The 237,227-nt window shown below is 54.0% G+C and overlaps 1 protein-coding gene across 4 annotated transcripts; it reads right to left on the bottom strand.

The window, feature by feature from the left end:
* Window positions 1-344: 344 nt before the first annotated feature.
* Window positions 345-232,999, bottom strand: DCLK1 (doublecortin like kinase 1). 4 transcript variants are annotated; one of them, XM_053665597.1, is made up of 17 exons: window positions 232,788-232,999; window positions 227,736-228,130; window positions 218,632-218,978; window positions 123,276-123,375; window positions 81,681-81,797; window positions 72,871-72,965; window positions 58,692-58,779; window positions 56,190-56,298; window positions 51,745-51,802; window positions 51,130-51,249; window positions 47,812-47,958; window positions 35,977-36,110; window positions 34,295-34,372; window positions 33,888-33,984; window positions 31,578-31,658; window positions 23,078-23,191; window positions 345-5,896 (listed from the first exon to the last, which is right to left on the bottom strand). In XM_053665597.1, the coding sequence occupies exons 2-17, from the start codon at window positions 228,109-228,111 to the stop codon at window positions 5,732-5,734; spliced, it is 2,226 nt and encodes a 741-aa protein (XP_053521572.1). In that variant the 5' UTR covers window positions 228,112-228,130; window positions 232,788-232,999; the 3' UTR covers window positions 345-5,731. The 4 variants fall into 4 exon arrangements, with proteins under 4 accessions (XP_053521572.1, XP_053521573.1, XP_053521574.1 ...); XM_053665598.1 differs by lacking the exons at window positions 81,681-81,797; window positions 123,276-123,375; window positions 218,632-218,978; window positions 227,736-228,130; window positions 232,788-232,999 and adding an exon at window positions 73,830-73,939; XM_053665599.1 differs by lacking the exons at window positions 345-5,896; window positions 23,078-23,191; window positions 31,578-31,658; ... (6 more) ...; window positions 56,190-56,298; window positions 58,692-58,779 and adding exons at window positions 64,812-65,849; window positions 69,358-69,432.
* Window positions 233,000-237,227: the final 4,228 nt, after the last annotated feature.

Below are 237,227 nucleotides of genomic sequence, written 5' to 3' on the forward strand. Positions count from 1 at the left end.
TCCCGGGCCTGGGCGTGATGGTAATAGAGGAAAAGGGACATTTTTGGAATAGCTGTTTTTGGACGATTCTCATGAAACGGACCCTCCGCTCTGGGGCACATGTGGGAAAGCTGCATTCTGACCGCATGACTAATTCGCAAAGCCTGGCGCAGAGAAGCCTGCTCCCCGGGAACGCAGCTGGGCGCTTCCTCTGTGGGCTGCCGGTGTCAGTTATGGATTGGACCGGAGGGAAAGCGTACCCCCTCCCGGCCGGGGGGGGGCAGGGGGGCCGCAGCGAGGGCGTTACGTAGCAGTAGTTCATACACAGAGTACTATTCTTTTATTAACTTGAAGGACATGGTTTACATAAAAACAGGCAACATCAAAAAAGCGCAGTTGATAAATGAACATCATATACCACAGATGACTTCATTCCACATTAACCTACATTTATTAGCTTAAACGGAGAGATTAGGGGGAAAATTGGATCTCATTCCAGCTTTAATCATGGATACAAATCGTTTGAAAGTTCTTTCATTAAGAGCCTCAAAATCAAAAATTAACCTCTGCCACCTGATCCATGCAGCCATGGATAAATTCAGTCTTTTCGAAGGAAATATTGGACTTTTTTTCTTGCCCCAAATTGAAACCTTTCAGAAACTTGCTCAAATGCACCGAGACCCTGGCCCACCTTTTCCGTGAGCAAAATGCTATTTAATTTCACACTCAACTAATCTTTGAATAGTTTTTCTTTCAGCCAGAATGAAAAAGGCTCTTATTAATTTCTTCATAAAAATTTTTAAAAGTTATCGAGGATATGACTCTAACCTTGGACGGGTTTCAATTTCTTTTTATTTTTTTTTCTGAGAATACATCCAAGATTAATGTCAATGGCAAGTGAGAAACTGCCCCCGGAGGACCAGTCCAGGCCTCTTTCTCACCGCAGTGAGCTGGGCGGGAAGGGGCGGACGAGATCGCATCGTTAGCATCCCTCTGAAAGCCCCACGTTCCCTTAAAACCAACAGTGAAGGCTTTAGAAGCATTACTGACTCTCGATGAACAAAGTCCATCCCAGACAGAAAATGTACAATTCTACATGGAAGCGACGCGAAGCGTCTCGCTGCAGTCGGCCGGAAAAGCGCGCTGAGGTCGCGGGTTTGGTTTCAGGGCAGACCTCACTTTCCCTCCGGGACAAAGGGGAAGAAACGAGATCTCGCCCTGGTCTCCAAGGGCGAGGGATTGTGAGCCTCCCGATCAAACACCTGCCCAAGAGACGCTCCCTCCCTGAAAACTGATCGGGGCGGTTTCAGTGTGGGAGCCCCCCCCCCAACAACAGTGGGGCCGTGGGGGAGGGCGAGCAAAAACAGAGGGGGGGAGATCCCCACCTCCACCCAAGGCATCTGGAGCCTCCAGGCTGCACTTCCTGCTTCCCACCAGTTTAGGGCCTTCCATGTCACGCAGTGTGTGGCTGTATGTTTAGCCACGAGCACGTCAGAGGCTGTCCCCTCTGCCTCCAGGACGCCGTGACATACGAACTCCAGACCCCTGTGACGGTGACCGTCCTCGGGACCCCATGTGCTCCTGCTTCGTGGGCAAGCACCGCTGAGCTCATTTTAAAAGTACACCATCCTCAGGGGTTATGGATAGATGTGCTCTTAAACAAAAACCGTTTGAAGTGTGTTAACCGGCAGGTGTCTTACTACCTCTGAATGGACCAAAAATGGTTACTTTTGGGAGGAGTTTTAATTGCCATTTCCCCCAACAGACTTGAACTGGCTTCGTGGAACTTGATGTGTAGGTTTAGAAGGGTGTCCCTGTCTCCTAAAGCAGCAGGTGCCTGCCCCTTCCTCACGACGGGCAAAGCAAGCGTCTGTCTGAACGCGCTTCTCCCAACGCCTGACGCACATGGCTGTCAGCACGCACAGGACGCTAACCCCTGAACTGACCACCTTCAAGCTTCTAAAAACCTTTGCTTGGACAGAAAAGATCAGGTAGCATTTTAAAATGTAATGATTTACAAATCATAGAAAACTGGCGTTATCTACAATCTATACCAGGTGGCTCCTAATTTAATTATTTGAAACCCACATACAAATGAATAATCCCATTCAACTGCCATCCTGGGTCCTGGGGCTTCCCAAAATTCCGAAGTTACAATACAGGCAAAGCTGTGCCAGGTTTTGTTTGGTTGGTTGGTTGGTTGGCTGGTTGTTCTTTTCTCAGGAGAACCGGGCAGAGAACAGCAGGTGATAAACCTTCACTCTGGGTCAGACCTTCAGTCTAGAGTCAACCAGCCCGGGGCACCTTTTTTATGGTCACATTAAAAACCTTTGAAAATAGTTTATCACGGAAATTCAACAGTCTTACCCTGAGAAGGGCTGCCAGGCAACGCCGTCACGTTGAGAAAGCACCCCTTCCCGCACAGCCGCCGCTGCACGGGGACAGAGCCGTCGCCGGGCACCCGTGGCCGGCAAACAGCTGTGAGTTAATGTGCGTGAGCTCCGGGCGGACGGTAGCTCCGTGACCCTCTAAGCGAAGCCAATTTTTCTTTCCTCTTTTTTTCCTCCCCAACTGAAATATGCTTCAAAGGGTAAAGGATCGCAATTTCAGCCTTCATTCATGTATATATTGCTTTCTTTCAGCAGTACCTGACGGGGCCGTTAACCGCAAGCCGAGGGGCAGGGCGGCTGGTGCTGGGCAGCCCGCCCGAGTCTCACTGAATACAAAACACCGAGAATTTTCAGCTGTTTATTTGCATTTTTCTCTGCTTATTTTCATACACACTGTGTGTCAGTTAGGCGAGGGCTACTGTGAAAACATTTCCAGTGACTGAAATCTTGCTTTTCCTTCTAATGGTGGGGAGCAAAGCACAGACGCATTGGTTGTGATGATAAAAGGGTTTCGGCTACAACGTCAGGGGGAAAGAAAAGCTCTTATCAATGTGAACAGTCCTCCTCTACAGAGGTGAGGCACGCGAAGCCAGGAATGAAAGGGTTCTTTCTTCACTAGTCCACCACGGAACGGGCCAGTTGAACCTTCAGACTCCCTTGAAAGTACCACATGGTCAGTCCTGTGTCAATAAAAGAAAGACAGCCCCATCCACCAGGCCACCGCAGCAAGAACAAGATTAAATACCGAGAAAAATATGGCGACGCGTGCGGCAATGATTAAATCGATAATTACAGAGATACACTGCCGTCATGATACATATTTATTCAATGACAAAATGGAAAGAAGAAATAAGATTGATTTGGTCACAGGAATTCCTTAAAGAACACCACCCCTTAATTATTTCGACCTCGAACTATCCCAAGAATGTTGTGAAAGGAGAGGACGCACTGGCCCACGGCCACACGTCTGGATACGCCCAGGTCACCCGCACGCCTTGTGCTTGTCAGTCAACCCTCCGAGTGCGTCCCTGGTGTTCGGGGACCCGGGAGCTTGATGCTGAAAGACGGCCTTCCATCCGGGCACTCAGTGTTTCTACTTGACAGCCACACGCCACTGCTGACTCAGCACGGGCCACGCCTTCCACAGCCACGCGCTGGGCTCCCCATGCTGGCGGGCTCTGCACCCTGCAGCACCACCCTCTGCAGCCGGGGGGCCCTCCACAGCCTCACGAGGTCCCCAGTGTCCCAAGACGTGCAGGGGAAAAGCCAGAGCCACACGCCGTAAGTTCTGTGCACCGGATGCCGCAGCGATACATGTAATGCCCACGAGGAAAGCAGCGATTCGGAGAAAGGAAGGAAAGTGACGATGCCCCGCGGGCAGGTCCCTGCCCACAGGATGCGTCCCGCCCACACCTTCCGGGTCCAGGCCACGCACGTGGCCCAGCTCCTCCGGGGTCACGCAGAGCGCTGCTTCGAGTCCTCGTTCTGGAGACAGCGTCCGTCCTCTCGGACCGGGCCAGGGCGCTTGCCCGGTGTGGGTGCTTTCCACACCTGCCCGGCCTGCGTCCCAGCCCCAAGCCCGACGGAGCTGCGTTGCTCGGCGGTGCCGTGTGGTGCTGTTTCGGGCTCTACAAGGGGGGAAACGCTCAATAAATAACCTGCTGTCTCCCTGCCGGGGCGACGCAGACCGGAGAAATAACCTACGTGTGGAAGAGCGGACACTCGAGAAAAACACGATGTGAAAATCGGGACGTGTTAGGATCTTGAAATCCGCATTGAGAGAGCCCATCGTTCAGGAGCGGGGGAGTAAAAAGCAGCCGCTGAGGGCCGCTGTGGATTTGAGCCCAGAACCTGACCAGAGACAGGTCGGAGCCCTGCGGATGCCGGATGTGTTGGAAACAGAGACAGGAAGCGCCGCACGTCCACCGGGCGCGAACTGCACGAACGTCACTCCTCGGTCACTCCCGAGTCACGCGCCGAGCACACGGAACCCCGCCTCCTCCCTACGCATCGCAGTGACCGTGCAGAAGAAACTCGGCGGCAACAGGAGTGACAACTCAGGTCTCAGACAGGACTCGACCGGCGGGGGGGGGGGGCGAGGACGGCAGGAGCCTCCGGACAGCCACAGGCGGTGGTCGGTGGACGGGTGGCCTTGGGAACGGAGGTGGCAGCCCGAGAGGCAGGCACCCTTCCTGGCCGCCCCTCCTGCTCCTCCCCGGGGGAGTCTACACGGGCAACATAAAGGTGCACCCTCGCCGGTGGCTCGTTCCCTTACAGCCTCGTTAGAAACGTTCTGGATCGTTCTCTCACTGGGCTTTCTCCTTGGCCACCTTGCAAGGCCCCCGGGGGGCTCCCGTCCCCCGTGCCCCCGCCTCCCGTGTACGCCTCTGACGCTCGGGGTGGATTTCTCGCTGGAGACTGCAGGGTGTGAAAAGGCAGGCGAGGGGACACCAGGACCTCACTTCCTCTCCGTGTGGAAGTCGAGCCCTAGAGAGCACCTGGCAGTTTATTGCTCTTTTCCACCAGTTGTTGGTTTTTTGTTTTGTTTTGTTCTGTTTTGCTGGAGACGTCCCAAACCGAGACCCTCCCTCACCAAGCGCGAGCCCCGCCGGTGGAGGCTCCGCGAGGGTCTGCGCTGGCGGCAGCTGAGGTGGAAGCAGCGTTTCGGGGGCGTCGTCAGTGCATCTTAATGGGGGGAGTTGGAGGGGGCGCCATTTTCTCTTGGGGGGCAGGCCGTTTGCCACGGACCCAGTCCCCCGTGGGGCTGCGGGACTCACAGCAGCCGACAGCCGCACCTCTAACAGAGAAAGTCCCTTTCTGAACCGGATTCTGAAGAAGAAATGGGGGCGCTTATGCCTAAGTCAGGAACCTGCCACGTTCTAAACCCACGGAAAAGGACAAGCAAGGCATCGCTCTGGGGCCTTTCTCGTCCAGATATCCCAGCATCTAAAACCACTCCCGATCCGCGGCAAAGTCAGGACACACATGTCTACGTCGAAGGTCAGGGCGGCTCCCGGGGGGGGGGCAACCACGCAGCCCACGCACTCAGAGGGTCAATGTGTGCTCGCCGCACACGAGCTTGACTGGGGGGAAAGTCACCGATTTTAGGTTTGAAAATGTTGCCCAGTCGCCTCCACCCTCTGAGGACCCGGGCAGCAGCAAGGGACCGTCTTCGCAAACACCGGACCCCGCGTGGCTGGGCCAGGGGAGGTCGCGATGACACCAGAAAACACACTTCCTCGTCCGCCGTTCGAGCACGGAGGGCTGGACAGATCGGGGGAAACCGTCGTACATAAATAAATTTGGGAAAACATCTCCGAGTCTCAGAGGGCTGAGCGAGGACCTGGAGTGCGGGGGGCTCGTTAAAAGGGCGAGTTGGGGGAGCGCACGGTCTCCGAGGAGCTGGGCGAGTAGTCTTCGGACTCCGAGTTGAGCTCGGGCGGAGCTGGCTGTGCCTTGTACCGGCCCCTCACATCCGGGTGGCGTCTTCGTCGGAAAACCTGCCTCTCCTTATCAAGAGCGGTGGTCTAGCAGGGGCATAAAATGAGAAAGAGGACAATTAGGCCACAGGAAGTGGCACCAGACACTCTTCTGGAAACTGCCTGAGGTCGGGGACACTGGCTGGCCAAGTGAGCCTGGCCACCGACCGGGGCGGCTCGCTTTTGCTGCCCACTGCTGGGGGGCTCTCGGTTCCCCAAGGTGGACTCCGAGGAGCCCCCGTGTCATGTCACCCGCAGGCACAGGCAGGATGGATGATGTTGTGGGTCCCACCCCTCTGAGACCCCCCAGACCCCCACCTCTGCATCTCTTGCCTCCGGGGCCCCCAGGCCAGTGGGGGGCCCTGGAGGACGGGCCCAGGCCTGTGCCCCACTCGGGAGGACACCAGGCCTCCTTCGGGAACACCCAGTTCAAGCAGCTCCAGAATGAGGGTCCAGGGAGAGGGAGTGGCCAGACAAGGCAGCAGAGCCACGGACCCCCCTGCCAGGTTAGTGCCTCCTCCTGTCCACTCATCTCATTATCTCAAGGCCGGGAAGAATTGCCCCAATTTGCACCAAGCCCATGCTGGCAACGGAAAAGGCTCCGAGTGCAATTAAACCCAGTGGGACCCCTTCCAAGGATTTCGCTTTTTACGAAGTTCATTTTTACTCGTGGTGTGAGGTCATTTATGCAACGCAGACCGGGTTCTACATGTAGGTGCCTTACTCCTCCCCCACCCCGTTTATCCCTGGGTGTGCTCTCCAGCCAGGACTCTGCACCCTAGTTATGGGTTTAGTGGGTGTGGGAGGGACAGGCTGTTAGGGAAAAGCCCAACCCGGGGGCGCGGCAGCAGGTACAAAGCCTGAAGAAAAACACAGAGAGTGTATAAAAGTTGACGGCGTCCTGGCTTGAAGGCCCCTCTTTAAAAGGAGGTAGCCTGGGGGTGATTCCGCTCTTAAGAGATTACTCTTCCTCCACAGGGACGTCGGCCACCATTTTTCCTCTGGAAAATTTACTATTAGCTTCTTCAAAGAACAGAGATAAATTTATAGCTGGCCTGGTTTGGAGAACAAAGTGGAAACCCGGCCCCTCACAGCGCCGCCGCGGCATAGCAAGAGACCAGCGCGAACTCAGGGGCAGGCCCGTGAAAGCTCCCAAATGAAGCAATAAAGACCCGAGAGAGGCGGTGGAGGGACCGGCAGGCAAATGGCTCTGATCGGCTCAGCCGGGCGGCCGTGAACACCATTCACAACCGGAACAGCACTGCTACAGACTCGACAGGCAGGGAAACGTGAGTAGCTCACCCCCCTTCGCTCACCTGTCCCCACCGTGGTTCAATACGGGCCTGTTGAAATGTCTGTCTCATTTTCCCACTCGTCAAAGGTTTCAGGACCCTCACGGAGGAGGTAGTTCTTGGTCTGAGACCCACTGGTTTTACATTATCCTCGGCATCATAAACCCAAATTCCTAACTTTATTTAAAACACCGTAAAGCCACAACATGTGGCGTTCTGCTTTCAGAGCGCACTAAAAATGTTCTGTTCGTGCGAGTGTGAGTGTTCGTCAAAGAACAGACGTGCATTTGCTCTGACATAAAAACCATTCTGTAGTTGATTTGAGAGTAACATAAACTCTTCTCTTCCTCATAAAAAAATAATTCTATTTCTACCTTCCTGAGAAAGAAGAAAGCCCCCGGCCTCGGGGTGGGGAAGGGAAGGGGTTTGCAGCCAGGGCTTCGGGTGCTGCTCTGCCCGTCCTGGGCTGAGTGAACGCTTGGTTCTCAGTTGAAGGAGGCGCAGGCCCCCCGCCCTCCCTCCCAATGGGCCGGAGGGAAAGAGGGGTGTGCAAAGGCTTCCTACGGAGTAAGGATCCCCAAGTAGGCAGGAAGAGTTTCTGTTCTTTACAATTCGATTTAAGGTATTGTTTTAAAATGAAGGAACCGCAGGCCAGAGAGAAAAAGGCAAGGCAAAGCCCACACTAGAACTCATCTCAGATGCTTCTCCCCAGTCTCACTGGCCCCATCCGTCTCCATGGTTACCTCCTCTCCCATAATCTACTCAGCAACACGAGCCACCCTCGGGGCTGCGGCCACAGAAACAGGCCAGGTCCCCACGGGGACCGTAACCCCGTCCACACAGAAGCGGGGGACAGGGCTGAGGCCATGCCCATGGCCCCGGTGCCCGTCACCTTCCCACGTCCCTACCAGGGCAACCCTGCGCCCTTCCATCCTTGTCCCCCTGCCCTGTCCCTGATCAGCGGCCACTTCTCACCTCCCCCGCCAGTTTCTGTGGTTAGCAGCTGGGTCGGTGCTCACGCCAGAGGGGACCCCGGGCTCACACACGCCTGGGGCTTTCACATGCGCGGGGGCACCAGGGACTTCTTGACAGTTGTTTTTGGAAATGGATCATGGCAGAACCCCGTGCTGGGGAACCAAGGCAGGAGGGTGGTTCCTGTGGGGCTTACAGATGCTCAGCGTGGAGAGCTTGTCGGGCGTTCTTTGTCCACACTCTGCCTTTCCCAGTTGGGCGGCTCAGGTGCAGGCACCAGGAGGGACTTCCCTGCATCTCGTCCCTGCATTAGGCCCAAGCAACCTTTTCCCATTCACTCTGAGGTCACCTGACCCGGAGTTCATCATCAGAGACCTGCACACCGGCTCCCTCCGGCTCTGTCCCCAGCCGGACTGCGCCGCAGGGAAGACACCATGGGCAGCGTCCAAGCCCACGAGACCGGGCTTTCCCCTGCCAATGGCCCGAGATCCCTGTTGGGGTCTGCAAGCCAGGGCCCACTGTGTGTCCAGTCCTGTTCTGGAGCGGTGGGCTTTGGGGGAGGCCTGGGCGGGAGAGCAGAGAGGCAGTCTCCCGGCCACCCAGGCCCCCGCCGTGTCCCCCAGCGCTACCCAGCGCAGGTGGAGTTGCTCTCCAGGACGTCCCGGCAGACCCCTCGGTCCCCAGGCCTCTTCTTTCTGCTTCTGGCTCCGTGCACTGTGGTCCATTTTAAAACTTCTTCCCTCCCTGTGTCCCCGAAGCCTGCTGCTGTCACCCCTGTGCGTCCTGACTGTTCCATCACCGTCTCCCCTGCCGCACTGAAGCTGCCGTGGAGGGCAAGGTCCGGGCAGGTACACACCCCCTGTGCTCTGCACGGCTCACCACACGCTACAGACACTGTGACGGTGGCGAAGGTGGTGGCTTTGGAAATCGAGGGATGTGCAAGAGAGGTCACAGTGCTTCCCACACAGGCACCAGCCCGCCGGTCCCTCCTCCACGCAGCTGACAGATGGATCCATTAACCTCAGGTCTGGCTTATTCACAATTCCTCCAAGTCCAAGTCCTTGGCCCGAGTCCCAACCTGCTCACGATAAACACGTCCTGTGTCCAGTTCCTGTTCTTACTCAGAACAACCCGTCACACCAGCAGGCTCAGCGTGGCCCATCGGATTGGCTTGCACAGCGGCCAGTTACTCCGTCTAGCGTGGCTGTGCCCCGGCTTCTCTTTGGACACCCTCCCCCGCACCGTTCTCTGCAGCTCCAGTGAAGGTGACCCTCTGCCGGTCTCTGAGACGGGGACGGGTGGCGGGGACCCAGAAGCAAACCGGAGCTCCCTGCGTTGGTTCCTTAGCACCCGGGACCGGCAGGGCAGGCCCCAACCCCGTGAACAGCATGCGGGGGGCTTCTGCTGAAACTTCCTGCTTAGAGTGGATCCTGCCTTGGGGAGGATGACGGGCCGAGGGCTGCTTCCCATGTCCTGGTGCCACTCGAACCCGCAAACAAGAGCCCACACCCCGGGGAGGCGGAGTGCGGGGATGTGAAGGAACAGGCTCCGGCCACCCGCTGAGTCTGCCGGTCATGAACCCCCGGCCCGACCTTGGGACCGCCCCCATTTTCAGCAACAACAGACTTCCTCTTGGCCGATGCCAGTTCGGTTTGGGTCTGCTGTCCCTGCCACCGAAGCAGCCCTCGTGGACGTTCCGGTGCGTGTCCTTCCACCGCGCACAGCTCCGCATCTCGGCTCCAGGCCCGCTTCCGGCCTTCACAGTCCTCTGCTCTCCCTGGGCCATCGGCCATCGCCGCCCATGGGGCCCCTTTGCTCTCCGAGCCCGTCAGGCAAGCGCCGGCTGGACTGCACTCTTGTCGCATGTCCTGCATGGGGCTCCTGCGGCCTTTTCTGGGCTTATCCCCCAAACCAGCCCGGCCTCTCCGTGGTGGAGTCCAAACTCCCCTGCAAATATCCTTCCCACAGGGCCAAGCTGGCCACGGCACGCACGTTAGGGACTCACTGCGTATTTCTTCATTAATACAGAATTAGATTGTTTCAGATGATGAGATACTTCCTGAATAACAACAACAACAACCAAAAGATCCCAGAGCAACTCTGTGACACGAGAGTAAGCCGCATCCGCGTCTCAGATACGGTTTACACTGCAGGTGTGACCCAGCGCGTGCCTTAAATAGAGTCCACATCCTCTCACACGCACGCACGTGTCGACCCGAAACCACTCGCTGCAGGTCGACGCCAGTCAGCGCGGTGATGCACAAACCTTTAGACTTTTAATTGCGGCTATAAAATTATGCTCGGTTTAAGTTTTACGGCCGAGTTCTGCAGCCCACATGTGTAGGACAGATGGATTCAGCAGGAAAATAGAACAATGGGTTATCACATAATCTTTAAAAGGCATTTCTATTAAAAAAACATATTTTTCAACGGGTAATTTTCCCCCATCAAAGCATGTGAAGTGGAAGTCTGTCTGTGAAGCGCTTCACCACAAACGTAAACTCTGAGCTCTTCCTAATGTTTCTGACAGGCTGCTTTGCCCTTTACCGGTCACAAAAACATTCCCAGATGTGAAGCCCACGGGGGCCTCTCCACCCTAACGCCCACCTTGGGCAGGTGGGGCTGTCCTCAGGGACCAGCCTGACAGGCCCTTGGAACCACAGACTCTCTAACAGGCTCCTTATTTGAGTCAGTGCCCCCACGGTCCGCAGCTTTGCTGAAACTGGTGGAATTCCCCAGCGCGTCTTCAGAAAGCCACCGCTTCACCACGAGCTCTGGAGAGGACCTGAAGCTGCATCGTCACCTCTTGGTGCGCGTGGCCCCAGGTTAGAGGTGAGCCAGAAATCTCTTTGAGGTTCTGGAGCTGACCGGCAGTCACCAAGAGCGACGCTCTAATCTAGTTACTGAAAATACGCACCCACTCACAACGGCTCTTTCTGTGCCCTGGGCCTGGCTAGGGAAGAGGGGGTCGGGGACCCCGGGACACAGAATGAACAGCTGACCAACCACAACAAGGCAGATGAACTAACACGAGCCTGTTCCACACGGAAGAAACACGCCATGCCACGCCTCCACCCCCAGCTGTGAGAGCAGGCGCGAGACCCAGGAACAGTAAAGTCACGTCACAACCTGGCACCTTGGGTGAGCGGCACGCGCTGTAGCTGGAAACCCTGCGGGGACGGGGCCCATCGCGCTCTGCTGGTGCCCTCCACCAGGCCAGGGAGACATATAGCCACGGCGCCGTCCTCACACCCAGGACCTGGCTCCACCAATCCTGCAGGGGCGTCCAGACTCGCGGCGTCTCCAGCCCGCACTGGAAGGAGAGGCGCTGTCTCGGGCCACACCTGCAATACCTCGTGACGATCTCATGGTTGTAAGTGAATTCACAACGGCGTGTTGGGCGGCAGTCACTGCCATCCTGGGCCGCGTGCGGCCCGCGGGCTGGACGGCCCTGGTACTGACCCTGGCCGGGCCTCTTCTGTGCGATGAGAGGGCGCGGCAGGCTCCGTCCACCCAGTCCTCGGGTGTCTGGAGCCCTTGCGCCCGACACTCACTTTGGAAATGGGCGCGGACGCACAGGCCAGGCCAGCTGGCGATCCAGGCAACGCGGAGGGAGCACAGAGCGAGGCGGGGGGCCGGTCAGGCGCGTGGACCGTGATGGGAACTGGGGCCTTCGCTTTGCTGTTGGCCGCCCCGCTCTGTCACGCTCGGCTGGCCCGGTGGCCGGAGCTGAAACCCCTCCGGGAGCAGCAGTGGGGGGAAGGCAGGAGAACGAGCTTGGCGTCCCAGCCCACGGGGAAGGCGGTACCCTGTCCAGGGAAACGCTCACCTAGGGAGCAGGCCTCGCACACCCACGAGCCACCGTGACGGGTTCTGGTGGTCTTTTAGGGAGCAATGGGCCTTACGCGCCGTGGCCCAAACCGCCGGATCAGCACCCCCGGATCCACGCGCAAGGAAGGGCCTGGCCGGAGATGCGCCTTGTTGACTCGGGGCGCGATGACTTCTGTCAGGGCGGCCGTTACTGGGCCCAAGTAACTGCGTTCTCAGAGGTGCGCATGGACGGTCTTCCCTAATTTACTGCCAGCCATCACAAGTCGTCTTCATTTCCTTAATAAAAGAACAACTGTGTGCGTGTTGCCTTCAGCCCACGCATTATTCACGCTCCCTGGGCTCGGAGGCGGGGCTGTGGCAGCACCGGCACCTCGCACCCGGGGGCCCTCGCCCCACGGGGACCCACAGACGGGGGACACACGGGCCCCTTCAAAAAGGTTTCGCTCGCTAGTAAAATTCAACTGGGAAATCAATGGGAACAGGCGCCCTCCTCATTTGATTCGGCTTGCGGCCACGGTTGTTACTATTGTTTTGTTTTGCTTTACTCTCCTTTTGGAGGCGCAAGGATATGTGGCGTGGTATTTCCCTGCAGCGAGGTGACCAGTAAAACGGTAAAAGAAGGGAGGCCTCGGGGAACCAAACCCGGTGGCCTGTCTTGGATGCAAACCCTCCATGGAATCCCTGGGCAAAGCGGCCCCCATGTCTCTTCCCTTCCTCCCCACGGCTCCCCAGCTGACCTGGGTCTTTCTAGAATCCCACCCACGGCCACTCTGCCTGCCCCGCCCTGCTGCCCGATTTTCTCCGCGTGGAAGCTGAGCTGCCCGGCATGTCCTTTGTCCTCCGTCTCCCAGTAGCTTGAGAACAACCCAAATGTTGTGTATTTAAGACAAAAACCTGGGCACACTCAGAACTCACTGAGCTGGTAGAAGGTGACTCCTTTCGTTCCAGAGATGAGGATGGAGCTTGGCCGGGGGGCTTGCTCCCGGTGCCTGCCTGTGCGAGGTTGGACTTCAGCAGCTCCTGGGATTTCCCTGTCCGAACTTTAATTTACCCCTCACTCTCCAAAAACACATTTACCCTTCGTATTAACTCCCCCCAATCCCTGGAAAGGTCGATCATTTATTAACAAATTAGTGAGTTAAACAAACATTTGTGGAGGATCTACTGTATGCCAAGCTCTCCCTGCCAGGTGGTGGAAGCTGGTTTTTAACAAGCCCAGCAGGTGGTGCCTTTTAATTTGGAAACATTTTCCCCCCAGAACAGGCGTTGGAGAACTTCTGGAAAGGCCAAGTAATGAATATTTTAGGATTTGCAGGCCATCTGGTTCTTTGACACAACTCCTCAACCCTGCCGCCGCAGGGCAGAGGCGGCCACGGGCGATTTATAAATGAACAGGCAGGTCTGAGCTCCAGTGAAACTCTGTTCACAAAAGTGGGCAGCGAGCTAATTGGGCCGATTGGCCGCGGTGGGCCAATCCCGCCCGAGAGGATGACATTTTAAACCTTATCAGGATTCGGGGCTGCAGCCTCCTTTAAGTAAACGGTGACGTGGCTGGTTCATTCCCCACCACAGATTTCGGAAGGCTGATAACACTCTTCTCTTGGCTACGGATGGGCACGCCGAAAATCAGGAAGGGAACCCGAGCCTCGGCCAAGGTCGCCCTGCAGGAGGCAGACCTGCCGACGGCAAAGCCCCCGAGTCTCCGAGCTCAGCGCTGCCGATCTCAAGTCAAGTTCATTTCAATTTGTACAGCTTTTTTGTTTCTCTAACTGCCGTGTGTCTGATCTCGAGCCGAGAATTGTTTGGCTTTTGGGTAGTGACATTCACACTCGTTCTTGGTAGAACATGTGTGTCAGTTCACAATCAGTTCTTTCCTGCCCACTCGCACCTCATAAAATCTCCATCATATTGGTCTGTGAACGTCGCCCAGGAACGTTTGCAAAGTAGGAAAGAACACACAGAGAAGAGCGCAGCCCTGGCTGGTGCGGTCAGTGGACTGAGCGCGGGCCTGCGAACCGAACAACCGCGGTTCAGCTCCCAGTCAGGGCACATGCCTGGGTTGCAGGCCAGTTCCCAGCAGGGGACGCACAAGAGGCAACCACACATTGATGTTTCTCTCCCTCTCTCCTTCCCTTCCCTGCAAAGGATAAATAAATAAAATATTTTAAAAAGAAAAGAGTGTAGGTTTTTTAAAAATCAGAAACAGGGACAGAGAGTGTGAGCCAGGTCAACATAAACGGCGCCACAAAATACGCCATCAGCCGTGAGACAACAAGAGTCTCGGGAAAATGTCTAGAATCTGACCTCGGCTCATCTCTCAACAGTGAGTCTGGGAACGCCACGGCGACTTCTCGTTTCTGACAATAATTACGTTACGTTTTAGAAAGACAAATACACAGGATCGGGCAGGAGCAACGCTGCTGAGCGTTGCTGGTGGGGGACGGGAGTGTCTCACACGAGATGGACGGCAACGTGGACACGTCACTAACCTGTCACATCGTGTGCTGGGGGAGTGTGTCACTGTTATGTTACAGAACTGCGAGCTTATGACTTTACTTTGTAATAAAAGGGGGCGTTATTTGTGCTGGACCCTGTATATTCTTGCGCTCCTCTCTTAAGGAACCTCTGAAAACAGAACAAAATCAACTCTCAAAGGGCGAGCAACCCTGTGACGTGCTAACATAACTCAGGCGCCTCACCGTCCCTGTTTGTCCTTCGGCCACGGTGTCTACTTAGCGCCCGTCCTTTGATGCCCCCCCGACACTTCCTGTCACACCGCTCGCTTGCCAGCCTCCAGGCCTCCTAGCCGCAAACCCCTCCGAGTTTCCTGACACCTGGCTCAGCGCCCCTGGGTGGTTCGAGGTTTCAACCTCTGCCATTTCTGGGTGTCCAACTGTCCGTTCCAGGGGAGGGGCAGGGCGAGGACAGAGGCCCCCGCCCTGACACCAGCGGCACAGGGGTCCTCATGGGCAGAGAGCCACCTGTGGCAGGCGCCGGCTCACTGCGTGCCCTCGGCCACCGGCTGAGGCTGCCGCGGGGCCTGCTCACACGGGGCTGGGGTTCCTCCCTGGCTTCACGGGGCGTCTTTTCAAAGCTGTGCCTAGCAAGCTGCATCGCTCTGCTTGGTCGCTTCATGGTCGAGGACGGCGGGCTGAGCCAGGGCACACACGGGAGCCCCCGCCGCCGGGAACTGCGCCGCCCTTCCGCCCTAGCTCCTCCCTGGTGCTGCCCTCCGCGCTGTTCTGACCTTGCTTTGGTATTTGCTTTCTGCAACGGGGTCCCCCCATGCCGGAGGAATTCTTCTCCACGTGCTGCTGGCCACCACACCTGCTGCGGGGCAGCCCGCGTGAGAAAGGCAGGCAGCCACGCGTGTGACCACAGGCCCTTGGGGCAAGGATGCGCTTCTTCAGGAGGGGGCATGGACCCAGGTAGGAATGTCTTCTGGTGGCAGGGCCGTGAGGAAGTGGAAGGGCCTGGGCAGCTCACTCCTGACAGGGCGTCCCCCCAGGCTCCAGGTGACAGGAGTGAGTTCTTCTGGGAAAAGGAGCCAAACAGGATGCCGCTCCCCCCCGGCCGCCACTACGAACAGGCAGGAGGGTGACGAGAAAGAGAGGAAAACGCACCTCCCACATTTCGCCGTCAGCGCCAAAGAGCCTGTCAGGAGAGATGGGACCACTCTGGGTTCCAGGAGGAGGGGTTTTCTCCAGCTCAGGCCCCGATGTGAGCAGCTTTACAAAAAGCCAGGGGGGCCCCCAAGGGCTCTGCTCGGAGCCACGAAAACAGCTGTGAGCCCTCGGAAACCCGAGCAGGCGCAGTGAGGACACCCCCTGTAACGATGGTTTATGCCGGGGAGTCGGCTGCCACCGTGGGCCGACAAATGCTCCCACTTCTGGGGAGATAAAAGGCAAGCATTTGCAATCAGGGAGCAGAACGCGTCCGTTCGGGGCTAAATGGCGTTATAAAACTTCCTAATTAAGCATATATGCCAGCGAGTTTTTAGCATCATCTCTCCAATTTAGCTTTACATACTGGGTGCGCTGCCTCACTCGGCATCAACTATAAACATTGTTGTTACTGCCCCCAGCTGGGAAACAGAGCGGTTTATGGGAGAACGAAGAAAGAGATTACCTCCCATCTGCTGCGGCCCATTATTCAGAGATGCGTCACTTTGTCTGCTGATGGGCCCGTCACAGGGACCGCAGTCAAATGGCCTTTTTACTCTCGGCTGTGTTTATTAATCACTGTGCTTACTTGGCACTTTGCTCCCACCTTTAATCCCACACGTTTAGCGATATCATTTTTCTAGAGGATTTTCTTCCCCGAAATGAATTCACTGTGTAATTTCGGCCCTACACAGATGCACAGCTGTAATTAGATATATCTGATGCCTATTTTTAATTGTATCTCAACTTTACTCTTATGTGTTTGGTGACTATGCCTGAGGTTAGGAGACACACAATTAAAAAAGGATGGAGAGTGGTGTGATTCAATTTATATACAGGACAAAACCCAGGCAAAGCTAATTAATGCGGATAGAGTCCAGGTCGGTGCTTAGCCCTGGGGCTCTGTGACCTTCCTGCAGGCCGGGAGGGGGGCGGGGTGTTACAGACAGTCCCTCTCTGACCTGGGTGCTGCTTACATGCGTGTGCAGTTCGTGCACATTTGTGGGGCGGTTCGCTCACCGTATCCGCTCTCTTCCGAAGAGACATCATCCTCCAGGATAACACGGAAGGTGGGCGGTCACCTTCACGCAGAAAGTCGGCAAGGAGAACCCGCACAAAGGCAAACTGTGGCCGATCCGGCCCCGCCCCCAGCAAAGAAGGTTACAAATACGACAGAGTCCTTTCCACACCCGTGAGGCTGATGCGCTCAGGCGGACCGTCTAGATGCTGCGAATAACCTTTTTGCGTAAAACGGACTTTAAAATGTTTTGTTGAAGGATGGGTATTTTCTTGCTTTAAAAAAGACTTAGAAACTCTCCAGTGCATTTGGAGATTTTGTCAATGTGTCCCCTTTTCTGCTTCCCTAAACCCTTTGTTTCGAGTGTCTAACTGTAGGAACGCTGAGGACCAATCATGGGCTGCTCGGCTGATGCGGACACAGGGAGGGGCAAAAGCAGGTTTACAGCTGCGAGTGCGGGAAACAGTTTCTTTCTGTATTACTGTGTATTAATTATTCTACTACTTTCCACACAAACAGCTGTAAGCCTCCTTTCGCCCCACCCCGTGTGTGTGTATGTACCTTATACATACACACACACATGCACACAGTTTTCCTTTCTGCGATTTAGCGGTCTAATCCGTGAAGTGGGACCAGGAGGCCACTACATTACTGCACACAGGCTCCATCATTTGAGAGAAACAAGTGCCAAAGCAAGTGGACTGTTTCTTAGCAAGTGCTGAGGTGCGGAGCTTTACCTAGAGATCATTTCGGAAACGTCAGACTGGAGGAAAGTTCCCTAGGACATCTCAGAGTTCGTTTCTCACATCATCGAAAACCATCCTGCCCGTGGGGAACTTAAAGAGACACACACAATGCCCCTCAAAGGAAATGCCGGGGCAGGTGACTGGAATAGAAAAACGATTGGATAGAATTCTTAACCCAGTTAAAAAAAAACCAACACCTCCCATAGTCCCTTTTGCTTGAGCAGATAAGCCAGCTAAGAAATCTGACAGTCACAGAATATTGAAAAATAAATTCATGCAATAACTAGTACATAAAGGGGTTACCGGGGGAGGGGGGGACGATAAAATGAGAACCAGACCAAACCGAACAAAAAGGTGGAGTGTTTGGAAACACAAGCTTATCGACACACACAATGCATTCTGTAGCTCACTGTTGCTTGGAGCAGCTTCCACTACTAACGAGTAAATGCATTGCTTCATTCCTCTAATAAGGTCAAGGTCGGGCTTGCTGACTTTAAAATGACAGTATATACTTCTATAGAACATACACTCCGGGACTATTGTTGTTCCATTTGTTGAGGGACAGAAGAGCCCTGGAAATCATCCCTTTAATTGGCGCCATCAGGGAAACACTTTGGCGTTAACACTAAATATACTGTCCTTTTAACTGCAGGGGAACTCGGTACTGAGCGTGTGCAATGGAAAGAAAGCTGGCGAATGTCAGTGTGAATAATGGGTGAAAAAAAGGCATGAGGGGGTGGGGCATCTCAATCAAGATTGAAACGAAACTGATAAAGCAGCGTATGGACTGGAGAACAAATCAAAAGCATGTTTATCCACCGAAGGAACCGGCTGATGGAGACTGCCAGCACGTTGCCATGGAAACACTGACTGTTGCGCCGCACCATTTCATACCTTATCCAATACATTCCTGGTTGTTGGTGGTAGTCCAAAGACCCTGATCTCTTGATGGTAAACCCGTGGTCCAGCTGAGCAGAGAGAAACGGGGGCAACTCAGTGGATCGACATTGTGCTAAAGAGTTAAGACTCCACACCAAGCTGTTCTCCGCGGACTGTGTGCGGAAAGGCGGTTACGGTGCCTCTTCTGCGGGGCGCCTAGCTAAGAGGCTACGTCTGCACATTGAAAAGAGAAAGGCGAGAAAAGACACTAATCCCTCCTGAATGCTCAAGGGCCACTTGTTAGGAAGAAAATCTAATATGTCCAGTAAGTTTTTGAATGTACATTTCGCAATACCCTCTCAGTTTCAAACGACACAAATGCCTCTGCATCGTCTATGGAATGGAAAATGGTGACAATGAAATCAAGTACTGACATCAGCTTGAGCCACTGACGGGAAAGCAGACTGGACGGACCCCCGAAAACCTCAGCCCATCGGGCTTCAACTGGAGGGCTTTGTAAACATGCAATAAAAGGCAAAAGGAATCAGGTTTGGCGCCCCCATAACCATAGCTACTTGGTTTTCCTCTTTGAAGAGTTGATCTTTAGAAGCAGAACTACGCTTTCAAAAAAATCTATTATGTGTCTGCACTGAAAAGCTAGGATATGAAACAGTAATTTTGTCTGGGAAAATGTTGAGAAGAAAAGGAGAATAGTTTTCACTGCATATTAAAAATGCATATTGCAGGTAAGGGCTCGTGGTCCCCGGAAGGGGCGGGCACCGGCAGGCAGGGTGTGCTCTCCGAGGGGTTTCTCCTGGAGTGGGGTGCTCGCCTCGCAGGGAGAGGAGACTTGGCCCCCCTGTTTGAAAAGCAGCCATCACGCTGCATGGCCAGACACCCAACACCGCTCGGAGGGGTTGGTATTCTGATTACAAATCAGGCTCTCCCAGCGTCCACCAAACAGCAGTGTGGGACTTCTGTCTTGCTGAACGCGCACGTTTTATTTTATTGAGAAGAAAAATGGAAGTACGCGTGGTGTTTGGGGAGGGGGGCACATCTCAGTCCACCCCGGCGGCCCCTGCGTACCTAGCTCTCTGCTGCCACCTACAGGCGGCATGGCCCGCGCCAAGGTCGCTCCGGAAGGAGCTTCCCAGAACCACAATTACTTGCACACTGATTAGTATGGATTTGTTCCATTAGACTGAAATGCTCTGTTTGCATGAGCAAAATGCAAAAGAAGGACTTTAAAGCATTTTGAAAGTTATTGGTTAAAATAATAAACAGCATTAAATGAGGAAAAATAAATTGGAACTGACATCTCAGTCATCGGTTCTTCATCAAGCTGGGCAAATCTAATAAAGCCCCCTCCCCTCCCTTAGCTCTCAAGAAGTCCACCGTTAAGATGTCATCTCTAATTCCATTTTATGTCTATAAATTGCATTTTAATAACCTTTTGTTTCCCCTTCTCTGTTCTGCTTTTTTTTAATCCCCCAACTACTGGCAAAGGTAGCAGAGACACAAAGGAGCCTTTCTGAGAGCCAGCGTTGCACTTGGAAACACAGCGATGGGCCTCCCACCCCTCCTGCCGTCTGACCTGCGAGTCAGAACACCTCGTCTGCCGTGAGCCTCCAGCTGGTAACTGCTCTCCCCACCGACTCACGGACCTCTTCCACCGTCATATAAAGTCATCACCTGCCCTTGCTTTGGTCTTAATAATGGAGGGGGTGGGGGGCAGCGGAGAAGGAATGCCCAGCAAGAAAAGCACTCAGGCTCAGCACCACGAGTGCGTGTCCAGCTACGCTCCTGTCGTCGGCCACACCCATGTCTCCAGTCTGTTTGCTGTGGCAGGTGGCTCTTTTTCCCTTTGTCACTGGTGACGTGAAAGAGAAAGTGTCATAAATTCCTTTCTAAGCATCATTAATCTCCAGCAGGTAGTTAGTCCCAGTTTAAGCCCAACAACTGAATCGTTGGTTTCCTGACAAGAGGATAGAGACTACGTTCTAAATAGTTTTTTTTTTTTTTAATGTGAAAGGGTGTGTGCCATTTCCAAAGCCCTCCGTCCCAGGATGGAGGCGGTTGAAAATAAAGTACGGTAGTTGATACGGCTTCTGGGAGGGCATTCGTGGCTCTGAAGGGAGAATCTGTCTGCAAGAGATTTATGCTGACACCAGTCTTCTCTGTGTCTATCAAACAGAGGCCACTCCAGTACTGCATTAATTATTACAGGAATTTCTACCATGGGGGTGAATTAATAATCCCACGGCATTGTGAAATTGTCAAACGGTCTTTACGGATGCAGCATTAACGAGGCTTGTTTCTCCCACCTACCACTTAGATTCTGCCTCCCAGCCAAATAGCATTCCTCTGTAGTTGAACTTGAATGGGACTTGAAATTTCACTTAATTCCAAGGCTGCATTTTCTGGTGGCAGTCCCCTGGGGCTTTGTTTTTGCACTCTACGAATGGGAGCATTGCCACAGAATACAAACTGGCTTCACCAGTACTATGCCAAGAGTTAATAACAAAGGCTGGCCGGTTCCTGACCCCCCAACCCCACCCTGGGCCTTGGGGGTGGGACCCCAGGATCTCTGGAGGGTGTGGACATTCCTGGGGGGAAAGTGTCTGGAGAAGGCGTGTAAGGGCAAATCTGACCACAGTGTAGTGTCTCCAGAAACAGCTCTGAAATTTAGAGACTCTCTCCTCCGTGACTGAAACAGTAACGCTGACAGTGAGCATGTGGACTGCTCTCCAGAGGCTCTTCAAGGCTCTTTCAGAAACTTCTCCACAAAGTTCATTATTCTGAGCCTCCCTCAGGTCAGTCATTATTTTTTTTTTAAAAAATTGTAGTGGATAAAGAAGATCAAGCATGCAACTAATGCGTAACTCAGCGTCACAAAGCCCATTTTACAATTTATAAGTCTATTACCACTTTGTACAGTTTCCATGGAAACGTGTTAGCGATGGTCTCAGAAACTGCATTGGAAATGGCCCAATCGTGCTATTTAGGGAAAATCAAATCAGTGGCCCTTTGATCTTCAAATACTAACTGGAGTCTTTGAAATCTGCGTAGACGAGGTTTTTTTTTTATTTATTTATTTTTACTGATAAACTAGTGCGGGTTAGGTTTCGGAGTTTACCCGGGTGGCACTCGAGTCAGCTTTCCCCTCATATCTGAGTCCCCCATCCACTGGGAAGCCTCCCTGATGTCCCCGCCCTTGGTCACCATGAGGCGCCCAGAGCACCACGAACAAACCATCGCCGAGCAGCCGCGGCAAATTTAACCGAAGGCCAATTAAAGTTTTTTTTTTAAACCATGAAAAACAAAAACCCAGCACCAGCGGTGGGGAAAGCAGCCTCCCTGGCGCTGGGAGCCCCGAGTGGGGCAGAAAATCAGCCCGTTTCACGGACAAGCATGCTGGCAGCCGTTCCATAGGAAACCGTGGCGTCCGAGGTTTGGGAACAGACATGTCTCTCGGATGAATGATGAAAACAGAGTGTCTGGTGGGGTTGCGAATCACCACGGGACAGTGACTTTCAAAAATTACTGCTTGAGGATGAGCTGGTAACAAAGAACACTGATGATCTAGGAGGACAATGGGCTTCTGCACGGAGCTTCCTGAGGAAGGACTGGAGAGAGGGGCCGGGAGGACGGCTGGCCACGCGAGACCCTCGGCAGCCCTGACACTCGGGGATGTGCCCTGTTTGCCGAGCGCACGCAGGAGCCGGCACAGGGGCAGCGCCTTGTGACTCACTGTTGGGGGGTTCCCTCAAAACACAAGAAGTGCAAACCGTACGAGGAAGTGCCCGCCTGCCACCTGCACCCTCTGGACGCCCGACAAATATCCCGGCCCCAGACCTGGGCCTGCTTGTCTCGAATCTGTCACTCACGTATGTTCAGCTCTATCTGCAGCTCCAGCACCACCAAAAAAGTGGAAAAATAAAAACACCGTAAAGTAGCTGAATTACTTAGTACCGCTGGTGAGCACGAAGTAGAAGTACTTTAGCAGCACAATACTTTTCAACATTTGACAACAGGGTGTCTAATTTCTTTGTTTAGAAAGAAAAACAGCGTGAGCGATTTCACCTTGACTACGCCTGTTAAAAAACAGGAAGTGATCGGAGACCAGTGATCTGGGACCTGAATGTGTTTACTCTAGAATATGACACCAGGAAGTACGAGGTTTCATTATCTCTCCACCCAATTTAGTCTTTGCCTAGAGCTGCTCTTAAATTGCGCGTAGTGTGTGTCTGCATGTACAGAACAGGAAAAACAAAAAACAAAACGGCTCGCACAGACGCCTCCATAAAACGGTAAATGTTTAAAAGACTTTCGACTTTTTAAAAAATGACCTTTCTAAGAAGCCAGACATCGTGATTTCTGTGGGTGCTCCCAGCAACCCGACTTCCCTGGGAATCCCTTCTGCTCTGTGTCCGCTTTCCCCTGGGTCCTGCACCCCAGCCCACAGGGTCCGGATTCTCTCTGCAAGGTCGTCTGGCTCAGCGTCCCTCCCTCGCACATCCCAGCAAGCAGACACTTTGAACTCCTCTCCACAGGGCCCAGAACTTGGCATTGGCACACAGTCCAGGGTCGGGGAGTATATATATTTTTTTAAATGCATCATGGAATTAATAGAAACTGCACGACACCCCAGAGGTGCCGGATAATGATGCGCCCTGTGGGAACTCAACAGCAAAACCCACGGGACGCGTCTCGGCCCTGAGCTGCCTGGGTGCCTTCCCCAGAAACGACCCACCCACCGTGTCTGGGGGCCGCCTCCCGAGGAAGGCTGAGAGCCAGCAGAATTGGAGGTGGGTATTTCAGATGCTTACTGCGAGGACAGAGACGCCCGCTGCGGTGCTGTTCGGTTTGGGGCCGGTGTTGAAGTGCTTCTTTATCTTCCCAGCTACCGACAGCTGATGTTCGCTCTCCGGGAGGCCGTCATCCTGGGGGTGGGGGGTGGGGAGGAAGGAGTGAAAGGAGACAAAGGGGGGAAAATGAGATACGTGGGAAATGAGGCCAAGATCTTCCAGTAACAAATAGGCAGGGATCTTAAAATTCCTGAGGCCGGGGAGATAAACCGACCGGTGTCTTCTCGTCAAACACCACTGCTGGGCACAGTGGTCCCCCTCTGCCCTAACACCAGTTTGTCGTGCTAGCTGACCCTCAGCGTTTTGTCCCTGAATAAAAAATGTTACCTCTTTTCTGTTTCTAATAAAATCATTTCCAGTCATGGTTCTAGGGATGTATGTCAAAGAGCAAGTTAATCTAGACAACCAAAAAAAAAACCAAGGTAAACACCACTTTTTTTCTGACCCAAGCGTTTTAGCCTCTCAGCCCACCATTCGGCCCGGCGGCCCGGGACTGACAGGCACGGGCTCGGCCTGGTTCTGAGCTCCTCAGCCAGCCACGCGGTCCTCCGGGACGGCCTTCCAGGCGGAAAGTTCCTCTCCAGTTTCGAGCCCTCCCCGCGGCCTTTCTGTCACCTCTGATGTGACACAGTCCCCACTGCAGCTGGCCTGAACGCAGGCCTGGGCTCTCGGGCACAGCCGACTGCAGGGCAGGCTGGAGAGATGGCCCTCCTCGCTCCGTGCCACTAGGAGGACAAGAACCCAGGTCCTAAGCACATGCCATCCCTCACTGGACCTCGGTGACACTGGTCTTCGTCTTAGCGGAGGGCTTCGGCACCTAGCAGAGGCCCAGCCGGCGTCTGTGAAAGAAGGGATGGGTGGCGAGTACGGGTTTGTCGTTCTCTCTTCAAACCCAAGCTCCGGGCAGGACTTCCCCGATATTCTTCATTTTCCTTCCCTGCTTCTCTCCTTCCTCGCTGTGGTCATTCGGCCTGAGAGCGCCTGGCTCCGCCCAGGAAGGTAAGTCGGCCGCTTTTCACACATCACGCCTGCTCTCGTGCACACCCAGGACTCTCCGCCTGGGGCCCACTCCTGCTTTCAACATCTGGCTATTCGTTTCCCCAGCCGATAGCAGTGGCGCATCTATGGTGGGCCAGGCCCTGCCGGACCAGGCAGGGGGTGGGGGTGAGCCCAGGACTCGGGGGGCGCTGCTCCCAGGCACACGGCCTGCGCTCTTTCTTCAAAGCGTGAGTCCAGGTCACCTGCTGCAAAACACTTTCCCCCAGGATGCACGGTCCACTCCAACGGTTCTCTGTAAACTCCGGACGCGCTTTCACTGGGCACGTTGGCCCTGCTTATATACTTCGGTGCCGGGTGACTCTGTACGCGTGTAACACACACACAGAACTATATATGTGAGCTCCGAACTCAGGCTGTTTTGTGCGCCGTCCTCCTCGTTGGCTGCCGTCTCTGACAGGCACCTGGCTCACTGCTCCACACACGGTGGATTGTTCATTTAGGATATTCTGGCGCCGGTGTGTCAGTGGCTAGAGTAAGGACAGGCATCCTGCTTACTGAGTCCCATCCAAACCAAATCGAGAGGAAGGGAGCTTTCCAGTGATGCACAGAGTGGATTCAAGACTTTAAAAAATCTGTATCACGGAGAGAGGTAGAAACAGGGTGACAGCCAATCAGGGCACCGTGGGGTGATGCTTGGGGAGAGTTAGACACAGGCCAGTGAAGCGGCTGCCGTATCAGGCACCGCAGGGTGGGTGAAGGACCACCAGAGACCCCCGAGAGCTAAGCGGGAGACACTGTCTGTGCATCCCCGGTCAGACCCCCAAAGTGGGTCAGCAAGACGAGATAGGCCGCCCTGGGCAGCACGGCCTCCTGGTGGGCCAGAGGCAGGGAAGGAGCTCGGAGGGCAGAGGGCCGATTCTCAGTGGTGGGCAGTCAGCGCCAGCCTCGGGCCGAACGGGGGCCTGGGTGGGGGCCTCAGTGATTGATGGGAGCACAGTGACAGGCAGAGAGCAGGGAAGGAGAGGTTTGGGTACAGGTGCGTGAGTGGAAAGCCAGAGCGTGTATCTGCCAGACTTGGGTCCACCAGTTTACCTCGGGGTCAGAGTTCATGTGGGAGAGGAAGCAGAAAGGCCAGGAAAAGACCGGCCACGAGGGAGCCCCCCAAAGACCCGGAGATTGAAGCCCCCGTCTCCTTCAGGAACATGGCGGCGCTCCCCAGTAGGAGGGGCCCACAGAGGCAAGTGTGGCGACCCCCGCCCTCTCCCCAGATGTTGCCCGGGAAGGTTTCTGGGCTCTGCTGGTGGAAGTGCCCGGGTCGTCACGAAGGGTGAGGACCACGCCGTCCAGAGCGTGAGGCTCAAGGGTGAGCTCAGTGGTGTAGACAAAACATTTCTTTTTTTCAGTGCTGGAATCTAAGGGAGAATTTGGGGAGCATTTAAACATTTGACGAGGGACGAGATGACGTGCCTTTACTGAAAAAGCCTTACAAACATTGATCTCACATACCTGGCGTGGTTTGGGGTTCTGCCCGAATGAAGGGGGGCCCAGGGGGCCCCACCCTCAAGACCACAGGGATGCTTCTGGTCACTTCTCAGTGGAGGCCACCAGAAGCCTCCTGTCCCCGAGATGTCCCCAGCCAGTTCTTGAGCCAAGAGCTGACTTTCTGCCTGCTCTCACAGGGGACTTCGTTATCACTTGCCCGCCCTGTCCTGGTTGGGGTCTCCTGCCAGGGGCCCTAACAACTCCCGTACACGTTGGGGCCCTGATGGTGGGACTGCCGGCTTTAAATTCAGGGAAGGGTTCTGCTTCCCAGGGCTGTGAGTCCTGGGGAAGCAGCCCTCCCGAGTGAGCAGTCCTCCCGAGTGGTCAGAGGTGCTTTGGGGCTCAGAAGTCTGAAGACCTTCCAGGATCAGCTCCCAATGAAATAAGGAGTCTCGGCTAGAGCAGGGGACTCGGGTGCACACTCACACACACACTCACCGCAGCGACTGCAACGTCTGCAAAGTGTGAGTACCAAGTCTGACGCCTGTGCACATAATTGGATTAAAAGCCATCGACAGCTGGCTTTGCCAGGACCTGATCTGTACCTGAAGCATGAGGATTGATGACGGAGATTTAGCTAATTTACTGTCTTGCATCAGTAAAATAAATAGGCCCATTAAAACATACATTTCACATGTACATCTTTATCGCCGTTATTCCGAATAGATTACGTGCCAAAAATGTGCTATGAATTTTCTAAACGTGACGAACCTGGAAGTACGTTACAAATAGCCCTCGTATTATTACCATACGTTCTGGTGGGTAGTTTCTGGGAGTGGCTCCCTGTCTGACACGGGCTGGTTTTGGTTTGAGGTTAGCGGGTTTTGATTTAGAGATTCCCATCCACCACTTGACAGCGCATTGCAACTGACAAGAACAAAATGAGTTTGCAAAATGGAAAGTGAACTCTCCCAGCTGTCTTCGAGAGATCTGAGCTCCTGGCCTTGCTCGGGCGGATGTCGGACAGGAGGCCTGGGGAGCAGGGCGGGGGCTCAGACACGGAGACGCTCAGGGCCGTGAGTGCCCCCCTTTCCTTAGGGAGAACTTTCGGGGGGTCATGCTTCAGAAAACCCTCCCCGCCCTCCTGCCTAGGAGTTTAGTTTTGGGATCATCGGTCTGGTTGTCAGTCTATCCATTGCAGACTCCATTATTAATATCTGTACATATATGTGAACCACGGCAGCCACAAGCATTTTACCACCAGAACATCCTGAGTTAGTTTTAAACACCCTTCCAGGGCCCCGGAGCAGCAGTCCCAGCTGCACGGCACCCCAGGACTTGTGACGCCCTCAGTGGGGCCCCACACGCCCTCCGTGCCTGCAGTTCACACGGCCCTCGGGGAGAACATGTGAAGTCAGTGAGCATCTTCCCTGGAGGGAGGGGAGGGTGCGACGCCCCCCGGAAAGCGGAACTGCAAGCCCCGATGTACGAATCCAGACGAGTGGTCTCGTTTACCACGGCAGCACCTTCGGGGGCTCTCTGACTTTCCAACCAGTTCTGCCGACACCAGATGAATGTTTACCTATTTTGGGGGTAGGGCTGATTTTTACTAGCGTGGAATATCTTGGTAGATTCTCCAGGCTCTTGTTTTTTCTTTTTCCTCAGTATCTTCTTTTTAAAAAAATATTTTAGCTTGCTAGTATTTTTTTTCAAAAGAGTAGGCACGTGAGACAATGGAGGTAATTAAAATGGAAAGGCCAGGAAGCTGAGGAGTCTTGAACCGGTGGAGTATCCACGTCTGACTTGGTCGGCCCCCTCCTTCCCACCGGCACAGGGGCTGCCAGGCTTGGTCTCGCGTCATAATCACCTGGGAACTTTTACAACTGCACCGGATGCCGGTGCAGACCAATTAAACCAGAACCTCCAGGGGCAGAACCTGGCCCTGTGCTAGGGACGCCCCTCAGCGCCATGCTCGAGTTCCCTCATTAGTAAAACTGGGGAGCGGGTCGAGGGTGCACCACAGACGCGCGGAATCCACGCACATCTCAGTGGCCCCAACCCTCAAGTGCCAGAAGAGAGCATCGCGAAGGCGGGTTGACACCTTGAAGGTAAAACCGCAGAAACAGCAATGCGTCGGAAACAGTCCCACGGTGACGCTCTAATCCTAACCATGAATGCGGAGTTCAGGGGTCGACGTTCTCCCCGTGGCCAGAATGTTCTGGACACGCCCATCGCACTCCCCCAGCAAAGGTGCCTAACCCACTGTGGTCCTCCACTCGATGAGTCGTGAGGTGCGTGGACTTGGCCGAGACCACTCCCATGGGTGTTGTTCTGCAGCTCCGTTTAGAGGAACCGGCTGGGACGTCGGAGAAGGAGGGGGCAGAGCTGAGGATGCACTTTACGGATGTGGAGCCAGCACCCCCTCGCACAGGATCCTTTGTTATGGGGGGGTTCTCCTCCCTAATCAAGCCCCTCCTACGCCACCTGCGATCCCAGTTTGCATTCCCTCTGCATGTGCCAGTGGAGGACAGAGGCGGTGCCTCGCTCAGACGTGCAAATCTGATGAAGACAACGGAGCACTCGCCCCAAGACCGTCATCCCCGGGCCTTCAGCCGGCGACCTATCAGCCACCTGGGAAGGTGATTCTCTTACCCCCATTTCACAGACGGAAGAGCAAGCTAACAAAGTGCCCGTCCCGAGCAGACACGGGCGGGCGAGGGGTGCTCCTCCCGGAGCGCCCTTCTTCCCCGAGGCCCCTCGCTGGCTGGGACCACGCCAGGACCTGCCTGGGTCACCACGCTTTCCATCCCGGAGCAGGGGCACGGACCCCGGGGGGCACAGTGGGATTTGCACCCAGAGTGCGTGAAAAACCAGCGGGAGCCTCGAGGAAGCTCCTGAGCAAGGTGAAAGCAAGTGCCTCCTGCAGACTGGGTTTCCCGATGCTACTGGCCCCTGGATTCCTAGAGCCTGGGGTGAAAAGGTCGCGCTGCGAGAGCAACGGAGAAAATTAGGATGAATGGGAGCCGGGGAGCAGCCTTCCGACGACCTCCTTCAGGAGCCTGCCGTTATTTTCTTTTTTATTTTTCAATTACCATTGACATTCAGTATTATTTCATCTAATTGGGCTTACTTTCCTCCTTCGGTAGTGTCCTCTGTGCTCATTGGATATAATTCAATCTCAAAATGTGAAATGTCTTGTTAAATGGACTCGCTTTGGAATTCCTAATTTATTTATTTGGATGGCTTGGTTGTCCACGGGTTGCACTCAGAGACCTCCACGAACAGTGCTGGCTGTGAGGGTCTGTCTATACCCTATATATTTACTATTTAGAGACCAGATAGTTTTCTGATTTAGTTACTGCATAAGAACATCATATAACTTCAAAAATTAAGCAATCACTTTATACATTAAGTATTTAAATTTGTTGCCAAAATCGTCTATTTTTTTCCCTTTGAATTAAACAAAGGGTAGTTAGTCTTCGGTTGGAAGTCTCCTGGTTAGTTCCCTAAATGTTACCCTTGCCGTTGGTAAATGTTTTTAGGGGATCAGAACGGGAAACTGAGAGGACGCTGGAAATCTCCGCTGCAGAGCGCGCTGGGGGCTCGGCGTGCGCACAGCGGCAGAGAAGCCCCGCGTTCGCACAGAGACGCCAAGGCACCACCCCAGGAATACGAGCACCTTAGTCTTGCGAAGGTGACAGCCAGAAATCTTCTGTTTTCTTCTTGACCCCCTGAGCTGGGATACAATGACGCGTGGTCATGGGGCTGGGAATCGGGTCGAAGAATGGCATGTTTTCAGTACCATTCCAGCCCCTCACCTTCGTGGACAAAGTTGCTCGCAGTCACAAAGTTACCTTACGGCGCATACTCGCGTCCTGCTGGCGCCGCCCGCTGGACCGCTGGTCCCCAGCCCTGCCCCCAGGATGGAGCCCTGGCTTCTTCTCCATGACGCCCTCCCACCACGGCCGTGGGGACAGCCCTTCCTCACTGCCTGCCACCACCTGTCGCATTAGACTGAGCTCCCGGAGGGCCGGCCCGGTCAGCAGTGGCCCTCTGATGACCATGCACTGAAAACATCTAAGACACATCTGTGAATCCCGTTCCTCTCTGGCTCTTTGTAAGCCTGCAGATGCCACTTTCCAAACACAGGTTTCTGGTTTATTCTCTGTGGTCACACACTCGGTCTTTCCAGGGCAACGGGGCAATTTATGGACCACGGGCTTTCCGATGGCGTGCCTGTCGGTCAGAACCAACTGCTCCCACCAAGGAAAACCGTGTGCATCTCTTCCAGCCTGTGTAGCCAAGGCAGAGGTGCCGCGTGTGACCCAGGTAAGTACTCTGGGAAGGTCACTCACCTGTATGGACCATCATTATAATGATTACGGTGGAAAGAGCAATGCTTGGGGGGGGCGGGAAATGGCGTGGGGCAGAACACCTGGACGTAAATGGGCTTGGAGATGAGTGCCCCCGAGAATGGTGGTCAGTTACAGACTTAAGCGACTTCAGACAGGTCACCTGCCATAACCTCAGTCTCCTCATGCGTAAAGTGGGCACAGCAATACCCACCCTGGCCACCTTGGAGGCTATTGCTGGGCCTACGTGAGATGCTTCCCCACCTTTCCCACGTCGTCCAAAAGGACAGCTTTTGATGAGCACCCTGGGGTAAAGGCAAAGGTTGTGACCACTCTGGACCCCCGCTGCCCTGCCTGAGTCTCCGACAGGCTGAGGGGGTTCATATCTTTGCACACTGGTACGCAGCGGGGAAGCTCAGCTGGGGAAGCGTTCCCAAAACAAGCCACTGTACGTCTAGACAAGGTCTTGCTCACACACACTCTCCCGTCCCCGTGGGGTGAAGGGGGAGCGGGTTCAGCTGCATGAAGTGCTGGAGCCCAGCCCAGCGGCCGGAGAGGGGCAGACCAGGTGGGAGACCCCACGGTCACAGCTGTGCCCCCCAGGGGGGAGAGTCTGTCTTGACCCTGTGCTTCCATCCTGCCTGACCCTCAAAGGCAAGTAATGCAGGAAAGTACCACCTAGCTAACGGCCACGGTGCTAATTCAAAGACGTGGACCATTTCATTGCCTTGGACTCTAGGCTGAGTCATTCAAAGCTGTAGGGAAGCTGGCAGAACTGATGTCCACCAGCCAACGGTTTTGGACACGTGTCTGTCTGGGTCCCTGACCACATCCACCTCCGAGCCTCTGTGTCTCCCAGTCCGGCAGGAAGGACCCTGGTCACGTGTGCCAGTGGGGGGTTACGGCGAGGTTACATAGCTGCCAGGAAGAACACAACCTCTCCGTGTGCGTAAGGCACTTTGAATAGGTACACTATGAGCATTATTCATTGCTATTGTTACTTTTCAAAACAAACCCTATCCATCACTCACAGGGCCAAAAACCAGTGACTCTGCTCTGAAGGGTTCCTTCACAGCTAAAGAGGCATCACCAGACCTCGGTGCTCATACCACGGGGCGGCAGCACCTGGGAGCTTTTAGAAACACAGCCCTTCACATCTAGGACGTAAATCTGCATTTCAAGCAGAACCCAGACTGGTGAGTGCGGGCCAGTTTGAGAACAGCCACCTCAAAGAACTCCACAGCTCATGCAGAAACCCCTGGGTCCCTTGTATTTTTGGCAGAAAAGCTGCAAAAGCAGTACCAGCTCAGGAAATCTCCACGTGATTGACGTATTCGGCCCTAATTGGGGCCCCAGAATGAGAGTTCTGGGCTGAGGGGGAGTGGTCTCCTGCCCCTCCCTGGTAGGAGGCAGTGGCTTCTGAATCAGATGAAACCTTTGTGCAGAGAGCCCATCAGCAGCGTGGGTCCCTGCTCTTGGGAAACCAGTAACGGTTACGGTTACGGTGGTCCGTTTCCGGGGTGGTAACAAACCGACACAAGGTTCCCACAAGGAGGAGACAGTGGGAGGAGACCCGCAGCCTGATGGAGGAGCACTGGCGCAGTGCAGGGAAGGGCGGAGCCACTTACGTTTACCCAGGGATGTTCCAGGACCTGCATGGCCGAGAACCGCGGCTCCACCTCCACCAGCAGCATCATGGTGATGAGCTCCTGCAAGAGGGGACGGAGGTTTGTCTCGCTTTTCAGGTCAAAATCTGGGCGTCGTCAAACGCAGACGCTCTGTTCCCCCTGGAAAAGCTCTTCCACTATCAACTCGGCTTACCCACCGCTACCTAACACCTTCCGCAGCGAAGGAAAGGTGAGCATTTGGAATTATGAATACACAGCTCGGAGTTGATGGGAAGAAGGTAAAGTTAATATTAAAATCAATTTAATAAAAATGGTTTTAGTAGAAAAGAAATAAATACACAAATTACAGGATTAAAATTCCTGTCTTTGTCTAGGATTTTTCACTTTAAAAAGCAGATTTCTAAATGAATTTAATATAAAAGTTATGTTTTAAAAACACTTCAGATTTTCATTTTGGGAGCTGACAGTAAAAAAATGTGTCTTTTCCCCTCTTGACTGCGAGGTGGCATATTTAAGTTTGGAACAAAGTTAGAATAAACACAGGACTGCCGACAGCTAGTTGTTACAGCAGAAACTATTTTTAGTAGCCAAAGAATTCTTAAGAAATCTGTTAAAATCACTTCAAAAATTCCCAGATCAGTCAACACACATAACATGGACCTGTTAAGCGGTAAATGACTTAATGGTTTTGAAACGAATAAAACGCTCCCTTGGGCTCGAATCGATTTGGACCAGGAGAGCCCAGCATGGGTCTGAACACTGCGTCTGCCATACATCTGTCCACTTCGTCACAAACTGGCTGGACAGGTGTGCTCCCGTCCCTCACAGTCATAGGCCCCGAGTGCCATTGTGATGGGGATGATTGATTTCTGCTGAAGGAAAGGTCTACCTTCACTTTCTCACTGGGCCAGGACGTATTAAAGTAACCACTGTGTGTGATGCTCTCTGCCAGGTGCCGTGGGGACAGTCCTGTCTGTCGGTGACGTCCAGACATTATGGAAAGGCTTGGACAGGCTCCCGCAGAGCCGCTCACGGGTGAATCACCCCCCGCCCCCACCGGCAGCTGAGTCCCGGCTCCTTCACCTGTGTGCCTCCCCCACGCTGCTCCCGACTCCCCGAGTTCTCCTCGGTCCAGGGGTAGGCTCACGCACAGTGAAGACTCTGAGAGACTTGGGCCCAAAATGCATCATTTTCTATGGAAAGTGGCCAGGCCTGAGAGTCCGATGTTAACCTGAACTCATACTCCAGATGCAGCAAAAGAAAAGTTACATATGCTGAATCATCGAGAGATAATCACTTTTCCACTTCAATGTTTCAGATTAAGTCAATGTTTGGAGACACAAGTTTAAGGCATCAACCAATTCCTACGTTATTTTTATCTCAGGATTTACTAATGTCTCAGAGTAAGATTTTAGGTTTTCTTTGAGGCTCTTTTAGTTCCGTGGAGCAAAACCGTATGCCGCCCTTCCTCTAAATCCTGGCTCTTTCGAAGTCCAAGTTAAGTCACAGATTCCCCATGATGTCTTGCTGAATAATTTCAACCCATGTTCAGTTCTCTCCACTTTGTTTAACTAACTGCCTAATCTGTCCATTCACCCACTCATTTATTTATGTATTCACTCCACAGGCCCTGAGGACCAGTTACGCACTGGTCACTATGTACAGTAATGAATGGGTATGCATAATGGTACAGTAATGAACAAAATAAGCAAAAATCTTTGTCTTGATGGAATTGGCATTCTGGTGGGAAGAGTGAGAAAATAAATCACATAAACAAAATGTATCCACCTATCAACATCTATCTAGATGAGCAGACAGATATGGAAAGGTAGTTAGCTGGTTAACTGGTATACCAGATGGACATGAGCGTGTAAGAGCTACGAAGAAACACAAAGTGGATGAGGAAAATAAAAGGAGCCGGTAGGGTTTTGGAGCTGTAATTGGGAACAAGCTGGTCTGAGAAAATTCACTGGGAAGACAAAATTAGGCCAAGACCTAGAAGGGCAGAAACAATGAGCTAAGCGGAAATCCAACGTGGGCTAAGGCCCAGTGGGGGTGGGGCTAGAGGCCGTGGCAAAGGGCGTGAGAACGGGGTGGGATGGAGTCAGGGAGGCGAGGCTCCTTGGGGAAGGTGGGAGGGTTAGGAACAGATCACCTGATGACTATGAATCTTAGAAAGAACTCGCAATTACAGCTACAGTGTGTAGAGCAACCACATTTACCATATCATTTAGTCTGGGCGCAAAGTCCAAATAATAATCCCATTAAGACACACAGGCTCTGAGGGACAGGGAGGGGCTGGAGACCTACCTTTGCAGAGTCAGAAACGTTGTCCCAGTAAGGAGAAGGGAAGTCCACCTGCCCCATCAAAATCTGGTCAAAAAGCACCTCCTGGTCATCACCACTTCTGTTTGGGTGGAGGACAACGGTAAGAAAGACACGGGACCAAACACCACCTCAGGGAATGTCCCATCACCCTTGGACACTGGAGACCTTCCCTTCCCCATCAATGGGTCAAATGATTTTTAGATTAGAATGAGTTTTTAGTTTACACGAACGAGCCACATGGAAGGCATGTAAATCAGCAGGCACAACATGGAGAAAGTAGTCGGCACAGTAACACTCTTATTATTGTCTTTTCCTGCTGCCGCCCCCTTAGTGCAGAAGGGGGGCTGGAGGGGGCTTCGCTGTGCTAAGGCACCGGGGGGACCACATACCCGCGGAACGGAGGGAAGCCGCACAGCAGGATGTAGGTGATCACGCCGGCTGCCCAGATGTCCACCTTGAGGCCGTACCTGGAAAAGCCAGGGACATCGGGGTTGGCAAGGTCAGGCTGGGACCACCTGTGGGGTGCGGCGAAGCAGCCGCTTCTGCTGTTCTAACTGGACGCGATGGAACACCTAACAATGAACACTAAACCGAACCCCGCCGGCCAGAGAGAACGCGAGGGGCGAGGGAGGAAGTGAGACTCTGGAAGGCGTGTGAACAGAAGTCAGAGCCAGGCCAGGCTGGGTCGTACGCAGGTATCAGCAAGTGAAGGGTTTCTGCCAAAAGGTTTATCACAGTCGAGTCAATTTTAAGATAGGGATGAACCCATGAGACTATCTCACTCCCTAATTTTAGAAATAATAATCACACATAGGACATTTTCCAATTTATAGAGCATTGACCTGTATTATCTTATTTTGTTTTCCCAAGTAAGTATTACTGCTTACTCTACAGAAGAGAAAACCGAGGTTTGGAGGGGTAAACAGTTTTGCTTGGCATCACGCAATTAGGCAGTGGCCACCAAGGCCTTCAAGGGCCGCCAGACCCTCTCTCTACCCCACAGCGCTCTGTCCCAGCAGGCCCCAGGCCCTGGAGAGAGGTCATGGCTACCAACCCGCTCTCCCCTCTCCCTCAAATTCGATGGGCAGGACGCTGCTCGTTCCCTCGCACGTCACCTGCGGGACCTCCCTACCAGGACTCCCTGACCATTTCCTCCGTGTTGCTGCCTCTCTGGCTGTGGTCCAAGTAGAAAGACTCTACAGCCGAGCCCGGCGGGCACACTCTGGACCAGCAGCTACAGCTCTGTGCGGCCGATGGAAGGGAAGAGCAGGTGGCAGTCCCGCACGGGCCGCTCTTCTGAACCCTTCTGTCGGCGGAGAGCACTGCAGACCCCGCCTGGGTGCTCGGTAAGAAATGGGGCTCTTTCTGGGAAGAGCATTTTGCTCACACAGCCCTGAGGTCAAAGGCCGACCCGCTGCCTGCAGCCATGAACTTACCTGATGTTCAATCAACAGAGTCTGAATTTATTCATCTGCCAAATGGGAGCGGGACCACCCACTGGGAGAGGGGGTCCCATGAAGGAGTCTAGGGCCTGGCGCCCAGCGGGTCCGCAGTGAGTGTCAGGCCTCCTGCCCCCCTCATTCAGGGGATTCTCGTTCCCGTGCTGCTCACAGAAGCCAGCAGACCGCCCTGCGATGCCTGAGGGCGTGGGCACCTCGCAGGTCAGCACCGGCGCCAAGTGGGCCGAACGGGGCCAGCGGACGGCCAGGCCCACCGAGCGACGGGACCGCGGGAGGCGGTGGTCTCCGCACACAGCGCCATCTGCTGCTCTCATCCCCATGGAGAACAGCTTTTACTCCGAACATTTTTAGTCTGAACAGTTTTTACTCTGGGCCTCATAACTGCTGTTCTATCTTCACCAAGGCTGGACAGAAGCCTTAAACGAGATCACAGTAACTAGCAGCTTTACTGGGAAAACAGAGAGGAAGGCTCCCAGTTTCAGGTAAAGAAAGAAAGAAAGAAAAAGACAGAGTTGAAGAGACCCCGTCACCCAGTCTGTCCGGTCCATGAGGCGGACCAGCGGGTTCTTCCTGGGGCACGGCCCATCCACGAGCACGCGGGAAGCGCTCACCCAGTCTCGGCGATGATTTCCGGAGCCACGTAGGTCGGGGTGCCGCAGACTGTGTACAGAGGACCGTCCACGATGGTGGCCAGGCCGAAGTCCCCCAGCTTCAGGGACTTGCTGCCGTCCTGGTGCTCGTACACCTGGGGTGAGGGACAACGGGGAAACTGCCTTCACCAGGAGCTCGGGGTGCATTCCGGGAGGAGCGAGGGCGCTGCGGCTCACACTCGCTGCGTTTACAGCAAAACCATCGGGCAGCTACGCAAGGATGCCCACACCAAGACACCCCTCTTTAGACCACTGCAGGACAAGAAGTGCGGCGCAGGATGAGCAGCTGGAAACCCACCGAATGAATGAGGGTAGGACAGCCGGGGGGAAGACCTGTGCTTGTTGAAATGCGTCCCGTTGGGAAGTGAGGACAGCAGGTTCCACGGTGGTTGGCAGTACACGTCTGTTAAAGGAAAAATGCGCACGGAGGAAAATGGGAGACCACGGCACGTCTGTCTCTCGGTAGTAGAATTACGGGAGCTCGCTTTTGCTTATTTTATCTGATGTTTCTACAATTAAAACTGATTTACGCAACACAATGAAATATAGAAGGTCTCTATGGCAGTATCCCCAATATCCAAAAATGATCACCGCTTTATTTTAATATAAGAAGCTTTAGCCTAGGCTGCTGTGGCTCAGTAGATTGAGTGCCGGCCTGCAAACCAAAGGCTCACCGGTTTGATTCCCAGTCAGGGCATATGCCTGGGTTGAAGGTCATGTCTCCAGTAGGGGGTGCATGAGAGACAACCACACATTAATGTTTCTCTCTCTTTTTCTCCCGTCCCCTCTCTAAAAATGAATAAATGAAATCTCTTTAAAAAATAAGCTTTAAAAATGAAATTCTTCAGTAATTGAACAGAAAAATCTACATATGTTAAAATATTTTTTAACAACAAGCAATTGAAAAGGATATTAGCATTTCAGTTCACCTGTGGCAATGTGGAAAGATTTATCACGTGCAGAGTCAGCACGCAGTCCAGGCTTCCTTATTAGGGCAGTGAAAGTCTCCGGCCCTTCACCCACCAAATTCAGAGAAGGATGCGTGTGGCCAGAGGCAAGGATTTCCCTGCTTTAGTTCTAGCCCAGCATCCAACCAAATGAACCTGCTCAGAAAGGTTTCCCAAACCACTTCTACTGTGTCAAAGAAAAGGTCAGAGGGCACCCAGAGTCCCGATTCAGGGCCCTCCACTGGAACCAACAAGACCAAGAAGAGAAGAGAACAGTGTGAGGCTGGTGTTCCCAGCGGAGGCAGCGGGGGCTGCCGGGAGACGGCGAGGCTCTCCAAGTACTGGGTTGGCCGAAAAATCCGTTACGTTCTTCCGTACGACAGCTCTGGCAGCGCTTAGTTGTCTTAGACTTCGTTCGACACAATTTTGCTAGACTGTATTGTGACAGCTGTCATATCAGTGTGCATTTTTAAAATTCTTATCAAAATGGGTGAATTCTTATGAGGCCATTTTAATACTGAAGAGGGAAGAAAATATGCAATATTTTCAGAGTATCATGCTTTATTATTTCCAGAAGGGTAAAAACACCAGTGAAACGCCAAAAAAGACTTGTGCAGTGTGTGGAGAAGGTGCTGTGACTGATCGAACGTGTCACAAGTGGTTTGTGGAGTTTCTTGTTGCTATAAACGCTTTGGCTAAATAACCCTTTGCCGTGGGGCTGCCTTCTGCATTGGAAGGTGCTGAGCGGTACCCCTGGCCCCTGTTCACCAGAAGCCAATGGTGGGAGACAGCCGACGGGCTCAAAATACTCAGATCAGTAAAGTGATGGGTGAAAATCAAAAATGTCTCTTTTTTTATGGGAAAAATGCAACGGACCTTTTGGCCAACCCAACATATCCGAGTCGTTCTTCCAACGGGGTGTGGCCCTGTGCTCCCTCCCTGGTGACCGCGCTGTGGTCAGGCCCACTTGCTACAGCCGTGGGAACCTCCTGCACCGCCGGCCCAGCTCTACACAGCAGGAGCCCCCTGCCATTCCCACACCGCGTCCGCCCGCCTCCGGAAGACTAGACAGACTTCTCACTGTGCGGCAGCCTCCGTGCAGATGTGTGGCCAGCTGAGCCACCACGTTCCAGGCCACCCCTTGGACTTAACTGTTCTGGCAGAGTCCGGCAGACCCTCCTCTCTGGAGAGGCTGCGCTTTTTCTGGGCAGAAAAACAGTCTTTTACTTTTCTCTGTGCTCCCCACTCGGAGCACAGAGTCTCTCCCTGGGGGCTGCCCTGCACTTGGGTTGTCAGGGTGGGGACAACACAAGTCCCTCACAGGCGTGGCTCTGCCCACCTGTATCTGGGAGGGACAGCGCCTCCTACTTGGACAAAGCAGCTGCCCGGTCCCGGTCAGCCCCGAGTCTGAGGGACGAACTCGACGGCATCAGAGCTGCAAAGTACGACGTCCCTGACTATCACCTTAGCCCGCCAGCCGCTCTGGTCACCCGACTAACAAGCCAGTGAGTCTCGTGAAAAGAAACCCAAGATAGAAACATCGAGCCGATCTTCATTAGGGTCATTTCCTAGAAGGAGCCTGACCGTTTACTCCCTTGATTCCAATTTGTTGCCGAAAACCTAACACACCAAGCAATTGCTTTCTCTGATGTTGTTGGGTCCCAACGCTCATAGTGGGTGTTTTTGCCAGATTGTGAAGGTGTCAATGCTCACACCTCTGTGTACACAGGACTCTTGGGGGCTTTCTGACCACCATGTCTATAATCCCCTAACTAACTAGATTCCGAAGCTGGACACAGGCAGGTGCTGGCCGCGCAGCCGTAAGTCCCACCTGAGTTCTAAATATAACCATGCAATTCTTGCACACAAAGCAAGGTTTTAATTTTGAACACCTACATTTTGATAGGAAGTCTGTCTTACATAAAGCCATATGCCGACTTTATTAATAGAGCTGAACAATAACTCAAAGTTTCCACAGTGAAGACAAGAAGCATGAAGAAACCTACCGGAAATAATGAAAATGAGGACTGCCTAAAAGTAACGTTTCTTAAGTCCACCAATACCACTGAAGTGAAGGACCTAGAACCTATCATTCTGACGTAGTTTTTCCTCTCTCTGACCATGTCCCCACGTCCCCCTTCGCTGCTTTGGAAACCGAGGGCAGAACTCTCAGGACGTCGAGAGGGCGCAGCGACAGTGACAAGAGACCATGCGAGCCGAGGGGTGAAGGCCCGAGCGTGTGGCTGAAACCGTCTGGACACAGAGCATCAGGAACGCTCCAGCCAAAATGTTTCCGCAGGTGAACAAACGTCCAGGCCTCCAGTTCGGAATTCTGTTCAACTCACTGACTTTTGGCAGGGCTGGAAACCGGGGGTGGGGGGGCTTTGGGCTTTTCTCTGTCAACCCATAGAGAGGAGGGTACAGAACAGCACACTCGGGGTCTCCTCCGCTCCGACGGGAGGGGCCCACTCACACCTGGGTGCACCCTCCTCCCTCCCCACGCCAGCCAAGGAGGGGCGCGAGGGAGGCCATCCGACAACGTAATTAAAACTGTGAAAATCACGGATGGCTCATCCATCTGCTTCAAACACACACGCATGCACACACGCACACTCACGAAATCATCTCCCGAAAGTCTCTTCCTAAATGGAAGCTATAAATCCACTTTGAACCAAGTTTTTAATTAAAGCATAGGAATCGGAAAAGCGTCTAACAAGTTCGCATTTAAAACGCCGAGCCCTTGGCTTATCGACCGCCCTGCCCCAGAACCGATCCTGCCTCGGGTCCTCTCTGTGTCCCCTCAGCCCGACCGTGATTCTGAAAGGACAGCAAAGGCCTGCCGCAGAGGCACGGGCACAGCAAGCGGCGCCCTGGCGTGAGGACTCTGGGCTGCTACTGCGCGTTAAGGCCTTCCTAAAACTCGGCCCCCACGCGAGGTGGGGGTGCACTAACTGTCCATCAAAGAGTCGCCACAGCACGAGCTGTGAGCTGACGTTCATCCGGGCCCTTCCCACACGGTGGATGTTCTCCCACGGCTTAGACTCCGAGGGGCCGTTAAGGAGAGGAGGATTAGTGCAAATTACCCAGTGTGCAGCGCTTGCCCTGGCTTCGCCAAGCAATAAAACGGTGTAATTGCACAGCCCTAATTGAATGCAGCCACACGCAACTGTGGGCCGCCGTACGCATCCTATTACCGTAAAGACCATCGGTGTTTTGTGAGCCGCTCTCGTGATCGCTGCAGATGGCGGCCATCGGAGGAGCCGTTCTCCAGGGTTTATTACATGGCTATAAAGACGTCCTGTGATTTGACAGACTAAACGTGTTAAATGGCCACAATTATGAAAAAGCGTCCAATTAGGCGCCGCAGGCATGGTCCGCCGGCCGCGGGTAGAGTGAGCGGTCGGGTGTCGGAGTTCTGGCACACTACACAAGGTTTTCCTTTCCTCAAGAAGCATTTTGTTTGTGCTTCCTTTTCCTTTACCTGGGGTTTTGCGGTAGCTGTAACTTACTGAACAGTAGATCTCTGGGCACACGTCTGATTTCCCACAGATTAGAAATGGACACCATTTGGAAAAGTTCTTTGAAAAACATGAAAGTGTCCATGCAAATCATAAAATGCAGCCCGCGGCCATAAAACAACAGGAAAGTTCACAGATAACCCGAACCCAGTCACAGGGTGTCTGTAATTCCCATAACAGAGACTCGGAGGTGCTAATGTAGCCGAGGTGTTGGGGACCCACAGTTCTCCATCTGGCTGGGAGTTCAAGGCTAACCCTGCTGAAATGCTGGCTAATGACTCATTAGGAGCCACTGAACTGTTTTTCACAGAGGAGCTCCGTAAGTACTAAAAATTATTTCACCAAACAAAATTGAGCAAAAGTGGGATGAAACCGACAAAGCTATGGGGGAAAAAACATGAATTTACTGTTTCACAAATTTGGTTCTTCTTTAACAAGACACTGGTTTTCTCCACCACAGCAGACAGCCTTGATGGTTCTAAGGGAAATGGGTTAAACATAAATCTTCAGTCTTTCAGAACTGAAATACAGGGCCCGGCAGAAGTAAGGCCATTGAGTGTGGCTGGTAGAGTACGTGAGCGTCTCACACAAGATGGACAGAGATCTGAACACATCAGCTAAAACATCACACGGTGTTCTGGAGCATGACATGGTTATGTTAGAGAATTACATGCTTATGATTTTGTAATAGAAGATTTTGTGATAGAAAAAAGGGTTGTTATTTGTGCCGGATCCTGTACAACATCTATACCGCGAATTATTTAGCAAAATGTTACTCATGGTGCACATACCTTAGAATTAAATCTCCTACAGAAAAAAAAATTACTAAAAAAATTAAATGCCTACATGTAAAATTTTTATGACATCAAATGTTAAGGAAAATAATGAAATACAAAGAAGTCAGAAGAGGTGGACCGATATTGGAGGGAAACATGAAGGACTTTTCCAGAGGGTCACCCCAGAGGCATCTGGGAAGACAGAGAGAGTGTGAACCGCGGGAGACTGTCACCCTCACTGTCACAGGGTCAGGCAACGGCCAGGGAGGAGCTCTGTGCGGCCGCAGTGAGACGCCGGAAACACACGCGAATTCCGGGCTCTGCGAGCTCCGGCGCGAACCCAGGCTGTTGCTATAACTGGGGAGGAGGCATCCTGCCATCTTTCACAGTTTCGTTACCTTTTGTCACACAAGTAACATCCCACACGGCACTGCAGGAGAAATACAGAAGACACAGAAGACAGAGAATATACAGAAAAGGACTTACGTCCACCCATCCTCTGTCCACCTGGAAATGACCCTGTTGACATTCAGAAGTGCGGACCCCAGAGCTGTCTCTCTCTCTCTCTCTCTCTCTCTCTCTCTCACACACACACTTCTGGTTTTGCGGTGGCTACTCCACCGCCCTGAAGCTTTCCCATTTTCCACCGGGCAGCCTCGCATGCACACACCTGATGAACTTCACCACGCTCTACTCCGTCCACCCTGCCCTGGGCTAACCTCCAGGCCCTGACCCGGTGGGCAGTGCCCTTTCCCGATGGTGACACTGTTTGAGCACAGGAGTCCAGTGCGGTTCCACGTCTTCAGTCCTCTCCGTGAGACGCTCATGGAACTGACCGGGTCCGGTCAGGTGTTCCCACAACGGCCTTCCCGCGGTGACCACCCAAACAACCACACCTAAGGGGCTCAGTCCCCACGGTTCGGGCTCACTTCCAGTTGAACTCCACCTTACTGATTTGGGCCCTTCATAGACCTAAAGATAGTTCTGGGTCTTAATGCTGTCACTTGGTGAGACACACCTTCACTTGACTGGCTGATGCTGGTTAGGGCAGAGCTGGTACGGACTCTGGGGACACTCCTGGCCCCTCACCACGAGACAACCCTGGGGGCTCAAGTTCATCGCTGAGACTGGGTAAGCGCTTCCTGTGTGGTCAGGGACCTGCTGTGCCGGCCCAAGAACGAACGAGCTATCCTATCACAGAACGGACTTATTTTGGGGTTCTGGGGTGGGGTTTGTGCAGAAGGCAAGTTGCCATTTTGTGAACTCAGTGTTGGCGTGGACAGGAACTTAGGAAGAGCTGGAGCACAGCCCACTCGGGGAAACAGGATACAAAGCCTTTGGTGCGAACGAGGGCCAGGAGCTACGCAGGCGGCTGCTCGGAGCAGGCATGGCACGTTCAAGGCGCAAGTTCTGCCTGAGAGCGATACGGTTGCTGAACACTGTTACATTTCAAGAACATTACTGTGTTTACTTCTGGAATCTAATAAACATTACTGATGTAAGCTGTATTTTGCCAGTAAAGACCTTCACTTTCCTAAGGAAGTGGCGTTAAAGGCCCCTCCCCCAGCTCCCTGGGAGGAGCACTGGCCAGAGGGGTGGTTTTTGCTGCCAAGGCTACAAGCCTGCCACCTAGTGGTGACCCATGGGAACTGAAGGCAGTTGATCTTAGACAATTTTTGTGTGGTTTTTGTTTGTAAAAAAGCAAAAGGTTCCTTATAGTCATAAACTACCATGCACGCATGCGCGCGCGCGCGCACACACACACACACACACACACACACTATGGTCCCGGGTATCAGTGCAGCTGGAAAATGCCATTGTTTCTCTTCCCATTCAGTGAGGTTCAGGCTGAGGCCGAGTCCTCAATGGAAGATGGGTCGAGAAAGGCCTTGGGCGTGTCCTGCTGGGCCTGTCCTCTGGTTTGGGAAGAAGTTCCACTCATTCGTGTTCTCATTTAATCTCATCCGCCCCCTCATCCTCCTGCCACTCATCCATACAACTAGTAAACCCCTGTGCGGGTCACACAGACCAGAGAGATACGTTCATTACTAGTGTGTGCTGGAATGTGAAATAGAAAAACACCGCAGACACACAGCGAGTCATGACCTTGAGCCTGTGCATCTGACATACGTAACAATATTTAAGAAGAGAGTTTACTGAGTTCTGGCCAAGTTGGAGGCATAGGTACAAATGCTTCACTTCCTCACACAACCAAAGGGAGAATAACAACCAATTTAAAAACAATAAACAACCAGAACTGCCAGAAAATCAACCTACATGGAACTCTGACAACCAAGGAGTTCAAGAAACATTCGTTGAGACTGGCAGGAGGGGCGGAGATGGGCAGGTGGGCAGAGAGGACCCTCGGCACAGTGGCGGACTGGGAAACTAAAGACTCAGAACCTCTGGCTGTAAAAATCTGTGGGGGTTGCGAAGGCGGGAGAGACTCCCAGCCTCATAGGAGAGTTCACTGGAGAGAACCACAGGATCCTAGAACGTACACACACCCACCCACCTGGAAATCAGCACCTGAAAGGGCACAGTCCACCTGTGGGAAGTGGGGGAAGTGACAGGAAGTGAGGCTGGAGTGGAGCCAGCGAGCGACGTCATTTCCTCTCCGACCCCTCCCCCACAGATGGCGCCACAACACAGCAGAGAGCGCTGCCCGCCCTGTTTCCCAACGCCTAGGGCTCCTCCCCTCATACGTAACAGGTGCAACAAGACAAAGAAATATGGCCCAAATGAAAGAAGAGATCAAAGCTCCAGAAAAAATACAACTAAGTGATGAAGAGACAGCCAACCTATCAGATGCACAGTTCAAAACACTGGTCATCAGGATGCTCACAGGACTGGTTGAGTTTCATCACAAAATGAAGGAAGACACGAAGGCTATACAAAGTGAACTAAAGGAAAGTATTCCGGGAACCAACAGGGAAGGGAAGGAAACAGTAAACATAAGGAAAGAATCTTAAAAGCAGCAAGAGAAAAAGAGACAGTCACCTACAAAGGAGTTCCCATAAGACTGTCAGCTCATTTCTCAAAAGAAACCTCTCAGGCAAGAAGGGGCTGGAAAGAAGTATTCCAAGTCATGAAGGGCAAGGACCTACATCCAAGATTGCTCTACCCAGCAAAGTTTTCATTTGGAATGGAAGAGCACGGCATGTTAAAGGGACTTACGTAAGAAATAGGAGAAGATCAAAAATATGGACAGTAAAATGACAACACACTCACCACTAGCAACAACTGAACCTAAAAAACAAAAACTAAGTAAACAACGATAGCAGGAGCAGAATCACAGAAATAGAGACCACATGGAGCGTTATCAGCAGGGAGGGGGAGGGGGTCACGGGAGAGGAAGGTACAGAGAATAAGAAGCATAAATGGTAGGTACAAAATAGACAGGGGGAGGGTAAGAATAGTGTGGGAAATGGAGAAGCCAAAGAATTTATCTGTATGACCCACGCTGGGGGTGCGGGGTGTCCAGGGCAGAGAGAGAATAAAGGGGAGAAAAAAACTGGAACAACTGTAATAGCATAATCAATAAAATATACTTAAAATACAAAGTTGTTCAATTTAAAAGAAAAAGAGAAAAGAGTTATTTGCGTCTTTCAGCTCAGCCACGACCTCCACAGCATCCGGCCTACAGAGCAAAAGGCACCACATCCAATCTTTGGCATAATCAGCTTATGTAAAAAAAAGAAAACTTAGTCCTGATACAAAAAGAAAATTGTAAAAGGTATTGCTATTGCCTCAGTTCCCAATTTTACCTAAAATGTGGCTGGAAACATCACTGCAAATCAAATAATATGTTCTTATTAAAACGTGTTGACACGGCCGAATACTTGGCCTTGAATACGTCATTCATATGACCAGAACAGACCCTCACGGCCAACCTACAACACTTTTATATTGTCCTATAAGAATTGCAAATTGGACATTCTAAAGTTGTTCTGTACATACTACCACACTGCACCAAAGGAAATGTAGAACTGAATTATCACTTGTAAATAAAGCTTGGCTAGTTACAACAAATACTTAACTAGCAAAAATTTTGTTAGTAGACTAAAAAATTGTTAAGTTTTTTGAGGCCCCTAAACAGAACAGCAGTGCAAATTGTGCACTGAGGCCTCCTTAGTTATTTGGTGAGTTTCCCTGTAGTAAGAAAATAGATTTAAAAATCTTTATATGAGCCCTGGCTGGTGTGGCTCAGTGGGCTGAGTGCCGGCCTGTGAACCAAAGGTTTGCTGCTTTGACTCCCAGTCAGGGCACAGGCCTGGGCTGTGGGCCGGGTCCCCAGTAGGGGGCGCAGGAGAGGCAACCACACAAAGATATTTCTCTCCTTTCTCCTCTCTCTAAAAATAAGCAAATAAATAAATAAAAGTAAAAATCTTTATACTAAATTTATTATAATATTTTTCAAAAATAGTCTCTAGCCCTATGTTTTGCCATGATAGAGCAAATCCGTGCATGGCAAAGAGTAAAATTTAAAAGCCATGTCCAGAAAAATAAAATATAATTTTTATAATATACAAGTTTATTGTTAAAGTTTTATTTTTAGGGATAATTTCACTTTTATTACAAATAAAAGGGGGTAAGAAGGAAGGGAACTCGTAGTTCCGTGTTTTCTTTTTATCTTCACGAAGTCTCCCCTTGAAGAAGGCTCACAGGAGTTAAGCAACTTGTTCAAGGTCAGAAGAGCAGCCAAAGGAAGAGCAGAGCCCTTGGTCTTGACCCTGTGGGCGTCTGACTCTGAGTCCTGGGCAGGTGAGTGGGAACCTCCCGGGACGAAGGGACTAACGGCCTGAGTATTTGTGTGTTAAGTGCCCCTGTTTCTACCTGGATGTCCCTCCCTGAGGCCACACGTCTCTTCCCAGGCACAGTACGTGGCGCGCAGCTAACACGGCATAAACCACCCTGTCGGCTCCTAGCCTGACGCAGCCCAGCAGTTCAAGCCTGGGCCCCGGAGGGGGGCAGAGGAGGGCAGAGACCTCGGCTCTGCCCCGGGGGGTTGACTCCCAGGCAGGCACATGGCACAGTGGTGGAAGTTACCCCTGTTCGGTTCTTGTGCGCACCCAATGAGACAGTGAGTACGGAGCCCTCAGCGCAACCTGTGCACCCGGAAGGTTCTCCATCACAGCGGGTCTCCTCGGCCTTGACTGTGGACCCAGCGCTGGGCTGCCCTGTGCTCTCAGACCTTGTGGATACGAATCGCGTGGGACAGCTGCCATGCACACCTGCCGGTCACCGGGGCCGGTCCGAAATTCGAGATTTCAGCAGGGATCTGGGAGTGACTGTGACGCAGGGGGATCTCTAGACCACCCTCAGAGACATGCTGCTTCAGAAAGAGGACCCTCAGTTCCCAGACTTCTACAGAGAGGGACAAGCTAACAGTCAGGCACAGTGCACGGCTCTCGGGGGTGGGCAAGGAGGGGAGAGGAAGAGCAGCATCTTGGAGGGGAAACGGGGTCGATTCGTTAACATTCCAGCCCCAACAGCCAGCACAGTTTGTTCCTGCCGTGCTCGCCAGGGACAGAGCCCCGATGCCCCGTCTGCCCCGCCCCTGTCCAGGCTTCCCCTTCACTTCAGGCTCGGACACAGGGCCCATCAGCTCCCACAACTCCTCCCCGGAGGTGGGGGCGGGAAGGGCTCGGGTGAAGCAAACCCAACAGCTGCAGAGGGGTTAGAACGTCTCTGGTTTTTAAACTCAGTCTTCGCCGCGGTTACTTTCTTGCTGAGGGGCTGCTGTCCTTTGAAACCCATTGGGATGTACTCTTGTAGCTTTCAGACCATATTGGGGGGAGCAAATCGTAGGGCTGCCCTTGAGTGCATGAAACACAGGCTTAATTATTGTATCATTGCTGCTTAATTATTATATCTTTTCCATGCAAACGACCGTGACCCCACTTTCACCCGCCCCTGCATTGTAAGGAAGTAAGTTTGGGAGAGTCAGAGAAACAAAAGGGCTTCCTTTTTTTTTCTAAGCAAAACTTTCTAACTTTCTATAAAAGTGCTGTTGATAAATAATATGTGTGAATTAATGTTGCTCGTGGCCCTTGGCCTAGCCCTCAGCCTCGCCAAAGCCCTACCAGGGGGTCCAACCTCTGGCTGCTTGAGGCCCAGGACACCTGTGAATTCGGCCCAACACACAATCGTGAATTTACTTGAAATCTTTTCTTGGCTCATCAGTTTCCACTAGTGTTTGTGTGTTTAGTGTGGGGCCCAAGACAACCCTTCCTCTGCAGTGTGGGCCAGAGACGCCAGAAGACTGGACACCCCTGCCGGACCCCAAGTCCTGTTGGCGGCCCCCTACTGGGGTTTCCTTCGCTAACGAGGCCTGGGACCCCAGCAGCGCAATGACGTCACGAATCAACTGAGCGGACCTTTTCCTGCCCATCCCCGGAGGCCAGCTGAGGACTGGCCGTCGAGACACTGGGTTTAAAGAAAGAGGAGAAAACAGACAAGAAACTCGAGGGACACGGTCCCTGCCCCCAGCCCCCCCCCCAGCAGCTGGGGCTCCCGAGGCCCCGTGGGCGGGGGCGGGGCGCGGTCCCTCACCAGCAGGTTCTCGGGCTTGATGTCGCGGTGCACGATGTTCAGGCTGTGCAGGTACTTGACGGCGCTGGCCAGGTTGTAGAGCATCCCGCTGGCGTCACGCTCCGTGTACTTGTTCGTGGACGTGATGGCGTCAAACAGGTCCCCTCCCTGGGGAGAGGCAGCAGGTTAGCGGGTGTCCGTGGAGCAGCCTGAAGAGGGACCCACCGGCTCTGGGGACCGAGGGGGCGAGCAGGGCCTCCCCACCCCCTTCCGCTCAGAGGCCCGGCGACCTGGCGGAGCTCTCTCTCCGGGGTGGGAGCTTCCCTCCGATGCTCAAAGGGAGACGCTGGTGAGGAACCTCCACCCCAGGCCCCAGCCAGCAGGGGGGCGGATGCCTTGTGACACCCGGGCGTCCCGGTGGCACGTGGTAGGAGCCTCACACCAGCCCCCAGCTGGACCCTGACCCCCCAAGTGAGGCACAGGGAACAATGCGAAGGGCAGCCTCGTGCCCTGGGAATCCACACACGGTTCCCTTCCCCTCTCAGCCGGTGTGGTGTCCCTTTTTTCAATCGTGTGCTTCTTTTCGAGAAGCAGAGGAAAGAACCAGAAACCGCCATTTCACAGGTGCGAGAGGGAGGGAGGAGGGGGAGGAATTTCAATGGAGGTTTCCTAGGACCAATACAAGGGGGAACCCTAAAAACCCAGAATTTATTTATTTTATTTTATTTATTTATTTATTTTTAGAGAGAGAGAGGAAGGGAGAGAGAAAGGGAGAGAAACATCTATGTGTGGTTACCTCTCAAGTGGTCCCACTGGGAGACTTGGCCTGCAACCCAGGCCTGTGCCCTGACTGGGAATCAAACCAGCAACCCTTTGGTTCGTAGCCTGTGCTCAACCCACTGAGCTACGCCAGCCAGGGCCCAGAATTTATTTATAAAAATTGTGCATTTATTCTCACACATTTAAACATTGGACACCTTCAAAGTCCTCTCCATCTGATTCAGAACACATATCGAGACTTTTTCCACTGCTCAAACAGTTTTTGAGCTCATCGATGTTGGTGCCTTTTAGTGCTTCTGCTGTTTTTTGTCTCACCTCCTCCACATCCGCAAAACGCTTCCCTTTGAAACTTTTTTCATCCGGGGAAACAAAAATAAAAGTCGCCCAGGACAAGATCGGGGAATAGGGAGGATGGGCCCTGAGGGTCATGCCTTTTTTGAGTCAGAAACTGCTGAACACCTAGCCTGGTGTGGGCAGGTGCGCCTGCAAATCACCCATCTTGAAATGGGCAAATGTGTTGAAAGTACCTACAAAAAACATTCACTGAAACAGAACCCAGACTCTCACAACAACGCCAGCTAGTGCACAGATACAGATGATTTCCTGGAACACTCCCCTAGTGGGGGAGACCTGACCTACAAGGGCCCTGCCCTCCAGAAGCTAATTCCTGGGTTTTGGGGGGTCCCACCTTGTATCCACCTGAACTTTTGTCTGCCGTGTTCCCTGCCGACTTACTGTTCTTTGGTGAAACAGAATGGTCCTAGGCCCCCCTTTCAGTTCTGTGTATTTGAACTGGGTTGGAAAACTCGGGTCTGGTGCAGGGAACAGCGTTTGTGTCATTCTTGCGTCAGACAGTGCGCCTGCTCCACAGCTGGGCACCGTACATGGCTGTGTCCAGCGGCTCCCTCTGGTGGCGGGGACTCGACTTTTCTCCTTCACTGGGCTGACAATTTCCCAATCCCTGTGCGGCCTGACCTTTGCCCTGCGCAGTCCCCACTCAGCGGGCTCCCCCTGTCCATGCCCCCTCGGCGGGTTCTCAGCTGCCCAAGCACAGATGTTGTTTTCAGAACGAACACTCTCTCTCTGCACCTCCTGTCCCGCTCAAAGCCAACGCCACTGTAAGGGGGCTTCTGTCCGTGCCCCACCCTGGGGGGGTGGGATCGCTACCGCGGTCTGTGTGGACAGCCCCCGGTCCCCCACCCGTCCCCCAGGGCCCCAGGCTCAGGGCCTCCTGGAGCCTCATTCCTCAGCTTCCCCCCTCCCCCCGGAGCAGCCCCGCAGCCAGCCAGCCCTCCCGCAGGGCGTGTGGGGCCCCGTCGTCCAGGCCCTCCCGTCCCAGGGGGGTGGACGTCCTTGGGGCTTCATCCTGGGTTGCTGCAATGGCTGACGGCCTGCCTGCCTCCGAGTCTGTGCCCGCGGCATCCCACCCACGGACCGTCTCCTTCCCACGCAGCATATGGGTGTGGACATCCCGTCTCTCTCGGAGGAGCCAGCAGTCTGTCCCACGGCTCAGCACGTCCAGCCCCCACCCCTGTTCTACCCTGTCTAACCTCCTCTCCTGCTGCTTCCTGCCCCTTCGTGATCCTGGCCCCCCAAACCGGCCCAGTCACTCTGTGGCCAAGCCTGTGCTGGTCAGAGCTCCCCCCCGGACGTCCCGGGTTCAATCCCCAAGGCCGCCTCCCCGACGAGGTCTGCCTTGCTCGGTCCGCCTGTGCGCCCTGCTGCAGGCTCAGGTCTCACGTCCTGTTCTTGACAATCACGGGATTTGGCTTTGAATCACGGTCCCTCCCGTTTTCCGTGGCGCCAGCCTGGTTTGTCCTGTCGCAGCAGGCTCTCTCAGGCACAGCAAGGGACCCTGGGGACCTGTCATCAGGTCAACACGACACTCAGGTGCGAGAAGAACAGAGCTGCCGGAAAACTAAACGCTCCACATCCTAGCACTTCTGACGACCGGAACCGTCAAACAGGGAAGCGGAGGGGACGGGCAGGCCACCTCGTGTCACAGGCAGCTGTCCCCGCCATTTCGCCCTGTCTGCGCTCAGCGACCTAACAGAGAGCAGTGCCGTGGGTTGCGGCAGAACAAGGGGGCGAAGCTCACAGGAGGGCAGCAGTTCTGTCCCCGGTACCGTTACGATGGGGACGTTCTTCCGTTAGGTTGGCGACTAAAAGTCTAGCGCTTGTTGATACAGGAAGGGGGCGTGCAGTTCACGGGAGCACAGTCTCTGCCAGGACAATAACGGCACTGGTCGTATCGGTACCAACACCTCCTGTGTCACACAGACTGGGGCAAGCCACTCCTCTCCTGCCCACTAGTCACTCCTAGGCAGGTGCGCACGACGGAACTGAGGCCCAGGGAGGGACCCAAGGTTGGGGAGCTATTAGGTCGAGGCCGGGTTTGGACTCTGCGGTGCAGCTCTAATATCGATACGAGTCTCCAACCACGATGCCAATGTACACAGAGGACAGAGCGCACGCCGATGCGGGAAACCCAGCGCGGTTTTGCACAGGACCGTTCAGGGGGCCCCGTGGAGGCTCAGTTCTTTTTTCCAAGACACCCACCTTCACCAGCTCCATGACGAGGTACAGCTCCGTTGGCACATCCATCTCTTCGATGAGCAGAACGATGTTGGGGTGCTTCACTCTTCGCAGGATGGACACCTCGTTCTGGATCATGTGCTCCTGCCCAGGACGAGAGCAGTGTTACCAGGCACGCCCGGGCACGGGACGCGGTCCCGCAGGCGGGCGACCCTGCGCTTTGCGAAGGCCGAGGGGTGCGCGTTTTGGTAAAACGTGAGGGCTATTTCTCAGATTCCGGTCTTTGCATAGCCTAGAATCGCCAACAGATGTCAAAGGTCCTTAGAAATGATACTTGTGATTTCAGAAATTATCGCAACCACCGCAAGGGCATGTGGGAATGGGAGTGAACCCTGAGATCACGAGAGCGACGTGAGAAAGAAACCAAACTGGCGAACGAGGGGAGGGGTGGAAGCAGCACCCACTCCTTCTGGCTACTTTGTCCGAGGACCACGGGGAAGGGTGAGATCTGGCTAGTCTGTGACTTCCTGTCCCACCAGAACACAGCAGCGGGGGACGGGTTCGCGCTTGTCCCGGAGCTGATGTCTCTGTCCCCTCCCCCCCCATACTGTGTGTTCACAGAATAAACCTCACACATACTTTGCCTCGACATTTGCTTTTCTTGATAATTTTCAGAGCATATTCCCTAGCCGTTGACCTGCAACGAGAGAAAGAAAATTTTGTTAAGTAAACTTAATTTGAGATATATTGAATCATCTTGTTAAAGGCGTCTCGCTTGTCCCACAGACCTTGCCTCACGGTATAAATATTTCATGAATGACTCTTTTTCCCCAAGAAACGTGTGAACTCTCGGGGACTGAGCAGGTGTGAGGACGGCACACACACTCGCGTGGAAACACGCGTCCTGACACCAGCGCTCTGGCCCGGGCCCAGTGGCTCCTGCCCTGCTGCTCGGGGGCCCGAGACGGCCGTGGGCCCTGCCCTCCTCCTTCCAGCCACCCAGAGGTTCACTCTCCCCGGAGCGTAGCCGGGGCCACTTCATGGATGGGCCACGCGCATGGGCTCCCCGGGAACCCGGAGGGAACAGCCCACACACCTTTAACTCGGGTTCCGGGTGCGAGCCTCTGAGGCGATGGCTGCCCCAGGTCACAGAGACACAACAGAGGTGACAGTGAAAATCAACTCACCCTCTGAAGCCACGGGGCAGTGGAGGCCACATAAGCAGGGGCTTCTGGGGTCTCTGGTTCTCACAGACCCCGACCAACCCCACCCGCCTCCGTGACACACGGGGCGGGGAGGGCTGGCCACGCGGCCACCTGCAAAGAGCTCCCTGGGCCGTGTGGCCGTGACTAAGACACTGTGGCCCAGGCCACCCCACGTTCACCGCCAGAGGACACCACGCAGATGGAACCATCAGGATAATTGACCCTGTGCAACAGGCCGTGCGTCTTGCTTCCCGGTGGGAAACCAGGACTGCGGCCTCTTCCCTGCAGGCAAAGCCACCTTTCAGGACCCACATGAACCCGGTGGGAGTGAGGTGGGCAAAGACCAGCGTTTTACAGCAGGGTTTGGAAGTCCCCAGTACGGAAAACCAAAGGGGGCCTCCCAGCCACACGGCTGGAGGGGGAGGGGCTCGCTGGGAGCGGGTCGGGCGGTCAGGTGTCGCCTCTGAGTTTGAGGGGCAGACACACAGACACGGCCCCTTCTTCGAGTCTAGAAATGCGTCTTCCATCACCGTCCCAGGTCCCCACATGCCGCCAGCTCGCAGAAGATAATAAATGGGGACGGAATTTTTATAATTACATTGGGTGACTGGAACAGAGTAAAATAATCTGGTAGAAGCCTATTCTCTCCACTAGGGGGCTCTTCAGATCAGACGGGCAATGGCGGCTGGTCCCTCTGCCTCAGAGACTCCCGGGCAGCCAGTCCCCAGGCTCGGTTCATTCGGTCTTGTCGGTCCTTCAGGCCCCAGATGTGCGGACAGGGGGTGATGGAGGATGCACGAGCTGGCCTCAGCCAGGTGCTGGGCCTGGGTGCTCAGCGTGCCCTCCCCCCCAAAAAAAACACCAGACTATCGGCCAGGCAATGGTGCAGCAGGGAGAAAAACACTTCGGTAAGAGGGAACACGAAAGATCGGGCACTGGAAATGTACAATGCTGCACGGGCGCGTGGGTCCATGGGAAACAAAATGACCTACGAAGGGACTCCTCATGTTACGGAACACTCACAGGGCCCTTGAGGCTTCTTTGTCCGCAGACCGAAGAATCCGTAATCAAGAGGGAAGCTAAGAGCTGAAGTACTTCTGCATTCCGCTTTTCAAGATTCACTGGAAAGATTCTGGTAACGCTGGATGGAGGCTAGAATCCCTGAGCAACATCCTAGCTGGTTGAGAAGGGTTCATGGGGCAGCCAGCAAGTCTGGATGCATGGGCTGGCCACTTGGAGCATGGCCTGCTGTCTCAGAACGGGCCGGGGCAGGGGACCGTGGAAAGGCCCAGGAAGCCTGAGGCGAGGGCACCTCACCAGGAGCCCTCTGCTGGGCTCAACAACCTCTTGTTGGTGCCTCTTGGTGCTTTGCCTTTTCTCGGGGCCTCAGAAAGCTGCAGAAAACAGCTTCAAAACAGAGCACGCTTCTGCCCACCACCTGCCTTTGGCATGTCCCGGGGGCTCCCAAGGCCACTTGGATGTGGCAGCCACTATGGAAAGAAGCTGGCAAGGGACCGTGCACAGAAAGGCTGCGGCAGCACTGTTACTGAGGCTGCCGTTGTACCAAATTCTCTGCGGGACAGGGCAGCATTAACAGAGCCAGGGAAATACTCGCTCTCGTTAGTGCACATTCATCCTTCAAAGTGCGGCAGGGGGCCCTGCCAGCGGGTGCCACTCACAGCGTCCTCAGCTCGCTTTTGTTTTCTTGGGCCCCTGGAAACTATTAAGAGAATGTTTCGTGGAGCCTCCAGGGAGGGAGGGCACACGCCATATGTCCTCCACCGGAGGGGCGCTCGAACACTTTCTGCCGCAATCTGGTGTTTAGACTCTGACGGCTGGGACCGTGAGGCCCGGAGGGTGGACTCAGCCAAAATACATGCCACCCAGACTGGAAAGGGAGAGATGCATGCTGGGTGGAAAGAGGAGGGACCTCAACCGTGGGGAAGACCGGTGCTGCCAAGCAAAGACGCCGCTCTGACCCACGCACTCGCTGGGACAAACAGCAGGGGCCACCGCACCAGGCTCAGCGGCTGAGAGACGCTGGCAGGTACTCAGACAGCCCACCGTGGAAGGGCACAGCGACCCCCACAACAATGGGTGTGAGGCTGCGGCGGGAACAGACATGTCCCCATCAGTGAAAGTGCACACGCCTCGTGGAATCACACAAGCACACGCAGTCCCACCCCTTGCCTGCGAGGGGGCTCTTCCAGGTTAGTTTCTGTCTTTTCTGCCCAGGGACAAATGCGGTGTGCGTGGCCGGGGCTCTGCTAAGCCATGTCCTGTGGGAGCCGCCTCACTGGGGACCGTGGAGAAGAGCGGCCAGGCATGTCAGCTTGGAGCGGGCTCGGATCTGCACCTGCTCAGGGCTGAGGGAGCCGAGTGACCTGGGGCTTTCTCTGCGTGAAATCAAAACAGCACTGACAGTGTGGAATCGTCGTAATAATTAAAGGGAACGTCAGATGCTAAGGGTGTGTCCTTTTTGCTCAGGGAACAGTGGCCACTCCTGGTCTGGACTAGTGAGGCCCTGGAATGTATAGGGTCATGTGCTCCCTCTGGCAGAGACCGGACAGTGGTCACGGCGCCGAGGACGGGGTGAGAGGGAGAAAGGGCAGCAAAGGGCTTTCCCGAGGCCCTGGTGACCAGCTTGTGCCCCTCACAAAAAGTGGCTGCCCCTGTGAGTGCTGTCACTGTAGCGAAGATCCCGGTCCGGTGGGCCTGCAGGGCGGAGCGGAGTTTGGGGTCCCGGGCCCAAGGGTGGCTTCCCGAGGGCGCCCCCGCCTCCATCAAGGAAGCCCCTTCCAAGGCGTGGCAGCGGGTTCGTGGAGCAAATCAGGGGACACTGGGCACCGTAGGGACAGCCCTGGTGTCTAAGGCCACAGACTTCCCAACCAACTGCGCTTCTAAGCCGGAGGCTGGGGGACGAGAACAAGCTCTGCTCTCCAGGCTACAGCCTCCAGTTGGTCTGGTGCTCTCTCTGCAAGGGCCCGTGCGAGCAGGGAGGGGCTCTGGGCGCTGTGCTCGCACTGTTCTCACACTGGTGGCGCACCCAGGCCCACGGGGGCAGAAAAGGGCGTCAGGGAGGCCTGCCCGCCCCGGGGCCAGCTCCCTCCCGCTGGGAAGGAGGCAGGTTCCCCCAGACATTTCCACACTCTGCTCGCCCAGCCCGGACGGGACGCTGCCATGAGAAGCCGGCAAAGAAACGGTTCCAACCTGGTGCTGAGCTCAGGGTGTGAGGGCCCCTGCACTGGGGCTGTAGCTCCATCCGTTGTCACCCTCCCACCCCACCCCCCCGTCTCGTTGCCACCAGCTCCTGTCCTGACTGGGCGTCGAGATCCCACGGGCTGGCCTTGCCCTCTACCCCCTTCTCTTGGGCCCACCACAGGGCCTGGCTCGCTCACAATGAAACATTTTCATGCACTAAGTGCCATTTTTGCGGGGATCAATACATACGTACTTAGAAGCTTTTCAAAGGCATTATAGTTAATTTCATGATTGTATGTGACATATATTATATATATGTATGTATGTACTCATATATATTCCACACCAGAATGTCTGATCTCTACAAAATGCCTGAGAAAGAGTATAGGAAAAAATTACTCACACACGCATATTTTTTTTTAACAAAATGAAAGGACTTACCTGAAAAATCTGGCAAAGTTTTGCTGAGTACATTAAAAGGAAAAATCAAAGTCCTTAATTTATAGATTGTCCCCAGGAATCACTACATTTGTCAAATCTTGGTTTTTTTCTTTTACATCTGGGCCTGAGGCGTTAACCGATCCCACCTGTGTCCCAGACGGTAAAGAAAGAAGGGATCTCGGACAGCGCGGCGCCGGGGTCTCCTTTCCCGCCTGGGGTGCGCGGTCGGCTCCTCACCTTTCCACGCATTCCTTGACCACGGCGAAGTTGCCGTCCCCGATGGTCCGTCCGACTTTGTACCGCTCCGTGATGGTGGCCGGGATCTGGAAGCCCTCCTCCGACGCTTCTGGAAGAAGCAACGGTGCGCTTTCACTGCTGGGGCAGGGCGCGCCGGCGTGGCCGCGGAGGACACAGTGCCCGGCACCGCAGACCAGACGAGACCCGGACCCAGGGGTCACTTTCCGGACAGCGAGGCCAGCGCCCTCTGCTGACGATGCGCACTCGCTGCAACCTCATCCAGGAGCCAGGGTGCGCGCCCACGTGCATGACCGCAGCGCCAGCTCTCTGTGCAGGGGGCTCTAAGGGGGACGCTGGGATCTCTCTGTGGCGCATCAGTCTGATCAACAGCACTGACGGCAGACCCACTGCGTGCGGGGAAAGGCCATTTGTAGGTCTGGCACTGGAGGGACCCCCCGGTGGCCTGAGGTTGCATGTGAAAGGACCTGTGGGGCACACCCTGAGCCTCACTCCACCCTGGAAGGGAAGTCTCCGGAAACTTCCGGAGGAACCCAGCCCCGAGGGCCACCCCTGCCCGTGTCAGAGAGCTGATCCCACACGGAGTTCTCACCAGCAACCTGCGGAGCAGATGTTGGGGGGAAACTGCAGTATCTGTTACGTCTGCGAACAGCGTGGTTTTGTAGTTTCAATTACGTGAGTGCCACTAACGCAAGACATTTCCCCCCTTAAAATGCACTTTGAAATGTGTTACAAATGCCTAATAATGCTTTATATATTCAAGGCCGTAACACTAAATAAGCCACACTTCAGGTCACGTAAATACACCGGGTAACCTTTAACACCTTAGGGGCATCAAAAGCCTCTTGTGGCTGGGCTCTAAAATTTACATGCTGGAAAGTTATAAATCTCCGCTCTGCCTCGGGCAACCTGGGTACGACATGGGGTGGAAGCCCGGTGCGCCTTCGAAACACGCTCCTCCTCTGACCTTGAACTGTAAACCGGGACTGACCGTTTCTTCTCCAAAAAAAATGAACACCTCAGGCGGTGAGTGGGGCTTCCTTGGTGAGTTGTGTGCTCGTTTAGTCTGTGTCGATGGGGGAATGACGGGTGGAAACTCGGAATGAACGGACGTCTGCCCGAGGCCCCTGGCTCCGGTTAGCAGGTAGAGAGCGCTCCGTTGGCCCCACCCAGGGTTCTGGGGCGCGTGGGGCTCCTGCGGCCTGCTCACTGGAAGCTCTCGCAGCGGTTTTCTGGAACCCCCCGCCACTCCCATCCTCTCCGCCCAAAGGAGCCAGTAATTTTGCCTGATTGAAAGACTCAGCCGCGGTTTTTGTTTGTTTTTTTCTACTTCATGGGAATTAGAGATGGTTGGACAAGTTTGAAGTCCACTGCAGAGCACCCAAGTTTACAACCACCTCTCAGAGCACGTGCTGTGCAGGTTTTTAAGGACATGAATAAGGGAAGTCAGCGCCCTTGGCTGTTGGATGGGAGAGGGCAGAAGGCGCTGCCGCCGTCCCTCCTGGGGGAGGGCCAGCACTGGGACTGCTAATAAAATGTGTCCCTTGGGCTGTGGTCCCTAAGAAAGCTTCCCCAAGGGCTGGCCCACTGGTGGGCTTTTGCATGTCCTAAGGGAACTAAGATGCGTTGGAACCACAGAGACTTCCGGAAGGCTGGGTCTCAGGCTCCTGGAAATACAGGACAAACCTGGTACTCCAAGGCTGGTGGGGAGGTAATTCCTGTGTAAATCCGTTATCTCACTTGACATAACTACTGGGCTTCCCCCTGCCGCAGGGTGCTTTTCGGGGAAATTCAGTCAAATCATTGAAAACAAATGAGGGGGGCTGATTCTTTCACAGTGGTTCCGATCCATTTTCTAAATACCTTCGCAGAATTGACTGGAGCCTGCCGGCCTGGGGAGGGAGCCGGCGTCGCTCTGGCAGAAGAGGAAGGAAGGCAGAGAGGCTCACTACCCAAAACCGCCCTGGAGCCCCGTGGCCACGGCAGCTCTGGGTCAAGGTCACCAGACCACAGCTGGGACCCCATCCCAGAGAGGTTCTCAAGTGGATCATCACTTCAGGGTACGGAGAGTATTTTCGCCACTGTCCTCAGCTCAGTCTCTTTGTGAATCCGTCTGCATGGGCGGTGGTCCCTGCCGTCAGAGCCCACCCGCAGTGCCGTCCCAGTGGGTGGAGGGGGCTGCTAAACGTGAACAGAACTTGGGGAGACAAAGGTGGGAGTGACCCCTTTCGTTCCCAATGGCCGGCCTGCTGAGGCCACTCACTGGCTTGGAGGGTCTGACACCTCGAGAGGTCAGGCTGTCGCTTTCCCTCCCTGTCCCCGCAGAGTGGAGGCGGCGGCCAACCCTGTCTCCTTGCCGTCCCTGCCCCCTTTGTTCTGCTGGAGGAGCTACGGTCTCCGGTCTCCGGGCGAATCCCACCACCCGTCCTCGGCCCCACCCCGGCCGAGGGCGTGTTCCTTTCAGACGACAAGCCCCGCGCTCACCGCCTTCTCCCGGCCCGTCGTTCTCGTCCATCGAGCTGCAGACTTTGGTGGACGCCAGGGAGGTGGACGAGCCGCCATGCTGAGAGCCCTGCAGGGGGACAGGTCGGAACAGAGAAGTGCGGTCAGGGTGCCCGGCCCGGAGTCCCGGGAGACCCGGGAGACCCGGGAGACCCGGGAGGAAGGGCGGCTCAGACCGGTCGGTGAGGACGGCAGCTCCTTCCCGCCCTGTCAGCCAGGGACAGATGGTGCCAACCCGGCCGGGCTCACCCCCCTCCGTGGGGATGTGCCATGTGGCTTTCACTCCTCCGACCACGGCGACCGCTCCGCAGCCCCGTCTCCGTGGGGCAGACCGGAGGTGCTCCGCCTCCTCTTCCGCTGCCCGCCCAGGAGCCTCAGACACGTGCCATTCAGGTTGCATGGACTGTGTCTATTCTCACCCGAGAAGAATTTTCTCTTCAGTTTGTTTTTACCAAATAGCCTAAGAAAATGGTCCAGCCTTACCACATCCCCGGAGACAGCGCTGAGAGCGGGATCGGGGAGTCCGCTTTGCCATGAAGTCACAGCCCTGGGCAAGGGGTCGGTGCGTTGAACGTCACGCACAAAACTCTGAGGCCACGACAGGAATAAAAGCCTTCGCCTGGCGATTCCTTGTATTTGGGGGGGATTTTGACCCAAGACCCACGAGAGCGCACAGGGTGCCCACGCAGTCAGAAAGCCCAGAGGGGGCGACGACCAAATATTTAGTTCTCTGATCGGCCGCAGGGCAGAACGTTAACAACAGAGGTGCCCACCTCGGCACCTGTCCCTGAAAAATTCATCTGCACGTCTCAGTGCTGTTTCTAAATAGCAAACACAGCTTGTCCTACAAGACCTTCCTTCTGTCTCCTGGCTGTACCCGCTTGCTTGGCCTGATGGGAGCTGGAGGCGGTGAGGGGCCGCGTCGGCTCGGCCGGCTGTCTGCAAGGCCGAGAAGGGGAGGGGCTCTGCTGGGGGGTGAACAACGGCGGGGTGGAGAGGCACGGCTGACCTATTTTCCCGCTGCTTACCTGTCTCCCAGCTCCCTCCCCACTCCAGCCAGCCCAGCTGAAGCGGGAGGGAAGAGGAGGTCCATATGATTTCATCATGACCTGCAGTCTCTTGCAGATTTTCATTTTCAGGGAAGATTACCCCCATGGGGGAGATGCTACCTAAACCCCGTGGGGCCATCTATGTCCACAGCCACAAGACACCTTCTCAGGTGAGGCTACGCTGAGCACGTCCCACTGGACGGGGTCTTCCAAGCTGGCAGGTGACAGGTGACACCACTGGGAGAGAAGCTTGGTTCCCGGCCGCGACACATCTTCTTCACAGGACGTCCCAGAGGTCCCATGGTTCCTCCAGGGACCCTCTGAAGGGCGACCCCACTGCAGGGTCTCTGCAGGGCGCCCTTCACGTCTCAGCGCCAGGGGAGCCCACCATTCACCAGCCTGGGGACTGGGGCTCTGTCCTCTCGCCCCACTTTGTGACCCAGCAGCCGGCACTGGTTCCCCGTCAGGCCAGAAAGGGGAATTCAGAGTTTTTCTCGGTGGGACACTGTGTAGTTGCAGTCGCTCTGTTGCCGGTATTGCGACTGCACGAGCCTCTAACCCCTGCTCGGAAACAAGACAGATTTATGCCGTTGGTGCCTGGGGAAAAAATAAACGGTAATGTTACCACGTGTGAGGGGAAGGTGTGTGTTTTCCAGAGCGGCGAGATCTTCGACCCCCCGCCTCGTGGCCTTTGTGTCGTGGTCTTCCATGCAGAGAGGCAGCGGCATGGTTTCTGAAACGTGGGTCTCCTCTTCGGGGGCGTGGCCTCCTTGACGTCCTTCCAGCAGCATCACCGATGATGGGGCGAAATGCTGTAGGCACGCTGTGGTTTGGGGCGGCAGCCGTGCCACGTGGGGGTTTAAAGTTTAGGACAAAGACACATTGGTTCATCACGCACCAGAATTAACAGATTAGTAGCAAAGGTGTCCACAGTTTCTGCAGGCAATGCCAAACCCTGGTTCTGTCAACGAGAAGGAACATCAGCTGCTCAACACAGAACCCTGGCCTGCAGTCCGTGAAGACGTCTTTGAAACTGCAGTGTTCATGCACCTGCTGGGGATGACACAGAACCGCCCTCTCAGCCAATGGATCACGTGTCAACAGTGTCCCCAAAGGTCAGGCACCCGGACGCTTGGCCCGGGGTCAGCTGCACTCTCTCCACCTTACGAACAGAAACCCGCAAGGAGTTTCAACCCTTCGAAAACACGGAAGGAGGTGGAACAGGTCTGCTTATGTTTGAAATCGCTCGTTTTCAACTTTCGACTTGTGTTTTTGAAAATATTAGAGACTGTCCATCCTGAGTCCAAGGACAGATGGACAGTTTTAAGAGAAAGACTTAGTTTAATTACAAACAGGTTGTTCTGAAAATTGACAGCGCTTTTATTATGCTCCAATAGAATAAAATAAAGGCACTAGATTTCTAATGGTGTCGTCACTTCTTTTCCCCCAAAGAAGCAAGGTAGGTAACATTTACAGTAACCCTTTCCTAGGACGATGCCCATTTGTGGGTTCAAAGAACTACAGGGAGCGGAATGGACTGTAAACATGGCCTACTGCACCTGACTTCCGCCCAGAAACCGGTGCCCAGGACAAACACCCCAGGGAGGCCGTCGTCAGACTCCAGCCCGGGGACCTCCATGCAGCACCGGACCCAGCGCAGTCCTTCCGCTGTTGACGGGAGGCCAAGCGAGTTCTCCCTCGGGGACGCCGATGGGACACTGCCCTGCACCGCCCGGTCCTGGTCGGAGCTCCCTCCTGCCGAGCGGCCCCGGGCCGGTCTCACCCAGACCTCCTGTGGCCGTGCCCACGAGGCTCCTGGGCCCTCCCGTGTCTCCTGGTTTTCCACCCGAATGCTCTCTGTTGTTGTCATCATCATTGTTGTGTCCTGTGACATCAACAACCACCACCGCCCCGGCCCCCAGGGACTGCCCTCCTGCGGGCACCCTCCAGCTGTCAATCATCTGGTCAAAGCTGGTACTGGAGACACACTCAGTGTCCCAGGAGCACCGGGGTCAGCACAGAGCAGGCGGGCCCGGCCAGCTTTCTTTCCCAGCACAGAGCAGGTGGGGGGCAGTGAACAGTGTGGCTCCTTGTGTGTGCTCGTGACTACACTAAGGATACTCGTGCTGGGGCGTTTTGGTTACTGTCCGTAAATCTGATGGGGGGAACTTGAAAACAGTAAAGGAAAAATGTGTATAATCTAGTTCTTCAGAATGAACCCACTGAGCTGAAGTAGCCTTTGCTTATGACCAACAGCAGCTGAAAAGCCCACTTCTAGTTTTGCTTATGCAAGTGAAACCTGTGTACATGTTTTATTTTTCCTGAGCAGACAAATGATTTTGCCCTACATACCATGGTAAGATTGTGTGTTTCCCTCAGTCAGTTTGCTGATTCCTAGGCCTCTGGGTGTGCAGTCATTTTAGAAGTTAATGCAATCAGCTGTTCTTTGGGACAGGGTGACGTTAGAAATGTCATCACCTCCAAGCACCTGCCGTGGGGGCCAGGTGGGGACACTGGGAGGGCGCACCTGCGGGAAGGCACCCCCAGCGTCAGCGCTCACCCCCAGGGCCGTCATCTAACTGGGGCCCTGCGACAGCTGGAGGCATGTGGCCCTGTGTGAAGGGAGGCAGCTGACAGAACAGCTCCGACCACATTTTCCCAAGATGTGTCTGCGGGTGATGTGGTAAAAAGCAGCCTGTTTTAAGTATGGATCTGTGCATAACTCCTGCCATTTGTTTCAGTGGGTCGCCGACCTGGGGCCCACCCTGAGTAAAGATTTCAGAAATTCCTGATTAATCCCATTGAGCGAATGGAGCCAGGAACATCCCACCGGGTCCCTCCGGCTTTGGATGCTCAATCGTGTTCATCTCAGGGCACATCAGCTAATTTCTAAAATTCGGTGGCATGCCAAAAATGTCCTTTTTGCCAATGGGACAAAAATTAGGTATAATTTTGATTACAATAATAACAGTAATAACCTACACATTTTTGCTCTGAAGTAATTTAAAAAAATTAAGGTGCCTGTCCTTATATATAAGGCTTCTGGTACCAAAAATTAACCAATCAGACACAACCTCATTATGTGACGTGACCAATAAGATGCAACTGTATTACGTGACATACATTTATGGCTCAAGACGGGACGCCCCCATTGGATGGCTACTGTTGCATTGGCTGGTGTCGTTTTTTTTTTTTTAATCTGACAATTTAAGGGAAAAGAGTTCAGCGCCCCTGGCTAAGTAGCCAGGGACCGCCTGTTTTAAAAATTCTTGGGGCACACTGGTGGAAAGTCGCTGGTATATAGTTATTACTTTTTCAATGTTAATCTGAAAAATTGTAAAAAAAACAACCCAATCAACATTATACAGGAAACACAACCAATAAATATTTAACAGATGCAAACAGTGCTCTTAATGTTGACTTGATTTGACTCTTTCAAGATGACCTCATGTAACAAAATGAAATCATAATCTCGGTGCAGAAAGTTTGAACCCATGGAAGGCTGTGCGTACACCAGAAAAGCATACATGTACCGACTTGCCAATTGGGTACAGGACGATGATAGGTTGGTGACATCGATCTGCAGCGACTACTAAGGCCTCGGTATTTGAAAGAAGGCACAGAGGGAGCTCCTGTCTCCAAGCTGCTTTGTCTGCCTTCTTCACAGCATGTTGAGCCTAAATAAAGTTTATGATACAGGCAATCGTGTGTACAACTAAAGAGTAAATGCTAAAAAATCTCAAATGTTATCATAAAGATTTGCTCCAAGTTTTTAAAAGACTGAAGAACCACTAGTCAGGAAGTGAGATTCCTTAGGGAAAGAGAACATGAAAATGGTAATACTGGCATTAAATCTATTTTAGTGAAACCCTGGGAGGTACGATGTCAAAGCTCAGTGTGTTTGGTTACAACTCTGTGGCAGCAGGAAGTCGGTCTATGCGCCTGCTGTTGGGTCCCTACGCGCAGGCCCGTCCAGTAAGCTCAGAACCCGAACCTTTGGTCTTGAAGGGACTGGCGTGGCAGTGCAGCCCGGGTGGGGACAACAGAGTGTCCTTGAATGAGTTACTCTGCATGAAGTCATAGCTCGACCGTGCTGCCAGGGGCCCGGGAAGGCATCTAGCGCGTCCCTGCTCAGTGAAACGGACCCCTGCTCCAGGGGGCTCGCAGCCTGGGATGAGGGAGCCCGCCCCCTCCCGGGCACCCGCCGTGTTCCGCTCTAACTCTGTCACACCAGGGAGCTGTGAGCACTCGTCCATGTCCTTTCCTCTAGCATCATTATTGCTCAGTGTCGTTAGTGGTGACATTCAGGTTGTCAAGGGAACCACAAGGAGAACCAACAAAAGTAAACTGTAATTTTAAGGTTAAAATGCACCTGGTACAAATAGGAGGTTTACAACCAGAATTCTGGACTTCTTTAATAATTTTAGCATAAAACATTTTTCTAAATAGGCCGGTAGAATTTTATTTTCTCCCTTACACCATATTATAAATGAAACAGATTATGGACTTTTGTTCTAAATTTAAGTCGGGTGATCCGGTATTTTATTATTATCATTACGGATTTCCTTGCATATTTATTCATTTTATATATTTACTCAGTGCTTTTGAAATAATCTGCACACACACACATACATTTTGCCCCCTGCAAATCAGATGGCCCTAGAAAAATGTCGCCAAACCCAGTAGACAGGCAGTATTTTTCAAAACATACGTGAATTTCTTTTTTCAACCAGTTGCTGATACCCGGCAAACTCACCCTGAAAGCAACCCAGAGAGGAAAGTGTGTGACTGGCCTTCCGCCACCAGCTGAGACGGAGTTTCCTCACCAGACAGACTTCCTTTCTTGCTGCTGCTGCCGCATACTTCCATTGTCCTGTGGTGCCACTCCGCAGTGACCCGGGTGTCCCTCGCAGTGGGGGGGGGGGGGGGCACCACACACACGATTTTGAAAGTGACTCCTGCCGCACACAGCCGGTTCAATCTCCAAGCCTACTACTCATCGACTTTTCTGAAAGAAACTCACTGAACGACACAGGGGTTTTTTCCTGTTTATTGCAGAACGATGCCAAGGCGGTGTCACAAGGTGACTTGGAGAGGAGGAGCACAAGGTACAGCGTTTACAGGACAGCACAGCACTGAGGCGCGGCCTGGTCACAACCGGTGGGTCGTCGGGACACTCCGTTACTAAGCTCCATCGGGCTCTGCGGACGGCCGCCACAGAGGGATTTTTGAACCATTGTTACACCCAATAAAAAGAGCAAGCCAAACTGTAAGCGGCCGTTTTATAAAAATGTTATCCAAATTTACAACATTCACGGTGCACTTTGAAGTAAAATGTCCTTAAAAGAAAGAAACTCAGTTCCTTGTCGTCGATGAATTTGAACTCAAAACACAGATCACAAAACAATGAACTTCCATAGTTCTTCGCCTACAATCTTTCAGATGCCTGCTACCGGGGCTTCAAAGACATTTCGTGGCCATATATAAAACAAACACTTCTGTATTACATGCATCATTTACACTACCTTGGAATTTATCCATCATCTTTACTAAAATGAACCACATTTCAAAGACACTATATATCATGCACCCTTAAAATTATAGCCAGGGCCTCAGGTCTCCTATCTTTTCCACATGCTTTACAGGCACATTACAAATATCTTTTAGCCGAATGGTGTAACACACTGCATCAGGCAATGGGCATATTGGATTAAATACAGCTCCAATTTTCAGTCAAATACAGTTATCACTGACGTGTACAGTCAGAGATGCAAGCGAGGCCGGCGCAAGCCCGCACACGCGGGCAGGTGTATGCGTGTGTGGTACATCCATTCAAGTTACATTTTCATGTGTGCGTATGTTTATGTGGACATACACACGCATGGAGCAAGTACAGTAAAGTCACTACGAAAACAGCACAAGTTCAGAAGAGCATTCTGAGAGAACACACGAAAGCGCCTTCCAGGTTATCTGGCTTTGTGGTAGACTCACTTCAAACCGAGCGTCGTTTGGGTCGCCTGCTATTTATGTTTCAACGTGATGCTCAGCTACTCACAGATCCACGGGCCGATATTTCACTCTGTAGGGGGTACTGATTGGCAATCACCACACGTACACATCAGAGAAATGTCTGTGAGAGCATTCATTTTAGTCATCAACTATCAAGACATAACAATATACACCTTAATGTGTGCCCATATTTAATTGTCAACAAATATTGGATTTGCCTAAATTTCGATAATTGTTTTCGTGTGTATCTAGATTTCACTTTTTAAAGGAATCGGGACATCTGACTATTTAGAACTCTTTTGCCATACAGACTCAGCAACCTGCCTTTGACCTTGAATACTCCCTGACTAATTAGCCCCAGGGAACAAGGCATGAAGGTTTTACATGTAATTCCACAATAGCCAGTGACTTGCAAGGCTGCGTCACAAATACCAGACTTCACTACTTAAGGCCTATCCACAGACACAAATATGAGCACACCCGTGTACACGCCACGGCCTGTAAATGCACACGAACATGCACATACCTGTACAGATACACGGCCACCTAAGAACAATTCGGCAGTGTGATAGCTGCCACACACGGAATTATTCTCCAGAAGTATTATTCTACATTTTCATTAGTGTTAAGACATGTGGCTTTTAGACCTCACCGTTTTTCAACATACGAGCAATAAAAAAGAGCCCAATCGGGGACTCGTTTGCGGCAGGTGCGGCCAAGCTCCCCTCCCGGACACGCAGGGAACACACACAGCACATCAGCGCGGCTTCAGAATGTTTCCAGAAAAAACATGATTTGATTTTTAATATTTAGAGGAGCCAATATATGAACACAGGATGTGGACAGGGGGCAGACCTGACACTTCTAAAAAGCACCCCCCACCTTAACTGAGCAAAACGAAGAATCAGACCACACGGCCCCAGAGCCCGCCCTCTGCAGTCACACTGAACTTGACACTGGATGCTTTCTGCATTTCTAAAATGCAGAAAGCAGGGAAGCATATACTGTATCTTTTTCCATGGTATCTGAGGGGGAAAAAAGGGAGCGCAAAGGAAAAGCTATCAAACTTCTAACTAGAGCAACAGCCCCTTCAGCCTACGTGAGGTTTGCCCTACGGATGAAAATGCACGCTTTGCGTTGGAGCTCTCTTCGGCTCAGCGGGACAATTTTAAAATTCAGTGTCTCTCTTTCTTAAACAAATTCTGTACATAAGTAAATTTTAACTGCCCATAAATCATCAATTTGGTTCCACTAATAAACTGCAAACTCTGGTTTGTTGCTCAGGATTTTTTCCCCTGCTGGACTATAATGGAATTACGTTCTGCACAGAAAGAGACCTCAAAGCCTGTGAGTGGTGTGCTGTTTCAATCTCTGAGGGACTTCGGTTTCAAAAAGCAGATGATGTACATCGCCCCTGACGGGCCCTTTAATAAAAGTCACATGCCAGAAAGACAGCATGCTGAGGACCAGCCAGCCCTCCAAACCCCTGGATGGCAAGTCGGCCGTTACACCTACACCGGTCAGTACAAGTCCAGCTTGCTTTTCTTTGCCAGGTCTACACAAAGCCATGGACTTCACCTCCACGGGTAATGCCTGCCACTTACCCAGAACAAACGGCATTTACAGGGCCTGTCCCAGCAGGAGCTGTCCCTGAGTCGCACAGTGCCAGGGAGCCAACATTACTGGAGTTTAGTTTTGCTCTGGACCATCCGACCCTGCCAGACCACTGCTTCCTCTGCATTACAGACCGTTCAGGCAGACGCGTCCTAATCTTTTATGGACTCAACTATATCAAGCAATGCATTTTACAGAGACATAACTCAGGCAGACACCGGCACGGGCGACTTCCCAGATGTTTACTGTCTCGGCTCAAACAAAGCAGCCTTTTGATCTCAGCAGGAGCCTCTGTTCCCTTCTATTGGAAACAGTCTCGGGACTGAAGCCTGGAACAGGTATTATTCTGAACGGCTCTTTCAAGATGGAATGGTTCAGTCGGTGGTTCTCGAATAACCTGCCAGAGACGTGTCTTTCTCTCCGACAGACAGGATAATGAGGCACTAATTATTATAAGGCGAAGTTTCCAAATGCTGTTGGATTGTCTGGACTTTTCCCCCCTCCTTCTTTTGGTTGAAATATTTTACTCACTTGGAGAGTGAGAAGGTAACATATGTAATAAGTATAAACCAGATGGTACAATGTGATCGTTGAGCAATTTATCAAGAAGTCCAATTGCTAACATTTGAAACACTAATATGACAACTGAATTGCTCTCCATCTTGAATCAAACGTTTTGTTTTAAAACTCATTTTTCAAGTGAAATTTGGAAAAAACTCAAGTAAAAGCCTGCAAATGGCATCGTGCATTTTTCCATTTATCACCTGCTGAGATACAGCCAGAATTGCCAGAACCCTGCTTCCCAGTCTTGCTCGGTTAGCGTCTGCGCCAGTGAAACTAAAGGATCGCTGGGAGGTGGCGTAACTACGACCGACCATACACACTCGAGTCATCGAACGTTTGGATTCAAAATAATTACTTTATGTTTAAGCAAAGCGGACCATAATTTTTAAAGAGAGGACCAGAAGAGCAGAATTAGTGTGTTAATGTTAACAGCAGTTATAATCATAGACTTGCTTCAACACAAAAGGAGTTTTGCACACGAAACTTTCCAAAACACCAGCACGCTCCAGGATTTATTGGAACGGGGACCCGGGTGCTTCAGGCCTCCTTTGCACATTTCCGCTGAAAAGAATTTTGCTTTTCAAACTGATTTTTTGGGAGATGTCCAGGCACAGTGGTTTTTCAGGCCTGTGCGCAAAACAGAGTCTCCTGGCTTCGGGCTTGACCGGTTTGAAAAATGACATGTTTGGCTGCGAGAGGAATGATATAATTTGTAGTTCTTCGTGTCAGTATTCAGTGTAAGCTATATTTAAGCTGTTTCCAATAAAAAATTTTTTAATTAAATTTGCTCGATGACACAAACAAGGCAATTGCCTAATCCCTGACGTTCAAATCTTCTGAGGTGCCCCTTCAGCGTGTGTGGTTTTCCTCCACCCTGTTAACCCACAGAATGAGAAACAGCTCTGTCTACTCACTAGGAAGGAAACCGTCCACTGGAATATTTTAACTATGGGGCAATAAAAGTGCCCTTTAAAAATCAGCAATCCAAATTTTAGAAAGAATTTAACTTGAAGAAAAAATGTGTTTCGGGCCATTGTGATCTGGTGGACTGGACGCACAGAAAAACAGCATCTACGTGTCTACTCATGATTAAAACGAAAGCCCCGGCTACAGAAATGATGACTCTGCATTGCCCATCGGCAGCCATTAGCTCTCACACTCCACTCTGGGTCCATCCGCGAAAACCACAGCCAAGGAGCAAGTTCAGGTTCAGGCTTCTCCAATCAAACAACGGAGGAGATATCAAAGGAAAAACTCCCTCCGGGATTAACGTCACAGATATTTTTTAAAGGCCTGTATATTTACTTTTAAACGATTTGGGCTTCCTAATTTCAAAGTATGCAAAACTCTTTTGTGTGGCTGGTGGTTAGGTGTTTGCTTAGAAAATGGGAGACCGTCACCCAGTCACAAACCAGACACATTGCTGCAGGTCTCGTTTACACTGAGTCTCCCACTGAGTCCAAATCATCCGGCGAGAGGGGGCGGTCCTGAAAGATGAAGGGCGTACAGATCGGTTTACTCGGCTCTCCGGGCGCCCTGCGGCTTAGGGCTGAGCAACACGGAACGAGCACACGCACTGTCTGATGTCACTGCCCCTTTTGGAGTCACCCCATTGGGATGAGAGGGAAGACAGGAATGGAGAAAACAGCTGAAGAGCCAAAACAGTGCTTCCTGTGCCTTATCGACTCAATCTGCTCGTGGGCTTTCGCTTTTGCGTCCAGTGGAGTTGACAGCCCCTGAGGTCTGTCAAGACCAGCTCTGCCTCTCTGTGTCTGCCTCTCTGTTCTTCCTGGGACATCACCCTCCCATGCTGGGCACAAGAGGGCTGTGCCTCCCTCACAAAGCCACTTATTAGGACCCCAGCTGGCCTTCCCCAAACTCTGGTCCCAGAGCAGCAACTCCAGTGTTGTATTTGCCTGTCGCATGAACCCAATGGCATTTCAAAGTTTTTGTTGGAAAGACAGAGAGAATGCAGACGTGATCTGCGCCCCCTTCCTCACATTCTTCTCCAGTCCCCCACCCCCATCCCTTGCTGGCAGGAGGCCTCCCTGTTGGTCTCCAGGCAACCAGCTCAGATCTGCAGTGTCTAGAATCCTGGCTTCTCTCCTGTCGGGTACCACCCACTCCTCACTTCATCTGAGTGATGGGAGACTCTACCGAAGTCAGCGGTGGGGGAGGATAAGGGGGGCCTCCCCCAACCCACACATTTCCTCTGACACATCGTGGGACCTGGAAAAGTCCGCTGACAGAAAGAACCCTCCAACCCGGCCTCTGTGACCAGTCAGCTTCTTCTAGACAGCGATTTAAACGACTTTTCTGTAAAAACGGGGAGGTGTCTTGGTGCATCTCCACAAACACTTTTATAAAGAAAACTCGCAGGCATGCAGACTTTCACTGTACATCACTGTTCTAAACTACCAAAAATAGATGCCACAGAAAAATGATTTTAAGGGAAGGGAAAAAGCTGGTCCCATTATCTTAATGAATACAAATGAAAATATAGATTTTCTTCTTTGTGAAGAAAGAGATCAAATGTCTAAACATTCCTTAAAAAAAGCCCGACTTATGTTCTTGTATTTTAAAACCAGGTAGGATGAGGGGGTGTGTGTGTGTGTGTGTGTGTGTGTGTGTGTGTGTGTGTTTGAGGGGAGAGCCAAGTAATTTTCCTGGCCATGTTGCTAGGCAACAGAGAGGGGAAAAATAGAAGTAGCTACTGTTTTTCCAGTTTGCAATAAAAAGAGTTAATATATTCGTTGAAATGTCTTCTTTTAGCACTTGCCATCTTTCTCTTATTCCAGGGTTTCCTGCACAGGCATCCAGCCAACCATGTGGGAAGAAGCTTTAGCCAAACTTGGACTGGGATCGGGTTCCGGGGGGACAGGGCCACCTTCGCGCGGAGGGGCCGGGATGCGCCGACTGCACACGGAGATGAAAGCGGATGCTGCTCGAGCCGCTGGGACGCACCCATCCCCGGACTTGGACTCGGGACACGAACGGAGTGGGGGGGGTTCGCTCATTCCTGCCCTGCATCCAGACCCCTGGGCGCCGAGCCTCTCGGGCCATCAGCGCTCCGCTCACAACACGTGCTTAATAAATGTTTTCAGACGATGACAGATCCTTTCCTTCTCTAGGACAAAGGGGACTGTTTTCCCTCTCAGGTAGGGCGTTTGCATCGTTGCTTTAAATGACACAAGGAAGGATGTCTGGGACGACCGTACTGATGACGCTCTGCACAGTCCGCCCACGGGGAGAGAAGGCAGGGACCTGGGGCCTGGGGCAGGGACCCTCTGTCACTCGGCGGTCATCTCAGCCACTGAGCAGGAGCTACACCCCGAATCTGAGCTCAAGGGCTCAGAGGCTGAAGAGGAGTCTCTGCCAGCTGTCATCTCCAGAGTTTACACTTCAAAAGAGGGGGGGTTCCCGAGAGGGGGCCTTTCCTGGACTGTGTCTCGTAGCTGTTCCCAGAGAAGGGCCCCAGCTGGGGAGCAGTTACCCAAAACGCATCGGCCTACCACCCCCTCCGCCCTGCGCACAGACATTGCCTTAGGAGGCGACGTTCAGCTGGCCGAGCCTTCTTTGAGGAGTTTGCCAAGGACTCCTGCCCTTTAAAACGGCCAAGAAGGGCACTGCCGTGCAGGCCCCGAGACGGAACTGAAACAGCGTCACTGGCTCCCCTCTGGAAAGAGCCCCTCGCTGCCCTTTTCTTCTTCCCACTAGAGCACAGGGAGGTGACACTTATCTGAGATGACACAGCCACTGGAGCTGAGTTGCTGCTGCCAAACCCGGGCCCCACCCAACAACGGAAACCAGCTCAGCCCGATGCCAGGAGCAAAGACAAACCCACCCGACTGTGTGAGCCAGGCTCTGGGGGAAGGGGGCCCTGCGGGCCACCACCCCCGCCTCCAAAGGTGCTGTGCCCACAGCCTCGGGGAGAGGCTTGAACAGAGGGGCGCCCGTCTTGGTTACCATTTGAATGTGTGGAACTCAGAAGCCTCATTTTATGGCACTCAGTAAAAGAAGCCAAATTCGAGAGTCTAGTCTCCGAGGCGCAGAGCCTCCAAGGGGTCCTCCCGTCCTCTGATAGGCAGCGAGCACCACCCTGAAGCCCCTACCGGCCTGCGTGCCTCCCCACCCTGCTGGGGTGCAGGACGAGAGGCCCCCCCTTTCCTCCACTGTCCCTGCCCGCCCCCTCCCTCCTTTTAGTCTTGCTCCAGTTTTGTTGGAAAAGACAAGCAGTGCAGGTGGCCGAGGGGACGAAAACAGCAGTGTGTCCCTTCCCCTTCCTCGCAGAGAGGAGCTAACGCTGTTTCCAGTAACTTTGACTTTTGACCTCCAAGTTCAATCAACTTCTCCATCATTACCCCAGAAGCTAAACACTCAACGCAGATAGTGATGAAGAACAAGGTGCTCCGTGTGGGTTTCACTCACAAGAACCCGCAGCCTGGGGCCCCTCCCCTGCTCCGGTCCCTGAGACCACTCTGCCTGCCCCAGTGACCATGCCAGCGGCAGACCCCCGAGCCTGGCCTGCCCTCCCCGCTCCTTAAGACAGGCTGAGGACCAAGGGTCACGTCTCAGGGAGCTTGTCACAACCAAGGAAGCTCACAAAGACCTGGGCGGGCGAGTCTTTGTGATTCAGGACAAAAAGCTCAGGGCGTCACCAAGCGCGGCAGCAACTGCTCACTCCTCTCAGAGGTGAGACTGGGACCGTTTACAGAGCGAGGAAAAGCCCTGAGGTCCAGCTAAGAGAAACCAGGGCCGTCATGAGGGACCCGCCGGCTGTCACCTCCCACCCTCCCTCAGTCGCCTGGTGACCCCCTCCTGTCTCAGAGACAGGAGCACTGAGAGGAGCGAGCATTTTGCGGGCACCTGGGCCACTCCACACCGAGGCCCGTGCGGGGCTGAAGCAAGGAGCTCAGCTTCCTTACCCTCTGCTTCCGAAGGCTTCCCGGGCTGGTCGGCGACGGACTTGGCGACTTGCCCGAGCGCGGAGTGGACAGCTGACTGCCAGGGGTCCCATTCACTGGAAGGACAAAGGATCAGAGACAGGACAGTGGCACGTTAAAGCAGCTTTGGACAGGCCTGCTTCTCTGAGAGATAAGTAACTGGAGGAAGGCTGGCTGAAACCCCAGACACCTTGGCATCTGTGGCCCCGAGAAAGGGCTCCAGCAAGTGACCTGCTGCACAGACTGGCTGCTTCGTCAACCCCGTGTTTAAGGTGGCAGCAGGTTTCCTAAAACATTTTTAATGTACGTTTCACAGCTCCCCTGATGCATTGATTACTGATGCCTTTAGCTGTGCCAGTAGGGGCGTGGGGAGTGCGGTCTGGGCCCTGGGCGTGTCCCCTGGGCTCCAGCCCTCATTCTTTATTCAGCCGCCCTGTGCCTCCGGTAGGAGTGAGCGTTAGCGCAGCTGATGAGTGGCATGCCCAGCGACTGAGCTAATCCCTGTCATTTCACAGGTGACAACTCGCTCCTAGAAGTTCCTGCTCCCACCTCAGCTCTTGCAGGACCTGCCTTTCACAGGACAGAGTGACTGGCCGAAACGCGTCTACCACTGTGGACAAATAAAAGCTGCTCTCCGACGGGTTTACATCACTGGGATTTTGCCCGACGGGACGGAGTACACTTCTCTACAACATGATCACTAACCTGAATCCAAGCCACAGAACCCGAGTAAGCAATTATTTTCCCCGAGTAACATCCCAAACACTTAAAGACATCACTTAATGAAGCTCCGTAAGGTCACCACTCTTTCACCCCTAAAGGTGACTTTTACACGTTCCACACCCGCAGTCGGTGAGACAGAACTGGCAGGGACACGCACATTCCCGAGGGTGCACAGTCGCTCCCTCCCCAAAGCGGGGGCAGGAAGGCATTGAACTTACCTTCTATGAGCTCTAACATGGACACAGCCTCAGGGTTGGACCTGACAACAGCAAGAGGCGAGTCCCTTCTCAGCTCTGAGCCGAGCACCCGAGGAAGTGGGGTGCGCGGGGATTAGTCAGGGACGGCTCAGGCGGCTCCCGGGCGGCGGGGAGGGAAGCAGGGCTCACCAGCAGATGCCTTGTCTGCGTAAGGGCTGACGTCTCCCAGCAGCGGTGGGAGGTGCGGGCGCTGTCTCGGGCTGCACCGAAGGTGTCGTCCTCGTGCCAACGTGGGAGCCCCCGGGGCCCCTCCCACAGCGCTGGCCCCGGAAGCCCGAGCCCTGTTCCAGGACTTCGCGCTGAATCATAACCCAGTGCCTCTGGGGGGGCAGAGACCCACTGACGCACCGGAAACTCCCCGTGACACGCACTCTGGTACAGCCCGGTGTCTGCGGGCACTACAGGCATCCTTACAACACGCGGAGCCAGGGGACGACGCGGACTGATTTTTTAACACGGGGGTTGCACGGAATCCTCGGCCCCAACACAGGAAGCGCTTTGTTCTGTCCTCTGCAAAGATCTTTTTTAAATGGCCCACGCTGCACTAATGTGTTGCTTTGCCTTTGAAATGCATTTGGTGATTAAAAAAAACCCTTTTTTTCTTTTTTCGTCTGCCAGCTGGAAGCAGGAAGCGCTGCGTATGCTTCGATTTGCTTGCTCCTTGTCTGTCCTGAGCTTGGGCTCCGGCTTCTGCCCCTGGGCTTCCCAGCCAGCTGGTCGCTGCCCCTCTGTGGGCCGGCCCGGCTCAGAGGCAGGCGGGGGCCCACGGGCGGGGGCACGGCATGGACCCCAACTCACAAACCGATAAGCAAGAGGTCCCTAGGAACGCACCGAGAAACAGGTTTTGTGAAGACAGGGTTTTCTACGCCGCCTTCTCCGCATCTTTTCATCACACCCAACGGCAGCGCCGGATCGGGAAAGAGGGGGCAGACTCGGCACCGACAAGGTTTATAGACTTTGGGGACTCTGATCTTATCAAGCCAGTGGGGGGGCGGACAAAGCAGAAAGTGGATCCTGGGGAAACGACCTTAGAAACACCGTGCTTAAAAAAGCAGAATAAAACGACAAAATGCTGGCTTTTAGTAAGTATTCATTCTGCGTGCATCTCAGTTTATTGAAGAACTTATTTTTCACCCTGGCTGCTGTGGCTTACTGGGTGCCGGCCTGCAAACTAAACTGCCACTGGTTATATTCCCGGTCAGGGCACAGGCCTGGGTTGAGGGCCAGGTCCCCAGTAGGGGGTTAGCAGGGGGCAACCACACACTGGTGTTTCTCTCCCTCTCTTTCTCCCTCCCTTCCCCTCTCTCTAAAAATTCATTAATTAATTACTTTTAAGAAGAGTTTATGTCTGTGGTGCTGTTAGCATACTGACACCGTGTGTACATATATGGCTCACTTATATCTCCTTTAACTCTCTCGATGGCTCTGTACGACAGGCAGTATCATTTCACAGATGAGGAAACTGAGGCGCAGAGTGATAAGCAGCGGGACCACCTCAGGATCCAGAAACCCTCCTCCCTGCCCTGCGCCACTGGACCGGCCAAACGAGCCGGTCTGCTCCGGCCCTTTCCTCGTCTGTCCCTCATTTTTGTGGACGAGCAACCGTTCCTTAAATGCCCTTTCGCGCCGTCCTGCCTCACCTCCCGCCGTGTCCTCAAGATCCTCCCGGCCCTTCTGATCACCTCAAGACCCTGCGCATCCCCGGGGGCGGGTCCTCCTCTCTTGGCAGTGCCCTGACCCCAGGGATGAGGTCGAACCCCTCTTCCTCTGGGTGGCCGTCACACAACTCTATCACAAATGCTACCAGCTTCGTCTCCCGACTGGAAACCACCTGTGGCTTAACTGCCTCCGTGCCTCTGGGAGCGAACAGACGCCCAGAACAGGGCGGGCACTCAGGCGGGAACAGGGAAGGGTTCACAGTGCGCCTTGTAGACCGTGGGCCAAGAGAATGGACCGGGTTTGGAGAGCGTCCTTGGAGATTCTCCCTGCTGAGGGCGGAGCGCAGGGAGAGAGAATAGAAGGGGGCCTGGGCTTTAAAAAAACGCTAAAAAACCCAAGGCAGGAGTCCTCAGCCCTTTTGACTTTCTTGATGCATCTGGTTTTCTACAATTTCCCTGAAACCCCGAAGCAGAACGAATCCTCCAGAGAACGGGTGAGCTGCGGAAGGAAGGAAAGGGCTGAGCTGAAAGTGAATAGCCAGCAACCTGCCTTTGAAGGCACTCGATGGAAACTAAAAGTCAGATGCATCGGACTAGTAAGCTCGTTAAAATCCTCTGCTCCCCCCAGGTCTGATTCTTGTGTTATCTGCATATGTTGCCTAAAATATTTTGGTGTAAAAAAGTAAAGTTCGAATGTGGTCAATAAAAAGACCTCAGCATTTCCAGAGTCACACACACGTGCGTTTTCAGCCTGGGGAGGAAGGGAGGGTCTGGGAGAAGGTCATACACGGAGGCACCTGCTTCCACTCCGGGCAGGTGCACCCTCCAGCCCCCAGCTCCCGGCATCCCCCACCATGGGCGGTGCTCTGCGCACAGTGAATGCACGAGCGACTGTTGCCAACACGCGTGTGTGCCTGAGACCGTGGCCCCAGAGGGCAAGGACTTCCACAGGCCCAGGCTGGCACCGCTGGGTGTGAGGGGCCCGTGGGTGCTCAGCTGTGTGTTCCACAGCTTCTGGAGAGGGAGATTCTCAGTGGAAGGCATCCTTCTATGACAAGCAGTCAGCCGTCCATCTAAGTGAGAATAAAAACTCCAAAACAAACAAACAAAACCCCCACAACATTCTGCAACAAGATCCGAAAAGTGGTCAAAACTCCAAAATCTGTATGTTTTAAGGAGGATTGCAGCAATAAAAATTTAAGATAGATAAACATGGTTTCCCTATATTTTTAACATTAAAAAATATAAAGCAAATCAAACTTCCCATGTTCTTATTTAAAACAAATTAGTGCATGTAGTACTCCTATTTTGAAGACGCTGTGTTATAAGTTGCTCGTACAGATATTTAAAAAAATGTAAAAGAATTTCACTTTTAAATTATACATTTTATGAGACATCTGTATTCCAAAGAAAACACACACACAAGCAAAGATTCGACCCACATGAAATGCTCTTCGCGATGTTCTAACGCGGTCCTGTTTCCCCCGGGAAGCAGCCGAGACCACCGCCCACTCTCCACGAAGCCTCACTCCCCGGCCCCGCACACAGCCGTCCGGGGCTCCTTGGTTTTGTGCGTGTTACTCGGGCTCCCGGTTTCTCTTTTCTTCCAGCTCCAGTGCCTTCTTTGGGGTCTGTCTGGTACGGAGACTAGTACTGGTTCAACAGCTGTGTGAGCGTTGAAATCTGTAAATCACTGAGGGGCAGCGCCGGCCCCTTCCACCTGCGCGCGGTGAGCGCCCTGCAGCAGTCCAGCGCTGGCCGAGCTGGGCCTGGCGTTCCTGAGTGTGTCAGTGACCTCCCACGCTAATGAGTCACCTGTAACTTCCTTCCATCCCAAGAGGAGGAAAGGGCAGGGGACAGAGAAGATTTACAGAAGGTTCTCCTTCGCACTCTAGGACGGACTTACACAGGAAACGTTCTGCCTACCGCTGAGACACATCGGGCAGTGGGTGAACCCTTTCACCCACCAGTGCTGGCGCCTGGCACTAACTCTCAGGCCTCCGTGGCTAAGTGTTGTGAACTGCGATCTTCAGCCAGGGGCTGTGCTAGCTATTTACGGGGCATCAGAACCATAACACGCAGAGGTGAAGGCCAGGGGTCAGGACGGTCGCTCGGAGCCCCGCAAGCTGGCTCTGAGTGGCCCCTGCGAACTCTGTGACTCCGGCCGACCTGCCCCCACAGGCCGGCCTCTGCTTCCCCATCTCTAAAAACAAGCTGCGTGATCTTGCAACACGTGGCGATGTCGTTGGGAGATTGTTGGGAAAATCGAAAGAGATCGAAGATAAAAGCTCACAGAAGCTCTGAGGTCTCATGTAAGGTCAGGTCACAGGGTCACGAGTAACAGCAGAGCCTGCGCCCTGGGCACATCTTTACACGAGGCTCCCCCTCCGCACCGTGTAGGAAGATGTGGACGTTGGAAGTGGACGTTGAAAAGCGGAAGTAGAAGTGACTGCAAACTCTAGTCAGCATTTTAGGAGGGAAAATGAAGACTCTTCGTTCTTAAAAAGTCAGGTTCATAGTGGCGGTTGGGGTTTGGGGCAATGTCTGTGTCTAAGAATAGAAGCAACATGATTCAAGTTCCAGTGTTCACGGGAAACGCCGAACGGGCTGTTTTTTTAAAACGTTGATGCAGTCAAATTAGAGAGCGCCCACGGCTCCCGTCCACTGGGTCTGAGAGCCGCACCGAGCGCAGAGAGGAGTCCCGGCTGGCTTGGTGGACGGGGCCACAGCGGCAGCCACGCCAGCCCAGGGAAAACACAGACACAACCCAGAACCGCCTCAACCCGGGGCGCAGGCCCCCGGACAGGAGGCCGTCTCGGGGCCATCGCAGAACCCGTGTCTTCGGACTGGCACTGCCCCGGGTCGGGGTACCACGCTCTCTGAATTGTTGCGAATCATCCGGAGGAAGGGGGTCAGGTTTGGCAGCAAGTCGGAACTGACAGACGGTCATCGCACAGGGTGAACACCAGGACAGGGTGGTGGGGCGCACCTTCTGGATCACAATGCAAGACGCCGAAAGTTTCATCTGCGCGAGAGAGTCGCACGAAGCAGACGGGATCAGGGCCGCTGGGTGCGTTCTGACCTGGCAGCTGTGGAGGCCTTGAACCAAGTGCTACCTTTTCCAGAACATGCCAACTCAGAGTCCACTCTCTCTGGAAAGACCACCTGGCTTGGTGCCCCCGCCACAGTCCCCGGTGAGTGAGGGCCAAACCGACCAGGGTGACCAAGTTCGACTCTGGTGAAGAGTTGAAAAGGGCTCCAGGAAAACAGCAGAAAATAGAAATGATTGTTGGAAGCAATCCTTTGATTTTTTTGGTAGTGTGACTTATCCATTTTAAACCTCTAAAAACCAATAGTTCCAAATGTCGGCAGTAACACATGCAAATGCATGTAATATATTTGCCTATCAGTTTTCCTTCTGAGTTTCCAAAATTACTTTTGGTAAATGATACATTCATCTATATTTATAAGTTTATAATTAAATAGACTATATTTATGAGACTTATGTAATCTCAGAGATGCCAAACAGTCACTATGTTACCAGTTAATTTTAAAGTGAAATAATTTTCTGTATTCATTTTTAAGTCTTTTAACATTAGATTCATGATTCTTTCTATTTTAACTCAAATTTTAGATTCCTTTTTTGGAGTCCCACAGGCTCTTTACCATTCACAAGGCAATTTTTAAGTTGCAGAACTTCTCTCCCCCATTCGTCCCTCTGTGTCCCCCCCGTTCGATACTGGCTGCCGCGCTCAGACAGGCTGAAAGGGCAGGCCCTGTGCTCGCAGCCACGCGGACACCTCAGCAGGGACGGTAACTGCCCCAGGTCTCCGAATGCCATCCCCTGACCCTGCACAGTAAACGGTAGCCTGACCGGGCGCCTCCCTCCCTTGATTGACAGGGACAGAAACCGAGAAGACTCCCCTCCAATGCAGCAGCACCTAACAGCCTACAGCTCTTACGAAAATCCCATTAAAAACAATGACATAAACTTAGTAGCCAGAGTGCACGCTGAGTCTCTTGCATCCTCTAAACTGGAGAAGACACAGTGTGGCCGGCCGCTCACTGCGAGGTGTTTGCCCCTCACCCACTGCACCTGCTGCTCTAGAATCCCTGGTACAGACCAGACAAAGAAGAGCAGAGAGATTAAGGCGAGTGTGTCAGTGTCGGAGCTGGTTGGGTTAGGACCTACATTACTGTGCTGACCTTTAGCAGTATCCAGGACATTTCTGTCCACGCGGCCCCTCCACGCCCCTCTGTGACTGTGCTAAACAGTCAGGGGTTGGGGGTGACGGCTGACTACGCTCCTCACCGCCTTCTCCCGCTGCCCGTGGGAGCTCACCCTGCAGGCTCTGTGCTCGGAGAACGTGAGGAATGTTCTCTGACCCAGGCTGCACATCCTCCAAAGAGCCCCGTTTTTACCTGTCGGCTGGTTAATGAACAGCCGCAGCCGTGGGCATCTGGTGATCGGCAGCTTCATCACCACAAGGTACCTGCTCACGCATCACATCTCAAGCAGAGTTTTTTGGGCAAAACACCAAATCACTCAGGTGACTCAGCCCCCTACAGCCCGGATTGGGTGCCCTGTGGTTTCTGGCTTTTCCCAAAACTAAAATCACCTTTGAAAGGGAAGAGATTTCAGACCATCCATGAGATTCAGGAAAATACGACGGGGCAGCTGATGGCAACTGGGAGAACTGTGTGGGGTGCCCGGGTGTCTACTCTGAGGGGGACTGAGGTATCATTGTCCCAAGTACAATGTTGCCTGTATCTCCTATCTTGCTCAGTAAATGTCCCCACTTTTCATATGACATGGCTGGACACCTTCTGGGGGGACCTTGCAGGCCACGGAGGATCTGGTCGGAATCATCGGAAACACTCGCTAAAGCACAGCTCTCTGGCCTTGGTCAGCATGAGGCCAAGGGGTGATCAGAGGACGATCCTGACCGAGTCACTAAGTGACATTCATGCCACTTACCAGGATGTCATTAAGGGGGGAGCGCTCTGCCCGCCCTCACACTAAGAGGGGTGACACCTTGAGTCACAGACATGCTCCAAGACCGAGTCCCGGGACGATGGTGACGTAGGCCGTGCTGTGAGCAGGGGGCAGCGGGAAGCCATCGCTGTCACCCTTAGAGTGAGCATCCCAGAAGAAGGTGGTCTTTGGGGACCGTCCAGGGGCCCAGTGCAGCCCCGAGGAGAAGCCCGCCCTGAGAGAGCCGGGTGGGCTGCGCGCTCTGGGCCCCAGCCTGCTGAGACTTCCACCCCTGGGGCTCACTGTGGTGGTTTCAGTGTCCCTCACTCTTAGAAAACACAGGTGACAGCCCTCGCAGCCCTGACGCTGCAGGCAAAGCCCAGCACCGGCTGCGGAGCCTGAGTTGGGCCTGGTGCTCTCCCCCCCCCCCCAGGAGAACGTCCCCACGCCTTGTCCCATCCCTCCGGGGACCTCGGCCTCTGCACAGGCCCTCAAGGTCCTTGCTCCTGAGAGCCTCACCGTCCTCATGAAACCAGGGGACATTCACCCTGATGTGAGCGTCATTTAATGACCCCCTGCACAGTTAGATCGTTTAGTAAACAGTTAACAACGAAATGGACCTTACACCGAGTCCAAACCCCCACAAAGACAAGAACGAAAATGACCTGACTCACTCATGTCCATGTCAAGACCACGGAAGGAAAAGGTGGGCCCTAGGGGTCATCTTGTGGGTTCCCTGGACACCGGCGCTGGAGCCCCGGAAGGAGACAGGACGCAGGCCAAGTCCCCGCAGCTGTCCCTGCCTGGGGCCTCGCTGTTCTCACTGTCCCCAGCGCCACAGCCTCCTGGGGACCAGCCCTCCACAGAGAGGCAGCAACACCCCCTGGGAACTCCTCCTAAGCCGGACCCCATGCGATAGGCGGGCTTTAACCGTCACCTCTGGTCGGGGGAGGGGTCCTTAGCCTGAACCATTAGTTTCTGTGCTGGACATTAATATCTCGCAAATCTGGGTGTCCCGAGTTGCCAGGACGTGTGTTTTCTGAGCTCGATGGTTTGTCTTACAGCCAACGCGCCCACCCCCGGGCCACACTGCCTTGTTCCAAAATTATAGCCCCGACCGGACGCCGGCCGGACCCTCCGCCCATCCTGCGTCCCTCCCAGCCGCCCGGGGGGCCTTACCTGAGCTGGTGGAGGCCGGCGACTTGCTGCGCCGGGACGGCCCCGGGCTCTTGGCGGCGCCCCTGCGGGACGACGAAGCTATTTTGGTGTAAGAAGTGGACTTCACGACGCGACATTCTGCGGAGAGAACACAAGTGCACGTCACCGCAGGGCCGAGGCACACACCCGCGGACGTGCCCAGCGAAGCTGCAAGTGCCAGGACGCAGCCGCCCTGCCCCGGGGGGAGGGGCCCGGGAAACGGGAGGAAAGGCGTGGCGCAGGTCCACGCTCCACGCCTTCCACGCTCCACTTCTCGCTCTGCCCCTTTCCACGACCTTAGACAGACTGAGAGCTCCGCGGGCTAGTAAAGAAGCGGTTCTGGCCCTGGCTGGAGTAGCTCAGTGGATTGAGCACGGGCCTGCGAACCAGGGGATCACGGTTGGATTCCCAGTCAGGGCACATGCCGGGGTCGCAGGCCAGTTCCCAGCAGGGGATGCGTGAGAGGCAACCACACATTGATATTTCTCTCCCTCTCTTCTTCCCTTCCCCTCTGAAGCTAAATAAATAAATCTTTTAAAAAAGAAGCAGTTTTGTTGGGTTCCCCCGAGTTACTTGTGTCGTGTGTGATTTGGGGGATAAGACATTCTCTCTCCCATGGAAAGCACGAGACAAAGGTCATCCTCATAAACCAGGGTAGGAAGTGGTGGGATATTCCATCCCTTAGGAAAGACTCCACCCACCCAAGTTCTCTGTTCGTGGGAGCCCTCGCTGGAGAGCTGCGGTCTTCGCGTGGGCGGGAGAGCACAGCTTCACTCAGAGAGGGAAGCCAGCACGACCAGGCCTCGCGCGGCCCCAGGGCCCAAGGGAGCCCACAACCAGGAGACCGCGTCTGTTACACGGTTTCCGTCCGAGGCTCAGAAACAACCTTGCCTTCACTCGCTTTAAGTCCTTAGTGTTCGTGTTCTTTCAGCTCAACACTAAACTCCTCGTTCACTGCACCGACCAGTGAAGATGTGCAAACCCACAGGCCTGGTCCTCAAGGAGCCATTTTCATAAATAAAAGTAACTTTATGCTGATAATGACGATGAACATTCCCTGTGGGTAGAAGAGTGTAAAGCGAATTAAAACAACACTGGGTGACACATTTTTTTGGAGGGCAGCACACAAACCTAATTTTTTAATTCATTTTGTGACTAAGCAACGTTGAGATTCGTCGGCACGTATCTACCTGTCCCCAGCTCTTGGTCACCACAGTTCACCAGGAGCATTGTCACTCTGTCCTCTACTGAGGAGGAGGAAGACAGAGAGGAGGGAACAGGAGGGAGGGGAAGGGCATCCTGCCTTGAGCTACGGCATCTGTGGCGTCTCGGCCACAGTGCAGGGGACAGGGAGTCGGGACCCGACTCAGCAGCCAGGCCTGGGACACGGGCACCTGGGGCCTCCGTTGGCTGTTCTGGCCCCGCCAGGCAGCCGGGCAGGAGACCCCCACTCCTTGAAAAGTGAAAAAAAAACCTACACAAATGGACACAGCAGAAATTGAAAGACAGAAGAAAGCAAGACATTTATTAACGTCGGAAGATATGATGAAAACCGCAGGCACCATTCACAGGGCCGACAGCCCCCGTGGGTGTGTCTGCGGAGGTTTTGATTCACAAAACAGGTCTTTGGAAACGCGAAGAGGATGTTCCGGAGCCCCGGGCTCGGTTCGCACACGCGTTTGGCATTGCTCTAGCCCTTGGTCGTGGCCTGGCCTCTCGGAAGGATGTGAGCAGGCGGAGGCGGTCGCTGCAGCATTGGGGGTCCACTGGCAAGCTTCCGACTGAACTACTCTCCCGGGTCCTCTGTGCGCCAAGCCCCGGGCACTGCAGGCCTGTGGGAAACCAGCCACGTTCGGGACCTGGAAACACCCGGTCTTGCGACCCGGTCTTGTCTGCCTTTCAGTTCACGGGCCTCGTGTTTGGAGATGTGGGCCGATGTCACAAACAGCTCTGCGTGGTCCTGCGTTTCCTCGTTTTCAGCCACACGTGGGGCTGCAGCGAGGGCAGGGTGACCAGGACTCTCCGCCCCAGGGCATGAGTGCTGAGAGCCACATAAATCTGAAGTAATAATTTTAAAGGCTTGGCGTCTAGTTAGCAAGAATGAAGCGCTGAACTAGAAAGTTTCCAGATGGCGCACATTGGTAACAACACCCGTCTGTGAGCCACAGCACGAACCACAATGTTGGTTTGGGGGCCGGCTGCACACTGTGCAACGACCTGCCAACAACCTACCAACCCGGACTTGGGGTCGGCATCCGTCGGGGGACCAATCTGGCCACACTGGGTTGACATTTGTCCGGCTACCAGAAAGAAATGAGGTATTTTAGTTGGAGCAAATGTAGACATTGCACTTGATTTTTAAAAGTTTTTAAAAATTTTTTATTGTTGTTCAATTCCAGGTATCCCCATTTCCGCCCATTACTCTCCCTTGCCGGCCCGCTCCCCTCTCCCCGGTTGTCCATGTCCACGGGTCCTTCACAGTCGTTCCTCTGCTTGTCCCTTCCACCTCTTTCCCCATCCCCCCCCCCCCCGTCACTGTCAGTTTGTTCTTTATGTCAGTGTCCTTGGTTCTGTTTTGCTCGCTTGTTTGTTTTCTTGATTAGATTCCACTTAGAGCTGAGATCGTATGGTATTTGTCTTTCACCACTTGGCTTACTTCACTTAGCCGAATTTTTGAAGAACTGGAAAAAACTGGTGGGCTCGTGCTGCGCTCCTACAGCTCCTACAGCTTCTCTCGCACGTACTTCTCGCTGCGCTGTCCACCTGCCAGAAGGACCCGCGTGCTGGTTGGCCTGCTCACCCCGCCTCACGGGTCCCAGCTGGTACCCGGCACAGTGAGAAGCAGGTAAGAGCAGCTCAGTAACTGCTGCTCTGACTGTTACCGATCCTGAAACCACTTGTATGAATGAATGGCTCCTACTAGGCACGGAACTAACCCGATGTCTCATTTTACAGATGGAGGAAACCGAGTTTCAGAAAGACTAGTAACTTGCACTGGAACCTAGGTCTCTGGATGGGGGCCCCTCCCCACCCCAGAGTCTGACACTGTGGCCTCGGCGAGCTGCTCCATGGTGAGGGAGTCTAGAAAGTGTCTGTCGGTGCCCACGGTCCAGGGCGAGCAGGCGAGAGGGTGAACAGTGAGGAGGACGGCATAACCGTTTCTCATACCAAATTGAATTAAAAATTTAACATACAAATGCTACAAGTTTATCAAGATGTCTATTGCATCAGAAAAAGAAACAATGAGCTCCCACAAGCGAAGTCTCATCCAAGTGATAACGTACCACGGACTCTGTGCCAGTCGCCTTCAGGGTCAGAGTGGACCCTCGAGAGTGAAGCGGGGGAAGGAATAACTCTGAAAGGTTGAATAATAGAACCAAAAACTAAACAACTGTAGTGACTGCTTTTCCCCCGAGGAGGAAAATAAAACCAGCTGAAGAGAAGTGCAGCCCCAGGTCATAAATGAGAAAAAGTATGGAGGGCTCCAACCGTCCTTCCACTGAAGTTCAGATCTTAACGGCTGTAATAAATTGGAGCGGGAGTGGTATTTTACGACGGAGGAGGGCGCAGGAAAGAACGTTTAATTACTGGAGAGAGAACGCCAAACCCCTGGGAGCTTAAACCCACGCACGAGAAACATTGCAAACAAGGGCCTCTGCGGCCAGTGGAGTAGAAAACCAGGCGTGTTCTCCCAAGTTCATGTTCACGGTCCCCAGCCAGGAGGAAGCGGCCACCTCCACTCTCCCTCTCCCTAGGGGACGTTTGCCTTCGGGGGACAACCGCCCCATTCTGATCCCTGTGGCCCCCCGCCTGCTCTGAGAGGGCTGTACTTCCACGGCCTGTGGCCATACTGGACCAGGCAGGCGCTCCTCAGACACGTGACACGTGACACTGCAGGGCTGCCAGTGAGGCACCTGGAGGGGCTGCGGGGTCGTGATTGCTCTTGCTACTAAAGCTCGCCGCGGCCTACCCCACGTCCAGAAAGTCAGATCCGACACAGTAATTGGGTCTCCGGGGTCGGACTGTCCCAGGGCCAGCGAGCAAGGCTCCGTTCGGTCTGACTCAGAGAGTCCCTGTATGCACAGCTGGGGGAGGGGAGGTATCATTCTCCCTGTGCCGGCTACTAAGCGCTGCGTTACAGATGCTCTGGGGACTGGGTCTGAGAGAAGTTAAAACAGCCCCCACCTGCCCGGGGACCCCACTTTAGAAACCGGTGCTCTGCCATGGACAGACATGGGGACACAACACAGATGCGAAGCTCCCGGCGGCAGACCCCCGACGCTCGGAAGCGGCTGCGAGGCAGAACTAAGTGTCAGGGACGGTGCCGAAGAGCAGAGACACGTACGATTCCACACGGCCACCGGCAGCTCCCCAGGGTCCACCCACCAAGGACATTCCTGCATTCAGTGGGGCCACCTGTGCCTTTGGACGATCTTGAACAAGGCCAAGGTGAAGTCCCACACGTCTAGACAGACTCTGTGGCATGCTGCACGCTGGCCAGAGAATGCTCTTTAAACATGGAACATTTTACTCCTCTAATCTCTTCTGAAAACCAGCCCGAATGGAGACACTCCCAGCGGAGCCCCCTCCACGAATCTCCGCTCTAAGTTCAGTGGCTCTGTGCCGCTCGGGGGGCAGGCCGTGTGTCCAGAAGAACCAGAGGAGGGGCGGATGCTCAGTGGTTTCTCTATATCCTGGTTATACAGACAAGCTCCCTCTCAGCTTGGCCAAGGTGCAAAGCCTCCAGAAGGGACACTGTTCTTCTCTGCGGCTACGTGCAAAGGAATCAGAAAAACACATTCCATGTTAGAGACCTTGTACGTACTGCTCCCAGCCCGTAGCCAGGAGAGAACCCTTGCCACTCCGGCCAGTTGCTCTGCAGGATCCTATGCTCTGCATCGGACGGCACCCCCTGGGAAGGTGGAGGTTATCAAGGTCAGTGAGTCAACTCCGGCCTGCCTTCCTGCCCCCTCAAGTCACTGTCCAGCCTACTCTCCAGCGCCCCGTGGCTGGGGGCTTCACCTACTCCTGCCTCATGGTTCCGAGGCCTCGCCTGTCCCGGTCACCCTCCAGCTTGCCGGCGTGGGTGAGCCACACAGAGCAGTGCGGGGTGACTGATGACTAAGTTTACTTCCTGTGGGAACATAATGACTTCCACACTTGGCGGCAGCATTGGAGGGAGACCCAGGCGTAGGCTCCGGTGAGGACTGCGCCCGTCCTTGCCTCGTTTCTGTGCCACCTGGGTTGCAGGTCGCACCGGACAGCACAGTGAACACCCGGCCTGTGGGCCATGGGGCCAGGGACCCCCGTCGAGTCCCTAAGCGGGGTCTGCAGCACATCTGGAACAAAGCAGTCGGCTCCAAAACTCCCAGCCACGCTTTTTTAAAAAAGAAGGCACGTAGCAGACTGCCTGGGCGCACAGGCATCTTTCAGAGTCCCAGAAACTGAGATTTTTAAGTACCTTCTAAAAATACAGCCGCGTGTGCCCAATCCCAGCACCGAGACCGGCTACCACACTTCCCACCACCCAGCGGGGCCAACCAGATGGCGCACCTGCTGATCCCACCTGCCGGCTGCTCGCCGCCGAGCGGCGCTGGAGGCAGGAAGTCAAACCGCTAGGTAGGGTCTGCAGGGTTTCCTGGCGGCGCCGGGACTTCCTGTGCCGGCTGCTGGACAGGCACCCGCAGACGTGCTGTTTCGGTAGCACCACTGACTCCCTCCTCCCAGTACTCCCCTTTCTCTAACAGTTAGATGGAGGGCAGCTTCCCCCCTGATAACAGTGGAGAGTTACAGCAGGTGGCTGGGTGGCTTTGCTCTAGGACATTGCCTGGTGGCCTCGTGTCTGCTGGCCAGGCGAAGGTGTGGCCACCTTGAAGGTGTCTTCAGACCGACACATGCAGCAGGCCCCTCCAGAGAACAGATCAGAACTTGTCACTGGGTGACTGACTTAGAGACAAGGTTGCAGCAGGAGGACAGGGCAGCAGTTCTGCATGGAGTATTCTCCGCTAACGCCTCTTGTCATGGTGCCTTTTCATGTAACTCAGATACTAATAATTAACGAGGGACAAAGAGTGCGGGACCGCTCTGCCACAATTGTTTATACTGTCATCAGTGTGGTATCCATCTCGGTCGTCACGCCGTTCCCACGTTTGGAGGACCAAGGACCATCTCTACTAGAAACCTTTGACGTGCTTCCCAAGGATGGTGAGACTGGGCAAAGGGCACAGCAAGGGCCTTAAAAAGTGATGCAGAACCTGGGACACAGAGATGACGTCGGTTCTGTTCAAAGCCACACCCACAGCTCCCCACTACCCTGCTTGTCCTCACCCCTGAGTGCTCTCAGCTGGCTCACTGTGTGGTCCCCGAGGTTCAGTCCTGGCAGAGTGGAGAGAAAGGGGCAGGCGTCCAGATCTGAGGCAAGAACAGCCACTCTGCGCCTCGTTGTACAAGGTCTTCATTCCCCGAAATGGACCTCAGTCTGTCCTGCGCCCCTCACGTCTGTGCCCCTTCAGGGCCAGCTGCTAGGAGCACCTCTGGGCTCCACCCGGCAGCTGCCAGGAGCAGCTCCCTAGTTGTGGCGACCAAAAATGTCTCCACGGGTCACCAAATGTCCCAGGGGGTGGGGCCTGTTGCCTCTCATTGAGAATTGCTGCTGGACCTTTCCCCGAGGGTCCTCAGTCCCTGCTTGAATTCTCCCTTAAGGGCGTGAATGAAGCCCTCCCCAGCACATTTCACACTCTTTCTGCAGGTTTGGCCAACATGAATGTCAGCTCCACCATAGAAGAACGCTCCTCCCCTTCGTTCCGCTGGACTTGCCTGTGGTTCGTGATTAGACCTCGTCCCTCCCACTGAAGTCCTGTGCTGTTCCCAAATAAACCCACTTTGCTGGAGAAATGCCAGGCTGTTCATCTGACTGGGGCCGACAGTGCTGTATTATCTTGGATGACTTGATGCCACGGGTCTGGGAATGTCTATATTCACATAAGTACCCTGGGGCACTGTTGCAACCACAGCATAAGTGCTTTACTGAAGGTTCAAGAGAAGCACCCAGGGGCCAGTTAACAAGGGCACTGAGTGAGCTGGGCCTGCCTTGGCCAGCTCATGGCCTGGTCGGTTAAAGCAGAAAAGCCTGGTTCTTGCTGGGGTTCATGTACAGAGGAAATTTCTAGAACGCCACATACACTCATCCAGATATTCTGTGACGTGGACATCAAGCCTGAATGGAGACAGAGACTGACCACCAGGACAGGGTACCGGTGCTGGAGGTCAAGTCCAGATCCGAGTCCACACTGTGTAAATGGGACCTGACGATCTCTGGTTTCTTGTCTAGAGGTAAAGTCGAACGAAACTTGGGAAGATAGTTCTCTGAAGTTATCTCTGAGCCTGCACTTCCCTCCCAGCGAGGAGACAGTGACAATTCAGGAGGGGACTGAGGTGAAGAGCCCTAACAAGAGCCGGAATAAGCCTGCAGACTCCAGTGCAGAAGCGAGCTCTGGGAATGCCATGGTGAATGACAGGCTGCACTTGCACGGTTATAAAGGGATCCTGTGACACTCAAGAATAACGACGCAAATCTATTTCTGGGCAAAGTCTCACTGGGACAGAATTTGATTTGGAGGTTTAGCCTTTAAGGAACAGGGACCATCACAGGCATTAATAAAATTTAGCTGCTTCGGGGAAGAAGACAGTTAACACTGATGTGTATGTTTGCAAGAGCACAAAAAGAAAAGTGGGAATTGAATTAAACATTCCCTGACCAAGGCTTCAAATTCATATTGTTATACATAACTCACACTGCTGGTTTGTCTCCCCATAATCTCAAAATTAAAATAACCAGAGCCTTAAAACGCAAAGGTAATGATTCTCCAGATCAAAGAAATAAAACTTGGGAAATATTTTATGATTGCTTTTGCAGCATAATTATTATGGAGATGGTGGAAGGCATTCTGCTCATAAAATAAGAGGGAATTGACATCGTAGCAGAAGCTCCCTGAGATGGAAGGGGAAGCTGCTAGATAGATAATAAAGGACGAATGAGACCTTGAGAAAACTTTTATTTCCTTCCAAGGAGACACTCAAGAGAACAGCAGCCAATCACATTTCCCCACAAGGGTTTAAATATCATTCGAAATATCAGCGGGTTTTACATTTAAGGACTTCCTGGGATCTGACGCAAGTGCCCTAAAGGAACAAAGATGTCAGTAAAGTGCCCCGCTGGGCCGCACCGAGATGTTTCCGCTGAAAGCACGTTGTGATGTGAAGGAGACACCCACTGGAAAAGTAGGTGCTGCGCGTACATGTTTTCTACGGCACGACTGAACCCAGGAAACGGCGATAAAATAGTTTCCTTTTTGTCAGTGACTTAGTACATGAGCCCAACAGTCGTCCCCTTAGGACCGTGGGTACAGACTGTCCATAGTTTTGGAGTCAGAGAAAAGCACAAGAGAGGTTACTGAGAGAGGGGGGCTGGGGGGGGAGCGGGCAAAGGGGTAATCACTGGGACAAGTGTAACAGCATAATCAATAAAATATAATTAAAACAAATAAACCTTAAACGGGCCACACACTTGAATCCTAAACAGAAAGTCTCTCGTTTGAGTAGGAGATGCATTTCTCGACACCGCCCTTTGCAGAACCGTCCCTCTGTTCGGAACGTCGGGGGCCCTGGCGTCTGGCCGGCTGCCACCCTCCCTGACAAGGCCCCGCGTTTGCAGCCCCACGGGGTCTTTCCCAGGGAAAGTGCACCGGGAAGACACACTGCGAGCAGCGCGTGTTGGGACGACGGGGGCCTTCATCCCAGCAGCTCCGCCCTGCTGCCTACTGTGTTGACCGCAGGCTTTCCCAGCGCCGCTGGTGGTGACTGGCGGGCGAGAAAGTGAGAGGTGATGCGAACACCTGTCCACGGTCCCCCACGGGACAGCCCCACGCTGTGGGGCCGGGACCCGAGCAACGCAGACGGGTCTTGGAGCTCGGGAGCACGGTTAAAACGCTGTCGGACCACAGGAGGTATCATCCTGGCTGCTGGATTTCCGGGGCAGGACCTGGGGGCTCAGTACGCACGGAGCGTGCGTGCAAACGAATCTACAGAGTCAGACGCTGGAGAAGAGGGCGCTCACCCCGGTCTCCATCGGAGCCTGAGCTGGAGAGCCAGGCCGCACCCACTCAGACAGGAAGTGATGCACTGACCACACCAGGCTGAGGAAGATCCCGTCTCACCTAGGACCAGCTCAGCCAATGGGGGGCTGCTGACACTCAGCCAATGAGAAATCACTTTACTTCCAACTTTTTGTTTCCTCCCATGAATGCTTCCTTTACAACAGAGCCCCTCGCTAGGTCTATAAAAGAGGGTCCTGTGTTTGTTTCCGGGGGCCTTGCACAGGCTTTGCAGCTGGGGCGCATGTCCGAGTTGCTTTGGTTTGTTGTTCCCGGATAATGTAACTGCATTTTGCTGGAGAAATGCCTGGCTGTCTGTTTATTTAGGGCCAACAATGCTGTTAGCTTCTCAACCCTTTCATTTCACTTCGCTTTATGTGCATTCATTTTTAGGAGGAAAAGAACTTTTAGGAGGATATGGAAATGGGAATTTGGGGAGAGGCCATTATTACCGTTTTTAAAAGCAAAACTCGGTTTCTTAATGCTATAAAAACCTGAAGAAGATCGTTATCTGGATCTGGTGAGCATAATCTGATCACTTATGTCGTCGCAGCCAAGTAATTTGTTGAGGGACGAGCCACAGCAATGCAAATGGAGGCCTTTAGAGGAAAGGATGCTCAGACGTAATGAGGTCTGTCCAGAAGGTATCCAGTCCTACACTATGAAAAATAGAGACCTTTTTGAAGAAGATACAAGAAACATTGTACACAGGACAAGACACTGCAGTCCTCTTCATAGTAGGCACCTTGGACCTCACAGTTCTCCCAGTCGCCATCAGCTGCCTCATCATATTTTCCTGGATCTTATCAACGGTCTGAAATCTCTTCCCTTTCAAAGATGATCTTAGTTTTGGGAAAAGCCAGAAGTCGAAAGGCACCAAATCTGGGCTGCAGGGGCGCTGAGTCACCTGGGTGATTTAATATTTTGCCAAAAAATCTCTGCATGAGACGTGATGCGTGAGCGGGTGTGTTGTCATGATGAAGCTGCCAGTCACCAGCTGCCCATAGCTGCAGCCTTCTGAATCATTGGAATAGTTTCCATGAAGGAACATTCAAGCTTAAAGCAAAATTGGATGCAGATTTGTTGCTCTACTTGCACAGTCACTTTGAAGGTGACAGCCACACAGTGCACACGCTCACTCAGTAGCACCTACCACCCCCACTGACTAGTACAGTGAAGTCGTCATTGTTCACACATGCGCATTACAGTTCATTCTCCTTGGCTGCCAGGTTATATATCTATGTAGTACAAACTGTTCTCATTATATTAACAATGGCTGGACTTTTCCCAGACAGACCTCACATGCAGGAAATGTACAATTATGAATGACAAACATTTCCCAGATGAAAAAAAATTTCAAACAAATTCTGCTTTCTAAATTCTTTCACATTCATGAAATGTAAGGGAGACATTTTAAGAGTGAGTGGATACTTATGGATAATTCTCTGCATCTTACTCTGAAAACAAGATCTCCTTTCCTCCCTTTTGCCAAAAAGTGTAATATTTATTATCCTGTTTCTCGTGCGTCCTTCTTACTTGACTTTCTTTTTAATGAGAAGCATCCTTCACATCATCTGCCTAATAAAACCCATGGTTGTATAGTTTAATTTCAAAGTGGTCTCTTCGTGAGCCACGTATCTGTTTTCCTTTCTATTCCAAATGACAGACATTAAATCCCATCTCTGGGTGGAGGTGCTTCATCGTCAGTTCTCAAGTGAAGAAAAGAAGAAAACAACTAGGAGCATTTAAATTAAAGCCTCTTTCCTTTTCCTTTTTATTAGGAGAAAGCAGACAATGGTTGAAAACCTGATTTATTTCCCCTACACCTATTTGACGATCACCTGTAAAATAAGGGGTCAAATGGGGCTGGAAAGGAGTTTCCTGTGCGGCACTTCATGTACGTCTCTGGGTTACAGTATTTCAAGGCTCATAAATATTGTGGTCCTAGGTGGGCACCCATCAGACAGGACAGTACCCAGGGTTTTGGGGTGACTGTGGGCTTTCAATGAAAGGTCTGGTTAGAAGGGAGACATTATGGTTGACTTGGCAGGGAGCTGCCTGATGCCATGGTACTCTGTTTGAATTTGGCCCTCTGCCATCCAGCACATGAGTCACTGCTGCAACCCAGGAGGTAGTTCTCCTGGCAAAGTAATTCACTAAATGACTGCAGGAGACCGCAGGCTCTTGTGGCTGGGCCGATCAGCTTCAAACACTTACCCAATAAATTGCAAGGTTGGGCTAAGGTAAACTTGTATTCTTAACATTAATCTGGTGCTCTAGTTCCGAAACAGAGGAAAGTACCAAGCCGTGTTTAAAGACATTCAGAGGGAGAATTTTTTCCTGACTAAACATATCAGCAGAAATGTATTTAAATAATTTTTATAAATCTGTTCTTGTTACAAAAGTAGAGACAAATAATCTGGTTCTCCTCATCCTTCTTGGCACCTGGTGAGCAATAAAGAACCTACAACTTCGTTTAAGCGAAGAGAGAGGGTGTTGAACACAACAGTCTTTTAGCAACTACAGAATTCTGGGCCCTACTTAAAAACACGTTTACACTTGCAAAATATTAACACTTAACGCATAATTTTCCACCTTTTCTTTGAAATTAATCTATCAAAATGTTTTCTAATGGATTTATTGTCTTAATAAAGATGACATGTATCAATTATGATCATTCAAACAGTGCAAAAAAAGGGGGAAAGCAAGCAACAAGTCCTGTCTCGTTGGGAGTTGGACACCATGGCTGGGCCAGACTAGGACTTTCTGTGTCTTACCTTGGCAACCGTGTTTTAAAGTTTATGAACTAAACTTGCTTCTCTGTGTTTAGATGCAGCTGATAATTTATTGACTTTGTCTTTTAATTATTTAAATTATGTTTTGTTAATTCTGCTAGAAACATAGTGGAAGACATGGTATGGTTCTGATTCATTCCCTCTTTAAAAAATACTGGGTAATAGATATTATTTTTGAAGAACAAACCTGGCTTTTGATTCCCTGATTTATTCTCCAATTCTCAGCCATAACATTTTTATTTTTACAAACCTCTTACCACCTTGATTTCTGCTTTCTCCCCAACGTTTTCCCTTCAATTTATGGAGGGAAATGAGGAGAAGATACACTAACAGCCTAGCGGGGCCGTACAATGAATAATGAGTGTTTATTTAATAAGCACCAAAAAATATTTAATGCTACAGGATGTTCATGAGTGAAAGATATAGATTATAAAACAGGGACTACAGAATATACTGTGCACAAGCTTGCCGAGAAGTGTTTTAAAAGGATATTTCTGAATAAGTTTTAACAGTGTTTTTGCCCCCAGGTCAAAGGATTGCATACAATTTTTCCTGCATTTCCAATTTGCCATATTGGAAATGCGGAAAAAACACTGCAGAAAAAAAGTTGCTCTTCAAATGGGAAAATGTTTTTCAACTTTATACAATTTAACATTTTTAGAATGAATCCAACTGGTAAAGAAGGGCCTGCAGTAAAGACTCTCTCTCCCACTTCCTTGAACCCTCAGTCCTGCACCCAAAGGCGACCCCTGATGATTTCTTGGGCGTCTCATCCAATGGCAGTGCTTCTATAAGCACGTGCAAACGTGCACATGCGTGTGTGTGTGTGTGTGTGTTCTTTGGTATTAACATGGAACGTGACACATGATGCCGACACTTGGATTTTTTCCCTCACAATGCATACTGGACAACGCACCACGCTGGTCCATTTAGGCCGACCGAGTTCTTATTAGTGACCGTGCAGCATTTCACTAAATGGCTGTCTCATCATTTATTTGGCCAGATCTTGGTTGGTAGCTTTAACTTTTTATTTCTCTAGGTTTTTGTGACTATGGGTAAACCACAGTGAACTTTATAACATGCCTTTGTACACTTGTGCACTACACTTCTAGAGACACCGTTGGTGAATCAGCGGTCACAGGCAGACGGGCCTTGAACATTTTCACACATCAGTGCCACTCGGCAGGGTCCCCATACTTGCCAACGTCGCCCCAGAGTGAGTCCTTTCATGCTCTCCTAACACCTTCTGACCCACTGAGTACAGGTGGGACTCGGCTGTCGTGTTCATTCATGTTTGGTTCCCACGTACTTCTACCTCAGCCGGACTTTCTCGTGAACTGCCCGTCCGTATCATCCATCCATTTTCCTGTTGTCTGTCCTTTCCTTTTTTGAGTGGTAAATATTTTTTGTGCCTTGTGAAAGTTAGCAGAACATGTATGTTACGGAATATTTTTACCTTTATCTGCTGTCTTTAAATTGTATACTGATTTGCCATACAGGATCAATTGTTCTGCATTCTGATTGTCCAACTCTTTCTCTTACAGGTTCTGGGAATTAATTATGATAAGAAACCCGTCCATTGGGGTGTTTGAACAGGAGGGCACAGAGTGTCTTCGAGGGGTGCTTGCTTGCCTTGGGCAGATGGCGGTGCAGGTTCTGGATTTCATGAAAATCATAACAAAGTCCACAAAGAGCCAAACTGGATTACATTTTAAACTTTCCATGTTTAATGTTACCATTTCCTTGTGAGAGCAGTAACAATCAGAGCGGCTTCATCCCCAGTTAGAACATCGCCTTCGTTAAACGAAATGACTGCCATAAAAAGCAAGGTTTATAAATACACAGAGGACTTTCCTCTCTGTGCGGGAATAAAATGAGCCGTGGGACTGCCCACGGGCCTGTCCTCATTTCCGGGGTGACGAGTGTCTGAACCTGATGACGGCAGTGGTCGCACAATCCCGAGAATCTGCTCAGAGCTGCCGAGTTGCACGTGGGAACTGGGTGAATGGCCTGGCTCGAGGGTCGTGTGTCTCAGTGGAGCAGCCGAGACAGCCGCCCTGTGTGAGTGTGGTCTGCAGAGTCGCCATGGTCGGCCCCGCACGGCCGGCCACAGCCCCTCTGTCCCAGTGGGACGGGCTTCGTGCGGCCAGCTTTGGGGGCTCCTCTTCGTGGACCCTTTCCCCTCTTTGTTCTCGTCTGCCCTCCTCGCCTTCCCAGATTCTCTTGACTGGTCTCTGGGGCGGGGCACACGGAGCTTTCCCACCCTTCCTCCTGTGTTTTCGTAACTCTTCTGATCCCTGGGGCCCAATCCCGCCACTTCAGTGTGGATGTCCTGTGACACGACCCACTGCAGTGTGTCTGTCGGCAGAAGGGACGCCAGCTGGGGTGAGTCCGGGCTCTCAGCTTCCCTGGCACCAGCTGGGACGCATCTCAAGGGACTTCCCGGCTCCAGTGCGCCTTCCCCTCGCTGAGGACAACGTGAGGCGGCTATTCAATCGCAGCACCTACAGCGCCCATTCAGACTTTTTCCTTTTCCCATTTCTATTCCTTAAGGCCTTTCATTAAAACACAATAGAAAAACTAACCTGTAGGTGTTATTACACTATTTCCAGCAGACTTTGTTGGCCTGCTGCCTTCCTCATTAAGTTCTGAAACCTCAGAGTACAACTCAAAATCAAGGTAAGCCACCTCTCTCTCTGCACCACCCAAAATGAGCCAGTGATAAGCAAAACTCGAGAACTAAATCCTGTGGAACCATCCTTAACGTACGAATTGGAGAAGCATTGCCAAGTTCTCCGACCCCATTTCCCGATATATCCGTGTGAGGCGAATTAAACTTTGCCGCGTGGTCTGGAGGACCCCCCAGGGTTCCGGGGTACAGCCAGTGTCCTCGGGGAGCTCACCCCCCCGAGGAGCTGCGGCCGCCTCTGCCGTGGGAAGGGGCCTCCTCTGGCCCTGGGACGCCGGCCGGCCAGCTAAGGGCGGCTGTTCTGCGTCAGCCCCGTGTCCTTTCCCCGCCCTGCACGCCTGACCCCGCCCAGGAGCCCCTCCCACTGAACACCCCAGGTTTTTTATCTGTTCATCGGGTGATTTTAGCATAAGGCACAGAAACCCTCCTTGGCTGCAGAGGGAAGAGGAAGGCCCCGATGTCCCGGAGGAAGTAGGAGACGGGACCAAGACGAGGCGGTGAGTGACCGCGCCGCGGCACCGCACCATTCAGCCCGGCTGTGCCTCCGCGGACCTCTGCTTTGCGACGGGAAGTCGTGCCGGAACGCCCAGGAGGAGCCTGTTTAGTAAATGCTGAATGAAGAAGCAAGACTCGAGGACACGCACCCGATCTTGGCGGTTTCTTTCAGGGGGTCTGCGCTCCTGGCAGGGAGGCCGCCAGCAGGCGGAAGAAAAGGAGGCGGGGGGGGGGGGCAGGCAGCTTCTCGGGAAAGATTTCAAGTGTTCCTGCTGTGCATCCACGGCACCCTCCAAACACGTTTGTTAATCCAGTCGCTTGGCAACTGTTTCGTGAACACCTACCATGCGCCAGACACTGCGGGTGTTCAGAGAACAAAACTCCACGTCCGTCCTTACAGGGGAAACGCAGACACGTGAGCGATGCCGACAAAGCCATTGCTAGTCACCAGCGTTGAGCACATCCTGCGTGCTGGGCACCACGCTAATTCCTTCACGTGTGTGACCCATGGTATACACACAAGATTACAGCTTCGCCTGGCAGGGGACTCGCCCAGAGCCACAGGGCCCCGCGGTGGCTGAGCCAGGCCTTGGAGCAGGTGCTGTCTGAGGCCAAGGCCCAGAGAGGGACTGTCACCCTGCACGGTGTGGGCTCTCACTGCCCAGCAGAGGGGCCCCAGCCTGGGAGCAGGGGCAGGAGGAGCCAGTGTGCACGGAGAACCTTCCCTGCTCTCTGCCCTCACCCCGGAGCGGGGCTTACAGACAGGACTCGGGGTTTGCTCAGGAGAAAGAGGAAGCAGCCGTAGAAGCTGCAGGGAGGCTCCACGGTGCCCAGAAGAGTGGACAGAAGGGGTGCAAAGCGGCCGCACCAGCAAGTGTTCAGGGCAGCAGGAGCTCGGCCATGAGACGGTATCAAATGGGGGAATTTGCTTTTAGAACACATGACTTCTGGGAGAGTCTGGTAAGACTGCATGCGGCAACAATTAACAGAAGTGAAGAGATTTAAATATGCAATTAGAACAAGTGGAGTAATTAATAAGCAGAAAAAAGAGTGGAGGTAATTAATCTATTTTCCTGGAAATAATAGAGAACAGCAATGTCCTTCGTTCAGGCAGCTGTACGCACACGGCAGAGGCCTTCGAACACGCCTACGAAAGTGTTAAATTATCTGGGTCAACACTGCGTGACCTGTAAGGGCACATGGCACGCAACGTGGCTGATGAGGCTGACTCTTTCCTTTTGGCGCGGGTCTCTTTAATTCCCTTCTATTACCGCTTCCCGAGGCCAACTTTAAACACACACTACAAGTCTGTGAAAGCCTAAGTGAGTTCCAATTACAGGTACAAGATTATTTCCTGGGCCTACACAATCTCCGTAAATGCCTCACCCTGGAAACACAGGCCACAGTGAGTTATCTCCTCACTTGTCCGCTAAATGGTGGTCCCAGCCCGGTTTTCCAGGGAAAGCTTTAAGAAGAAATAAAACACATTTCTCATTACCCCAAGCCCTTGAGGAGATATTTAACTCTGTCCTGCGGGGACACGCGGAAGTTGAAATGTCTGAGAGAGGCCCTCTTCCTGATGAGGGAAAGGACACGTTAGCAGTGAACGCGCCCGCCCTGCGGACACTTCAGGCATAGATAATGAGAACCCAAACCGACCGCCCTCTCACGACTGCAGCGCGTTTGCAACGACAGTGCGGTGCAGGCTGACTGGTTCACAGAGAACTGTGGGTTAGAATGGTAAAGCGGGTCCACTAAACGCCAGGCCGTTCCATCTGCGCGCATGGTCTGGTGACGGCTCTCGGCTCCTGTGCTTCAGGACGGGGAGTGTCCCTTCCTCAAGTGACAGGTGGGAACAGATGCTCGGCTCACGAGGAGGCACAGGTGTCCGGGCGCAGGCCCAGAGGCACGCCCTCGGGTCCGGTTCTTGCCCCCCCTTTTCCCAAACGAGAACATCGTTTTCTACCATGTGGTCGGAATGAGGATAAAAAGAGGAGAGTCTAGCACCACCTCCTAGTCCCCTCTGGATTCTGAATCTTCCTGGGACAATAATGCGAGAGGGGCAGCAGCCTGAGGACCCCAGTCCTTCACGTAAGTCTGGGGAAGTGCAAAAAAGAAGTGTGTGTGTGTGCATGTGTGTGTGCGTGTGTGTGTGTGAGAGAGAGAGAGAGGGGACAATGGAAGTGCACAGAGGGTGCGCACGGCCCCGTGTTAGACAGCACGGCCACACAGAGGCTCACTGCGGCGGGCACTGGGGCACCAACTCGGCCCGTGGGTGGGAACCCTCTACAGCTGCGGTTCAGGCATTAGGAAGGCGAGCTGATCACTGTGAGTCCCCTGAATAGCTCACCTGACACCTCACTCACTACCAGGCAGTGCAGTGGCAAACACGTGAGTCATGAAACATGCGTGGGATTAACATGTCACCGACAGCACTGACCTCTGTTAAGGCAGAGCTGGTCTTTGCCATCCATCGCTCCTGTGTGGTCGTCAGCCTCGACTTTAAAGTCTTGGACGCATATATGGCACGGCAAGGTGAAGGAATTAAATGAATAGCACACGTGACAACTTTGAAAAAATGGTGAACACATACGTAAGGATGAGAGGGGCTACTGGCAGAAGGTGTGCCTGCTGTCCTCCGTCACAGGCTATGCCTGTGTGACATTGACCTTAGACGTGCTGACGTTTGGGGGGCGGGGGGGCAGAATGAGCCCTGGAGTAAATACCTAGCAAATGGGTAAAGAGCACGTGGCAGGATTTTTGTAAATGTACATTTAAAAAACATCAAAAATACCACGAGCTTACTCCAAAATCACACCTACTCTATAATAAAGGGCAGTGAATACACTCAGTAAACTCTTCCACTCATCAGTGAGAACACAAGGTCAAGGGCAAACACGGGGCAGAACGGCAGTGCAGTGACATGACTGAGAAGAGGCCCCTGAGCAGGAGCAGTGGACGCGCCCGGTGACCTGGGCAAGATGGCGCCTGGCCAACGAGATGTGGTTGGAGGGAAACATGAGCCATTTCTTCAGCTTTAGGAGGTTTTAGGTATAAATAAATAAGCATTTGTGAAAAACTGTTCACCAGGTTTTCTGTAGGAGCCCCGGACATATTACCCTGACTCATAGCAGGGATTTTTGACCTTCACACGACTGGTATTTGGGGCCTGGTTCGTTCTTTGCTGTGGGGAGCTGTTCACTGCATTGTAGGGTGTTTAGCGGCACCCCTGACCTCTGCCCACTGAGTGCCAGCAGCAGGACCTCCCACCCCTAATAGTGACAAGCAAAAGTGTCCCCACACATCGCTAGATGTGCCCCGGGAGGCCAAACTGCCACCTGTTGAGAGCCACCGCTTTATAGAAGGTGGAAGGAAAGATGTGCAGAAATTAAGAATTCCATTAATGCAATCATAATGTGCATGCCCCCACCGCCCTCACTACTTTACACAAGTATAGGGAATTCTTCTTTGATCTAGATTCTCAAGCCACAGGACAAACTTAAACTTGGCAAAAGAAAAACCTCAGCCCTGGCTGGTGTGGCTCAGTGGATTGAGCTCGGGCCTGCGAACCAAACAATCACAGTCCGATTCCCAGTCTGGGCACACGCCTGGGTTGCAGGCCGGTTCCCAGCAGGGGACACACGAGATGCAACCGCACATTGATGTTTCTCTCTCTTTCTCTCTCCTCCTCCTCCTCCCCCCTCTCTAAAAATGAATAAATAAAATCTTTTTTAAAAAAAGGAAGACCTCAGCTGAGTGTGCTTTAAGGTAGGTGTTGAGAGAGTGAGAAGGAAGCAATGAGGAAAGAGCTGTCTGGCCTCTAAAATTAAAACAGGACATGTAAGATAAACTCGGCACACACAGCTGATCATAAAAACGCACTTCCGCCCCACGTTACGGCTCAAATTGGGACATGGAAAGGATGACAATGCAGGGGGGACATGCGTAGGGAAAGGCGGAACTGGCAAGGTGGTGAGGCGGGGTGGCCGGGCGCAAGGCAGGAGGCACACGTGAGAAGAAGGGACGGGCGGGTCAGCCCTCCACCTCCCCTTCGTCTCAGCCCCTCCTCGCCCACCCCGAGCCAACGCCGTCCCGCTCGGCCTTGACTGGCTGCTCTCTGTGCCCGGGTCGGGGGTGCTGGGACCAGACGAGTTTGTCCGAGGCAGCGTTTGTGTACAGAAGAGTGAGGAAGCCAACTGCTCAGGAGGAAGGTCACCGAGCCCCAGCGTGGCGCCGGCAGGAGAAGCAGAACCTGGCAGAACCTTTTCCCTTTGGATACACGACACCCGTGACCCGCCCCTTCCGACCACCCACAGCACACTTGGACCTTCTGTGCGCACAGGGAGTAGTTAACTAATGCTTCCTCGGTTTGGCTCCGTCCCGTTCATCTGAAATTAACCTGCGGTCCCTGTTTAACTCGGGAGGGTGCTGAAGCCCAGGGAGGAGGAATGACTGGCCCGTGCTGGAAGAGTAAGTTCTGGAGCTAAGGAGGAAACCCAGGGCCCCTCCGTTTCCAAACCCAAGTCCCCCACCACCACCACCAGGAGCTGCATCTGTGGCACATTCCCCACCACGGCCCGCCCGGCTCACTGATCTCCCACCAGGAGCCTGACCAAAGCCTCAGAATCTGAACGCAGAGCTCCGCCACCACCCTGGTCAGCTTCTCTGTCCCACGTGTCACCGTGTGGCAGACGGAAGGAGATGTGGTGCGGTGGCTTTGCTGAGACCCGTGACCACTGGGTGGCTGTGAGGCAGTTTTGCAGGGAAGGGATATCCACAAAGAACGGCCCGGACGATCACCCTGGGCGACCGGGAACCACAGGGCTGGGAGCGCAGCAGAGCCGCGAGGGCTGCTGTGAACGGGATTTTATTTGTGTCAGATTCATGATGGGGGGCAGGGGGGGCAGGGAGCTGCTCAGAGATGAAGGCCTGGAGCCCTGAGGCACCCCGTGATGTCAGCCCTGTAAACAGGGAGAGTGGCGGACCCCCGAGGTGTACATGTACCCAAAAGTCATCGGCCAAACCTTTCTAGAAGCGATGAACTAATGACGGCCCAAAGTCCTGCCTCAAAAGTCACCACTGTGACTCATTCTGTGAGGCAAGGAAATTCTCCTGAAGTTCAAATAGTCTCCGAACCACAGAAACTGGAGTTCCCACAGGCCAGGTTCCCTGAACGGGAGGCGGGAGCTGTGAGGGGCAGTGGTTCTTCAGTAACTTCCGCGGGAGAATCAGAAATAGTTTCTGAAAGCTTCACAAACTAAGTGTTAAACTTTAAATGCTTAATCAAAAACGGTGTTTTTACTTAAAGGGACTCTTGATGAGTTGCTTTTATCAGCTGCCCTTCATTCTGCATAAGATAAAAATGCTACGCCGTCTATCAGCCCATAACGTCCCCCCAGCGTCGCTGCAGCAGGCCCAGGGGCCGCGTTAAACTGGACGCCTGGGCAGGTGGGTGAGCACCACGGGGACGTGCTCCAACCTCGCAGCCAGGTGGGACACCGGCCGGCCCGCGGCCAGGTGGCTTCCTTGACATCTGCCCCCAGGCCCGTGTGAAGTCCGGCAGGAAACGTATCCCAAGTGCACCGGGCCAGGTCCCAGGGCGGGTGCCCGGATACTTGGCGAGAAGGGAAAACAAAAAGAAGGAAGATGAGGGAAACAAGGCCGTGGGTTCCTTCTCAGACCCAGTGTGAACCGTCCCTTCCCCCAGCGCACGGTGCCCCCGTGTGGAATGACCTCCCCCGACCTTGCGCCCAGCGACCCCCTTCCCGAGACGCGTCTGACCACGAGCGCCACCCTCCTCACTCAGCGCTTCTCCTCCGGTGGGGGAGGGATTAGAAAACGGTTTTTCATTTTTCTTCGTCGGCGTCTTCTCGAACAAATGGTTTTTAATGGAGACACACAGAACGACGCTGTGTGGGTTTTTCAGTCACTTCGCAGCCCAGGCTCGCCGCCCAAGGAGAAGCAGAAAACAGGACAAATGTAATTCTTGTCGTAAGTTGCTGCGAAGTGCTTTTTCCGTCCAAACACTGGGACCCTGTCCTGTGAGGACAGGTGAGCGCCGTGTGGGCAGGGAAATGCAGTCCCGGGAAGAAGGTGGGACGGCGCTGGGCAGGCGCGTGCAGCGCGGAACGGAACTTCAGGTGGCGCTCACCGGAGAAAGTGAGACACTTTCCTTTAATTCTGGCCTGGATTATGTTTATTCCAAGTTGGTGACGTCAGTATAAGAAAAAGGAAAGCAATTTTAAAGAGTAAAAAGACATATTAGCAAAATGATTGTTAGGGAAAGTACTAACCTAATATTTTTGGAGGCTGCCAAATTCTGAGGGGTTTTTTTGTTTGTCTGTTTGTTGGTTTGGTTTGGTTTGGTTTTGAATGAGTTCTCTCTCAGAGGAAAATCACAAAGGAATTCTCTGAGGGCAAGGAGCACAGCTGACTCGTCACTGCATCCGCAGCACCCAGCTCAGTCCCGGGCACACGGTGCAAGCTCATCCCTCAATCCAACAGGAACAGAAGGGCCATGAACTTGAGAGATGTCGATGACTGTGGAGAGCCCAGGGTCGTGGAAATAGTTTTATGAGGCACTAAGTATCAAATAAATAGTTTAAAGAAACATTTATTGTGACATTATGCTTGGGAATCTCTACTAATTGTAGCCCAAATTTCCCAAGAGGAAGTTAAGTGCCCTCTTCAGTGAATGAGAAAACATAAACATAAGTAAACCCTAAGTGTGATAGTATCATATTAAGCATTTGGAGCAATTACTTCATTAAGCCTTAGAATATACCGCCAATCCGGAGAGTGAAGAAATGGAAAGATCTTTCTTCCTCCAAAGTCACAGAATTCCAGCGGCTGCAGGTCACCCTTAAAAACCCTGCTGGAGGAAGTGACTGGGGCCGCAAGTGCTGGGCCACGCGTCTCGGAGCCTCTGGAAGGTCATCCTCCCCGGGCAGCGCGTCCCTCCTCCCGGGTCCCTACTCGTGACTCTAGGAGTGGGCCGTTCAAACTGAATTCCGAAAGCTTGATCAGAAAGAAAGAAAGGGCTACGGCGCCACTCAAAGGGCAGTCGCTGCACCTTGGTGGGAAGGTTGGACCACGGGTGAGGGCGGTTTCTATTCCACGCCAGTCCCAACCCTCGGACCTGAGGTGGCACAGGCGTCTGTGAGGACCAGTACGTGTTTCAAAACCAGGGGCCAAGCAAGCGGGTCCAGGGGATTTGGTTTTAAGGCCGGGAGTCACAGGAAGCTGCAGGCCACTGCTCCAAATCGGACCTTCCAGCTCAGGGGGCCTTCCAACCACCAGACAGACTTCGGAGTCCCAGTTAGTAAGCTGGCATCTACGCGGAAACCCGCACAAAGTTTCCAGAACACCGGGGAGCAAACCCCTAGGAATGCCATGGACCGACCCGCCCCCGCAGACAGCCCTCGCACGCACACACCACACATAACCTCTGCGTTTGACACCGAAATCCTCCCCGGGACCTTCCGTTCCTGGCCCATGGTCCTGGCCCTGCTCCTGTCGGGTCAGGCTGCCCACCGCACACCGGTCCTGCCTCTAACCAGACCTCGGGCAGAGACTCGGAGGGGGCGGGCCGAGCGGTCAGGAGGAGGAGAGCAAAGGGGAGAGTGAGCCAAGCCTCCTTTCCACATTTTCGCTCGTTTTCTGACGTTTCCGATGAAACACAAACCAGAAACAACAAGCAAGTAGACGTTTGTAACCAGGAGACTTCACTTGAACCTTGGCTGTGTGGCCCTCCCACCACGTGTTTTAAGTACCCAGACATGTGACATTTTTAAAGTAACTGGTTATCCTGAGAACACTTTCAGCAGAGATTAGCACTGCATTTCCCAGGGAAAGGCGCCAGGTGGGGGTGTCCCCCGGCCAGCTGGAGACCGCAGGACACCTGTGACAGGTGCGTCAGCCCTGGAGACGTCCAGAGGGGGAGGCGGCGTGGCCAGGGCAGGGAGCCTCCGCAGCCCGCCGCGGCCAGGCGGACGTGAGAACAAACGGGGACCCGCCCGAGCCCGCCCTGGGCTCTGTCCCCCGCTGTCCATTCTCCTGCTCAAACGCCGGGCTCACTCCCGACGGGCTAAGGTGTGCTCCTTGCAGGTGGCGAGCAGGAAGGACTGCGCCCATGCTGTGTCCTCACGTAACTCACAGATAACAGGGTTTTTTTCTTTCTAAAAATGCAGCGACTAGATCTGGAATAATTATACTCCTCCACAAGACACGGTTTGCTCTGCAATTTCACGGGGAGCTGCCATGCCAGCTAACAGCGAGGGGATCACGCGGCTGCAAACCTGAGGTGTGGGAGAGAGGGGCTGGGGGCAGTCTTCAAGCACGTGAGCCGGAAGAGAGGACTCCGAATACCCAACTGCCAGCGGAAGAACACAAGAGCTGACTGATTTCCAGGGTGGGGTTTGGGCCTGGCTGCGGGGCCGGCTTGCCCTGGGTGGGCTCCCGCCACAAGTTAGGTGGAGTGGGAGAGCAACACCGGTCCTGACTCGGAAGGGCTTGAACGCCAACTCCACCACTTACGATCTTGTTCGGCCGCGCGGCCAGTCCGGCGGGTGTGGGTGAGCGGCCGCCACGGGCTGTGCGGTGGAGCCTGTGCAGGGAGCGAGACGGCGGCCTCCCTGCGCCCACCGTAGGCCTTTTGCTGGCCTGGACGCACAGACCCCCAGGATGGGCCTCCCCCACAGCTCTGCGAGTGGTGGGGCTCGGCCCACTCGCTCTATGAAAGCATTTTGAAGACGGCAAAGGTCAGCAATGAGGCAAGTTCTCCTGTGTGATCAGATGAGTTCTAATTTGTTGGCACAGCCAAAAAGACATTGTCCTTCCCAACAGTTTCAAAAATAAGTAAAAAACTTTGTTGCTGATTTAAGATTTTTTTAAAAATCACTTTTTTTCTAATCCAGAGCTAGCAGACTCGCGTGCCTAGACACGTCCCCAGAGTCACACAGACCCAAGGGGCCCAACACGCACTGCCACCTCAGGGCACCTCCGAGCTGGGGACGTGCGCCAGCGGCTTTCGGCCCGAACAAGCAGAGGCCCAGAGGGCACTTGCTCGGGGGCCGGTGCTCAGATCGGGGCTTGGAAACACTGCCCTGGACCAGGGAGGCCCCTCCTTGGCCCCTGCAGGACCTGGAGGGAGCCAACCAGAGAGCACTGGGAACGGGCCCCAGGAGAGAAGGCAGCTTGGAGAACCCCCGGAGCTCTGCACCGGGGTCGGGAACCACGAGAGCAGCTGAGGACGGCCCACGGGGCCTCGGACACCAGGCCCCCCGGGGACCCGAGGTGGCCCACGCCCTGCTCTGGTTCAGAAGAGACCCAGAGTCCTAAGCTGACTCTACAGCCGGGTGCCAGACGCCCCAGCTTCACTGCGTCACCCCTGTTCCCTCCCCCAGCTGCTGGAAGGGCATTGAGTCACCCGAAGGCCCCCGGCACTTGGACAGCGGTCCCGGGTCTGAGAAACCACAGCGAGGAAGAGACGGTGGGGTCTCTGGGCGCTGCAGGCGTGTGGGGGAGCAGTGGGGGACGGACCAGCTGCGGGGGGACGAGGAGGCTGGTGGCTCTGAGTCACTAATGAGTCACAGTCTGCCACCAGACAGCACAGCCTGAGTGTCATTTTGGAGAACCAGAGTGGGGTCTCCTTTCAGAAGCAAAAAGAGCAATCACCGCCAGCAGTCACTAAATAGAGGCTAAGCGTTCATATTGGTTCCCAGCCCTGCCACGTCTCGGCCACTTTCAAATCCCCGAGAGCTGTGACTGGTCCCAGTAAGACTCGGCCTCTGGGCTGAGACAGTGTGGGGGGTGCGGGGTGGGGCAGGCCTGGTTCACACTGCCACGTACTGACTGGGCAGACTTGGGGACGTTTTATTGTCTCTCTGACCCTCCGCTTCCTTATGCCTACTCTTCTTGAGAAAGTTAGAAGTGCGTCGGACAAATGGGTACATACTGCCCAGCGCGTGTTTAGTTGGCAACGGATAAGAGCTATTTCAATACTAGCAGGAGAGGAAGCAACCTGACCTCGACACTATAGGTTTCTATCCACCACAACGGCTGGGTGACAGACGTCACAGTGTCAGACAGGAGTCTCCCACCCCTGTCCCACCCAACAGGGCCACGCTGGGCAGAAAGCCCCTGCAGGGCACAGGAGACCCTGGGGGCTGGTGCTGCCTCACGTTCATGAAGGTTTGGGTGAGTCGGGGGTTCGACCCCTTCCGCACTCAGCAGCCAGCGGTCAGGGCCGCACTGCCCCCTCTGCCCACTCCATGTGCTCCCACAGGTTCTGCTCAGACGCACCACTGCAGGGGAACCACGAGCCAATTTGCACAGCGTTAGCAACACTAATGAAAGATTTACTGTGTGCTATTTTGACTTGGCCCCATGCTCTACACGGTCTATTTATTTAATCCTCACGACATGTCTGTGAAGTGCAGACCCCTGTGGGCTGCAACTTACGGAGGGGGCGCGGAGCCACTGAGCCACCCCGCCTCGAAGGCAGGGCCGGCTGGAGCCGGGAGTGAGACCCGGTGACCCAGACCCTGTGTGCGCTTCTCTGCCACCAGCGTTTGACCAGAGACAAAGCCGGCAGCGTGAACACGAACCACCAAGGCTACCTGTTCACGACGTGGACACCGGGTGACAGAGGGCCAGCAGCTCGTGGGACTCAGTCCCTACGCCCCTGGTGGTGGGCAGGTAATTCCGACGCTAGAACATCATTCCGGCCAGTCCAGTTCAAGCCAATTCGAGACCCTACAAAGCCCAACTCTCGGGGCATCTGCCCTGGGAAGTGCACACCACCGAGCACCGGCGTGGTTCCCAGGGGGCTGTGGCACCAGGCAGTCAGGACTGAGCCCCTGTGTGAGGAGTGTTGGGGGACAGGGGTGCTCCAGGTCCTCCCCTAGGACGCCTGCTCAGCAGAGCAGCCCCGCCCCCCGCCACGCTCCTCGGTTCAGCCCCCAATTCAGACGCGACTTTTCCGAGCCGCCGGCTGCACTCCAGCAGCTGCTTGTCAATAACTCACCGCCAACAGCCAAAGGTGAGCAAATAATTTCAGAACCAAAGCTGCCCACTCTGACCGGCAACTCCATAGATTGGTTAGTGGCAGCCTTGCAGGTCGGCCCTCCTCCGGCCCCCCTTGGACACCTACCAGCCAGAGGATTGGCCCAGGAGGCCCGCGGGCATTCTTGCAAGGTGGCCCTGTCCCGGACACCCCGGGCCAGGTCTCCTCCACAAGGGGCCAGAGAGGAGATGGTTAAGCAAGAGAAGCCGCCCAATCACTCGAACGGGCCCTGCTGCCGGCCGAGAGCCAAAGCTGAGAAATGGTACAACCGGCTGCAGCGCGGTTGAAAGACTGCATTAAAAACGTCAATGCTGCCACCAGGTGAAGGGAAAGCGGCTACACGGTGCCATCTGCTAACCAGCGTGCAGGGTCAGTCCAGGTAAAGAGGAACTTCCTCGGGTGCTTTAAAACAATGACATCGTCGGTTTGATAGAACACTTCTCCTGGGCGACCAAATGGGTTACGAAGAAGCCTTGCTCCCCTTTAATGTGTTTTAAGTGGCGTATTTCCACTGTAACACACTTTTTGATTCCCGTGTACGCATTTCATCACTAGGCCGAGAATTATTCCTGTTTCGGTCTAGGAGAGCGCCCGCCAGTCTGGTCCGTGTGCCGGAAGTCTGTACATGTGGACTTGAGAGAAAGCTGTGCAGGGGACAGAGTGAGCGGAGGCCACGGCAAACTTTATGGACCTGCACCCCGACTTCAGGCTGCGCCGCCTGGTCCGTGGTAGTGCCTCTGTGCTCGAATCCGCAGGGATGGATGGGCAACCGGGCCCTGCGGTTTGCACGTGAAGCTTCGAGAGACCGTGCCACACCAGCGTGGTGTCCAGGACAGAGGGGAACATACACACCTGCAAAGTTAATGTGGGCGCCAGGGACCCCCTGGAGCGTTGGCCCACACAGCAGAGCACGTCCGCAGCCCGGAACTGCTGAGCCCTCCCTCCACGCGGCCACGCGGCCACGCGGCCCTGGCACCGTGCCCCATCTGAGTTTACTGAGCGTGCAACCTGCTCCAACGGCCCCTTTCTGTGAGATGCCACAACACCACTCATCACAACAAGTTCGTGTCTCCCAAACTCACACACATACGGTGTCGTTTGGGTAGACGCTAAGGGGTTCAAAATAACAACTGGAAGTCTGTCCCACCTCAATCAGGAGGTGAGGGTTTCTAAGCATGTAAATTTTGCGGTAATAATATCCAGCCATAACATTTGTCTGTTACGTCACAACTTTGCAACACAATCTTCATCCACGTCGTCATGACAATGTCTTGTGATGGGAAAACATGGGCTCCGAGAGGTTACACAGGGTCACACAGGTGATAGTGGACAGACCCATGACCCCTGCCTCCAGAGCAGGGCATTTGGGGCTGATGCTGAGGCACCAACTGCGCACCGGCCACCTGGCTCTCGGCCCCAGGTTGGACACCGGCCTGCTATTTGACCCCGGCAGTGAACCCCGCCCCCCCCCAGGCTTTGGATGTCACACACATGACACAGAAGAATCGGACTGGAAACCCCTAAGGTTCTTCCGTAAGTTAGAAACCTTACGGAGCAAGTGCGAGCCAGCCTCCGATGATGCACCCAGCAGACACGTACACCGGCCAGATTGCCAGGGCTCATGATGCACAGACAAAAGGGGTTCCGCGCTGACGCGTCTGCAGACAACACCCGCGGCCCCGGCGCTCTCCATCAGCAGTTCCCGGAGAGCCGACTGTCCCATCGGCTGTCACAGCTTGTGTGCGGCCCTCGTTTAGACAGAGGTCACGCTTTGAAGACAGACAGGAGTGTCAAATGAGAGGCTTGGCCGGCCACCCTCGGGGTGGGAGCTGGTCCTTTTTCTCCGAAGAGATCCAGTCTTTGACGAGTGCATGTTTTTATTACTCTGCGTATTTCCTCCTCACAAGTCGTCGGCGTTATCGTCACAGAATTAGTGTGGATGTGTCCCCAGCTCTCGATGGAGCTCACGGTGTCTGAAAAAAAACATGTCTGCCCTGGCCGGTGTGGCTCAGCCCGTTGGAGCACCATCCCACACACCAAAAGGTTGTGAGTTCGATCCCTGGTCCGGGTGCATATGGGAGGCAACCACGCAATGTTTCTGCCTCTCTCTCTCTCTCTGTTCCTCTTTCTCTAAAAGCAGTGGAAACAAATCCTTGGGTGAGGCTGAAAAAATGTGTCTTGTCTTCTTCCTGGGTTCTTGGGAGGAGCTTCTACATGCTCATAGTTCCCCACGTGGCAGGATATCCGTGTCGCTCAGGGAAGGCCCCTCGAATCACGTCTGAGTCCGTGCTAACGAGATGACGAGAAGGGGCCGGTCACGCCAGAAGGGCCGGCCGTGCGGTCCGTGGGTGAGGCTCTAATGCCCACCCCTTGGAAGCGAGTGGGGGCTGCTGCAGACGGAGCTCACCCAGGTGGCCGGGGAGGGGCTCAGCCCCGCAGGCCAACCTGAGGACGCTCCAGCAGAACCTGTGCGCCGAGCTCCGCGGAACTTCCCGGGTGGTGGGGCCGTCGCTGTGCGGGGGTGCGCCTGTCCTGACTCCACAGGGAGGGAGCCCAGGCGTGGCCTCTGTGCCCTCTGTGCCCTCTGTGCCCTCTGTGCCCCCTGTGGCCTCTGTGCCCCCTGTGCCCCCTGTGCCCTCTGTGGCTCTTCTTCTGCACCTGTCACCTTTACCACTGAACTGTGATCTTGACTGTCACACCTTCCTGGGTCCTAGGAGCCACTCTACCGAATGCGTTTGAACCTGGGAGGGGGCTCAGGAGCACCCCTGAAGCTGTGGCCTGTCAGTCCGAAGACCCCGCGTGGGGTGCTGGTTCCTGCATTTAGGGCGGCCTTGCTGGGGACGGCGCCCTAACCCGGGGAGTCCGTGCGCATGCTGGGCGCTCTCAAAGCCCCACCCGCCGCGCAGAGCTCTGCTGCAGGTCCCTGGGGCTCACGCCCGCCTCGGGCTCCTGGGCCAGCCACCCCCATGGCCTGGGCCTCTCTTCCCCCCAGGAAGTCCCCCAGTGGTCCCTCCCCCCTTCAGGTGTCTGTCCCAGTGTCACCTTCCCACTGAAGTCTCTCTCTGACAACATCACATCCAACTGCACCCACTCACCTCCCGCCACACGTCCTCCCTGTCCCTTCCCCTCTGCCCTTCCCCACTTCCTCTTTCTTCGGACACTGGTTCTCTAACACATTAGGGCGTCTGCCTATGACTTCGCTTATCAAAACTCCTCCACTCCCAGATTATAAGATTCAAGGGCCAAGAACTTTTCCTCTGCCTACTGCTCAGAACAGTGTCTGGCTATTAGTAGGAATTCACTAAATATTAGTTAAATTAAGCACATACATATTCAGATGTATATTATAGGACCAGGCTCCTATGGTATAATACACTGAATTCACGTTTACTGCCTATAAACTCTCTGACTTAGAACAGTAAGTTATCCTAATTTTCACGTTTGGAAAACCCATTGCAAAGGGTAACATTGTCTATCTCGCTCCAGGAAGGAAAACAACAGAACTCATTTTCCTACAGGTCTTTGGCACTAACCACAGTGTGGACGGATCTCCTGACCTCTGACAGCCTTTTACGCCATGAATCCCACCAAGTCCACACTGCGGTCAAGGGGCAGAGCTACAGAAGAGGAAACTGTGTTTGCTCCGGAGCTCACAAGCCCAGAAGCTACTGAGGCTCTGTCCTCCATGACGGCAGGGAGCTCTGTGGTCACGTCCGCAAGGTGGCCGCTGTCCCACTGCTGGGAAGCCCACACAGAAGGCGGTCCCTGGCCCCGACGCGCCGGCACAGCGGAACGAAACGAAGGGCAGGGTTTCACCTTCGGGCCACAGGCCACCAGGCCGCCAGGCACCTGACCCCAGGCTGCCCCCCTTAGTCCCTCCTCCGCGCTCACAGGGGCCCAATCATTTGGTCCCGTGGCCGGCGTGGCCCCACAAAGCTGCTGTTCAGTGGCCACACCCCGGTCATTTGGTTCAAGGTCACATGCATGTAGAGAAGCTCTTCTTCAACCTGTGTTCGGTCTCCAGCAAACACGGGACTCCTGACTTCACAGTGACCCTGCCCAGTGACACACGGAGGTCAGTCCCTCGCACGATCGGTTTGTTTTTATCCTCACCCATAGACATGCTATTGATTTTGGAACATGAAGTGGGAGAGGCAGAGAGAGAGATAAATATCAGTGTGAGAGAGGAATGTTGGCTGGGGGCCTCCTTCACACACCTGGACCAGGTACCAAACCCACAACCCAGGCATGTGCCCTGACCGGGAACTGAACCGGCAACCCTCTAGTTTATGGGACGACTTTCCAACGAGCTGAGCCACACTAGCCAGGACACACAATCATTATTATGATTATTTTCTTTCTTTCACTAAAAGCTTTATACATTTGTTTATTTTCCAGCCACTGAGTGAGAAAATCTAGCTTCAATCAGCCAAGAGTCATATGACATCGGCATCTTACTACCTCTCAGGTGTGCAGAACCTCCAGTACAGACCTATGCAGACAGCCCTACGCCAGAGACTTATCGAATGACTGCCCCATTTTGAAACTACGGTTTAGAATTGCCTTCAAAGGACGTACTTTTCCACAGTGATGTCCACTTCATCTGCTTTCCAGTAAACAGACATTTAACTTTCCAGACCCTCCTCTGCTTAAACCTCAGGGATGCCTGACACAGAGCGACCCTGATGCTGCCTCGTGTGGGGGACGAACTGGCAGGTTCCCAACAGGAACAAGCCCTAAGCGCCCGTGCCCCGTGGGCCCACACGAAGGGCGGGGTCCTCCCTGCACCTTCCTGGACTCGTGCAGGGACAAGGGAGCCTATGGTCCCCATCTGTGGGACTGTCCCCCAGCCACCGGCGGACAATGATCCAGCCAGAGGGAGACATTGGGCGGCCCGCCCATTGCTGCCCATGAAAAAACATATGAAGGTTATTGTGGCTTTTTGTTTGTCTTTTCGCCTGAGAGCTTTGCAGGCGCCTCAGCTACTGGTCTTTGGCTGGACCCGTCCCCAGGAGCCCAAGTCGGCTGGGAAGAGCCGGGGCCTGGAAACCAGTCAGACCTTATTTATCCACAGGCAGAATAAATGTGGATGCTTCAGCCTCTTACGTGAGCAGAATCGAGGACCAAAATTAATGAGATGCTGTCTCATGAATACAATTGAAGTACTGGATGGAGGTTCCACGATGCAATTAAAGAAACAGAGTCTGGCCCCTCATCCTGTGAGAAGGCCCGGTTGTTCCGCTGGCCACCGCCCGCGCCCGTGTCACTTGGAGACCGCGGGAAGAGACCACAACCAATCCCAGGCTGCCTCTGAACAAGTCTGACACTTGTGAAACTTCACAAGTTTGACGCTTCCATTAACGAAGTTCCCATTCTCCACGCTACTGGAAACCCTCAAGGAGAACGGCATGCAGCTCCGAGTTTATTTAAAGAGGATACTGCTGACCACGAGTATCCGGAGACCTGGGGCCGGGACAGTGGAGTGGCCTGAAGAGAAACAGTTGCAGGCACTTTGCCCAGGAAGCCTGGAAAAACACCTTCTGGGACACGTCAGGCCTCGGGCACCGCAGCGTTGACGGGTGGGGCAGAGCCTTCCCGAATCTGCCGACAGGCTCCCACCGCAGGGCCCGCGCTGCAGGAGGCCGAGACAAACACCTCGCCAAAGGGCCAGCCTCGGGAAGGGCGGGTGGGAACGTGGACTCCGGGAGGCGGTCTCCAACCCAACCCTGTCGCCTGCTGGGAACAGGACCTTGAGCTGCTTCTGAACCTCTCCACACTTGGCATTCTTCGTGTGTCCAGCAATGCAGCAGAGCTTTTCTGAGAATTGTCTGCGATAAGTGTTTGTAAAACAAACGAGAAGGCAGTAACTGGTTGAGACCAGGGAGATGAGGGAAGGTGGTACAAAGGAGGCAACTTTGGAATTACACCTCAAAGGGCAAGAGGGACCTGGGTGGGGGCACTCCAGGTTGATGGGACCAGGTGAGCCAAGGTGGAGATACTGGAAATAAACCCTTGCGGGGGGAGGGGGGGCGGGGAGCAAGTGCTGCTGGGGCTGGAGAGTGGGGGAGGGGTAAGACGAGAGGAACGGCGGGGAGGTGCCAGGGACCGGACTCACGGCCACCCGGGACTCGCTCACCCCGGAGCCTTGGGACAGGGGAGGGGCCGGTCAGGGGAATCTGGGAAACTCAACCTCTGTGCAGGCCCGAGTGGACACATTAAAGACGGACCCCAGGAAAGCCAGTCAAACAGTCATGATGAGAGTCTACGCCACAGGTCGTGACCCGAGACAACGGCAGTGGCTCTGAAAAGGGGGCAAAATGTCGCCAACGAAGAGTGAAAGTGAAGGGCAAGAGCAGGACAACTCTGTGTTGGGTGGACCCGGCGCCAGGGAGAGCACGCAGCTCTCGCGCCAACACGGGAAGCCCGGAGGAGAGACAGAACAGACCGGGAAGTCGACAAGCTTGGCTGCAGGAGGAGCTGCATTTCAGGAGCCACGGGACGTTCACAGGACACGCCCATCGGAAGGTGGGGACCACGGTTCCGCTTCCGGGCTCGTGAGGAGTCCGGGCTGGAGACAGAGACGGGAGGGAGGCGCACTGGGAGACAGAGTGCGTTGTCAAGCGTAAGCACACTTGGCTTTGAACTCTGCCTTCAACATTAACTAGCTGTGTGGCCTTGGACAAATTATTTATCATCAAAGCCCTAATTTCCTTAATTGTAAAATTGGGAAAATTATACATACTTCAAAGGCTATGCTTATTGCACACCATCTGGTTGCCATTTGTCACCGTCGCTGTCTACCATCATTGCTGAAACCATTAAGGTAGATGAACTTGGCTAGAAACAAAGTAATTAAGAAGCAAAGAGGGTTGAGGAATGGATCTTAGGGAGCAATTATTAAGGGATATAAGGTCCAAGAACCAACTTGAAAAAATACCAGGAATGGCCAAAGAGGCCGGCACAGACCCTGAAGGACAAATGGGAGAGAAGTTCGAGGAGGGAATCACCAAAAACGTCCAATGCTACAAAGAAGTTGAGGTGGAAGAAGGAGTGCAAACCTCGGATACGGTGAATTACAGATTATCTTTGTTTAGTGGGAGTGTTACGTATGCGATGGGGGGGCAAGGCAGTTGCAAATGTCACAAGATTTCGAAGTGATATTTTTACCCAGACTCTAAGAGGATATGAATCAGATACCAAAGTGCGTTGTAAGACGGATGGCTTTCTATAAATTTGAAAGTAGATATAGACAAAAAATGACACGCCTGAGTCTCCCATCCCACCTCAAAGGTATAAAAGGCTTGAGTCCGAGAGAAAGAAGATTGGAGAGAAGGTTTTCTTTAGGGAGAATTGCGCTGTGAGCCCCCTTATTCTAAAAGAGGGGTGTTGCCTCCCTTCAGGGCCATTGGTGCCTTGCTGGGGGATCGGGGATCTCGGCTGGTGTGGTCTGCGGTCGGGGGGTAACAGGAGATAGTGTGTGAGTGGTCGCTTCTCCTCCACGGCCCCCAGCTGCAGGGTCAGCGGACTTCGCTGCGCTGAGTGGCCCACTGTGGGGGCAAAGGACATATGCGTGTTCCGGTGGCTCTGATGGGGTGAGCGGGCATGAACCTCCTTTACACTCTTCCCAAGACGATCACCCGAAGCCAACAGAGGGAGCTTTTGAAAACAAGGACAAAGGGAAAACATGCACAGCTGGAGGAAACTCCAGCTTTTTTGAATTGGCAACATCAAAAAAGAAGCACGAAAATTTCCCACCGAGGGTCCCCGAAGGACCACACAGAGGCCCCGGAGAGAAGCTGGCTTCACACCACGGCTGCCGGCCGTGTGCCCGGAGCCACCTCACACCGGCCCCGTCGGGCCAGGATCCCCAGCCACCCGCTGCCGGCAGCCACTCCGCTCCTACTTCCCGATCCGGGAAGGATCAGACCCCAGGGAAGAGGTGAGTGAAGGGGACCGAGGGCATCACCCTGCCTTCCTGCTTCTGAGAAGGGCCTTGTCACATGGAGCCCTGGAGAGGGGAGGGAAGGAAGCCAACTCTGAATGACTGTGCCTGGGCCGAGACACGTCCATGTGGAATCGAGATGGTGGTGGGCCACTTAAGAAGTCCACAACACGTTCGACTATCTTAGGAGGCAGCAGGACAGTCTTGAGATTGCCTAACTATCCCGTGGCAAAAGAATTTCTAATACTAAACAAATTTCAAAAAAGAGTGGAAGATGATTTTTCACATGAACAAACCCGCCTAATCCTTGTGCTTTCAATGTACCATTGACCCATAGGTACGCAAAGTGAGCCAGGATGAGCAGGCGGAGACCTTGGGGACAGGAACGTCTTTAGATTCTGTCTGCAGGGACAGAAAGGACATTGCATTTGACGAGGTGCTGGAGAGGACGGAAGGCTGTGTAGGGCAGGGGACACCGAGGCGTGGCCTCAGGTTGAGGAGAAAGAGGCAATAAAGCCGGGAGACAACCAGCCCACAGAGACAGCAGGAAGGGAGGGCCGATGAAGCAAGCCACCAAGACGAGGGGAGACGAAGTCGAGAACGGTATCGTTGCCTTCAGGATGGGAAAGACGGTTCTGACTCTTCTTTCTTAAACAGGTGAGAGGAAGAGGAGGGAAGACGAGTAACAGCACAGGGACACCTGGTTGGAGGGACAAACAGGACAGTGAGCGGCGAATGACACCGATCACGCTGATGTTGGGGGGAAGCTCCCCTTCCGGGAATGAAGGCAGAGGGTGGTGGTCACTGCTCCGGGCGGAAGAACGAGGACCCCTGTGTACCAGCTAGAGAGAGATTACTCTGGACTCACTGTACGGGAGACACGTGGTAAAAACCAGCACTGGGGGCCCTGGCTGGTGTGGCTCAGTGGACTGAGTGCCAGCCTGCAAACCAAAGGGTCGCTGGTTCGATTCCCAGTCAGGGCACAGGCCTGAGTTGCGGGCCAGGTCCTCAGCTGGGGTTGTGCAAAAAGGCAACCACACGTTGATGTTTCTCACCCTCTCTTAGAAAAACAACAGCACTAGGGGACCGTGGAACTGGCCTCCTCACACAGCTGGAAGCTTCCAGAACAGAGCTGGGGACAGAGGAACAGCTGCCACCGCGCTGTGGAGAGGACCTGTGTATCGGGAGGAAGGGGGAACTGACGGGCTCCAAGACCCTTCACGTGCGGGACTCGTTTCTAAGGTCACACGGGCAGGGTCCGTCCCTGTGTCCTCGAGACTGGACGCAGCGCAGAGAAGCCGGCTTCCGGGCACCGGGAGGGACAGTGTGAAGACAGGGCCGTGTGTGATGCGGCGTCTCGGTCTATGTGCAGCCGCGGAACGAGCTGGGCCCTGAGGTCGAGTCTGGCTCCAAAGCACAAGGCTCTCTGCGTCTCCACGGCTTGGCGGTGGATCGAAACGGAAAGCGTCAGTGTCTTCGGGGAAGGTTGCTGCCTGCGCCTGGGCCAGAACGGGGCTGCGGCGGAGAAGCCTCCAGAACCACAGCGCCCTTCCGGGTGACAGGGGAGTGTCACAGAGACACAGCAATGACTCAGGAGGACAGCGCTGTTCTCTTTCATCGAGAACCGTGCCTTCCTGGAATTAACACCCACTGAAACACGAAGGTTTCCAGCACACATTACCTGGCACATGCCCGAAAGAATTCTACCCACAGGTGCAGTTTAAACCGGCCACGGGGTCAGACTCAAAACTTGAGCCCGTACAGAACTGTCGGTCTCCTGTGAGTCATCCGTCATCGTCACGGTACCTTCCCATACAGACACCAACCCAAGGTCAGTGAGGCAGCATCCTGTGTTCTGGGTCCCAGTTCAGAACCCAAGATCCTTTGATGTCTTTGTATGTTTATTTTGGTTTTAACTTTCTAAAAAACTTTAGTTCCCAATGAGGATTTTCATTCGACCTTATTTTGCATTAGTTTCGGGTGTACAGACAGCATAGTGGGTAAACAGTCACACACCACACAGGGCGCCCCCCCCCCCCGATTCTTCCAGTGCCCGCCTGGTGCCGGACACGGTTATGGCGCTATTGCTGACCGAGTCCCCTACGCCGTGCATACGTCCCCATGGCCGTCCTGCGACCGCCGATCTGTGCTCCCTCCCCTCGTCCCCTCTCCCGCCCAGGCAGGCCCCCGACTTTCCTCCTGTCTGGCAGCCATCAGCCCGCTCTCTGTGACTGTGAGTCTGTCTCTGTTTTGTGTTTCTCCGCGTACTTTGTTCATTAGAGCCCACACGCGAGTGAGGTCACAGGGCTTTTGTCTTCCTCTGACTTACTGCACTCAGCATCGAGCCCTCCAGGCCCGCCCCCGCTGTCCTGCGTCATCCCCCGACATCGGCGACATGCCAAGTCACGTTCCACGGACGTGGTCCCATGGGCCGTTCTCTGTGCCCAGCAGGCCGCCTGGCCCGGGGTGAGCCAGCTCAGCTACAGAGTAACGCACCGAAGAATGAACCAAAGAACTCCACGCACTGAAAGAAGGCTGGTCTTCCCCCAGGCTCTGCACACCCTCCCAGCGTCCCCGGGACCCGAGCCCGCAGCCCAGCCCAGAGCAGGGCGGCCGTCCCCACCCAGGAGCCCAGATCAACAAGGCCGTAAGGGCTGGGGCTCCCGAGGGTGCTGGCTGGAGATGGCCGGCTGCTTCTGAGTTGCATCTCCCAGGGAGTCCCCCTAGAGTGGGCCGAGGGTCTTCCAGAGCCCCCAATTCCCCCTTAACTCCGCCCCTGGAGTGGAAGTGGAGAGTGGGAGGAGAGAGGCTGGTGACCGCCTCCGGCCCCCGCTGGCCCCAGCAGCGGGCCAGGGTCACAGCTGCCTCCCATTACGCCTGCAGGCAGCTCCCCGGGCAAGGGCCCAGCTGCAGCCCACTCGGAGACGCGTCATGGCCGAGGTGTCCCTCGCTCAGATCAGTCACTGGGTAATGAGGAGCACAGCTCTGGATGTGCCTTGACATTTATTATCTCATTTGGGGTCCATTACAACCCGGGGAAAAAAAGGTGTTTTGCAGAATAGAAAGCAGGCATGGGGTCGAGAGACCACACAGCATGGAGGGCGGGGGCTCGGGCCAGACCGGTGGCTTCCACCCCTCACCCAGGGCTGGCCCTGCCGCTGCACGTCCAACCCCACTCCCCTCCCCGCCTCGGGAGCTGGGGAAGCAGTGAGATCCAGGAGCGAGCGGGGCAGAGGCAGCTCCCATGTCACTACACTCAGGACAGGAGTCCTGAGTGGCTGGGATGGACGTTTCTAGAAACATTTCCCAAGCAGGGCCTGCAAACCCAGCACCACGGGGTCCGTAAGGGGAGCTGAGGAAACACACCCCCAGGAATCGTGTGCCCAGGAAGGGCCTGCGCTCAGATGGGGTCGTGGTGCAGAGAGGAGCGGGACTTGGAGACAGGACGCTGTGCGCACACACATGGACACAGGCACACGCCTGCACACCTATACACATGCACACACGGACCCCAAAAGTGTCAGTGCTGCCTCAGGCATCCATGACTTCACAAGTAGAAATGTTACAAACCGACAAGAAACCTCGCAAGAGAGTTCAATTGTCTAAATTTCTTCTGCACTCCGTACCCTCCGAATGGAAGGGGCTGTGCCCCACAGTAAGCCTGTGATGAGCCCAAGGTCAGGTTCACAGGCGCCCCTGCCCCCACTGCACTGCTGGTCACCAAGCTTGTGGCATTGGCTTCTTTTTTTTTTTTTTAAATTAAAATCTCACAGGGGTGTCCAACCTGCTGCCCATTGGCTTTATGCGGCCCAGGATGGTTATGAATGTGGGCCACCGCAAAATGGTAAATTTACTTAAGACCTTTTTTTTTTGCTGGTAAGTTTTCATCCATTCCTCTGACCCATCAGGCACCCCCCGCCAAAGGTCAGGTGAGGGGTAGCCAGTCCCAGCTCAGTGGTTTGTGTTCTCCGCCAGTGGACAGAGTCGTGCAAATCTGCAGACAGGTCGGAACGAACCAATGAAAGGAGTGTGCTTGTCACTCAAGTTCAAACAAATGCTGCGCACGTTCAGACGACATCTGTGGTGGGATGAATTGTGCCTCCCACTCCCCCCAAAAAAAGATGTGTATGTGGCGGCCTGTGAACGCGACCTAACTTGGAAACAGGGTGCCTGCAGGTGGAACCAAGTTCAGAGGAGGTGCGGCTGCAGAAAGGTGGCCCTGACTCACCCCCGGGGTCCTTATGAGAAGAGGGACACTTGGGCACATGGAGAAAGCCACATGGACGTCATCGGGGCAGAGATCAGGGTGACACTGGTACAAGCCCGGAGACCCCAAGATCACCGGCTGCCCTCAGAAGCCAGGAGGGCTTCTTCCTGGAGCCTTCAGTGGGAGCAAGGCGCTCCCCACGCCTCGACCTTGGACTTCCGCCTCCAGCACCGTTAGAGAATGTATCTCTATTGTTTGGCCCCCAGTGTGTGGGACTTGGTCACAAGCAGCCCTAGCAAACCCGTGCCTCTAAGCGGATATAGCAAGTTTCAAGTACCACCTGTGGACACCGGAACCAGGAGCACTAGGGAATCGGCAGGAAAAACACACACACAGACAAAAAGAGGGCGACAGGTACTTAGAATCCTGAGCAGGGACAGGCCTGGCAGCGGGGAGGTGAGGGGGTGAAAGGACTGGCCAAGCTGGTTTGGGGGTGTCGGTGTGAGGCTGGGGCCGGGCAGTGCGGGGGCCAAAGGGGGGACATTTGTGATGGACTTACCACCGAGGAGGTCACTGTCCCTCCCAGGTCTAAGGCAGGCATTTTTCAACGAAATCTCGCCACGTTTTAATGGCAACAAATCGCAAATCTGTCCACTTATCACCAATACACCAGCAAAACCACTCGGAGCCCCCGTCTGCAGTCTGGCATTTTCCTGGCGGGTGATTCACCCTCCTAAATCAGACAGGGGCCCGCGCGAGGACCACGCTGCCGGCCTGCTCCGTCCGTCTGTAACTGTGCCCTAGCCTCGGTTCCCGAAGGTGTTAGCACGCCACCTGTTGATGACGCCATCGCTAAAACCGTTCCATTTTGAGCTGGGAACAGGAAGGCGTTTTTCCCCCAGTGAAAACGGGGTTGCGGGGGGAGGGGCTCCTTGCCGATCCACAAATTGATCTGGCTCCGGGGAGCCCAGGGGGACCACGTGTCCCTGACGGACAGTGCGTCACTGGAGGGCCGACACCGTCCCAGCAGTAATTAGGGGGGCGCATCACTGCTGATCCCAGCTGGGAGCTGGGTTCCCTCCGAAAGGCTCGAAGTAAAGGCGCCGCCTGGCAGCCCCCAGCCACTGCGGGCGCCCCCTGAAACCGAGCAGGGCTGGCGGGCGCATTCATCCCGGAGCTGCCTGTGCCCCGCCAACGCGTCTTGCAGGAGCCACTCTGGATAGAGCAAAGGGAGCCCCCACCTGCAAACACCATTTAGCCAGGACCCCTGAGCGGGGTGCAGGCACACACTCAGCGCTTTTACAAGGAGTCCCGCTCAGATGCATCAGCACGGGGGCATGCCACACACACGTGACAGGAAACCGCAGCCGTCACTGTGGGAATCTAGTCTCCAGGTCGAGTTCACCCAAGGAAAGAAAATCTTGATTTAGATTCTCCCCCCACCGTCCCCGCTCCTCCCAATCCGCATGTCTGTTTCAGGGTGGGGGAGGCACTGCCACTCGGCAAACGCCTTCCACATCAAGACACAGTGACGGCACATCCGCCAGGGGAGCCGTTTGACGTGGGCCGGGCGGCCCGACACGTGTGTGCCCAACACGCGTGTGCCCGACACACATGTGCACTGCTGGGCCGACAGACAGGCAGAGAGGTGGATACGGGGGGGGGTTGTGCACATTCCACTCGGTGGGAAAGGCGTCTCACAGGAAACTGCACGGGGCTTCCTGGCATTTTTCTGTGCGTTCTCAGAAAGCCTCCCTGCCCGCCGGTCCACACAGGTGAGGAGCGGCGGGCTGCGGGATCCCGTGCTGTCGGGAGGAACGGCCCAGCCCAGGCCTCCCCGCCCCAGGTCTCCCCAGGGCCGGGACGGAGCCCGGGCGGACCCTGCTGGTGGGAACCAGCCGCCCCCCCCCCCACCCCGGGCGGACGGCTGGGTTTTGGCGTGAAAGAAGCCAGCGATGCTTGCGTTTCAGAGTGCATCTGGTCTCCCAGACCGTTCCGTCAGAAGCAGCTACTTTCTGCAAGTGGAAAATCCAGGCCACCTATTCATTTATCTCCAAACTTGCCGTCAGCTTGTCCGCCTGACCCCCAGCAGCCCATGTTCCGCAGGCCGGCCCAGTTGCCCGACCCTGAGGAAGGGGTGGGCGGGGACTTGATCTGTGCGATACGTCTGTATAAATCTTTGTGGTTTACACAATTAAGGGTATTCTCATCCCTCCCTACACACTCTGAGTCACTGATAAATGATGAAATAGTTGTAGCATGCAAGCGTAAGTGCATGTAACTGATGTGTACACACATATGTAATCTCGGTACCTCACGTGGATAACGATCAGCTGCGTTCACTGTATCACTTACCCGATTACCTCGGTGCTCACGTACGAGATTTCCCATCCAAGTGGGATGGGAGATTTCCCATCCAAAAGCTAACCCGCCTTATCTGTGCCTATCTAGTTCTAGTTCTAGTTCTTATCTGTGCCTATCTAGTTCTATCTGTGCCTAGGCCAAAGTTCATCGGCACTTCAAAAACCCTTCCCGACAACCTAAACTTGAATTATTCATAATTATGTGATATCCCGGTCATTACATTAAAAGGAAGACTTTTCACAGAAAGGCCTCTGTGAAAACCTTCTCCGTGACACTGGTCAAGTTGCCGGGACAATTCACGGTGTCAGAAAGGGGGACCCCCGAGTCGCAGCCTCTGTGATGCATCTCTCCCTGTTTACCGACTGTCCCCTCTCCCACCGTCAGCTCTGCTGGGAGGAAGCCACGCTCCTCCGAGGGGTCCCTCGTGGATGGACGGATGAACGACATCAAACTCTGAAGAATTTAAAAGAAAGGCCACAAAAGGAGGCCTCCTGGAAGCGGAGCCTAGAAACACACGTGGTAATTTCACGATTGCCTGTCTCTCAAGTACAAATGTCAAGGAAAATACTCATCAAAGTAGTAGAAATCCACACCGTGGTGTTCCAGGGAACATCGATTTAGTTACTAAGTGGTTATAAATTAGCCATTGGTAATTTACCCTTCTAAGTGATTTAACCTTCCCCATTATCATTTCATCTGTTTTCTATAAAAAAAAAATCAAAGGAACCCGAGCCACGGGAAAGCCGTGCTGGGCCGGGGGCTGAGACTGATTTGGCGGCTTCGGAGCTGACATCAGCTTGGCCTGGCACGGCTCACTTTGGAAAGCCGCCTCAGATTTCCCTTGGTTTTGAACTTTTTTTTTCCTTACCACTTTCATCTAGCAAGAAATCATCCTGGTAACGGAACTTCTCTGGTCCACATGCAATAAAAATGTCATCGTCACCAAAAAAGTCCTGAAGGCACATCACCTACAAGAGAAAAGCATGGCAGTCAGCAAAGGGTCAGTGCACAGCAGTCGCACCGGCGCACCGGCCAGCCCGAGGCGGCCCGGCCACTTCCCATCCCATCCCTGGCCAGGGCCGGCCCGCCCGCCTCTCCCCGGGGCTTTCAAAGCCAGGGCTCCGGCATCTGTCCCCAGTAAGGAACGTGTCCCGACAATGCATTGGTGTGCGGGGGCAGGACCCGGATAGCAGACCCGGGAACTGTCCCATTTACCACCTGATAGATCAATAGGCTCGGAAGGAAGAGCCCTTGCCTGTCATAGCAGAGGGAGCATGGCAACGTGGGTGGGAGCAGCGCCCCTTTATTCCCCTGAACGCAAGAGACCCCAGAGCGATGAAAGTCAGCACGGGATTTTTAGCAACCAAGACGTTCTTGAGCAGCTGGTGCCGTCCTGGGTGCCTGGTGACGGCCGCCTGGGGTGACCACGGAATAAAGAGAGCGGGGCCGTGATACATGTGCGGCGATGGCCTGCGGACCCTCCCGCCCCGAGCCCACCCGCCAGTGGAGCCCTCCATGGGGGGGGCAGGCAAAGTCCGCTCTTGCTTGGCTTCAGGCGTGCCCTTCACGGCCGCAGCCACGCTCAGCGTAAGCCACTCAGGCTGCCCCACCCCTCAGTCGTGGGAAGGGGAAGGTTGGAAACAACCTTCCGATACGTGTTTGACTTCCTGGGCTCCATTAAGAACTCTGAGAACTAAACGCCATCTTCCCACTAAGCGTGGTCACAAGTGATCATTCCAGGCACACTGCTCTCTGTCCTGGGCTGCGTGACGTGATGTGATGTGACGTTCACTGTGTGTCATGCCAACACGAGACCCCAGGGACACCGCCGATTCCGACCTTGTTTTCATTTCTGATGACCCCCTGGAGTCAATGCCTGAGTGGCCGGCAGGAAACGCACTCTCTGACAGTGTCTCCCTCGGGTGTCTAAGGACCCTCCTGCCCGTTTACCGCGGCCCCTCCCTCTCCCGTCTGCAGCTTCGTGTGCAGGGTCTCTCTGGGGTTCGCCCCTTGTCAGCGCTGGGGACACTTCCCTGACGCGCCGAGGTGCTGCAGGACTTTACCTAAAGGCCCCTCATGCAATGGTGTGTGGGTTTCAGGAAGTTTTCCCAATTAACCTTATTCCCAAATAACCTCTTGGCTGAAGTTTTGAGAATGAAATTTCCAGAACAGTTCGATGATAAACATCAAGTGAGGTGCAACCTGTGAAATACTGAGGTACGACCTCAGTGTTTACTCTGTGAAAGCCTGGTGACAGAGAACCTAAGAGGGACGCTGTAATTGTCAGGGGAAAGGGCCAGGTCTCTGAGAGCAGTGTCCGAGGCTACATTCTCACGCTCGGGTCAAACACCAGCCCAGTGCGCGCAGAACCTCCCGTCGGTTTCACCCCTCCCTTTCGGCGTGCTTCCAGCTGTGACGCCGTCCACCATTACATCCGTGTCACCGCTCCCCCACCCAGCTGCCCAGCCCGTGTTGGAGTGACCTACCCACCCCCCTGCTGGGCATTTCACTTTACCTGCCTGGGTCTGTGCCTACCGGTGCCAGTTTGCACACATCCTGTACACACGCACAAAAGAGGAAGACTTGGTCTCTCCTTCAGGTGAAAATGTGAACAGGTAACCCTAAAGAGCAGTATCTCCTCAAGTTCAAGTGTGCGTGGTTAACAGGCTTTGTGCAAATCGACTTGGAAAGTACTGAGTTCACCTGATATCAACAGGCCTCTTTATATCTGGTCTCCTTGAAATGCCTGCTGAGCTAATGTCTGATACATCAAAACTCCAAAAAGGAGAGAGAGGGAGAGCCAGCATCTCCCGAACCCGTCTGGTCCCGGACCCTCCCCTCGCCCGGCAGCCCGGGTGGGAAGGACTCCGGCAGCACCCAGAGGCGAGAACCGGTGCCCCCTCGCCTCCAAAGCAGCTGCCTTTCTCCAGCTGTTTGCTATCTTTTTTTTTTTTTTGCTTTTACTCCTGCAAACATTCAGGACGAGCCCACTCTGTGCCAGGCGCTGTGCCAAACAGTCAGCAACAGATCACTGATGGGTGGAAAATGCTGTTTTCCAAAGGAAATCATCCCTTCTCCCCACGTCTCATTATTTGCACTTCAGGACATCGGACTGCTGACCACACCCCGAGTGCACGTTCTAAGCTACCGCTAAGTGGATGGATATCAACCTCAGGGCGGGGCACACGGAGGTTCACAGCGGCGAGTAAGCAAAACGGAGTTTATTATTATTATTTATTAAGCACAGTACTGTTTTCCAGATGAACAACTGTCTACCTACACCGGCCCCACCCTGTATTGTCAAAACTCGAACACGCAGGAAGGCGGGGTGCTGGCCCACGGCACCCCAGCCTGGATGAGGATCCTCCTCCAAGCCTAAGATGCAAAGAACAGACAACCATCCACTTGACAGTTGGGATGCAATTCTGCCGGAAAGCAGGCAATGAAACACGATGAGCATTTGATGTGGCTTCCGAATCCGGGGCTCTGAGAACATGAAAGGCCTGTGGAGATCATTAGCAGGCCACGACTGTCATCGCCCAGCACGAAAAGACGCGGAAGAGCCACTCTGGCCTCAAGCAGCCTGCACCCACCGAGCCCTCAGGCTGTGGGACACGAAGCCAAGAATGTGTCCAGCTGTCAGAAATGGTGCGGCTTCCTGGGCCCTCTGCTGGGGACCCTTCACCACTTCCCTGCTCGCAGCCCCCTACCAGGGAAGGGGGGCTGCCCGTGGGCAAAGTTCAGATTTATGAAACTGCCCCTTGTTAGAAGACCTGGGACGAGATCCACCAGCGGGGGTCCTTCAACACCAGGTCACTATCCAGACGGAGTTGGCCTGGTCTGTGCCCGCCTCCCACACTCTGTCCTGCATCTGGCGGTGGCCACGGTGCAAGCCGGCTGGTAGAACGAGTTACAGAAAAACGCTGGGACCCTCTCCGCTGGGCTGGCGACTGTCGGCCCGTGTGCTGTGAGTGTTTGTGAAACGTGCAGCCCCCGACCATTTAGTCAGGGCCACTGCCCTCTTGTCCCTCGGACCGTCAGATACAGAAATAACACAACACAACAGTAGCCGTCCGGTGTGAATAAATCAGTCATACCTATTTTTTGTCAGATTGACAAAAAAATATATTTTGGGTGTAGCACAGAACTTGAGTAATTAGTTCATGCGCCAGGAGAGGAAAAAGGTTGCACATCGCCGCTCAATGCCGATTGCCTTGAGAACTTTCCTCACTGGACTCCCTCAACAGGCTAGAAAAGGGGCAGGAATGCAAAGCCCACTTGCGTGGAGATCCGATTCTGCGTGTCTGCGGTTCTGTTCCTTTGTGGACTTGAGGTTCTCGGAATTCAGTGTGATAACCAGCTTAAAAAAGATAAGTCCCATTTATGGATTAAAAAAAAAAAAAAGTGCTCCTTGCGACAATGGGACAGTGACAATTTGGACCCGTCTTTCAGGAAACCCCTGCCCAGTAGGTATCAGGAGCCAGAAGGGCCCGCCAAGGTGAGGTGCAGGGAAAGTGTGCAGGCACACACAGAGTTCAGGGGAAGCAGCCTCCCTCTCTGACTCTCCTGCTTCGCCACCAATCCCGCCCACGGAAGAGCCAGTGCCATGTCCGTGGTCGCCCCGTGGCTACAGGTTCTGCTGCCGCAACACCTTCCAAATCCAGGCCTTTCCCTGCCCCCTTCCCTTCTCCGCCGTCACCGCATCCGTCCAGGTCTCATCCTCCTACCTGCGGACCTTGGCCTCCCTCTCAGGAGTTTTCTCGCCTGACCTTTCTCTCCGACCCACCCTGTTTCATTCTATCAATCTGCTCTTTCTTACTTAACTTTCAGAATCTCTCTCCATGGCTCCGAAAACAGTCACTGTTAAAGTTCATTTTCGGAGAGGGGCATTTTGGACTCAAGATCTGGTGCCAACCTACCTTTCATGTCATTTCAGCTGTGACACAGCATCTGATGCTGAAAAAGCATCGGGAGGGAGGGAGGGAGGGAGGGAGGGAGGGAGGGAGGGAGGGAGGGAGGATGGAAGGAAGGAAGACTATATTCTAACCTGAAACACCCTCCGACTTACCCTCTTCACTTACTCTTTCCAGCCAGGGGACTTTTCTCTCCTACTCGTGTGGTTCCCGGCTATCTCCCCATTAGGTGTCTCGTACCCACCTCTGCCTAATCGTCTTTCCACTCCAACCTGAAGTGACCCCTGCCGCTGTGAGCCATGAGTCCCCTTTCAGTAAATGCTCACTGACCACGCTATTTGCCAGCCACTGTGCCAGGCCTCGACAATACGGCCGCCCTCGCGCGTCCCTTGTTTTCCAGGACACGCGTGTGCAGACACACACTCCCAGGGACTCAGTCGCCTGCTGTGAAGGGTGGCCCAGCAGAAGGCCACAGGCGCCGGCTCCCTGTGGTTTTCTCACAAGCCTGGAGACCGGAGGCTGAGCGGCGGCCTGGGCTCCACTCCACACCACGCGGCCAGGAAGCCCCAGTCGGCCGTCCTGAAACGGGTCCTATTTGCACAGGAACCTGCGCTCGGCAAAGGCGGAGGCCGCACCTCCTGCCAGAGTGGTGCTGACTCCTCCCAAAGATGGAGCTCTGTCTGGCACAGCTGCGCAGAGCACAGCCCAGCAGGCCAAACCCGGGCTCTGGGGCAAGCCACCAAGGTGTCAGTCTCTCTGGGCCTCGGTGTATCGGAACCACTGTTTTAAAGATTAGATGAGTTAAGGGCGTGAGTCGGAAGAAGGTAAGTCCTCAACAAATTTCAGTCCAATTTGAACGCATGCCCAGCACAGGCACAACCTCAGAGACGCGGGGGTCTGGTTCTGGGCTGCCACAATGAGGCCCGCTGTCACCTGTTTGCTGCTGGAGGGAGTCCGGCCTCCTATTTGTTTAAAAAAACCCATGGAGCACAATAACGGCACAATAAAATGAGGTATGCCTATGTACACAATAAAATTAAAACCAAAAAAGAGTATGTAGTTCCTAGGCACTGTTGCAACAGGCTTCCTCCCTGAGCACATTTGGAGAGAACACAGTGCGGGGGAGCCCCTTCTCGCTCTGGGAAGAGGAACCGTATTAGCATAATTATTTGGGGGAAAGCACACGCAGCATCAGCCTCAGAACTGGCGCACAGCTGGAAGGACTGCAAACGGGAAGCAGGACGTGGTCCCCGCTCCGCTTCCCACCGGGAGGGGGCGCTGTGCAAGGCGCTCGCCAGTGGGCTCACCGGCTCCCACAGGTGCGCAGAGTCCCGTGACCCACCTCTTATCTCAAGGCCTCTCGGGACTCACTTGTCACCAGCTTTTAGTTTTGTGGGAGCCACAGATTCGCATTCCCCTGAGAGAACTGTCCTCCATCGGAACGTTCCTACGTTGGAAAAGAAACTGTGTGTGTGGACGGTGTGCAGTTAACAAAGCAGGTGATGGATCCGCGGCACGAGGTGTAATCTAGTCCACCGATGTTCAGCTCTGACCCCTCCCCCCGCTCCGGTTATCGCGTGACTCTAACCCCGCATAAAACCCTTCCCCGCCTTGCACCCGAGTTTCTCTCTGGTGGGGATGAGCAAACACAGGCCATTGTAAGTGCCGGATGTGATGCACGGGGGTCAGGCTGCCTGGGTTCCGAGCCCCGAGTTGCCATCGTCATTGCACAGACTTGGGCGGGTCCCTCAGGTCCTCTCACTTACCAGGGTCTGTTGGTTCTGATACATTTTCACCACAGTAACCATGTGACGAAGACACAAAGAGAAGGTGAAAATTCTGCTACTGTGATGTAGCAGTACGCGTACCTCTCTGTACACATCACTACATCTAATGTTCAACATTAGCACCAGACACACTGTATTTGGCAATAGTTGTTGTTACTACCCCAATTTTACCGGTTAAAAAATTTAGCCAAATTAAACAGAAGACGGGTAGCAACCGGAAGCCAGGCTAGTTAGAACACAGAGCGGGCACTCAGCCCCAAAGCTGCAGGAAAATGATTCAAGCCCACGGAGACAGTGCCCTTCCGTTCGTGGTTTTACAAATTATGATTAATAAAGCCATTGTCACAGTCATCTCACATAGTCTACATTCATAGTTTATACTAAAAATTGCCTAATAAATGTTTAAAGGAAGTTCAATTCATTCTTCGACTCAAACAAACCATAGTCAGTATTCTGACTCTGTTAATGTCAAATCTGAATTCATAGCTTTTTCATTAACTTCTCATTACTCCCAGTCCTCCTAGCGGACTAAGCTGCTCACAGGTTTTTTTGTTTTTTTTTTAAGCATAGACAAATATGGACTTCCTCCTTCTCTGAGCTTCTGGTCCGCATCCCGGTGGGGGCAGCAATTGAAACAAAGGCAATAAAAGCGACTGCTATTTACACATTCCCAAAGCAGGACCCTGTGGTCCATCCCCTGCAGCGCTGAGGTCTCCATGGTGATGCTGACGTCACCAAGCAGGCGAGATGCTGGGCGGTGCCTATGGGACAGTATTTTCTTTACAAGAGCGCCCTCTACCCACGAGATGCGGGATAGCTCTGCAGCCAGAGCCCCGTTTGTTCTACCCCATGGCCATTTCCAGGTGTTAAGAGAGCCAATATTTTACCGTCGACTTTCTAATGTATTTCAAGTGAGATTACAAACGAATTGCAAAAATAAAAGCCAAGACATTCAGTCCGCTTGTCGGAATCCTTGGGCGTGACATATCCTTTCAGTTTTAATTTTCTTTTAAAAATACTCATGTATGATTTCTCATTCTTCTTGACACAAAAGAGGGAAAACTTAACTGTTCTGCTGTCCACACTTTAACAAGACGCTTTTCACCAAGAAAGAATGCTTGTACCTTTGTTTAAAAAGAAAGTTCAGTCCCCTGTGAATCTGAGGCAGCAGAATCAACACCTTCTTTCTGCACAACCGGCGATAGGACCACAATCAGCACTCACTTAAAACTTGGCGCACGGGTCCCCTCCTCCTGCCAAAGCTTCGTTTTGAGGACGTTTCTCTTCCAAAGTCCACACGTGGTTCCTTTTCTCCACTCTCAGCACCGCGCGTTGTTACACCACGTGCTGACTTAGGTCACCGCGGATGTTTCTGCAGTGTGATCACGCAACCCCACACATTTCTGACTCTAAAATACGCTGATTCGTTTTAGCCAGATATGAGGAATGTGTTATATTGTCGTCACAAAAATACACTCTCCATTGTTCCCTTACTGCCTTGCATTTCTCTGATGATAAACTTACACAAAGATCACTGATTGTACAACTTTTCTCCCAGCTAGAAATTTCTGATAAAGAATCACTTGAAGAAACTCTGGTTCTTGCCCGGAGAAAGGTATAGCCATTAAGAAAAGAAATAAATCATTCAAGTAACAATAATATATAATAATAAACCGAGAAAGGAAGAGAAAGACCCTTAAAATTTTTTCACAAATTTGAAGCTCTAAGATACTTTCTGCAAAAGCGGATAATGTGGAAATTCAGAACTAGCTATTAGCTAACATTGGAATAAGATGTGGATCCTTAAAGACAGGGGAAAAAGAAAACACTTTTTGAAATGCAACTTGGTTTGACGGGTCAATCTGAAGAAGAAGGAGGAAGAAGAAGGAGGAAGAAGGAGGAGGAAGAAGGAGGAAGAAGGAGGAGGAAGAAGGAGGAGGAAGAAGGAGGAGGAAGAAGGAGGAGGAAGAAGGAGGAAGAAGAAGGAGGAAGAAAAAGGAGGAGGAAGAAGGAGGAGGAAGGAGGAGGAAGGAGGAGGAGGAAGGAGGAGGAAGAAGGAGGGGAAGAAGGAGGAAGAAGAAGGAGGAAGAAGAAGGAGGAAGAAGGAGGAAGAAGGAGGAAGAAGGAGGAGGAAGAAGGAGGAGGAAGAAGACACCGCCAGTTACAGAACGGAAACGGCACTGGTCCCTTGGGCGTGCCCCCAGCGGCGAGTCTGCATGGACAGCAGCTGGGGCTGCTTGTTGTGGGGACGGCCCCTGTTGTCACCTCCGGCCCAGGCAGACCTAAGTGGGCAGCGGCCTATTTGAAATCACCGATCTTTCATCACTTATCCTGCTTTTTAGAAATTCTAATAATAATAGTCCTTCTCCTCCCCCCCCCCCTTCCTCAGGTGTAGAGCCAACCTCTACTACCAAGGACTGACCGGCCACTTTGGCTTTGCCACCTAATAGGAGTGTGACCTCAGGCGGCTACATGGCATCTTTGAGCCTCAGTGTCCTCCTATGCTCATCGCGTGGACTTCCTTGAGGGTTCCGTGGACCAACGTGGAGCACTCACGCCACACCTGGCCACAGGCGGCGCATGAAGGGACCAGGGGCTGCCCCGCCGGAGCTGGCACTGGCGAGGCCCAGCCCGTCCCCACGTCAGGCAGTGTTCTGAGCCTCTGGGGCCCTGGCTTACGAGCAGAGCAGGACTGAAGACCTTGGGCCATCTGGGCCTGTGGGGAAGAACAGAGTTTACTGCAGAGGCCTCCAGTAAGACTGGGCGCTTGCCAAGGTAACACAACCTCAGTCTCATCACCGCATTTGGCTTCACCTAGTGAAACATGGCTGCGTCTTTAGCATAGCTTACTCCACTCACCTAAGGCATTAAGTCACAGTCGGAGAAAGAGGAGGCTGTCCCACAGCCATCTCTCTGGGGACTGTACAGATAACCTCTGACCTAGGCTCAGGTGCAAACCCATATCAGCTCCCTCAAGCTGGGTGCTGCGATCCAAATGGCTGAGTCCCCCAAGTTTCTGTGCTGGGACCGCAACCCCCAGTGTGATAGGATCGGGAAACAGGGCCCGTGGAAGGTGGTGAGATCCTGGGATTAGCGTCCTTATGATATAGGAAGCCTGAAAAAGTTCCTCTGCCCTTTGCTACATGAGTTTGCTGCAAAAAGACAACCATCTAGGAAGCGGGCTGACACCGGCAGCGAACCTGCAGGCACCTTGACCTTGGACTCCCAGCCTCCAGAACTGGGAGAAATAAACTTCTGTTGTTTATAATCCACCCAGTCTGCAGCATTTTGTTGAAGCTACCCTAATGGAGTAAGAGACACCATGGGTGTTCAAGGTTAAGATTCAAGACACCATGGGTGTTCAAGGTTAAGGCTGGCCAAGCACGGAACTGGCTTGCTGGACCAGTCTGATTCGAGTCATTATTTCTGTGTGAAAAAGAGCCAAATTTACACGCCACAGCTGGAGGCTCTTCTAGAAGGTCCATGCAGACAGGTAGCAGAGACAGTGGCCTGGTTTCTAATAAGGCAGAAGCTTTTAATTAGCCTATGATCATTCGGCAAAGAAGTACATCTATTTCGAGATCCATCAAGCCAGCAATGACAGAGCCTTTCCAAGCAGACAAGGAAGGGAACTCCCCAACCGGAAAATGAGGCGCCAAGAATTAATACTTCACTGTCCGCTTGACACTGGAAAGCGACTGGGCACAATGCTGCCTCCGTGCAACTCAGAGAAACACTTCAAGCTCTAGCGAGCAGTGTCGAGGGTCCGGGCTGTCTGTGGCGGCACCACGTGCAGGACCAGCCAGGGCTGCGCAGAAATACAGCTGGGCACCTGACCAGGGGCAATGACCCCAGCAAATGGGGACATAAACGGTGGGTCCAAGGTGAGCAGCGCCAGGCACAGAGCTCCCTGGGGTTACTTCATGACAGTTGCTTTACAACAAGACTTACTGTCAAAGTAAACATCCCCTAATTTTAAAAAGCATGTGCACTGCCGTGTGCTGAGTATTTCCAGCTCCGCTGTATTTCCAGCAAGAAGAGAGTAGCAGGGGAGGGAGGAGCAGAAAGGGTACAGGCGGAGTCCTCACCCTCGGACAGGTTTTCCGGAGGATGCGGCTTTTGAAGGGCCTACGGGAAGGTCTTGTGTGGACAGGAAAAGGGGCAGACTGTTATGTCTGGTATGAGATGATGAACATACTGCTTATAAAACATACACAGAAAGTTCCTGGAAATGACACCTTCAGAAAAGATTTCCAAAGGTTATTCGTTTGTAAACGTCTATTCCATGGTCTTGCGTCGGACCAATCGGGACAAAGAGGTGATGCTCTGGGAGGCCCTGCCACACAGGTGGGATCAGTTTGGGTCGCACTGCACTGAGAGCGGGGCAGAAGAGGCACAAAGGGGCCCACGCACAGCCTGCAGCGGTTGTCCTGGCTTGTGGGGCAAGTCAGGGATCGCACGCATCAAAGGCTGGGCTTCAAACCAGAGAGCCGAACGCAGCCCACAAAGCCGTGCGAGGGGACACCGCAGAGGCAGTTGCTCTGGGCCAAGGGCTACAAATGTTTTTTAAAGCAAGTGGCCGTGTTAACTCTCGCTCAGCACGCACAGCGGGCGCCGCGAGTCCCCCTCCCCCCCCCTAACGTTTCAGCGCGCCCCGGAGCAGGGCAAAGGCCAACGATGTGGCCGGCGCGGCGGGATCCTCCAAACCGCTGGCGCCCCCTGTGAACCCCTTGAGAAGCCCCATTTTTAGGAAGTTCCGCAAGAAAATCATAATCCAGAGAAATGGTATCTATTTGAGAGAAACATGAAGGTAACACTTTGCCTCTCATGTTCTGATGCACCAGCTTGTCACCTAAGGGCACAGGTGGGAACGTGAGGGCCCCAAAGCTGGGACATTCGCTTCTGTTGGGAGTATCTGTAAATGAGACCTGATGTTCAAGCACGGAATTGGTTACTTTAAATACTTCTATTTCTAAACTACTTGTCGAAGTGTACAGCTTCACATTAAGTTATTTTTATACATTCAAATTTGTCTTCTAAAGTAAATGTTTTTCAAATAATGACAGTTTCATAAAGCTATCCCAAAAGGGATTGTTTTACTGTCCCCCCCACCCCCCACCCCACCCCATCCTCATCACCTTCATCACCCCCACCACCACCCCCATCACCCACCACCACCATGGGACCCCCTCATAACACTCGGGAGTTTTTAGGAACCAGCGGAGGACAGAGCCTCGACCCTCAGGTGCTCTGCGCAGCCTGCCGGCCGGTCGGAGTCCTGCTCACAGGACGCTCAGCCACTCTCACCAAGAACAACCATCTTGGTTGCGGTCAGTCCAAACGCAACCTAGAGTCACATTCTAAAACTGTTACATGGAAAAAGCACCTTTACCCCAATTCAAATATAGCTAACAAACATTCATATTTAATGTCAAAAATACTATTAGGGAAAAACATTATTCCAAAAATATATTTAAGAGCAAGTCAGCCTTTCTAATTGCTAACAAATACACTCTCTGCAATCGTTTGATTAATGACTGTGTTCACACAACTGTATTAAGATCTAAACACTGCTGATAAAAGGCTGAGAGATGGCAATAGTAAGATTTTTTTTTTAATGTACAGTCCACAACAAAGGCTTGGTTTCGAAACATTTGTCTTTCCCCATAAACGCAGGAGTGGGAGTACGACTGCGGACGCACACTTGGTGGTGTCCCCGCTCCATGGCCTTTTAGAAAATTATGTACGGTGAACAAAACGTGCTAGGCCAACACTTTCTCTGTCTTTTCCCTAAACTACGTATACGAGCGTTTCTCTAATTCTTTTTCACATCTGAACAGAGGAGGAGAGAAACCCGCCGCCGTGGCCAGGCCCCCAGACCGCCAGCGCGGCGGCGCAGTGCAGGGACCTCAGAGGCCCCCTGCGGCCGGAACCGCGCAGAGCAGGTGAGTCCGGCCCGGGGGGCCCTGATGCTGGGGGCTGCTGCAAGCGACACGCGGCCCTGGCCACGAGCAGCGCGAGGAAACCAGTGGGGGCTGCCCGACCCCGGCCGCTGCCCTCTCCTCAACAGGGCGAGATCCTCCAGCTGATGGGTTTCTTAAGAGAAAGTGAAACCACATTTTTGGTACGAAATTCCCCATTTTAAAAGTTGGCAATACTTTTTATTCCCCCGATAAAAACACGGTGCGCTCCAAAGAAAACACACCTGCGTCCCAGATCCAGCCCGTGGGCAGGCAGTGTCCAGCCTCTGGAGAGAAGCCGCGCTGAGCGGCCACGCGCCACGGCTCCTGCGGCGGCGGCGCCAGAAACTCCCCGGGAGGCCGCCGGGCTCCGCGGCAGACCCCACCTCCTGCCGTTCATGGAGGCTGGGCCGCAGGTCGTAAAGACCCATCATCACCCCGAGCCCACGAGAACACCCACGCGGCTGGGCTCGTGTGTGCACGTGAGCGTGCGTGCGCATGAGTACACTTGTGCGCGTGTCCACGTGTGCTGACCCGGCTGTCCGCGAGGAAGGGGTGGGTGTGGCAACCGCAGAAGCTGTTTTTAGTGTCCTCCCCCCATTCTCCCCCCACCCCAGCCTGACTGTGACTCCCCCTCCCTCCTTCCCGGGAGGGGAGAGGAGCCGCAGCAAACCCTGTGCAGAGTCCGCACAGTCTCCGAGCACGTGCCAGGAGCACGTGCTCCGGGCTTGCCGTTGACGCAGCCCAGTGGAGCCCCGCCCCCAAGATCGGACACACGTGCTCCACGGGCGGCCCAACCGCCATCCGCGCCACACAGCGGATCAGGGGATGAAAAGCTGCCAGCTCCGTCTGAACATGGGAAGGACTCCCCCGAGAAATAGAAATCAACCACAACGCTGTAATTTTCCTTTCGGTCACATGTGCTCTGCCAAAATGTGGGGTAAAAAACCCCACCAGGCCCAGTCTGAGCACCGGTGGGAAGGAAGCGGGGCGGGGAAAGCGCAGCCGCGTACGTAGGTAGATCCGGTGTCAGACGACCTCCCAGGGAGCGGAGGGACGTGGAGGCTGCTCGCTGGTGGTCGGCTTTGTACAGGGGGTTCCCGCAGGTCAGGAGGGACGTGGCAGGGTCCCCCTTGTCTTTCACAGACGTGTCTCGTACTGTTGGTGACGTTCTCCCGCAGTATCTCGCTGAGCCCTGACGGTCCCTAAGGGCTTAGGAAGGGGACGCTGACCGACCCTGCCCCGTCCCGTGCCCAGTTCGCAATGCGCCCGCACAGAACAGCGCGCAGTAGCAGGTGCGAACGCGCAGCGGGGCTCTAGGGAGCTTTGCCGAGAAAAATCAGGTGGAAAACTCAATTCCGTTCCTTGCTAGTGGGGTGACGTGGGCCGGTTCCTCCAGTTAGAAATCTCCATTTTTCCTTTTCCCATACAGAGCCCGAGGATAACACAACACACACCTCCCGGGATGGTAGAAAAATTCGATACAGTAACGCACAGCCGCGGGTGGGACGCAGAGCGAGGGCTCGGCGAGAAAACAGCGTGCAGGCCTTTAGTTAATGTCGGTGGGGCGTACGCCTCCAAGATCACTCTCAGGAAAGTCAACGACCATGGAACAACATGGCCATGTGACAAGGGAGGCAGAGCCCAGGGAGGGGCTTCTAGAAGTCAAGGGGAGTCCCGGGTGGCCAGTGGGACGCTATGAGAGAGGCCTGCAGAGAGAACCAGCCCTGCCCACACCCTGACCTTGGACTTCCAGCCCCCAGAACTGGGAGGCAACAGACATCTGTGGTTTAAGCCAACTCATCCACAGTACTCATGTTGGCAGCCCCAGCAAATGAACACACGCAAAAATATCAAATAAACCCTGGCTGGTGTGGCTCAGTGGATTGAGTGCCAGCCTGCGGATCAAAGGGTCACCAGTTAAGATTCCCAGGCAGGGCACTTGCCAGGTCCCCAGTAGGGGGCATGCAAGAGGCAACCACACATCAATGTTTCTCTCCCTTTCTCCCCTCTCCCCCTCTCTAAAAATAAATAAATAAAATATTTTAAAAACAGAACAGCATAAACATTGGTCATGGAACACACTGTTCCTACTTTGACTTAGAGGCTGAGAAGGCAGGCTCAAAACATAACAGCTTTCTGTTAACATTTTTCAGCTCCTGGGGGCTTCCTCTGTCCATCGCCTGCAGTGAAGTGGCCAGGATTTTAGAGCCGAACTCTAAGTCCCGGGATGTTCTATTAAAACGTCACAGGTGTTGTACAGACATGAGAGAAAGGCAAACGTGTGGGTTGCATCCTTTCCTCTTTTATGTGAGTTACCATTAATACCACAAGGACCAGTCTGGAGTGTATGTGAGTTGTTTGCAGACTCTGCACCAGCCAGACTCTCTTATTTTCTCCTTTATCTATTCAGCTTTGCTCATGATTAGCTAGTTGTTCTGTGTTCCATATGCAGTACAGAGTATTAAGAACAGCATCTCATACATTGAACAAAAATAATTCAATAAATAAAAATTATTTTAAAAAAAGAACAGCATCGCCTTCAGAGGATACCTCCTTGCCTTCTCCGGTGGAAACGGAGAGAACCAGTCACATCATCGCCCCCTGGTGCCGTCAGGCGGTAATACGGGGTTTTGTAACCTGACCAGAACTCGTTCTTAATCTTCCCGACTCTGAATGCGAGTTCCGTCTGCTGTCAAGGGGGATTGCGCCAAAGGAGCAGTGAAAACGAGTCTTCTGGCTCTCGGCCCTCATGATTTGCAAAGGAACAGTGGGACGGACAAACTGGGGAGGCAAAGGTTTATCACAGCCGACGGTGCTGAGGTCCCTGGGATCAGAGGCATCTTCACCCCGAGTCAGAGGGCTGCTCTCGTTAGGGGAGCAGAACCCAGCACATGCGGCTGCACGAGGCACTGGGTGCTCTTACTTGGTAGTGCCCACACCAACAGGAGGCTTTGGGTTTTTGTTTCTGTTTTTATTTTAATCCTCACCTGAGGACATGCTTATTGATTTTAGAGAGGGGCGGGGGACAGAGGGAGAGAAACATCCATCAGTTGCCTCCTGTTCCAGCCCCGTCCAGGAACCAAAGCTGGGACCCAGGCATGTGCCCTGACCGGGAATCGAACCCATGACCTTTCGGTTTACCAGACAGTGCTCCAACCAACTGAACCACACCAGCCAGGAAAGAACCTTTGTTTTTGTTTTTCTGTTTTTGTTCTTGTCATATTTTGTATTAAGACTGGGATTGTCAAGAATTGATTTTATATTGAGAGACTAAAGGTTATTATTAAACTTTTGGCATGTTCTTGTCATAACTAAAACTTCAATGTTTTAGGTGTTTCCAGGACCATGAAACAGTCAAACTAGTACTGCAATATTCTAAGAACTTGGGAAAATCATTTATTTGGGGTAGAAAAAAATACTCTAAAACCATGACTTAGTCCTTATAGTACTACCACTGCATTATAAAGTTAAACTTGGAGAAAACAGCCTTTGCTAATATTAAAAATACTTTTTAAAAGGCAGTTAAAATCCCCTATGAAACTGTAGGAAGAAACTGGAGAATCATCAATAAATCTTATGGCTCCTTGCCTGCCCAGACAAGGAGGTATGCATTGTTCTGGAACAAATTAAATGTAGAGGGTAGCGGGTATATGAAGTTGCAGAATTAAAGATGTTCAGAGGGAGTGCACTGTGAAGACCCAGGTTCTGGGAATGTGTAATACAGGGTTCTTCGGGGGAAAAGAAAACAGAAACGATCTTCACTGACAATGAGACCGAGAATTCCAGGAGCGGACATTTGGTGGAGGAAGTGAACGCACACACTGCATGAACTTGCGATGTGGACGGGAGTCAGCAAGGTGCCAGGGCCACCAGACCCTCCGGGGTCCTCTCTTGTCGGGCAGGCTCACCTCACACCTAAATCTTTCCCTTCGTGAAGCCACTGAAGGCAGCTAACCAAGTTACCCCAAGGCTGTGGCTGGAAATACTAACTTTCATCTCCCAAGTGAAATATTCATAAGTGACTTACTTGAACAGACTTTTCATCTGTTCGCATCCAGTTTTTCAACACGTACAAAAAGCTCAGCATTGAAAATAAACATTCCTGGAAGCTCCAAGTTCTACCTGCTTATACACTGAGACTCACGGGCCCAATCTGGCCCTGCTGCCTGGGTTTGTCCAGCCCATGAACTAAAAATACTTTTTACATTTTAAAATGACTGGGAAAATAAAAAGAGGATGCAGGTTTTGTGTCAGGTGAAACTGATGTGAAATTCAAATGCGGTGTCCGTGAATAAAGTTTTATGGCACCGGTGGCAGACACAAGGCCCTCGGGCCGAACCCAGCCTCCACCTTTATCCGGCCCGGCACCTTGTTTCTACCCAGTGGCAGCGCCGAGCTCTCCCTTAACTGTTAAGGAGTAGATTCTTTTATACAGTCCTAAAATCATATTCGGCCCTTCGAAGCAACCGCGATGCTCATGTGGCCCCCAGTAAAACGGAGTTTGACACCCGATTTACTGGAACCTCAGAGCCACACACCGGCTCTAGTTAAGAAACCGCGTCACCCTCTCCTCTTTTCCGAAGGACTGAGTGGGAGCCACTGAGAGCTGGCCCACACCTATCTGTCCCTTTCTTTACCAGCCCCGGCCACTCACAGTGAGGGGTAAGGGGGAGGCCAGTGGCTCTGTTTTTCTTTTATTTTTCTTTCTCTCTTTTAGCACCTACTTTCTTCTGTGCTGTGGCTGACTCTAGAAATACTGTTCTGGGCCAAACAGAAATGAAGGACCCGCAGCCTCTGCTGACGGCAACAGTGACAAAAACGGGGCAAACCTCCCCAGCGCATAACCAACTCCAGTCACGGGAGCCGCCCCGAAGACGTGAGTTTCTGCGTGTGTCGGCAGCTGGACCCAAAGCCACGCTCCTCACGAAGGCTGGTCGGCTTTGCCCCCAGCCCCGCCCCCAAGGGTCTGAGCAGATGGGCCGTCTCCCCCCCCCCCCCGGCTGCAGTCCTTCAGGGGCCCGGGAAGTGTGTGAGCCACGCAGGTGACCCGAGTAAGTTACCTGTGAGCAAACAAAGTCCTCAGGGGCACACGAACTCCTTTCTGGTGAGTGACATCTGGCCGGACAAGGGCTGCGAAGCACCCTGACCCCAGCGGACGTCTCTAAACCGCCCCGAATCGGGTGCGGGCTGACTAAGGTGCGGACGTGCACTTCACACCAGCCACAGCTGTGCTCTGCCTCTCGTCCCCGACACCCTGAGCAGTGACCGTGAGGAAACACCCCTGAGGTTGGCGGAGCCAAGACGGGGTTGGCAGAGACGAGGAGGAGGGGCTGACCAGGACACACCGTCGGGTTTGGAAACCTGCTCGGCTCCGCCCCCTCGGAGAGGAAGGTGACCACACGCCCCTGAGTGCAGTCCCGGGCTCGAGGAGTGACCCCAGCGCCGTAGCCCAAGTGAAGAGGTGCTTCTTCCCTTCCCAGGAGGAAAGTCAAGGTGGGCACAGGACCACACCGCTCTCCACAGTGGGCCGGCCACCTGGGTGCGAGTGAAACACCAGCCCCAGAACAGAGGGGGCGGGGGGTGGCAAAGAGAATGACACTGGCCAGGAAGGAAATCTTAATGGCTGGTCACCAGTGGGGCCTGGCCCGCTGGTGTCACGTTCAAATGCGTCACCGTGCTGACACGGTGTAAAGAACGTGTGAAGGGGACGCGTGCCCATTTAAAAGGAACTGATCTTTGTCCAATGCCATGGTCCCTTCCTCTCTTCAGTACATTTACACGCCCCGCTTCTACAGTCAGCTTCCCATCCTTCTGCCCTAGAAATCCTCGAAACAATTCTACAGTGAAGGGTGGGGGACTCGGAAATGTCACGGAGCAGGAAAATCTGCCAGGTCGACAAGCGACAGAAATGGCAATCTCTGAAAAGAACAGCCAGCATGCAGTAACACGTTTGTCCACATGGTGTCACTAGAACTCCAGGAGAGCCCAGCCGTCTGGCCCTACGAGAGGACTTCAGATTTCTACACTTTTTTCTTTAAATGCCCCCATTTCGTGCAAAAATGTTACAAAATGAGCATGCCATGAATTACCGGCATAATTATCGCATAGAACCCTTCTAAGAGGGTTACAAACTAAGGCTCAACCCCGACACCGAACTCGGCTGTGACGTACGATACCAGTAACGTAATAACCACCGTGCAGTGAGTCCAAGGCACACAGGAAACGCTTCCTGTGTTGTTTCATCCGAGCCTTCAAACACGGTCTTCCTTGGACGGTGGTTATACCTGTTTGCTTTTAAATGAGGACTCTGACCTCCCCAGAGTTTGGCCACTTGGCCAGCGGTCCCCAGAGCCCGGTCTCAGCTGAGCCATGAGGCCTGCAGAGGTGGGAGACCCCGTCCCTGACCTGGAGGACTACAGTCCTCGGGGGGACAGACCCCCCCACCAAAGGGCAGCAATTGGAGGCTAGGTGCCAAGCGCTGCCCAGGGACTGGTAAAGGCCAGATCCCACAGCCCGCGCCCCCTGGAGACGTGAGGCTAATCACGGAGGCGCCCTGGAAGACAGGGGACAGCTGGGGATTCGGAACTGAGACAACCACAAAGAGACCAGTGGGCAGTGGGCGGGGGCAGGCAGCTTGGGACCGGCCACTGCCATCTCCTGGCAGACGCCAACAGCTGACCGGTCAGGGATTTTGCCCTGGGGCCTGTCCTGTTCCCTCAGACTCCCCCAGGCCGCCCACTTCTCACGGCTTTCCCTCCCGGAGCAAGGGACTGACTCACAGCATTTGGGGCTCAAAGGGGAGGGGCTGGGTTTTCTTTTTCCTTTTTCTTTTTCTTTTTCTTTTCAAAAGATGCTGAGTTGGCTCCTCGGTCAGATGGTAATGATTCACTGGGAACTGATCCCGGGGTGAAAGGCCGGCCGCGGTCACTTACTGACTCACATCCCGACAGCTGGAGAGCAGGGAGCCCTCACAACAGGGTGTGCCCTGCAGCAGTGTGGACAGTGGCCTTGGCAGGCACACACGCAGCCCCAGGCCACGGCCAGGACCTCCAGCAGCGACCGTAGGCGAGTCTCTCGGCACCGCTGGCCCTGGGCCACCTGGACCAGAGCGCCAGGGTTCTTTGTCGTGCTGGGTAAACTATGTCACCGCCTGGAGTTTGCTCCTGGAAAGATTTACGATGAAACCTGAGCTGCTTGGGCCTGGCGGGGAGTAAGCCGGGCCTGCGGTTTGAACTTCTGGTAAAATCCATTTGCCGTCTCCGCCTCCTTCAAGCAGACAGACGGTTCCGTGGAATTGAACGCACTCGCTCTGCTGTGTGTCACTGTCACAGACAGCGCTCCCTTCCTCGGGAGAAGGCGACCCTGTCCCCGCTGAACAATTTCTCCCCGTTCTCCCCTGTGGATGGACCGGGCCACCACCCTTCTCCTGTCTGGCTCCAGGAACCCCACTACTCTAGGCGCCTCTGAAGAGTGGAAAAAAACATTTATCTTTCTGTAACTGACTGACTTCATTCAAATAACATCCGCAAGGCTCCCTGGGCCAGCTTACGTCAGACTCCCGCAGGCCAAGTGATACTCCTTCGCTTGCCTCCCGGGCATTGCCGTTGTCCATCCAGTGTCCACGGGCACTTGGGGTGCTTCCGGCTCTTGGCTGATGTGAACATGGGGTGCCACTGTCCCTCTGAGGTCCTGCTTTAATTTTCGGGGGCACAGGGCCAGACTATACCCGGAAGTGGAATGACTGCCTCAAACGGTAATCGCACCTTTAATTTTTGAGTGTCGCTCTGCTGTTCCCCACAGCGGCTGCACCATTTTACTCCCGCCTCCCCGTGCAGCAGGGCTCCGACTTCTCCACATTCTCGCCAACGTGTGCATTTGTTGGGGTGGCTTTTTGTTTCTTGTTTCTTTGTGTTTTTAGAGTAGCCATGCTCATGGGGGTGAAGTGGACTCCTGTGCACGTTTTAACACTCGTGTGAAGGCGGAAACTCTGTGAGCAAGCCCTAATTATAAAACACTGCGGGGCTCACTACAGACCCGCCTCACTCGTTTAAGATTCCACCACCCGACGCCTGCAGGCCCCACCCCAGGGCCGGGCAGGATGCCAGACCGCAACAAAGGGGCCTCGGGAGGGCTCCCCGCACCCCGTGCGCTTGTCGCAGGAGACGAGAAGGAACCAGGAATCTGATCGACCAGCTGCGCAGGCGCGCGGGCAGGGACGCAAGTGAATTCCAGTGCCGCCAAGTCAGAATTGGCGAGGTCCCACTAACTGTGACCCCTGAAGGGGCCGCAATGAGAGCACAACACGAAGCGCAAACTGCTATCGCTGACCCAGCGAACAAGTGCTTCTCCGCCCGAGTTCAGGTTAACAGTGATTTTATAAAACTCCAAAGCCGCACCCTCAGCCCCGTGCCCACCACGTGGGAGAGTTCGGGTGCGAGGAACCTGCCCCTCGGGGGACGGTTTTCGTCTGCTGTGTGCGCAGCGCTTCCTTTCTACGGCTGGCTCAGTGTTACCCACCGGAAGGTGTCTTCCAAGGAGCCCAGTGGGGCCAGTGTGCGCTGGACCTGGTCACTCCTTGCGCCCGGCCTCCGCCCACGCTCACAGCCGGGTCAGCAGAGAGTCAGGGCCGGAACCGCCCAGCAGGAAGGTGAGAGTCCCCACTGGCCTCCCTCCTGGACTGTGGGTGAACCGCTCCCCCTCTTCCAGCCCCCCATCCTCAGCTGGAAGGCAGGGCAGGTACCCCTTAGCTTGAGGGGTGCTGGTAAGAGTGTGAAAACTGCTGGCACACAGTAGGTGGCCAACAGACGCTCCAGAATCACTGACTCTTACAACTGGAGCCCAGCAGAGTCTCCCCAGCGAGCCCCCTTCCGGTCGCTGGGAGTCCCGGGGTCTCTGACCCTCGGCTGTGGCCCTGCGAGGCCGAGAGAGCCAGCACCTGCTCCCGTCCCTCCGAGCAGGTGAGACAGCGCTGGGGGCCCTCCTCCCGCTGTGTCCGCTGGGAAGGAGGGTCTGGCTTCCCGTGCCCCCGAACCCTGCTGTGGGGGCCAGCTGCTCTCCTCTCCCTGACTCACAGCCTGCCGCTCTGCGCGAACACGGACTCACACCTCCGCAGGCCGCCTGGCCACCTGAGCCCTTCTCTCCTCCCATCTTCAGGGGGAGGCTTCTGCCTCCACAGACCTGCGTGCGGGGGGCAGGGGGGGCAGTGCTCTGCAGGGGGAGAAATCCCTTCTTCCACTCCAGCCGCTTCCTCCTTCGGTTCTCTGGAAATCCGAGCCCAGTATCACCTGTCTTCATCTCCCCGGGCTTCTCCACCAGGTAGGGCATCTGCCCGCCTCTCCTACCTGCCCAGCACCTTCCCCCCTCGGCGCTCGACAGCCCCCAGGACACCACGTGCACGGACGCACACGCGTGCACACATGCCCACACGCAGGGCACAGGAGTGTGCATGCACATGCACTCACGCACATGCGCACACACAAGCAGCCCCCCCACGTGGCCGTGCCCCCAGCGCGGCCGCCCGGCACCTGTTTCTGCAGGGCCCCCCATCGCCATGGAAACGGGCCTCCGCAGCGGCGCCCCAGACAGACTCGGCCGGCGCTGGAGCCAGCACTTGTCAGCCCGCTGTGCACCCGCGCGCTTAAAATAGAAGCTCCGAGGATGAAAACTGCCGTTAGCGAAATCTGGAGATCTTTCTGCACACGGACTCGGAAAGAGCCCGCGGCCGCCGCCCCCGCACACTGTCCCTCTCCAGCTCGGCCCCAGCGGGGGTGGGGACCGGCAGGGAGCCGTCGCCCTGGAAACCAGCCTCCACCGAGGGCACGCGGGAGGCTCCTGGGAGAACCAGGGCCTGAGGTTCACAATGGCAGGTGTGGCACCGGCAGTCCCTTTAGAAAGTGTGTCACGGACCCCAGCACTCTGCTAAAAAAGAAAAAAATAACACCTAAAATACATACTAGGTGAGCACAGGGTACTTGGGAAATAAAATCCACAATGCAACTCAAAAGATGCTAACTCGGAAATACCTGGAAAACGGGGAAGGCTGAGAAAGAAAGCAGGCCGGGGGGGCTGTTTGGTTTGCCCCCAGCAAGGCGGGTGAGCGGCTCCGAGGTGGCTGCTGGGTCCCCAGCCCAGGCGGGTCTTCCCCGTGAACCCTTCTTCTGTTACTGCTGGGGCCTGGGCCGCCCTGGGGCCCAGGGAGAGGCTGTGCCGGCCACCGCGTCCATGGTGCCTCTCCGGGGCCTCTGCTCTTCCCGCCCAGACCCTTCCTCCCCTCTTGGCCAGGTGGCAAAGATAACTCGCAAAGTATTCAGACTTTTACTACAATGGAAGAAACGGGTGTTTTGTGGGAAGAAACGCACATACTCAGCAGAGAAGGGTCACTATTCCTGCCCGCCCTCGGGCTTAAGGAGAAGTAACACATCGGAACGACAGGGCTGGGGAAGATGAGCGAGGGCCCTGCGGGTCTGGCCACACTCAGAAACGGACGAGGCCTGGTGTGGCTGGTGACCCAGAGGCAGCGAGGCCGGGGAGGTGGGGACTTAGCCCGGACTCAGCCCAGCGAGCGCCCCCCGCTGGGCCCTCGCTGAAACCGCAAGCGCCCACGGAGGGTGCGGAGGTGACCGCCTCTCTCACAAATCAGCAGTTGCCGCAAGTCGGCTGCGACTGGCTTCTTGGGGTGGCTCCTCCTGGTGATCCCTGGCCCCTGCGTCCGCCGTCCGCCTCGCAGCCAACGGCTGGTCGGGGTGGACGGACACGGAACCGGAGGTGACCCCGTGGTGTGAGCAGGCGGAGCGCCCCCCAGCTTCCCCTGAGCAACGTCGGGACAGTAACTTTTAAAAAGCCATCTGTGCGTGGGCTGAGAAGGTTTAATGTTTCCGTGACAGCTGTGGATAACCAGGCAGGGAGGGTGGGCACGTGCCAGGGCGGAGTGCGAGACTGGTTCAGCGCCACGGGGGTGGCCACCTGCATGCGGCCGGCCGACCAGCCATCACTCACGCCCCACACCAGACACCAGCCGCCCCAGAAGGACCGGGTGAGTCCCTGAAAACCGGGCCTGGGAGTCCCTGCCAGGGCGCTGAATTCCGCAGCAACCTGGCCCGATGTCTGACCCCTTTCTGCAGAGCGCTGGCCGAGAGAAATGCTTTTCCTCCCAACGCTTAGCAGTCAGGGGCTTGACCGTTTGGCACCCGCAGCCTCGTGGCAGATACACAGTTCCCAAGGGCACGGGGCCCAGACCTTGTGCAGAGGCCGCGAGCGGGCCCCTCCCCCGCCAGGGGGTGCTGAGGCCACCCCTGGGCAGGTCAGGTGGACCCACACCTGTGAAACCTGCTCCAGTTCCCCCAGATTTCAGGCAAGGCAATCACACTATATGCTTCAAGGGCCACAAGCTCACGGTGCGAAGACTTACTTTTCTGGAGCTTTTCTTGCTCAGTCTCCTCATCGTGCTCACTTCTTTCCCACGGGGGCCAAGTGGCCCCATCCTTGGGGGGGCTCCCCTTTTGGGCTTTCCCTGCCCCTTCTCACCATTTCTCCTCTTCCTTCTGGGACCTCCCAGCTCCGCCCGCCTCCGTATTTGCTCCCTCCATCTATCGGGGCCTGGGGCGCCCCGCCCCTGTCTCAGCAGCCCACAGGCAGCCCCGACTGTGGGGGGTGCATGCTGCCACCGGCGCCTGCCGTGGGGACAACACGCCCAGGCTGTCCGCACCGCGTGTCGCTCACGCCGGAGGCCGGGGCCGCCCGTACCAGTGCTGGGCAGCCAGCTGCCCTCGGCGCCCCACGGGGACATCGCCGGTGCCAACCCCGCTGCCCGCTCCCCCCACATCCCAGGAAAGCCACCTGGAAGATGGCCGAGCACTCCCGAGCTAAGTGGCCGGCCCAAATGCAAGTCCTACCTTTTTGGGGGGAGGGCAAAGAGTTTTAACTCCTTTTTTGATTCACATCTTACAGCTTCATATTTATTTCACCGTTCATGAAGATCCGAAAGGACGGCCCACCGAGCTTCCCCGCTGCAGGCAGGTGGCTTTCTCTCTGCTTTTCCCGTCCCCATCTGTGCTTCCGGAGTCTGGCTGTCCACCGCGGACCCCAAAGCTACAGAAACCGGTTGCTCCTCACCGTCCTCTGTGGCACCAGGGTCCCCTGGTGAATAGCAGTTTCCATGGAGATGACAAAGGAGCATTGCCCGGGTTGCAGAGAGCTGCTGATCTCACCTGGAACCATCGGCTTTTGCCCACCACTCCCTCGTTGTTCATCTGCAGGGAGGAAGTGGCCACGGCCCAGCAGGCCCCAGATGACCCACCCCCATGCCCTACGGCACAGACATTCACAGGGGCTTCGGTGACTTCAGTTTCTCCAAAAGACACACACTCGCTGGAGCTTCAAAACGCAATCTTTACAGAGACTTTTTCATACCCGTCACCTCGGAAGACAATGATCTTTCATCACAACAAATAATGGATACGTGCCAGGTAGAATCACGGCACTAGGAAAAGGACAAGTCTCCGTCACAGGTCACCTTTTTTTTTTTTCCTAAAGAAAGCACTGCTCTGGCGGTGGCCAGTCTTAATTATGTCCTTCTGCACATGGCTAGTGAAGACAGGAAAATCGTATCTGAAGGCCAGACATGTGAGACTATGCTAAGCACAGGAAAATACATTTCTGTTCCTGGGTCCCCACCACAGCTCCCTTTTGAAACCATGTGCCTGTTGTCCCCACAGGAGATAAAAATCGGTTCACTCTCCGAGTGTGTCAGGTCTGGCATGACCTAGGTTGCAGGTTCTGCCCCCAATCAGGGCCCATACGAGAGGCCTGATCGATGTTTTTCTCTCTCTCTGTCCCCCACTTCCTCTTTCTCTAAAAAAGTCAAGAAGCATGTCCTCAAGGTGAGGATTAAAACACACTCGAAACTTAGCATCGACCTTGACCGGTGCGACCACACGGCCAGCCTGCCTGGGAGGGTCCCAGTTCGTGTCTGTTTTCTCGGCCTCCTGACCAGTTCCACAGTTTTCCCGGGAAAGCCCAGGGTTGGGCAGGAGACCACGTGGTCACTCTGGCTGCGCCTCCCCGCCCCGAACACTGCCGAGGGTTTCCTTGGCGGTCCCGGGTCACCCGCTCCGTGGTTTCGATCCCCCTCTTTGGGAACCGCACTGATACAAACACCGTCCCCGGCCTGTGTCTCCAGTCTCTACTGGGTTACACCCATGAACCTGCCGCGTTAGAAGCCGCAACACCTTCCTCTGGCTTCGTGGGTTAAGTGCACATTCTGTGGGTCTTCCACGGCCTGGCCCGGTGCTGTTTCTCGGCCCTGCTCCCAGTCACTCCCCTCCCGGCCTCGGGCGGCCCACGGGGCACTGCAGCACCTGCTTCTGGGGTCCCTGTGCTCAGGCCTCGCCTGCTGTTTCTTACGCAAAACCTGTTCTCCTGCGAAGACCAACTCAGGCCGCACCTCCCCCCTAAAGCCGGCTCCCCCGTCCCCGCCTTCAGTCCCCTCCCCTACAGGACCTTCCCACAGGAGGCGCGCTCCCGGTCACTCACTCAGCACAAAGCACAGCCCCCCACATGCTCCTCCATCTCCTCACGTCTCCGCCCTGCCTCTGCACGTAGGCCCGGAGCTCACCAAGGTCAAGGACCTCGTCTCTCACCTTTCTCTCCCTTCAGTGTTGAAGGCAACCTAACAGAGAGGGCGGAGGCACCCGAAATAGTGAAAGGCCCTGGCTGGCCGTGGGTCCGTGGCTAACCGTGCAAGCAGGAAGGCAGGCGGCTTCTCCTCGCACCCTCAGCATCCAGGTCTGTGTCCTGGGGATGAGGATGGTGGTGATGCCCACCGGGCCTTCATCATCAGGCATTGTTTACGGCCAATAAAGTGGGTCTGTTACAAGTGACAAAGTCCAACACACCAAAAGTCAACCACCATTTTTTGATCATGGTGACGAAGATGACTGTCCATCCAGCCACAACCTAATCAGAACGCACGTCCCATGAGGCTTCCCCGGGTCTGGGACCCAACTGCGCTCTCTGCACGCCCTTGAAGGAGGCACCGGGGAACGGGGGCTCTGAGAGTTACCGCCCCTCGCCCCCTAGGCCCGACGCCCTTCATGAGCCGACTGTGGGATACGAAAGGCAGGGAGAAGCAGGGAGGGGGGCCGGCGCAGGGGTCCGGGTCTTGTCGCATGTCACAGGACGGCCAAGCCCTCTCCCCTCATCTGCAGCACATCCTTCTGAGGTGCCGGAACCAGCGCTAGGAACCCTCTGGAAAGAAGGCGGAGAATCAGCCTGCAGCCCCCACACACCATGCCCACGAAACCCTCAGCGGTGTTTAGTGGGGGTGGACTGAGGACCACGGGCCACACTTCACTGTTTCCTGCGTACCCGATGGAGGTCGTCCGGCCCCCACGGCGCTTCCAGAACTTTCCATGTGGCAGAAATCCACGCACTGGCAGATGTTCGTGGTAGGAATCGGGCGACTTAGTCAGATGAAAGGCAAGCGTGAAAGCAGGGGGTGGTTCTCCTGAAACTGCTCTCTTTCTGGAAGCTTCCCACACCTCAGAATCGTAGCTCACAGGACAGCCCACAAGAAAAGTCTTGAAAGAATAATGTTCGACTGACCTCAAGCCCCACACTCTGAACTAATAAGACATCCTTGCCTCAGCTCCCAAGGACACAGACTCTAAGCTTATATTTAAGACGCCAATTTTGCGAGACAGTTTCTTTGCTCCTGGTAATTATACTAAAAATAAACGAAGGCAGCCAACTGGTGAGGCTCTCTGTCCCTTAGAAAAGACATTTCATGTGCCTTTGAGCTCCGTTATCAATGGTTGGCTGGGACGAACGAGAGGTTTCCAGAGGCTCCTGGCCAAGACCAGGCTCGACAAATGTGGCGTCCTTTTGGCAGACGCGAGGCTCTGAGTCAGCCTTCAGATGTCTGGCACTGTACGTGAACTTCTGAACCTGACCTAGAGCTATTACGGGCTTTGACATTTTTCAAGTGATTGAACCATTAAACAACCTCAGGTGACGGCTTTACCATTTGATCTGGCGGCCAAAGACCACAGGGCATCGCAGGGCCGCTGACCGGCATCCGTGCGGGCGGGCACAGTGCGGCAGTGAGACAGGGCTTCCCCGGGGACCCCAAGAGTGCACAGGTTGTCGCTGTGGCGTGTTCGGTGTGGAAGAACACAGGCATGCCCCAGATTTGGGACACTGTAAGAGCAATGTGTGAATTTTCATCAGGTAGTCTATGCTCTGAGCCCTTTGTTCTCAAGTGATCTTAAAGATTTTGTTTATTTATTTTTAGAGAAAGAGGAAAGGAGGGAGAAAGAGAGGGAGAGAAACATCCATGTGTGGGTGCCTCTCACATGCCCCCAACCAGGGACCTGGCCTGCAACCCAGTACTGTGCCCAGACTGGGAATCGAACCGGTGACCCCTCGGTCCACAGGCCAGGGCTCCGTCCACAGAGCCTCGCCAGCCAGCGCCCAAATGTTTTTCAAAGGTAATGTGTTAATTACAGGGTTTCTTCCTTCTCTTTTTAAACTTCTGCTTCCGTAGAATAAGATCAAGCAAATAGACAGTTACTTTCAATTGTGAGGGTTTTCTTTACGTCAAATTGTCAATATGCCCACTTTTTCCAATATCACATACTGGGAAGATACAATCTAAGTGCCTATGTCTAAAAAATATTCAGTGGAAAATCTGTTTAATGTGTGAGTGAAACGAGCTTATGTTATTACTAAATCTAATGTCCATTTTCAATGTCCTGGTTGATACGGGACAATCTTTTTCATGAGACACCCACCCAAATGTAACAAAAGGGATGAAAAGAATCAGGAACCAAAGAGAAGGAAACCAGTTTTGCTACTGTACTGGCAAAACCAGAGTGAATAGGAACACTTTTACTTTGGTGAACATGTTCCCTTCCCGGAGACCAACCCAAACGTTAGGGAAAGATCTGAAGGAAAATCTCTTCGAGTTCATCAGTGACGAACAGGAGGTTCTCAGTCAGAACAAAAACTCCCCTCTTCCCGAAACATGAGCGCGACTACGCTGGACTTCCTGGCGAAACCCACGGTGAGCACGTGGGAGAAGGCGGCTGCCGCTTCCCCGGGGCCGGCACGGACGCAGGTGCCGGCGCAGGACAGCGTGTGTTTCCTGAGTCTTTTTTTTTCCACTGATATTGTAAATGAAACCCTAGCAGAGATGTTTCACACCTGAGCAACCAAATGAAGAGTTTGCCTAAGGCATCTTCTCAGTAAGATGTGCCTTAAGGCCGACAGTGTTTTCGACCCACTTTGAGTTTAAACAAAGTCATCGACGGCTCTGAGGACAAGAAACAGGTGAGACTTCCGTTCCTCGGAGTTCACGCCATGGCGTCTGCACTACAAACAGCCCCTTTACGATGCCCCTCGTCACCATTATGACGGTTGATTCTGGGTGACACCTGGTTGGGCCCTGGTCCCCAGATGTGTGGCCAAACTCCATTCCGTAAGTTTCCACGAGGGCGTTTTTGGATAAGGTCACATTTACAGCGAAGGCGCTGAGTACAGCAGACCGCCCTCCACCATGCGGGTGGGCCCCGCCCCATCAGGTGAAGGCCCCCAGAGAACGAGAGACCGACCTCCTTCTGAGCAGAGAGAATGCCGCCCACAGGCAGCCTTCAGGTTCAAGGCAGCGGGGGTCCCCGCCTGGGTCTCCGACCCACGGAGCCATCTGGATGGTTCTGAACTTCCCAGCCTTCATAGTCAACTGAGACCATTCTTTAAAAGGATCCTCCGTCTCCAAGTTTATCCACCCCGCCGGTTCTGAGTCTCTAGGGAACCGACTGACGCACCGCTCACCTGAAGGGCTGTCCACTCTGCGTCCCCCCTGTGCACTGCTCGCTTTCATCTGTGGCAGCAACGTTCAACCTTTTCCATCCCACAGTTCACATAAACTAATTACTAAAATTCCATGGCACTTGGCAGATCTGCCCCAGAAAGCAGGTGTAATTTTGATTCATTCACACTGAATGGTTCTTGCAGTGTTGGCTGGTGTCATTTCCTTATTTGACAGACTAAGGGACAATAGGCCAGTGCCCCTGACTGACCGGTCAGTGTATTGCTTTAAAACCTCTCGTGGTTGAAAAACCTCTGACCTGTGTGAAAAGAGCAATGTTATTTTTGCACACTTAGTTATGAGAGTCGGCATTCGCCTTCTTGGCCACAAAGTTATATGGCTGCTTACTCAGAGCTTTAAAAAAGATGCTCTGATTTCACGCTACCTGTTCTGCATGAAGCCCTTCAAAGGGCTTATTGAAGAGGGCAGCCCCCTGGAGCGCCCCCTGCATCTGCAGGGGGGAACACAGCTCTCTCCCAGCCAGGGAGGGGGCGCCCTGGAGCTCGGAGTGGGAGGCAGGAGGCTGGGCGTGAGCCAGCGGCTTCGCTCTCCTGGGGCCAGAGCTGGGCTTTGAACTTAACTCCTAGATGGGGCTCATCCACATTCAAGGGCAACGCCAGGGACAGCCCACGTCAGGTGACCCCCTGCTCCGCTCCGTGGAATGCGAAACACATGGTCTGAATTAAGTTCCTCCTAACGAGAAGGAACTATGGAAGAAGTGACTGATGAAGGCAGCCTCGACCCAAACCAAACCTAGGCAGGTACGGCACCTGCGGTCTGATCTGGGGGCAAAGGCCATTTGCGCACTCCGGGCTTTTCCCAGTGAGAGCGGGCAGCCACGCTCTGGTTTCAAGGGCTGCTCTCATTCTGACAAAGAAAAAACGCTCCGCGGCCGGTCCCATGCCTACGTCTGTCGGAAGTTTTCAACCCCAAGGTCATGAGGTGGCGCCGGCCGGATGAGGCCCCTCGGCTGAAAACCCCCTTTCTCATCCCAAAAGTTTCAGCTAAGTCACGAGGCTTGCATCAAAGAGAACGGTCTTTAAATGAGACTTTTCAAAAGGCAAAACGAAACGCAATAAAAACAAAGCAAGCATCTCGTGGATTAACCACGGTCCGTGGCTACGTTTCACAGCACAGAAAATCCTACCAAGCCAAACCCAGGGTCCCAGGGGCCCTGGCCAGCTCGGCACAGTCTCAAGTTCAACGTTTTTGCTTCGAGCTTCATTAGTGAAAATGTATCCAAAGTACGACCCACCCATTTTCCTCACAAGTGGGGTTCACGACCTCTCTTGCTCCAGTCACCGATTTAGAGCCTGGCCTTGGAAGTGCCACTCAGCAAATTCTCCTTTTGACCTGCCGACCTTCCACCTCCCTCGGTGACCTCAGTTACTGACGCTCTTTGGGAATGCCCTGAGGTTAAAAAAATAAGTAAAATAAAAAACATTTAAAGTTGCATGAAATTGTACCACTCTTCAGGAAAGAAAATTGACTAAAATGTCCTTAAGATAAAGTAGAAAAACACCCCAAAATGTACTCCTGCCCCCATAAAGACCCAAACTTGTTGGTAATTAATTCTTCAAGCAGAGGGCTTCTGAACGGACTGAGTTTCCACCTCCGGGGGAAGGGGCCTTTCAGTGGGGCCACCCCGCACCTCGCTGGTGGCTCTTCTGCCTCCTGGCGTCCTGTTCTTCCATTCTCCACACCCCCGAGCTCCTTAGATTCCAGACTCTGAGACCCTTCCCTGCCACGGGCCGTGTGCCCCCACCGCCTGCCTGCCTTCTGCTCCTGCCCCCCGGCCTCCTCTGGCCTTGGTCCAGACCCTGTGACCGGCCACAGGAACCACAGTTCCCGTGAACTGGAACCAAAGAATCTCTCGTCTACTTGGCCTTGGGCATAACCTCTAGCTCTAGGTAAACGCCATCACCTTCTATGTTTGGCTTCTATTCTTTTACTGAAAAGCCAACACTGAGTCTGTGCACCAAACTGCCTCTCGGTGGGGACCCCAGGGTCCTCGTCAACAGTCCCTCTTCACAGCTGTCCCCTCCCTAGGGCTCCAGCGTGAACATCCAGCTGGGCCTTCGCTAGCTGGCTGCCTCCTCCTGAAGCCCCCGTTACTCAGCTTCTGTCCTTCCTTCCGAGTTTGGAAAATGACATGCCCTTCACCCTCTTAAGGTGACACGGTCCATGTGTGCGAGGCGGGCGTTCCCTTCTCTCTCCCTCAGACAGTCAACGTCCTGGCATCTCCTGCACCCCCGGGGGACTCCCCCGCCCCCTGTCTTGCCCCTGGGCCCTCCTCCCTCCTGCCCACCACCAGTCCCCCCATTCTGCTCACGTGCATCCCTCCCCCAAGTCCCGAAACTCTGGTTTTCTTTGGCACCAGTAGTTCTACACCCTCCGCAGCCGGAGCCTTACAGCCAAGGATCTCGTTGAATTTGCCTGGCCCCGATTCCCCAGCAGGTGGCAGGTGACAGGTGACAAGGGCAAGAGCACACTGCTTTCAGCTCCCCCAGCCCCGGGGTGCCCGCAGGAGGCTGCGCGTGCTCCTGCGCTGGCTTCTGGCCGAGCTTCTGCGATAACGAGTGGGTTCCCGAACATTTAGGAGTCAAGAAGGGGGCATCCAATTTTGCTCCCCCTCCCCCTCTGCCCTCTGCCCCTTTCCTGGGCCAGCAAACCACTCCTCCCCCTCTCCCCATCCTTCCGGCTGTCGTTTCTGCCCCACAGAAACTGCGGGTGCCATGCACCGCACAGACTTCCAGGAAGTGGCCGCTGAACGGAAGTGAACAGAAGGGGCTTTTATTACGGGAAGTATCTTGTGGGGCTCCCTCTCCCCCTCACCTGAGGACACTCTTTCATTGCTTTTAGAGAGAGAGGAAGAGAGAGAGAAACATCAGTGTGAGAGAGAAACACGGACTGGCTGCCTTCTTGTTAGATCCCCGACCAAGGATCCGACCCACGACCAACTGAGTCAGGACGTGTGGGGCTCTCTTTTAAAATCAAACTATGAGCAGTAAGAATGACAGCAGAATAGCACTGGAGAAGGCAGAAGAAGTGCCTGACTGCTGAGTGAACGAATCCTGTATCGTCAAGGTTGCTTTGAAGAAAATCTCTCATAAAGGTTTTTAAAAATGGCTGATATTTTTATTAAAGGCACAGTGCCCAATGGAAAGATGACTGTTACATTTGTACAGAACCTAGGGGGCCATGGTTCTGCTGTAAAAGAAAAGGCTTCCTCGTTACAGATTCGCTGCAGAAGCAGCGGCAGGTGGGAGGAGGCCGAGGGCCCCACGAAGGTCCGGCTCCGAAAATGCACCGAACGCCTACCGGTCTCCAGGTAGTGAATCCAAGATACGTGGGAACGAGGAGAGTCCCGATTTTAACAGTGATGAAGCATTTTGATGGTCGGGTATTAAAATCCCCCCAGTAAACTGCCACCCAAACTGCCGTGGGCCAGGCACCACCTCGCCCTGGTGGCCGCCGGGGGCGTGGCCGAGACAGACCAGCACCCGGTGGCTGTTGGACTCGTCCCCTCACTGGCCAAGCTGCAGTGACGGCAGGACGTCATACTTTTATACCCCAAACAGCCTCGTTTAAGAAGATCGTGACATAAGTTAGCATTATACTACATTTCTGTGCCATGCAGGTAGCCTGATTTCAAAGCCTTTACAGGGCCGTCTGGAATCTGTTACTGAGGAATTCAGACATCGTCAATAAAAGGAAGCCACCTGGAACAGCCACGTGATGTTCGCCTCTTTAGAAAACGAAAGCCCCCCCCAAAAATCCCTGGGTGTGTGTTTCCCACATACACCCGCAGGGCCCCCTATCGTGTGGTTTGAAGTCGCCAGCGGACAGCTCACCTTCTCTACCTGTTCTCTAACTGAATGAGCGAACACGAATTTTACTCACACAATTCGTATTTTCAATGCATGACACATGTACCCCCCACGGACACTGCTGCAAAAGCAAAGGTTTGCACGACCGGCGCCTTGGTAGCGGTGACAGAGTTGCTGCAGGAGACACTGGACGGTGAAGGGCAGCGCCGCTTTTCTGAATGGACGGTCATCCTTCCAGCAGCGTCAAAGCTGCAGACCTCGGAGCGAAGGGCTGGCTGTCTTGCGAACCAGGACGTCGGGCCCCCGCGCCCTCTTGGTTTACGGGGTCTTGTGCAGTTCTCGTCCTTTCCCGGGGCCTCAGCCTCCTTACCTGCAAAGCGCGGCACCGCAGCCAGGTGGCCTTTCGGGCCGTCTCCGCGTCTGAACTTCCAGGACCACGGGGCCCTGGAAACACAGTCCTCGTTTGCGAGAAGACACGTTGTGCACTCAGGGCTTTAAGTGGGGAAGACGTTCTCGGCCCAGAGCAGGCTGTGAGTCCCACAACGCCGAGGCCGGCCTTAGGGGACACGGGGCCGTTCTGAGGACAGACTGGACAAAACCAGGCCCATCGCTCTGGAGAATCTCTAAACAAAGCTCTCATTCTCGTCTATTTTCATTTGGTGGGTAAACTGCTTTTTCCTGGAAGGGGACAGGCCAGCACCCACGCTCTGGATCTTTCCCAGTCTCTCTTAATTAAGTGGGAAAGAAAGCACATCATTGTGGTGCAGGCCAAGCTAGTTGGAAGCTTTGCTTGGCTTCTTGTCACCCCAGCCCGAGGAGGCATGGGTGGCCTGCTGGGCTTTGATCAGCCACCTCGTCGCCTTGCAGAAGTAGATGAGGTTGGAGGGGAAGCAGCTCCGTGAAGACAATGGCTGCCCTCACCAGGTCATCCGTGTTTGTCCTCGGCGACGGCCAACGCAAGACACGGGTTGGACAAGGACCAAAACATGCCGTCATAGGCTTCCTGGTCTTCTCTAGCTCTGTTCTTTCTTCAGCAACTGAGGTGACAAATGCTTTTTCCAAACCGACTCCAGTGCGGTCGGTAAACACACTGACAACTTTTTAAATTGCTAGACTGCGTTCTAGTTTCCCTTCATATCATCCGCACTGGTGTTCGCGGGCACAGTTCGGGCTGGAGGACAGGGCGGGTGTGAAACACGCCCAGCGACCCGCAGACGGAGCTGTTCTCGAGTGTGAAGCACCAACATACTCTTTTTTCATGATTTGAAAGGTTAATGAGATGCTAATGTCACATTAAAGTTTTGTTTTTCTGATGAACCCTTTTAAGCAGTCAGCAAGTAACGCAAGTTCAAACACAGTTTTCCATTGGGGGGCACGGGGGGAACCGCACTCGTGAAAGGGTTGAGGATTACAAAGTAAGTATGGAGGGCAGGAGAAAAGTGCCGCGTACATACACATGTTCTTCTGGGATGGCTAGTGCTCTCCACACGCCACCACCCTTCCCTCCACCGTGTGAGCAGCCACCAAGTACCCGGCTTCATGATTCATAGCTTTCAGTTCTATGGTAAATTAACTGAATCAATTATAAATTCTCAAAGACCCACAGTTCTTAAGAAATCAAAGAACAAATGCCACTCTAAGGAAGCTTCAGCGGTACCCCGGTGGAGGGGGGCAGAGGAAGCGTCCCCAGGACAGCCCCGCCTGGCCCTCCCCGCCTGGCCCCGGAGCCCGGCAGGCCCGCCCTGCGCCCTTGTCCTCCTGGTGGCCCTGGGCCCAGCGTGTTCCCGCAACCTGATCTCCTCTGATATCGCAAGGCCTGATATGGCGAAGCCTGCTGCCGAAACCGGCGAAAGAACATCCTGATGCCAAACTGATTCCAATCAATCCGCGTGACTGGCCACCACGAGCCACATTCTCCAGGCTGGATGGAATGTTCCCCAGGCTCGACCTTGGAGACCAGGCAGGAGACCGTGACCTTGAAGACTGCCATTCTGCCACAGATGGCAACAAAGAAAGGTCGCAGGACTAGGAAGGGCGAGGAGGACACCCTTCAGCTCTTCGTGAGCGAACACACCTTCGCCAGGCCCCAGTCACCCAGGGTCTAGAGAACTTCCAGTGCTGGAGCAATGGAATTTTAAGGTAGATAACAAGACCCGCAAAACCTTATCTTATTTATCAGGAGGAAATATCTGAGGGCATACGAAATTCTTGCTGTAAATCATGGCACGATTGCTTATAAGAATTTTAAAAAACTGTAAATAGCTAACAATAGAGTGCTGATGAACTAATTTAAATTAAATCCATACAGAAAATATAAGGTCTATAAAAATTGCTAAAGAATATTGACTTTCAGCATGAAAAACAGCACAACACACCAATAAGAGAAAGTTACAAGACAACTTGCAAACTTTGATTCTATTTAAAAAGATAAGTGGTTGCAATGAAAAGCTCGAAATCATAAAATGGGTTTTATGTAAGTAGAGATTTCTAAAATGTAACTATCTGCATTTTCTTGTTTCTTTTCTAATGATGAGCACAAGTTTTTGCAATTAAAAATCAAAGGTTTCTTATGAAAAATGAGTAATCAAACTTCATGTCTTTGTTAACTTTACTGTAGAGACTGTTCTTCGTTCTACAAAAACAATGTTAGTTCCCGACTATTACTTAATAAAGTTTTAAAAATGATATTAATGGCTCTAAAAAAAAGCAACAAAACTAGGTTTCACTGTGAAAAATTATGCAGTGGACAAGAACAAACTCACCCATTTCCTGCGTGTTTGGCCTTCACATGAGCCCCCTCCCCCCACCACATGGGAGCCGGAGGCCCCCCCCCATCGTCTACAAAGCAGAAGCACCTCTGACCGGCTCCCATTTCTGAGCACAGGGCCCGGCCTCCCCTGTGGTCTCTGGGCCTCCACAGCCGCTGGACAACGGGCCACATTCAGCGAGCGGCTTTCAAAAATTAAAAACACAGAAGCGTTGCGCATACAGGCTCTTGAAAGTCCAGTCTGCAAAAGCAGGACTTTCGTTGCTCGCTCCCGAACCCTGCCCCGCCCCGAGATCTCAGCAGCGGTGGGGTGAGCCAGCGTCAGACTAACGAAGGGGTGAGCGTGAGGCGGAGGGCAGAGAGGAGGCGGAGAGAAGGCACCCCAAGAAAACCCACACATTTCACGTTTTCCTAGAGAGAACACATCTCCATCCAAAAGCAAGGCGATCCTTTGCAAGTTGTAACACGGGGACAGCAGCTACCACTTGCTGCCTGAGTTACTTTTTTCTAACGTCAAGAGCCACAGCGACTCTGTTAAGGGTTCATGTCTTTACCGATGAAGAAAAGCGTGGCCTTGAAAAATGGAAAAACGGCATAAAACTAATAAAAAGAGACCCGAAAGCCCAATGGAGCTTAAGTGAAATACCATCGGACGTGATTCAGTGGAAAAACAGAATATACATTTCAAAAGCTCTGCTTATTTAGAGACTCTCCACAAGATGCCTTTCATATGTGCCCTAAAACCTTAAAGCGAGGCGTCTGGGCGCTGGCTGGCTTTGGTAGATTCTAGCACAACAGTGCCGGCCAGCACCAGGCAGGCGGGGGGGTAACCGAACACTCGGAAATGCTCTCACAGAGGAGAGCTCCTCTGAGCTGCACAGGCAGATGTGCGTGCAAACGGAAAAGCAGCACCTAACCTTGCGCCCCCAAAAACACGTGCCAAACTGGTACTAACTTCTTTATAAAGATCAAAGACAAACCAGCCATAAAACTCTGCAAAGACGGCCAAGCGCGTTTATAAGGGTATCTGCCACCACTCGGTAGGCCCCCTTTGAAACCCGTATCAAAGGGGGCCAGAAGACACACCACTCAGAGGCCGAAGCTGTACCTGCTGCCAGCTGAGTTTCCGAGAACAGCGGGGGACCCAGGGCACGGCAGCCGGGGCTTGTGCCGTGGCAGGAGGAGAGGGCCTGTGGGTGACCCACGAACTTGAGAGAAACCGCTGGTAAAGAAAAGGGGAGGCCGCTCCAGGGCATTTTCCAGGGAGCCCAGGAAAGGGGGGGCACGGGGACGAGAGAGATGGGCACCGGGTTTAGGGAAACTCTACGGGAGCCTCTGGTTTCAACTGGGAAATGGGAAGACCGCAAAAGCACGACCTGTGTGTGACAGCCCATCAGACAAAGCGGGAAACCTGACGCCCGGTGACATGACATTACTGACGCTGTGTCCACGTCCCACTCATATTTTAACAACTCACAGCTTCTCACCTGAAAAAGACACGGGTGCAGGGAGCCCCCGCAGGAAAAGCCCGCGGCCCTAAAAGTGGAGGCGCTGGAGGAGAACTGCTCTGCCTTGTTGTCAGAGAGACTGACTCGCAACCTCTTGGCTGAAAGCCCTCCACCTGGAGTGGCCCGAGCCAGGAGCGAGCCAGGAGCGAGCCAGGAGCGAACATGGAAGACGGGAGGGTAGGAATCTGGGGCCAGGTGACCGGGTCTGGTGCCCAAAGCTAGCTGACCCCCGCAGGGTAATTGATGGCCTCTCAGCTGAAGTTTCCGAGTGGGTAACACGGAATAATAATGAAGCCACAAGAATCAGACGAGGTTGCGTGTGTTTGAAAGGCTATGTCTCAGTCCAGCTCAGATATTTACACACCGGGACACGTCTGAACTGCTGTTTCCTAGGCTTACACTCGGAACACGGTTCTTTCCAACTTCCACAGGACTTTCCTCTCACCGGAGGACAGTGAGCACCAGAAAACCAGGTTTCCCCACGCAGGGACAGGAAGCGTGCCCGAGAGGAGAGTGACGCCCATGTCCCACGAAGCTCATCCGTCCCCTGTGTGTCCCCTATGTGTCCTGCATCGGCCTGGAGAAAGCACAGGCTGACTGCTCACCGCCCCAGGGGCACCTCGAAGAGACTCCGAATCACCGTGGGTCACGGAGCCCCAGGGACACGCTCAAACACCCGAAATCCGGACTGCCCCATTCAGGAACACCGGGTCCCTTCTTAGCCATAAAGCTTAGTGGAGATTTTTATTACAACAGGGGTGGAAGCATCAGCCAGCAAACATACACTTGAACTTGCAAAACCTTTCTCCAAGTCTTCTGGGCTCACAGAAAATCCCAGCCCCATCCCTCCAGTGAATCCTTGGAACACCCTGGGGGTGGGAACTGGAAGGAGCTAGAGTCTTAAAGAGCTGGGGACAGGGGCAGAGGGGCTGCCCACAGGGGCCCGAGAGTATTCTCCAAGGCACAGGCAGCAAACACGAGGCCTGCAGACCGAACCCGGCCTCCACCTTGTTTCATCCGGCCCCGCACCTTGTTCCTACCCCGCGGCAGCGCCGAGCTCCTTGCCCCTAGTTAAGGAGCAGTTACAGCCATACAGTCCTGAAGTTACATCCTGCCCTTTGAAGGCAACCGAGAGGCCGATGTGGCCCCCGGTGAAAATGAGTTGGACACTCCTGCTCTGTGGGCACACCGGAAGGACGTCAAATATATCTTATTCTCTAAAACAATACTTCCTTTAGAGTACTTTCCAAATCCACACCATCCATTGGCAAAGAAACTCTTAGAGAAAAAGAAAAAAAAACCATTAAAATGAAACTACAAACAATAACTACAGTCAAGGAACTAATGAAACAGATTCGTTCTAAAAAGGGTGGGAATCCAGCCACCTTGGCACATGAAAAACTTTAATGAAATAGTTTACTGTGTCCTATTTGCTGTGTGTCTGTTTGTCTTTGACATCCAGGAAGTTGGATGTCATCCATTTTTTTGAATGTCATTTATAAATCCTGAAACACTCAGACTATAAAAGCAATCCCTCGTGACTAATTAATAAAATCTTTTTATGAAAATCACCAAGTATATTTAGGTTTCTGCTTATGAACTAAAAATATTTCCAATTATTCCTATTTGCAATTCCGATCATTTATAATCACCTAACTACTAACAGGATGCTATTTTTAACACCTACTGTCTCCTCAATGTGTAACATAGAGCTGAAGTTCGCAGAAACAAAATGCATGTCGAAAGGAATGAACAGGTTTCGTTTTTTGCTATTTGAAAGACTTCGCAAGTCCAATAAAGGTCACTCTACATCCAAAGAGCAAGCACTTTGCTGCATTCGCAACTTTTAATTAGGGCTGACAAGCCGTTTACCTTGTCTCACACCTGAAATGACTGCCACCTGGAGTTGTAGGCTAGTAACCTACCAATGACTAATGAACCTAATATGGACAAAAGGCCCATCCTGACTCCTGTTCTCAGTAAATGTATCCATGCACAGAGGCTATCAAAGCCTGTGCAATCTCTCAGAATTGGTGGGGGTGGGGGAGAACAGCAGGTAAAACATGCATTAATTGATCATAATTCTCAATCTTTTTACTACCCAGCCAAAAACAAAAATAGCCTTCCAGTAAGAACAGGTATTATTGAGAAAAATAATCAAATTATTCACAATAATAGCACATTTAGATTACTTACATATTTTTTAAAGATTTTATTTACTGATTTTTAGAGAGAGGGGAAGGGAGGGAAAAAGAGAGGGAGAGAAACATCAATGTGTGGTTGCCTCTCGTGCGCCTCCTACTGGGGACCCGACCCACGATGCAGGCATGTGCCCTGACTGGGAATTGAACCTGCAATCCCTTTGGTTCTTAGGGCAGCACTCAATCCACTGAGCCACACCAGCCAGTGAGATTACTTATATTTTTACAACAAAACGGATGTTTAAATTTAAACTGCAGACTCATCAGAAAGGTTCTTTTAAGTCAAACTCCTGGGTTTCCACCCTTGTCCCCTCCCAGTCCCCAGAGAAGTATGTCCACACACAGTCCCTTCTCATCCCCGAGCTCACGCGCCGCTGCCCCTCACCGTGGTCTGCTACCCAGTCGGTCCCTTTCCGTTCCCAGTCGCTCATGCTCATTCATACTCATCCTCTCTCTCCCTCTCCCCCAACCACCTCCCATCCCCCCCAAACACTCACAGTGTTTATCTGATGGTGTCTGCTGATCCCTGCGACATCGATCACGTGAATTTCCTTCACCAACGCACTCCCAGCCCTGGACGTACGACAAGACTCGATGCTTTAATGGAGATCAATTATGCCCACATCCTCCAGAGCCCTGGGGGCCTGGGAAGCGCCACCTCTCAGCCGCAGCGCATTTGAAGTCCCTGTTTTCTGAAGGTTGCTGGTTCAGCAGGAGGGTTAATGACTCCCTCGCAGGACCCCGCCCTTGCCAACAAGTCTCCGTGCGGAAGGGAGGAAGGAGGGAACATCCAAAGTCGTTTTACGGGAAAGCCTTCGTGAACTAGCACTTTGCTACATAAAACCCTCAGATCAGGCAGCTTTTTAATTTTTTGCCCCAGGGCGAATTTCGGCGCCTACCCAGAACTGTGGAAACAGAAGGATTTCATACGTGTTGTGTTAAACTACCAGCAGGACCCCAAGTTTCTGGACTAGACGAGCTTCAAGTGTGCATCCAGCCCAGAGCTTCTGTGACCTGATGACGTCAACACGGCTACTCGCAGGCTGTCACAGGCCCACTGCCACTCTGCTGTCCTCTCGTGCACCTCGCACCTTTGCCCGGGCCTTTGCCCTCGCACCTTTGCCCGGGCCACCCCTCTGGGGCTCACCTGGGATGCCCCCTCCACCCGCCCCTGCTCACCTCTCCGGAAGGAGGCGGACCTCATTTCGGAGGGCTTTTGGAGTCAGCGGCCTTCCCCATCTCCCCCCCAGACTAACTCAGGCCCTCCAGTGCCAGTGCGCACAGCAGAGACGAGAAGTGCCAGCTGGTTAGAAGTCTGTCCCTCATGACCATGGAGATTCTGTCCCGCTTCTGAGAGTCTAAGTATGACTGGGTTTGGAAATCACACTGCGGTTAAGCAGCAACTCGCTCAATGGCCCACACGACACTTCCCAAGTCCAGTTAGTAGCTAGACCACCGTGGCGAGCCCCCCCGCCATATGGCCTTGACTGAGTGCATTTCCTTTCATGAAAAATTCAAGTGCACGTACCCGCATGGACTGCCAAACACCCCACGGCTCGTTTGTGGGTTTTTAAATTTATCTTGCGGTCTACTCCATATCTTCTTATCTAATTGGTATGCAAATTTATTTTAATTTTCCATGTTCTAAATACTCCATCAAACTGAGCTGCATTTTTTCTATGATTAATGTCAAAAATACACTCTGAATTAATTTCATTCTGTGATTTGTCTCCAAAATTTTAATTTTAATGAAGCTACTCCTTTACCTTCATCAATTGTGTGCTTTTAGCTATCTCAGGAACTGATAAAATGTTTTATGGCATTTTTCTTGCCTTATTCCCATCTAGTTCTCCCCCAGCCAACTAAGATTGTCCAGTCTGAGGAATAGAAAGAAGAATGAAGAAAAGTGAACAGAGTCTGGGTGACCTGTGGGCAACAGCAAGGACAGCAACACGGAGAAGAGAAGACAGCGAGGGGGGTGTGAAGGGTATTTGAAGAAATAGTGACTGAAAACATCCCAAAGTTGGTTTTACAAAAACTTGATCTGTACACCCAAGAGGCTCAATAAACCCCAGCTAGGACAAAATCAGTTCAACATCCAGGCTCACTGTGGTTGAAATGTCAAAAGTTGAACATAGAGGCTCTTGAAAGCAACAAAAGTGACCTTTAATTACTTAGGATCGACATCTGATTTCTCAGCAGAAACAATGGCAACCAGAAGGTGGTGGGAAGACATACTCAACGCGCTAGAAAAACTGTCAGCTAAGAATTCTATATCGAGCAGGACTAACCTCCCCTAAAAAGATAAAAATTAAGAGAATTTGTCACCAGCAGTGATATGCTATCAGAAATACTAAGGGACCTTCAAGCTACAATGAAAAGACACAATTAATGGATTACTAGAACAAAAAGACTTTAAATATATATTAAAAATAACAAAATGGCAGACAGAAATTCTACTTTATCAGTAATTACAGTAAGTGAACTCAATACTCCCACCCAAGAGCAGAGATTAGCAAAATGAATTTAAAAATCCTTGTTCCAACTGTATGCTGTCCATGAGGGACACAGTTTAAATTCAAAGACACAAATAGTTTGAAAGTGAAAATATAAACTACATAAGATACCAACAGTCATCAAATGTGAACTGGAGTTACTATGTTAATATCAGACAAAGAAACTTGAAGACAAAAATTATAAAGAGTTAATCCTGCAAGAACACATGCCAATCGTAAACATAATGTACCTAAAACCAAAGCCCATAATTACAATGCAATTGAATGAGTAAGTAGATAATTCAACAACAATTGGATATTTCAACAGACCACTTTCAATAATGGAGAAAACAAGTGGGCAGAAAATAATAAAAAGACTCAAAGACGCTAAAACAGACACACCTAACGGCCTGTATGGGACACTCCACCCAAGAGAAACAGTGTAATGATTCTTCTCAAGGTGGACATGGGACATTCTCTAGGACAAACCATATTCTAGCCCATAAAAAAAATCCTCAACACGTATATGGGAATTGAAGTCATACAAAATGTGTTCTCTGATGACAATGAAATGAAATTTAAGAATAAAGAAGGGCATTTGGAAAGTTTGCACGTATGTGGAAACTAAACAGTACACTCCTGGATGACCAATGGGTCAAAAAGAAATCGGCGTGGGAGTCGGAAAATAGTCTGGGAAGAACGAAAATGAAAACACAACAAAAAACCTATGGGACGTGGCTAAATCAGTACTTAAGGGGAAGTCACAGATGATGAAGCCCACACTTAAAAATAAAAAGATCTAAAATCAATAACATAACCCTCCATGTGAAACTAAAAAGAAGACCAAACGAAAGCCAAAGCGACGAGGGAAACAATAATAAAAAGTCAGAGTGGAAACAAACAAGAGTGAAACACAAAACAGTGGAGAAAATCAGTGAAACCAAGTTGATTCTTTGAATGGACCAACACAATTGATAAACTTCCGGTTAAATGATGAACATCAAAAGGGAAAAGTCTCAAATTTCTAAAATTCAGGAATGAAAGAAGGGCCATCACTTCCAACTTTGGAGAAATAAAGAAAATTATGAGATAATACAAGGGCAGTTATGGGACAAGAAATTAGGCAAACCAGAGGAAGTGCATGCATTCCAGAAGACATGCACCACCTCCAAAGAAGCAGGACCTGTTATTATACCATCAGTAAAGCGAATGAGTGAGTAGTCAAAAACATCTCACCAGGAGACCTCAGGGGCAGATGGCTTCTGCAGTGAATTCTACCAAGCATTTAAAGAATCAGCACTCCTCTGAAAGTGAAGTATTTATCCTGTTCTCTGAAACCAGTGTCATCCTGATACGCGAGCAAGACACAGGCATCACACACACACAAAAGAGCTGCAGGCTAATATCCCTTATGAATACACCAAGCCCTCACTTGACGTTGTCAGTAGGTTCTTGGACCTTGGACCAGTTTTTGCCACAGACCAACTGATACACTATAAACAAGAGTTAAGCCCCTACAACACCTCTTCAAGTTACAGCGGAACAATGTTGAATGAAGTGGTGTTGTTTGAGGACTACCTGTATCAATACAATCGTGCTCAGCAAGACCCGAACAAACTGATCCGGCATCATATGAAAAAGGATGGTCCATCGTGACCACTCTGTGACTGTGCCCAGGAATGCAAGGCTGGCTTAATGTCCAGACAGCAATTCAGGTAACACCGTATTAATAAGGGAAAATATCTCACTGATCGTTTCGATACACAGGAAAAAAGCACTGGACAAACCCAGCACTCTTTCATGGTAAATACAGAAAAAAATAGGAGGACAAAGGACTTTTCACAACCTGATAAAAAAGCATCCACAGAAAAACTACTGAGAACGTCTCAGTTACCAGGGAGCATGAACACTTTCCCTCTGAGATCGTAAACGTAACAGAGTTGTCCACTCCTTCCTGCTGGACAGTGCTGCCCTGGAGGCCCCGGCCAGGCCCACTCGGGGAGAAACAGATTCATCCAGATTGGAAAGGAAGAAGGGGAACTCTCTCTATATATATGTAAATGACTTTGCACGCAGGAAACCTAAGCCACCTGGGTCACTTCTATGCCTCGTCTATTGTAACTAACACTGCAGTGAACAGAGGGATGCACCTGTCTTCAAATTCGCGTTTTGGGTTTCTTTGGATGCAGTCCCAGCAGTGGGATCACTGGGTCCTTCTCTGTCTCTTGCTATGGCCTTTTTAAAGCCCATTGAATCTGGTGTGAGTATTGCTACCCAGGTTTTTGTCCGTTTGCTCCCATTTTCCTGAAATCTCTTTTACCATCCCATTACTTTGGATCCAAAGTCTCTTACAGACGACATACATAATGTCCTTATTTTCTCAGCCATTCAGCTACCCTACATCTTTTTATTGGAGCATTTAAATCATTTGCATTTAAAATCATTGTTCATAGATCTGTAGCGATTGCCATTTTATTGTTCATATTTTTATCTTTCTTCTTTTTATAGAAGTCTCTTTAACATTTTTTTTTAAGATATAAAGTACAGGATAAGGAATACAGTCAACAATACTGTAACGACTATGGATGGTGCCAGATGGGTGCTTGACTTATCAGGGTGATCACTTGTAAGTTACACAAATGTCCAATCACTATGCTGTACATCTGAAACTAATACTGTGTCAATTGCAACTGAAAAATAATTATTTAAAAAAAAAACTAAATCAAAAATCAACTGTGATTCTCTAAACTGGCAATATAAACAATCCAAAGATAGATTTGGGAAACAATTCCATTCACAATAATATTAAAGAGAGCACTTAGGAACAAATTAAAGCAAAGAAGTGTAAACCTTGTACAAGGAAAACCACAAAACATCAGTGGAAGAAACTGAAAGAGACCAAGAGCCATCCCGTGTTCGCGGGCTTGAAGCCCTACTGTTAGTCTGCTAAGGTGGCTACGCCCCCAAATTGATCTGCAGATTCAATGCAACATCAGAAAAGCTGTCTCTCTCTCTCTCTTTCTACAGAGATTTCAGAGTGATTCTAAAATTCATATTCAAATACAAGGAACCTAAAATAGCCAAAATGTTACAGAATAACATGCTTGTGATTTTGTAATAAAAGAGTTTGCAATAAAAAGGGGTTCTATTTGTGTTGGGCCTGTGTCATGCTAAGAGAACCCCAAGCCACATACGGCAGAGTTCTATGCATGCAAAACGTCGGACAGGCAAAGCCGTGCGTCGGCATGGGCAAGGCCAGCGCTAGCGCAGGGCGCACAGTCAGGCCCACAGAGGGAGCAGGAGGGGAAAGGTGGGCGGGGCCAAGCTTCAAACACCACGATTAAGGACTTCTGCTATTATTCTGAAACATTAAAATATTTTTTCCATATCAGAAAAGTTCAAAGCTGCCACAATGTAATTTGCTTCCAAAATACCACTCTTTGCCAGCACCACGGAGGAGGGCAGAGATGTCATCCCACTGTGAACACCTGAGTCGGATGATCGGGGCCCGACCAGAGGGTGGGAGGAACTGGAAGACCCCAGCCGCCTTCTGTAAACTCCCACCATTCACAGTCGGTAAATTCACCTAAATTTTAGCACGCCTAACAAAACTGCCACAATACCCACTTACATACAAAGGCACACAGAGAATATGAGGCCTATTAGATTGTGCTGGCGAGTTACGTGTCTGAGTTTGTCTCTGATGACTTTGACATTGGGCATTACCCCAGTTGAAAACAAACTTTTTGTTTTAATCCACAGGGGTGAATACTAATACTGGCTGTGAAAAAACATCTTCACATATGTCAAGAACTTTACATTCACAAAGACGTTTTTCACAGTTGATGCAAAAACAAACCACAACTCCACCTACATGCCGTTTCACAAATCTGAGGCCAGGGCGATTTCCTGACATGCACGTGTTAGTAGAGAAAGCGAAGGCCTGCCCAGTTCCTCCCCGGAGGATTCGCACCACATCCAAGATCCAAGATCCAAGATCCGAGATCCGAGATCCAAGATGTGGACCTTAAAAATGGCGGACACACCCCGGCGACGGACCGCTTCCCTGACAACATGTAAATGTTTGTTTGAAATACATTTGAGGATGAGTTTGTTAGGTTACGTCAGCTCTGCAAGTCACGCAAGGCTCTTTGAATCGTTGCTCTGGGGCTATGGGAGACCCTTCGATTCACATTTTACAACAAGATCTCGTCATTTTTGGCCAATGTCCTTGCGCTGTTTTGGGAGCATCTTTTGCTGACAGTGAATTAGTTTCCTTGGAAACACAACTGCTCAAAACTCACCATGAGCAGGGACATCTCTAGTTAACGCCTTTTCAGGCCTTTTTATAGTGAACTAAGATAACTGACTGGATTGTTAGAAACAATATATTCGCTTATAATATACTGCCCATAATGTTAGAGAAAACTGTGTTAGCTTGCTTCACTGACCCCAAAGAAGGCATGTCGATACAGAAACCCACCTGTTCTTGGGATAGTCTAAATCTTTAAGAACGTTAGAGATTAATTATTCTTTTACTGGTTTTCTAATTCTAGGTGCTAGCTCACACAATGTGGCTAATGGCCAAGGTCCTCATTGTTTTCACACAGTGAGGCTTTCCCTGCAGCCCTGGACGTGCCTCGCTGAGACGCGACACGGGCCTGGGACAGAACAGACGTCACAGCTTCAACATGTGCCCACGGGAACGGACGGGTCAGCCGCTGACCCCCCAGACCACGCCCGCAGCTCTGGGGCCACTGGGAGCAGCGGGCGTTTCAGGGGCCGTGGGCTGCTGTGTGCGGCACACACGTTTCTGTACCTAATGCATTCGCTGGGACCATCGACCGCCTTTTCTATTGGCAGTTGTGGTGAGACATATTCACATTTGATTTATCAGTTAATGATATTGGTGCTTTTCAAAGACTTGCTTTTCGGTTTTCCTAAATCATGCTAAGATACTGAAATTTCTTGTGGACTGACCTGCTGACGGCGGAAAAGGCAGCCGAGTGGCTCTCTGTAATGAATTCACACTTGACGTATCCAAAGTCGCACTGCATGGCGGAATTATTATTTAACATTTGGTTAAGTTTAAAACAGATAATTTGCTATGATTCTCCAAGAAAGGGCCCTGCCGGAGACCCCAGGTCCGTGTCCTGAAATGCTGAGCTGACCACACCCCTCACAGGCTTCAGGGCTCCACGGTTTCCCGTGGGTCCGTCACAGGGACCTGCTGTCCGACCTGGGTGACTTCTCCCGCTACCTGTGCGGCCCCGCACCCCTGCTCCTCTCCCCCCGTTTGCCCTTGACCTCCAGCCTTTGCCCACGCTGTCCTGGGCCCGGGAAACGCTCGCCTTCTCCTCCCCCAGCTCAGGAATGTCTTCTTCATCACACTGGTCACAGGACAGGGACGCATTTGTCTGAGTGCTATTTAATGACCATCCGTGGTCCTCAAACAATCGCTGGGACCATGGCTGCAGGGTGCGGGGTGGACCCAGAGGAGAACCAATCAAATGGGGAAAGAAAGATGAACTCTTCTGGGCTCGCTGGGGAAAGAGGGTCACCCACCATTCTGAGTGTCGGCAAGGACTCAAAGGCAGACGAGGAGCGGAACCGCTTCCAACGGGTCAAAAGGGAAGCTTTTCTCTGATAACAAATGGCAGTTTTGGAGGTAAATGCTTACCTCCTCCAAAATGCAAACAAACCAGGGTACGGGTTCCCTGAGGGTTGAGTTCTCTTGATTCTGTTTGTGTGAAAGAAACAGGAAGAAGAAATAAAGCAAACGACCTTCGGTGCCGTGACAACTGGAATGTTTGAACGTGAACCTGTGTGGGGAGGCGGCCGGGTTCAGAGGAGCGTGTTCTCTTGATCCGGAGGAGACACCGAGTCAGGAAGGACCCCCTGGTGGCTGCACGCTCCGCGTCAGCCGACCTTGACAAGGTTGTGATTGGGGAAGCCGTGTGTGGATGCGTCGTGTTTCATTTCCAAGCACCCATAACCCATAAAAGCGTCTCAGCCTCCGCATTTATACACCCAGGTCACTGCCTTCACTCTGTGCGGGGCCGGATGTGTGACCTCGGGCAAGTCACCTAAGCCTTCTGCAGCCTGGCCGTGTCTTTGTCAGCCAGGATACCGGGGGGGTGCCGGGCAGGCGAGCCTCTGCGTGAGCAGGTGGCCCAGCCCGGCCTGGGGAGGGAGCCCCGGCAGCCTCCCCGATCAGAAAAGGAACCGCAGCCTCCACCAAACGGTAATGCCGAGAAATGTTCTTTGAAATGCAAATTTTATTTAGCACCTCTTGTTTTTCTGTTGGTTTCCGTGTACGAGGAAGATAACACTGTAACCAGAATACGGTGGCCCCACCCCAGCAGAGGGGGGCTCCTGGCACTGTCTCTCCAGGTCCCCTCCTGACACTGTCCCTTCGCCCCGTCGTCTCAAAACCGGAGCCTTTGCAAGGACCGGGACACTGCGTGTGTGTGAAGAGTAATACGAAGTGTTCCAATCGCTGGAGTCTAACACTAAACATGAAAAGAACATTTCGTTTTCCTTGTCATGATGCCGATAAAACACTGAAGGAACAACATAGGTCACGTATTAACCAGCGTTGCCTGGTTCGGGGCAAGGCCCTGGGAGATGCGATGGAAGAGGCCAGGCAGCCCCCAGGACGGACTGACCTCCGGGGCAGACCACCACCGCCAGACCCGAGGCAAACACAGAACTCTCCATGGAGGACGCGTCCAGGGGCCCCGTGCCCCGGTCCCCCATCCTCCGTGCCGCCCGGCCACCACCTGGGCCTGGGTACTTCAGACCACTGCATGTTTGCAGGCACTATTTTCCCCTTAGCGCCTTGAAGGAACTACATTACTCTGTGCTCTGCATCAGTCCAAAGCCGCGGGGCTCCTTTGTAGTCAACGGATGCGTTTGAAACGCCAGAGTGCGCGCACAAGTCACCGCTCCCACCACGCCACTGCTGGGCCCCGCCTGCAGGGTCGCGTCCTCGGAGTCCAGCTCCCCTCCCCAAATCTCCCAGCAGCGATGAGTCATCACCCCCCGGAAGCTGGGAAAATCGCCAGAATCAAATTAGCAAATAATGCGTGTGAGCCAACTGGATAATTCCATTTAGCCTTAAAAAATTAAAAATATAACAGTAATTTTCTTGCGAAGCTCATGGTCTGGCTCCAGCGCTGAACGACGGGCAGGGGGGGCCGTGGAAATACGTCGCTTCCCGCAATGCAGCGGTGAGATTCGCACTGTGGCAGTGGGAAGCCGGCCCTCGGCAGTGGCGATGCTCTCACAGCACCAGGGCTCGGCGACATATAAATTACATGTATGCAGAATATGTAGTGTGTGTGTGCATGCATATGTTATCACGCTCATTTTCTCAGTGTCAGTACTATGATTTCATTGCTACCAGGACCTAAACTATTTCCTGCTAGAAATTTGATAATAGCTAGGTTAGAGAATTAAGACAATTTTGACGCATTCGTGGTAAAGAGGAAGCTCGTCTCGTGGCCTTATCGGTGGAGACGTAAGGGCAATGGCGTGACGGCGGCAGGGGCTGTTGACCAGAGAGTGAGGCCTGGTACCGCCTGCTCTCCTGCCTTCCCTGCGGACAGTCTTCTGTCGCCGCTGACTTGGTGGCTGTCACCCGCTCGGTGTGACGTACAGCTTCGCACCTGGTTTTCTGCGTGGTCTGGCTGCTCTTCCCTCGGTCAGAACAGTCCCACCCACCCTGCTCCTTCCTGGCCTGTGCGCCGGCCTGCGAGTCTCATAAGGACACTGTATGCGGTTTGTATTCAAACCAGAAGCAGCTTCGATGAGTCTGGACCAGTGTCTCCCTCAAGTTTCCCACGAGGTCAGACCCGGTTCTCGTCCCCACCTTCGAGACCTCGGCCACCCAACTGGTGGGGTGTGAAGAATTTAAGCTTTGGAATCGAACACTGTAAACTACTTATTAAGCCACTTACTACCGCCGTGACCCCGACCGAGTAATTGTTTTCAAGGGGCAGGGACAAGAGGAAGAACAGTACCTGCCTGCCCTGCGGGCCCACTGGGCAGTTTCAGAAAGACCACGCACATCGAGGCCAGCAGAGCCTGCCGGAGCTGGCACTCGGCAATGACTCATTCTGTTCTAAATAAACCTTTATCAAATACAAAGCAGTTTGAACATTTCCCGAAAAGCATACAAGCTGAACAAGTAAACGGGCACCTGAAGATCCTTAGAAGCAGCCCGTGCAAGGCATCTCAGAAAAGGCAGAGAGCCGGTGGCCGCCCGGGGAACGAGAGAGTTCGCACTGACCCCTCACTCTCCTGTGACCTCCCCTCTGCCGTGTTCATCGTCACGTCCGAGTCACCAGTGCAGGGCTGTCCCGGCTTTTCGAGACAGAAAATTCAACTCCATTACCCACACTCTCACCACACACGACACGCCAGTCTGGTTTTGATCATCCTGCCCTGCCTCCCCCAGCCTGGGTCCCTGACACGGCCGGGAAGTGGAGCAGGCGGCTCCCAGGAAGGCGAGGCGGGAATCCACCCGACCGTCTGCCGGCCGGCGTGTGCTGCCGGCCTCCGGCTGCAAAAGGAGATCAGGTTGTTAGGCAAGCCGCGGACTGTTTCAGCGCCCATCTAGAGTCGGTGCGGACGGGGGAGCCGCTGGGGCTGTGCTCTGCGTCAGAGGTACCGAGAGAACTTGGCTCGCCGCTCTCCTCCACCATGGGTAACACTTCGAAAGACAACAGCACTGTCCAAACAAACCCTATTTCCACGGGCATGGTGTGTCGTTTCGCTCAGTTCTCGAATGACAAATCTCACCAGAGCTTGATTGTCTACCTAACACCACCCTCCCATGTGCTGCAGATTTTCCTAACAGTGACTCCTTGTGTTTCCAGGGACTCCAGACCCCAAAAGGGTGTCTGTGGGTATGTGTGTGTCTAGAATATTTCCAGTACTTGTTAGAGTATCAGATTTCATATATGGTAAGTGCTGCGCACTATCCAGACAACCGTCCTTTTAAGTGTAAGCCATAAGTCACGGCGTTCTGGTTATAAGTTCGTGGGGTGCGTGCGCCAAGTGCACCCCTCCTCTCAAAGACCCTCCCGTGCCTCGGAGACCGAACACGCTTGAGAAAACCGCAGACCCGCGGTCAACACGGGCCGTGCCAGACGGTGTATCATGCACTCGTTAAAGGGTTTTTGGATCGAGTGGCCTGTAGCCTCGGAAGGCAGAGAAAGTGCGATGACCGGGAGAAAGAAAGTCTTCAAGCGAGTCAATCAACCTGTTCAGGTAACAGGAGCCCCACACTGTGCTGACTGAGCGAGGGAGGGCAGGCAGGGGGCCTGGACGCCATCTGCCGCAGCCGTTCTCCTCTTGCAGCCTGGGAAGCCAGATGGCCTCGGGGCCTCTCCCCAAAGTCGCCTTGCTCAGCTGGGCCCTGAGGAACGGGCGAGGCCCCGAGGGGCACAGGACAGCGCTGGGGGTGGGGGAGGGAGGCAGGGAGCAAGGGCCGGGGCGTGGGCCCCCCACACACACGCCAAGGCTGGTCGCAGGACCACGGAGGGTTGAGTCGTCCGAAACGCTTGCCAAGCGGTTAGAGCCATGAGCGCCCTGCTGCCGCGAGCCGGAGAACCCCGGCGTGGGGACACGCTGGGCAGAGCTCCACCGCCTCCCCCCGCGGGGAAGAGGCGAGAGGTGGAGTTCCGAGGGCCGGGGCACCGAGCTGGCGCTCCCGAACCTCAGCCCCCAGGAGCACTGCGCGGCTTGGCACACACGTTTTCCTTCTTTCTTTTTCTAAATCCACCCCCGAGGATATGTGTGTTGATTGGAGAGAGAGAGAGAGAGAGAGAAACATCAATCCATCGCCTCCCAAACCAGCCCTGACCGGGGCTGGAACCCACAAACTTCAGGGTCCGGGACGCACCCCAACAACTGAGCCGCCTGGCCCTTCTTCCTTTCTGTAAGCACATCCTCTCGTAGGCGCTTCCAGGGGCTTCCTCGGCCGCTGACGCACAGCGGACCGTCCAGCAGGAGCCCCTCCTGGGTGGCACCACTCGGGCGGGTGCAGCGAGTTCTCCATCCAGGCCGGCACGACGGTGGAAACAGCCCACGTCCACTGCACTGTCACGGCGTGCTCGGAGAAGACGGCCGGCCACCTCGTCCCCGCTGGACGGTGTCTGCCGAGAGCCGCAGGGGGCAGGCCCAAGTCCACGGGGCTTGGAGGGGGCGGGTTCGGGGCTTAAATGAAGCTTTTCTGACACTGACGCACCTCAGTCCCGTTTCAGGAGGAGTCCCCTGGGGGCGGGACTGATGTCGAGCAAGGCCATGTTCCATGAGGACAGGAGGTGGCTCGGTGGCGTGGCGGTCATCAGTCCAGCTGCCTACCCATGGAGAACGCTGTCACGTTCCCCCGGCTTCAGGTCTCCTGTTGTGCCAGAACGTGCAGTTTTCAACTTTGAAAGTGACTTAGTTTAAAAAGACGGAAATACCTCACTTCAGGTAAGGCATGGCGAGGGAGGGAGTCTGATTTGGCAACACGGAGCATCTCAAAACCAGGTAAGTCTTTAAAAGGAAAGGCCAGGAATAGCTCATGGCCGGCGGTTTCCGGAGTGTGAAGCTGCAGCCGCAGCCAGAACTGCTGCACAAAACCTGTGAGGAACCAGAGGACGGGGTCTGGCAGAACCTCTCCCCCCGGGAGCGCTATTCTGGGCTGCGGACGGCTCTGGGCGACGCGCCCCCTCCCCCAGGGGCGGCAGCTGGCCTCCGGTAAAAAAAGCGACCGGTGGATGAGATAGATTCACACTTCCAAATGTGCGAACGTCAGGGCCTTTTTTCAGCACAGTTTTCTTCCAAAGCGGAACAAGGCAAACACTGCCTTTAAAAAAATTTTTTTTAATTTACATTTAAGTCCATTTTCTTGCTTGGCAGTGTTGCCTGGTCGAGGTTAGCGTGTATGCGTGAGCGCGCACACACACACAGACACAGTGCCTTTCTTTTTTGTAAGATTTTATTTATTTATTTTTAGAGAGAGGGGAAGGGAGGGAGAGTGGGAGAGAAACATCCATGTGTGATTATCTCTCATGCGCCCCCTACTGGGGACATGACCTTCAACCCAGGCCTGTGCCCTGACTGGGAATCGAACCAGCAACGCTTTGGTTCACAGGCTGGCACTCAATCCACTGAGCCACACTGGCCACGGCTAAATACACTGTCTTTCTAGCTTTAAAACAAGCTACAATGACAAAAAAATCTCTGACTCTCAAACGAGGACATATATTACCAAGACCCATAAATATCCTGCCACGTCATGTGAGTCATTTATTGCAGAACAGCTCTGAACTCAGTGTCCAATAAAGCATGCATGATTTGCCCTAAATTTAAAACTGAGACGGCTCTCCCAAGGGCAGACATCTATATAACGTAGAAGCTTTCCTCTGATTCCTCTTATCAGTTAGGTGTGTAAGTTAACTTCATAAAACTCAGGGTTCTAGTCCCTGGTTTGGCAAAATGACACCACTTCGATGACTTCAGCTACTATAAAGACTGTGCGCCGGGCACGGTGACCGCGTAGAAGGGTTTCCACCTTTTGCTGCGCATGGGACTTTCTGGATGGGGTTCCCCAATATTCTCTAACAGCCTTTTCTTGTTATAAATGAGAGGAGTCGCACATGTAAACTAAACACCCACTGCTTCTTAGCTTGATTTTTTGCTGTGAATGTCCAGCCACCTACCTTTTAAAAAACGATAAACTCCATTTTTCAAACAGGTTTACTGATACGGGGAATAGCACAAAGACAGAGCATGGCTCCCATATGCCCCACGGCCAGTTCCCTGTTACTAGTACCTTCCATTAGTACGACCTTGGCATTGGCATCGAGTCTTGCAGGAGCGTGACAATGAGCGAGCCAGCATTTTCAGCTCAAGTCCACCTGCTTTACTCAGATCTCCTCAGTCTCCTCCTTGTCCACCTTTTCTCCTCCCCGGCCGCCTCCGTGACGCCTCAGACGTGGCTGCCTCCTGAGGCCTCTCTCGGCCGCGGCAGTTCCTCGGACTTCCCTTGTGTTGGTGGCCTTGACGGTTTTGAGGAGCCCGGGCCAGATGTCGGCAGACTGTCCCTCCACTGGGGTTGTTTTTCCCACGATGAGGCTGGGACTGTGGGCTTGGATGGGGACGAGCACCCAGGTCCCGTGCGGTTCTCATCGCGTCACGTCACAGGGCGTGGCGCCCGGCGAGGGGGTGCCGGCCGGACGTGTTAACCACCAGGTGCACCCCTCACCCCCCCCCACGCTGTGCTCTGTGGAAGGACGTCACCGTGACGGGCCCTCACACGAGGAGCAGAGGGCTCCGCTCCTCACCTGTGTAAAAATCCTTCTGCACAGGAGATTTGTCTCTCCCCCATTTTTTAATTTTTTCAATCAATAATTTATAACAGTTTGGACTCCTGGGTATTTATTTTTTGGCTTTGGGCCACAATCCAATGGTACGTTGCCCCATGTACTGCCCACGCACACCGGCTCGGCCGCGGGGAGCTCTCCCAGCCGGTTCCCGGGTCGCCCTGACTCACCGTCGTCCCCGTGGGCGGGTTTGTTCTGCTCTCATTTCGCCCGAGCGCTTCCTTACTTCCTGGCGCTACGAGACACTCTCGGGTCCTGTCCTGTTATGTCCTGCTCAGTCCCGGAACCGGCTGCCTCTCCAGGCACCCGGGCCGCTTCCGTGGGATCTGGGCACCAGGTGTGGTCGCAGCTGCCGGGCCGTCGTTGGCCTTCTCAGACGCTGCAGCAAGGACACAGGTGTGTGCGCACGACCCCAACACCAGCCCGCCGGGGCCACTTCAGCCTCCTGCCCTGCTTCTCCGCAAAACCCCACCCCGGCAGCGAACAGCCAGCTCCCTGGTTGTGAGGTGCACAGGTGCGGCTGTGCCGGAACTGCTCACCCAACCCCCCGGGAAACACCCTTATCAACCACAGACAGCGCTTAAGGGCGACCTCTTTCCGATCCCTCGGACCCTGGTCGCTGCCCCAGTCACCCCAGTGGGCACCTTGTTCCGCCCCGTCCCTCGGGGAGGTCGATTCAGACACCTGCCGTTCAGTTAGACTGTGTGGTCGCATCCATGGTACTTGCAACAGGAAAGTAAACATTTTATACTGTTTTTATTTTGCCTTAGATGCCAGATTTTTAAAGCAGAATGACATTTTATCCCAGGTTCCCAAGTACTTTGAACACCCTGTTGAATCTCTGTGGCCACCGAGTGTATTCCATGGTCTCTCTCTCTCTCTTTCCCCCACCTCTCTGTGTGCCTGTCTGTCTGTCTCTTACATACACCCCTCCGTGCCTGAACCCACTCCCTGTTATAAAGTTTCATATAAATCTGCATACTGGACCATTTTACATTTTAGCTTCTACTGAGATAAACTGCACCTTTAAGAATTATGGATTTAAAGGAATATAAGAATATAATAGAATGCACTCTCTCAGGCATGACGCCAGCTATGAGATTTTAATTCTTTTTCCTCCTTTTCTTTCCCCACTTCTTAAAATATAAGCAAGGAAAACAATTTATTGGCTGCTCAGCTCCTTCCAGACTAGAGCGATTCCAGCCGAGGACCGAGAGGGAGGGGCTGGGAGCGCCTGTGAAGTCGGAACCTTTGCTCCGGGTCCTTCATTCCCAAAGCGGCGGTGAGGCCGCGGGTCGAGGTCGCACTCGAGGCCACACCTGGCACCGCGTCCGGTTCCATATACTTATTAGAGACAGTCACTGTGTGACCTCGTCACGAGCCGTATCTAAGAACAACCACAATGTCCCAGACAGGGATGTTAAATTACGTCTGTCTATACCTGTCTCACAATATAAAGTATGGACAGAATCACTTTCGTATTTCCTCTCTTTTCAGTATGACCTGATTTAAGTAAGAGGCGTCCGCCTCTTAACTTGATTGAGAAACGAGCAGCCAGACTCCTCGCCCCCACTCAGCCTCTTTCCTCGTGGGAGGTCGCGAGGACGCGCCACCCTGTCCCTGCGTTGGAGGCGCCGCCCACTGCCGCCTGCACACACACATGCACCGCGGACAAGCGCGGACCCTCGGCGGCCCCCCAGCAACTCTCCAACGAACGCACGGACCGGGCGGAGCGCTGCCATCCCAACGTCCTAACCAGGGCTTGCCAAAGAGCATCGCCCGTCCTCAGCCCATAAAACACAGCGATGCTAAGGACAATGCCAGCCGAGGCTCCAATGCACTACTTCATGCGAAAGACCCCCAGCGGGCGCCCCCTGGGGCCACGACCACCTGGTTTAACACAGACCTCACAGATGCATTTCAGTAGGGACACAGAAAATGAAGCAAGTTTTAAACAGTGAGTTAATAACTCCAGGCAAAAACAGTAAATTGTATAACAAAGGAAACAACACTAATATACCCTTCCACTCAGCAATAAAATATAAATGCTATTTATTTGCTTAGTAAACACCTGTGATGCAGATACCTCTGTGTGAGGGAGGGCAACTGAGGAAAAGATAAGCCAGACCCTCACTTATCGAAGAAGTAACAAATAACACCAAAACTTGATACATCCAGAAACAGAACTGTAAGCACATTTTTAAAGAGACAGGGAAGTAAAGACCCAAAATACATCCCTTACAGTAAAACTGAACTGCTTTCAGAGGCAGGGATCAAATATTTCTTAGCTTAATGATTTTTTCTGAAATCGTGTCCTGGGAACTCTGAAGTGCGCTGAGTAGAGTTGAAAGGACCCTCCGGCCGTGAGCAGGCGCACACGCAGCGCCCGGAGTCCGCCCGCCACGCTGCGCAGGGTCACACCCCCCCCCCCACCGTCTCCACACGGCTCTCTCCGTCCAGATCCACCGTCCCCTGGATGCCTGTCAAAGCAACTGCGGGCATCAGCGCACGCCCCCCCACGTGCTTCAGCAGACATTATCAAAGCACCGGGAAAAATGTTTAAAGAAATAAAAAGTCAAGCAAATCAGTAAGAATTTCTCCTCCGGCCTAGGAAGCGCGCAGTGGCAAACCCGTGCATACGTGTCTGCGGTTTCACATTTCCAGAGAAACACGTGGCAGGCGTGAATGTCACAGCGCAAATCGCCAAAGTGATTTTAATGGGATTTTATGGTTCTCTGATCATTCAACTGCATCTAAATTAATGCAAATTACAACACGCTCAGCCAAAGACTGCCTGAACACTGGTGATTTTCTGACTGTGGTTTAACAGATGACACCAAACCCAGCATGTCCCTTAAAAGACGCCCGTGACTTTGTGGCCTTGCCCAGATCCATAAATTGCACCTCACAGAAGCCAATAAGTAAACCAGTGGTTTGAGATTTGAGTGACCCTTTGCACTAACATCCCTCTGGCTGTGCCCACGTGGAACACGGGAGGGGAGGGGAGGAGGGCAGGGAAAATTAAGTGGGACATTCTACAACATGGCCATCCCCGGTCCCTTCACAGAGAAATCCCGGAATCAGATGACCCCATTCCTTTCAAGTTAATGATTTTTGTTGCCTATTTTTAGTAACTCCCGACTTAAAATACTCAAACATGAAGCAACCAACTGCAGGGAGAAGGACTGGGACCAGTGAGACCAGACCAGCCGAATGCCATGGAGACCGGAAAGGCCACACCCGCAAGCAAAGCACAAGGAAGCCGGCAGTGGGTGAAGGGGTTAAAGCCATGTTCTCGTTCCACGCATGGAAACCAGCTGACCAATGAGAAGGCAGCACATGTGCCTCCGGAGGGGCTGCGGGACCCCCAGACGTGCGCAGTGAGCGGCGCGACTCCGAGCCCACGGCTCAGCGTTCCTTCCGAGGGGCCTGCAGACTCTGCGGGGTGTGGGCTGCCACCGGAAACCCTTCCCCGGGGAGCAGGCCGCCACAACCAAAAAAACGATAAAGACTATCCATTTTACTCAGGGGACCCACGACTATTGTCCATGTTAACGGATCCCTGAAGACAGGCACGTGAAGTTTCCATTTCTAGTTCCCCGGCTCGTTTCTGGGATGGAGATGAAACCCTGACGTTCCGATCTCCGGAGCAGCCCTGTGGGTGTCCCTGGTGGGCTCTTGTCTGCTGTCCCTCACAGTGGTGAGGTTCGGACCCCAAAAGAGACAGTTACGGACTGCCTCACTCGGTTCAGTAATAGTGGTAGTGGCAGACTCGTCAAAAATGAGGCTGCCCCTTAAAGTCGGCGACGTGCAAGCCGGAGACACTGGCCCAGCAGTGAGCCGGAAACTGAGGAAGCGCATCCTCAGCCTGACCAGCAGGGGGCGGTGCCCTGTGCTCTCGGGGAAAGTCGACTTCTTTCCTTCCTCGTCTGCAGGGCTCGGGAGCCCTCACAGCTTCCACGCTTATGACCCGGCCCTCCTTCCGCCTCTGGAAGCCAGGGATCTCAGCCCGTGTTGTAGGCAACCACGGCGGTGTCCTCAGGTCCCGACTCCCTGCCCCCTGCGGCTCCGGAAGCAGCCCCGGCGTTGTGAGCCTGTTCGGTCTGCAGGGGGCTGGAAGCAGAGGGGCCTGGGGGGGTTGCATGGGTAAGTTCCAGTCCGTGGTCACCGGCTCTGTCTCCCCCTCTTACCCCTTTTCTGCTTTTGCTCCCCTCCCCCCGTTCATCTCTCACAACTTCCACGCAGGGTCCATCTCATCCGCCCACACGCCACGCTCCAAGGACAAAGGCAAGCCCCGGAAGACGTTACAGACACCACCGGGAAAGGTGGCCACCGAGGCCCGGCCTGGCCCTCGAGGAGAGACGGGCTGACCAGGTGTGGGCTGCCGACATCGCTCTGCGTGGCACCGACCGCGCCAGGACAGTGAGGCTGCCCGGGACGCAGGACTGAGCTCTGCCTGCCAGTTCTGAGACCTGCCCACTCATCCCCACCCCCCACTCAGGACCTGGAAGGGCCGAGGAACATCTGACGGCGTCCGGCAAACTTTCAGGGGACCTGGGACGTCCTCTGAGGAACGTCTACAATAGACTCCCCGATTCTCTGCCCCTCCTGGTGTCTCACGCTCCGACCGAACCAGCCGCTAGGCCCTCCCACGGACCTGACAGAACTCTCGGCCAACTGCACTTTTAAAGTTAAATCAAAATTAAACGGAAATTCATGGTGTCCTATCTCAATCGCCTATTACTCTTTAATATTATTTTCGCAAACCAGACTTCATTTCTTTAAAATGTTATCCTAACTTAAAGATGCTCTCCCCAAAAAACTGACAAATTGTTCAGTTTTACCATTTAATTTTCTTTAAAACTGTATCGTGGTTGATAAAAGGTACTTTTTTTTAAATGTATAACCCTTACACTAAAAAACTGGCCACAGTGAGGCAGCCAAAGAGGCAATAATGGCAGAACTGTCATAACATATCCTATTCAATTTAAAGATCATTTAATAAGAATGGGACTTACCACCAGTGCAGAGTCGGTGAATATTTCACAACTGGCTTCCTGCATGTGTCGGCGGGGGGGGGGGAGTCTGGGGAGCTGATTTGTAGCTACTGCTGCTCACTGTGGTGTAAATACTTTCACCAAGAAATCTATGGCCAGTTTTTTTTTAAGATTTTACTTATTTATTTTAGAGAGGGGAAGGGAGGGAGAAAGAGAGGGAGAGAAACATCAGTGTGTGGTCGCCTCTCATGCGCCCCCACCTGGAGACCTGGCCCACAACCCAGGCATGTGCCCTGACTGGGAATCGAACCAGTGACCCTTAGATTTGCAGACTGGTGCTCGATCCACTGAGCCACACCAGCCAGGGCTCTGTGGCCAATTTCAAAGCTGCTGTTTAACAACAGCCTCAGAAAATTCTTGAAGTTTTAACGATTAGCTCCAGCAAGCCGCCTGGCACCAGCCAGCTGCCACCCACGACCGGTGACTACTGTGTTTAAAACACCGTTAAACTTTCCCCTTACACTTGAACAGAAGGTCACCACATACCCGGTGCCATCACTACAATCGTTTGGCCTGTTGGTAGCCGACTCTTTAACAACAACTTTTAAATAATTGGATCTTTGCAGCAGTCAAAAGTAGGATTTCTTAGCGAACCTCCAATATCTCGATGGTCCAGAAAGCCACTCGAGAGTAGACATGAGTTAAATCGGCAGAGCAATGAACCCAAGTCCCAACGCAGGCACCATGTGAGGGTCTGATGTTCACGGGCATTAAGGTCCTGGTGAACTTGAACAACAACAATTGTGTAGCAGAATTTAAAACCAACAGTGAGAATCAGGAAGAACTGACTTCACTGTTAACACTGCCTCTAACCGTGGACCGACCGACCCACTGACTGACCTCAGAAGACGATGAGGAAACCATCGTTTGGTTCCACGGCTCTAAGGGTCCCGAAGCCGCTTCCTACATCAGCCGTGACATCTCCCCTCCTGCAGGCTTGGTGAGTGGGACTGGTCCCCATCACTGCATCTGTGGCTCCACTGGGCTCTCCCTGCACGTCAGGGGTGAAGTGAACCCCTTCCTCCGTTACACATGAGGTGTGCGCTGTCCCCCCACTGGCGGGGTTGGCCCAGGCGGCCCCCACCAGTGTCCCTCGTGATTAAAGCGATTCCTGCATGTGTCCCCTGCCCGTCAGGAACGAGGACAGGCTTGGGGCATCACCGAAGCTGAAGGCAGACCTCCTACTCGCTGTTGGTCTGGGTAAGAGACAATCAGCGTGCAGATCACCATAGGACTGTATCCAAACACACACACACACACACACACACACACACACACACACGGCTGCACCTCCAGGCTCAGCGGTGAACACTGGGACTTTCACGGGTGGGTCATCAAGGACCCCCGGGCCTGTGGATGAGGCTGCAGAGGCAGAAACACACCCCCCTCGATGTGGTTAATGGGACGTGCCCCCTAGTTCCTCTCCCGTTATTTATAGAATGGGGCCGAGATAAGACCCTCTGGTCAGACACTAACCCTTCCAACTCATGTCTGCGTCTTCTCTAAGGAGCCGTTTTTGTCTGTCTGGGCATCCAGGGCTCCAGGGAAGCTCCGGTCTTCAACTCAGCCCAACGAAAGTGCCCGTGACCCCCATAGCTGCCCCTCTCACCAAGTGTCCCTCCTGAGCCACCGGCTGGCTGACCCCGCCGCTCAGCCACCCTCGCGCGTCCAGACACAAAGGATGATCCCCCTGTGTGGACAGGGACCCGCTGCTTCTTTGAGGACACACAAGCACACTCGTCTGGCTGGATTCTCGCCCGGCGGGGCCGTGAAAGACCCACAGAGTCTGTTCGCCTCCGACCCCAGGTTCTCACACACTCTCTGTTACTAATGGTGATGACCTTCTGGAATCCTCCGCTCCTTTCGTTCCGGTCGCTCGTTCACTAGACCTGGACAAGCACAGGGTCTGGGCCCCTCTGAAATTACTCGGACTCCAGCAGAAGCCGGCTCGCTCGCTCCGTCGAGGTGGGAAACCGAAATCACTCCGAGAACGGACGACCGCCCAGGCGCAGTTCACCCTCGCCTCCCTCGGACTCAGAGGACAGCACCCCTCGTCCTCCCGAGCGGCCTCCCGGGTTCCAGTACCTTCCTCGTTAGGGTGACAGCCATCGAGAGGGCTGTGTTTACCGAGTAATTAAAAAAACTTAGAGGGGAGCTAATCTGTTCAACAAGAGGCCCTCGCCCGTGTGAGAGGGGACAGGCCATTAGTGAAATTCCATTAACTCGGAATCAAAGGTTGCGATTCTGAGAAGCACGAGCCCCCCAGGTGATCTGCAATGCAATTCTGCCTGCTCATTCCCATCGCCTTCGGGCTGGCCAAGGCAACTGCTGCTCCCCCACCCTCACACTTTTTGAATAATTCCTCACTTGCTCTTATGACGGCACGACCCTCCCCTGCCAAAGCCACCGCCACCAGCAGCAACAAAACTTCCTCATCATCCCGCGGAGGAGCAAGGAGGACTCTGCTGCAGAAGGAGCAGAGGCGTGGGGACGCCACGTGGGGAAGGAAGGCGGTATTTCTGGGTCACTCGGCCAGTCCAGAGAGCGAGGAGAGAGCCCCCAGACCTGAGTATCAATGACCAGACAGGGGCAACCTCGGACCGATGACTCAGTCGTTCTATGAAAACCCAGCAACCTGCAGCTAAGGCTGGATAGGCAGGACACCAGGCAGGGGAGGTCAAGTTCGGCACGGGGTTCACCCCTAAGGGCACACAGTCTCCCGAACTTCTGACATATAAACGAATACGGAAATAGGAGAAAGGTGCAGGGGGTAGATTCAAAATGCCCTGGGATTTAAGGCAAAGGGACCGAAGGGCGACCCCGAAGGATGGGGAGGGAACTGTCCCTCCACACCCCAGGTGCTGGTGGGGTACGTCGGGTGGGCCCTCCCGCAAGACTCACAGCACCCAAGCTGTGAAGGAGCCTCCTCCAACCACACCCACACGCCCCAGCCGCGTCCTGAGTGGGGATCCACAGGCCTCCGTGCAAACCGTGGCTGGGGGGCCCCCTGCCCCAGCTCCGAGACTCCTCAGGGAGGGGGCGCTTCCCCCTTTGAGGCCATCGCTGCCTTGGGAAAATGCCATCTGCTTTCCCCTTTATTTGGCTCCAACCCCTCTTCCTGAAGTGTCCACCACACGGCACCCGTTACTCTCCCAATTCTGCTGGGTGGACCGCAGTGACCGCACAGCTAAGGGAACCGCGTCCACGGGGCAGCCCCCTTCCAGCCCACGTGGCCGCGCCACGAACAGGGACACTCGAAGCCCACTGACTGAGGGTCCACTGTATTACAGAGTCTGTGGGAGGTGCTAAGAAGCTCCTAGAATGAGAGAAAGGCTTTGTCCTCAGCAAACTCACAGTCCGCTGGAGAACGAGGAAAGGAGAAGGCAGGCTGCCCAGAGCGGGAGACCACACTGTGCATCGAACACCTGGACGGAGCCTCGAAGCAAGTGAAACACAAAACTCGCTCACAGCTCAGCCCAGAGCTATTTACCACCCACTGTGCGCCAGGCCCTGAGGTTAGAGAAGAGTCCCCAAAATCTCAAAGTCTTTACTTCCAGGTGCCCCAACCCTGGAAGCGGACGCCAGACCATAAAGATGTGACTGGTAATGATAATAATAAAGAGGGCGGTGGGGTGGGGTGGGGTGGGGCAGGCCTGTTGTGGGTGGGAGAGCGGCCTCCCCGAGAAGGGTCTCAGCACCGATACGCCCTGGAGGAAGGGGACGGCCGGCTCCTCCAGCACCTAGGAGAAGAGATGGGTCTCGAAGACGGGCAGAGGCTGCGGCCGGAGGAGCTCAGAGGAAGAGCGAGGCACCCGGTGACGGTGACGGGAAGGGGCCTGGCAGGTGCTGGTGGGACTCAGGGAAGTGGAAGGGTCACGGGAGGGCAGCACAGGAAGACAGAGGTTCCACCTCCCGCGGCGTGGGGACTCCCGGAGCCCTCAGCCTCCGACCCACCCGTCTCGTGTCTTCCGCGGCACCTAGGAAACTGCCGCAGGCAGGCAGGGCAGGTGGCGGGCAGCTGGATGGCGGTCGCGGCGAGAGCCAAGCCTGAGCTGAGAGCTGTCACTCAGCTCGGGCGGGGCCGACGGGGAGTGGCTGGTCTGCTGGAAGCAGAGCGACGGTGGGTTAAGATGAAATTACCCGGGTGACCTAAGGCCACCTAGAGAGAAACTGGCCAGGGGGGCAGAACGCCCAGGCTTCCCGGCAGGCACAGGATCTCACCGGGCCCCCACGGCAGCCCGCGTGTTTATTCATCCACTCACTCGACTTGTCGGTGTGGAGTGCCCACTGTCCCTCGGCCTTGAGGTGCAGCCAGGGACAAAATCACAGGCAAGGCGCCTCTGTGTCCCACATTCTCGAGGGGATGCAGAGAGACAGCCAACCAACCGGAGAGCTGAAAGGCGCGGGGCGGGCGTAAGGAGCGAGAAGGCGGAGTGAAGGCACAGCGTGGTGAGGATGCTGTTCCAGGTGGGTGGCCAGGGAAGGGCCTCGTCTAAGGGGGTGAACATGAGCAGAGGCCGGGAAACGAGTGAGGGGGCGGCAATTTCTCTGTTTCCGAGCCGAGGATGGAGAGCTGGGGGAGATGCCACCTGACTGGGATCTCGTCCTTAACAAAGAGCAGTGGGGTGGGAGCATAAGCCCAGGAACCTGACTGCACCCCGTCCCCCTACTCCCGCACTGTGCCCCCTGGGGTGGGGGCCCCTCATGTCTGTAAGGGGGGACACAGGCCAGGGCGTGGGGGTGCAGCAGGGCTTATGAGAGGGGCAGACATGAAAGGCAATGAGACGGATTTCACAAACGGGCCACTGGGCTCACTTGAATGGCGCAGAGCAAACGAGGCTCCAGAGGAATCAAAGGCTTTGAACTAGGATGGCCGGGCGAGCTGCTATTTTTGGAAATGACCTGCCGGAGGAGAGGCCAGGCTGCAGGGAGGGAGGATGGGCAAACGGAGAAATAATCATTCGGTTTCCGCCGCCCTCGCCTGATGCGTTAGCAGAACAGGCTTTGAAAGTCTGACTCAGAACCGAGACGTTCTGGGCTTTGCCCCTCTCCTCTCTGCTGCTGCTTCCCTCAGCTGCAGACTCGAGTGCCGTGCCGGCCGCCGGACCCGGTTAGAAAACCAGCTGGGGAAAATACCAACCGCCCCACGCTGCGTGCTCCTCATCAGCCAGCGCCCTCTCTTTCAATGAACTCAGGTGCGGACGCAGCGTCTATTTCTTCATAACAGATTTCACATTTCTCTTTCCCTTTGGAACTGAATAATAAGGGGGGAAACCACCATTTTTCCGAGCTTCTTTTCATGGGCCGCTAAAGAGGACCAGCGTGCTGTGGTTTGATTTATCGCCTCTTCGCGCATCAGGCGTAACGAATTCAGGCACCACGCTGTCACAGATCCGTGCCCTATTTCACCCCTTTGTGGCGAGCGTAGGGCCACCCGGCTGGCCTCTGGCCTCTCTGGAGGCGCACACTAGGGCTATGGCCAGGTAAGAGGTCTCTTACTTCTATTTCAAAGCAGTTCTCGTTTTTGCAGAATTTTTAAATAAGAAACACTGAAAACATAAGAAGGTAGGAAGTTTTTTAAGTTACCTGCAAAATAGGTAATAAAGTCATATCATGTGAACATCCAAGTGTACCTGAAAGTATACAATAAAAGTATGTGTATCTCTTTACACGCATGCACATGCATGTACATGTGTGTGCATACGTTCTCCTTTTTACCTAAATGGCCGCATATCATCCAACCCTTGGCCATGAAAACACGCTTGTTTAGAACCAACCCCTGCACTCACTCCAAGGAAGGAGGGTACGCGCCCTCACACTCAGATACACGTGGGTGAAATACGGTCAATATTTAAATGTGTGGCATTGTTTTAAAACAGTTCTCTCTTGTCACTTTTTATCATCATCATCATCGTTGTCACACCACCACGCTGTAGACACGATGAGGGGTGCGTGTGCCCAACAAATCGGACTGGCCCCGCAACGCCGCCGATCAGGACCACCGACAGCGACGCGGCCCTTCCTGCCCCTCCCCGTTCTGGGAAAGGGTTTCCTGTGATGCATTTTGTTGACTCTGGTATTACCGTCGGCCCAATTTTTCCCCATCGCCCTCCTCCACCCAGTACCCTTACTCCCTCCAGCCACTCCCCCCCATCAGTTCACGTCCAGGGGTCATGCACACAAGTTCGGCTTCTCCACTTCCTGTACTGTTCTCACCCTCCCCCGTCCACTCTGTACCCACCAGGTATGCTTCTTACTCCCTGCACCTTTGCCCCTCCCCCTCCCAGCAGACAACCTCCAACCAGCTCCATCCACGTCCACGATTCTGTTCCCATTCTGCCTGCGGCTTCGTCTGTTGTTTTAGATTCCGTTGTTGATGGTTGATGGTTGTGGGTTTATGGACATTTTAATGTTCATGGTTTTGATGCTCTTTTTCTTAAATAAGTCCCTTTAACGCTTCATGTCATGATGGCTTGGTGACAATGAGCTCCTTCAGTTTTACCTTGTCTGGGAAGCGCTTTATCTGCCCTTCCATTCTAAACAGTATCGTTGCTGAATTTAGTTTTTCAAATAAGAACTTCACTCCAACCTCTACTTCCCTTTCTTTAAACACCTGAAGACGTGGGTAAGAACAAGGAAGCTCCAGAGAGCCGAGCCCCGACAATGCTGGTGACTACGTGTCCCACTGTGCGTGGACCACACACACGGGGAAGGGACACCACCTCAGGCAGAAGCCAGTGGCTCGATCGGGCTGGTAAGGAAGGGCACAGATGCCACTGCAGAGCCCCTGGGGCAGGAGAAATGAGCTGTGACACTTTCTGCCTGAAAGAGACCCAAGTCTTCCCTCCGCGGCCCCTGTGCAACATTTCCTGGACTCCTGGCCCACGCAGAGCTCAGACGAGGGCCAGGCTCAGGGTATTTAGTTCACGGTGTGGACGAAGGCGCGCTCTTCAGCCAGCACGGGCTTCTGCGCACGGAGAGCAGCAGGAGAGGAGGGGCTGGCAAAGCTCTGCGCTCGGGCCAAGCTCCTCCTTCCTCCTACAGCCCCGTGGCTCTGGGAAGGGCTCAGAGACTCCGCCGGTGGTGAGTGATCTGTCTGTCAGATGTGCAGTCCTGTGCACAGGCTGTGACCACGCCCAGTAGGGCGTCTGCCACTGACACGCTCACAGACTCGGGGGTACGACAAGCCTGGACACACCCGAAACCATAGCAGTGGCCATCGAGAGAGTGGGGCAGTTGGAGAAGGCACCCGAAATCACACGGGGGCGAGGGGAGCCCGTGGGAGCCCATTAACTGGGGAAGTTAATGGAGCAGATGGGGTTGAAAATAGACTTTTGAAGACAAGTGGAAAATAGACAAGCACACGTCAGGAAAGGCATCTCTATGGACAGAAAGAGAGCCCGGTTCCCACTCAGTGGGTGGGGCCTAACTCCTTGTAATACTGGCCACAGGCATCCAGGCCAGAACAGGGCTTCGGAAGCCTGCGGCCTGAGAAAGGCAGCTCTCCCCGGAGTGGACAAAGGCAGGCTGGGCCAGGAGCAGGTAGGAACTTCAGTCCCAGATGAAAAACACAGGTCAATGCCAACGGCAGTATCCAAACACAGAAGGCAAATTAAGGCATGTGATGCTCACATCTGGAATTGGACTAGAAAGAAGCTGAAATGGAGGCAGCGTGAAGCAATTCTAGACGCAGACTGAGTGTAAGGTGAGGCTATGAGGGTCGGCAGGAACACGAAAAGCCCAAAAGAGAGCGGCGGCACCCAGGAAAGACTTAGGGAGAATAGAGAAGCAGATCGAGAGCTTGACGCCTGTGTGGTGATTCAGAGACGAAGAAGAAACAAGAGTCATTTCCAGGCCTCGCAGCCTAGACAGGGAAGGCAGAGGAGAGCTCGGCCGAGCATGCGCTGTTACGTTGAATGCGACCTCCAGGCTGACAGCGAATTCAGTGGATCCAAGATGCATGGTGGGAATTCCCCGAGCAGATCAGGAACGAGGCCACTCTTCCTTATTTTTCTCAGGAATAGGTAATTCATGATTGGGAACGTGATTACACCTCTCAATTAGCAACCATGGCAAAAATGGCAATGTTGGGTTGATCCTATTACTTTCCTAAGAAAGTTTCCACCCCAAAAGCTCTGCATTCGTAGGAAGATCACCCTTTAGGTTTAGAATTATTGGAATGACCTCTCCAAATTAGATGGCAAATCACACACCTTGCAAAACCCATCATTCAGCTGCATCGGTCATGGTGGAATGGCTATACCGCTTCTGTGCTGACGAGAAAACAAATAAAACTAGGGGGCTACACCCCAGGACGGCGTCGGTATGTGCCTGGGGCTGTTCCTATACCAGTGGCCTTCATGTCAGACAAAGACGAAAACCGGAGGCTCTCCTTCCGATCCCCCACAGCGACGCTCCGCCCTCCACTTATCTCAGATGAGGGGCCTCTCAGAAGGCCCTGGAAAGCTCGTGGGGCCGGTGAGGGCTCTGTGGTGTGGACAGAAGGGAGGCCGTGAGGACAGAATTCTCGGAACCGGGCTCCGCAGAACCACAGCCGGCTCAGAGCGAGGGAGAACCCATGCGTCCGGCCCTGGGGCAGAAATGTCTTCTCGCCCACGGCCAGACCCGTGATCCAGTCTTTTTTTTTAAGGATCTTATTTATTTATTTTTTTTAGAGAGAGGAGAAGGAAAGGAGAGAGAGAGGGAGAGAAACATCAATGTGTGGTTGCCTCTCACATGTCCCCCATTCAGGATCTGGTGTGCAGCCGAGGCCTGTGCCCTGACTGGGAATCGAACCAGCAATCCTTTAGTTTGCAGCCTGAGCTCAATCCATTGAGCTACACCAGCCAGACCATGATCCAATCTTGAAATAAGTCCTTGCACGTTAAAACAAAATGTGCCATATTACACGTCTTTTTATCATAAGAAACAAAAGCCACCTAAAGCCCGGTGCTCACTCTCTTCTGAAACGAGGACACAGGCAGGGACTGCTCACCCCCACGGGGGCTCCCTGGGGGGGCCCGGGGGGCGTTAAACTCTCCACACAGTCCCACCGGGATTTTTCTAGGCTACTGTCTGCCCTTCCACCTGGAGAAGGCCCCGCTGATGATTCCAGTAGGAAACAGCTCATCCGCAGGACACTGGGCACGAAAAACATGGCCTCCGGAAAAACGGGCAGCCAGGGTTTCTCGTGTCAGCGCTGCAGCGCGGAGGCGGAGGCGAGGGGGCGACGTGCGCCGCGCTTTGGCCCAGGGCAGGACTCCGCAGAGAGCCCAACGCATCAGTCTCCCCAACCAGCAGACCTTTCACCCAGCTACCTGGCGTCTGCACAGGGCGAAGCGACAGCCAGCGGCTTCCTGGCACTGAGTCACACCACACAGCAAATGTCAACATCCACCCTCCACACGTCGTCTTTCATAAAACGCTGCGTCGCTGTGATGCCAGGGCAGCCCGAGTGCCCTCCCCGCCGGCCTCTCGTGGATGAAGCCGCCCTCTGGGGCTCTGTCTCCATTTGGACGGCTCCCCCAGGTGCAATTCTGCCCGCGTCCTGGTGGTGGCGCACACTGCGGAGGAGCCTCCTGTCATCTTAGAAGGTCATTCCAGCCTGGGAGTGCCCACATGCTCCACCCGCGTTTATTTGTGTGGTGGCTTTGATGTTGGAGAGACACTCAGCTTCCTTCCGAGAGGCCCAGGGACTAGAGCAAGGTTTCTGAACTTCGTTTACTAAGGACGGACACAGACTCAGGTTGCACATAACCACGTGACCTGCCCAAGCCCTCTGGTGGCCAACTGCAGGCTGCCTGTCCCCCTGGGGGTGCACGGCCGTGACGGGGCCAGGGGCTGTCTGTCTCGGGTGCTGCTGTATTGCCAGTGTGGAGAACAGAACCCAATCAACTCCCTAAGCGACCGGAGGAATGGATCGTCTCCAAACTCCCAGAGGGGCAGCCAGGGCTCACGACTGAACGCAAAGCCAGTGGAGAACAATCTGGGGGAGCCAGAGGACGTCCCACCTGTGCTGGAGGACGAGGGACACGGATCTCAGCCCTCACCTCAATGCCCCTTCCAGCATTGAGCCCCTTCCAGCATTGAACCCTGCCGGTTCAGAGAGAGGAGCGCCGAGCAGCAGAGCGTCTGTGAGAATCACGGTCACTCACACAACTCGCCCGCCCGCCCGCCGCCGGAGCCCCCAGACAGTAACCAGGAGCAGGGCGATGAGGCCACCGCTCAGCGGCAAACGCACACTCCAACGGTGCCAAACAAATGGCGACAGACGAGAGGCCCGGCCACCAATAGGTCTCCGTGTGGCAACTGCTCTGGGGCTGGGCTGCGTCCCCCTGAGGTGACTGCTGCACTGGCGCTGGCCGGGAGCTCCGCTGGTCCGGTGCTGCCCTAGCACGTCAAGGCTGCTGGTTCAGGCCTCGGTCAGGGCACGTGCCAGAACCAACCAGTGAACGCATAAAGAAGTGGAACGACAATGGACGTGCCTCTCTCTCTCACAAATCAATCAATAAAATTTAAAAAATAAAATAGATGTTGCAGATACGAGCCATCATTCCAACTGGATACTTGGGGTCACACTGTGTCCAGGTCGCTCTGACCTCTCCTAACGTCGCCCTGACCCAACAACACTAAGGAATTTAATGAGCACATTTCCCGAGACAGCGCCAGGTCCTTGTGCATCTGCAGGTCACCTCCCTCCGCTGATGTCCGCTGGACGCCTGTTGGCACCCGTGCTGCCCAGGGCCGGTGGCCATGGGGGAAAGGCCCCGAGTCTGTTTGTGTTGATGAGCCTGTAGCCGGCACAGAACCACGTGCCCATGGCAGCAGAACGGGGCTGATATTCATCTCGATTCACATCATCAAAGCTGATGATGTACATGATTAACTTTTAGCAGAAAGGCCCTCCAATGTCACCAGGGACACTGCCGAGTTGCCTTTGGAGTTGACTCCTAGGTACCTTGGAAGGTTCCAGATGCCACCTTCTCAAGGTCAATGACCCCAGATGTCCCAGGAATGTGAGGTAAAAGAGAAAGGAGGGGCCAGAGGGGGGTCTGGACCTTCTCTCCTCCCCATAACGACTCTGCCCGAAGAAGCCACGTGGCTGGATCCCGGCTCCGCGAGGCTCTGACCACATTCAAAACACACCAGAGAACAACTGTGCATAGTGAGGCTGTTTCCCAGCAGCTCTACTGCCCCGAGACTCTTGTTTCTGAAGAAGGCGTGGCATCGGTCCCCGGGGGAAGGGGCAAGGAGGCATAAGGAGAGTACAGGTGTGCCCCAAATTTCAGAGGTCACTGCACCTGCCGGCGCCCACCCCTGGCTACGTGGAAATTAGGGAAAGAGTCCATGTAGGAAATTTGTTTTTTTTCCCCTTGCGGGGAAGAGCAGCCAGTTCCCACTTTGGAAAAAAACCATGAGAAGAGCTGAACTGCTCACTCAGAGGACGACAATATCTCCTTCATATTTCAGAGCACCTAGTCAGGGAGTCGACCATTTAGAAACACTTTCAAAGGGTAGGCTTATTCGTTGATATATTCCCAGTTCCTAACATTCAGCTTGGCTGGGGACATGCAGGTGGCAAATACTGACTACATGAGCCAATCAAAGGACGAGTTGGTGTTGTTACAAGAAGTTGCTGCTCAGAGTTTCATCGGTCCACCAGACACACTGTTGCCTTTTAAAGCACGACTCACCCGGGGCGGGCTTCGCACTGGGGCAGCTGCACTTAGTCCGAAATAGTCAAGTACAACGGGAAGCCATGAAGACACGCGCGTAAAACCGCTCTCAGCAAAAGGCGAACAGGCCACGGGGAAGTGCCCCGCGGGACACGGTGAGGACACAGTGCAACATTCCTGCCATGAACGAGACTGACCACAGCGAGTCACCGGGTTTCACAAAGGAAAACGAGGCACCCACCGGTCCGGAGACCCACCAAGCTCTGAGCATCCCTGCGGGCACTGCCCTGGAGTAAACAGCGGCAGAGAAAGACGCGCAGGGAGCTGTCCACCACGAACCTGCCCTGGATCAGCTCTAGTGCCTCTCAGGCCACGGACACAGGCCCACCTCGGGCCTCCAGTTTCCAAGAAGGTGGGGCCGGAGGAGGAAGGGACCACCGAGTCTCCTCTCTTCACCAGGAACGACAGGGTCTGTGGCACAAAACTGGTGGGACCTGAAAACCCCGCGTGGGCCCATCCTGTCGGTTCCACAGTCACGACACCCACCTCCTGCCAGCGGAGTTTACTCTGCGGGAAGAACAGGCTGCAGCGCCCCGATCTCAGGGCCTTCCCCTCACTTTCTCTTCCTAACAAGGAAAGGCCGACGATTCCCAGTGCCCAGGTAACACCTGGCATTTCTCCGAACACTCACTGGAGTCTTTCTCCATAGAGGTCGGCTCTAAACAGACTGTGAACACACAACCGTCAGACACAATCCACAGATGGCGGTGGACCGGTGAACGGCTTCTCAGTGACCTGCGCCGTGTAACGCCGAGGGCTCCGTCCAAAGCCCAGCTCCACCACGCACCCCTCGGCTGCGTCACCTGCGTGGGCCTCCGGGTCCTCATCTGGAAATCGGCAGGCCTGCCGTCACAGACCTGTGTAGGGGCTGTCATGACGATGAACAGGCGCTGCGGGTTGAGCACAGACTGGGCACAGAAGCAGCAGTCTGCAAACATCAGCGAGCGTTCCTAGGGCGTGGAGTCTGGTGGTCCCCCCCAGGTATGAGGACGAGGACCACAGGAAGGGAAGATGGCTGTCCCATGGCGGGTGTGGGGTCCCCAGGCCCCGAGGCTTCTGAGAACCCACCTGCACCACGGGAGACAATCAGGCAAAGCGCAGCCGGATACTCTGCCACAACCTTGTAACGTTTTGTAAAACTACACTGCGGACAACCGAGTAACCACTGAAATTATAATAGAAAACAGAAAAATGCTTCTGCCATCACGAATGGAAAAGGAAAAATATCAGACTGAATACAGGATATCTCTATATATTCTGCACCAATCACACGGGAATGTATCAAAGCGCTGCCAGTGACAGCAAAGGCCTGCACCGCTGTAGCTGGGTTTCCATGTTCTGCTTTGTCCCAAAAGCCGTGTTCGTACAGGAGAAAAGAGAACACACAGTGTGAGTCCCGGATATCAGCCTCAACCGCACCCCTTCCCATCTGAATGGCGCGTCACGGCTTGCCGGGCCTGCAGCAGACACTGTGCCATCTGCACGTCCAGTAACCCGGTGACGCGTGTGACAGAGGCCACTAGTGATGCTGTCAGGCGAGGCGTCTCCCACAGCGACACAGAGAACCAGGAGAGCGGCTGGGCCAGGGCTCTGCCTTCCTGCCGGGGCTCCTGGCCCAGGCACAGCCTGCAGTGCTGAACCCCAAAGATACAGCCGCCTTGTCATTGCTGGGGACTCACCCCTGTCCTGGGCTGCAGAATGGGTGTAAGAGACACCCCTCAGCGTGGCCCGAGGACATCAGGGACGCACACGCTCTTCCATCACTAATCAGGGAGTTTGGAAGGAATCTGTGCTAATGATTCCTTCCTTGCTTCCTTCTTTCCTTCCTTCCCTCCCTCCGCTGTTCCTTCCTTCCTGTCTTTCTTTCATTCCTCCCCTTTCCCCCACCTTGTCTCCCTTCCTCCTCCCTTTCTCTTCCTTTGCGTCATAATTCAGAAATCCCAGCACTAAGGAGCTCGACCCTCATCGGGGGATCCCCAGGGCACCCAAAGTGTTCCCATGGCGTCCCCCACCTGCCTCTCTCAGGTGGTCCCTCCTGCCCCAGAGAGGGCAGGACAGGAGCCCCCCCACCCCGCTCCCTGCTGCCTGCTCCCACACCCCTGTCCTACGTGGGAAGAGCCCCCTTTCTGGAGAAGACAGACTGGTGTGTTCTCCAGCCAGGTGTTAGGTCGGGCACCGGGCATCCGCGTCAGTGGAAATACAAAACGTCAGTGGTCCAGGCGTCGGGAGCAAAACAGAACCGCCTGCTCGTAAAAAGGAGTTCACCTTCTCAGAGCCTAGGCCGAAACTACGTATTCAGAAGAACATAATTAGGAAGTATGACCAAAGCGATGAACGTAAAAAATCCACAACGCCATCTTCGAATTCCAGCGTTTTTATATTGTCGTCCTTTAAAATTCACAGTTAGAAGGGCCCAGAGGCCTGCAGACACACAGTTCCTGTCACTTGGGCAGCAGACGGCCTGGCGAGCTCCGTTCTGGGCCAGAGATCGAGGGCACTGGGTCTGCTTGGGATGCTCTGGACTCGGCCCATCGGTTTGGCTGGCTGTGCTGCCGCGGTCTCGGGTTATAAAGGCAGAGCCATGGAAATCGATCCCCAACTCATTAAACAAAGCCACAATAAAAAAGAAAAACTGCTTGGTATTCAGGGACTATAAGCCTCTCCACATCAATCTTAAACTCAGCTTTGAATGACTTCTACATAAAACTTGGGGAACACAGTTTTGCAGGCCCAAAATTAAACAGTTGTTTTCGCTCTATCCCTAAGCTTTCTCTCCATCTGAATCTTGGTAGGGTGCAGTCTTTCTTACAAATTTTCATAATTCTTTTATTACAAAGAAATCTCCAATATTTAATAGCTACTTAACTTGGTTAACAAAGGAAGCTTTTAAAAAATCCACATGGGAGGGTCTAAGACACAAGACATTAAATTAAACGTGTCCCCCACAACGGCCTTCTGAAACTCCCTTTTGAAGATGCAGGGGAAATCCGTAATCCATTTCATTTGCTGCAAAACAAAGCATTTGAAATCCTCTATCAGAGCGTATGTGATGACTGCTACAAAGTGCGTGGCCGTTCAAAACACACCAACCTCGTTTGGATGCACAGAAAACTCCAGAATAATGCAAAGAGAAGCCAAGACCAAGGGGGGAAAATTAATAGAGTGTTGGCTACTATTTCCAAATACAGCCATTAGACGAAAGCGCAGATTTCCTCCGACTTCCACGAAGCAACGCAGTGCTGCTCCGGGGCCGTCAGGCGGCAGCCGCGCGGGTGTGTACGGCGTCCCGTCTCTCAGGGTGGCCCCGGCGCCTGCCTGCGCGCGTGGTTTTCACACTGCGTTGCAGCAGCTTAGTCTCTGCCACGATCACGTCCGATACTCAGAACCAGCGCCTGCTCGTCAGGAGGAGAACCCGGGGCACTGCAGCAATTGGGCCCTGAGAGAGAAGGAAGCCAAGCGCCAAGTTTTGTTGGCAGAGTTCAGACGATAACACATGGAAAATATTATTTTGAACAGGATTGCACTGGAGGACAAAAGGGCTTCAGGGGAATCTCGATCCTCTGAAAATACAACCCTCCTCGTGAGTCCGAGTGACACGGGATCGTGTGTCAGTGAAGCAGGAAGGACGCGGCGAGCGAGACTTGGGGATGAGGTCGGGGACGAGGAAGCCACAGGGACACTGCCGTTCACGGCTCTGTCCCCAGTGCGCCCGAGACTCGGTTTGTGTTTTATTTCTGCCCGAAGGTCCCAAGTGTGAGGACCCATGAAAACAGCACAGCTGGCTCAGGAGGTGACGCTGTCACTGAGAAAGCGGCAGGAACGGCCTCCCCAAGCTGGTGGCCCCCGTCCCAGGCCCACCGGCACCGCGGCCGTCCCTGTCCCCTGCCGGGAAACTTCGTCCTGCCCACCCACCAGCTCTGACTCCCCTTCTGGGCACAGGCCAGCCTTCTGCCCCTGGACCCGCCCCTTCCCGGGAACCTCGCCGGCCCTGGAACCGGGCCACAGCCTCACCGCGGTTTCCACGGTGCTCTGCGGGGTCACCCAGCTGCCTCTTGTCCCATGTCCCCTCTCCGTCCCTCTCTAAGCAGTGACAGGATTGAACTCCTTGTATATGTTCCACAGTGACCTGCAAGGCATGTGATCTAAACCTTTTAAATGTCAGTCCCGACCGGTGTGGCTCAGTGAGCTGGGCATCGTCCCGCAACCCGAAAGGTCGTCAGTTCAATTCCCGGTCAGGGCACAGGCTGGGTTACAGGCCAGGGCCTTGCTTGGGGACATGTGAGAGGCAACTGATCAACGTTTCTCTCTCCCTCTCTCTAAAAATAAATAAATAGCCCTGGCTGGTGTAGCTCAATGGATTGAGCATGGGCCTGCGAACCAGGCAATCGCAGTTCGATTCCCAGTCAGGGCACATGCCAGGGTTGCAAGCAGGTTCCCTGCAGGCCAGTTCCCAGCAGGGGATGCACGAAAGGCAACCATACATTGATGTTTCTCTCCCTCTCTCCTTCCCTTCCCCTCTAAAGATAAATAAATAAAATCATTTAAAATGAGTTTTAAAAAAAATAAAAATAAAAATAAAAATAAATAAATAAAATCTGACACCAATTCTAGGGGGGTTCGTGTTATTTCTTTAATCCCTGAACACTCCGCCCAGCAGCGGCAGCCATGCGTTACCATGACCGCCCGTGCTCCGACGGAACATCTCCGGGGTCAGAGCCGACTCAGCGCTTCCCGGCATCATCTCAGGGAAGCCTCGCGACAGCCCCCAGGGAAGGGCTGCTGCCGCCCAGCTCTGCAGCGAGGACGGAGCCGGACAGAGGCCACCCTCCCCTCCGAACGAGGGGACGCTGGTGCTGCGAACCACGAGACAAGCCGGGTCGGGCTGTGGGGAGACACATTAACTGAGCCCCACCCACAGGGCGGCTGGGGTTCTGCGGCGGAGACCGGCGGCGGGCAGGCAAAACCACAGAAGAGGCCAAGGGTGCGGCGTCACTAAGACGTCCAAACCTCGGCCGGTGCGTGCAGACCGAAGGCCCCGAATTCACGCACCCAAACGTCTGAGCAGAGCGTGCCTGCTACCTCCTCCTCTCACCCGCTTCCTCCCCATCTGTCCCCGAGAGTCCTCTGGGCTTACTCCCCTTGCTCCCAGCTCCGCGTGGCCCAGGACCTGGAGGCTGTCACACTCCGTCGTCCGTTCTCAGGGCTCCTGTCCCTCGGCCGCGAGCAGCAGGTGCTGTCACTCCCAGAACCGCCCTCACTGGGCTGCCCGGAGGCCGCACGTGGCTGACTCCGGCCACCCAGCCCTCACTCCCACTCCGCCCGCAGGGCCTCCCGACCCCGGCCCCCATGCCCTCCTGGGGAAGAGTTCCGGCGCTGTTCTCGGAATCGTCCTCTCTGAGGGCGCTGCGTCCTCCGCACGCTCCCCGGTGCCTACGCAGCCAGACCTTCCCGGTCTGTACCTTCGGTCCGCACATCGCCCCCAACTCCAGCCTCGAACCCACAGCCTTGTCATCAGTGTCTCTGTGCACACGACAAACAGATCTCACCCCGAGCACAGCCACATGGGAATGACCTCCTCTCTCCCCCGCGGCTCCACCCCCAACCTCGAGGAAAGTGCCAACGCCGTGTTTGGTCCACTCGGCGCAGTGAATGAAGGGGCGCAGCCGGTCGGGGAAAGACGGGCTCTCGGCTGGGTCCCAGGGGCCGGTCCGCAGCCTGCAGCTCCGACCTCCTCCCGGGCGGGGGGGGGGGGGGGGGCTCTGAGTCCATTGTAACAACCCGTGCATCGTGTGGCTGCCCTCACAGGCACTCAAACTCAAGGTTTCTCTATAGTTGGAAGTTGTTTCAGACAATCACAAAGGTAACTATATCCTGTTGTACTGTATACATACAATAGGAGTTCGTTACAATTGGTGCCCATCATTGCGTGGGTTCTGGGGCAGCTTGGCTTACTCGCCGGCCTCTGGGGTGTTAGGGGCACATCGAAGATGGCCTAGGAGAAACCAGGTTTGGTCTTCGGAACCGGGAACGGCTCCCTCTGTGTGGGGGGTCGTTCACACTCTCACACCCTTACACACTCACACCAGCAAGCGCTCTGCCTGCCCGAGAGGACTCACTTTAAAAGTTAACAAGCAGCAAGTCAACTGAAATGCGTTCATCCCTCTTGCTACAGGATTAACATACTTGGAGAAATACAGATACACACAAGTTCTTTTTACAGACGCACATTAAAATTCATGCAGAAATTAATGAACATGCCGGCACCACTTACATTATTAACAAAATAATCTCAAATTAAGCAGCAAATAATTCAATGAAAAAAGGAAATCTCTACTATTGCCTATAACTACTACTTTTTAAAATAGCAAATGCACCCATTTTGTTACTTGAAGGGTTTTTCATTGATTTTTAGAGAGAGATCTAAAAGGAGAGAGAGAGTGTGTGTGAGATCTTGAGAGAGAAAGAGAGAAACATTGATCTGTTGTCCCACTACTGATGCCTCATTGGCTGACTCCAGTATGTGCCCTGACTGGGGATCGAACCCGCAACCTTGGCGTATTAGGACAACACTCTGACCAACTGAGCTGCCCAGCCGGGACCAAAATTCACCCCTTTCAAATGCACAGATGAGAGCAACTTTCAACCATGAGACTGACCCACTGGGAGTGTGAGCCTCCCCGGCCCAGGTGAGAGCGTTCACCCCACCTCCGAAGGTCACTTCCACCGCCTGCAGGCGCCTGCTGCGCTCCCTCCAGCCCGGGCTACCCCTAACCCACCGTGTCTTCACAGACTTGCCTTGTTCGCAGAACAGACACTATTTTTAAGGGGTACTTGCAGCCCAGACACCTAACTGAGTGTTTCCCCGACGGTACCTCCCTTAGCTCTCCAACAACCACCGGACGCACTGTTTGCCCCGTTCCACAGGGAGTGGACCTGAGGCCCACAGACTCGCTGACCCACCGGGGGAAGGACAGCAGCCTCGGCGATCTGGGCCCTCAAGAATGAATGGCCTGTATTTCAAGACCTGCTATAGATAATTAAGCCAGTGAGATGAACTTACAAAATGGAAAGCCAAGCAAGGAGGGCGGATGGTACTCAGGCAGGATTTCGTTCCACCCCCACCCTCACTCCCTGCTCCTCCCAAACCAATCGGCCCCTCGGGCCTGACAGCTGCGGGTCAACTGCCGCTGGCTCCCACCCGAGCTACGGAGATGGAACCTGCACTGGCCCTTCGCACCTACGCTCACAAGAAGGACCCTGCGACCTGGCCTCTCCAAGGATCACTGGTCCCTGAACCGCATGGGCAGCACACCCCACGACACGCGGCCGCGGGGCCTCAGCAGGCAGATCTGCGCCTGAATCACCGCGCCTGACACAGCCTCTCACAGCTCGGCCCTCGGCCCGTGTGCGCCAACTGGGACGCATCCCTGCGAGAACCACAGCATCTCTTGCACATCAGTACAGAAGAGGCTGGCGATGGTGTTTCAATGGGATGGACCGTTCAGTTGTGGTACAAGTTCATGGGCCACGATCGCTAGCACCTCCAACTGCAACATCAGCAAATGCAGATCAGACACCAGGGTCACGCCACCACCCTGGCTGTGCCCTCCGGTGACGGTCCCTGCTAAAGGTAACAAAGAAGACAGCACCGTTTATTTGGTGCCTCGTAGTTGTGACAGTAGATTCCCTTTGTGGGACGTGTCATTGGCCTCCAGTGACTGACCACATGGAGACCAGATGCTGTGAAAGCCACGCCACCACCCGTCCCCCCAGGGCCTGGCCACAGTTGCCACTGTCTGGTGACGATGAAGGTCAGGAAAAGCCATCGGCCTCCTTCAGGCTGGAGACCAAGATGGAGGCCCCACGTGGGCAAAGTGGGAAGATTCCCACCGCCCGTCACTGCCAAGAATGAAGTCACTCGGTGGCCGACTCCCAGCTCCTACGCTTTGTGCAGCCCAGGCTGCTCCTTAGCAACCCACGCCGACAATGGCGTTCCCAAGGAAACCAGAAAGCCCAGTTTATAACAGCGTGAAACAAAGCCGCTGCGAAGGCAACAGGAGACACAGAGGCAACTCCGCTCTCACCACGGCCCTGAATTCCTGCTGGGGAAGCGGTGTGAATACCTCGTTTTTAAACGCTGAAAGATAAAAACTCATTTTTTAAGTGTACCATATCACCCCCCGTCCTCTACACTTTTCTGAAAAAGAGTAGTAAATACATTTTTTGGATTCAAATGAGGAATAGCATCAGCATTTTTTTTTAAGAAAAGATGGTTCTCGAAGATGAAGCCTATTTCAGAATCATCTGCAGAGGGTGCACTCCTCCCAGGCCACAAGCAGAACCCTGTCGCCTTCTGCACCTGCCGGTCTCGTGCCCACTCGTTCTGAGACGCCGTCGCCGCGGCTCCGTGACAACGGGGTCTTCTCGTGCTGGCGGAAACAGGTGGGGCACGGACTGAGGGGGGACAGGAGCGAGGACGAGGCCGCCGAAACGCGGTATTACTTGTGAGCTTCACTGACTGTCCCGGGCATCGAGCCCGTGTCATCAGCCACCACCGGCCTTGTTAACGAACACCGAGCTCCCAAGCAATTCGACCAAGGCGAGAGAACGAACCATTTCTCTGAAAAACTCCTACGGTCCACCCCACAGGGCAGACCACCGCTCCCTCGCGGCTGAGGAAAGACTAGGGGAGCGATCTGCCCCCCTGAGCTTCGAGTCCTTGTCACAATGTGGGCAGATTTAGTAAAAACGCTTCACAGAGAGCAGCCGCCGCGCAGGGCGGGCGCTTCACAAGTGTCACTGCGGCCTTGTCGACACCCCTCCGACATCTCCTGTGTGTCTTCCCCTCACCGTGCTTCTCTTCTGAGTCCACGACCACTCTCTTTTCCCTAAGAGTACACAGAGTGAGTGGGAACCGTTGTGCGGGAAAACCAGGTATCTGACGAAGGGAAAACGGTGCTTCAAAACGCAGGTAAAGAAACGCCGCGGTTCCCGAGTCTACGAGGCAAACGCGGTTCCGCTTCCTGTGTCCCCGGCGCAGGCAGAACTCACGCGAGTGGTCGCGGCCACCTTCCCTGGGCGCCCCCGGCTCCCGGTGGAGCCCAGCCAGCTCCCCGAACCCGGGGTGGCTCCGGGCTGTGCACGAGCCCAGCCCCGGGCAGGACGTCATCGGCCGGCTTCCCGACGCGGCTCCAGTGGCGCTCGGGGGCTGCTTCCCTCTCCGCTCCCGTGCGCCACCCGGGTCCCTCTCCCGAGCAACCCCCCTCACACATTCTGTCAGAAGACACCTCTTCAACCCTGGCTCCCCCGGGCGGGATGTAAAAAGACCCCGTTCCTGCATCCACAGTGAAGCCGCGTCTCGTTCAGTGACTTGCCGAGGCCTTGGGACCTGGGCAGCGCCATTCCAGGGGCCACGCAAGGAGAAGGATCCAAGAAGAACAGAAGCTCACATGTCGAAGGGACTTGAGACATTTTGTACAACCAGCTCGTACACAGGGAGCTGCCGGGCCCTGTGGGCCGCCCCCCAGCTCGCCCAGCTTCTGCGCACCCACTCTCCTAACCACCGGGACGCCTGACCCACAGCGGAGCCAATGCCGGGCGTTCCGGCTGCCCCGTGCCCTGTACGTCATCGGAGTAACGCCTCCTTGTTAGTCCTGACTCTGCCCTCGGCTGCGACACACTCTCTCAGATGTCTGAAGGGGTCATCCTGTCCGGGAAAGAATGAGGGACCAGCGCCCAGACTCTTGTTCACATCTTCACAAGCAAATCTCACACTGGCCACTCCACCCCGTTCACCTTGCCTGCCTTGTGCACACGTCTTCCTATGGGGGCTGGAGAGGAGGGAAAATGGAAAGGAGGGGACGCAGGCAGAGGAGCAGAGGAAATACTGCCACTTGCTGACTGCTCTGCACCAGCACCTCTCCCAGGGCTGGGTGGTCGGCCAGCCAGGGAGGGCTCGCTGGGGTCTGCCTCATCTCACCGAGGGACGCACGCCCCCCGACTTGTCCACGGCGCTCTTCCAGCTTCACCCAACGCTTTGTCTCCTTCCTTTATCCCATGCTCTTTGGTCCCCGAATTGCAACATGTAAACATAATGATTTTCCAGCCGGAACAACCCAGGTCATCAACCCCTCTTAACGTAACTGAGAGTCCAGAATTCTCAGCACTCTACTTGCCCCCTGGGAGGCACACCGGCTTGCCAGCTTCCCCCTGGAACGGGTCACTGAGGCAGTTCGGGCGTCTGCTAAGAAGGTGTTGTTGCCAACCACCCTCTGGGAGCTGGGGAGGAGGCAGAGGAAGAGCCAGCCCTTGGCCTCAGGCAGCGAAAGGCCTATTAAAGCAAAACACAAGTAAACAGGAAACAAATAACACCAAGAGAATTGCTCCACTAAAGGCAGGAGCAAAGGGCGATGGAAGAGCATGAGGGCCCGAGGCGGCTGCAGCCACAGACCGGACACCAGAGGACGGCGGTGAACTGGCGACCCACCCCAGGCCACGCATCTCGCCGCACCTGTCCTGGTCTGCACCGGTGTCTACCTCAGCACAGCACACCGCCAGTTCCCTCTGCTGACACAGGTCAGGGTGTTTGTTCATGAATAAATGACGCCGAGATGCTGCCCCGGCTGGCACTTGTGTAGCCAATCTCGGGGACAGACATGGAGAGCCTGCGATGTCCCCAGCACTGATAGGAGTGTGCGAGCGCCGATGCATCCTTTTCCTGAGTCACGGTCACCGGTTTTCTCACTGCCCAGTACATTAGAAAGGTGAGTCCTAGGCCCTGAACATTTGAGTCCCTCTGCACCCCATGTCACAGTCCCAGCCCCCAGTGCAATGATGCTGGACGGAAGCCTTTGGGGTGTAACTGGGTCCAAAAGGGGCCATGAGGGTGGGGCCCAGTGCGGTTGGTGCCCTTACAGAAGAGACAGTAGAGGGGTCTCTGTCTCTCTCTGTCTCTCTCTCTCTCTGTCTCCACCAAGGCAGCGGTTTGCAATGTGGGAAGCAGGCCCTGACCAAACACCAAATCTTCTGGAACCTTGACCTTGGGCTTCCTAGCCTCCAAAAGTGCTCCCTGTGCCAGCCCCCGGTCAGCAGTGTTTGGTTCCAGCAGCTGCAACAAAGCACCGCCGATGTCTTCCTCCGACGCGCAGACCAGGGCAGGGCCCTAAAGGGCCTCACAGGACCAGGGCCTGGCTCGAAGCCCCTCCAAGCTGGTCATGACCAGAGGAGAGGATGTGACGGCCACGGGCAAAACAGGCTGACACAGCCACTCAAGCCTGAATCGCTGACGGGAGCCCCGAATGGGCAGGGAGTGTGTGTGAGCCCGCAGGCAGCACGCACACCTGAGGGGCAGGTGGCGGAGAGCAGCTGCTGACGCGGTTCAGGGAACGGAGCACTCGGGGCCCCACATCATCCAGAGCAATTCCCTTCACTGCCACGGCTTTAAACAGAGCCTCCCGGGCCCTGCAGGCTGCCCCTCCACGGCTGGACGTGCGCAGAAGGGAAAGTAGGCAGGAGGTCCTTTCTGGGGGTGGGGACGGGGGACTGGGTGGAGGGGGACGGCAGGGGGGTCAGGAGGTCACACGTCCCTTGCGGACGGCATCCAACCAACCGAACCCCACCGGCCAGGGCCAGAGAAATGTCGATTGCCGCAGCTGCGGTCGTGGTGGTTCTGCCGGCGCCCAGTAAGTACGTCGAGGTCACCGTGGCACCACACCTCCCACAGTGCACAGGGCCGTCACGTCCACAGAGAAAGGCCTGGAGCGAAATGTCAGGGACGCAGGGCCCAGAAACCTGCTCCAATCATTACGGACTTAAGTGTCTGCCCCGCCTCCACCACAAAACGAGCATCTCGGCCCATACGAAATGCAGTGTAACACTAGTCAAAAGTTTAAATGAAAGCAGCTTTAAGAGACAAAATACCGGAATTAAAAAATTATTAACATAATGAAGCTAAGAACTCAATCTGTCTCTAGTACATTTTTCCTCAAATTATTCCTGTTTGATGCCGTCTAATATCACAAATATCAGTTACACTAATAATGTGAACTTTGAAGATGCAAGCTGACCCCTGACTGCATATGAGACAACGTTTTGGCCAGATTATAAAAAGATCTAATGAAGCAGGAAAAAAATTCCAAGTCAGATTTTTCTTTGAAAGTCGGCGGAAGACTACTTACAAAGACCACCCACCCTTCAGAAGGACAGGGGCCAATGGGTGGCTTGAAAACGCAGCCCCTCATAGCTGTGACTTAAAAGCCGCGTGTAGAGAGAGTGGCCTTGCAGAGCAGGCCCTCACTTGACAGCAATGGCGTTTCTGAGAAGTGACACCGTTCTGGGTGTCTAACCCCAGTCTGGAAGAAAGCCCAGGGCCACCAGCAGTGTTCACCCACGTGCCACTAACACACACACACACACACACTCACACTCACACACAGGTCTCACAATTGTTACAAGGGATTGCAGGAAGCCATTCATACTGAAGGAGACAGAAATTGCAGAAACGAAGCAGAGGATCTGATGGACTCGGGTGTCTCACAGAGAAACGGTTTTCCTGTAACAGCCCACGAGCTGGAGTGAGGACCAGCTGCGCTCGCAGACCCCAGTGGCTGGGAGAGGACGCAGCCCCCACCACCAGCCAGCGCTGCCTGAGCCTCTGCGGAGGCTTGGAGGCTCGCGGAGAGGCCGGGGGCCTGCCCTGCTGCGTAACCTCCTCCGGCGTTGCTCTTTCGGCAATCACATGGTCACGTCACTTGTCACTTAAATTCCCAAAAACACAGTCCTTGGTCAGCACCCCCCTGAGCGAGCACAGTTCCCAAACCTCGCTGCAGTGGCAGTTGGCAGAAAGCACCAGAGTCACTAAAATATTTGCATTACAAAAGAGATCCATGCACTGGTTTAGACAAAAACCGGCGACCCTCACAGCCCACCTGGCACTTTCTCTTCCATCCCTGTCACCGGGCGCCCGGATCCCTCAAGGACAGAAGGCAGCACGAGCCACAGTGAGGGGAAGGGGCGGGTGCTCACCAGCCGGCTCCTGATGAGACGGACCTACGGTTCCGGGGAACGGGCTCCTCCAAGACAGTGGCTTCCTCACAAATCTCTGGGGCATAAGCATTTCTGGAGTCTCAGGGCAATCCCCCCACCGCCTGCTCCGTGTTAACCAATGTCCCACATATTCCAAATCGGAATTTCCAGGTCCTCCCAGAAGGCAGTTCGGAGTGAACAAACCACTCCTCGTGGGTCACGAGGGCGCCTCGCGTTTAAGGAGGACGACGCCCGGCTGTCCTAACAGATCAAGAAGGCGGCCTCTGGCCCTAAATGCCCCTGGTCGGAGCCTCCACGTCCTTGGTCAGTGGCTTCAAAGAGCGAGGAAATCAGGAAGTTCTCGAAAATACACCGCAACTTCCCAGTTTGCTGACTGACCCGTGGACACAAGTCTCTGCGACTTCTCTTCCATTCTGTGATTAAATATTCCATTGGGTCCCTTGTCAGCTCCACTCCGGGCCCCGCGTCTGGCAGATTGGAACGTGCGGCAGCCACCATCCAGGTGACAACAGTGAAAATTTAAATGGCTGTGATAAAACGTCCAAGGCCTATGCCGCCCCTTAATGCCCACACAACCTTCGAAACACGGGTACTCACTACAGACCAAACGCTTCTCGACAAGGTCGGACGTGCAACAGAGTCTAAGAAACACACGGCTGTACTCCTCACACCCCGGCCAACCTGCAACACGTTCCAAGTGCACGGTCCCCAGCCCTCCGCCGGAGACGATGCTTCCGTGAGCTTCCTCGTTCACTCTTTTTAATTCCACAAGTACCACCTACGGATCCACCGTGTGCCGGTCTTCCAAGGTGCGGGAGCGGGGGCTTGCTTCTCACTGGCGCTCTGGGCGCCCCACCCAGCCCGGGTCTGTGGGCTGTGCGTGTCCTGTCCAAGTGCTCGGGTGCATTTCCCCCGGATTTCTCCAAGTTGTGTGGCTGCTATTTTCATAACTAATCAGAATGTGCTAGAAAAGCAGGGAGAAGGGCCGAATTGGGATTTTCCTTTCTCGACAAATACCACGCGATCTCACCTATAAGAGGAACCTACTCAATAAAACAAACAAGCAAGCAAAATGGAACCAGAGACACAGAAATAAAGATCAGACTGTCAGGGACTGGGGGGGGTGGGGGCGGGGGAATGAGGAAAGAGGTGGAAGGGGCAAGTCGAGGAACATGTACACAGGACCCGCGGACAAGGTCAACGGGGTCGGGGGGAGGACTGAATGTGGGGGTGGATGGAGCACAGGAGAGTAATGGGGGGGTGGGGACAACCGTAATGGAACAATTAAAAAAATTTTTAAAGACTTTCCTTTCTCAAACAATTGCTTTTATCGAGAAGAGGAAAACTAAACTGAACTGTCTCTTGGCATTAACCATAGAGGAGGCAGAGAGAGACTTAGGGTTAGACTGCGAGAGAGGAAAACATCAGGTAATTCCTGAGGCACTCGAAAACCTACGCAGGAGGGGCAGAGAACACCCGCAAGGGAGTTTTCCCTGGCAGAACGATGAGGACGTAAAAACAGTCCACTCGAGGGTGGCCAGACAGCAGCTGGACTCATCTTCTTCCCTTCCCTTCGCTGCCAGACAGTGGGTGATTCGTGGCTTCACAGACCAGACGCCAAGGGGCCACAGTTGGGTGCTTGGTTTTCGAATGACCGATAAACACCAGTGGGTCCTTGCAGAGTCCCGTGTTGCAGAAATCTTTCAAACCTCCTCGTGCCCAGTCTTCTGGAGGAAACAGCAGCAGAGCAGGCGAGAACAAATGGGAAGATCTGGAAGCCGTCTTAGTCACTCAGGACCACACAGCAGTGAAGGACGAAGGCCAGCAGGGCCGTGAGAGCCCCGCTCTGGAAACGGTCACCCCCATTTCAGGACTCGCCCCGCAGAGCTGGGCTTTCTGCGGCATGAACCACACCGGGAAGGCTACAACCAGCCCGTCCCCGTCAGAAAGACTGCCTGTGAGGGACCAGCCGGTCAGGGAAGGAAGATGAGAACTCGACAGGGTGTCCAACCCGATGGGAGAGCAACAAGCCGATGCAAACTGCCTTCATCCCTGTCGGTCCTACGGCATCGGTGTGGGTTTTACAAACTACTCCTGGGGCGAAGAGACCACATTCCCATCAAAATTCACTACCGTTCGGTTTTTTTAAGCCATGTGATTATATAACCCAAGATGTGTCTTTGAAAACAAAACTACCTACAGATTTTCTCTGTTGAGAAAAATGTCTTATTATCACCTATTGCCAAAGATAAATGATCAGTAATGGGTGTTTTAAGTACCCGCTTCGATATGAACTTGGATACGATCGATCCACCTGAGGACTCCCGAAGTGGTGTTCTCACCAGTATCTTTAACTCTGATGACACGATGAGTGTAACGAGTCACGAGCTGTTCCTACATTCTCACTTCTGTGCCGGACTTCGAGTCTGTGACTGGTTTACGTCGCCCACTACGAGCTCACACGGCCGACTTTTGCCGTGCAGCTCTCGGGGGTCCGACCGTATTTTCTCTTTAATGTGATTCCCGTAAGTACCGGGATCACCTAGATGGGCTGTAAAAACACCGGCATGGCCGCCATCGCTTCATCTTCTGCTGCTTTTTAATTTCCTGTATTTCACCGGGGGTTCGTGATGAACATACATGTAACGACAGAGGGCTGAGAGTGAAACCCGTGCACAGCTGTGCAACAGTGACACCCTCCCGAGTGACAAGCCCCCGGAGGACCCGGCCACGGGAACCCTCCCGCAGCCGCCACACGCTGCTACTTGACACGCCCTCGGCGGCTCCAAAGCTGATTCCTGTGTGAGGGGAAGGTTTTTAAGCAACGATGACACTTGCAGTTTTTAAGTGACATTGAAACAAATGCCATTGCCAGAACGCACCCCTGGGTCCCCAGGGGGACGCGAGCCATCAGCTGGGAAAGGTGTTCCCAGTTGGGAAGCACAGGGCCAGGGACACAGTGCCCCGGACAGCAGCCACCGTGGAAGAAAAACCCATGGAAAGGCGGGACCATGCTTCCCTACGAGGAAAAGGACCCACGAGGAGAAAACTAAACCCCCTCCCACAAACACAGGTGGCTCAGTTTCTTGGAGTGTTGTGCCAGGGACCAAGAAAGGCTGCAGGTTCGATGCCCAGTCAGGGTGCCCACGGGAGGCAGGCGATTGATGTTTCTCTCTCTCTCTCCACCCCTTCCCCGCTCTCTAAAATCAATAAGCACACCCTCGGTTGAAGATTACAAAATAAAATGCTGATTTTTATCCTATCAGCTGTCATAGTATTCCAAGTAGACAAAAAGAAGTACCGGAGGGACCTGTCTTTGGGGTACGCCTGGCCCTGGAACTCTGCGGTTCTACTTACCAGAATCTGAGCCACAAGCTAAAACCGATACATGTCATTTAATAAACGTTAAGCATCTGGTAAGTGTAGCCAGGAATACGGCAGGCAGTCGTGAAATGAAGCAGAACCTCAGCTGAGCAGGTTTTGCAGACGGAAAGTCAGGCGGAATCAGGAGTAGCATCAGCTCAGGGAACCATTCACTCATCTGAAATGTACATTATGATTTTCCCAATGTCGTCTTTGTGTCTTCAAATGTCTTTAAAGTATTTTCAGTACTTCAACATTTTAAAACGTAACATAGATATCTAATAAACTCCGCTGCAAAAGAACACAGAAGTCGACAAAGTATGGTCTTCTTTCTCCACAAGGTTTCGGTCTTACACATGCGCACAGACTGGTTTAACACAAACCAGGGACACAGACTCAGAAGGAGGACTGCCTGGTGCATCGTCCCTCAGGGAGAGACTCCCAGGGTAGTTAGACTTTTACTGACCGAAAAGGCCTCAGTTACCTGGTTTTTATGGATAAAACTAGACTTACATTATCAGACACCACTTGAAATATGTCTACAGTTTTTTTTTTTTCCAGGAGAGTTCTTAACGGAGTGGGTAAATTCTGGCATACTTTTAACGTCCAGTAACTGACTGCATGGAACATCTCAAGGGTGGCGCCCCAGCCTCAGAGCGCCCAGGAGAAGTCCTGAGGGCGAATGACCAGACAGGAAGGCCCAGGGGCAGCAAGCAACAGGGAGAGAGGAGCCGGCTTCATAAGTTCAAGACATTTCCTGAATGAAGGAACCTAGCATCTCATGAAAACGCAAGCAAGAAGCCAAGTTGTGTGCACAGTAGGGTCTCAATTTTTTTAAGGAAAAAAAGCAAAGGAAAGAAGCCAAAATATTAGCAAGAGCCATCTTGTCAATGAGACTGTGAGTCATTTTAATTTATCTCACCATCTCCTCCTTTGCTTCACAATTCTTCACAACAATCGTATATGCATCTGACAAGGGAAAAAGCCAATGGAATCCTGCAACCCCCATCTGTCCTTTTCCTTCTAGGGAGGGCTGTTTACAACAGAGTTCAGATTTCAAACTGGATTTCTTAAGTTCCATTTCATCTCGGAACCGTTCTCTTTCGTTTAATTTAGTTTCAAGGTTGTAAACGACTCGGAAAAGTCTGCGGCGGCGTCTTGTTCTCCAGCGGCGCAGGACCGGCCACCACGGGTGTGCGTCCCTGTGGCCCCTGAGCCAGATGCCACCCCCGTGTCTCTCGCCGGCCTGTCCCCGATTCCCACGTTCACAGAGCATGTCCACCGGCTCTTCCCCTGACTCACTGGGTTTAGAGCAAGTCTCCTGACTCAGAGGGCGAACACGGTCCTTCTACAGAGAAAACAGTCTAAAATGTGACTTTTGTCTGTTTGTCCTTTCGTTCTGTTACCCCGGGAGCCCGAGCTGAGAAAGGAAGCACCAGGATGAGACCCTGACAGTGGAAAGGCCCAGGGCAACGGACCGACCCCTAAAGGGCAGGACAGGGAAGCTCGGTGCTGAAGGCGTTGCCATGGCAATCTGGTCTCATCACTGAGTCGTCCGATCACTTAGGGGACAGCCATTTCCAGGTCGGGCCCTAGAGACGCAGCGACAAAACCGGGCACCGTCCCTGGCCTCTCCCTAGGGCTCCGGATGGGAGAGACAGGCCTGGCACCAGCCGCAAGGACGGAGGGGCCACCTGCAGCAGACCCCAGGCAGAGCCCCCGGAACGGGAGCTGCCGGTCCCACGGGAACTGGGGGGTCTGGGAGCGGGCCGTAGATGCGGCCGCCCTGAAGCTGAATCTGGGGATGAGAGGATTTTGGCTTTGCGGAGCTGTGGCAATGACTTCATGAGACGTGTGGGCTCGTCACGTGGATTGTTTCATTAAACCCCGGTGACAATTCATTAAGCAGCTGTGATCATTATTATCCCCACTATACAGATGAGAACACCGAGGAGGAGCCAGGAATTAACCCTTCCAATGGGAGAGCAGACTCCGCTGGGGCCAGGGGTAGAGGGCAGTTTCGAGCTCAGTCTATCAGTCTTACGTCTATGCTTGAAACTAGTCTGTCAAAACCAGTGTTTTTCCTCTGTATTACGCTATGCATACATTTCTCCTTAAATTACAGCATCTCTAAGCCAATTTCCTTGTTACGAGTAAATCCAACGGCTGGAATTTTTGAACGGCAGGAATCACTTAAGTGGGGGGCTGACTTCATTCTCCTGAATGAGAAACTCGAGCCAGCTCCAGTTTTCAGACTGAAATCTGAGCACAGGCCCAGCTGACTTTCAAGTTCAAGTTCTTGGGTCTCTGTGATGTGATCTGTTAGCACGGCCGGCTGTTAACTGAAAGGTTCATGGTTCTTACAAAGGACAAACCAAGGGATGCCTGTCCTAGTCTTCAAGTTCAAGTTCTTCCCATCATTCCAACGTGCTCCCTGAGGGCAGGCAAGGCTCACGGGCTAAACTGGGGCTCTCAGCCTCCGCAGAAGCAGGAATCTCCCCCCGAGGACAACCCCACAGCCCACAGTCTCACCATCAAGTGGCCAAGCGGCCCTCAGCACGCCCGAGGGGCACACATCTCCAGTTGTGGGTGGGGCACTACAGAACCCGCCTTCAGTAAACTGGAACTCAATTCTCAGAAAACTGACTCTTGCTGAAACAAATGTGAGCCCTAAAATACAGTGTCACTGCAGGTGCCCACAACCAATGACACTGTCAGACAAGCTCAGAGTAGGAGAAAAGGACGAATGCTCCCCAACTGGGGGGAATTAATATCTACGTAAGGACGGGTGTTGCTTGTAAGTCCTGAAAAGCAACCGAAGGTAGGTGACCGAAATCAGCATGTCCTGTTCTGGGCACATTCACTCCCTAAGTCAAGGGTGCTGAACTCCTTTCCACCGGGGCCACATCAGCCTCACGGTGGCCTTCGAAGGGCCCAATGTAACTTTAGGACTGTGTAGCTGTAACTACCCCTTAACTAGGGGCAAGGAGATCAGTGCTGCCCCAGGGGAGAAACAAGGTGCGGGGCAGATAAACGAGGTGGAGGCCGGATTCTGCCCCTGGCCTTGTGCCTGCCACCTGTGCCCTAAGTGACACATCCTAATGACTCTAAGCTCCTTTTCTCTGAAAACAGCTAAGATTTCCCATCAACTCAGAGCACTACCCAACTCACCAGGCTGGTTTGAGATACGCTCTGAGCTTCTGCAGGAAACTCTAATTTCACATTTGAAAATGCAAGCTAACTTATTTGTATCCACTGTTTTTTTCTTACATCAGTCACAAACAAAACTAAGAGGTGTCAACATTCACTTTCACGACATAGATAACACACCAAATCCTAACAGTAAAAACCGTCTGCCAAGATTAAAGGGTTAAAACGTGCTTCAAGAAGTTAATTAGAACTGTGGCTGTTTCACTTTTAAAATAGCCACCGTGACCAGCAGCTACTGAAAAATCTCCTTTTCCAGTCCAACCCAATCCTGTCCCATCCTGAACTCCTTTTCTCTTGGAAACCTTCACATTTTCTGGGCCCATTCATTGCTAAGGTCAGATGGAGCAGGAATATGTGTAACTTTCTCACTTGTAAGGGGAACTCTCTAAACTCAGGCGTGAACCGAATCACTCTTACTTCACGTTAGAATTACATATTTAAAGCCAAAGACCATCTTGTGACACGTGCTGACAGATTCCTGTCGACCACCCCAACGACTGCCTGGCCCCCAAGAAGCTCGTACACTAGCTACCGAAACTAAATGACTCCAGTTATGATGGCTCATTTGCCAGGCACCTTTGCGCGTTATGTTTATAACACAGAAAGGGATGCAATGTTGCAAACCGACAGTGAGGACACAGTAACTAACTCATTTGCTGACAGCTGCCCGGGCTCCCTCAGTCCGGCAGCCACGTGGTCCTGGTCTGAACGCTTGTGAGTCCAGAAACCCCTGTGTTGAATCATGCCCCCCAAGGTGGCTGCCTTAGGAGGCCAGGCCTGCGGGGGGTGATCAGGCCTCGAGGGTGAAGCCCTCGTGAAAGGGATTCGTGCCCATTTGGAAAGGCCCCTGGACTCCCCAGCTTCTCCGGCTGCAAAAACTGGCCAGGAAGGGGGCTGTCACCAGGCCAGAGCCGCCGGCACCTTGGTGCTGGCCCCTCAACCCTCTGAAACCGTGAGAAATAAATTTCTGTTGCGGGGCTTGTTACCGCCACCCGAACGGACGGAGGTGGCCGCCAGAACACCCGTTCTCACAGTTCAGCCCCTCGATCAGTTCACGCCGCCTCGGCTTCCACCACGGGGGTCCCCGTGTTTTCCGTATGAGAACGACCACAGACTGCCTGCCTGCTCACCCTCCGGTGGGAGCAGAGACAGAACACGACTGGTGTGAACGCACCGTCCCTGAGAGAGTGGTCCCTGGGCTGCATTTTGCACAAGGCTCCCTGTGGATGGGTGAGCAGGATGGGAGTGTGCGTGTTTTCCGCTTAAAGAGCCACCTAGTGTATGGACGTCGTTGCGCCATTTCGAGGCTATTTTGAACGACTGCTCTACTCCAGTGGGGGAGGGGGTCACCGGGAAGCATCTTCCTGCGATCCCCGCAGAGTGACCTGCCCGCTCCGGCGCCGGCTCTGCCAGGACTCGCTGCGGCTCTGCCTCTACTCGAGGATTCAGGAATCGCCGGATTTACGGGACTCAGCAGCCCAAGACAGCCGGCCTAGCCACTCCCAGAAAAGGCGTCAGGAGCTGTGCAAGCATGTTTCTGCAGCACGCCCTCGACCTTGGGGGCTTGTTTTCCTCACTTAAAAAGGCGGTCGCACTCCAGGGACCTCTGGGAGTGGCTGCGGGCAGGGTGAGTGAGTGACCCCCCGAAAACCCCACCATCTGCAGCCTGGACAGAGGGGGGAGACTCTCACACCCCACACACGCCTCTCAGCTGGGGAGATGGAGTCGGGTCCAGACTTCACCTGGAGAATGACCTCCATCCAGCGTGGGGGCCCCACCATCAAGGCCAGAACAGTGACACAACCCTGACATTAAGGCACAGCAGGTATTTCTTCACGTTCCCCCCCCCCCGCCCAGCCAGGGCAGAAAAGTGCCTGACCACCTGGTGAGCAGAGCACACCCCACCCCACCCAAGGGTGTGAGGACGGGGCAAGGGGGCGGCAACCTTTCTGTGACGCTCCAATGGCCTGAATAAAAAATGGAGATGAAATAACTAGAAAGGGTTTGCTCGGGAACAGGCCGCTCAGGAGCCTCCGGGGTCGTGTGCGGAAACCGCAGCTGCCTGCAAAATGCGTCTAAGGGGCGCAGCCCTCCCCCGGGTGGGCGCTCGTCTCGGCCAAAAGACCCGAGACCCTCAGAACCCCGCTGCGCAAGGGACTCCGGGTTAGGGCTTAAAGCCAACCCCAAAGGCCAAGGAGCAAGGAGGCTGTGCAGAGCAGGGACGTGAGAGAGAGTGGCATGTGACCTGGCCCTTGGGTGACACCTCCGAGGAACAGGTGGCAGCAGGCAGGGCTGTCACAGTGCCATCTTCGGGACCCCCGCGTCCCCAGTTCCCATCCTGTGGGTACATCTCGGCCACAGGATGCACGAGCGATCTGAAAAGCCGGCACCCCTTCCCCTCTGCTCATCCCTCGGAGCTCTAGAGCTGCTAATGCTTTCAAACAACTTTGCACCCTCAACCCCACCCCCCAAATCCACCTCTGATCACTTTATCGGGCCCTGTGTTCCCCCTGTCCCTTGTCTAGTTGATGCAAGGACTCAGTTACGCTGTTAAAAAGAGAAAGAGGCGGACCGAGCAACCTCGGGGGACGTCCCAGCACAGCCCGTGGACCCTGTGCCGCCGGCCCCTCTCCCAGGGCCTCTCGTGACCAGCCGGGAGGCGTGGGGGACAGCGGCGGGGTGTCCGAGGAGGGTCATCGGGCCCTGGCACCTGCAAGGCTGTGCGGGGACGCTAACAAACCACTCACGGGGCGATTTCTCTTCTGAACAGAAACGGCTCCGAAGACCCGCGGGGCCGAGGAGGAAGTGTCTCCGTTCCCCCCGGGAAGCCATCCTGGCGTCTTCTACGCTCCTTCCCCTCTTGATCCTCCGCAGCCTTTCCCTGCCCTCTCTCGGGAGAGAGCTGCTGCCGCCGCCGCCACGGAGCAGACGCCGACCTGGCCACGCCCGCGGGAGAACGCCACGCGGCAGGAACCTTCCGGGTGACAGTGTGTGGACACATCACTCGCTGGAAAAGGCTCAGTGTGTGCAGGTCTGTTCGGTGTTTTAATAAAATCTGCGGTCCTTTGGGGGTTACAAGCACAGGCTCTGGAGGGAGACGGGTTCAAGTCCAAGTCTGCGAGGTCTCAGACGTGCTAGTCTTGTTTTCAACAAATTCGGTGCCTCCGCGCCCCATTCTGCCCCACGGGGGCAACAATCGAGCTGATACGATGATTGAACGTGCTAATGCACCGGAAGCATTTACACGCCCACGCTAAAGCTCTCGCGTTACTATATAGTTCAAACTTCCTTCCACCTGTGTTCTTACAGTTCCCCCTCTTACACACTCTGTGAAATGGGCGGTCGTTTTACCCACGTTTTGCTGGGGAGGGTAATGAGGTCCCCGTGAGCAACATGCTAAAAACATAAATAGTCTGTGGCTGAGTCAAAGATGCGAATCCCCGCCCTCTGACGTTATTAAACCTTGAAGTTGGTTTTTTTAAACCATCGCACTAACTAGCCCACAGCAAAACCAGCCACAATCTAATACAAACACTTGGTAAATTCCTAAAAGGAAGAAAACGACCGAGAATATTTCAGGGCCTATTCTAGGAACTCGCCCTTAGACCAAGCGAAGGACCAGTCCGCCCCGGAGTTTACTCACACAATTAGAGTTGATGTTCTGTTCGGCCTGTGGCAGTTTGGAACCCCCGGACACCCTGGAGCCAGTGGTGAGGAAGAAGGCTCATCCATAGGTGTCCTGTGTCGTAAATCGCACTATTACGAATACAGATCAACCCCCATGGGGAGAACTCGCCACACAAAGGGGTGGGACTGCAAGACGGCTGGGCTGCTCCTGGCAGGCGGTGCTCCAGGGGCGGCCCGCCCACGCCCCTGCTGCTGTCACTCACAGCCCGGCGGTGGACTTTTGGTCACTGATATGTTGGTGACACTTGGGCTATTACCCTCTTAGACCCGGAAAACTCGGGTTCATCCCTCAGAACCCTCATCCATGGGCTACTTGGGGGGAGTTTCATGAGACAAGTGGCGGATGGAGGGGGTACATGACTGGCAGACACTCCTTCCTCCCTAAGGTGTTTGTAACGCAGGGCGCTGGCTGGGTCTCCGGGGGAAGCACACTTCCGCAACCAACACACCTTCTAGGATTTGCATGCACTTCTAATTCACTGCTTCAGTGTGTTCGCCATCAGGAACTTCTGGTTTTCTGCTCACTAAGATCGACCTCTGAATGCACGAATCTAGTTCTGATTTTTGATAGGTATGCCCCATACAAATCATTCATGCTATCCCTTAAAACAACTTTTCAAAGGCATTTGCGCTGGTCCACACGACAAACTAAATCTCAAGCAAAGGCGCTGTGCTAGACATGATAATCCCGAACGAGAAGGGGCCAGAAAACCCTCCCGGTCCAGCCCATCGCGCTGCACACACTCGAGGGCGTCTTTCCGCCCGGCGCCAAATTGGGGCTGTCAAACCCCCCAAAGTCCCCCGAGACCACCGTCCAGGTCACCCGAGCAGCACGTATGAAGGTGTCCGCTCACCCACGCCAACCACTGTCTACATTCCCTCCCTGAAGAACCCCCTTTCGTTTGAATGCCAAAGTTATGTCTTCGAAACAAGATGGATAATGTTCTAGAAATAGGCCACGCCCATGGAAGAAGCGCTGTATCCTTCCACTATGGACTTAAAGCCTATAAAATTTAGACAAATCTTACCGTGGCCATCACCAAGAGAGTAAACTCTGTAAACTACTGTTTGGGCCAAAGAAAGGAGGGGGCTTTTCCTCTGCCAGAGCGTCCATCTCAGCCACACTGGAGGCTACAAGACTCTCGTGACCTTATGACACTGTGGGAATCAGACAGCTCAGGGGCACCATCAGGTTGCCGATCAGTAGCTGAGAACAGAGATCTCTGAGTAATCCTTTAAGCGGCCCGATGGGCACACTTACTGTATTCTATGTGTTTGTTGACGGAATGACCCGACTCTCTCACCGCCCGTAAACGGGTATGTCAGATCTCCACCACCTGCCACAGAAATCCCCGCGACCCCACCCCGCCCCTGATCTCGCCTCCAAGGCCACAGTCCGGCAGCCCAGGGCGCCCCTCACCTGCTTCCCGTCCAGGGTGTAGAGGCGCTTCACCACTCCGGAGTCCAGCTTGATGGCGTCAGTGATGTCCGTGAGCACCTGCTCAAAGGAGTGGGCGGTCTTCTTGTTCAGCAGGATCCGGACCGCCTTCCTCGGCTTCACCCCGCTTCTGATGATGGTGACCAGCTTGGGCCGGATGAAATCCTTGTTCTCCCGCACCTCCGACGGGCTGCCTTTGGCCGTGGCCAGGGACGACACGGGCCGGGCCGCGGAGGTGGTCTTGACGTTCACCGACCAGTTGGGGTTCACGTTCTTGGTGTACTCCAGTTTCTTGAAGGGCTCTATGGACCCACACACATAGCTCTCTCCTGCAGAGAGGACAAATGGCAATTTACCCAAAGGTAAACTCACTCCTTATTTCCCAGACTTTTTTTTCTTTCCTACTTTGGGGCAGAGCGAGGGGTGACTTTTGAAACCAGGAAGTGTGATTAATCACTAGTGAAAAAGAAAGATTTTCAGCTTCTGATAGGGCTCTGTCAGTAACAGACTGATATCCCGGGAGGGGAAAAATAATCATCCTTCCTCCCTTTCTTCACCTTCAGACGGGTGAGGGCAATGCCACTGTTCAGTGAGCCCCAGAAGGGCATAGAACTGAATCCTGTGGAATTTAGCAATATTTACAGTGGCAGACAACTTCAAAATCGGGTGTACATCTATCTGCCCCCCCCTGAAATAATGTAAAAACAAAAAATGGGTCAGCAAACCACTTCTTAAAATAGCTATGTAACTTATAAATTTGATGGGACTGTTCACTAGCATTTTGTAAAATCGAGCAGAATTCCAAAAGCAAGCCAGGTAACCACGCTGCCTCTTCTGCCATCCACGCGGGGCCCAGCCTGGTGACCCCCACGCACTAGGAACTGCAGCTCATAAACTGGCCCTAAGATAAACACGATCATATAAATGAATAAGAACCGAGATCTGATGTAGAACACAGTGACCGCAGTTCACAACACTGTACCGTGTAAAGCAGGAAGTTCTCTCCAAGAGAGGAGGGCTTAAATGTTCTCACCAAAAAGATAAAATACGGGAGATGATGGATGTGGTAATTAAACAGGAGCCGTCCTTTATAAATGATTAGATGTATCAAACGGATGAAACTTTTATTAAAAGTGACTTCTTCATGGGGAATCGGCCGATGAGAATACTTGGACAATTAAGCAGATGGGGATCTCACACAGACACGCACACACAAAGGAACACGTGTGCCACGCAATGAAAAATTATAAAGTGACTGATCTTACAGATGCATATTTCATAAAGTTAGTCAAAGCACTTTGAAGTTGACGGTTTGATAATGGCTCCCCCCCGTGTTAATAAGTTTTTGTGACTGGAATAGTCACAAAACGTGACAAAGCCTTCCTAACTGCAGGTGAGTGAGCTCACACTAATCCTACACAGCCCACTGACTTTCATCCATGGTCCTATTTTAAATCTTTGTCCTATTTTAAAATTAATGCTGCAAGGACCCAAGGCCACAGGCTAAGTGCACATGGAAAAATAACCAAACCGGGGTGTCCGAATTAGAGAAGCACAGTCGTACAGGGGAGCCAACGCATACTTTGAAAATGCTTTTAAAGCACACTCTGGTGTGTGTCCGTGCACGGGCCTCACTAGAAGTGGTACAGTCGGTACGAACGGGGCGATCCCTGCTTCGAGCCGCCCAGCGGGCCGTGACTGGTCCCAGCCGCGCTGTTCTCGGGATTTACGCAGGTCGCCAGCCAGGCCCACAGCATGTTTCTGAAGGCTTTGTCGGGGGACCGTGTGCAAGGGATGGAGGGCAGAGAATGGGGAGCCCGGGCTCACAGCCGCTGCACCCCTGTGGCTGCAGGCCGGGCCCCATCTTCTCGGGCTCCTTCATTCTCCCCACCAGGGCCACGTTCCCCCTGTACGCAACAAGGGCCGTGAAACGTAAAAACTTCAAACAGCCAACTAGATCCTCAATAACAGGTACAAGACCTAAACTAGCCACTCCGGGAAGCAAAAAGAATCCTAAGCCGCAAGTTTGTCTTCAAAGACCCCAGAAGGCAAGGTGTGTTACATGAAGGGATTTCACCAAGAGGCAGAGAGCGGCCGTTGCTGGCTAAGTGGTCCAGGCAATTCTGATTCAGAGGAGAAAGTCACTCCCCTCCCCCCACCTGTCCATCGACAAAGAAGACATGGAACCCACGCTGGCCTGGGAAGCGAGGCAAGGGTCCGCTCTGCAGTGGCAGAGAAGGGAGGGGACGGCAGTCCAGATACACCTGGAATGACAGCATGCCCCACCGCACAGTCCGGGAAAGGGGTGGTGAGACATTACTGTGTCTTTAAAAACGACTCCGCAGGCAGAGTAAGAGCACAGCGGGCAACCAGGTCCAAGTTTCAGCCATGGCACCGGGGACTTGGAGGGATCGCAGGGGCTGCAGCGTGGAGGGATCACTACTCGGGAGACAGAGGTCAACATTCCGTTTGGAGAGCTGCTCCAACAGACCGGGAGGAGCTGGAGAGCCTTACACACCGCACTGAGGACAGACAGGACGGGATGTGACAAGGTGTGCTTGTGACAGCGTGGACCAGAGCTGGGAATCGGCTGGATGCGGGGCCCATGGGAATGGTGGGCCCACGACCTTGAGAAGATGACCCGAAGCTTCTGTGTGGGCCGGCCTCCCGTACGCCACAGTAGATCGGGTAAGAAGGGGACACGTCTGGGTGAGTCCCTGAGGAAGGACACGAACCTGGTTGGGCACACACTGAGTGTGAAGTTCCTAGGAGCCCACCGGGTAGAGCTGTGCAGCAAGAGGTTGGCAACACAGGCCCGGAGTTTGGGAGGGGGCAGCAGCAGCTACGGGGAGTAGAGAAAATACCACGCCCAGCGGGACAAGGCGAAATCCAAGGCCACCCCGGTCTTCGAGGCGTGCCCAGAAGCGGAGGAGCTGATGAAGGGGACCCAGAGCAATCGGGGGCCTGGGGCCGTGGAAATGAAGAAGCGGCAAGTGCACAAGCGACTGGGACGGATGTGGAGGTCAGCCCTCAACGCCCCGGGGCGGCAAGTGAAGAAAAGGGCACCCCGAGATCACCAGCGTGGCTTTTACGGGGCCGCACACAGCCCTGCGCCCGGGAGTCAGGCCGCATTCACTGGTCTCTCCACCCCTCCCCACTTCCCTTGCCTTCCAGGGCCATTTATTGAGTGCTTGCGACCACGTCAGGCACTGAGGACGCTGATGGCTCTGTGACATCCAGTGACCATGACGTGAGATGCGTAAGTATGGGGCAGTGCTTCCTCCAAGTGATGGGGCTCACCCAGGGCTCGGAGTTCCTGGGAGGCTGAGGAAGTCAAGGCAGCAAATGCTGTGTTTTTCTCACGGGAGGGCCGTGGGGCTGGAGGCCAGCAAGACCGGGGCAGGCAATGTTCTCACCCTCCCCGCCGCCCTGGGAGCTGAGTGTGAACACACCCTGCGTCACAGGGCATCAGGAGGCGCAGCCTCGGGCAGCTCGCTCAGGGTCACCAGGCCGGCCAAGCGGAGTCAGGATTCAAGGGGAGGGGTCCGACTCCAGAGCCAGGACCTGACGATGAGGCCGTGCACCCTGTGAGGCTGCCCACAGCCCCCCTCCTGGGAGATGGCGAGGAGCCGCAGCAAGCGCATCAGCGAGTCACAGGGCACAAGGCCAGGCCCCGGGGAGGGGCAGAGCGGATCACCGCGAGAAGCACGTTGAAGACCGGAGGTGCATCGCCCTGGCTGGTGCGGCCCGGTGGACTGAGCGCAGGCCTGCGGACCAAAGGGTCATCGGTTCAATTCCCAGTCAAGGCCTATGCCTGCGTTGTGGGTCGGGTCCCCAGTTAGGGGCACACGAGAGGCAACCACACACTGACGTTTGTCTCCCTCTCTTACACGCTGCACTGTCTAAAAATAGACACATAGACCCAAGTACATCTATTCCATCCTTAAGGAGAAAGCCGCTGAGAAGCCACCGCACAGCACAAGGTGTGTCTGTGGCCAGGTCGGCAGGCAGGAGAACGTGTTCGAAGATGACTTATGGGGGGGGACACGTGTGTCCCCGAGGTCCTGATCTGAGAGAGGCTGTGATGGGAATGGAAAAGCGGGGGGGGGAGGGGGGAGACAGATTCTGTAAAGAAAAGCAAAGCTGAGACGTGCGTTTTTACTGGAGAGACCACCCCACAGGATGGGGGAGACCAGGAGAGTGCAGTCGTAGGGACGAGAGGCGCTCTTTCCTTCCCTTCCCTTCCCTTCCTTCCCTTTCTTTTACATCTTTCCAGATTTCCTACAGTGCACACCGTAGAGAAAATCGCATCACTCCTTCCGTCCGTCACACAGGGTGACGCTGTCACAGCAGCACCCACACCTTGGAAGGAAACCACTCACGGTGGCGGAGAGGGGACAGCAGGCTGGAGACAGGTCTCGCGCAGCACCCACGGGGCCCACGACAGCTCGGACTGAGGGGACAGGGAGGAGACGTGGAGGGTGACGCGGAGTTAGAGGGTGACACCGCTTAACAAGATGCGGAGCACGAGACGAGGAACACATTCTCGGTGACAGAAAAGGGCGACTTCCCACGTATACACATTGAGTTTGAAGGGACCAGGGGGTGGAGCGTCAGCTCACATGCCCAGGTGCTGGCGTGCAGAAGAAAGGTCTGGTTCGGAAGTCACTGGCCTTAAAAAGGTGGTTAAAATAATGGGAATGGATGACATCACAGGAGGCGCCCCTAAGCCAGGGAAGTGTCTGAAGGGGAGGCAGCACAGAGGGACACAGAGGTCGCCTCAGGACACCGCAGGACTAACTGCTACGGGCAGAGTCCACCAGTCAGCGCCGACGAGGGCAAGAAGTGAAGGAAAACAAGATACTCACGTGGCTTCCAAGTTTCTCCCCCAGACAGGGATTAATTATACAGGGGAAGACAGTAACTTCAGGGCGAAGATGCCCGGAGACGCCCCCTTGACCCCTTGGTCACGTGAGGCGGCAGCACCTCGCCCCCGGAAGCCACGCCCTGAGAAGGCCGCACGGTCACGTGGGCGGAATTCCCACCGCGAATGCGTGATTTCAACTTAGTCGTCGGGGCGGAGGGGCCTTCTGCAGAGCCTCTGACCACGCGGCACTGTTCAGAAAACTCACGTCGTTGGAGACGAGGGAAGACTGGGTAGTTGTCACACTCGGACGAGACGAAGGAGACGTGACACCCACATGCAATGTGTGCTTCTGGAACTGTCCCCCCAGAAAGGGAGGCGTCAGTGGGACAACTGATGAAAGCTGAGGACAGCCTATGGCTGAGTTGCTTTGGTGGGCGCGCCGCGGCCATCGAGGCGAGTGGGGGAAGGGCACGGCAGACCGCCGTGTCCTGTGACACTTCTAATAAGTCCCAATTAATTCCAAATAAAAATTTAAAATGAGACGGGCAGCCTGGGGGACAGTAACTGGATCTCCATCTCACATATCGCACCAATATGACTTCCAGGAGAATATTTTTTAAATGAAAACAAAAACTCAGGGAAAGAAAACGAGGGAAAGAGCTTTACAACCTCAGAGTACAGAGGGCCCCAGAGGCACGAAAAATCAAGCCGTGAATAAGACGACCGGTACCTTTGAATACAAAAACTTTTGTAAGTTTTGCACGTAAAACACAATAAACCAAGTCACGAGACAGAGGCCCTTGCTTCACACCGTTCCCACACTCACAGTGGAGTGTAAGTGGTGTGAAAACTGGGGAAACAGAGCCAGGGCTGGGAAAATGCAACCAAGGTTCAAGGTCGACCACTGGCAGGGACAGGCCTGCAGTTCAGCTTCCCTTACGGAGGGTCCTGGGTTTTCAAACACGCAGGCCCACCCAGAAAGCAGACAGTAGGGGTGGCAGGCACAGTTGACTCTCCAGGGTGTGTGCACGCATGCGTGCCTAGACACACAATTGGTCACACACACACAAACACACGTACACACGTGCATGCTTCAGGCCAAGCACCAGCTCTCTCAACACGCTGAGTCACATTTAGGCACCATAATCCATGAGTGATTATAATAAAGCAGTACAAGTGACCACAGGCCATGGAAATAAAGAACCTCATGAATGTCTCTGTAACTCAGAATTTTTAGTCCAAGTGAGAAAGAACAAACGTAAGGAAATTACAAGTTAAATACACTTGTCGCTGCACCTTCGACACATTTAAAACTCGAACCCCACCCTACAGGAAGGGAAATGAGAAGCTAATAACGTGCACCGACGTTTCCACAAAATCGGTGTGTAAAGTGAGAGACACAAACCTAACGACGAATGCGCAGCAGTGGTTTGCACTTTAACAGACTAAGCAAAACGCGACAGACAAGGAGGCAGATCTGAACGAACTTCCGGCTACTCCAACGCTGGGCGCAGCTGCGTGCCAATGGTGGGTGTCACCGTGCGGGGAAAAAATAGGCCAGAGCGTGAATGTACGCACTCTACTGCAGCTACCGCTCCCTCGGTCAGAAAAAGAGCTTTTTTTTCCAAAAGTAATTTTTAACATCAGAATATCTAACCTGCAGTTGCTTCGTATCAATTGGAAAAAAAAAGTAGCTGGAGGCAAATGAAAATATTAAAGAGGTTTCTGGGAGCAGAATTCTTGGAATTAAGTCAAGGTTGAAAACATTTGTTTTCAAGGAGGAGCTAATACAATAAAATTCTTTTCAGCCCTGGCTGGTGGGGCTTAGTGGATTGAGCTCAGGCCTGCAAACCAAAGGGTCGCTGGTTCCATTCCCAGTCAGGGCACATGCCTGGGTTGCAGGCCAGGTCCCCAGTAGGGGGCGCATAAGACGCAACCACACACTGATGTTTCTCTCCCTCTCTTTCTTCCTCCCTTCCCCTCTCTCTAAAAATAAATAAAATATTTTTAAAAATAAAATAAAATTCTGTCTAAAAGCCACGAAGGCCACCTCCTTCGGTACCCGCTAGTGGCAGCCACGAGCCCCTGTCAGCGCCAGTTTCCTGGGTTGGAATCCTGCCTCTCCCACTCCTTGCGGTGTGACCTGGAGCGGGTCCCTTAACCACCCTGCGCCTCCCATTCCGCATCTTAGTCTTAGGATGATAACAGGCCCCCTAGGACCTCGGTGAGCATCAAGTGTGTTCGCCCATGCGAGACACATGCCCACGACGGGCTCTCATGACGAGCCTCCGTCGGCCCGCGTCTCTCGGAGGGGGCGTTCTTTTGTGTTAAAAAGCCGAGGAAGGGGACTGTAGGAAGCACGCCACGAGTATCTGGCTGGATCTGAATGAGAAGTGCTGTCATCTCCCATCTCTCACGCCCTGTGCTGATGGGACCCTGGGAAGACCTCTGGGTCTGATCGAAGAGCCCCTCCCGCCGCAGATGCGGCACCTGCAGCACCGAGCAGAGCAAGGAGCCAGGCTCGGCGCTCCGAGCAGTGCCTGGAGATCTTGGCCTCGCCTCCTGATACAACACCATCAGCCCCCAAAGGGACGGTCCGGGGACCAGCCACGCAGCTGCCTTTGCATCTGATCTTTATCCAGATCCCTGGGAACAACCCACCACGTGTTTTCTTTACCTCTGTGTCTTCCCGGGTCGGGAAAAGGACAGGGCCCAAGGCTGATGCAGAAAGATTTCGTGGGCACTCTGCCGCTTTAATTTACTGGAAGTTCCAACATCTGAACAGAAGGGAAAAGGCCAAGTCTACAGGCATCTTGGCAGGGTGACGAGTCACCAGAAAGAGATGTGAATTCCCACCAAGTAAACACGCCAGAGCCAGGCTCCCCCACCCGCTCCCTGGTCCAGCCACGTGGACCCTGCCCCGGCCAAGGACGAAGGGAAGGAAAAGCAGCGGAAGACATGGAAGCCCTCGGCCTGGATCGCAGACAAACTCTGCCTCCAGAGGCGGACAAGCCGGGCTGCCTGTGTGAGGTCAGGGCGGAGCAACCAGAAACCCCACGGGATGAGGGTGGGGGTGAGGTGCTGGAAGACAGGCTTCCCGTTGTCCTGCCCAGGGGAAAGAGGACTTTACCTGCAAGGGGCTCCCCCAGGACCCAACAGGAGAGCAGGGCCCGGGCAACTGCGTCCGGAGCAAAGAGGGACTCAGGCAAATCCAGCCGCTCCAGCCTCCAGACTTCCCTGGTGCTACAGATTCCCCCATCAGGACCTTGAGACCTCGATCTCAGAAAAACCCACTCTCCAGAGAGGACCAGCTCTCTCTCTCTCTCTCGTTTTACACCTGAGCGTGACTTTCACCCCCATCACTTCTCTCCAGGTCATTTCCCTCTGCGAAGAACTGTCTAAGGCGACTGGAGGCCGTGCGTCCTGCCCCAGGGGGTGCTGCCGAGGCCAGAGCAGCCCAAAGCAGGAAGGACACGCTGCTGGCACAAGACTTGCAGCCTCTCAGGGACCCAAACAGTCCTACTTCCACGTGGAACCTCTAAACCAGACTGTGACCGTGAACCTGAATCGGCCTTAAAAAATAAACTGAACAGACTAAGTCCTTTAAATCCTCGGCTACCACGGAGAGGTAACAACCCCATGAAACTTAAAGGAAGCATCGTACTGAGAAGATTTGCTGGAAAACCCATTTGGGGTCCAGCATCCCGGCCAGCCAACCACCCTGTAACCACAGACCTGTCACTCGGAGTTTTGGGGCCTCAGCCCCCCGGTGAGAAAACTAATGGGTTCGATACCCATCTGAAGTTCCTTTCACCTCTAAAATTTCAGGATCCATTCAATACTTTCAGTTCGAGTGCTTTCAAGACATTGTGATAGCAAAAGCTCAATTTCCATCTAGAAATGAATGTGAAGAACTATGTGATTAAAGCTATAAAAATGGACTTTTAAAATTAATGTAGCATGGGGTGAGAAAGAAAATAGAGTTCTCACGGTTCATTATTATGAGCTAGCTGACCTAATACCGCTAGGTTTGGGCTTGTGTTTTTATAGGGTGGTAGGTAACTATAGCAACATGCACTGTCAACGTGTGGAGCAGAGAGGATGGCGACCTGGGGGGAGGGGGGCTGCCCCTTCCAGAGCCGGTGGGCGCTGGCCAGGGGACTGTGGAAACAGGGGCCCCGACCGCGCCCAGCCCCCGGGCTGACCCCCCGGCGCTCACCTTCCACCAGCTGGTCCAGGCTGGAAATCTTCCTCAGCCCGTCGATGGTGTAGATGGTTCTCACGCCCTGGGGCAAGTTCACGTTATCCGACAGCGTCCGGGTCAGGTCCGCCAGCAGCGCCTCGAAGGACCGGAAGCGGTCGGGGGAGACGGCGTACACGATGCCCTTGAAGTAGCGGTCCCCGTTGCGGTAGAAGCGCACCTTCTTGGCCTTCTTCTCAGAGCTGAGGGTCTGCAGGGTGCGTGTCCGGTAGAAGCTGCAGTGGGCGCTGTGCGTGGGGCTGGGCAGCCCGTTGGCCCGCGAGCCCCGGCTGTACCTCTGCGCCTTGTCCCGCTCGTCGAAGTGCTCCAGCTCCATGTCTCTGCCCAGGGACATGGCGCCGTCCAAGTTCGACCTGGGGGCACAGCGACAAGAGCAGAGACGAGCACTTAGGCTATTTTAAGAGCACGATTGGAGAGGCTCGGCTTGGGAGCAGCTGGTGGGAACGGCGCTAGAGCTGGAGATATATTTAATGGGAGCTCTCAGGTTGGGGGCGAGAAGGAAGACAACAAAGAAGGAGGCGGGCCCTGGAAACCGCTTGTTCATCAGCCTTAGTTCGATTGGAAACAACTCTGGACAGAACCCCCAACAATGCCGGGGCTTTGACTTCCAACAGTCACAGCAAACCTACTCACAGACGGAGAAACTAAGTCACAGAGAGAAAAAAAATACCCCGAGTGACACAGTTGAGAAATGCCTGAACCAAGAACAGTGACCCCAAAGCTCCCGGTGGCCGGCGGGCAGGGCAGCCTGCGAGCCCGGGTGGCAGGCGGAAAGGAAGCTTCCACGTCACCATCCGGCCACAGGGGTGGGCGGGCCAGGAAATGAAGGCGCGGACCGCGTTTCATCATCGCTTGTCACCATTCCTTAGCGTCTGTGCTCCCCACGGCCAGATGGAACCCATCTGCAAGTCCTACCAGCTCAGGGGAGGTTTTCCAACAAGCTCACACATTCGACAGACCTTGTTTTAAAGAGTGAATTCCCCATAGCTTGTTGACTTCCATTCAGTGCTTTGGAGAGACTGGGCCACAGCAGGAGGAAGAGGAGGAGGAGCAGGAGGAAGAGGAGGGGGAAGAGGGGAGAAGAACTACAAAAACAGGAACGAGAAGGGACGACAGGGCTCTGGCTTGCCGTCCGCTAAGCTGCCTGTGTCGGTCCTGGAGGAGCTCACGGCTGGAGATGCAGGTGCAGACCCGACCCCACACCAGCTGCTCGACCTTGAGAAACCTGCCAGGTCAGCATCTGTCCTGAACCACCAGGAGCAGTCACCCCGAGTGGCCAGTGACCACCAGACATGTTAAGATACATAAAGCACTTAACGTGGTGTCTAGCATAGGTATTAATATTTTTATTGATAAACGCTGCCTTTCTGTTCCTGACTCCGACCAAGAAAGAGCCAGTAGGACCAGATTCTCCTCTGGTTCTCCTGGGGGAGGCTCCTGGCGAGCGGGACTCCTGCCCGTGACCTCCGGGGAGGGAGGCCCGCACCCCGTGGTCCCCCTTCCCTCTCTGCGGAGGCTGCCTCTGGGATCAGGTCGCCCTCGCTGAGGGGTCCGATGACAAAGTCTGGTGCGGTTGCCCCTTGGCGGGGGATCTGTGCCCTACCAGGTTAATCCAACAAGTGGAAACAGCTAGAATCCGAGGGGAGGAAGTTCTCAGGACAGCGTTTTGGGAAAGCCACAGTAAGAGAAGAGGCAAAGTGCAGGGCGCCTGAACTCCCCCCTCGGCGGCAGCGTCCACGTTCCGGGGGTCAGTCCGAAGCACCGCGGAGGCCCCCGACCTTCCCGTGAGCTCTGGCCCATTCCAGTGGCTACAACTTCATGCCCCAAAGCATGCGTCCTCCCAAAATGAGCCAAGTGGAAAAAGCTAATGTCTACTGAATGTCTGTGCTGCACCCGACACGATCACTCTGCCGCCCAGTGTTGGGTAACGGGCTAAATACTCCCTCTAAATCTCACGACAGGCCAGCGAGGCAGGTAATGCTGTGACTGAGAGAGAGAGAGTGGGGTACACCCGGGGTCCCGAGTCCTAGCTGAGGGAGGTGGGATTTGAACCCAGGTTTCCTCTGCCTCACTCTGAAGTTGGCAGGCCCTCTGGGTCCTCCCATGAGCTGTGGCCCAGAGGTCTAGACCCCCTGGGCTCAGACGCTCCTTGCAGGTCAAGGAGGGACTTGTTGAGGCCTGACTCCTAACTCGCTGTCCCCAGGGGCAGCCACTGACTTGCAGTGGAGCCTGCAGGAGGCAGTGGTCAGCTGCCTCCAATGTCTCCTTCACCTGCTCAGTCTCCTGCTGACCCCAGCTGGGGTCGGGGTGGGGGCGAGGGGCAGGGGGTGTGATTTAAATCGGGAGTGAGGAGGCCCTGGGCAGGCGGCTCCCCTGGTTGGAGCGTCTCCCATAAGCAGAAGGGCTGTGGGTTCGGTTCCAGTCGGGGCACAGACCTAAGCCGGTTTGATTCCTGGTTGGGGCGTGTATGGAAGATGAACCACTGGCGTTTCTCTGACACATCAACGTCTCTCTCTCTCCCCCACCCCTTCCTCTCTCTCTCAAAAGCAACTTTTAAAAAATATCCTTGGGTGAGGACTTAAAAAAAATTGAACCTAAAGTGATTAAAAATACATTATTCAATGTATTTTTTCCTCCTAAGTAGGAAAACTACCTCATGCCTCTTAATTTGCATTTTCCAGGAAAAGTTACAGCGTATATAGTTAGGTATCAACTGGTTGCACTGATTTTGAAGTGAGATAATTTCAAAACAATTATTGGTTGATATCCTGCCCTTCGGGCAGCTATTAATTAACAGAACCAACATTTTGCCCACAATATCATAACTCCTTCTACTTTTTAAAACCTGTTATTAGAAGGAGCCTTTGCCTTCCAGAGGGGACTGGGGAGATGATGCCACCAGTACACACACCAACTCACTAAACTCTTCAAACTTGTAAATCAGAAAGGCCGGACTGGCTTCTGAAGATCGTGTTTTCTTTTTAAAACCAGGGATCACTCTTCCGACCCTAGAATTCCCTCCCCAAATCTGTACAAACAAACCCACAGGAAGCCCGTAGGACCCTAGCCAAGGATGGCACAGTGGCACCACCAGAGAGCAAATCTAGTTCGAAAGTGCTCTTGTCGAGTCGCAACATGCAAGGTCCAAAACCTGAGCAGCCGCTGGAATTCCTTAGAGGGAACAGGCTTTTAGAACCAAGAATTTCCACAGCAAGTGGAAAAAAAGATCAGTGAAGAGAGAAAAGCACATTTCCTCGCACTGGACCACACCAGCAGCCAGGGCAGGCACCAGCCGCGTCTCCCACTCCCCTCGGCTGCGCCTGCCCAAAAGTCGGGGCCGATGCTGGCAACAAAGAAAAACCACACTCAAAGTGAAAGCACAGTCGAGACTGTGGCCACCACTAAATGACCATCACCAACCCCAGGACACATCCAGCAATTACGTGAGGCATCACACTAGACGGGTTTCCCGGGCCTTGGCGGGCTCAGTCATACATTGACCCAAGCAGGCTCACCGGGCCTCTGCCAGCCACCGCTTCTGCACGGCACATCGGCGCACGCACCCGGCCTCACACTCACAGACCATGGGGGGGCTGAGGGCCAGGGCCACAAGGGCAGTGGCACCAGGAAAGTAACCACACAGCCTGAGATCACAGACACCTGGGGTGGGGAAGGAGGGACAGGGGTGGGTCGGGGGGGGCGAGTAGGAGCGGCTCTCATCCCAGATGTTCCTATAAACACTGTCAGGCCAAGAAATCAGCACCCTCCATTGTTCCCTGGGGACTTCCCACCATTCGGAGGAGCCTGCAGCCCTCCGGTCCAGATGAGCTCCTGAGTTGTTTCCCTCCACCCAGCACACCAAGGCGCAGACACTACCGCCTCTCCACCAGTGCTGGACCGGAAGGCCCCGGCCAGGCCCTGCGGGGGGCCACAATGCAGGTGGACCGCAGCCAGACTGAGAGGCGCAGGCAGCGGCGGTGCACCCGCCCCGCTGGACACAGACCTCGCAGGAGGCGCGTGAGTCCTCTCCACTGTTTCTGCACAGAACCTCTCTTAAAAATCCCTCCTGACCCGCAGCCATGTGACACTTCATACTTAAAACGCTGTCCTATTTTCCTGTCCCTGCCCAAGGCAATTTATTTGGGAACACTCGTGAAACGTCTTCAGGGAACAGCCTGCAGCGTGGCCGCGGCACGCGTGTGCGCCCTAATCTGGACACACAGCCACTCACAGGTGTGGAGAGAGGGAGCCGGTTGGAATGAAAGGGAAAGGAGGGGGTTTAGTTCAGGGCGCCTTTCACCTGCTCCGTCCCCTACCAGCATCTCCTGGCCACATCCAGCCGCGATTCCTAGCAAGGCCGGCTCGGAAATGCAGCCTCTTTTGTGGGCAATGCAGGGCTGTGCGTGCGCTCCCACCAGGAGGAAAATGCCGACCCCTCTCCGCGTGCTTTTAGCACAGCAGGTACCAACTGCTACAGCAGCCGCCTCGCTGTCCCCGAAGGAACTTGAGGCGCTGCAAAGGTACTTGCAACACCCACACTGCAGCCGTCCACCAGGCACAGACCGCCCCATCCTCCCGCGCACGCCACCCTCGCGGGAGAGCACACAATAAGAGGCCTGGCCCGGCCACTCCTAGGCGCAGACTTGGTCCTCGCTCCGCGGCGAGCTCTGACAATGACCAACCCCGCGCCCAGCCCCTCGGCCCTGGCTCTCCTTCTCCACGAACAACGGGGCGGAGGCGCGGGTGGGTGGCGCCCGCCCGACTCCCCATTTTAAGCCCCGAGGCACCAGACAAAAGAGGCAGGTGCCAGCAGCCCCGGGGCCGCCCGCACGCACCGCCCGAGGCCGGGGCCGGGCTGGCCAGGCCGGCAGCGCCTTTCGAGGAACGGCGGGCGTGGGGGCGGCAGCGGGCCGAGCGGGGCGTCCGCCCTGCCCTCAGTGCCCCGCGATCCCCGGCGCCCCGCGGCGGCCTCTCCGCAGTTCCCCTCCCCAGCGACCGCAGACCACGCACCGGTCCGCCGAGAGACGCCGCGGGGCTCTTTGTGGCCGTCTCCTGGTGCTGTCCTCGCCGAGCTGGGCGCGGCCGGGGCGGCGGGGGCCGGCACTGGGCTGCTTGGGCTGCGGGAGTCGGAGCGCGGGCGTCTGGGCTTCGGCCGCTAGTGCAGGGGCGCGCCCGGGCCCGTCCTCACCGACACGCGGCGCTCCGCACAGCCTCGCTGCAGCCTCGCTCCGCGCAGGGCGGCGGCGCAGGGCGCGCTCCCTCCTCTTGTAGCGCTGCTCCCGCCCGCACGCCCGCCCCGCTCCCTCCTCCTCCGCCTCCGCGTGCGCGCCCCGCGCCCCCGCCCTGCTCGACAGGGCGCACCCACCGCGGCTGCGCCCGGCTCGCTTCCCGCCCCCCGCCCCCCCTCACCCGCTCGGGACGCGGCGACCTCCGCGCCTGTGGCCTGAACAACCCCCTGCACCTCCCGGTCCCCAGGAGCGGTTGGTGATCTGCAGACACGGTCTGATCAGAGGGCGGACCAGCTGGGTCTGAGCCAGGCCCTGTGGGGGGCGGAGAGGCAAGGGTGGCTCAGCGAAGAGACCCCCTCCCTCGGGGGCAGCTGGGTGAATGGTCCCTCACACACCCACACCCACACCCTGATGGGACCCCCTGGCCTGGGCACACTTTTCCCAGGACCACGGAGGCCAGGAGAGCATCGTGCTCGGGGTAGTATCCTGACAGCGCCCACCTGCGCACCCTGGAGTCACCCTCGGTGCCCCCTCCTTGGGAGGGGGCGGGTCCGCACACAAACCCCACCCATCGTCTCCACTGGAGCCCAAGACCTGAGTCACCCTTGAAACTCAACTGACCCCTCCTTGGAGCCAAATATGTCACAATAGGCTCTTGCTCACTACAGAGCCAGGTTTCAGTGCGGGCCCCTCGTGGCCACCCGCCCACTGGCCGGCGCTGGAAAGCACCGGGCTGTGTCTCTGGAGGCAGGAATGTGCCTGAGCCCAGGCCACTCACAGCTGCCCCTGGGCTTGGCCCTCGGGTCTGGGCAGCAGGAGCAGGTGCGGACTTCTGGGAACCGTCCCTGCTGCAGGGGGGCAGCCTCCGTGTTGACCCCTGACCTCCTGGCTGCCAGTCACGAATTCCTCCCAATATGTTTCTGGTTCATACCTTATTTTTCTCTCTCTGCGCTTGCACCCTTCGATGGGAAATCAGAATTCTCTGTTTGTCTTCATCACTGAGCCCAGTGATGCATTTGACTACTTATCATCATTGTTACGAACTATTCCGAAATCATTTCCAAGCATCACAGAAGTGCTAGATAATTGTCATTTGTGATCAGTGCAGCTCATGCTCCGAATTCAACAAGGGCTGTGATGTCGCTTTTTCTGGAAAGCACAGTGAACTCACCAAATTAACTACATGCAAAGTACCGAGCCCACTCCTACAAGTTCTAATGCAAAATGAGGGCCGGGGGGGGGGGGGGGGGGGCCAAGGGCAGAGAAAAGGTGGAGCCAAGTGCAGGTTCTTGAGAAGAGAAATCGCACCTGTCTATCTCTCCAGCGACGAACGCTAAGCAGTTTCTGCCGAATGCTGAACCAGGAAATAAATTCCATCTTCTCATCTAACCCCCAGGGATCGTCTATCAAGGCCATTTCTTAAGCACTTGAAGGAACTCAACCGTATCTTACCTCTCTCCGAGCGTTCCCACCTGGCACCCTGGAACGCCCTGGGGTTTGATTCGCTTGGTAGTCCTCGCTGGAAACAGCGGGGCGTCATTAGGCATTCAGGACACCTCACTGCTGCATAACGAATAATCAAGTAGAGGACCACACTAAATAGGACCGCAGGCCACTACACTGTGGTCCTATCATTTAGGCGAGGACAGCGGGCTGATGCTAAATGGCACCTGGTGGCCCAACAGAAGTCCCTACGGAAGTGCTCACGTCACCTCAGGGTAGCCTCCGGCCGCTGTAACTCCTGTTCAATAAGAACTCCTACTCGAACTGAAGTTTACTGGGAAACTCTAATTCAAGTGATTTTCAGAAATGGGTGTTACTTCCTCTCCATCGCCAGGAAGGCCATCAGAGAAGCAATGGGAATGAACGCACCCTTTCTGCACGAAAACCTGAAGTTAACGGAGAGACCCCATGCTAACTCCAGGGCTGAGGCTGTTTACGCTGGGGACCCTGGCTGCTGTACCCAGCAGCCACAGCACCGCGTCCTGCAAGGTGACAGCTGGCTGGGCCACGGTTCCGTGGGTGGCTCCTGTTAGCTCCCTTTCGGCTGCATGGGGGTGGGGGTCCCTTTCGGCTGCATGGGGGTGGGGGGTATATAGTTTCTTATTTCGTTCCCACCAGGGCCATTCCGAGCAGGCAGGCCTGTGCGCACCTGCCGAGCAGGAGGTAGGCACCGGAAGTTCACCTCACTGGCCTGTAGTCACATTAAAGAAAGGGCCCAACTCCATTTTTTAAAAGTCCCATTGTTTTAAAATTCAACTCAGCTTTTCAATCCTGTGGCCTCGTGCTCATAAACAATATGAAATTCTAGTGCCACGTTTTGTCTCTCTAGGAAAATGCAGGTTTTCGATCGGTGAGTTTATTATTTCCCCCCGACAGAGGACAAGCCCTGCTGTTGTGAACTCGGCGTCCCGAAGAACGGGGACCCTCCAGTGTGTCTGCTCCGAGCTGACGTTTCCGTGAGAGCTTTTGCTCATCTCGGCCTGTCACAAAGTGGGTGGACAATTGGATCTTTTTGCGCTTTTTTCCTCCCGTGGAAGTAAACCGGGAGCAAACCAGAGAGGAGAAATAGAATCAGGGATTCTGTTGCCAGTGTCGGTGATACGTGGTTCGCACCACCCTCTTCAACCTCCGTCCCTCAAACTGGCCCCGGCCCGGCGAGGGCGGTGCGACCGGGCATCTCGGTGACTCCGTGGTTCTGGACACACTGCATCTCGCCAAGGAGACGAACCTAGAACCCAGGCAGGCCCACCGCTGACTCATCCCCCCAGTGGACACCTCCACGCCCGTCACTCGGTCTGCTCTTCCGGTCCCTCCCTCGGTTCGGTTTGTTCACCTGTATGGGGGGACCCGAGTCCAGTGCTCTGTGTTTTCCTGATGGCCTCACCACTGCGCATTGCCCTTCGATCCAACCGTCCAACCTGCTGCACGAGATCCCTTTGCAGATTGCCGCCTTCCCCACGTGCAATCCCAGGTGCAATCCCTCCGGCTTCCCGCGGTCTGATTACCGCCACGTCAACATCTTCATCTCGGCTGTTGATCGCAGCTTTCAACAGGAGCGGGGCACCACCCGCTCCTTGGGCTCGCCGCCCAGGCTGTCTCTCCGGCGTGACAGCGGATGGCCAGTGAGTCCCTCAGTGGCCTCGGGCAATTAGAGGTCGGCGTGTTCTCTGCAGCAAATAAACATCTAGAGACCCGCTGATAACCGAAGGTCACATGTTCACATCTAGGGTTGCAGCCTTGACTTTGATGCCGCTTTGAGGTCGCACGTACTCGATCGGCCGTGGGGCTGTTCCGTCGTTCATCCCCCCACACTCCAGGCACCATGCCAGGTGGGGGGCTACCCCCGTGAGGTGGGATTGCAAGTATTCTCTGGGATTGTGAGTACTGCAAGTGTAACCCGCGCTGGGTACGTACTTACACGAGCTGTTACTTCATTTCCATACCACGGAGGACGGTGAAGGAAAACAGCAAAGCTTCCTCCCTCCCAGGAAGTGACATTTGAGAGACAGGAAGCCCGCTAGCTGGGCACCAGGTGGGAGAGTCTGACCCCGCTCCCGTGACGCCACCCCACAGAGTCAGACTCTCCCACCCTGGTGCCCAGCTAGCAGGCTTCCTGCAGACAGGTGCGGCCACCAGGGCAGGGCCCACACGCCAGGGTCCTGGGCCACCTGAAAGAATGTGGATTTTGTCCTCAAAGGAATGACAAACCACAGACAGACAGGCAGTGTCAGATTTGCACATTAAAAACCTGCTCTAGTTTTTCTGGCTGCTCTCGGAGCGTCCCGATGGACAGGGACATAGGGACAGTTTCACGGCCTTGGAGCTGCCGGGAGAGGGTGGCACAGGGGACAGTGCAGGGGAGAGGAACGCTGAGAGGTTCGGGTCTACTGTGGTTCCTTCATTTCATGTAATTGATCGAGAACATACAACAGTTATCAGTTGTTACGCACAAAATAATATGACCTCAGTAATATAAGGCAGACTGACAGAATTATAATAAGAAAATGGAAAAAATTTAAACCTAGTTCCAAGTATTGACATCATACAGTCAATATTCCCTCCTACAATGTAATAAAAAAGGAATGACTAATTAAAGGAAAATTAATTTAAAGAACCCATAGATTTAAAATTTTTCAAATACACTTCCACTAACCCTTGGCGGGAAGAAGAAATGATGATGGATTTCAGAAAATACATTAGAAAATCAATGCACTAAGCA

The sequence above is a fragment of the Artibeus jamaicensis genome, unplaced genomic scaffold (assembly GCF_021234435.1).
Source record: "Artibeus jamaicensis isolate MK-2021 breed Jamaican fruit bat unplaced genomic scaffold, CSHL_Jam_final contig_415, whole genome shotgun sequence".
NCBI classification, from domain to species: Eukaryota; Metazoa; Chordata; class Mammalia; order Chiroptera; family Phyllostomidae; genus Artibeus; species Artibeus jamaicensis.

Coding starts and splice junctions, on each gene's coding strand:
- DCLK1 (XM_053665597.1), bottom strand. CDS start 228,111: ATGTCCCTGGGCAGAGACATGGAGCTGGAGCACTTCGACGAGCGGGAC. Junction 56,299..58,691: donor CGACGGGCCGGGAGAAGGCG/GTGAGCGCGGGG, acceptor TGCTTCTTCCAG/AAGCGTCGGAGGAGGGCTTC. Junction 51,803..56,189: donor GTCAAGGAATGCGTGGAAAG/GTGAGGAGCCGA, acceptor CTCTCGTTGCAG/GTCAACGGCTAGGGAATATG.